The 288,358-nt window shown below is 44.5% G+C and overlaps 1 protein-coding gene and 3 pseudogenes across 3 annotated transcripts; 3 read left to right on the top strand and 1 right to left on the bottom strand.

The window, feature by feature from the left end:
- The first annotated feature begins 40,729 nt into the window (after nt 1-40,729).
- On the top strand, nt 40,730-41,031 carry LOC143675902 (cytochrome b-c1 complex subunit 7 pseudogene; annotated as a pseudogene).
- Nucleotides 41,032-50,007: 8,976 nt separating this feature from the next.
- Nucleotides 50,008-287,570, top strand: DRC11 (dynein regulatory complex subunit 11). 3 transcript variants are annotated; one of them, XM_077155534.1, is made up of 19 exons: nt 50,008-50,366; nt 70,317-70,641; nt 73,788-73,907; nt 74,894-75,085; nt 76,214-76,285; nt 112,260-112,465; nt 153,466-153,550; nt 167,783-167,902; nt 190,948-191,023; nt 198,189-198,295; nt 198,690-198,791; nt 204,083-204,150; nt 216,890-216,972; nt 234,896-235,003; nt 239,131-239,330; nt 253,201-253,287; nt 263,190-263,367; nt 274,607-274,845; nt 287,016-287,570. In XM_077155534.1, the coding sequence occupies exons 1-19, from the start codon at nt 50,356-50,358 to the stop codon at nt 287,130-287,132; spliced, it is 2,496 nt and encodes an 831-aa protein (XP_077011649.1). In that variant the 5' UTR covers nt 50,008-50,355; the 3' UTR covers nt 287,133-287,570. The 3 variants fall into 3 exon arrangements, with proteins under 3 accessions (XP_077011649.1, XP_077011651.1, XP_077011650.1); XM_077155536.1 differs by lacking the exons at nt 263,190-263,367; nt 274,607-274,845; nt 287,016-287,570 and adding an exon at nt 254,039-255,047; XM_077155535.1 differs by lacking the exons at nt 263,190-263,367; nt 274,607-274,845; nt 287,016-287,570 and adding an exon at nt 253,373-254,014.
- On the top strand, nt 163,194-166,988 carry LOC143676878 (rho GTPase-activating protein 5 pseudogene; annotated as a pseudogene).
- LOC143676877 (cytoskeleton-associated protein 2 pseudogene) lies at nt 181,117-183,438 on the bottom strand (annotated as a pseudogene).
- Nucleotides 287,571-288,358: the final 788 nt, after the last annotated feature.

Genomic DNA, 288,358 nt, shown 5'->3' with positions numbered 1-288,358 from the left:
GGGAGAAGAGGAGGGCTGTGGAACCCACAGGCACCTCGGAGCTGTGACACCACCAAGCACGAACACTCAAACGCAGAGGCCTGGAAGCCGAGATCATTGCCTTACAGCCTTCAGTTGCTAGACACAGAGGCTCTCTCAGCCCCACTTAGGCTTCCAAAGATGAAGAATATACAGAAAGGACCTGGAGCGCCCTAGAGAACTCAAAGGAAGCCCAGCTGGGGTCCCCAGGGCTGTAGAAAAGGAGGGAAATGAGCCATTGAGATGCTGGGCTCCTGTGGGTGATGGGTCTCCCTGACGTCGGCACAGCTCTGCTCTGCCCACCTCCAGCTGGAGACCGCTCTTCTCTTTGGTGGCGTGAAATCAGCAGCCTGAGTCCACCTTTAAATATGTCCCAGTGCCGCCAATTAAAAAACAAAATCTATACTGTGTCCACTGCTCTATTTCTCTCATATTTTCTAGCCAAGTTTCTTTAAATAATTGCCTACTCTCTGTCTCCATATCTCCCAAATCCAGCCCAGAGCTCTCTCCCAAACATACATCCTGTATTTACTACTTTTTCGAGGAAATTCAAATGCCTGGAGAGAGCTGATCGCCCCTCCCCGCCCAGGCTCCCCAGCTCAGTCCCTGCTGAACTGCCAGGACCCTCGCGTTGAACGCAGGCTTGGTCTTGTATTGAGATCCTGTCAAACCTGCCCTCAGCTCCACGTCTGCACACCCTGTGCTCCCGTGACAGCCTCCTCGCTGGTCTCCCTGGCCCCAGACTCGGAGGCCGCGCCATGAGACAGGCCTCTGCCACCAAAGGAGGCCGTGGAAACCACAAAGCTGACCGTGGTGCAACTGAAGGGCCTCCCGTGGTCTGAGCCGTGGTTAAAGTCTCTCTGACAGTTTGGCCATTCCTCAAAGAGCTGGACATGGAATTACCATATGACCCAGCAAGCCCTCTTCTCGGTCTGCACACAGAAGAATCGGCAAGAAGGCAGGAACTCAGGCAGATGCGTGCACACACGTGTACATGGCAGCCTTATTCACGGCGGCCAAAAGGAACGGATAAACAGAAAGCGGCACACTCAGGGATCCTTTCCATATCACGACTCTAAACAGTTTCGGTATATCGTGAATTGGCATGAGAAATTAAAGGGGAATGTTTTGCAGAAGCTGCTACGACAGCTAAAACCATTATGGCGTTAATGAGTCCACCATTAGGCCAATCAAGAAAAAAGAGAAGGCAATCGGCACAGCCCCTGTGACAGCAACGCCAGCGACTGCACAGCATTTGCAGAAACCATAAGATCTGCACCTCTTGCAAGTCGGAAGTGCAGCATTCTTTGCTGGGGAAAGGGGTGTTAATGTTTAATGGGTGGAAAGTTTCTGTTTGGGGTGATGAAAAGTTTTGGTGGTGGATGGCGATGATGGCAGCACAACATTGTGAGTGTAATTAATGCCACCGAATTGTATGCTTGAAAGTAGCCAAAATGGGAAATTTTATGTTGTGTGTATGTTATCCCAATTTTAAAAAATAACTCCCTGCATCCTGGGCCCTTTATTTTTTTCCCAACCATAACTTTATACTCCCATGTCTCCTCATCCAGAAAGTTACCCTAATTTCCTTTTAGGATCAGTAAAGCACTTATCACACTACAATGTAATTGTTTTAGTACTCTGCCTCCCCATTACACTCATACGTCTAGATGGAGAAAACCATTTTCTTTGTGACCCCGTATCTATAACAGCATCTGCATATAATAGGTGTGGCAGTTAGATTCAGTTGTCAGCTTGGCCAGGTGAAGGCACCTAGTTCTGTTGCTGTGGACATAAACCAATGGTACATGAACCTCATCTGTTGCTGATTACATCTGCAGTCGGCTAGGAGGCGTGCCTGCTACAATGAATGACGTTTGACTTAATTGGCTGGTGCTTAAATGAGAGACTCAACGTAGCACAGCCCAAGCAGCTCAGCACACCTCATCTCAGCACTCGCAGCTCAGCCCAGGCCTTTGGAGATGCAGAAAGGAATCACCCTGGGGAAAGTTGTTGGAACCCAGAGGCCTGGAGAGAAGGCCAACAGAGACCATCCTGTGCCTTCCCACGTAAGAAAGAACCTCAGTGGAAAGTTAGCTGCCTTTCCTCTGAAGAACTAACAAAATAAATCCCCTTTTATTAAAAGCCAATGCGTCTCTGGTGTGTTGCATCCTGGCAGCTAGCAAACTAGAACAGTAGGTATTAGATAATAGTGACTCCATGGATAAATAAACAAGCCCCAAAGGACCAGAAACAATGGCATCATGCTTTAGGAGTTACGGAATAGTTTGAGTTTGTACAAGACACTTTCAAAATGAAAGGAAAAAAAAATCCAGGTTAGATGCTCAGACATGGCCAGCGTCCCAGGTCAGTATGTGCTTTCCTTAAGTTTTACACCATTGATAAGAAATCTCATATGCTTTTTCATTCCTATGTAAACTTTATTCAAACTGAAATGCATTTTCCCTTGAAATACCACAGTGCTGCTCAGAACAAAATCTGGGCCACTCCTTTCTAACCCAAAACATGTGTAAATAAGATGATCGGTTTCTTGCTGCCAGTGTAAAGTGATGGTGTCAAAGACCCAAGGAATAGTGCAGACGCTCTGGGATAATTACTGACTTACAGCTGGTTGGGAAAGTTGCTGGCTGTTTTTAGGCAGTGTGCCTTTGCATCAAGAGGTGTACCAAGGCTGAAAACAGGCGGACCTTACCCTCTGCAATGGCTGGAGGGAGGGAGTGCCCTAAGTCAGGTCCACCTCCAGATCCCAGCCCATAGGGCTCTCCTTCATAGCTTAGTCATATGATGAGTTTAGAGGATAGCTCCAGGCCAAAGCCTCCCTGGTCCTTTCTGCACCTACAACTCACCCTGGGCATGTGTGTTTGGCCCTAAGAATCCCCCATGTACACGATACAAATGTGTCTTCTTCCCTAGGAAACAGTTTCCTCATTGTAACAGTTGGGTTCAGATGTCAACTTGGCCAGGTGAGGGTGCCTAGTTCTGTTGCTATGGACTTGAATCATTAGCACGTGAAACTCATCTATGGCTGATTACATCTGCAGTCGGCTGAGAGGAGTGCCTTCAGCAATGAGTGGTTTAATTTAATTAGCTAGCAGCCTCAAAGAGAGAGATCAGAAGACATCTCAATGCAGCACACCCCGAGCAGCTCAGCACACCTCTTCTCAGCACTCACAGCTCAGCCCAGGGTTTGGTGATGCAGAAAGGAATCACCCTGGGAAAGGCTGTTAGAACCCAGAGGCAGGACAGAAGGCCAGCAGATGTCACCCTGTGCCTCCCTGTGTGACAGAGAAACTCAGATGAAAGCTAGTTGCCTTTCCTCTGAAGAACTATATATTTTTAACTAAATAAATCCCCTTTGATTAAAAGCCAATCCATCTCTGGTGTGGGGCATTCTGGTAGCTTTGGCTGAATAAAATACTCATGGTCCAGGCATTCGCTGTATGTTCTAGAGCCAGCGAGCCATTGCCCCAGGCAGCTGTTTGACTGCTTTCTATGTGCAGGGCAGCTTCTAGGACAGCAAGTCCTCAGGCCACACCAAACTGCTGGGCCGGAGACACGTGCTCCTGGTATGTGCAGGAAGGTGACTCTGCTCCCTCTGCAACCTGACCAGATATCTGCACTGGGAACACAGGCTGCTCTGTGCTGAGCCAGGGAGGGGTGCAAAGGGAGCCAGCCAGGGCACCACGATTTGGTGCTTGCCCTGTTACTGCATACTTTAACTGTGCTTTGGAGCTTTGAAAACAGTGTTTCTGCCAGTTCTTACTGGTTGTTCAGAGCTCCTGTGGGGGGTGGAGCCCCAACACGTCCCACTGCCATCTTGATTCGGGCAGGGACTACGGTTATGAACTTTTTTACAGTACAAGTAGGTTAAGGAGAAACAAAGCAAAGAAGCTAAAAATGGAGCATCAACTTCAGCTTTAAGAAGGTTCAACAATTTTTACTTTCATATCATGTACTGAGAAAAAAATTACTTGCAAAGAAGAAAGGGGAAGAAAACGAGTTTTCTGGAACTAGCCAAAGTTAATGTTAATGCTTTTTATATCTCAGTCCAGAGTGGAGTCAGGAAAAGCTGGAGGTACGGTTATGAATGTACATGCCAAGAAAGGACTTTGCAATAACCTTTCCCCAGTTGTCTGAGCTTGTCCTCCCTCAGAAAGTTGAGTCCTCTGTGAGAGGCAGTTGGCTGCGAGTGATCTCAAGACTTACTTAAAGTTTCTGGTGGTCAAGCCAGCCAGGTATCAGCGACATCTAAATCAACGAGTGATGGAGCCTAGAAACAGGCACAAACCTACGTGCTCAGTTAATGTTCAACAAGCCCCAATGTAATTCAGTGGAGAAAGGGTGGTCTTTTCAGAGTTCAGGGTATTAGAGAAACTGGATAATCATACTGAAAATACTGAACCCCAGTCCAGACTGGATCCCCTACACAAAAAGTAATTCAAAACAGATCACAGACCTAAATGTGAAAAATTAAACTATGCAACATTTATAGGAAAATGTAGGAGAAAAATTTGTGACCTTAAGGTAGGTGAAGATTTCTTAGGACCCAAAAAGCCCTAACCATAATGAAAAAAAAATCAGAAAGTTGTACTTCATCAAAAGTAAAATTTGTTCCTTTTCAAAGGGCACTAAGAAGAAAATGAAAATATAAGCCTTGGGCTGCGAGAAACTACCAGAAAAGGGCTAGTATACAGAATATATAAAGAACTCCTATAGCTCAATAATAAGTCAAATTGACAAAATATGGGCAACAGACTTGAACAGACAATTTACAAAAGAAAATTCAAGGATTTTACGCATATGAAAATATTCTCAGTTGAATTATCAATGAGAAATACATTGGAACCACAATGAGATATCACTTTACAGTTACTAGAATAGTTAAAATTAAAAAGACAGACTACACCAAGTGTTGGCAAAGATGCAGGACAAACTGAAATTCTCCTTACCTTGCTGGCGAGAGTATAAATGGTACAACCACTTTGGAAAACTGTTAAGCACCACAAGATTCAGCAATGCAATCCTGAGATATTTACCCAAAAAAAAAAGAAAACATGTATACCACAAAACTTGTACATTCATGTTCATATCAGTTTTATTCTTAACAGATGAACAATCTAAAGGTCCATTAAGAGGTGGATGGATAAACTTACCACGTGTGGGTTACTATTCAGTCATAAAAGAGAACAATCAGCTAATAGATGCAACAATAAAGACAGATTTCAAAATCATGCTGAGGGAAAGAAGCAAGACACAAAAGAGGACACACTGTCTGAATCCGTCTACGTGAAGTTCTCAAACTGTGAGCAACAAAGATTCCGGCAGTCTGGTCCAGGAAGGCCAACACACCCTGCCCAGGCATCCTTTGCACTGAGCTAGGGCTGCCAGATTTACCAAATAAAAATACAGCATGCTCCATTAATTTGCATTTCAGATTAATATAAATTTAGTACATCCTGCGTGGCAACCTTACCTGGGCTCCAGGTAAAGAACCTCACCTGGGCTGCAGGTAAGGAACCTCACCTGGGCTGCAGGTAAGGAACCTCATCTGCGCTGTGGGTAAGGAACCCACCTGCAGTTTCCTGCTGGCTTTCTGAGGACCAGGGCCTGTTCTGATCAAGGCATCCATGAATTCTGGACCAGCTGCTTTTCAGAAGACAGAAAACAAGTGCTGCCCCTGCCCGGTCCTAGCGTGAAGGCCCCCCCTTTGCACGTTCGGTGCCAATTTTGTCCTCAATTCCTCAAAGTCCTCCTTCGCAGGTTAAGAGCAAGGGATGCAAGTCATTCTGTCCCTCCCAGAAGATCGTTATCTTCTCCTGCAGCCTTGGCCCGGGCCCATTCTCTGACTTGGATGGATCCTTTGATCACATTTGGATTATTGCAAATTGCAGAAATGTGTCATCACCCTGTTGCCGTTTCCTTGCGGTGGGTTGTGTTGTTCTGCTTTTCCTCTCAGGAGACATCTAAAGCTCCTGTTATGTCGCAGGCCAGGCTGCACTCCTGTTCACTGAGTTAGGGATTAGGGCCTCACCAAATTTTCAGCAAGTTTCCCAGAAGTCAAAGGCCAGACGCGACCCGCCCTGTTACTGTGTGTTCTGATCTATTTATATTGCTTTTGACAAAAAGTAACAGAAAGAGCTCTTTGAAGAAAAGCCTGGTTACAGTTGTTTGGGGATTTATTTTTAAAAGAACTATTCTTTTTAGAATGCCTACTTTGAGCATAAACACTTCCTTAATAGGTTATTTTTATTCTCCTGGCCTGGCAACTGAAAGAGGCATACTTGAGGAGAGCTGATTTCCTGTAAGTCACATATGCCCTTGCTTGAATGACTGCGAATGTGCTGGTATGAAAGAAAGAAAACTAAATTTGATCATGAAATTATACTTTGTGGGAAAAGTGCAAAGAAGAATGAAGGTGTTGGAAAGGAGCATTTTTTTATTTCTATAATTTTATTGAGATATAAAGTATAATAAATTTCACATATTTAAGTTGTACAATTGGATCATTTTTAACATATGGATCCACTCATAAAACCATCACTGCAATCAATATGTTGAGCATTAGAATTACACTAGAAAGTCTCTTTATGCCTCTTATAATCCATCCTTCTCTGAATTTCCAATTCCAGGCGATCACTCATCTGTTTTCTGTCACTCTACATTAGTTTGCATTTTCTAGAAGGTTTTATCCATGGAATCAAACCAATGTACTCCCTTTGCTTGGTTTCTTTTACTCAGAATAATGATTTTTGCAATTAATCCATATTGTTGTGCGTATCAACAGTCATTTCTTTTTATTGCTGGTTACAATCTCATTAATGGGTACATGACACTTTGTTTTGGGTAAATATCTAACAGTATAGTGGACAGATCATGAAGGGGTATTAAACATTTTAAGAACTGTCATTTTTCCATAGTAGTTGTACCTTTTTACATTCTCTCCAAAAGTATATGAGAATTCTAATTGCTCTGTATATTTGTCAACACTCTGTATGGAAAATCTCTTAATTTTAGATAACTCAGAACATTTTTCTCATGAGTAATGAGGTTGAGCAACTTTCATGTGCTTACTAGCCATTTGTTTCATCTCTTTTTATGAAGTGTCTGCTCAAATCTTGTGTCCATTTTCTCTTTTTATTATTGAATTCTAAGCATTCTTTATATATTCTGGATACGTCCTTTTTATGTTTTGTGGCTGTTTTCACTCTGTTGCTCGCTTGCCTTTTTATTTTCTTAATAGTGGCTTTTGTGGGGCAACAGCTTTCCTCTTTTTAATGTTTTTTTAATTGTGAAAAATAACATATATACAAAAAAGCAATAAATTTCCCAGTAGATGTCAACACATAGTTATAGAACAAATTTTAAAATTTGGTATGGGTTACTGTTCCATAATTTTTCATTTTTTCTTCTAGCTGCTCCAAGACACCGGAGACCGAAAGAAATATCAATATACTGATTCAGCAGTTATATTCACTTGTTAAATCCTATCTTCTCTATTATATCTGTATCTTCTTCTTTCTTCTTTTTTTTTCTTTTTTTTTGGTGAAAAATAACACGTATACAAAAAAGCAATAAATATCAAAGTACATTACAGCAATTAGTTGTAGACCAAATTTCAGAGTTTGGTATGGGTTGCAATTCCACTATTTTACGTTTTTATTTCTAGCTGCTGAAGGGAGCATCTTGATCATAAAATTACTGTGGATTTTCCCTCCCTACAGTTCTCCGTGGAAATTTACTAACCCAGGCTTATAAATAATAGTAGTACAAAGTTAAAAACCTAAAATTAAAAGCAGGTCATGTGAAAAAGAAAAGCCCATGGAATTGAAGCCACTCTGAAGCATGGGTGTGAGCCACCCGGGAGGCCCTGGACCTTTTATATTTACATTGGGATGGCCCGGGAGAAGTGGTTCTGGGGTCATTAAGACATCGATAAAATTTTCGGACCTGCTTCCTGGAAAAGCGGCAGATGCCGTATGCACACAGGCTCACAAACAATTTCAAGAGGTCGGACCCTCCCCAGATTGAGTCCAGGCCAGCAGGCTGAGCATCTGCTTCCTGGGCCTCTCCCCGCGGGCCTCTCACACTTACCACTGGGGCAGGAGCTGACCTTGGCCTCCTCCACTCCCCCTTTCACTCCTGGCCGTTTTGGGGTCCCTTGGTGACAGTGGGCACCCTAGAATCTGGTCACTCACTGCCTGCTCCGGGTTACACTGCCTGGTGAGATGATGCTTTACTTGAGCCATGGGGTGAGTGATTTGGAGGTGACAGGTGCAAAGACGGGAGACAGCCGGCAGTCCCCGCGGGGCCACTCACTTGCCCTGTGACTCCGGGCAAGGTTCTTGTCTCTTCAAGCTCCGGACCTTCATTTGTCAAAGGGATGGTGGCAGCACTGCAAAAGGGATGAGCTGAGATGATGCATATGCAAGTGGCTGGTAGCATGGAGAACGCTGGAGAAAACCTTCTGCCTCGATTACCAAATCGCTCAGATCCGTCCATGACTTAAACTTTTCCTACTGGTGATACTTCCCACATCGCAACAAATGGCAGAGCAGTTCTTCCTCCTTCCTTACTCCCCTAATGCCCAGGAGAAAGGGAAAGGAGAGTTTATCATTCTCATCCCATGGGTGAGAAGACTGCATCTCAGATAGGCTCCTGACCCCCAAGGCTGGGACACCCTTTCAAGACAAGAAGGCCGGACAGAAATTCCAGAATGGAAGGTCACCAATGCTCACTGCCCCATTAAGAAGACAGAGGTTACAAGATGTGGGTACAGCCTACAAGCTACAGGAGAAATTCACAGACAGCCCAGGGGCTCTTCCGTCCTGACACTGGAACCCGGGAAGGGGCCCCATGCAAGGTCAGAAGCCCCTTCTTGGAGTCCACTTCACAACCTCTTGCCCCACCTTTCGCCCCAGCCTTTGTGGGAGCAGCTGGTTCCCCACAGGTGTAGCCCGTCAGCGCCCCAGGCCTTCCCTGGTGCTTTATGACACCTGCAGTGTGCCATACGCTCAACCTGGAGGCGCACGGAGCAGGTGCTTGTGCAGCAGCCCTTGCTGAATGCACTACCAAAAGATGTGAATCACGAGACTTCTAAAACCGGGAATGTTTAGAAATTAGGTACTTTACTGTCCTCATCTCTCAGACTGGGTGACTGAGGATCAAGATTCCGAATGGCTTTCTCTGAAGCTGAGCATTAGCCTTTGTTTGCACAAAGGAATCTGAGCTGGTTTCCGCAATGTTACAGTACTGTCTCCAAATGCATCACCTGGCGATGGAGGGTAGCATGTGTCCATGGGGCCAGCTTGAGCTCCCTGGGCACTCACTGTTCTGATGCCCACCAGCGGCGTTCTCCAGCAGACACCTCCCACCTAAGAGCCTGCTCCGTGCCCCTGAGCGGGGCAGGCCGTGAGAGCCAACGTGATGCCACTGGAGATGGCCCAACCAGTGGTAGATGGATTGGAAGATAAGTACTCCTGCTTCCTTGCCCCGAGGGTGGGATGGCTCTCTGTCTGCTCTACAGTGTCTCCCGGCATTCCTCAGTGGGACTGGGCATGTCACCACAATAGAAACCTGCTGGAAAGTGCTGTTGGCATCTTCTTTTCCCTTGTCTCACCTCCCAAATCATCGGATTGTACTCCATTCTTTGTCTCAGGGTTTACATCTTTCTGGGTAAGCCCACCTAAGACAGAGCACAATGAGAATGCTTCATTTCAAAATGAGTTTGGCCCACCATTCTTCAATGGCAAAGAGAGAAATGATAAAAAATATGGCAGTCCAGCTTAGGTGCTACCCTATGGGTTGGCAATGGAAGAGTTAATGGATTCATGTTCAAAAGCAAATCAGGAATTGGCTCATGGCCAGCAGACCAACCACGTGGAGCCACTTCACCTGGTGTGGGACCCTCTTCCCAGGGGCTCGCCTCCCCTGGTTTCTATCCTTATGGTATCCTGCCTCCCAGGGCACCTACAGAGCTGTTTCCCTCCAGTGCAATGCTGCCTCTCGGGCACCGGGCCTGAGAAGGTGCTGCACAGCTGGCAGCGAAAGAGATTATCAAAAGACACCAAGAAGATTCTTTTCCTTTCCTTTCATATTTTGAATTTAAGCTCTTTTGGGCCAAAGACAACGATGCAGTCGCCACTGCCTCAGACACTGTTCGTGACCATCTGGGTGCAACTTTGGGTGTTTAGGAAGGAAAAGGGGACATGGGCGGCAAAGCTTTCAAAGAAGGAGACTGTGAGAGTGGCAGCAGATGAGCCACATGTGACCTGAGAGTGCTGGCAGGGCGGCTTCTCCATGATACGGGAGCAGCTGGCCATGCTTTCCATGAACCCCCACGTGGGCAGCCAGGGCAAGCGGACAACTGGGTGCATCCAATTATGCAAGGAGGATTGGTCTTATTCATTAAAAAAGCGTGTTATGTTGGTGGAGAATCCATGTGTGTGAATGCAAACATTCAAGTGCTATCATTTATGCCCAGTGGCTTTCAATACTGTCTTAGATTGCAAAGGCTGGGACAAATGCCACAGACCCGTTGGCTTAAACAGGAATTTATCATCTCACAGATTTGAAGCCTAGAAGTCTGTTCTGGTTTGCTAGCTGCTGGAATGCAACATACCAGAGACGGATTGGCTTTTAATAAAAGGGGATTTATTTTGCTAGTTCTTCAGAGGAAAGGCAGCTAACTTTCCACTGAGGTTCTTTCTTACGTGGGAAGGCACAGGATGGTCTCTGCTGGTCTTCTCTCCAGGCCCCTGGGTTCCAACAACTTTCCCTGGGGTGATTCCTTTCTGCATCTCCAAAGGCCTGGGCTGAGCTGCGAGTGCTGAGATAAGGAATGCCGAGCTGCTTGGGCTGTGCTATGTTGAGTCTCTCATTTAAGCATCAGTCAATTAAATCAAACGTCACTCACTGCATCAGGCCCACTTCCTAACTGACTATAGATGCAATGAACAGCAGATGAGGTTCACGTACCATTAGCTCATGTCCACAGCAACAGAACTAGGCACCTTCACCTAGCCAAGTTGACAACTGACTCTAACTACCACAAAGTCCAAAATCAAAATCAAAGTGTTGACAGGCCAGGCTATTTCCAAAGTCCGTTGGGTTCGTGTGGCAGTTTGCCAGCAATACTTGGGGTCCCTTGGCTTGTCGCTGCATCTCTTTGTGTGTCTCATGGCAAACTCTCTCCTTTGCTGGATGCTCATCTGATTTCTGCTTCTGTGTCTGATTCCCTCAGCTCAAAGGGACATCAGCTGTGTTGGGTGAAGGCCTGCAGTCAGTGTGGCCCCACCCTAACCAATGCTTTCTCCAGTGGTCATATTTACAAGTGGACAAATGTCCACAGCCTGCTTCACCATCACTAACCACATCTTCAAAGCTCCTATTTACTAATGGGCTCACACCCACAGGCCCTGGGCTGGGACTGGAGCATGCCTTTATGGGGGGACATAATCTAATTACCACAGACCCATTCTCATGCGTTGTCACAGAGCTGGTCACTCATTTCTGGGCAGTGAGTCTTCCTCACCCTAAAGATCTCTGTCTTCCCTTTCAGAGGTGAATCCAGGCCCCTTCCCAGATCTCCATAGATTTTCTTATAGTTCTGACTCTGTCCTAAAGCAACTTCCTTTTGTCCCTTCCTGCTGCTACACCCGGATCCTTTGGTTTTCAGAGCCTGTGTCGAGAGCTAGAGGAAAACAACCCATATTTCACACAGGTTGTTTTCCAACATACTGTTCCAGGATCACCGTTGTTGAAGAATGTGGGATGTTTTAAGAACCTACTCTCTTCAGCTCTGAGCTTCTGAAGGCTTTTAGTACTTTCAATTGAAATTCTGATATAAACATTTTCAAGATGCTAATGAAAAATATATATGGCTATAGTAAGGTTGATTCTCCAATTTATTTAGCTGTTTGCCTATATGGAATGTTAATATTCTAATGATTCCTTATTGAAAATAAAATTGTATAGATATATCTCCCCCTTAGAGGAAATTCCCAGGAGTAGAAAAAGATCATAATATTCTAAATCACTGCATGAGTGAGTGTGTGTTTGGGGTGGGGGGTATATGATGTCATTTGAGGACTTATGGGAGTGAAGATGTTTCTATCTTCATTACTGACTGTATTTATTCTTGGGAAATGTGTAATCATAATCCTGCCCATTTATTCACTGACAACTTGAGGTGTTTTTTATCAATTTGTGTAGATGTCTGTTTAAGTTTGCTAAAGCTGGCAAAACACAATATGCCAGAAACGGGTTGGCTTTTACAGTGGGGGTTAATAACGTACAAGGTTGCAATTCTGAGGCCTGGAAATGTCCAAATCATGGGGGTGCTTTCTCCCCAAAGGCCGGCTGCCGGCAATCCTCAGCTCCTCCGCCACACAGCCAGGCACGAGGCCACATCTGCTGGGCTCTCCCTTTTCTCCCAGGTCTCGTTGCTTCCAGCTTCTGGCTGCAGCGGCTTCCTGTCTGCTTCTATGTATCCTCCTCTCCTCTGGCTTTTTTCTCCCAGCTTCTCCCTCTAAGTTTCTCTGGGGCTTTTTTCAGTATCTTCTCTCTTACTGGAGTCATATAAAGGACTCCAGCAGGAGGAGGAAGCTCAAGAGGTGGGTCACATCTCAGGTAAAGATCCGCCACGCCAAAAGCTCCTACTTAAAATGGGGCCACACCCACAGGAGTGGCTTAGCTTTAAGAAAAGGATCTTTTCTGGGGTACATTCAGCTTCAAACCATCATAGTGTCAATGACATATGGATATTGACCCTGTTGTTTATTTATTTGCATGGGCAGGAATAGAACCCAGGTCTCCGACATTACCCTGTTACTTTTAATATAATCTTTTCCTTAGTATAAGTTACAAATATTAGACCTGCCTTACATTAGAGTTTGGGAGCTATAGATGAATGCATTTCTACAGTTATGGATTATTTAAGTACATCCTACACAGACCTGAAGCAAATCCAATTCAGCATTGTTTTTTTCTTCTTTTTTTTTAATGAGAAGAAATAATTTCTTTTTATTGAGTAAAATTCACATAACCTAAATTCACCTTTTAACTATTTTAAAGTGTGTAACTCAGTGACCTCCAGCGCATTCTTAATATTGCATGCCAATCGTCACTGTCTAATTACAGAACATTTTCATCACCCCCAAAAGAAGCCCCACACCCACCAAGCAGCACCCCGCAGTCCCCCTTTCCCCAGCCCCTGACGGTTATGAATCTGCTTTCAGCGCCCACGGCTTTGCCCAACCGGGCAGTCCTACATCATGTGGCTCTTTGTAGCTAGTTTCTTTCACATAATATAACATGAATAAAACATAATAATACAATGTTTTCAAGGTTCCATGTTGCAGCATATATCAGTAAAACATTCCTGTTTAAAGCCGAATAATATCCCTTTGTGTGGATATGGTATATTTTGTTTATCCATTCGTTAGTGGACATTTTCGTTGTTTTCACTTTGGGGCTATCCTGAAAAATGCTGCTATAAATATTTGAGTAGGACTTTTTTCAATTCTTTTGGATATATGCTTGGATTGAAATTGTTTAGTCATGGTTATGTAATAATCCTCTGACTATGCTGCTGGATTCTATTTCCTAGCATTTTGTGGAGGGTTTTTGTATGTATGATTGTTAGGGATATTGGTCTGTGGTTTTCCTTTCAAGAGTTGTCTTTGGTAGTAGGATTATGTGGGCTATATAGAGTACACTAGGATGCAATCTGACTCTGTCCCTCTGTCCCTTCCGGCTGCTATGCCCACATCTGTCTTGTATTCAGAGCCTGTGTCCTCTCCACACACACACACACTCACCCGTGCAGTGATTTAGAATATTATGATCTTTTTCCTACTCCTGGGAATTTCCTCTAAGGGGGAGATAGATCTATACAATTTTATTTTGAGTAAAGAACCATTAGAATATTAACATTCCATACTGGTAAACAGCTAAATAAAATGGAACATCAACCTTACTATAGCCATAAATATTTTTCCACTCTAAACTGTGTTTCCTTTTTCTGCTGGCTTTCTGTTTGTCCTTTCTTTAGTGGATTAAGGTGGAAGGCTGGGCTATGGACTCGGGATTCTTTAAAGCAGGCACAGCTATGCATTTCCCTCTGAGCACTGCTTTCTGCTTCATCCCACTGGTCTTGGGGTGCTTTTCTTTTCTTCGCCATTCACCCACAAGCATTTACTAACCTCGTTGACACATTGGTTAAGTGTATGTTTTTTAATTTCCACATATTTGTCATTTTTCCTTCAATTGATTTCTAATTATTTCTAATTTCATGCCATTGTGGTCAGAGAAAATACTTTGTATGATTTTACTCTTCTAAAATGTATTGACGTATTTTGTGGCTAACATGTTCTGTCCAGGAGAATGTTCCATGCGCACTTCGGAAGAATGTGTATTCTGCTATTCCCAGGTGGAGTATTCTACATGTTAGGTCTAGTTGGTGTATATTCTATTCAGATCATCTACTTTTTGGTTTATCTTTTTCCAGTTGTCCTATCCAACAGAAAATTGGGGTGCTGAAGTCTCCAACTATAATTGTTATTCTTCGCTTTACCTATCATTTTTATTTTATCTATGTTCTGACTCTGCTGGTAGGGACATATATGTTTATAATTGTTATAGCTTCTTGATGGATTGACCCTTCTATCAATATATAATGTCCTTCTTTATCTCTTATAGCAATTTTTGCCTTAAGGTCTATCTTATCTGATATTAGTCTGGTTGCTCCAGTTTCTTTCAGTTGGTGTTTGCATGGAATATCTTTTTTCATTATTTCACTTTCAATTCATTTGTGTCTTTGATACTAAAGTGAGTCTCCTGTATGCAATAGTTGATGCATGTTTTTTTAATCCATTCTGTAAATCTCTGCCTTTTGATTAGAGTTTAACACATTTATATCTAATGTAATCACTGATAAGGAAGGACTTAGGTTACATTTTACCTTTGTTTTCTAGGTAATATTTTTGTTGTTCAATACTTCCACTGCTATTTTCCTATCATAAAAAAATGGCTCCTATGTGGTTTCATTCCCTATCCATCCAGTTATTGCTATAAATTACATCTTTATATATGGTATCCACTAACATTGATTTATTATTATTTTATGCAGCTATCTTTTAAATCATGTAGAAAAAGAGAAGTTCTGACCAGAAATACATTAACATTGAATTTTATAGTTACACATGTAGCTAACTTTACCAAGGTATTTTATTTCTTTAGACTCAAGTTATTCTCCAGTGTCCTTTTACTTCAGGTAGAGGGGCTCCTTTTAGCATTTCTTAGAGGGTAGGTTTTTTAACAACAAATCCTCTCAATCTTTGATAATCCTCTATGGGATTATCTTAATTTTCCTTCCTTTCTGAAGGATAATCTTGCTAGATATAGTATTCTCAGTTGAAAGTTGTCTTTTTCAAGACATTGACAAAGGGTATGCCACTCCACTGCCTCCTGGCCTCCATTGTTTCTGATGAGAAAACAGGTGTTGATCTTATTGGGGATCAATTGTACATAGCAAGACACTTCTCTTTTGCTGCTTTCAGAAGTCTCTCTTTTTTATTTTTGATAGTTTGATTATAATATGTATTGAGTTTATCCTACTTGCAGTTTGTTGAGCTGCTTGAGATGTGTAGATTCATGTTTTTCACCAAATTTAGGAAATTTTAAACCATTATTTCTTCAAATATTCTTTTGGCTTACCCCCTCTCTCATCTTCTGGGACTCTGGCTATACATATGTTGGTATGCTTGATGGTGTCCCACAAGTTTCTTATGCTGTGTCCAGTTTTCTTCATTCTTTTACATTACATTTAGATTATGGAGTAATCTCAGTGGATCTAAACTCAGGTTTGTTATTTTTGTTGTTGTTGTTGTTGGCTCAGGTTTGTGGATCCTCTCTGGTAAATTTTTTATTTCTGTTACTGCAATTTTTATCTCCATCAGTTCTAATTTGGTTGTTTTCACGATAGCTTTTAGCTCTTAGGCATACTCATTTAGCATTTCTCTGACTTCTTTTAATCCATTTTCCAGGGTTTCCTTTTGCTCTTGAACACACTTGTAATTCTGTAGTTAGAGATTCAGGCCCTAATTCTAATGTCTGGGGTTTCACAGGAAGAGTTTCTATTTTTTTTCCCATTATGGCTCATACTTTCTTATATGCCTGCCTTGTAATTCTTTGTTGAAAACTGGACCTTTTGATCACTACGAATGTGTGAACTCTGGAATCGTATCTTCCACTCCTCAATGTGCCATTTGCTGCCTCTTGTGATGGCTGTGGTTTGTTCAGTGACTTTTCGGAACTAGTATTGTAATGTCTGTGTTCTTTGCTTTGTGTGGCCATTGGTGTCTCTGTTTGGTTAACTAAGCAGCCAGTTGGCAATTTGACAATTTTCTTAAAACACCTGGAACTAAAAAACAACAGGAACAACAACAATGAAACTCTCCATCTTTGCCCTGGGCCCTGTGTGTGCTCAGGTACTCCTTCAATGCCTATCTGGCAGTCTGCAGTCCTGCCTTAGCTTTCACTTGCTGCCTGCTCAGAGGCCGAGGGTCAAAGATGAGGACTTAGGTCTTTTCTAAGCATATGCTCTACTCTGCACCAGCATATGGCCTTTGATTCAAAGTAGTGAGGGGGGAGCTTTCAAATCCCTTATTCTTCAAGGTTTTTAAATCCTTAACCTTACTTCCAGATATTTTAGTGTCTACCATTTGCCTGTGCTAATATTCCTTGTAGCAAGTGGCAGTGGCCAATTCATTTGCCTTTAAATATTTTTGAAAAATTCTTCTTAGGTATTTACCTCTATGTTGGGAGACTTCCCAGTCGGGTGAAATAAAGGCAACCACCGGCCAAAATAGCCAAGCACAATTCTTTGAGAAGAAAGTCTGCTCTGCTCCCTCCGGCACCAGGAGTCCACACTGGGAATGCGGGTGCTGTCTCCAAGACTGCTGCGAGGGCTTAAATGCTGACGCATGCTCACAGACTTCCCTGGCCTGCTGCCAGCCATGCCCTGAGTCCAGCATGGGGCAGGTGTCCAGACCTAGGTTCCGGCCCCATAGGGCAACTCTACAGCCCCCTGAGGGTGGCTTCCCAGGGCCTGGAGCCTCTGCAGCTGGTCTTGAGCTGGCTCTTGAGCAAGACTAACCCTACACTGGAACGTTGGGCTCAGATATGCATGCAAGGGAAAGGGGCGGTACTGGGACAGCATCCTTTCTTGACTGAGTTCAAACACTCTTAGACACGTTAATAGAGAGATGGGAGAGAGAGGCTTGTTCTCCCATCTTCTCAGGTGCTCATTCTGGAACTTTCCAAACAATATCATTACTGCACTGTTATATCGCTTGCCTTTTGTTTCCAGATTATATTTCTTCTTGTGAAAAAAACATGTCTACCAACATTTTTTATTTTTTATTTATTTATTTTTGCATGGGCAGGCACTGGGGATCAAACCCTGGTTTCTGGCATGGCAGGCGAGAACTCTGCCTGCTGAGCCACCACGGCCCGCCCTACCAACATTTTTATTAGTGGATTTCATTTGATATTTAATGTTGAGAATTATGTGATTATTGTACATGATGGAGATTCTATACTGAGAGGATTCCAGTAGTAAAATGAATGAGACGAAAAATCTTGAGCAATAGCAGATGGCACTGTGGATGTAGAATGTGGTGTGAAGCACTGCATCAGAAAATAATTTCACCCTATTTAAGAATGATTAGCAGTTCAAATTTAAGACACTACAATTTCCATTTTATATGGCCTTGTGTTTTTCTTCAGCAAATTATGTATGAGAATGTAGACACACATTTATCTCGCATGTGTTTACAATGGATTGAGAGGCCCAGAGTTTGAACTCTGAAGTCTGACGAAAGAGGAAAACGAGAAGAACGGTGCATGCCTGCAGAGTGAAGCAGGGACTGGACACTCGGCTCCCCAGAGGCAGATTGTCCACAGACCGTGCAGCTGGGTTTGCTCCTGACACTTTTTGACTCCTGGCCCTTCTAAGTTCTAGCTGATTTTGGATTCTGGCTATGTCCCCAAATCCTCTCAACAAATTACTCTTTGTTTAGGTGGATTTGAGTGGTTTCTTTTCGTTTTGCCACATGGTTCCTGAGCCCCACTGGTGATGTACTTTCCAAAGTTTTCTGAAACTCTATCTTGTGTCATGTGAAATTTAGAACCTGAAAGCTGATTTAAGTACTGGTTCTGATACTCGTTAGCTGTGTGGCCTTGGAAAGCTACAAAACCTGAACATTCACATTTATGTAATAATAATATTAATAATTAATAATAATAACAATAATCATGTTTGCCTTATTGATATGAGAATAAGTTTTCATAACACGTGCTTTGTAAATGATAACACGCTGTATAGAGCCATTGGATATTAGTTTATGCTTGAAACAACTCTGAATCTTTTTTTAGGGAAGATGCTTTCACCGCTCCTTTCTGGATGAGGAATCTGAAGTGATTTGGAGCAGGAGAGAGAGAGATGAAGCCTAGCCCAAAGCTTTGGTCATTACTTGGAAGCAGATTCAGGCCTGAAGCCTTGTCCAGGCCGTGCTGAGCTCTTTTACAGGTGCCACTAATGGGAGCAGGACCCCACAGACGAGGAATGTGTCAAAAGAAATCGGGGGCTTTTCTTCTGGAGGACGCACAGTAGAAAAATCAGAACAGTAGACCATAGGCATGGCCCCAGATTTCCCTTTCAGTCATAGCCAGAAGGAGACCCCAGGCATTGTCAGGCACTTCTAACCCACTCCCAGGTCTGAGGATTTAGACCATTTGCATTTAGTACAATTATCCATATGACTGAGTTTGAGTCTGCCATCTTGTTTTTTGTTCACCATTTTCCCTATCTACTCTTACCTCCATCCTCTCTCCTTGGATAAGAACAGAGGTCAAGATTACCACAGGCTCCAGTATCGAGGAACCACCTGAAGGAAACCCCTTTCAAGAAGGGGGCATAATAAAGATGCTCCTCTAGACTCAAAAGAAAGCATAACTACATTTCCCTTTGCCACCTGAACTAAGTGTATTTGATTAAGATAGGAACTTCTTCATTTTGTAAAAAAAAGGCTTCACTTATTTGAATTGTGGTTTCCAGTCTCTTTTTCTGGTCATGGAAAACCATTATTTTTGCAAAAGCTTGGGACCTTGATCTCATTTCATCAAACTCCATATTTATAAAAATTCATTCAAATGCATCACTGCCTCCTTCTAAATTGGAAAAGACAGTACTCACCACTACTGATCAGATTTTATAATGGGAATACATGAAAATATCATATTTCTTAATTTTTTAATGACCTCTGATTACAAGATTTTGAAGCTCTGACACAGATGACATTTGTTTATGTTAGGCTGTGAGTTCTCCCCATTTTTTGCTGTAAAGTCATCACGGCAATACTTGTTAAGAACAGCACCTGTAAGAAGAGGTAAGTCGTTCCAGGTGAATCAGAGAGAGCAGTGCAAAGTATAACTCTCTTTCTAATAAGCCAATTCAATAAGAGGCTACTACCTCCTCAAAGAAATGTAGCCCAACTTTAAAGTTAAACATTTCCATATGTCATAAGTTGCAAAAGATAAAAGTACTAATTTCCCATCAATCATTACTATTTGCAGTCACTAATAACAGGAATCATTCATTAGCACACTTGCTGGGACCAAGAAAAACAGAAAAGAAACTTCAGAACTCAGAGCTTCTAATCAGCCATGGGGCAAGATCTATTAATTCATACACAAATGAATTATCATGGCTGGTAAGAAAGTGATCCAAGGGAAAATATTATATAGGTCCTAAAATTCTTTAAACTATTTGATTTGAGCAAAAATATGGCTGAGTCAAGACAAGCTGGAAACATGGCCTCTCCAATGCAGCCATGCATATCTTGGGAATCGGCCACAGTGAATGAGATGCGTGTGTCTGCATAAAAGAAAGGAAGTCCTGGATTCAGCTTTGCATGGCAGTGTGAGCTCCTTGTCATCTCTATTTTGCAAGCCAACACACACCTCCTTTTGCTAAGCAAACTTGAGTTCATTTTTCTGCCACTTACAACCTAAAAAAATAAATTAAATATCCTGCAGGAGTTTATTTGGGCCGGTTGGAGACGTTTGTGTTGAATGTGGATTTGTCTGATCTTCGAAGGTCACATAAGAATGCAGTATTGGGAGAGGCTGTAACACAGAAGTTCAGAACAGACGTAGTTCTTAGCTGAAGAACTAAAAGGTCATCCGTGACCCTGGTCAGCAATGCACCATTTAGGTAAACTCTCAGCTTGGAGAAGAAGAAAGGGAGTTAAAATTTGATTCTCTAGGGTGAAAATTTCAATACTGGAAAGAAAACATGTGGTAGCTCGATGCATGTCTTGGTTAATTTTTCACTAAGTAGATAAGAAAGAGCCCTTGTCTGATAAACAGATTGAGTTTTCAAGTATTCACATTATTAGAATTCATGGTACAAGTTCACTCTTAAGTAGAGTGTCAAAAAACCTAACCAAGGGGAGTTTTTAGTCTAGGCTAAGACATGGTTGACAAGTATTATTGAATGCATGCCTGATGTGTTACATTTAAGAAAAGTAACTCTCTCGAGTCTGGAAAATGAGAAAAGCTATGACTCTTAACTTGTTACAAGTTCACACTAGGTCAATGTGCCACTAATGATTCCTTCATCGAAAAGATTTAGGTGGTTCAGCCCAGACTATTTATGTTATGCCCTGAGCAATCATTTTCTTGGCATCGCGCAGTGAGCCAAGTGGAGCAGCTTTGGCCTGCTGACAGTACGCTACCCCCCAGGACTTCTACTGGCGGGGGTAACTCACCCTGCAGGCTACTGGCTACGGAGAACTTTGAAAGCATTTTTGAATTTAGTTTTTTTTTGTTTTTTTTTTTAACATAAGGGAAAGTAGTTCAAAATAGTTGAAAAATGAAAGCATTGCATACCGCTCTTTGGAGTATCTTTAAGAAAGTGGAGAGCCTGGAGAACTTGGGAACACTCACCTGCTTCACTGCAGGCCACGGAAAATGCTCAGGAAAGCATCAGATCTGGTCATCGGGACCCTAGTGGACCCCACCCCCACCCTGCCCTGCTGCCTGCAGGCGTACTTCAGCCTCACAATTTGCTACCTTTTTAGTGCGTCATTTCCCTTTATTTACTCCTGATGCTCGAGTGTATACAAAGGGGAATAAAGGGCAAATTCCACCATTTGAAAGTTTCTAAAGGCATGTACAAAAGACATTTCAAGACAGGGTAGAGGCAAAGAAGGGGTTCTGGAATAAACTTTTATAAATTTTATACTTAACGGATATTTTCTGTTGATTCCGTTTCTCTAGAGAACCCTAACTGATATAGCTTGGTACCAGGAGTGGTTCTTAAGAAACAGAATCTTAAAAATGGGTTTTTACAATTGGTTTTCTACTGTGACTGGACTCAAAGGCACTAAGGACTCTGATTCCTGTAATCAGAATGATACTGTCACTCCATGAGGTGAGAGTTGGCAAAAGAGATCATCAAAATATCACCAAAAGAATCACGATTCTTCTAATGCTGCATTTGTGCGAAGCCAGGTTCTGGGGATAATGTTTTTGACACTGTTAAGGAGTTTTATAGAATAGGATACAGATGTTGGCTGGTTGTTGTTAGATACACTGGCTACATTAAGGAGTGAAAGGGATGGGCTTACGTCTTCAAATGAGAAGCTTATGTGCTGTCTGACAGATGTAAACACTTCTGTGAGTGTCCTGAAGGAAAATCTTATTTCCTGTAGCCATTGACTTGAGATCTCAGAAAATCAGACTAAGAATCTTATTGTCAGAGTAGCAACTTTACAGCATAAACTGAAATCTCAATCTTGCATGGTGTCTGCCATTAAAGTGAGGTATTGATTGAAAGGAGTAGGACCCAGAAAAATGGGATGGTGACATATGGATTGATAATGATGTCGGGGGTGAGGTTGAAACCTGAGGTCATGCTAAGTCTTCTCTAGATAACCCTGTAATAGCCTGCCCTGAGCACATAGCCATCCCACCTCCAGCCTGCCCTGAGGAGTTGGCCACCCAGCCTCCTCCTGAAGGGATTAGCCCTAGATAGATTAATCATGTTTCACCAGATGAAACTACAAATAAATGCCCCAAAGCAAATGGCTTGGAAGATATTTCTAATTCTTTTCATGACCCCCCACCACCACCCCTCATTTCTTCCAGACCTATAACTAGACTAAAGTCCCAACAGGTCCCTAAAGGTGAGGTACAAAGTATCACACATAAGGAGGTATGTTATACTCCAAAAGAACTGCATTAGTTTTCTAATTTATATAGACAGAAATCAGAGGAATATGTGTGGCAATGGACTTTAAGGGTGTGGGATAATGGTGGGAGGAATATAAGGCTGGATCAGGCTGAATTTATTGATATGGACCCACTAAGCAGAGATTCTGCATTCAGTGTTATAGTTCAAGGGGTTAGAAAACATATTAACAGTTTGTTTGAATGGTTGCCTGAAACATGGATCAAAAAGTGACCGACATTACCTGAGGTTGAAATGCCAAAACTGCCCTGGTATAATGTAGATGAGGGGATCCAGAGGCTTAGAGAGATTGGAATGCTAGAGTGGATATATCATGCTAAGCCTGCTCTTACACCCCAGGAATGTCCAAAGGATGTGTCTTTTACCAGAACAGTGAGAAATACATTTGTGAGACTAGCGCCATCATCCCTGAAGAGCTCTGTAGTTGCACTTCTCTGTAGATCAGATATTACTGTGGGAACTGCTGTCACTGAACTGGAATCCTTAAACATGATGGGGATGACCAGATCCAGAGTTGGCAGAAGCCAGGTGGTAGCACTTAATCACCAAAGATAGGGTGGATATGGCTATTATAATAGACAGCAAACTCAAAGCAGGATTCAAAATAATCTGACTTGCAGAGATTTGTGGCATTGGCTAGAAGAACAACAGAGGGCAGTTACTAAATTCTTATTGGAGCGTATGTATAAACAAAAGCGTTCTAGGTCAAGTGAACAGAAGTCCAACTTGAATTACAAACACACAGAGTCACGGTCCCTTAATCAATTTCCAGCTTGAGACAGTTTACAGACCCAGAGTCCCTTAAATGAAGGGAGGCCAGGTCCCTTTGAGGGAGAACCCTGTTACACTGCCACAAATATACTGTTATTCTTCCTCCAAGCCTTTCCCAAGGAGACTGACAGTCTTTTACAGTAACAGTGCATTGGGGAAAAGGAATGATCAGATATTTCAGGGATTATTAGACACTGGTTCAGAAGTGACATTAATCCCAGGGGACCAATATCGTCACTCTGGTCCACCAGTCAGAGTAGGGGCTTATAGAGTCAGGTAATCAAGGAGTTTTAGCTCAGTTCCATCTCACAGGGGTCCAGACCCATTCTGTTTTATTTCCCCAGTTCCAAAATGCATAATTGGAATAGACACACTGAGCAACTGGAAGAATCCCTACATTGGTTCTCTAACTCATGGAGTGAGGGCTATTATGGTGGAAAGGCTAAGTGGAAGCCACTAGAATTGCCCCTACTTAGCAAAATAGTAAATCAAAAGCAATACCGAATTCCTGGAGGGATTACAGATATTGCTGCCACTCTTAAGGACTTGAAGGATGCAGGGGTGGTGATTTCCACCATATCCCCATTCAGCTCTCTTATTTGGCCTGTGCAAAAACTGATGGTCTTGAAGGATGACAGTGGATTATCATATGCTCAACCAGGTGTAACTCCAATTGCAGACACTGTTCTGGATGTGGTATCATTGCTTGAGCAAAGCAGAACATCCCCTGGTAGCTAATATGCAGCTATTGATCTGATAAACTTTTTTTTCCTCAATAGTCATTAGTATGGACCACCAGAAACAGTTTGCCTTCAGCTGGCAAGGTCAGCAATATATTTTCACTCTCCTACATCAGGGGTATATCAACTCTCCAGCCCTTGTCTGCAGGGCCTTGACCATTTCTCCCTCCCACAAGACATCACACTGGTCCATTATATTGATGATATCATGTTGATTGGACCTAGTGAGCAAGAAGTAGCAGCTACTCTAGACTTACTTAGGTAAGGCACTTGCATGTCAGAGGATAGGAGATAAAGCCAACAAAAATACAGAGGACTTCCACCTCAGTGAAATTTCTAGGTGTCCAGTGGTGTGGGGTATGTTGTGATATCCCTTCTAAGGTGAAGAATAAGTTGCTGAATCTGGCCCCTCCTTTGACCAAAAAAGAGGCACAATGCCTAGTTGGTCTCTTTAGATTTTGGAGACAACATATTCTTCATTTGGGTGTGCTACTCTGGCCCATTTATTGAGTGATCAGAAAAGCTGCTAATTTTGAGTGGGGACCTGAGCAAGAGGAGGCTCTGTGACAGGTTCAGGCTGCTGCACAACCTGCTCTGCCACTTGGACCATATGATCCAGCAGATTCAATGGTGCTGGAAGTGTCAGTGGCAAATAGAGATGCTGTTTGGTGCCTTTGGCAGGCCCCTATAGGAGACTCACATCACCGACCCTTAGGACTTTGGAGCAAAGATTTACCATCTGCTGCAGATAGCCACTTTCCTTTTGAGAAACAGCTTTTGGTCTACTACTGGACTTTAGTAGAAACTAAATGCTCAACCATGGGCCACCAAGTTACCATGAGACCTGAGTTGTCTATCATGAGCTGGGTGTTGTCTGACCACCAAGTCATAAAGTTGGGTGTGCACAGCAGCACTCCATCATAAAATGGAAATGGTGTGTACGAGATAGGGCCAGAGCAGGTCCTGAAGGCACAAGAGAGTTACATGAAGAAGTGACCCAAATGCCTATGACCCTCACTCCTGCCACATTACCTTCTTTTTCCCAGACCACAGCTATGGTCTCTTGGGGAGTTCCCTACACAATGAATTGACTGAGGGAGAGAAAACTCGGGCCTGTTTACAGATGGTCTGGCACAATACGCAGGTACCACCTGAAAGTGGACAGCTGCTGCACTACAACCCCTTTCTGGGGTGTCCTTGAAGGACAGTGGTGAGGGGAAATCCTCCCAGTGGGCAGAACTTCAAGCAGCGCACCTGGTTGTTCATTTGCTTGGAAAGATAACTGACCAGAGTTGTGTTTGTATCCTGACTCATAGCAGTTGCTAATGGTTTGGCTGGATGGTCAGGGACTTGGAAAGACCATAATTGGAAAATTGGTGACAAAGAGGTCTGGGGAAGAGATTTCTGAGTGGGCTAAAAACACGGAGATATTTGTGTCCCTGTAAATGTGCATCAGAAGTGACTTCAGCAGAGGAAGGTTCTAATATCAAGTGGATAAGATGACCTGTTCTGTGGATACCTGTCAACCTCTTCCCCAGCAACATCTTGTGATTGCCCAATGGACCACGAACAAAGTGGTCATGGTGGTAGGGATGGAGTTACATGGGCTCAGCAACATGGCTTCCACTCACCAAGGCTTGCCTGGCTACAGCCACTGCTGAGTGCCCAATCTGCCAGCAGCAGAGACGCACACTCAGCCCCCGATATGGCACCATTTCCCAAGTGACCATCTGGCTACATGGTGGCAGGTTGATTACATTGGACCACTCCCTTCATGGAGGGGGCAACAATTTGTTCTACTGGATAGATACATACTCTGGATATGGTTTTCTTCCCTACATGCAATGCTTCTGCCAAAACTACCATCTGTGGGCTTAGAGAATGCCTTATCCATCATCATGGTATTCCACACAACATTGCTTCTGATCAAGGAACATACTTCATGGCAAATAAAGTGTGGGAATGGGCACATACTCATGGAATTCTCTGGTTTTACCATGTTCCCCATCATCCAGAGGCAGCTGGATTGATAGAATGGTGGAATGGCCTTTTGAAATCTCAATTACGGTGCCAACTAGGTAGCAATACCTTGAAGGGCTGGGGTCATGTTCTCCAGGAAACTGTGTATGCTCTGAATCAATGTCCGCTGTATGGTGCTGTTTCTCCCATAGCCAGCATCCATGGGTCCAGGAACCAAGAGGTGAAAAGGGAGTGGCACCATCACTACTACCCCTGTGATCCACTAGGAAAATTTTGCTTCCTCTCCCGTGACCTTGAGCTCTACTGTCTACAGGTTTTAGTTCCAAAAGGAGTGCTTCCACCAGGAGAAACAACAATGATTCCATTGAACTGATCTAAGACTGCCACCTGGTCACTTTGGCTACTCATGACCCTGGATCAACAAACCAAAAGGGGATTTCATTACTGGCTGGGGTAATTGACCCTGACTATCAAGGTGAAATAGGATTGTAACTACACAATGAGGTAAAGAAGAGTTTTCCTGAACATAGGAGATCCCACAGGGCATCTTTTAGTACTACCATGCTCTGTGATTAAAATCAATGGAAACTGCAACAACCCAATCCAGGCAGAACTACCAAATATTGTTTCAGGAATGAAGGTTGGTCACCCCACCAGGCAAAGAACCATGGCCAGCTGAAGTGCTTGCTTAGGTTAAGGGAACATGGAACGGGTAGTGGAAGAAGGTAGTGACAAATATGAAGTACAACCACTGATCAGTTACAGAAATGAGGACTGTAATGCTGTTTTTTCATGCTATACTATATAAGTTGTAAGGTATCAATTTAAGAATGAAATTACCCAAGGACTTACACCTTATGCTGGGGAGATTTAATGGGTTTCTGATTGTATGCAGGACAGTTAAGTATTGTTAGGCAATAAAAAATATGTCTTTTATTGTTTTCTATTTAGAAATTAGGTATGGTTTAAGGTGTTGTATATAGCTGCCAAGTTGACAAGGGGTGGACTGTCATGGTCAGATTCATGTGTCAACTTGGCCAGGTTGGTACCTGTTTGTCTGGTTGGGCAAGTGCTGGCCTTCTGTTGCTATGAGGACATTTCATAATTAAATCATGATCATGTCAGCTGCATCCACAGCCAATTCCATTTGTAATCAGCCCAGGGGAGTGTCTTCTGCAATGAATGCTTAATCTAATCACTGGAAGCCTTTAAGGAGGATTCAGAAAGACAGGCTCTCTTCCTACTTCGGCTGGAGCTCTCTGTGGAGTTCGTCCAACCCTCCATCAAAGTCATCAGCTTCATAGCCTGCCCTACAGATTTGGACTCTCATTCCCATGGTTACATGAACACTTTCATAAATTTTATATTTACGGATATTTCCTGTTGATCCTGTTCTCTAGAGAATCCTAACTCTCCCCCAGAATACTGGGGGAAAGAGAGAAATGAGATAAATTAAAATGTCAGTGACTGAGAGATTTCAGAGTCAAGATGTTTCCTGGAGTTATTCTTACACATTATATAGATATCCCCTTTTTAATTTAAGGTGTGTTAGAGAGGCTAGAGGAAGTATGTGAAACTGTAGACCTCTGTCCCATAGCCATGTTTCTTGAAGATGATTTATAAGATATAGCTTTTGCAATGTGACTATAAATTGTGAAAACCTTGTCTGATGTTCCTTTTGTCTAGGTATGGAAAGATGAGTAAAAAACATGGATAAAAATATAAATAAATAATAGGGAGCAATGGTTAAAATAAATTGAAACTGAAATACTAGGGCAATGAGAGAAGGGGTAAAGGTATGGCGTGATTGAGCTTTTTTCTTTTTTCTTGCTTATTTCTCTGCTGGAGAGATGCAAATTCAAAAAGATCAAGTGATGAATACTAATTGTGATGAGGTTGTGAGCCACTAGTGTACCATACCAAGTATGTTTGATGTCAAGAATGGTATGTTTGTTTGTGTTTATAATAAAAATATTTTAAAAAAGCATGGGCTGGAAAGCGAAGGACTCCCTTTGGGTGAGGAAGAGGCGTCCCGAAGAAGGCACTCGGCGTGGAGAACATAACTGCACACCACATTCAAATCCTCTCCCCTTTGCAAGGCCATTGCTGTTTTACAAAGGTTCTTCCATATCTGACTCCAGTCAGCCTTCCAACCGCGCCATGCGGAGAAAGTCTGGCAAACACACTCTTTCCCGCTGCTGGCCATGAATCCACCTCCCAAATAGTGCTGTTCGTATGTCCCATCCCAAAGTGTTTGCAGACCAGCTCTTTCACATTCGTGGAGGAGCATTCTGAGAGGCTTCGGTCCCCAGCTGGTGGCATCCCCAGCAGCCCTCCTGGGGTGCAGGGACCAGGTGGCTAGATGGTGTTGCTTCCCCTCACTTGTCCCTCCATGCTGGGAGACACCATGTGGTCAGCCCTGGGAGGGGCTTCTAGGAGCTGAGGGCATGGTGGGGACACCAGCTCCAGCGCTACTAGATCTTGCACTTCAAAGACCCCCTCGCCAAGGACCTCGGCCCTTCCAGAGGGTCTGCAGATGACATGAAACAAGGCTAAAGGGCTCTTATTTAATGAACTTCTAGATCAGGAAAGGACACACCTCAGTGTGGATATGACTCATGTCGTCCAATTATTTGGATAAACTGGTCAACTGCTTTTGACCCTCCCTCTCCAACCCCACCAATTTGCCCCCATTGACCAGCACACCCCATTTCTCTTAGAGGTTTGGTGGGTATTTTGGTTTGCTAAGGCTGCCAGCATGCAACAGACCAAAAAATGGGCTGGTTTTTTAAAAAGGAATTTATTAAGTTACAAGCGAATAGTTCTTAGGCCATGAAAATGTCCAAGTTAAGGCATCCAGATGAAGCTACCTTGACTCTGAAGGAAGGCCGCTGGTGTCCAGGGTTCCTCTGTCATATGGGAGGGCATATAGTGGCATCTGCCAGCCCTTGCTCCTGGGCTCCATTGCTCTCAGCCTGTGTCCAGTGGCTTCTCTCTGAGCATCCACGGGTCCATCCTTGCTCCTCTGGGGACACTCCCTGAGCTCCCTGTGCCCTGCAGGTCTCCTGTCAGCCTCTCCGGGGCATCTCTCTCCCTCGTGTCCTTCTCTCGGCTTCATCTTTCTGCTGTCTGCATCAGCTCTCAGCCCTCTGCATGTTTTCACTCTTTTATGTCTTCATGGGGGCTCCAGCAAAAGGATTAAGACCACCTAGAACTGGGCGGGTCACATCTTCATTGAAAGAATTTCATCGAAATGCCCCACCCACAATAGGTCTGCACCCACAAGAGTAGAATAGAAGAACACGGCTTTTTGGGGGTACATAACAGCTTCAAACCAGCACGTTCAATTCTCTGGACCCCCAAAAGACATGTTCTTTCCATATACAAAATGTATTCATTCCATCACAGTATCACAAAAGCCTTAAACGATTTCAGTAACAATACAAATACAATGCAAAGTCAAAAACACTACAGTGTTTCATCATAATCAGTTACAGGCCTGGTCTATCCTAAGGCAAAATTCTCCTCTGGCCGTGGACATGTGAAACTCAGACAAGTTATCTGCTTCCAATATACAAAGGAGGGACAGTCATAGCATCGCCAAAGGGAGAAATCAAAAGGAGAACAGAATGTGATTTATTATCAAGCAAATGTCACCTTCTAGAACATCTATTCTTGTGCCCACCTCACTCCCAGCCTCTCCTATGAGAATTTCTGATATCTGAACTTTCAACTTAAATGTAAGCCTCATAGGAGTCTCTGTTGCATAATGTCTTCTAGATTCCCCCAAATTTTTAAATGTTGATTTCGCTTCTCCCTAACTTAGCTGTGTGTGTCAACTGAATACCAGGTTCCTTTAAAGGAGAGAGGAGAACTTTTTAAGTTTTGAGTGTGGTGACCACAGGCAGAGGTGGAGGTGACACCAGCCACCTTCCCATCCGTTATTTTATCTCAGTCCCAGGTTGGGTCTCACATGCCTGGACACCTGTGGTTTGCAGTGGACATGGGTGAAGTGCAGCGTCGCTCGACTTTCCTCTCTGGGAAGATGGGGGGTAGTGACAGGACAGAGCTCCAGCAGCCTCACCCTGCAGGCTCAGAACCCACTTCCCACACACACCCCAGGGGCACAGCCACTGAAAACCAAGCATTTATCACTATTGGGAATGCGGGAGCATGCCCCCCAGCTTGGAGGAGTCACTCTCAGTCAGAGTCAGTTTTTTAAGAGGTGGGTTTTCAGTCAAACACCGAAGGCCAAAACCAAGGTTTCTAACAGTTCACATTAAATTTAAAATCATACAGGTAGTGAGAAATCTTAAAGTAAAAAGCTAAAAATGCCCCCCCCAATGAAGCTAAGCTTTAAAAGGAACGAATTGTCTGCCCAGGTACACAGTGTGGGCAATTGGGAGCCAAATTTTGTCCAATGCAAGTATTTGTACATCAAAATAGTTGGATAGAATTATCCCCGCTCATGAAGAATCACTAGAGTTTACTTCCCAGGAAAGTGAACTTTCTAGCTTTACTATCCTGTGAGACTAGCTCACAGGATTCCCCATTTTTCTGAGCAAGTATCATGTACCCTAGAAAAGCTATGTTTTAATACTGATCCAATCTTGTGGGAGCAACAGTTTCTTTTGATCTTGATTCAATACTGCAGGGTGAAAACTTTGGATTAGATTATCTCCATGGAGATGTGAGGTGCCCAATTGTGGGTGAGGGAGATGTGACTCCAACCATTCCAGGTAGGTCTTGATTAGTTGACTGGAATCGTTTAAAAGAGGAAACATTTTGGTGAGAGCAAGAAATGACAGAAACCTCAAAGCTGACAGAAAGAGCAGATGTAGATGCCTGGAGAACAGCTGTTTCACAGAACACAGACACGATGTTTGGAGATGCTTGGAGCCCAGCAGAAATTGCCATAAGATTTTAAACAAACCAGAACCTGGAGGGAGCCAAGGGAAGCCAAGAGATGAAAACCAGCCCTGGAGAAACAAAGTGAGGAGCCCCCACAGGAACAGAGGCTAAAAGCAACGGAGCCCAGGAGCAAGGGACCAGCAGATGCCAGCCACATGACTTCCTGGCTGACAGAGGTGTTCCTGACCCATCGGCCTTCTTTGAATTCAAATAGCTTTCCCTGGATGCCTCAGTTTGGACAATTTTATAGGTTTAGAACTGTACATTTGTAACTTCTTAAAATTCCCTTTTTAAAAGCCTTTCCTGTTCTGGTATATCATTTTCCAGCAGCTTGCAAACCAACAGAAGTAAATGTTTATTTTGTGATACATTTCTACTTTTAATTGCACTTAGATTTTGTTTTACAGAAGAAGTGGTTCCTGTCCTGTTTTGAATAATACAAAAGAACTCTTTAGTTACACTAGAAAATGGCGTTTAGTGTCATTTCACAACAGGTTTTCACTTTAAGTAAGAAATAGTTCTCAAATTACTCATACAAGTCACAACATCTGTTTCCTAAAAGACGCACTATATTCCAATGCCAAAACTTTTTGTGTAAGTCTTTTAGAGAGCAACAAACATTTCAAGTAACTTCCAGATTCAGAATGGAAAATTGAAAGGAGTATTCATGAGTAGTAGCAGTAATATATGGATTAAAATGGTTTAAAACCTTAAATGAGAGTACTGAAAATAATTTTGATGACATATTTATTTTAATGCTCGTTTATTACAATGATTTTATAGCTTAATATCCCAAGTTCCACTGCTTAACTGAATGATTTTGAAATTTACTTGATTAAAGACATTATAGTGATAGGAAAGTAATCTGCCCTATAGATGGGGTCATTGCAGTTTCTTATTAGCTTTGTGTTACAATCTTCGCCTTGTCATTAAATCTAGATGTCACTGATGCATAAAAAGAACTGGTATTAAGGAAATAGATCTGCAGTGAAAAGTATGAAGGATGTTTGATTTGGTAAAGAAACAATCTATCAGTGGCATAGCTCCTTAAAGCTAAAGGGAATGATTTTTAAAATAATAATAATAATAATAATTCTGGGGCAGTGCAGCAGTGGCTCAGTGGCAGAGTTCTCACTTGGTGTGCCAGAGACTTGGGTTTGATTCCCAGTCCCTGCCCATGCAAAAAAATAAAAATTCAAATTAAAAAAAATAAAAATAATTCTGATGCATCCTTATGAATTAACTGCTACCGTGCCATAACCAACTTGACAATTGGATAAAATATATGAATCAACTGCTTTTCCGGCATTTTCAGACAATAGGCAGCACAGGACTTGAGAGAAGAGGAAAGACCCACAATTGCCCTGACCCTTTCCCTGAGAACAATTTCCCACCTGTGCGGGAGGCAGAGCCCAAGTGGAGCAGGAGCTGCAGCTCTGCAGACATCGTCGTCCCAGGCTGCTGAAGGAGCTCGATCATGAGCAGGACGCCCAAGAGGGGGAAGCAACACAAGGGAGAAGGAAGGAAGTGGGGCCAAGAAGTCTTGTGGGGATTCCTTCTCATTCCTTGGAGAGGGACTGCACTGTGCAGGCAAAGGGCAACAAAACAGTAGGCTCACCAGAGATCAGCTTACACAGAGTGAGAGTGAAGCAGACGGGAGAGGCTGAGCAAGGTTAGGAGGTGATGGAAGTTTGGCTCAGCCAGAGTGAAGAGATGCTGTTAAAACTTGGAGCATGTGGATGGGATGCCAGAAAGGCTGTGCCTTCACTATAAAGACCATGTCCAGATACCAAGGGCTAGCATAAGGCTCACTTCCGACCCACCCCAACAAACCTTCCAATGTCTACATGAAGACGTAAGAAAGATGTAAAAATCAACGATCCAAGTTTTCAACTGAAGTTAGGGAAGGACACATGATTAAACACAAGTAGAAGGAAAGCAATTGTAAGAACAGAAATCAGTGAAAGAAATAACGAGGTAAGAGCGAAAGTCAGTAGCAGTGAAAGATGCTATGGAAGACAGCCTCAGACACACTCCCAGTCTTCACCCCATGTCTAACCCCTGCCTTGAGTTTGGGCTGATCCTAGGGCCTCACTTCTACCTCATGGAATTCCACATGTGCTGGCAGGTTGCTTCTAAGATCAGGTCACACAAAGGCTTGCTTTTATCTTGTTCACCCTCCCTTGCCCTCTCTTACTTGCCTATTCTGATAGAAGCCTGCCCTCATCTTGTGAGCTGCCCTATGAGGTGGCCAGAAGCCAGCAAAGGACTGGGTTCCTCGTCCAGCAGTCCATGGGAAATGAATCCTGCCAACAGCCACGTGAGTGAGCTTTGGTGCATTTCATGTGCCACCGCACCAGCCCATCTCCTCACTGCCGCCTTGTGAGACACCTTTAGTCAGAGGCACTTTTAGCCATCTTAGGACAACTCAGAAGTCTTCCCATGGCTGGATTCCTGACCCACAAAGCCATCAGGTAATGAGTGTGTCGCTTGAAGCCATGCAATTTGGGGGCAATTTATGTGACAATAAATAACTAATGTATGAGACAAACATTAAAGAACATTAATAAAATGAAAGGTTGGCTCTTTGAACATTTTAATAAAGATGATAAACATGCTGTGTCTTAGTTTGCCTGAGGCAGCTATAACAAATGCCACAGCACTTATTAAGCTGGGCTTAAGAACAGGAACTTATTGTTTCTTGGTTTTTTTGAGGCTGGAAGTCCAAAATCAAGGTATTTGTACGACTTGTTTTCTCTCTCTCTCTCTCCGCCCCCCCCCCAACCCCAACCTCCTTGCACCTGCTCTTCGGTTTCTGCTGACACATGGCATCTACTGCCTTCTGGTTTCTCCTGACCAGCTGCATCTGAATTTCCTCAGCTTCTAAGGACCCCATTCCTGCAGACTAAGCCCCCCTCCCCTTCAGACTGGCCACCCCTCAACTAATAACAGTGTCTTCCAAGGTCCTAGTTACAAATGGTTCATACCCCAGGAACACAGATGAACACTTAACCTGTCTTTTGTGGATGATTCAATCCCCAAGTAAGCCAAATCAAGGAAAAAAGAGAGAAAATGCAACTTACAAATATCAGGAGTGGTGAAGAGAATAGCACCACAGATCCTAGAGAAATTAAAAGGATGGTACAGGAGTATTGTGAAAATTTAATGTAATAAATCCCACCACATATTTGAAATGGTGTAATTACTGAAGTACACAACTTGCCAAAACTAAGAAGAAACAGAAAATCTGAAGTGTTATCTATGAAAGAAACTGAATTCTTTATTAGAAACCTTTTAACAAAGAAAATTCCAGGCTCAGATGGCTTCATTGTGGAGTCTATCAAACATTTAAGGGAGAATAAGACCAAATCTTATGAAATTTACCAAATGCAGGGAAGAGTAACACTTCCCAACTGATTTTATGAGATGAACACAAGCCTATTAATAAAATCTGGCACAGGTAGTGAAAGAAAGAAAATTACAGACTAATAGCCTGCATGAACACAGATATAAATGTTCTCAACATCTTGGCATATAAAATTTAGCAGTGTACAAGGACAATACAACAGGATCGTGCAAAGGCCAGACATGCATTCAAAATTTTTTTAATTTAGCAAAATAAAAGAGAGTGCCCGATGGGGTGCTGCGTCTTCAGTAGAAAGAATAAGCATAAGGAGAAAGACAACTAAAAGGCAGATGGAAGAAGAAATGAGCACATGAAAATTCGAAATAGCTTTCTGTCTAATGTTTTACAAAACAAAGATCCTGCTTCTACCATGTCTGGCTGGGTACTGTGGTGAATTGATAGATTACATGGATTTTTTTCTCTGCTCTTCAGTGGTATCTTGCTGATGTTGTCCGGGCCATTGGCAAGCCATGGCTTTAAACATGTCTCATTAATGGCGAAATGTGTCCCTTGTGCTTTATGAACAATGCAGCTGTTATTTGCAATTAGTTTTCTTCCCTTGGTCCCCAAAACTATTGTTCTTTATAAGCATTGTGAAGATAAAATAGCAAAGAGAGAAGGGAAATAGTATGAGAGCCAAATTATTTAAAAAAGAACAGAAATTGGACAGACAAGTATTCTTTATTCGGAAGTATTATCAAGCTATCCGACAGAGGTAAGTCTAAGTCTGAATTTATCAATGGCTTGTGGAAATCATGTTCATTTTAAAAGACAGCAGGTGTTAAAACAATGAGAGGTGACCTCCTTTGCATCTGGGTTACAAAAGCTACTTCAATGTTTTTTGAAAAAAACAGGATAAAAAAACAAAAAACCAAAACATCCTGCCTCCAGTTAGTTCCTTTTTATTTTTTTCTCACACTGGGCAGTTTTATTTATAGATAATAAAGGCAGTTTATAAGAAACACACACACACAAACAACCTTCACACTCATTTCCCAGTGGAAGTGATGTTTATTTGACGTAAAAATGGCTTTCGTGTTTGTATAATCTATTATCTTTGGAATGCCATCCAGAATGTAATGTTCAGATTGCTCATATCCCTTTTAAATTAGCTTACTAGCATATTCTCAAGAAAACCTATCACACTAGACTCGTTTCATTTCTAATCCAAATACTCTCTGATAAATTACTGTAACAGACCGGAGAGAAGCCAAGACGCATAACTGAACCTTTGTGCTGTTTGAGAATGTAAATGTCAGCTGTTATAGGAGTTTAAAATGTTCATTGTTGTTAAGACAACATCTATGTTGTGAGCAGATATTTTGCAACTGGGATATTTCCCAAGATTTCTGTGAATCCCAAAACTAGGAACACTGCTAATTGAGATGTGGGTTTCAAACAGAACTCAGACTCCCAGAGAACGAAGGCACCAGCTGCCACACAACATGCTCGTTTAAGGTTGTACCAAGTGCTTCACGGGCATTACTCACTTAACCCTCGCAATGGCCCTCGGAGGTAAGTAGCATTGTCCTCTACAAACCATAACATCACATGGGCCTTGGGAATTGCTAAAGATGAGCTAAGCCAAAGCTGCGAACGTTAGATCTTGGACTTGGGATGCCGAAGGGTTGCCAATGTCTTCTTCACTGATTATGAGTTCAGGAAAGCCATACTTGCTCATTTTCAGTTATGTTGCAGATGTAACACCTTAGACAGAACATCAGATGTAGCATGTGGCATGCTAAGATCAGAGAGTTGAATACCTGACATTTAAAAAATAGACCTCTGATGTAGAATGGCATTTTTCACGTAGAAGTACAGAAATGTTTCTTACGTCTAAGTTTAGAGCAGACCTTCAACTTTGATCTGACCTTTATACCTTTTCACTTTGATCTCACCTGCCTTCACTGCAGCACGTAGCCTACCTGAGGAGCATGTTGGAAGTCTGGAGCCTTCCACCTCCTTTTCCTTGAGCTTTGCTGTGCCCCTCAGGGTGGGGTGGGATCACAGCACAGTTCTCAAACGCCACGCCCCACGCTCACAGACAACATACACGGCAGACTCGTCCCAGGACCAAGCAGACTCCTCTTTGGAAGTCTCAATCCTTTTACCACAGATTCAGTGAGGAATATGAGGGAAATCGCCAAGAATGCAACAAGCACTGAGATTTCGGAAAAGTGGTTCGTGAACTAAATCTCCTAAAAATAAACCATGAGGGTCAGACAATGACCCAGATACCGAGCGGACAGGATCGTGCCATCCAGCTTTTGACTATTTAGCAACTTAAAAACCGTGAAAAGAGCTGCCACCCACAGCCCTTCACGTCACGCAGTGGTTGTTCCTCTCGGTGTATAGAAACAGGCAGGTCTGGAAATGTCACCCAAGTTTGCTTCAATCCACACTTTAGAAAGTGGAAGAATGGGGCCCAGCTGCCTGTCAGTGCCAACTGTCTACTAGTCCCTCCACATTAATTAAAGCTCTCAGTTTTTATTTTAAATGAACTATGGCTTATAATTTGATGGATTATATAGTAATCTATTTTCAAGTCTTCAGTGGAGTAAGGCATTAAAGGAAAATAAGCAGGATCCTGCGTTCTAAAGTCTAGTAAGCATGATCCACAGGCTCCGGGGGAGCTTTAGGAAATCTGTAATTGGGCAAAGGAAGGAAGAGACGCCACATGATACTGGGTAACTCCCTGCTGAGAGGCACCGACGTGTGTCCGAGTGGAAATCTGGGGTGCCAGAGATTTACGGAAACTGTGACCAGCTGCTTACTTCAACTGATCCGTTAAAGCCCAAATTGCATCAGCAACAATCTCAGGATGCATCTCTGTATGGGGTAGAAGAGAAGTAGAGTACAGAACGGGATTTCTGGAAAAGAAAGAAGGCTGCTGAGCATAACGCGACGTTAATGTAAATTACAACATAGAAGAACTTGATCCTACGCCATGGTTTAAAAATTGAGTGCACTTAGATAAATATATCCCCTTCAAATTCTTTCTTTCTGTTTCTCCCACAAATAAGCTCCTGCCTCCCTAACTTATAACCCTTCCCTTATGCCTGTTATCCCTTTTGAGCTACTTCCCTGTCTCCTCTCCTTCATCAGGCTGCACTAAGTGGGCTATAGCGAGTTCCTCCAGCTCTTCAGTGCTGCAGCACCCACTCGCTCCCTAACCTCCCTCCAGTCCTGGTGTCACCACCACCTTCCTTCCGGTCACCAAATTCTGAAGCCTGTGTCATCTTTGATTTCCCCCTCTCTGAGCACACCACACATCCTATGAATTATACCTTCTATGTATTTTGCACCCATCTCCTCCATTCTCAGTTTCTTGCTCAAAAAAGCCTAGGTAGGGCCTGATTAATGCCCGTCTTCGAATTGTCCTCCAGACCTCAAGGTCATGGCAATTCTCCTGCTCAATAACCCTCTATAGCTCCCTGGAATAACCATGCAACTTGGTCCAAACTTTTCTGCCTGCCATGGAGTACACATACCATCTGGCGCTGCTCTATAATACAGCGGCCATTCCCAGATCAAACAGGACTATCAAATGAGCCTATCTTAATGTGTCCCCTACTTCCACACCTTTGTCTATGTTGTTTCCTTTGCCTGGAATCTTTGCCTTCTCTTTCCCCAGGTCAAGAGCTCTCCTCATCCCTCACATAGCCAGCTCAGAGCCCACTTTCTGCATTGCTCCTTTTACTCTCCCAAGGACGGAATGATTCCTTGCTCTTCTGAGAGCCCAGAGGACTTTGCACTGCAGTAGCAGCATTCAACTGTCTCCTCTCTTGTCTTCCTACTCCTTGAGGGCAGAGTCCATTCATTCCAGAATCATCTTTTGCACAGGTATCAGTATTGAGCTTTGACTAAAATGTTCATCAATAAATATTTGACCAAATGACTTAACATGTATCAAGAGGACTGGGAAGATGAATTTTTCCAAAGATCTGGTGATCTGATTATAAGGTCTTCACACTTCAAAAGCAGCAAACATCACTTGTATAATACAGAAGACAATAACCATGGAAGAGATACTGATCAATTTAGAGGGAATTGCTGAAAAGGTATATAAGAACAATGACTTGCGTTTTAGATGTTTGGGAAGGCAGAGAGTATGCTTAATAAGCAAAGTAAATTTAGTATTTTCATGCAAGAAGAGAAATAGCCTTACTCACACCACAGAGGCATGGAGGATAGGACTGTTGAATGGAATTCAGCACAGGCAGAAATCTGGGGAGGTGAAAGCCCAGGATTAGGCTGCTGTCAGGTCCTTAAAGGAAGAAACTTTGGAGAGCAATGTTGCTTTCTTTTCTCTTGAACTCTCCAAGGAAGCCACTGAGAGCCTTTCCTGGGCTGGTTGCTTGGTCCAGTTGTAGTTGGTGATTATAGATGGTTTTGCAATATAGTGTATTCCTCTCTTGTTCTGTTCTAGTCTTGCTGTTACTGGAAAGAATGAGATGGGGTATTTTAGAGAAGGAAGAGGGGCGGAGGTTGGGTCCTCGAGTGAGAAGGTGGCAGTGGGAAGCTTCACATAGGCACCATTTTGATCGGTTAGTGGCTTTCATGCCACCTTACTGTGTGAAAGACCCAGCTAGCTGTGGCAGCTTGAGTCATCCTGGGCAGAAGACTAGACAGATGAGCTGTTTTGGGGAGATTTAACTTGGGTGCAGGCTTACTGGGAGACTCACAGATGAGTGGGGACCAAGCCCCTGATCTGACTGAATTAACACTGTATACTGAAAGAAATTGCAGCAGAGAACTGGGGACATTCTGAGTGACTGGTGACTCAGAAAAAAAGCAGGCCAAATTCTGAACTAGTGAACTGTATGTGAATCCCAGGAAATATCCCAGCACAGATCATCAAGGTAATTTGAGTTCTCAGACAAGAAAGCAATGATCACAAGTGCAACCTTAGATTCTTTAAGAGCAAGGCACACCAGACTACCCTAATTGTAAATTTCTACATAACTTGTCTAGCAGATAAGAACAAGGCTATAGATACAATAAAGGGCATCATTAGCGAAGAGTTTGACAAAGTCCTTATCTCATAGAATCATTGAGGACAAGGAGAGATGTGAGCCAGATGATAGTGTGGTTGAGACAGGTCTGTAACTTTTTGGTTGACCATTCATGTACAAACATTGATTAGCAGATTGGTGCTAACTAGAACACATTTCTAGTGCCGTGCTATAAGACTCTCTGACTTTGTCATAGGGAATATTTTTATGGATGACATGGATCAGATTTGACAATTGACATGAAATTGCATTCAGTAAAGACATTAAACGATAGACTCAGCAGGAGAAATTACGGGAAGATTTAGAGGTTAGTTGACTGTGAGCATCGCATGAGTCAACAGTGCTTTGCGACTACCCAAAGGTCTAATGTGGTTTGGGTTTGCATCTGTAGAGTTAATGTGTGGGGACCCAAGGAAGGTCCCCTGTGGCTACTACATAGAATGCCTGTCAGCACCCATCTAGGATGTTTGGTTAGTTGGTTTGCTTTGTTAATTTGGTGATGAAAGGTATTACAGTGAGAATGATGGCAAGGGGACTTGAAGGCCTATCATGTTGAATAACCTTGATTAACTGTGTAATCAAGAAGAGTTTGGGTGGGTGGAGGGATGCACGGGGTTAGATGGTTGTGATGGTTCAAACCTGTATGCGCTCCAGAAATTCATGTTCTTAAAGCCAATCCATTCCTGTGGGTCTAGACCTATTGTAGGTTGGACCTTTGGATTAAGTTACTTCAGTTGAGGTTTGTTCCAGGTGGGTCTTACTCCTCTTACTGGAATCCTTTATAAGAGGAGGAAAAAGAGAGAAAAAGACATGGACACAAAGAGAAACATACTGGAGCTCAGAAAGAAAGCCACAGAGAGAAGCGGGACACAACAAAGCCCAGAAGAGAGTGGAAGTCCAGCAGACCTCGCTGTGGGTCTTGCCATGTGACAGAGGAGCCGGGGCACCAGTACCAAGTCTTTAGGGATGAAGCATCACCTGTTGATGCCTTGAGTTGGACCTCTTCACAGCCTTGGCACTGCAAGCTTGTAAGTGAATAAATCCCCATTGTAAAAGCCAACCCGCTTCTGGTATATGCATTTCATCAGCTTTAGCAAACTAAAACAATGTCTAAGAGACTGATCCTGGAGAAGAGAGAATGGACTTGTTCTGTTTTGCCCTGGAGACTCGATGTAAAAACAAAAAAATAATTGTAAGCGTTGTCTAAAGCCACAATGGACCTTCTAGAAGGATCAGGCATTACTTTTCACTGGCAGTGTATTGGTAGAGAAAGGATGCTCAAGAAATAGGAATGTCCTGTGAGCTTGAAGTATCTCACACAGAGGTAGATCAGGTACTAGTAAGGGCTCTTCCAGGGCTATCATTTCTTACAGAAATGCACCTGTGATAAGGAAGCCTGGATTTTCCTGGATAATATTAAATAATGAAGACTGGCAATGCTTTGCTCTGTGGTCAATGTGGAGAGCTGGCCCACTGTTGCAGCATCAGGCTGGTGACTGGATGGTATTTGAAAATGGTATTACAGTAATTCAGGGTTCAATAAACGGGGTCAATGCGAGATGATACAGTAGCTGAGACTGAAGATATGAAAGAAGCCATAAGAAGGCTTCCTGAGAACCTTTATAATGACAGAGTGTTTGCATTAAGAGAGCACTGGGCCCGACCGTGAGGCAGCAGATCTTGCCTAAAGAGCAGTGGACAAAACACAAGGAGGATAAACTCTATCTTGACCCATTTCTGAAAGAACCTATTCAGGAAAGAAAAGAGAGAGAGAAGAATGGGCAAAGAAATAATAGTGTAATTGAAATGATGCAGTTGTCCCCAAAGTACTTTTATGAAGGTGGTAAAACCTAAAATGTACAATTTAAGGACTTTTTGGGCTAAAATGTATTACCTTAAACAAGTATAATTTGTAATCATTATTGGAGTTTTTTAATTCTAAACTTTATAAAACTTTTAATTACTGATTTCACTTATCTGTTATAACTCTTTTCAAACTTCTAAGCTGTCTTTAACTAGTGTTTAATTGCTTCCTGGGGCTCAGAAATAATACTTTAGTCAGTTCTCACTGGCTGGATAACCTCAATTTACTAAAAGGTATAAGGATATAATGTTATACCAAGTAGTCACCTTTACATTACCTTTGTATGTTAGACAGATGCTTGGAAACCAGCCCCATAAGGGCTTAACTTGCAGGTATGACATGGAACAAGAAGCAAGTGCCTCTACCTGATTGCACCTGAAGTCAACACAGCAGTCCAACAGATCAGCTTTCATGCTTCATAAGTCTTCAGTAGAATGAAAACAAAGAGAAAGGATTCACTCCCCAGTTTGCCAAGTCTGGGAACCAGCCCCTGTTCAGTCCTCTTCAACCACCATCTTTTAAAATATTTGATTTTGGATTCTAACCAATTTTTAAAAATGATGTACACAGCCTCAGTGTGCAGACATATAAATCATATGTATGTACTCCTGGGTTAATTTGTATATTAGATAACAAAAAGTTGATGTTAGAAAAATAGAGAAAAATATAAAGAAAAATTATAGCTTTTCCCCATATCCCAGTGACTTGTCCACTATCATCATAAAATTTTTTTAACTATTGTTACATAGTATATTATAAGGATTGAATATGAGTAAAGTTTTAAGGTTTTAGGTTGAGTACCTAAAAGGATGATTTAAAAGGATGTATGTCCCCTAGAAAAGCCATGTTTTAATCTAAATCCCATTTTGTAAAGGCAGAATAATCCCTATTCAATACTGTATGTTTGAAACTGTAATCAGATCATCTCCCTGGAGATGTGATTTAATCAAGAGTGGTTGTTAAAATTGGATTAGGTGACGACATGTCTCCACCCATTTGGGTGGGTCTTGATAAGTTTCTGGAGTCCTATAAAAGAGAATACATTTTGGAGAATGGGAGATTCAGAGAGAGCAGAGAAAAACAACAAAGCCAGGAGAAGCAGAGTCCACCAGCCAGCGACCTTTCAAGATGAAGAAAGAACATGCCTCCTGGGAGCTTCATGAAACAGGAAGCCAGGAGAAGAAGCTAGCAGATGATGTGGTGTTCGCCACATGCCCTTCCAGATGAGAGAGGAACCCTGACCTTGTTCACCATGTGCCTTTCCAGGTGAGAGAGAAACCCTGACTATGTTGTTCGCCATGTGCCTTTTCACTTGAGAGAGAAACCCTGAACTTCGTCGGCCTTCTTGCACCAAGGTATCTGTCCCCGGATGCCTTAGATTGGACATTTCTATAGATTTGCTTTAATTGGGACATTTTCTCGGCCTTAGAACTGTAAACTACCAACTTATTGAATTCCCCTTTTTAAAGACCATTCCGTTTCTGGTTATTGCAGCTAGCAAACTAGAACAATTACCTTGAATATAAACTAAAAACTTTTCAACAATGTCCTTTCCATCCCTAAATTCTGAAGTGCTTTCTTCAGTGGCAGTGAAAGGGCTGGAAGTAAAGTGAGCAGGAAAGGAATCTATGGAAGCACAGGGGAACTCAGCAAGCACTGCTGTGTGGGGCAGAAATATCTGATTGGGATCTTACCTTGAAGAACAAAACAGACTAAGAGAAACAAGTTTTAGGTTATATTTTAAATTCCAAAAGAAAAAAAAAGAACAATGAAAACCGCTTCAGGGCCAAAGTAACCTTTTCTACTTCTGCCTAGTTGGGAGGCACTGATGTTTTCTTCCCTAAAGGATAAGTAGTTTGAGAACCACTTTTTCCCCATAACTTTCATTACTTTTTTTCTCATAGAAAACCAATCCTTTAACAAATGTTAATTAAGACAATGTTCACAACCAGCATACAGATAATGTTTAGAAGGGCAGTCTTTGAAACCAGACTACAAACTGGTTTGAGCTCCACCATCAGACGTGAGTGTGGCCTTAGACCTATGTTGCTAAACCTCTCTTGGTGTTTTCACCACTGTAAAATGGAGATGAAAGTACTACTCACCTCATACAGTTAATGAGAAGATTTAATGAATGACCATATCAGGTCCTAGAATAAGTGGTCAGTAAATGGGGCAAGTGTCAAAACTCATGGGATATAATCAAAGAACAGCTATATTTTTGTCCTCCCACTGTGCAGCATTTGGAAGACCTATTCTCCTGTCTTCTCAAATTGAGTATTGCACTAGTTGTTTAATATGATGTGTATTTTTTTATTGTCTGTATTTCACCATCAAAGAATGTATTTTCTAGAAGGGTTCATGGATTGTGGCAGATACTGAATATTACTACACAAGAGCCGATCCCACCTATTTCCACACTGGCAGAGTCCCGTTTTGGTCCTTTCATCCACCTCTCTCCCTCTTAAATGCAGCAAATCCTGACTACTCTAATATGGTGGCTCCATTTCTCAGGCGGTCCTTTCTTCTATCTGGAGATGTTAGAGTATGATGATGCAATTCTTAGAGCCGTGGGGGACATTTTTTTACCACAACGGAAGCCACCCTACATCCTAGAGATGTCATCTCCAAAAGATGGGAAGACCTGGATTTTTGTTGATGTCACTGAGCCACTGCAAGTATCAACCCTGAAACTATAACATTTCTATTCTTATGAAGGGAGATTGCAAGTCCTCATTGCTTAAGCCATTGTACATTGGGCTTTCTATGATTTGCATTTGAAAACATGCTGATTTATACATGAATGCTACACTTTCCGAGGGCTTTCATATTTGGGAATATCAAATCGAATGAGTAGAAGAATTCTGGGTCACACTTTTCCCCAAGAACTTTGTAAATATTGCTCCATTTGAAAGTGATGACATTGAAAGTTACTGTGGAGAAATCTGATAGGAGAACTTCCTTCTACTGAGCTTCTCCTTGACATTCAATAATGTACCCAAGATATCTCTTGGTGATCACTGCCCCGGTTTTCCTGGAACATATGGAGAATTTTCTTTCTTGTTTTTTATTCTACAATTTTAGGTTTTTACTTCTAGCTACTCTAAGATACTGGAGACTAAAAGAAATACCAATATATTCATTCAGCAATCATAGGTTGTTTAACCCTACCTTCTCTGTATAACTCCACCATCACTTTTGGTCTTTCTCCCACTCTTTAGGGGTATTAGGGCTATGGCCATTCTAATTTTTTCATATTAGGAGGGGCTGTCCATAATATGGGATGGGAAATGGAACTAGTTGATGTTCTGGAGAAGCTGGCCCCTCTAAGTTTCAGGACTTATCTGGTTCACGGACCCTTCTGGAGGTTATAGCTTTCTGGAAAGTTACCCTAGTGCATGGAACCTTTGTAGAATCTTCTACATTGCCCTAGGTGTTCTTTAGGATTGACTGGAATGGTTTTGGTTGGGGGTTGGCAAGTTATGGTAGGTTGCAATGTCTAATGGAAGCTTGTGTAGAAGTGATCTCCAGAGTAGCCTCTCGACTCTACTTGAACTCTCTCAGTCACTGATACCTTATTTGTTACACTTCTTTCCCCACTTTTGGTCAGGCTTATATTGTTGATCCCACAGTGCCAAGGCCAGGCTACTCTCTGGGAGTCATCTCCCACGCTGCCAAGGAGACTTTCACCCCTGGATGTCATGTCCCACGTAGGGATATGATTTCACTTACAGAGTTGGGCTTAGAGAGAGTGAGGCCACATCTGAACAACAAAAGAGGTCCTCCAGAAGTAACTCTTAGGATGCCTGCAGGTAAGCTAAGCTTCTCTCCTATGTATATAAGCTTCACAAGAGCAAGCCTCAAGATCAAGGGCTTGGCCTGTTGATTTGGGTGTCCCTGATGTTTGACACAGCATCAGGGGTTTCCCCAGTGGTAAAGTTTAATAGTTCCATATTTTTTCTCCCATCCCTCAAGGGACTTTACCATTGCTTTTTATTATCTGCTTAATATATTCCAGGATGCATCCAGGCATTACATTACGCTATATAGAATTAAAGGCCCTCATTCTGATTCTGAGCTCCCTGTACTTTGATTGTTCAAATGAGTTATCCAGACAGGTTGAGTTAAATTATGTGCTACAAGTGGGGACAGCCAAATCAATAGGATGAGCCCTCAATCTTGGGGTTTGTTCATATGAAACTTATCCCTGTAAAGGACAAACCAAACCTACTTAAAATTAGGCCTGAGAGTCACCCCCAGAGAACTTCTTTTGTTGCTCAGATGTGGCCTATCTCTCTCTCAGCCAACATGGCAAGCAAACTCATTGCCCTTCCCCTCTCTACATGGGACATGACTCCCAGGGATGTAAACATCCCTGGCAACATGGGATAGAAACCTTAGAATGAGCTGGACTCAGCATCAAGGGATTGAGAAAAAATCTTCTCACTTGAAAAGAGGAAGAGAGACATGAGACAAAATAAAGTGTCAGTGGCTGAGAGATTTCAGAGTCGAGAGGTTATCTGGAGGTTATTCTTATGCATTATATAGATATCCCCTTTTTAGTTTAAGGTGTAATAGGCTGGAGGGAAGTGCCTGAGACTGTAGATCTCTGTTTCAGTAGCCATGTTTCTTGAAGATGATTGTATAATGATATAGCTTTTGTAATGTGACTGTGTGATTGTGAAAATCTTGTGTCTGGTGCTCCTTTTGTCTACGGTATGGACAGATGAGTAAAACATATGGATTAAAAACAAATAAATAACAGGGGAACAAATGTTAAAATTAAAATATATATACATTGGGTAGATGGAAATACTAGTGGTCAATGAGAGAGAGGGGTGAGGGGCATGGTATGTGTGAGTTTTTTCTTTTTTCTGGAGTGATGCACATGTTCTAAGGAATGATCATGGCCATGAATATACAACTATGTGATGACATTGTGAGCCATTGATTGTACACCACGTATGGAATGTTTGTATGTTAAGAATGTATATGCTTGTACATTGTTGTGCTGGTTTGAAAGAAAGTATGCCCCCTAAGAAAAGCCATGTTTTAATATAAATCCCATTTCTTAAAGGTAGAATAATCCCTATTCAATACTGTATATTTGAAACTGTAATGAGATCATCTCCCTGGTTGATGTGATTTAGTTAAGAATGGTTGTTAAACTGGATTAAGGGATGACATGTCTCCACGTATTTGAGTGGGTCTTGATTAGTTTCTGAAGTCCTATAAAAGAGGAAACATTTTGGAGAATGAGAGATTCAGAGAGATTCAGAGAGAGCAGAGAATGCTGCAGCACTACGAAGCAGAGTCCACAAGCCAGCGACCTTTGGAGATGAAGAAGGAAAATGCCTCCCGAGGAGCTTCATGAAACAGGAAGCCAGGAGAGAAAGTAGCAGATGACGCTGTTTGCCATGTGCCCTTCCAGCCAAGAGAGAAACCGTGACTGTGTTCACCATGTGCTTTCCAGATGAGAGAGAAACCCTGAATATCATTGGCCTTCTTGAACCAAAGTATCTCTCTCTGGATGCCTTAGGTTGGACATTTCTATAGACTTGTTTTAATTGGGACATTTTCTCAGCCTTAGAACTGTAAACCAGCAACTCCTTAAATTCTCCCCTTTTTAAAAGCCATTCAGTTTCTGGTATATTGCATTCCGGCAGCTAGCAAACTAGAACAATTGTCTTATGAATAAAAATTTTTTTTTAAATGATGTGCGACAGAAAATTTAGTTTCCAGCAAAATAAAACTTTCTTCCTTTGGTCTCAAAGAGTAGATGAGGTTCTAACATATAGACAGTGTCTTCCTTACCCCTGTGTTCTGAATTCCCTTAATCCTGACCTGATTGGCTTCATTCTTATCTCTAAATACCAGGTTATACACATACAAAACAGCCTCTCAAAATCCAGAAACAACAATTACCACTCCGGACTAAATGGGACAGCTATAAGAGCTTACAATCTAGGCCCGTTTTCTTCTAAGCATTTTCCAAAGGAGACCATACCATAATTGCTCTTTTGTTTCTGGCTTATTTCATGTCACCCAATGTCCCACAGGTTCATTCACAATGTCACATGCCCAACAACTTTGTTCCTTTTATAGCAGCACAATATTTGATCATATGTATACACCATTGTTCTCCAGTTTACTTCTCCTCAGTGCATCCTTCAGCCACCTGCATTCGTTAGGCATCATGTACAATGCCCAAAGTCAATAGTCCATCAACACTCTCTATTCCAGATAATGTCATTGTTCCCAAGAGAAAGATAATCAATAAACACACCCCCACCAGATAGGAAATCTAATCCTCCCCTTAACTCTTGTCCCTTCCCCCATTATTTACCCATATTGAGAATTTTTATCTGCAGATTTAGTTCTAAATATGAAATCTAAATTTCAGACACTTCAGATCTCCAAAAAAACATTAATGTTGGAGGGTCTCTTTTTCAGGGACACCAACGAACCCTTTTCCAACGGCTTAAAGGTCTCAGACTTCTGCTCGTGCACACATTGCAATTGGCTCAAGGTTTTTCTCTCAGTATTTCAGCTGAATTGTGTCTGGTCTGTTCTCTGGTTTTTCTAATTTATTTTCTGTATTGAGCTACTTCTGATTTTCATTTGGCTTCCTGGCTCTATAACTTTCCTTACTTTCTCACTTGGATGTTTGATTCTCTGCCAGCTCTTATTTTAGTAAATTAATGTTCTTTTTAACTTATTCCCTAACATAGAGCACAATAAGAGCTTTTCTTCTTTCATTTGGGTATGTTTTCTTCCAGACTCCGTTCCTCATCCCTGTCTCACAGTTTTCATCTTCCAGGGCTGCTATGAAAAATACCACCCACTAGTTGTCTTAACCACAAGCATTTATTGTTTCACAGTTTTGGAGGACAGATGTTCGGGACGCAGGCGCTGGCAAGGCCATGCTTTCTCCCCGAGGCCTGGCTCACTGCGGTCCTTGGGACTGCATGGCTGGCATCTCTGTTTCCATCGCGTGCTGCTCTCGTGGATCTCCTCCTGTGTCTTTCTCTGACTTGTGGGTTTTTTTATATGATCTCCAGTAACATGGATTGAGGCCTGCCCTGACTCAGTTTGGCAATGCCTAAATAGGATCTTAGAACACCCTAATCACAAATGAGTCCGCATCTTAACTGATAATAAACTGTCCTGTTAACAAATGGGTTCACACTCACAGGTATGCAATTCAAGATCAAAAACATGCCTTTTGTTGGTGGACATGATTCAATCTGCCAGACTCACCCATGCCATGTTCCTTTGTTAAATTCCTCCTTTACGGAAGTTTTGGATTTGGATAGTGGATACGCTTGTTCTATCTTACTCATTTTTTCTTCCTTCGGTATGCTGTATGGCGGGATCACATTTCATTATTTTTCCATGTGAATATTCCATTACTGCAGCACCATTTGTTGACTTTTTGTTTGTTTGTTGAGGAAGCACATGGACTGGAAATCCAATCCGGGTCTCCCACGTGGTGGGGAGAATTCTACCACTGAACTACCTTTGCACCCCCTATCTTATTCATTTTTAACAAGGGTTGTTCTTTGCAAATCTTCTATCTGTTGAAATGCAGTGTGGGTGAGCTCTCCTTGATGCCCTTCTCACTGTTTCTAAATGAGTTTGAAGGAGCTGGGATATTGCAGTTTTATCTTCTTTTCTGCAGCTTAAGTGCACAGTGGAGATAAGGACCACCCACCAAAACTATGTAATGCCCAGGCTCTGCCTTCTCTTCTGAGATTCTGGTACATTCTTCTGCCACCATTCACCCAACCTTGTTGCGAGTGTGTATTCCTCTGATAGAGCACACTTCAAAGTTCGATCTGTGCCTCAATTCAGGGCAGGGCACTAGAAAATGGCAGGCTAGCAACTTTCCGTGACTCTGCTGAGTCCTGGAGGAATTAGGGGTGGGTTTGTACTCATGATAGTTTTAGTTTGCCTGGATTTCCCCAGGTGGCGTGCTTAACCTACTCCCCCTTCCAGCTCACTTCCTTTCAGATTTGTTCTGCTAGTTTTATAGTCTTCATTATTATTAAGAAACAGTGAGACTTCTCTCAATCTTTCTAGTTGGTTTCTTTCTCAGTTGGGCTTTGGAGGAGAAGGGATGAGGTTAGATGCCATTCTCCTCTACAGTAGGCGACTACTTATTTTACCGGTACATCTTTTGAAGTTTATGGTACAAAGCTGTACTTAACTTTCTTGTTTGGTTGCTGCTTTTTTTTTTTTTTTCGGATTTTTAAAACTATTGTCCTTATTTCATTAGTTATTGTTGGGGAGAGGGTCTGTGTTTCACATTCATTCTGCCACTTTTACATGTTTGTCTTCCCCATGCTCTCTTGACTGCGTTAGTTCTGGATACGTTCCTATAGAAACTGCAGGTTATAAAATTTGCACATAAATCTCAACAGTTATAAAAGATGAGGAAAAGAGAGCAATGGAAATGAACTCTCGGAGTCACTAGTACCTGGCATCTGCCTAGCATTTGGCATTTACAATGCCTTAGAGCTGATCCCCAGAACTGAAGTCTGAGCTTGACCCTCAATAGATGCCCGGTAAAATTTTGAACGAATGAATGACTATTATTCCCTCGCTACAGATGGGAACATTGAAGACTTATCATTAAGGACCTCGTCCAAGGCCACAAAGCTGAAGGTGGGTGACAAAGGGGCCAACAGCACAGTGACAAGGGGGTCCCTTTGGAGGTCTGGGGCGTCTGGAAATGGACTGAGGACGAGGGTCGGTGGCGGGCGCCCGGTGACGGCTCGCTGGGCGGGGCCGGCGCGGGCACTCAGCTCCCGCCGGGGCTCCGGGGTGGCTGCGGGTCCGACCCTCCCGCCTCGCACAGGCGGAGCCAGCCTCAGCATCGCGTGCGGTTGCCATGGTAACAGGAGTCGACGGCGCAGGCGCAGAGCGTGCCTGGAGGGGGGCGGAGCTGCGCGTGTGGGCGCGGAGCGGCACTGCGCAGGCGTAGAGTCTCCGTTGCTAGGGCCGCCTCGCCTCCTGCTGGGTGGCCTAAGTAAGGTTTGGGGGCTCGGGAGCTTCGGGGTCACGACGCGAAAGATCGGGACCGCTTCGGTCTGCGCGCTGCCCGCTGCAGGGCGGTGAAGCGCCCCCGGCTGTGGCCCTTCCCTGCAGGGGAGAGAGGACATCTCCGGTCCCGCCGCCCTCCCTCTTTGCAGGAGTCCCCCGCCCGCCCTCCAGAAGCAACTAGTGGGGCCCCGACTCCGGCAGCCCGCAGCCCCTCCGACGGCGACGCGAGAGCTTCCTGGCGGCCAGGGCCAAAGGGAAAGTAGCCGGCCATGTCCAACGCGTGAGTGAGGGGCTCCGCGCCGCGGGAGAGACGCAGTTCTCCCCTAGCCTATGTGGGCTTTCGACGCCAAAAAATGGCTTGCTCTGTTCTCTCCCCTTCCCTTTCCTTCTCTCCTTCTCTACTCTTATCTCTCCCCTTGTATTTTAGCAAATTTCCATATGCCTTAGGATGGAGTACCAGCGTCTTGTGGACAACGAATCTTATACGCTTAGCTCACCCCCACCCCCACCCTATTCTGCGCCCCCCTCCCAGATTAGCCCCGGGCCGGGACCATTGCTTATGCCCGATAAGCCTTGTGGAGACATTGTTAGGGAAGCCGTAATTTTATTACTGCTTTTGGTTATTGTTGATAGTAAGTAGTGGATTGCTTTCTGGAACAGCCAGGTCCCAATATTTAAGTCGAGAAAGATCTTGAGGGAGCTTTGGTATACTCTTTCCATTTCTCCAAGGAACAGCTGCCAGCGCTTCGCGGCTCAGGTGGGAACGGGATATTTACCTAGTGCTCTGCCTTTTACAGCCCACGTGCAAGCTCTGATCTCATTTGTTCTTCCTAACAGTCATTTCAAACGTGTTTTACAGTGTGAATGTGCTGGAAATGTAAAAACTCTCATCTTCACCACAACCGTATAATATAGGGGTTCTTATGTCATTATCCCCATTTTACAGGCCTGAGTAGCTCATAGGGCCAGGAGGTGGTGCCCACCCACAGCGCGTAGCTTCAGTCTGCACTCTTACAGTTATCACCCCTAAGTTTTAGACCGGGAAATGGGAGCAAAAAAGGTGAAGGGCTTGCCGAGGCTTGTTTTTTTTTTTGGGGGGGGGGCGCATTATTAGGATTTCAACTCCGGACATGGTGAGTTTGAAGTGCCTATTGCACATCCAAGAGGAGATAAGTCAAGGAGAGCTGTGTGTGTGCAATAGAGGTTTGAGAGCTGCTGGCATGCAGGTAGTGTCGTGAGACCTGGGATGAGTATACATCCGAGGGAGAAGGGGTCCATGGTCTGAGCCTCAGCGTAGGAGGTAAAAGGAGAAAAGAAGCCAGCAAAGGAAACTAAAAGGTGGTCAGTGGGGAAGAAGCAAAGTCAAGAGGTCATGATGTCCTGGAGGCCAAGTGAAAAAAAAAAATAGTGTTTCTAGGAAGGAGAGAGTAATTGACACTGTCAGATGCAACTGAGACAAGTCGGAGGAGCACTGAGAATGCCCACAGATTTAGCAACTTCGAGTCCAGTGCTGACCACTAGGGTGGACCCAGTGGAGCGATGGAATAGAAAGAAAGATTATTAGAGTGAGTTTAAGAGAGAAGAGGAGAAAAGGAATGTGTATAACTAGAAATGTTTTTAGACTATTGCTTTAAAGGAAAAGCAATGAAGTGGAAGCTGGTAGCAGGGGGAATGGCGTCAGAAGATGGATTTTTTTATTAGAGAAATTATGGGTTTAACAGAACAATTTATGCATAAAATAACGAATTCCTATAAGCCACCCTAGTAACACCTTGCACTGGTGTGGTTCATTTGTTACAGATGATGAGAGCACATTTTTATAGTTGTGCAATTAACTCTAGTCCATGATTTAGTTTTGGGTTCACTGTTTATGTAGTGCAGCTCCATCGATTTTTTTTAAACATTTTATTCTAATACCATATACACAACCTAACATTTTTCTTTTTAACCCCGTACAGATATGTAATTCAGTGCTGCTAGTGACATTCTCAGTGCTATGCTGCCATCACCACCTTCCATTACCAAAATAGTTCTACCATCCTGGAATTTTTTTAAGATAGGAGAATCAGAGCATATCTGTTTGCTAATGACCTGGCCCAGTGTCAGTACTGAGAGGTGTCGGCACAGGGGATAGCCCGGGGGACGGCCGTAGATGGAGGAGCTCAGGTAGCCCACCAGCAGGAACAGGTGGGAAGGCAGGTAGAGCCCAGCAGTAACGACACTGGGTGCTGGGCAAATGTGCAGGCAGGGGCCTGGGCAGTTGCCATCGGGAGATGACGGGACATTGAGGGGCAGCAGGTGGTGCCACCTGCAGAAATGGGATTCATAAGCGGGGGTCTTGTGGGGAGAGAGGGAGACGGGTCTGGGAGCAGCAGGGAAGCCCCACCCAGGACAGCAGGGCAGGGCCAGCTTCCCCTCGAGCCTGAAGTGGAGGGAGCACCCAGCCAAGAGGGTGATGTCCTAGAGAGCATACAGAGTAAAAGGTCTAGAGGAACCTGCGGAGAACTCCCATTTTATAATATTTAGATTTCCCATCAAGGAGCAGGATACGTCTGTATGTCCATCTTTCTGCCTCCAGTGCTAGGAAAGCTGTCATTCTGGAGAAATAACCATCTGGTCTTTTTCAGCTGTCAGAGTCCGCCTCCTCCTACAGTCCTCCCAGCTACAAAATCTGTAACATTTCTAGGCCATTTGCTCAAGTCTGAAATCAGTCATGTAATTTTTTAAAAATTGTTTTAAGTAGTTTCATGGATAAGATCCTACCTTCTCTCTCCAAAGACATTAAAATGTCAAGGTCACTTCTCCACCTGCCACCCCATCTCCCCAGGGGCCCTCTGGGTGTCCAGCGGAGGTGTCATTGGCTGCCCTGGATGCTTGAGGAATCAAGGGCAGCCAGAGGCTAAGGGACCTGCCTGAGACCAGCTGCCCAGAGATGGGTTCTGATTTTAAGCGCATGGCACTTGTACCTCGGACCCGAAGGAAATGAGAACATGCGTCCACCGGGAAACCTGGGTGAATGTTCCCAGCAGCACTACCAGTGACCACCCAGAGAGCAAGCAACCCAAATGTCCATCGCTGGAGGAAGCAGAGTGCGGGGCGGTCCAGCCGCGCAGTGGAGCATTATTCGGCAATGAAAGGGACTGAAGCACTGCCACCTGCTCCGGCCCCGGGGAATCCCGAAATGCTGCTGATGAAAGACGCCCGTCCCACGGGCAGAATGTTGTGTGATTCCATAATATGAAATGTCTAGAATGGGAAAATGTACAGAGACAGAGGTAGATTAGTGGTTGCCAGGAGCGGGGGTGGGCGGGGGAGGGGGGAAGTGGGAGGAGGGAGGGGGTGACCGCGGATGGGTAAGAGGGTTCTGCCGGGGTGATTGGAAATACTCCAGTATTAGTTAGAGGTCATGGCTGCACAACCTTGTGAAGATATTAAAAACACCGAGTTGATGGTGTGTGAATTCTGTCTCGACAATGCTGGTGTTTATAAGAGCCCTTTGCCCCCTCCCTCATCTCCTGTCATCGTAGGGATCACTGGCCAGGAGGAAGGACGCTGGCCCTGCTGGGCAGCCAGGCAGGAGGGGCTCAGGCCCAGGTTGAGGCTTCGGGGTGGGGGAGTGTGTGTGGAGGGCTCCAGGGGCCGGCAGGGGAGGACAGGGGGCCGAGGCTCCCTGCCCAGGGACCCGGTTGCACAGGGTGTGGCATCCTGCAGCCTGGGAACCGGAAAACAAGGAAGCCAGAGTCCATCCCCAGGGAACACGGTCCAGCAAGAAGGGATGGAGCCATTTCTCAGCTCCGAGGAAAGCAGGGCGTGGTACTGGGGGGCAGGGGGTGGGGGTGCTGCTGACAGCTGCTTGATTCTCCCCGGCAGCCAGCGGCCTCTGCCCGCACTCTCTCGACCAGGCTCGCGGGAAACACAGTGGCTTGTGAGAAGGGCAGGAGCCCACCTGCAGGACCTGGAAGCGGACGGCTCAACCAGCAGGCCATCTTTGGGCCTGGAGGATTCCTGCTTCCTGACCTCGGTGTGAAGCCAACAAGTGATCTGTACCTGGGCCGCAAGCCGCCCCCCCCCCCCCCCCGCTGCCCGGGTCGATTCTGGGAGCAGAATCCCAGGCTTCTTCAATGTCCTGTAAGGCCTGCTAGGGTTTCCCTGGTGGGAGCAGGCCCCTCCTCCACCCAGGATCCCTACTTTCTACAGTGCCTGCTGGGTGGGCTGGGCTGGGGTCTTCTTGCTGGGGCTCGGGTGACAGGATGGGGGGCCCGGGCAGCTTCCTTAGGGTTCCTCCAGCCTTACTGCCTGTTGGCGCCCTAAATGTCTGGAAGCCTGATAAGATATCTTTCACCTTTTACCCTCACTCCACCCCCACATTTTAAAATTACTCCTCGATTTATTGACAGATTCTCCAGTGTGTTAGTATAGGATTCGTTGTAATCCTGCATTTCTAGGCCAGTCTCAAGAGTTTGCTGCCTTTATGTCTAGTCCATTCAGGCAGGAACAGATACTGATTTCTACATGTTCCAGTCTTCTGCAACTGGAATTTTCTCCAGCCAGATCCTGTGCGCCTCCCACCATGCTTATTCTTAAATTTTTAGCTTTTTTATTTCACGTACCAGTAAAAACGAGGTTTCTTTTTTCATTTTTCTTTGCATTTGGTTTTCGTGGTTTTTATCTCTTGTCTCACAATTGTGCTGTGAAGTGTACTTAATATGTTTCCTTACCGATTTCTTTAGAGTTTGCAATAATGTCATTTACAAGCAGTGGTTTTAAAAAATCCTTTGCATTAATCCCTGTTATATGTGGAGAGTCTCCGTGCTTCTCCCCTGAAAATAGTTTTGGTCTCTGGGTTTTAGCATTTTGAAGACATCCATCACCTTCTATTCCTTGGGGATGTTGGAAGGGGATTTTTAATCAGGAATGTGTAGTAAGTTAAAATTTATTGAAATCTTGGCAACTATGGAAATCATTTACAATTTTTGCTTTTGTTCTGCTGCTGCACGGAGTTAACTTCCTCTACGTCGAAATTGCACGCATTCCTGGAGGGACCCTCCTTGGTCACAGGGGCAGTTCTTTTGATCTGGCTCTATGTTCTGTTAAGTGGAATTTCAGACCTGAGCTCCTTTTAAAAAAAATTAACTTGCCTGTAATTTTCTTTGTTAATGTTGTCCTGTCACTTTAGGCCCAAAAGCGTTTCTGTATTTTATGTTAAAACATATTGCACTAATGTTAGTATGTTCAGCTTGTGTCTCTTCTCAGGTGAGTAGATGAGTGTATTTGCTGTCCCTTTACAGATTCAGAGAGCCTGTGCTTGGGTCAACTAAAAACATGCTCGAATGTTTTATATCCCTCCCAAGTGTATATTTGCCAGCAGGTGCTTGGCTGTTGCCCATTGTCACATAAAGCCCATGAGTTTCCTTGATCATGTCTTTCTCTCCTACCCTCTCCTGTTTGCTTGTCCTTTTTTTAAGGCTTGGCAGGCAGAACTACCAAAATATCCCCAGTGCTTGGAACTGGCCTATGCTGTTGCTTTTGTTATTATTCTTTGAGCTTGTGTGGGGAGGTGGCTGTCGTTCCCATAAACAGCTCTGTTTCTTAGTCATTTCTTATGCAAGGAGGGAAATGTGCTGTGCTAAATGGAGTTCCAATTTTCTGATAACATTCTCTTTTGTAATAAAGTTGTATAGCAGGGTGCTTTTTCACTAGGCTTACCTCTTAAATAAGATTAAGTTTTGTGAAATCCGGCGTTTGCATGCAGCTGGAATGGGGTGTCAGGGCAGTAGGCATTCTCCTAACTCAGTGCAGGCTGGTGGGAGAGGAAGAGCTATTTTGAACCCCTCTGACTTTGTTTTGTCGCAGTGACCATCACACAGGCACCTCATCTGCCATACCTCATTTGTGTTCTTCCTTACAAAAATGAAACAATGAGATGTAGGGGTTCGAGGCAGGCGCTCTGGAGCTGAACTGCAGAAGCACAGATCCTGCGTGGAAAACGAGTGACTTTAGGCAATCACTTCCTTATGCCTCAGTTTCCTCATCTGTGAACGTGGATAATAGTAGCCCCTACCCCAGGGGCTGTTGTGAGGAGCACGTGAGCTAATGTTCCTCCAGCACTTAGGAGAGGGGCCGGCACTGTGTTCAGGTGAGCTGTCCTCATCGTCTTCAGCATCTTCATCGCCGCTGTCATCCTCCTCCTGCACCTCCTCACCGTCGTCATCCTCCAGACCTAGAAGCCTTTCCACATGGAAGTCAGCTTCCAGTGTTGGGACAGAAGGATGAGCATCTCCTGTCTGTGCTGCACGCGCGTAGTCATGATAGGCAAGGTAGAATCTTTAAATATTTAAAATGCAAGTTAAAAGCCCCTCTGGACCAGGAAGGCAGTGGAAACCCACCGAGCCCAGCAAGGGAGGCCCACAGCACTGGCACGGAAGCGAGCGGCTGATGTGGGACCAGGACCAGATTCTCCAAGGACTGAGCGCATCCCAGAGTGCCCTGTGGACCATGCTGGGCCATGCTGAAAAGCTGGTTTCTTATAGCTAGGAGGCACGCTGTAGAGTGCAGCATAACCCAGACTATATAAACAAGCCCCCAACATTGATTTTTAGGAAAGCACTGTAAAACTGTTTAGTACGTGAATGGGTTTTAAAAAAATGAGAAAGCAATGTAAGGACGAGAACTTGCAAATGGCCAGTGCGCATGTGAAAAGATTCCTAGTCCCACCAGCAACCAGGTGAATGTGTGTTAAAACCTTGGGATATGGCAAAAATGAAGGTTGTATATTTGGTGGTGGTGGGTCTCTTCTTTGTGGTGAGGGTGGAGGCAGCAGTACAGTACTGTATAATGGTTTGGACTTTGTGATGGTTGGCTTCAGGTGTCACCAGGCCCAGGTGATGGTGCCCGGTGGTCTGGTCAGGCAAGCGCTGGCCTGAGTGTTGCTGCAAGGGCATTTCATGGCTGGTTGATAAACTAGAAGGCTGGAGTATTAAATCATCAGTCAGTTGATTGTGTCTGTGGCTGATTTACATCGGCGATCAACTAAGGCGCATCTCCCACAGCAAGATAATCCGATGAGTTGAAGTCCTTTAAGGAAGGAGAGAGACTTTCACTACTTCTTCCACCAGCGAGCCTCTCCTGTGGAGTTCGTCCAGACCCTTCGTTGGAGTCCCAGCTTCACAGCCTGCCCTGTGGATTTTGGACCCTTCTTTCCCGTGGTTGCATGAGACACCTTTATAAATCTCATATTTACAGATCTCTCCTGTTGTTTTTGTTTCTCTAGAGACCCCTGACTAACATAGACTTAGGATCATATAAACCTGGTTCAAACGCTGGCTTTGCCACAGAGGAACTGTGTGGCCATGACACTCCTATCCCGGGGGAATGGCGCGAGCCCTTGGGGATGTTGCGAGGGTGCCCTGTAGCCTGTATACAGCATGTGGTCAGTGTGTTAATGAATGGTTTATACTGCTTCTGGTTCATAGGAAGGTGTGCAGCACGTCTGAGGAGTGGCAGCGAGTAGGACTGGAGAGTGTGCCGCGGGAGAGTGCTGGTGGTGACCTTGGCGGGGGGTGCTGAGGGACCCCCAGTTAAACAAGACGGATTGAGCCCAGGTGTTTATCTCCACTTCCTCCTGAATTGGTCTACAGAGGCAATGAAGGTTTAAGGGGCCATAAACTCACAAGGACAAAGAGAGCATTTGAGCATTTTGACCCGAGGTATCCAAAAAACACGGGAAATGGGAAGTAAACCAGGGCAAGAGAGAACAGACCAGAGCAGGGAAGGTGCAACCTGGGTGCCAGCAGAGGGGAGCGAGAGAACCCGCCGTTCCCCAGCAGAGCTCTGGGAAGAGGGGACAAAGGTGCTGGGATTTCTGAGGTGGAGCTGGATGTGGGAAGGCTGGCAGTAGATCCAGGAAAGGAGCGTTTAGGCCCCAGTCTCGTGTACGCCCCAGGGAGCCAGGCAGCTGAACCCTCCCTCCCTGGCAGAAGGTGACACATTAAGCAAGCTGGATGCAGGGCCCCCAGGCACTGTAAGCACGGGGGTGGGGGGTGGGGGGGTGAGCGGGCAGACTGATGGCAAAGAAGAGATAAGTGTCCTCACCCCCATCTCTCCACTACTTCCCAACACTCCAGAACCCAGTCTCATATCACCCCCTCCACACACATGCCTGGTCAGGAGGTCAGAGAAGCCTTCTCCACACAAGGAAGACTGACATTGGTGGGTTTCTCACATCCCAGGGAAATGTCAGGTTCCCTCCCTGCCAAAGGTACAAAGCTCTTCCCAGACAAACTGAGCTTCTGGTTAGCATCTCTGTCCTCGTTCTTAAATATAAAAGCCATGCCAAAATCACCCAAAATTATTGGAAGAAAAGAGTGTCTACCATGAATGTAGAGGTCCTACAGGAAAGGACACCACACTCAAACAGGGAGTCTAGTAAAGGGGATGGTGACGAAAGCATGGGCATGACGTAGGGAAACAACAAGGGTGGTGTCGGGTCCTGGAACTGGCAGTGGCAGAGCTAGCACCCCCCTGTGCCTTTGTGGAAGAATGTGGCCAGCGTTTGTCAACTTTCCAGGAAGGGGCTGGAAGACAGATACCTCCATCTCACACCCCTCCCACTCTCGGGTTTCCTGCCTTTGCTTCCCAAGAGGTTGACCACCTAAAAACCTGAGGTCCAGGAAGTCCACCCAGTGCCATCCATAGAGGCCAGCCCTGGAGGCCAGGGAGTGAAGACAAGGAGAAAATGGATTTGGGAGGGACAGACAGAAGATAGCTAGTGCAATGAAAAACACTAAAATGGAGAGGAAGGAACAAAACTCGGAGGAAATAGAGAACAGTGGATAAAACAGAAGAAAATTTTAAACGCCTTTCCCCCTTATAATTAATATCTTCCAAAAGAAGATTTTACATCCATTGAGGGAAGATGCTATATAAAAATTTCATCTCAAGGGACAAGAAATAAATCTTATAGATTGAAATTGCAGAAATAAATTCAAGAGAAGTATTAAGAGAAAAGTGAAAGAAATCAGAGAGTAGGGAAAAGAATGATGAAAAGACCCACAATAAGAGAAAAAGTATAAGAACACTAGAGAAAGATATACAAAAATTTATAGTTCCCAAATTTGCCTTAATAGGAGTCATAAAGATAACAGAGAAAACAGAAGGAAATTATCCTAGAAATGAGACAAGAACTTTTCCCAGATGTGGAGGGCAGTTTTCAGAGACTCAGTCGAGATAGGTGCCATTACCCTCTGCCCCACTTCTCTGGCACCTCCTCTCCCTTCCCTCCTGTTCCTATGAGCTGTGTGTGCCTGTTTAAGGCCACCTCTCCCATTTATGCTCCAGATCCCATACCTTTTGCTACTTAAGGTCACTGTTCATCCATTTGTCTCCTACACGCTCAAGTTTGCCTCCTACTGGATCTTTCCCATCAGCATACCAACGTGCTACCATTTTGCCCATATGAAAATATTCTACTCTTGACCCCACTTCCTCCTAGCTACTGCCCTTCTCTTGGCACACATCCTCTAAAGAGCCATCTGTGCTTTTCTTCAATTCTCAATCTTCCCGTTTCACTTTGACCTGCTCCACTTCAACTGCAACTGCTCTTTTCCAGATCCCACTCTCCCCCCCACTCCTAAATCCAATGATCACTTCTTGGTTCTTATGTCACTTGAAATATTATTAGCATTTGGCACAGCTGATCACTCCCTCGCTTTTGAAAATCTTCCGTCATTTATCTCCAGAATCCCCAGTGTTCCTGGTTTTCTTCCCACTTTGATGACCACTCCATCTCTGATTCTTTTCCTGGTTCTCCTTGTCTCCCCCCTCTCCACGCTGGAGGTGCATTGGACCGAATCTCTTCTCCGGCAGCACTCCCACCTCAGTGATCTTGTCCGGTCTCGTGGCTATGCATATAACCCTGAAGCTCTCAACTCCGTGAGTCACATTTCCTGCCTCAGTCCCTCCCTCGATTGAACTGCTTCCTTGTGTCCACTTGGATGTCTAATAGGCACTTAAGGTTAACTTACCCAAAGCTGAACTCCAGCTCTACAAACCCGTTCCTTCCTCAGTCTTTGCTACCTTAGTAAATAGAAACTTTAGGAGTCATCCTTGATCCTCTCTCACACCCCACATCCAGTCTGTCTGCAAATATATCTAGAACCTGACATGATCGCTTGCTAAATGAATAGTCCAATAACTGGTCTCTCTGTCACAGTAGTCTCTTCTCAGCACAGCAGCAAACTTGTGTCGGTTCCTGTTATTCCTGTGTTCAAAAGTTCCAGGGGCTGCTTTTCTTACTCAGAGTGAAAGCCAGAGCCTCCACAACGGTCCACGAGGCCCTGAGTTTATCTGAAGGCTGAGCTTGAACAATATTTACGTAATCATAAACATATAAGCACTGAATTCCAATTTAATATGGAATGATATAAACATAGTAAGAAGATTGGGAAGGAAGAAAGTGTGGATGGATCAGTGGGATAAAAATGCTGAAATCCTTTTCTTTCACAATAGGAAGTCAACAGGTAACATCTAAAATTGAAAATAGAAAAATAGCAGTATATACATATTATCTTCATATGTGGAGAGAAACACTATGAGGAACTGTTAAAAGAGTTGAAACTAGTAGCCTCTGTGGATTGGGAATGGATGAAACAGGGGACTGATTGTTTTGTTGCAAGCCTGGTTACTGTTTGAGTTTTAAACCCCATGTACGGAGTACTTCGGTAACTGCAAAATTAAACAAATGAATGTAAAGGTCGGGAAACAATGAGGCTAGATCATGGAAGGTTCTAAAAAGGTACTGTGATGGTTAGGTTCTGGTGCCAGCTTGGCTAAGTGAGGGTGCCCAGCTGTGTGGCCAGGCAAGCACTGGCCTGACCATTGCTGCCAGGATAGTTCGTGGCTGGGTGATGAACTGGAAGGCTGGTGTATTAAATCATCAGTCATTTGATTGCATCTGGGGCTGATTACATCAGAGATCAGCTAAGGCGTGTCTACCATGATGATATAATCCAATCAGCTGAAGGCTTTTAAGGGAGAAGAGAGACTCTTTCATTGATTCTCCAGCCAACAAGCCTCTCCTGTGGAGTTTGTCCAGACCCTTCATCGGAGCCGCCAGCTTCTGATGAATTTGGACTCGATGGATTCTGGACTCTTCCATTCCCATGGTTGCATGAGATTCCTTTATAAATTTCATATTTACACATCTCTCCTGTTAGTTCTGTTTTTCTAGAGAATCCTAACTCAGATACCTTGTTCCCTATGGAGAGGGGAGTCATTGGAAGCTTGAGTTGGAAGTGGCAAGGTTAGCCATGGGTTCCACCCTGAGTTCATCATTTTCTCTTCCAAACCTGCTCACCTTTCTTTGTTCCCTCTCAGGAGGAATGGATAAGCTGCCACCCTATGTGCTCAGACCAGAGACAGGCTGTCTCCTTTGACCTCTCCTTCTTTACCTTCATCAAGCTCAGTCATTTCTACTTCCCAGATATCTCTCAAGCCCATTAGTTAATGCTGTCCTACTGCTGCCACCCAAGTCCAGTTCACCAGCAGCTTTCACCTGAGTTGTAGAAATGGCCTCCTAACTGGATGCCCCCAACTCCAGCATTGCCCCTCTTTGATCCATTCTCTTTACTATACCAAAGGTAACTTTTTAAAATGCAAATCAGGTCATGTCTCTGTAGAACGTAAAATCTTCATTAGTTCACTGCTCCTGAATGAGTCAGAACTGCTTAGCAGGGCACTAGCAGCCACACCAGCTCCACTCCTGCTGTCTTCCAGCTTCGTTTCTTCTTGCTTGCTCCTTTCCAGTTTTATCCAAGCCTTTCCTTTCCCTTTTGTTCTGTGAAAGTGCCAGTGGCCAGCCCATAGCTGTGCCTTCCTTGTATTCTCCTCTCCCTTCCAGAATGTTCTTCCCTCCCTGCCCCCATGCCCTTTCCATTCCTAGTTCTTCCTGGTTCTTCAGTTCTCTCCTTGGATGACACCATTCGTGTAGCCAGTCACTCATACGTCACTCACCGACATAGGCTGGGGGCCTTGCCAGACCCCCATTGCAGTGGGGGCAGGACGGACGAGGCTGCTGGCCCCGGGGCTAGGTCTCTGCCTCCTGGATGGCACGGCCTGGCCCCGTGTCACAGCATCCGCTGAGAAGGTAGGAGGCTCTCGCCACCATATGCCCCTGTCACAAGGTTAGCTCTTTGAAAGACAGTAACTGAGTCAAATCCTCCTCTCCCACCACACTCCTCCTGATGAGCCTGTTGGGCACAGTGGAGTGGATGTGCCTTTCAGTAAGCAGCAGAAAGGCTGATGAATATCCGTCTGTTCTCCAAATATTAACATATAACTGTCTATGATTTGTGCAAAATACGTGTCTATGTAAGATATCAAGAATCAAAATAAACACCGATGAGCTTTAGAGAAGGTCTCCTAGCAATACCACTGAAGCTGCTTTCGGATCCTCCAGAGTCATATCCTCCCCCCATCCCCCCAGGATAACCTATAACCACCATCTTGAATTTTGTGTTTATCATTCCATATTTTATCACTTTATTACAATATGTAAATGCAGTAAACAACAAACAGTTTCCGTTTCTGAGATCCTGTTGCATCTTACCTTTTACACCATGTTATGGTCCTTAGGTTCCAGTGGTCGCCTATAGCCATAGTTCATTCATTTTCACTGCTGTGTAGTGTTCCTTGAGAGGATAGATCTCAAATGGTTTGTCCAGTCTCCTGTTGATGGACTTTTGTCTCCAGGTTCTGCAATTATTTTTTTTTTATTTTTTTAATTTTTTTATTTTTTTATTAACGGAAAGAAAAAAAAAAAGAAATTAACACAACATTTAGAAATCATACCGTTCTACATATGTACTCAGTAATTCTTAACATCATCACATAGATGCATGATCATCGTTTCTTAGTACATTTGCATCGGTTTAGAGGAACTAGCAACACAACAGAAAAAGATATAAAATGTTAATATAAAGAAAAGAAATAAAAGTAGTAATAATAGTAAAAAACAACAACAACAAACAAACAAACAAACAAGCAAACAAAAACCAAAAAAACCCTATAGCTGAGATGCAGCTTCATTCAGTGTTTTAACATGATTACTTTACAATTAGGTATTATTGTGCTGTCCATTTTTGAGTTTTTGTATCTAGTCCTGTTGCACAGTCTATATCCCTTCAGCTTCAATTACCCATTGTCTTACCCTGTTTCTAACTCCTGCTGAACTCTGTTACCAACGACATATTTCAAGTTTATTCTCGAATGTCCGTTCACATCAGTGGGACCATACAGTATTTGTCCTTTAGTTTTTGGCTGGATTCACTCAGCATAATATTCTCTAGGTCCATCCATGTTATTACATGCCTCATAAGTTTATCTTGTCTTAAAGCTGCATAATATTCCATCGTATGTATATACCACAGTTTGTTTAGCCATTCTTCTGTTGATGGACATTTTGGCTGTTTCCATCTCTTTGCAATTGTAAATAACGCTGCTATAAACATTGGTGTGCAAATGTCCATTTGTGTCTTTGCCCTTAAGTCCTTTGAGTAGATACCTAGCAATGGTATTGCTGGGTCGTATGGCAATTCTATATTCAGCTTTTTGAGGAACTGCCAAACTGCCTTCCACAGTGGTTGCACCATTTGACATTCCCACCAACAGTGGATAAGTGTGCCTCATTCTCTGCATCCTCTCCAGCACTTGTCATTTTCTGTTTTGTTGATAATGGCCATTCTGGTGGGTGTGAGATGATATCTCATTGTGGTTTTGATTTGCATTTCCCTAATGGCCAGGGACATAGAGCATCTCTACATGTGCCTTTTGGCCATTTGTATTTCCTCTTCTGAGACGTGTCTGTTCAAGTCTTTTTCCCATTTTGTAACTGAGTTGGCTGTCTTTTTGTTGTTGTTGAGTTGAACAATCTCTTTATAAATTCTGGATACTAGACCTTTATCTGATATGTCGTTTCCAAATATTGTCTCCCTTGTGTAGGCTGTCTTTCTACTTTCTTGATGAAGTTCTTTGATGCACAAAAGTGTTTAATTTTGAGGAGCTCCCATTTCTTTCTTTCTTTCTTCAGTGCTCTTGCTTTAGGTTTAAGGTCCATAAAACGGCCATCAATTGTAAGTTTCATAAGATATCTCCCTACATTTTCCTCTAACTGATTTATGGTCTTAGACCTAATGTTTAGATCTTTGATCCATTTTGAGTTAACTTTTGTATAGGGTGTGAGATACGGGTCTTCTTTCATTCCTTTGCATATGGATATCCAGTTCTCTAGGCACCATTTATTGAAGAGACTGTTCTGTCCCAGGTGAGTTGGCTTGACTGCCTTATCAAAGATCAAATGTCCATAGATGAGAGGGTCTATATCTGAGCACTCTATTCGATTCCATTGGTCGATATATCTATCTTTATGCCAATACCATGCTGTTTTGACCACTGTGGCTTCATAATATGCCTTAAAGTCCGGCAGCGTGAGACCTCCAGCTTCGATTTTTTTCCTCAAGATACTTTTAGCAATTCGGGGCACCCTGCCCTTCCAGATAAATTTGCTTATTGGTTTTTCTATTTCTGAAAAATAAGTTGTTGGGATTTTGATTGGTATTGCATTGAATCTGTAAATCAATTTAGGTAGGATTGACATCTTAACTATATTTAGTCTTCCAATCCATGAACACGGTATGCCCTTCCATCTATTTAGGTCTTCTGTGATTTCTTTTAGCAGTTTTTTGTAGTTTTCTTTATATAGGTTTTTTGTCTCTTTGGTTAAATTTATTCCTAGGTATTTTATTCTTTTAGTTGCGATTGTAAATGGGATTCGTTTCTTGATTTCCCCCTCAGCTTGTTCATTACTAGTGTATAGAAAAGCTACAGATTTTTGAATGTTGATCTTGCAGCCTGCTACTTTGCTGTACTCATTTATTAGCGCTAGTAATTTTGTTGTGGATTTTTCTGGGTTTTCTACGTATAGTATCATATCGTCTGCAAACAGTGATAGTTTTACTTCTTCCTTTCCAATTTTGATGCCTTGTATTTCTTTTTCTTGCCTAATTGCTCTGGCTAGAACTTCCAACACAATGTTGAATAATAGTGGTGATAGTGGACATCCTTGTCTTGTTCCTGATCTTAGGGGGAAAGTTTTCAATTTTTCCCCATTGAGGATGATATTAGCTGTGGGTTTTTCATATATTCCCTCTATCATTTTAAGGAAGTTCCCTTGTATTCCTATCTTTTGAAGTGTTTTCAGCAGGAAAGGATGTTGAATCTTGTCAAATGCCTTGTCTGCATCAATTGAGATGATCATGTGATTTTTCTGCTTTGATTTGTTGATATGGTGTATTACATTAATTGATTTTCTTATGTTGAACCATCCTTGCATACCTGGGATGAATCCTACTTGGTCATGATGTATAATTCTTTTAATGTGTTGTTGGATTCGATTTGCTAGAATTTTATTGAGGATTTTTGCATCTGTATTCATTAGAGAGATTGGTCTGTAGTTTTCTTTTTTTGTAATATCTTTGCCTGGTTTTGGTATGAGGGTGATGTTGGCTTCATAGAATGAATTAGGTAGTTTTCCCTCCTCTTCGATTATGTTGAAGAGTTTGAGGAGAGTAGGTACTAATTCTTTCTGGAATGTTTGATAGAATTCACATGTGAAGCCGTCTGGTCCTGGACTTTTCTTTTTAGGGAGATTTTGAATAACTAATTCAATCTCTTTACTTGTGATTGGTTTGTTGAGGTCGTCTATTTCTTCTTGAGTCAAAGTTGGTTGTTCATGTCTTTCCAGGAACCCGTCCATTTCATCTAAATTGTTGTATTTATTAGCGTAAAGTTGTTCATAGTATCCTGTTATTACCTCCTTTATTTCTGTGAGGTCAGTAGTTATGTCTCCTCTTCCATTTCTAATCTTATTTATTTGCATCCTCTCTCTTCTTCTTTTTGTCAATCTTGCTAAGGGCCCATCAATCTTGTTGATTTTCTCATAGAACCAACTTCTGGTCTTATTGATTTTCTCTATTGTTTTCATGTTTTCAATTTCATTTATTTCTGCTCTAATCTTTGTTATTTCTTTCCTTTTGCTTGCTTTGGGATTAGTTTGCTGTTCTTTCTCCAGTTCTTCCAAGTGGACAGTTAATTCCTGCATTTTTGCCTTTTCTTCTTTTCTGATAAAGGCATTTAGGGCAATAAATTTCCCTCTTAGCACTGCCTTTGCTGCGTCCCATAAGTTTTGATATGTTGTGTCTTCATTTTCATTTGCCTCTAGGTATTTACTAATTTCTCTTGCAATTTCTTCTTTGACCCACTTGTTGTTTAAGAGTGTGTTGTTGAGCCTCCATGTATTTATGAATTTTCTGGCACTCCGCCTATTATTGATTTCCAACTTCATTCCTTTATGATCCGAGAAAGTGTTGTGTATGATTTCAATATTTTTAAATTTGTTAAGACTTGCTTTGTGACCCAGCATATGGTCTATCTTTGAGAATGATCCATGAGCACTTGAAAAAAAGGTGTATCCTGCTGTTGTGGGATGTAATGTCCTATAAATGTCTGTTAAGTCAAGCTCATTTATAGTAATATTCAGATTCTCTATTTCTTTATTGATCCTCTGTCTAGATGTTCTGTCCATTGATGAGAGTGGTGAATTGAAGTCTCCAACTATTATGGTATATGTGTCTATTTCCCTTTTCAGTGTTTGCAGTGTATTCCTCACGTATTTTCGGGCATTCTGGTTTGGCGCATAAATATTTATGATTGTTATGTCTTCTTGCTTAATTGTTCCTTTTAATAGTATATAGTGTCCTTCTTTGTCTCTTTTAACTGTTTTACATTTGAAGTCTAATTTGTTGGATATTAGTATAAGCACTCCTGCTCTTTTCTGGTTGTTATTTGCATGAAATATCTTTTCCCAACCTTTCACTTTCAACCTATATTTATCTTTGGGTCTAAGATGTGTTTCCTGTAGACAGCATATAGAAGGATCCTGTTTTTTAATCCATTCTGCCAGTCTATGTCTTTTGATTGGGGAATTCAGTCCATTAACATTTAGAGTTATTACTGTTTGGATAATATTTTCCTCTACCATTTTGCCTTTTGTATTATATATATCATATCTGACTTTCCTTCTTTCTACACTTTTCTCCATGCCTTTCTCTTCTGTCTTTTTGTATCTGACTCTAGTGCTTCCTTTAGTATTTCTTGCAGAGCTGGTCTCTTGGTCACAAATTCTCTCAGTGACTTTTTGTCTGAGAATGTTTTAATTTCTCCCTCATTTTTGAAGGACAATTTTGCTGGATATAGGAGTCTTGGCTGGCAGTTTTTCTCTTTTAGTAACTTAAATATATCATCCCACTGTCTTCTAGCTTCCATGGTTTCTGCTGAGAAATCTACACATAGTCTTATTGGGTTTCCCTTGTATGTGATGGATTGCTTCTCTCTCGCTGCTTTCAAGATCCTCTCTTTCTCTTTGACCTCTGACATTCTAACTAGTAAGTGTCTTGGGGAACGCCTATTTGTGTCTAATCTCTTTGGGGTGCGCTGCACTTCTTGGATCTGTAATTTTAGGTCTTTCATAAGAGTTGGGAAATTTTCAGTGATAATTTCTTCCATTAGTTTTTCTCCTCCTTTTCCCTTCTCTTCTCCTTCTGGGACACCCACTACACGTACATTTGTATGGTTCACATTGTCTTTGAGTTCCCTGATACCTTGTTCAAATTTTTCCATTCTTTTCCTGATAGTTTCTGTTTCTTTTTGGAATTCAGATGTTCCATCCTCCAAATCACTAATTCTAGCTTCTGTCTCTTTAAATCTACCATTGTAGGTATCCATTGTTTTTTCCATCTTTTCTACTTTATCTTTCACTTCCATAAGTTCTGTGATTTGTTTTTTCAGTTTTTCTATTTCTTCTTTATGTTCAGCCCATGTCTTCTTCATGTCCTCCCTCAATTTATCGATTTCGTTTTTGAAGAGGTTTTCCATTTCTGTTCGTATATTCAGCATTAGTTGTTTCAGCTCCTGTATCTCATTTGAACTATTGGTTTGTTCCTTTGACTGGGCCATATGTTCAATTTTCTGAGCGTGATCTGTTATCTTCTGCTGGCATCTGGGCATTTAGTCAGATTTCCCTGGGTGTTCGACCCCACAGGTTGAAAGATTTTTCTGTGCAATCTCTGGGTTCTGTTTTTCTTATCCTGCCCAGTAGGTGGCGCTCATGGCACACGTTTTTCTACGGGTTCCACCAGTGAAAGTTGCTGTGGGTCCTTTAACTCTGGAAAATTCTCGCCGTAGGGGAGGTTCGGCAGCCGAAGCGTCTTGGAAGAGTGCCAGCCGGCCTGGGGTTCCGAATGCGGGGAGGGTCGCCGGCCGCCGCAGCACGGGAGAGCGTCTGGCCGAATTAGCTAGTCGGCCCGGGGCGCCAAGCGTGGCGGGAGGGCGCCAGCTGTCGCAGCCCGGGAGAGTGCACTGTTCCCAGCCGGACCGGGGAGTCACGTGTTTGGAAGGGACCCCCCCCGGTCACCGTTCTCCGCGGTCTGGGGATTTCCGACCCAACTCTCTCAGTTGGTCCGGGGGACCTCGCGTGGTGGGGGCACCAGCCGCCGCGGCCTAAGGGGACCGCCTGTCCAATTCTACCAGCTGGCCTGGGAAGGTGGAAGGGAGGGACTCCGGTCGCTTGCCGTCCCGCCCAGGAAAGCCCGCGTCCCTCAGTGTTCTCACCAGAGCTGGTTCTCCCAGACAGTCAGCCGTTCCAGGATGGAGTACGCCGTCCCTTTGATCTCCCTCTTGGCTCTGGGAGCTGCTCTGTATTGTCTCCACTCCCCCAGTAGCTGTTCTGGAGGAGGAAAGGTGAGGGTGGCAAGGCTGTCGAGGCTGGTGGCGGAGGAGCCGGTGAAGGCGGAAGAGGGGAGAGGAGGGCGGGCGGGTCGGCTGCTGCGGGGCGTGGGTGCCGCGCGGCGGGCCGGCGGACAAAAGAGGGGAGAGGAGGGCGGGCGGGTCCGCTGCTGCGGGGCGTGGGCGCCGCGCGGCGGGCCGGCGGACAAAAGAGTCTGCAATTATTTTTAACACTACTATGATCATTCCTGATGTGTCTTTACTAGGGCATAATTGCCCATTTGTTAGATATGCGCTCCTTCCTCTTTGTAAGATCACGTTGAATTATTTTCCTAAGTAGTTATTCAGTTTACTCTCCCCAAGCAGTGTCCAGAGGTCCTGTTGCAAATCTTTAAGCTCCTTGAAAATGTTTAGTATTATCAAACTTTTAAAGTTTTCCCAGTATAGTGTGTTTAAGATCTTTATTCTTTGTAGTTTTCTTTCATTTCCCAGCTTACTGATGAGGGTAAGTATCTTTTTGTAGGTTTGCTCCTCAGTCGTACGTCTTCTTCTTTGGAATGCTTCTTCATGTCTTTTGGTCTATTCTTCTGTTGGGTTATTGGTCCTTTTCTTGTTCCTTTTTGGAATTCTTAGTATATATTAGATAACAAATTATTTATAATTTACATGTGCTGCACATGTCCCCTTCCATTTTGTGAAAAGCTTTCATTTTCACTTTCTCTCTGTATCTTTTAAGGAGCAACTCTTAGTTTTAATATAATAGAATTTATTACTTTTTTAGTATAGACTTGTTTAAGAAATCTTCACTCCCCTAATTTTTTTTTATCCCCTAAAGTGATAAAGATATTCTGCTGTATTTTCTTCTAAAAGTGGTAAGGTTTTTACCTTTGGGTCTTTAATAAATAAAGAATTGATTTTTGTATACATTTGTTGATTCTCCAGTAAGTGCTACTGAAACTTTTAATTTAGATTATAGTATCAGGTAAGTTTGTCTAATAGAAGTATCTTTTGAGTTGTCTAAGCTTCAGGATTTAAATTCAGATTTAAATTTTGGCCTTGATTGTCTAGAACTCTTGCCTCCTCCTGAATATCTGCAGAGATACTAAAATCACTGAGTGACCATGGACAAATCAGTTAACCATTGTAAATATCAGCTTCTTCATCTTTTACATGAGTATAATGATACTAGCCTCACAGGTATGGTGAGCAATCACTTTATTTCATTAGGCGAAAGATTTTTTCAGACTGCTTATGTGATGATAGCTGTAGTGGTCACATCCGAAACTGAGGTGCGCATCCACATAGCAGTCTTGACTCACATTCAAGCGTGTGTTGTATTTTGTTATGCCAGGTGCCCAGTTACTTACTGTGCTGTCTGGACTCCGTCTCCCCTCAGAATGTATGATAAGATATGGCATCAGACCCAAGAAGACCTCAGTTCGATGCTCGACAAGGAGTCTCAGAGGAAGGTGGAGCCCCAGAGTAACCGAGCTTTCATCTTCCAAACGCTGGCCACCTGCTACATCCGCTACGTGCAGGTCTTCAGGAGCCTGGAGGGCGTCTACGACCAGATGGTTCACCCCCAGAAGCGGGCGCTGGTCCGCAAGGTGCTGGACGGGGTCATGGGTCGGATCCTGGAGCTGAAGCACGAGATGGTCGACTTGGAATTAAGCGAGTATCACTATTTTGATGATATCTTACAGGATCTAAAGTTGGCTCCTGTGAGTACTCCTTTTCTTCCCCCTTAATAGTTTCCGTGTAGCTTAAATCAGCTATACAGACCTGCAGCCAGTGTGCAGCAGGCTTTTTAGACGTATCCACTTGTTTGACGTATTAAAAATTCAAGCACAGTCCTTCGGGTAGACCTTAATTTGGGGCCACATGGCTCTTTCTGCGGCCCTTCGGTCTGTCGGGCTCCAGGGTCCTGCAGTTCCCCCTGGTGCTGCCCTGGCTGCCCAGGCCTGTGGGGTGGACGAGCCAGGCCTGTCCCCCGTCCTGCAGCAAGGATGTGCCAATGTCTGACAGCAGTGCCCCCTACCCGGTTTCCACAGGAAAGCTCGCTCTGGCCTTTATTTGCTCCGTCGTCTTAGGCACAGGGAGCCTGTGGGCACTGGCTCCCTGTCCCCAGGTGGCCGTGTCTCCTCCTCTGCTGGGGGTCAGGGGGGCCTGGAAGGGGTGTGTGCTATGGGACTTGGGGCCCCTGACTCTGAAGAAGGGCTCTCCCCACGGCACCCCCTCCCAGCCTGCTCACCCTGCCTCTGCCCTCCTGACCTTGCTGCCAGGTTCCCGGGGTCTCCTCAGATGCTCTGGGGCCAGGTCTGCGGGGACAGCTGGGGCCTCGATTCTGTGTCCTCTGAGCCCACCACCCAATTGGAAGGGAACGTGTCTCTATGAAGTAAACTCAAAAGGAAAAGAGGTTTAGTTTTCTCAAATGGGGTTTGGTGTTTCTTCCCTTCAGAGCCATCTGGCTCCTCTCCGGCTGTTTTCCCCTGGGCTGGGCATCCCTAGAGCTGAGAGCGAAGAGCACCTTGGCAGTCGGCCCCCACAGGTGTGTGTGTCGCACTCGCTCACACCAGTGTAGTCTAAGTACCAAGTCACCGGGCCCTTGCGGCAGGGGGGCCTTATCTGCCCATGCAGCAGTCTCGGGAACAACGAGGCCAAATTTAAGGCAAATGCCCATTCAATCACATTCCTACATTTGAGGAGTATTAAATTATATTCATTTAATTTAAAGACTATTAAATAAGATTCCGAAGTTGTTCAATTTTCTATTGTCGCAACATAGATATGCCATCACGTTTCCCATTTAACCACATTCAAGTAGGCAGTTCCCGGGTACGCATGTACCTAACATCGTGCCACCATCAGTACCCAAACCTCTCCACCCCCTTCCACAGAGCTGACCAGCTGAGCGCTAACTCACCACTCTCCACCCCCACCCCTGCCCCTGGTAACCTGTGTTCTGATTTCTGACGCTACGAGTATTCCTCAGTTTAAGGGATAAGGAACTTATGAACATCATATGGTGGGCTCCTTCCCTTTTCCATTCTTTTCCCGCCGCTTCGAACAGCCTTTCGGCCTCCGCTGGCCCGGGCACTTGCGCCTGCAGAGACAAGCCCTGAGTGCCGGCAGTGGCGGGGATGAGCAAGTCCCATCCAGGAGGCCCCCACAGAGTCCCTCCTGACCTGTGGGCTGGGACTCAGCCGGGCGCCAATGGTCATGGCTCTGGTGGCCGGTGGGCTCCCCCAGCAGCAGGGGCTCCGAGCGTGTGCCACCCCCCACCCCGGGAATTCTTGTGCCACCAGTTCCCCACTGCAGGGGGGCAGGGGCAGCCCAGAGCAATCAGCACCCACTGTGTCTTGGCCTCAGTGGCCGTCACCCTCCCAGCTCACGGCTACTGGACGTGTTATGGACCGGCCCCAGCACTTTGCACAGTCTGACCCTGCCCCCCGATGGGTTGATGGTGCGGGGCTCGGTCTGTTGGCGGCTGTGCCGGTCCGTCCTTTCCTGAAAGGTTCTGGAACCTGGACCGAGTGGGCGGGACCAGTTTCTGTCTCAGGGTCTGAACTGAGTCTCCCAAACCTGTAAGTCATCAGAGCCTTCGTTCACCTTGTGCCCAAAGATTGGAGGAAGCTGCTCTGCAGGGAGACAGAGTCTGAAGACACCTTTTCTGGACACGTCTCTATTGCTGGCAGACATCCAGCTGTGTTCCTGTCTCTGTTTCCACGAGGTCCCCAGAATCCATCCCTAAATGCCCCTTTTAGCTAAAGTGGCCAGCAGGCATGCTTGTTAGTAAATAGAATCACAACACTGAATAAAAGTATAATTATTCCCCTCTGGCCACCCTCTGTCCCCAGGCCACGCTCCCCCACTGGACCAGCTCCCCTTCAGATCTCCCCAAACCTCCATTAGCCTAAGAAAATTTTGGTTTCAGATGCTGTCACCACCTCCCAGAAGTCCTGGGGAGGCTGCCCCCCAAGCACCAAGAAGGACACCCCTCCATGCTGCGATGCTTGTTTAGGGGAAGGCCTGTGCAGACCTTCCCGGGTCTGGTCGAGGAGGGTGCGTGGGGTTGTACCCAGAAAGGGCAAAAGGGGAAGCCGGGCCCACAGACCAGAACTCACCTTCCTGGGGCCCTGCTGGGGCCGAAGGCAGCTCCAGGTGGCTGGCAGGGTGTGGACGGTGCTTCTCACCGGGCTCGGCCAAGGCCCACCGCAGCCTTCAGTAGCTCTCCTGCTCCCCTGATTAGGGGACGTGGACGGGTAGATCTCATTCATTTAACCCCCTAACGTGCGGTCTTTGGTGTGATACACATGAGCAAAAAACTGATGTTTACATGTACCATATAAAAGCAAGTTCCCTAATAAAGCAGACTAACTTTGTAAACAGTTCTTGTAAAAGAGTTATTTGGGTAAAAGTGAAGCCAAATTACAAGAAAGAGTTGCAACCATTAACACACAAATAGTTGATGGCACTAATGATATATTATTAGGTTTAATTCAAAGATCTCTATAGCTCTGTACATTGCCATTCTAATTGAAATTATTATTTTAGGTAGGTTGAGATTAAAAATTATATTTCTTAAAAGCAAATCATGAAGTAATCATTATTTAATTGAACTGATATGAATTAATGAGGTTGTACTGCAATGATTAAAACCAGGAGTGCTGCTGCAACTTTTCCTCTCGACTTTACCTGTGTCTCCTCGGTGGTGATGAATTCCCTTCACTCGGCCAGGCCCACCGTCTCTTAAATGAGACTGGGAGACAAAGCAAGTCTCTTTGAGGCACCTGTCCTTATTGTGTATCTTGAAGGGATTTGAGTCCTGGAATTGTGACCAAATGCTCTTTTGCTTTCTCTTCTCTAGCAACAATTAGATATCCCCATTCCCAAGTATTTTCTGAAGGAGAAGTTGGAAGTGATAAAAGGAAGAGAGAAAATCCTTGCTCAGATATTAGCGGACAGTGGATTAGACTCATCTACCCTGGTTTGTATATCACTTTAACAGGAATTACCCCCTAATCTGTAAGTGGTCCTCTCTCTGACGTTCACGACTGGGTGAGAAGTGCAGCCCCTCCCCCCCACCTTGCTACAGGACACATAAGTCACTTCCACTTTCAAACAGGCTTTTGGTGATTCAGCATCATCAGTTCTCAAGAACTCAGAAACGGAGGTCAAAATGTGATGATTTGTTGGTTAAATAGTATCTCTAAGATTATTGAGTAGATTGTCAACTCTGCTTAATTTTTCATCTCAAATTCACCTAGCATTCACCAGGCTTAAAATCAGAAGCTAGGTTATATGCTGAGATAACTTACTAGGAACTCAAGAATTACTGCACTCTCTGAAAATGCTGATGACCTTTGAACCTCAAGTTGAGTGGTCCGCCTCTAGTGGACCGTGTGGGGAGAGGGAGAGAGATCCTTAGAGATGATCCGTCCAGCGGGCTGCTGCTTCTTTGTCCCCGTTTGTGCACGCCCCCCTTCTTTCCCTCCTCACAGCTGTCTCTGTTCTGACGCTGAGGCTCTTCTCCTGGACTCTTGCAGCCTGCCGGGGGGTCTTCATCTTCCAGTCCCTTCCACATGGCCCCTGTGTGTCGGTCTGCTGCTGGAGCTGCTTCTGCATTCCGGTGGCCTCCCCTCTAACCAGTTAATGCCTCGCTCCTCTCGGAGGATTTGTTGGCAACCTACAATATCGTGACGCTAATTAAACAGTGTGTTTTTCAGAGTGTGGGAGGAAAGCTATGGAAACCTTTAATTTGGGACCTCAGTGTGAGCATGGTACATTATAAAAATGCATATAATTCATTGGAAAAATGCTTTGAGCAGATATCATACTCTTTATCTACAGTTTGGGAGTCCTATCAAGGCTGTGGTAGAATTGAGTATATATGTTCCTGAGATCAATTGATGTGGTTAACGTGTTTAAACATTGATTTATCTTAATGTGCGTTTTTGTTTGTTGGTTTTGCAGAAAAGATCGGTAAAGCCCATCCCCTTCGAAGAGGCTCTGAAGATAATCCAGATCTCAGAGAGGGCACGGCAAGGCCGTCTAAGAGCCCTGTTCATGAAGCAAATCTTTCTTCAAGAATTCAGAGCAAAGCAAGCCAGGCTGCTCAGCGAGAAAACGGCCGATGAGGGGGCTGCTGCCTTACAGATTCAGAAGGTGCTCACGTGGCCACTTGGCTGGGGCTGGGTCTAGGCACAGCCAGGGACATCTCGCAGTGTGGGGGGCTAGGCTCCGAGACTCAGATGCCTAAAATTCTGTCTTTGGGAGAACTGGACTAAATTCCTGGAAGGCATATTAATTTATCCAGAAGAAATCACTAACTAATTTTTAAATTTTATTATTAATAGGGATTACCTCAAGACATTTTATTCTGATCATTTTAAATTATTCTGATCATTTAACGATTAGAAAGATTGTTGTTAAAATCCAATGAGGAAATACACCCTTACTAACTGAAAAACTATGTTGACACACACACACACACACATACAATTTCAAAGGGGGAGCAGGGGTTACCACCTGCCAGGCTGCAGAAATGTATACCATTTGAAAAGAAAATCCCAATCTCCAAAATTAATAACCAGACATCAGTTTTCTTCCTAGCGTTTGGCTGTGAGACTTTCTTCACTGGTCAAGTGAGAACCATTTATTTGTGCTCCATCTTTTTTTCTAAATAGACGCTAAGGTTGTTTACGCAAAAATACAAAAGCTTGGCGACGTGATAGAAATTAGAATTAAATCAGAGAGAAAAGAAAGTGTCAGGGCATAAACAGAGCCAGCAGATCAGGTGTTTTTGCGTGGGAGCTGGGAGGGCTGAAGGCTCACAGATGAGATCGATAGGAAATTATTTTCTTTCGGAGTCTCTGTGGTGACGTAAGAAGGGTTTTGAAAGCACCTGAGTGCAAAGCTCAGGCAGTATGATTCTCAGAAGTTTAATCTTACATTTCTCTACATGTCTTAGGAAGAGTTTCATTTAAAACAATAAAGTGCCACCTTTAGTCTAGGATACATCCCCCCCATCTAGAAGATTCTCTTGTAGAAATTTCCCAGGCAGGAGACCACACGAATGAAGATTTTAGGTCATTTCTATCATGAGTTCCTTCTTAAAAAAAATATTCTGCCTGTGATCACAGAAGAAAGAAATATTCCATCGGTATGCACACGTGTTCTTGGCTTTGTGGTCATTTTAACGTGGAATGTGCTGTTTTTATAGGAGAAAGTGTAGGTTTCCTTTATTTACTTGTTTTTTTGTATTAAACAATTAACTGTTTTTTTGGCTTTAAGGTGTGGCGAGGTTTCTATCAAAGTAAGAAAATTGAAAGAGAGAGAGAAGAGGAAATGATATTCCTGGGTATGGTAAGTGTTCTTATAAATAGGATATACACCTTTTTGTTTGCTTTCTTCAAGAAAACAGAATCTCCATATTACAGATTTCTTTAGAGAGTTTTTGAGAGAGGAAAGAAAGGCAGAGATTTAAATGACTGTGCTGTGAGGAAATGGAGTCGCACGTGTTGTACGGACGCCTTGCTCTGCACAGTAGATACAGAGGGAACAGAGTCATGTCCCTTTCACCAACAACCTGCCGACAGTTTCCGGCTTGGAGCAGGCTGTTCCTTGTGGCTGTCAGCAGTGCACACCACTCTGAGAACGGGTTTGTTTGGTACAGCCCTACTCATTTGCGGGTTATGGTGATTACTGGATCACGTGTGCTAGCTCTTGCTGCATGCCCCAAACTTAGCAGCATAAGCCAACACACATTTATTACCCCACAGTTTCTGTGGGGGAGGAATCTGGGCCCAGTTTCAGGGGACCCTGCTGAGAGCCTCGTACAGCTGCAGTCAAGGTATCGGCGAGGGCTGGGTTCTCACCTGCAGTGCAGCTGGGGAAGGATCCGCTTCCGTGCTTGTGTGGATGTTGGGAGCACTCAGCTCCTTGTGAGTGGTTAGACGGAAGACCTTAAGATTTGCCAGCTGCCATCGAGAGGGTGCCCTCAGGTAGGAGCCTCTGCATGTGGTTTCTCCAAGACAGCAAGAGCAAGAGGAGCCACTCACAATGACATGTTTTCAGGGAAGTGCTGTGTTTTACTGGTTAGAAGCAAGTGGTAGATTCTGCCCTCAGTCAAGGGTGGGTGTGAGGAGGTGGGGATAAGCAGGGCCCATCTTGGAGTCTGTTCAGAAGAAAGGGGCTTCCAGCATTATGTGGATGATCTGGCCCAGGGCCTCTGAGGAAGGCCTGTTTGGCCTCTTCCTGAACACAGAACCCCTGCTTCCCAGGGCAGCCCATTCCACTTCATGTTAGAAGCTCCATCCTTTCATGCAACTGAAATGTGCCTCCTGCAGTCCTGCTGACTGGTCATGATTCTGCTCCCCATGGTAACTCAGAGCACATCTTACCTTGTCTCACATTGCAACCCCTCGAATATTTGGAGGCAGCTGTGAGTCCCCATTGCACAACTGTCTTCGGGGCTGATTATTCCCAGGACTGGCATCCATTCACAGTGGGGCCGTGTCTGCTGAGCGGACTTGCTCATTGAACATTAGAAATGCTGTAATAAATAAAAAGGAAGGAAGGAGAGAGGCTTTGGGGAATCTGCTCCAACATTTACTTAGGGTGTGTTGCAGTAGATTGTATTTCTTAGTGTCCCCCATTTAATGCCCAGATGAGAAGAATAAAACAAGTAGCAGTGACTAAGGCATGGACTGAAACTTTGAAAATACTAATTAAATACAAGGCTCAGTAAGGTTGATCCAGAAAAGAAGAAAAGAAAATGAAAACCCACAGCATATGACCAGATACAAATTTAAAAAAGAACTACTAAGAAGGTCATGAACAAGTGTGGTGATAAACTAGACAGTACTGTGCAAAGTGAAGATTGTTTAGGGAAATATAAACATCTGAACTGACTGAAGAGATTTAAAAAAAAACTAAATAAACAAATCAGTGTGGTAAATTCTGAAAAGAAATTAAAGGCCCTGTGTTAGTTTGGGTCCTGTGAGAAGCAAGTGCCAAGATAAGTAAGATATGCCGGAGACTTACTGGGAGAAACGTCAGTAAAGGATAAAAAGGAGCCAGAGAAGGGCGGAAGAACATCATACCACGTGCTGTGTGACCCCTGGAAGGAAAGGGGTGAGGAAGGGAGAGGAAGAGGGAAGATGTTCAGATTGCAGCACAGTTACCAAAGAGATTCAGACAGACCCTTGGGGAGTCCAGGCCAAAAACCAAGTGACAGAGGGGCCCACATGTCACGAGAACAGGCCTGCAGAGGCTCACCTCCCTACTCAACCAGTGCCGGGAATGCCCTGTACATGTGATGGTGGATCCTGAGAGGTGCCAGCTGGGCCGCCAGTTTATAACTCCCTAAAGTAGCATCCGTTAGTACCTCAATTTCAAGGATTCCACAGTCCCTCACCTTCATTTCCACCTCTCTCCCCACAAAGGGTGATGGGTCCATGTTACTTAATAGAACTACCTTTTTAAGAATTAAAGAAGTAATATTTCTTATGCTGCTTACTCAGTTCACATACGTTTTTCTGATCCCAAACTGACTAAATAAAAAAATAATGCATGGAACAAAACACCCTAAAAATTTATCACTTCTAATCGAGTAGTATATTATTAGCAAAGACCCTGTTATCATGTAGATTTTGTTTCAGGATGTAAGAAAAGTTCACCATTAGGAAATTAATATATTTCAGTACAAGAATAGATCCATACAGTTATTTCAGTAAATAACAAAAAAGACATTTGACAAAAACTAACAAAGCAAAATGGAATCATCTTTCGTTTGAGAGCTGGGATGAAATTCAGGATTTATATTGAAGGTATAACCAGTATGATTTGTTATTAGATCAGATGTGGGATATAGAGAAAGAGAAAAGTGTAGGATAAGTCTAGGCTTTTCACCATACATGTGAAAGTCCTAAACAAAATATCAGTAAATTAAATCCAGCAATATGCAAAAAGGATAATACATCTTGACCAAGTAGGTTTTATCCTTGGAACTCAAGGATGGCTTGATATTTGAAACCCAATTGGTATTTCACATATTAAAAGAGAAAGCTATATGATTATTTCAGTGGATAGAGGGAAAGTGTTTAATAAGATTCAATGCCCATCATAAAAAAAGCTCTCAGCAAACTAGGACTAGAAGGGTATTTCCTCTCTCTGATAATGCGTCTCAGGGTCTAATCATGAGATAAAATTCACACCAGTTATTGAACAGATAATTTAGTAGCCTGTAAACTGACTTAGGTCTGGAAATAGGATGAGAAGCCTTTATTCAAGTTTCTAGCCACCAGATTGGATATTTTTCCTTACATAGATCAAGCGACGTTTTAATACCTACACATCTATTTCACTCCTAGGGGCACTTGAACAATTAATCTTTCCCTCTATTCTTTACTGATAAATGCAGACAAGACTTAGCTACAGGATCCCATCATCCCTGCTGGAAACAGATGGTAGCATCTTGCACACCACACCTGGCCTACATGCTTTCCAGACACAGTCCTCCCCTTACAATGTATTTCTCTCTACCTCCATTAAGGAAGTGTTCTCCGGGTCCCCTCAGCACAAGTGGTTGTTTGGGGAGAAGGTATGCAAGTTGTACGTGGCAAGTCCATTCCAACGTGCCCATCTTCCTAAGCCTTCCAGGTGCCCCCTCTGTATCATGACAGTGGCATTCCGTCATCCCAGCTTATTAAATGTAGACCCCGTTAAGTCTGCGTTTCAGTCCGCCAACAACCTAAAATGCTAAAGCTGCCCCCAAACTTCCCAGACTAGCACAGTGTGTCGAGAGGCTCAGGTAGGTGCATTCCTACCAACAATATCAGCTGGGCCAGAGTAGACTCATCTTCTTTGATCAGACACCCTCAGTGTCCTTTCCCATACACAGTCTCAGGGCTTTTGTCGGTATCAATTATTAACATCCTATGGGTCAAAAGGGTTAAATTAGTTATGGTTCCAAAGGCAGCGAAGAGTGGTTGGGTTGCATCTTGAGGCAAATAGGTACCCCCTTGCAGTGAAGGTTATTACTGAGGTTTTTTTCATAAAGGAAGGCATAGGAGGGCAGGCTATTTCTGCTGGCAAGGGAAGCTCAGAGTGATGTGGTATTTTCATGTTTCTTAATTTCATTTGAATCTCTTCACATGAACACATTCTAAGTTTTGATTTCCATGTGAGAAACTTGGCTAAGGCTGTGAATTCAAATTGTATTGTAACTCTGCATTCTGCACAACAAAATCCGTGATTGATTTTCAGCAGTTTTAGCTTTGTGACTATAAGAAATAAGGAATTAATTTATGGATACTGTTGTATAGAAGCTCTCTGGTTCTTGAACTGTGGCTCAAGCTGAAAGTTTAAGACCTGAACTTGACATCTTCTTTCTTTTGGTGCTCCAGGGCCCTTAGAAAATTCCATTCCATACTAAAGAAGTTGAAATTATTATTTCTATAACAATCAAGTACAACATTCATTTGGTCTCCCAAGGCTCTTGCTTCCATAGGTACCTCATTGTAAACAACCAGTGGTGGTTTATGCCACTATATGCAGGGATTGCTAGCATTTCCATTAGTAAAGAGCTCAGTACTGCATTCCAGTCCAAAGGTATAACCAAACCAACCCTGAGTTTCCTAGCTCCATTTCTGGTACCATCTTCTGTATCAGAAAGTGTCTTGTCTGGACATAGAAATCACACCACTTACTTAAATGGAGAGAATTTAGTAACAGCTAATTAACACTTAACATCAACTTAATATTTAAATGGTGAGAATTCAATACCAAGAATTGTTAGTGAGGCATGAAGATTTGTTAACTAAGTAACTGAGAAGGCAAAACTTAGAGAGCACCCTAACATATGACAGAGTCAGCAACCACAGGAAGCAGCTGGGTCTGGGGGAGCAAAGGGAAAAGGGAAATAATACAACCTCTAAGCTTGGGGAGGGTTTCCCTGGCAGTTGAAACTCACACCTCTGGAGAGGGCGCTGCTGAGCAGTGCTGGCATCTCTAACCCGGAAGAGACCCCATAAGCCTGGGCCCCAGACGCTGCAGCAGTGGCACGGGTCTGCTTGTGCTGATGTCTCTGAGTTTGGAGTCGGGTCCCTGGAGGGTGAGGACCCCACCCTCTCAGCAGGGGTCACTAAGCAGCTGGTGCTGCAGCTGTGAGGATGGAGAAGCTGTACCCGGGATTCAGGTGCTGCTGGCTCTGGGGATGCACATCCACTGTCAGAATGAAGACAAGGTGAGGATGGCTCAGGAGCAGACAGCAAAGAGCAAGTCCCTTCTTTCTCCTCCTGCCGTCTCATTTTCCTCTGGCACCTCCTTTTCATAGACTGTAACACTGAGCCAGCTACCAACTTAGAGGGTTGTTTACTGAGGGCCAGCCATAGAATCACAGAGAAATGTGGAGAAGGATGGGTTCAAAGCTGAGAGATAATACCCTTAAAATTGGCACAAAGATTTAAAAACCCACGGCCTAAAATATTGAATGCTTTTTCTTGGAGTTAGGAATAAGACAGAGATGGACACTGTGACCACTTCTAGTCCACGTTTAGCTGGTGGTTTTAGCCAGTGTAACAAGACAATAAAAAGAAAATGTATTGAGACTGAGAAAGAAGAAATAAAGCTGTCATTACGTCTGGAGGGCATGATTGTGTATGTAGAAGAACCAAATGAATCTATAAACTATTATACAAAATAAGCTAACTTAGGGAAATTACTGAGTAGAAGGTCAATATACAAAAATTTATTATTTTTTTTATTTAGTACGGCCAACAGATGAAAAATAGTATCAAAAGTTCAAGTTACAAGGAGCAAATCTAACGAAAGGTGTGCCAGACGTCCACCTTGAAAACTAGTAAATATTAATGAAAGAAGTTAAACACCTAAACCGATGGAGGAATATACCATGTTTATGTTCACAAGATGCAATATAGTTATAAATTCTCCCCATATCTAGGGATTTAATGTAATCCCAAACTGAATTATAGCTGGTATTTTTGGGAAATTAACAATCTGACTCTAAAATTTCTATGAAAATGCAAAGGACCCAGAATAGCCAAGAAACTATTAAAGAACAAGCTAGAAGACTTACCCTAACAGATGCCAAGACTTAGTATGAAGTTTCAGTATTAAGACAATATACTGTTGGGACAAGGCCAGACAAATGGAACATGAAAACCGATGAGTGCAGAAACATACATGTCCTTTCTCCTGGTTCACACAAAGCCTCCACGGCGGTGCATAGGAAAAGGGTGTCTTCCCAGTGAATGATGCTGGGTCAACTGGATGTCCACAGGGAGAAAATTAACCTTAACCCCTACTTATCAGTCTAGAGAGGTCATAGGCATAAAAGCAAAAGCTAAAGTAACCAGTCCTCTAGGAGGATGCCTTCACGGTCTTATATAGGCAGTGATTACTTAAGTAGGGCATAAAAAAAACATAAAAATTGATAAATTAAGCTTCTTTAAAATTAAGAACATCTGTTGATCAAAAGATACTATTAAAAGAGTAAAAGGACAGGTCACAGGGAGGAGACATTTGTTATGTGCACGCACACACAAGTACACACACACACACGCATATTTGGCAGACATCTCTATCCATAACATTTTTTTAAACTTTTTTTATTGTATAGTATAACATACATACAAAGCAAAGAAATAAAAAAGCAATAGTTTTCAAAGCACTCTTCAACAAGTGGTTATAGGACAGATCCCAGAGCTTGTCATGGGCTACCATATGATCCTCTCAGATTTTACCTTCTAGCTGCTCCAAAATATAGGAGCCTAGAGGGCTTAAATACTTTTGTATCATCACAATCAACTTTTTTTTCTTCTTTTTTTTTGAGCAATAATATATATACAAAAAAAGCTATAAATTTCCAAGCACAGCACCACAATTAATTGTTGAACATATTTCAGACTTTGACATGGGTTACAATTTCACAATTTTAAGTTTTTACTTCTAGCTGCTATAAAATACTGGAGACAAAAAGAGGTATCAATTTAATGATTCAGTATTCTTCTTCATTTGTTAAATCCTATCTTCTATGTATAATTCCACCATCACCTTTGATCTTTCCAAACCTGTCATTGGGGTTGTTTGGGCTAAGGCAATTCTAAATTTTTTATATTGGATGGGTCTGTCAGTAATATGGGGTAGGGAGATGGAACTATCTGATGTTCTGGAGAGGCTGGGCTAGGTGTCAGGAGTTATCTGGACCAGGGACCCATCTGGAGGTTGTAGGTTTTTGGCAAGATACTCTAGTGCTTGGAACCCTTGTGGAATCTTATAAATTGTTCTTTAGGATTCTTTAAAGGTGTTCTTTAGGATTGGCTGGAATGGTCCTGGTTGGGGGTTGGCAGGTTATGATAGGTAGCAAGGTCTACCCAAAGCTTGTGTAAGAGCAACCTCCAGAGTAGCCTCTCAACTCTATTTGAACTCTCTCTGCCACTGATACTTTATTAATTACACTTCTGTTCTCCCATTTGGTCAGGCTGTAATTGTTGATCCTATGATGCCAGGTCCATATTCATCCCTGGGAGTTCTCTCCCACATCTCCAGGGACACTTTCAGCCCCGGATATCATGTCCCACATGGCGGGGAGGGCAATGATTTCACTTGCAGAGTTGGTCATAGAAAGACAGACCACAACTGAGCAACAATGGAAGTCCTCCAGAAGTAACTCTTAGGCATGCCTATAGGTAGTCTAAGCTTCTATATTGCCTACATAAACTTCGCAAGAGTAAGCCTCATGATCAAGGGCATGGCCTATTGACTTGGGTATCCCTGAAGTTTGGCACAGTATCAGGGGATTCCCTGATGATAAGGTTTAATAGTTCCATAATCTTTCTTCCCTCTCTCAGGGAACTTTGCCAATACTTTTTGATTATCTGGTTAATATACTCGAAGATGTTTCCAAGCAATACAATAATCTATATAGGATTAAAGGACCTCTTTCTCATTCTGTGCTCTCTGTGTTTCAGTTGTTCAAATGAGCTATACAGATAGGTTGAATTGGATTATGCACTATAGAAAATTTCAGTTCCAGACCAAATAAACCTTTCCTCCATTGGTCTCAAAGAGTATGTGTGGTTCTAAAATATAGACACTATCTTCCTTACCCCATGTTCTGAATTAATTTAACCCCAACCTGTTTGGCTTCATTCTTATCTCTAAATATCAGGTTATATATAAAAAACAGCCTCTCAGAATCCAGAAATAATAATCACCACTCCAGACTTAATGTGTCTGCTTTAAAAGCTTACAATCTAGGCCCCTGTTTTCTTATGATCATTTTCTAAACGTGACCATTCCATTGTTGTTGTTTTATCTGGCTTATTTTGTCTCACCACATGTCCCAAGTGTCCATTCACATTGTTGCATGCCTCCCAACAGTGTTCCTTTTTGTAGCTGCACAGTCTTTGTTCCTAAGTGCACACCATCGTTCGCCACTCTTCTTCTCCATCAGGACGTCCTGCAGCCACCTGCATTCATCTGGCATCATGTAGAAGGCCCAAAGTCCATAGTCCATCAGCATTCTCAATTTGAGATAATTTCATTATTCCCGAGATCCAGAAAACGAATAAACACACCCTCACCAAACAGGAACTCTAAACCTCCTCTTAACTCTTGTTCCTCACCCCATTATTTACCTCTGCTGTTGCTGTGGTAATGCTGATGGTTTCCTTTTGAACATAGCTCATAGCATGCAATAGCAGTTTTCCCTGGACTTAAACACTTTTTATACGAGAATCTTATCTTTGAAGTAATTCTTACAAGAACTCATTTGTATTTCTAGTGTGTCAGTGGGATACGTAGGTCTATAGTACCCTTTTCAATCTTGTTCATCTTCAGTATGGTAATATTACTTCTAGACCCACTAGAGAATCACCTTTGCTCCTATCTAGTCCCTTACATTGGAGTTCAGCCTCATTAGCTGATGGTTCACCTATCTCTTGTCTCTTATGATGTCTTTACATTTAAAGTCTGTTTTGTCCAATATTAGTATAGCTACTTGTGCTGGTTTGAAAGGATGTTTGGACCCTAGAAAAGCGATGTTTTAATCAAAATCCCATTTTGTAAAGGCAGAATAACCCCTATTCAATACTATATGTTTGAAACTGTAATCAGATTATCTCCCTGGAGATGTGATTTAATCAAGAGTGGTTGTTAAACTGGATTAGGTGATGACATGTCGCCACCCATTTGGGTGGGTCTTGATATGTTTCTGGAGTCCTATAAAAAAGGAAACATTTTGGAGAATGAAGGAGAGTCAGAGAGAGCAGAGAATACTGCAGCACCACGAAGCAGAGAGTCCACAGCCAGCGACCTTTGGAGATATAGAAGGAAAACGCCTCCCGGGGAGCTTCATGAAACCGGAAGCCAGGAGAGAAAGCTAGCAGATGATGCCGTGCTCGCCATGTGCCCTTAAAGCTGAGAGAGAAACTGTGTCTGTGTTCACCGTGTGCCTTCTCACCCGAGAGAGAAACCCTGAACTTCGTCAGCCTTCCTGAACCAAGGTATCTTTCCCTGGATGCCTTTGATTGGACATTTCTATAGACTTGTTCTAATTCAGACATTTTCTCAGCCTTAGTACTGTAAACTTGCAATTTATTAAATTCCCCTTTTTAAAAGCCATTCTGTTTCTGTTATATTGCATTCTGGCAGCTAGCAAACTAGAACACTACTCCTGCTTTCTTTTGGTTACAACTTGTGTGGAAGATCTTTTTCCATCCTTTCACTTAATCTATTTGTATCCTGTATCTAAGATGAGTTTCTTGTAAGCAGCATATAGCTGGATTATGTATCTTAATCCATTCTGCCAATCTGTATCTTTTAATTGGTAAATTTAGCCTATTAATATTTAAATTATTACTAAAAAGGCATTTCTTGATTCCAGTATCTTATTTTTTATTTATTTATTTGTCAGATCTATACATTTTTTCCCCTCTTACTCTTGTATTCTTTAAATTACCCTTAGTGGTACTCTTCAGTTCTGTGCCTTCCACCAGACTTTCCTCTTCCGTCTTTTTTTTTTCAGCCAGAACTCCTTTTAGTATTTTTTGTAGGGCTGATCTCTTGTTGACAAATTCTTTCAGGACTTCTTTGTCTGTGAAAGCTTTAATCTCTCCCTCAATTTTAAAGGACAATTTGGTTGGGTACAGAATTCTTGGCTGGAAGTCTTTCTCTTTCAGGATCTTGAATATATCATACCACTGCCTTCTCGCCTAGTCAAGAAGTCTGAACTCAATCTTATTTGATTTCCCTTGTATGCAGTAGATTGTTTTTCTCTTGCTGCTTTCAGGATTTGCTGCTTTTCTTCAACATTTGACAGACTGATTAGTATGTGCCTTGGGGAAGGCCTATTTGGATTTATTTTGTTTGGAGTTCTTTGGGTTTCTTTGATTTGTATATTTATATCCTTTATGAAGGTTGAGAAGTTTTCCTGCATTATATCCTCAACTACTCTTCCTAGCCCTTTACTCCTCTCTTCTCCTGCTGGGACACCATTGATTCTTCTATTTGTGTGCTTTATTTTGTGTATCATTTCCCTGAGTTCCTATTAAATTTTTTCCATTTTTTTGCCATTTGCTGTTTTGAGTCTTTGAAGTCAGTTATCCTGTCTTCTATATCGCTTATTCTTTCTTCTGTCTCTTCAAATCTGGTATTGTGTGCCTCTAGTATGGTATCCATGACATTGTAATAGCTGCTATGCATCAATTAAGAAAAATAAAATCCAACTTTTTAAATGGTTGAAATATTTGAAAACATGGTTTAAAAGAGGATATCAGTCTGGCCAAAAAACCTACGAGAAAGGACCTCAAGATTGTTGGTCTTCAAAGAAATACAAATTAAACCACATCGAGATACCGCTACACACCCATCATTATGGCTAACTTTAAGAAAGAAAGACAATACTGAGAGTTCAAGGATGTGAAACAACTGGTATTCTTAGATATTGCTGCTGAGAGTGTAAATTTAAACAATTATTTAGGTGAAATATTTGCAGTGCTGACTAAAATAAAGCTAAGCACACACCTACCCTGTAAGCCAGCAATGCCACCCTTGGGTTTACACCAGATGGATGCTTATATTCCTAAAATACATGGACCAAAATTCTCATGGTTATGGTCCAGATCTGAAAACAAGCCCAAATGTCCATTAATAATATAAATGGATGAATTGTGGTAAATACATACAATAGAATACTACATAGCAATGAAAAAGAATGAAATACAGACAGATGTACCAGCTTGGATGAATCTTGCAGAAAAAAGGTTGAGTGAAAGAAGTCAGACACCAAAGAGTATATATTATATGACTCTGTTTATATAATGACTTAAGAGCCTAATTAATTAGCAGTGATTGTGGCAGAAGAACTCCCCTTCCAAAAGGGGCTGCCCCCCTGGCCGCTGGAACCTGTGTGCATGTTACCTGTGTGCCAGAAGGAGCTCTTCAGATGCAAGGGTACAGACCTTGAGGGGAGGAGATTGTCCTCAACCCACCAGGTGGGCCGAGGTAATTACAAGGTCCTTATACATGGAAGAGGGAAGCAGAAGATGAGAGAATGGTCAGAGTGCTGGCAGCAGCCTAAGGAGGACTCAACCAGCCATTGCTGGCCTTGAAGGGAGAGGAGGGGCATGAGCCAGAGTTGTGGCATCTTCTAGAAGCTGGAAAAGGTGAGGAACCCCCTTCTTCCCTAGAGCTTACAGAAAGACATGCAGCACTGCCAACACGCTATTTTAGCGCAGTGAGACCGAGAGTGGACTTCTGACCCCCAGAACTGTGAGATTGCGCACTCGTGTGTTGCTGTAAGCCACTAGCTTAAGTAATTTGTTGTGGAAGGAGTAGTGATAAGGAACTAGAAGTCAGAAGAGCTGCTGCCTCTAGAGTGGAGGTTCTTGCCTGGAAAGGGCTCCAGGACACAAGGAACTTTCTGGGGTGCTGAAATGTTCTAAATGACCAGCTGGATGATGGTGACGAGGGCGTGTACACATGTATAAATCCATCAAGCCTTAACATACGTTCAGAACTGTTAAAATCCAATAATGGCAATGATAAAATGATTGATAGTCTATTAAAAGGGGAATAAAAGACATAGTTCACAAAAATGTGAACAGCTAACAGCCATATGAAAAAAAAATTAGTTTATTAATAAAGAAAGTAAAACTGTATTTTCAAGTCTATACTATCAAAAGGAAAAAGAGAGTTGTGATGACAGCCAGTCTGGACAAGGACTCCAGCCGGGACAAGTACAGTCAGGGACTGCTGTGAGGGGGCCCCCCACCCCTTTCCTTGTCTGTACTCACTACAGACATTAAAAACACCTGCACCTTTTTGCCCAGTGGTTCCAACACTTGGAATTTCTTTGCTGAGAAAAGAAGTAAGAATGTCAGCAAAGCTCACAATGTCTAGATAACTCACATCGGAAATTAGAGACAATAAGGGAGCCCCAAAATAGTTAACATAATTAAAATATCACATTGCATATCTTTAAAGTGATGTTTTAGAGTTTCTCTGTATACTGTGAAATGTAGGATATGGTTATGACTCTACGTTTACTCTTTTGCTTATTCTAACATCTTTCAATAATCAACATATGTTTAGGTCTAAAGAATTGCTGTAAATGCATGGTCAAAGTTATATTAAAAGGGAAATAGATATGAGTCAAGACTAAAACAATTTGTGTGTAACTTTTGAAATAGAAAGTTAAATAATAGGCAATTTACAGTACATTTTCCAATTCTATGTACTTATTATCAAATGTAAATCTCAGTAGGGTAAAAACAGAATTGTGTGACGGTTCTTTTGTTCCTATTTCTAACAGTAGAAGTGCAGAGAATAATGTAAGAATTGAAAAAATAATGTAGTTTATATTTTTAACTGTCATAGGGATATGGTTTTCTTATGCTATGCTTTACCTTTATGTTTAATTTTTGAGTACTGCATTTCCTCTTACTTCTAGAGAAAAGAAATAAGTGGTCATCATTACGAAGGTGACACGTGGTAGGGGGTGGGGCCCATCAGATTCCTTTGTTAGGTTTTCAACCAAAAACAAGACTATTTAAGCCATAATTTCATTATATCTTGTTGGGTAAATATTAAATTTTCTTTTCTAGAATTTTAGGATTCAAAACAAAGGAAAATACTTCATCATTGATATTATTAAGTATAGATAAGATATAATTTAGTATCATCTTCCCAGTATTACTATATAATTTTCGTCAGTTGTATAATGGCACATTCTAAATTATGAATGAAGTTGTAAACATATTTCATTTTAGAAAAGATTGCATCTTATTGAGGCCCCTCATCCTACCTACAGTTTTTATCTGTGTGTAGTACCTGTGTCATCAGCACAGAATTGGAAAATGTGAACTACTTTTTTTGAGGAAAGAATTCAACTCCACTTGGAAACTTGGAAAATCCTAGTTTCCTGGTAAAGGGATGTGATACCACTCCACACGTGTTTCTGAGGTCTCAAATTGAGATGCCCAAGCTTTACTATCTTAAAAATTGTTGTACATCATCTCAGAATGGCTGATGTGATTTAAGAAACATCTTGATTTTATTACCTACATTCTTGATTTTTCCTGATCTTGGAATTCATAAATAAGCCAACACTTATTTTTGGAATTTGGAATCTCCTTGGCAGCCCTGCCCACCTTTTGCTTTTCAGAGGTTTAGACATGCTGATGGAATCAATAGGAACTGATAGGTAAAGATTTAACAATTCACCGGGACACTGAAGTGTATGCTGAAATGAATGGTTCTTCACAAATCAGGGCTAAAAACTAGTGGTCAAAAAAATACAAAAATAAAATGAGATGCTACCAGATTTCGTTGCAGCTGTGCCATTGTCTGTAAGATGCATCTTGTTTCATGTGCTATTAGGAAATTAAATAACTAAGTTTTCCCCACTTACTGTAACTTGCTTCCTTCCCTAATTTCAGATCTGTTAAACAATGAAAATAAAAAACAGGCAGCTTAGAATCGATGAAATAAGGTGAACTGTATCTGTCTTATTAGCAAAAAAAAAAGTGTTTCTAAGCAACAATTATTGATGAGAGTGTGCTTGTTTTCATACACAATTGTGTTAAATTAATTCTTCCTTTCTGAAAGCCAATTACAAAGTGCAACAAGATCCTTAAACTATTGATATCTTCCCACCCCCAACTTTAGTTCTATCTTAAGAAAATCATCAGAAATGCAAACAGAGATTTATGGATGTAGAATTTCCCCACAGTGTTCTTTTTAACAGTGAAAAAATCAAAATAACCAACATATTCTAGATTAGGGATATAGTTAAATAATTTATGTGGGCCCACATAATGTAGCAACATGCCGCCATTAAAAAATATGTTTACAATTCATTTTTGATGGCATGAAGATGCTCAAGATGAAAACTCAGGAGTCAGAATTACATGGTTTTATGCACACATAGAGGAAAGAAAGAAAATGTACCATGAATAGTGTTTGTTTAATGTGGGGACTTTGGAAGATTTTTTTGGGTGGGGTGGGAGGGAAGCTGTGATTTTGTTTGTTTTTTCTAAAATGTTCAAATTTTACTTTAATTAGAAAAATATTACATACTCCTCCCCTGCAAAAAAACGAACAGCAATAGCGTGTTATTAGCTTTTCCACCTAAGAGCTCCAAATTGTTTGGTGAATTTGGATAGATGAATAGGCAATGATATGATATCATTTCTCTGCTCAGTGCCCTTAAAAGGCATATGGATTTAAAATACAGTTATAAAATTGGAGTTAGTTCCAATTTTCTATGTTTAAAAATGTACTTATTAGCTGCCAAAAGTTTCAATCTAAGTTCAACATGAAATTTTACATTAGTGGTAGTTTTGAATCAATAATTTCCATTCAATTGAATTTCTATTTAATTTAATTTGGGCTATATTTATTGAATTTCTACTATGTGCAACATACCAGAAACTTAGGGAGCAGCCAAATACTGTTTTTCACCTCAAGTCCTAACAGTTTACACTGAAACCATATAAAGATGGAATTGCATGTTTTTTCTCAAAGACTTAGAAGAATGCTGTCGTTTAGAAATATACATAAAGCAGAACCAGAACGTGAGAAATTCTATTTTACTATAATTGTTCAGTTTTACTTTCTAGTTTAAATTTAGTTAGCTCAAATTTAAGAAGTTTGTATTAATTTCCCAACTGTGCACAGTTTACATAGTATGAAGATTGGTTTGTCTGTTTTATATTAAATGTGGCTTTCTTCAGTTTGCTTTTTTCCAAAGTTTTTGTCTTCTCTTGCTATTTCATATTCTGTTGAAATTTTACACCATTGAGAAATATATGGATTTAATTTTTAAAAGAATGGTACCTTCTGTTCACTGGCCTATAACCGTAAAAATCCATTACCCCAAATCCAGGAAATGTTTTCAATTGAATATACTTTATCCACTATGCAGTGATTAAGATATTGTTGGTCTATTTAAAAATTTCATTTTCCTGTTATATCATATTATAGATGTTCTATCAATATTATATCATATTATTATAATATGCTAATATATCAACCAGGACTTATCTGATCAAAACTATATTTTTGTCTTTCTGAGATGCTTGGCAGGTTTCCAGGAGTGACTATTTAGTTAACTGAAACCAGAATTAGTGCAAGAGACAGCATTGTGCCTTCAATTCTTGACCAAATGTTTCTTTTACCATTGTCATGTAATTTGGGGGGAATACTGTGATTTTAAATATTTATATTCTAAAATCGACAAGGGAAAATAAATAGCACTCTGAAAATTCATGTTCAGTTATTTTAATTGGCAGAACCAATGGAGTAGATCAAGAAGAAGGAAATGTAAGGAACATGATACTTTTCATTCTGGGGATCCCTCTGAAATGATTTGTCCTGCAGTCACGACCATCACATATCTTATGCTGCCCTGAAAATATCAGTGTTCACATGATAATAAAGAACACGGGGTGGGCATACTCATTAAAGAGGAAGACCTGTCACTTTTAAACATATCAGCTAAATCCTAACAGCCCCATAAAACCCTGTTCACTAGCAACTTCTGGCATGAAACAAGCTATAGTCTAGATTAATCTTTTGTCAATAAATTAGACTTTTTTCTTGTTAGCAGACAACCCCGGGTAAGGCCTTAGGTGCCCAAAGGTGTGCAGCCCCCTTCTCGGGACCCAGCTTGGGGAACACCTGCACCTTGGAACCTTGCTTCCATTACTCTCAGTGTGCAGGGGCTCCTTTGTAGAACTGCTGTCAAAGCTAAGATGAGGAGGATCAAAATAAGTTACGCGCGTTTACGACCACCCTTTTATTTTTTAACCAAAAACTAGACATCCAGCTTCATCATGTGCATTCACCATTATATTTGATGGAAAGTGTAATTTTGTTTCCAAAAAAATAAATCGCATTTTAAAATACGGATTCGCCGTGACTTGTGGTTTTGAGGGTTTTGATTTGTTTTAGTGCTTGAAGGGAGCGTCTGCGAAATGAGTCCGTGTGCCGCCCTGCAGCAGCTCCGATGGCTGAGTCGGCCCTTACCGGGGATCAGCTGATGGGGAGGGGAAGCCTCTGTCGGGGCTGGCCCGGGGGCGGGGGCGCTGCAGGCAGACCGCAGGGACCCAGCGCAGCCCTGCCCGGTGCCAGGGCGGGTTTGAGCGGCTCACCCTCCCTCGAGCCCCCGTTTCTCCTGGAAGATCAGGGCGGTGCTGTCTCTTTGCCAGGTTGAGCTGAGAGACCAAGGGCTTACTCAGCCGGGGATTCGGACACCACGTGCTTTCAATAAGTGGCCGCTGTTAATTGTCTTGGAAAATTACAGTGCATTGTCACCATAACTGCATGATTGCATACATTGGAAAATTATCAAGAATAATTATCAGATAACTTTTCTCTGTGACAAAGGTCAAAATATTTCAAAATAAGTTGTTACATCAAATACATGTGCAAATGATTTTAAAATGGAAATTCTCTTGGTCCATGTTGTCATTTACTACTCAAATTTGTGAACTTGAAATAAGGCTGTTAAAATTAGGCTCTCAAGTACCAATAAAAAAGTCAATTTTCAGACAAAATGCGTCAAGCCGGAGGGAATCCATCAGGGAAGAGGGGTGGCAGAGCCCAGCCGGTAAAAACAACCTCTGTGATGGACGCCTCAGGTCGAAGGCCCAGCCTACCACTTCCTGGCTGTTTGACGCCAGGCCAGTTCCTCAACCTCTCTGTGCCTTCATCTCCCTGTTTATAACATGAAAATAATAGCGCCTCTCTCCAGTTATGAGAAATTAGCTAATATTTGTAAGCTACTTACAATAGTACCTAGCACACTTTTAGTACCATCCAAGTGTTTATTGTAAAGCAGCTTTAAAGAAAGCAGGACCCAAAAGTAGCAAATGAAGTGCCACTAAAATTGCAGCATCCTAAAATAGACACTTGCCACAGCTTTACTGTGATCAGAGGGCAAAAGGAAACCGTAGGATTGAGTACTCTGTGCAATTTTTCTTCCACTCCTCTCACCAGGTTCATCTGTGTGAATATGTATATTTGTATAAACACAGATATATTATTCGGAAATGAAATGTTGAAACAAAATGGGTTGTTTTAATAAACTGAGAAGCCTCCTCTACCACCCCACCCTCCACACAATCCTGAAATGGAAAATGGCAGACCACTTTTCACTCAGCAGCAGGAGGCATTTGGGGTGGAAATGATCACAAGAAGCGCCTGGCGCAAGCCCAGTGCTGTGCCCGAGGGGCCGCCCTGAGTGCCCTCTAATGGGCACTGGCGACAGGGGTAGGGGTGTACAGAGCTCACTGATCCCTGCATTTACAGCTCTGTGAGAATCCACAAGATGGTCGTTTGCTTGGAATCAATCATTTCACTTTCCCTCACTGCTCCACGAGGAAGTGACCCCCCACCCCAGGACCATGCGCTTCTCGAGAAAGTTTCCAGCATTAAATCACTCATTTGCAAGTATATTTGTGACTGATAAATTGAACAAATTTTGCTTTGGACAGCTGTCCCTTTGATTTTACTAATTGGAACAAGGATTTTTAAAGGCAAAGCCCATCAAACATTAGATAAGCATTTCCAGTTAATGGGCCGTGTAGTGCTATTTCCCCACAAACTCAGGAAACATCATATGATGTCCTATTTCTACAGCAACATCAATTATTAATATGTATATTTTTGCTGACAGAGGACCTTGCTATAAATGTAGGTTTCGTTATCCAGTTCTGGGTCATTAACTGTGGGAAGCTTGTAAACATAATGGTTTATTCACATGGGAAGCCTTCATTAAGATGCATTATTCTACAGCTGATGTATTTCGGTATAGAGTATTTTATGGTGTTCTCTGTCTCCCTTTAATATTCGTAATTTATTTTTAAATGAGTTGCTGTTTATGTGGAGAGTTACCAAATTTGAATTCACTATGACCAGACAGAGATACTAAAGAGGAAGAGATGATTTGGCCCAAAGGAAAAGCTGCTCATTAACATAGGACCTGAGTATATGGTAACCTTTAAATTTGAAAGTAACTGGAGAAAGAAGCTACAAATGGCCCAGATGTATTTTTGTCAGAGCAAGTCTGTGCCCAAAAATGCACGTGAGTGCACACGTGTTAACAGCGCAGCGGGTGTCACCAGAGAAAGAAAGAGCAGGAAAGCTGGTGGGAGTCATTCAGCCTTGAGCCTTACCCTCCCCATCTCTTCAGTGGGGCAGCCACAGCCTCTCTGTACCTCTAAAGATGGAGGTGGACACCGTGAAGAAAATATAGTGTGTCATGGTCAGGTTCGTGTGTCAACTTGGTCAAGTGGTGGTACTTGTTTGTCTGGTTGGGCAAGTGCTGGCCTGTCTGTTGCAATGAGGACATTTCATAGAATTAGATCATGATCACGTCGGCTGCATCCATAGCTGATTCCATTTGTAATCAGCCAAGGGAAGTGTCTTCTGCAGTGAGCGATGCTCAGTCTAATCACTGGAAGCCTTTTAAGGAGGATTCAGAAGAGACAGGTTTCCTTCCTTCATTGGCTGGTGAGCCTGTCCTGTGGAGTTCGTCCAGACCCTCCATCGGAATCATCGGCTTCACAGCCTGCCCTGCAGATTTTGGACTCTGCATTCCTGCAGTCACATGAGACACTTTTATAGATTTTATATTTGCAAGTGCTCCCTGTTAATTCTGTTTCTCTAGAGAACCCTAACTAATATACCTTGGTACCAGGAGTGGGGTTGCTGTGTCCTTAGGGCAGACTATTACAGGCTTATCTAGAGAAGACGCAGCATGACCTAGGGTTTCAACCTCACCCCGGACATCAGTATCAATCCATATGACACCACCCCATTTTTCGGGGTTCCACTCCTTTCCAATCAGTGCCCTCGCTTTAATGGCAAACACCATGCAACATTGAGATCTCAGTTTACGTTGTAAAGTTGCTACTCTAACAATAAGATTCTGAGTCTGATTTTCAGAGATCTCAAGTCTACAGCTACAGGAAATAAGATTTTCCTTCAGGATACTCATAGAAACTTCTACAACTGTCAAACGGTGCTTAAGCTTCTTGTTTGAAGCCTTAAGCCCATCCCTTTCACTCCTTAATGTAGCCAGTGTATCTAACAACAATGAGCCAATATTTCTATAGCTCTTATTTCCACATCAATTATGCTCTTATTCCACATCATCAGAGATGATGTCAAATCATCTCTTCCTCTTATTTCTTTAGTTTTAAAGATGTCAAAAACATTATCCCCCAGAGCCTGGCTTCGTATAAGCGAAGCATTAGGAGAATCGAATGGTGATATTTTGACGATCTCTTCCCAACTCACTCCATGGATTGGGAGTGTCATTCTGATTATGGGAATCAGAGTCCTTAATACCTTTGAGTCCAGTCAGAGTAGAAAACCATTCATAAAAACCCATTTTTAAGATTCAGTGCTATGTGGAATACCATAACGATAGATAAGGCATTCTGTAAGCCCATTGATGGAGGTTATGCATGGGCTCAGCAACATGGACTTCCACTCACCAAGGCTGACTTGGCTACAGCCACTGCTGAGTGCCCAATCTGCCAGCAGCAGAGACGCACACTCAGCCCCTGATATGGCACCATTCCCCAAGGTGACCAGCCAGCTACATGGTGGCAGGTTGATTACATTGGACCACTCCCTTCATGGAAGGGACAGCGATTTGTTCTAACTGAATAGACACATACTCTGGATATGGGTTTGCTTTCCCTGCACGCAGTGCTTCTGCCAAAACTACCATCCGTGGGCTTACAGAATGCCTTATCCATCATCATGGTATTCCACACAGCATTGCTTCGGATCAAGGAATGCACTTCACAGCAAATGAAGTGTGGGAATGGGCTCATGCTCATGGAATTCTCTGGTCTTACCATGTTCCCCATCATCCAGAAGTAGCTGGATTGATAGAATGGTGGAATGGCCTTTTGAAAATTCAATTATGGTGCCAACTAGGTGGCAATACCTTGAAAGCCTGGGGTAACGTTCTCCAGGAAGCTGTGTATGCTCTGAATCAGAGTCCGCTGTATGGTGCTGTTCTCCCATAGTCAGGATCCATGGGTCCAGGAACCAAGGGGTGGAAATGGGAAGGGCACCACTCACTATGACCCCTAGTGATCCACTAGGAAAATTTTTGCTCCCTGTTCCTGCGACCCTGAGCTCTGCTGGTCTACAAGTTTTAGTTCCAAAAGGGGGAGTGCTTCCATCAGGAGAAACAACAATGATTCCATTGAACTGGAATCTAAGACTCCCACCTGGTCACTTCAGGATACTCATGCCCCTGGATCAACAAGCCTTTTAAGGAGGATTAAAAAGAGACAGGCTGTCTTCCTGCTTCAGCTGGCGAGCCTCTCCTGTGGAGTTTGTCCAGACCCTCCATTGGAATCATCAACTTCGCAGCCTGCCCTGCGGATTTTGGACTCTGCATTCCTACTGTCACGTGAGACACTTTAATAAATTTTATATTTGTGAGTGTTCCCTGTTGATTCTGTTTCTCTAAAGAACCCTAACTAATACATAGTGGAAGACAAGGGAAGGGGAAGTGGCTGTCACTGCCTGGCAGACACAGTATAAAAGGCAGTGAGAGGCTGAGAATTTTCTGTTTTAACGCATAGATCATGGAAGTGTTTGGAGGTTTGATGAAACACAAATTAGAGTTCTCTGCTCATTAGTTCATTTTAGAGAGAAAGGGGGGTAGGGGGAATATAACGTATATATGCTTATCAATGCAGGAAATCTGCAAATGATGCAAGGAGCAATGTGGCTTGAGGGACACAATATATTCTAGTTTGCTAGCTGCTGGAATGCAATATACCAGAAATGGAATGGCTTTTAAAAGGGGAATTTAATAAGTTGCTAGTTTACAGTTCTAAGGCTCAGAAAATGTCCCAATTAAATAAGTCTATAGAAATGTCCAATCTAAGGCATTCAGGGAAAGATAGCTTGGTTCAAGAAGGTCAAGGAAGTTCAGGGTTTCTCTCTCAAATGGAAGGGCACATGGTGAACACAGTCTACAGTTTCTCTCTCATCTGGAAAGGCACATGGTGAACATGGAGTCATCTGCTAGCTTCTTCACCTGGCTTCCTGTTTCATGAAACACCCCGGGAGGCATTTGCCTTCTTCATCTCCAAAGGTCACTGGCTAGTGGACTCTGCTTCTCATGGCTGTGTCGTTCTTCTCTGCTCTCTCTGAATCCCCTGAGTTGCCAGATCCTAGACCTGTCCTTTGGCTTTATGTTTTTATTGCAATTTTCAGAAAGCTTATACTTTCTGGCTTAATGTATCACGTTCCTGTGAAAGACTGTGAGCTTCTGTATTATTAGGGTTCTCTAGAGAAACAGAATCAACAGGGAATGCTCCAAATATAAAATTTATAAAACTGTCTCACATGACTGTGGGAATGCAGAGTCCAGAATCCGCAGGGCAGGCTGTGAAGCTGATGAATCAGATGGAGGGTCTGGATGAACTCCACAGGAGAGGCTCACTAGGCAAAGCAGGAAGAGCCTGTCTCTTCTGAATCCTCCTTAAAAGGCTTTCAGTGATTAGACTGAGCATCACTCATTGCAGAAGACACTCCCCTTGGCTGATTACAAATGGAATCAGCTGTGGATGCAGCTGACGTGATCATGATCTAATTCTATGAAATGTCCTCATTGCAACAGACAGGCCAGCACTTGCCCAACCAGACAAACAGGTACCACCACTTGGCCAAGTTGACACATGAACCTGACCATGACACAAAATGAAGTAACTCATTGATACAGCCTGGAATTGTAACATTAATATAGGCCCTCAAAACGATTTTAAAATATCCATCAGCTCAAAACATGTTGCTCATTTGTAACAGACTCCATTTTAACCTCTTCATGATAGGAATTAACTTTGGAACAGCCATTTGTTGAATTAGATAAAACTCTCTATGTGAATGATAAATTTCCGTTTCAAACATTTAAAATGTAAACACTTGATATGAAAAAAATTTTGGAAGATAAAAGAATTGGATATTTTTAAATGATCAAGTAAAGGAAATTCCTGTCTCTTTATTTTAATACAAAATGCATGCCTTTGAGCAGTGCATAGTGGAACAGTTTAGATCATTTGTTTTAACATTGTTCTTAAAAATGATTCTATAATTCTCATTCTGTATTTACTTTTAAAATAATTGGGGTTTTTTGCCCTATCATGAAAGCTGTACATTCTTGTTAAAACAAACTTAGAAAATTGGTTCATTTCCTGCTTGGCATTCTCATGCATATTTTTATCAAATGTTATATATGTGATTGTCTTTTCTTCTTTTTTCACTTGAGTTGATGTCATAAGTGCACAATGTGTTCTACTGGCATCTCCAGTGTGGATTCCGAGTTTAGAAAGTCCTCCCACCTCCACAAGTTCATAAGTACTTCTGTTGCCTTAGAGGTTGTGTGTCTGAGTACGTACGTGTGTGCTTGTTACATTTAACTATTTAATCCACTTGGAATTTGTTTTAGTATATGGCATGAATTGAGGCTTGAAGATTATTTTTCCCCAAACAATTAAATTCATAGTTTTGATAATGTCCTTGGAAATGTGAATGTTGTTATTTTGCTGGTTTGAAATTGTTAAATACCTCCAGAAAAGGCTTGTTCTTCTAAACCTGATTCAACGCTGTGGTTGTGACCTTTTATTTGGATTCTTTCCATGGAGCTGTGACACACCCAGTTGTGGGTATGGCTTTTTGATTAGATGCAGAAGTGTCTCCACCCATTCAAGGTGGATCTTGATTAGTTTACCAGCATCCTGTAAAAGAGGAAATGTTTTGGAGAAAACTAAGAGCCAACAGAGAGAGAGCCAACGTGAGACCCAGACATTTGGAGACGCAGAAAGAAAACACCTCTAGGGAAACTGTTTGAAACCAAAAGCCAGAGAACCAGCAGACACCTGTCACATGCTCTCCCAGCAGACACCAGCCCTGTGCTCTCCCAGCAGACACCTGTCACGTGTTCTCCCAGCAGACACCTGTCATGTGCTCTCCCAGCAGACACCAGCCATGTGCTCTCCCAGCAGACACCTGTCATGTGCTCTCCCAGCAGACACCTGTCACGTGCTCTCCCAGCAGACACCTGTCATGTGCTCTCCCAGCAGACACCTGTCACATGTTCCCCCAGCTGGCAGAGCTGTTCTGAATGCCATCAGCCTTTCTTGAGTCAAGGTATCTTTCCCTGGATGCCTTAGTTTAGGCAGTTTTGTGGCTTTAGAATTGTAAACATGTAACTTTATAAAGTCCCTTTTTAAAAGCTGTTCCATTTCTGGTATATTACATTCTAACAGCATTAACAAACCAAAACAGATTTTGGTACCAGGGAAGTGGGGTGCTGCAGTTTGCAAATACCAAACATGTTGGAATGGCTTTTTAAATGGATAAGGGGAGGATTCTGGAAGAATTGTGAGGAGTTTGACAGAGAAGGCCTAGATTGCTTTGAAGAGACTGTTGGTAGAAATATGGGCTGCAAAGATACTTCTGTTGAAGCCTTAGAGGAATGTGTTGTTGCAACTGGAAGAAAGGTGACCCATGTTTTAAAATGACAGAGAATTTGGCCAAATTGTATACTGCTGTTGAATGGAAGTTAGAATTTAAGGGCCAGACACTGGGATACTTAGCTGAGGAAATTTCCAAACTGAACGTGGAAAATGCATCCCGATTGCCCCTTGAAGCTTATCACAAAGTGTGATGGGTAAGATATAAGTTAAGAACTGAACTCTTGGGTACAAAGAAAACAGAAATTGCTGGTCTGGAAAATTCTGGGCTTCCAGGAAGTGAGACTCCAGTGAATAGGGCCCCACATGAGAATTTAGCCAAACATGGAAGTAGCCAGCCATTACAGGACAAGTGAGGATTGGAGATAGAGTTATCTAGAAAGGATTTGTGGAGAATCCTATTGTCTGATGGTTATGATCCCTGCATACTGCATAGAAAACTAACAAGAGTATTGTGAGATCTGCATAAATGGAAGCACTGCCAGTCTGGACTAAAAAGAACAGAGAAGGGACAAATTGAAGGAAAGCTGACATCAGAAGCAGAACCACAGAAGCTAATGTCTGGAGCCAAGAAATCTTGTGCCAGGAGAGTGGACCCACCCATATATGGGGAGAGGGTGAGTTTGCCCTGGAAACAGGAGGAGGCTTCTTGCCTTGATGTTCAGGAAGAGTTTCAGTGTCCCAGGCCTCAGAGAGGGTGGAACACATAAACCAGGGATTGGGGGGAACCTGGCAACTGCCCCATTGTTCTGAAGGGGCAATCACCCCAGAGGTGGCAGAGAGCCCAGCTGCTGCCTTGATGTTTGGAGAGGGTGGAGCTGAGAAAAATGTGGTCCTCCTGATGATCCTGTGTGCTGCAACCCTCATCCCCGCATTTACAGAGAGTAGGGCCACTACATAAGCCCTTGGAAAGAGTGGGACTGCCATTTTCTAAAGCCCTGAGGATAAATGACTCTCAGACTTTGAAATCCAGTGGAGGGTGGTGCAGTGGTGGCTCAGTGGCAGAGTTCTCGCCTGCCATGCTGGAGACCCGGGTTCGATTCCCAGAGACTGCCCATACCGAAAAAAAAAAAAAAGGAAAAAGGGAAAAAGAAATCTAGTGGAGTTTGTCCCTTGGGTTTTCACAACTGTTTTGACTCCTGCTTACCTTTCAGTTTTCCCTATGACAATGGAAACATGTATTCTATGACTGTCCCTCCTTTGTATTATGAAGCAGATAACTTATTCGGGGTTTCACAGGTCCAGAGCTAGAGGAGAATTTTTGCCTTAGGACAAAGCATGCCTGTAACTGACTTTGATGAGATTTACGTACTGTTTTTTTTTTACTTGGTATTGTATTTGTGTAGTTACTGAAATGGTTTCAGGCTTTTGTGATTGTGATGGAAAGAACATGTTTTGGGGGTCCACATGGTGGAATGTGGTGATTTGAAATTGTTGTGTACAAGAAAGAACAAGAAAAGCCTTGTTCTTCTAAACCTGATTCAGTATTGTGGGTGTGACCTGTTGACTGTATTCCTTCCATGGAGATGTGACACACTCAATTGTGGGTGTGTTGTTGTTTTTTTTTTATTAGATGGAAATGTGACTCTGCCTCTTCCAGGTGGGTCTTAGTTTACTGGAATGCTTTAAAAGAGGAAACATTTTGGAGAGAGCTCAGAGCCAACACAAGACCCAAACATTTGTAGATGCAGAAAGAAAACACCCCTGGGGAAGCTGTTTAATACCAGAAGCCAAAGGACCATCAGATGCCAGCCACGTGCCTTCCCAGCTGACAGAGGTGCTCTGGACCCATTGGCCTTTCTTGAGTCAAGGTATCATTCTCTGGATGCCTTACTTTGAACATTTTTATGGCTTTAGAATTGTAAACATGTAACTTAATAAATCCCGTTTTTTAAAAGTCATTCCATTTCTGGTATATTGCATTCCAGTGGCATTGACAAACGAAAACAGTTGTATATGTTTTCAGCAGCTTTGGAAAAGGACTTTAACGGGTTTTTTCCCTATCACCAGACGTTTCATTCCCTGGCTTTCCTGGAGTTTTGTCCTCTTAGTTGTTGGTGCAAAACCAAGCTCAGCCTGAGGGGGGCAGGCTCTGTGCCCAGGCTTCCCCTGGAGGGCTGCATTTAGCCCCAGCCTGGTGCTGCCCCTTCCTAAAGGGGAGCACTCTGAGCCTTAGGAGATTGAGTTCCTTGTACAAGATCACAGAGATAGCAAGAGGCACAGCTAAGGCTCAAACCCAGGCATTCTGCCCTGAAGTCCCAGGGAGTGGTTCGGGATTAGATAAACTAGGGGTTATTTCCTGCCCCTGCCATTTACCAGCCAGGTGAATGTGGGAGAGTTACCAGGTCCTCTGGTTCCATTTCCTATTAATAGGGCAATGATTCTTGCTGAGTGGGATTGTTGTGAAGATTCAGAGATTATTTCTGCAGAGTAAGACCTGCACTGGTAGCATCACAGGAAATGACACCTGTATTATCTTCTCTTATCCCTATTTTAAACATCAACAAATTCTCCTCCGACCCCTTCTCTTCTTTCTCTTCCTCAGTCGCCTCCGTCTTTCTTGCGGTTGTCACTGCCATCCTTATTGTGGGGTGTGTGGGCCAAGCCGTGTGTTCACAGCGCTAAACCCCATCAGTGCAGTGTGAGAGCAGCCACAGGTGACACATAGATGAAGGCCAGGTGGCTGCATCCCAGTGAGACTGTGCACAAAGCACCCGGCCTGCCGAGCCATGCTCTAGAGCAGTGAGTGCTTCCTGAATCTGAGTACTTACAGAATCACGAGAAGACTTCCCAGAAACGCTAATACCTCAGCTCTACCACAAACCCAAGATAGAACTAAGAGTCTGTATATTTTCAAATTTCAAGAGAGAAAGAGAGTTTAAAAGAAATAAATTAGTATATTCAACAAGAGAAACAATAGAAAAATTTGATTCCATCAAAATTTAGAACTTTTGTGCTTGAAGGAAATTATCAAGAAAGTTAGAAAGTCTACAGAGTAGGAGAAAGTAGATTCAAACAATATATTAGAGAAGAGTTTATTATCCAGAATATATTTTTTTAAAAAACTTTTACAGTGCAAAAACAAAAACACAATCAACCCAATTTGAAAATGAGCAAAGGACTTGAATAGGCATTTCTCCAAAGAAGATATACACATGGCTAATATCGCATGAAAGGATGCTCAACATCATCGGCAAGTAGGGAGATGCAACCACAATGAGATACCATTTCGTACCTACAAGGATGGCTGTTTTTTTTAATGGAAAAATTACTAGTATTGAACAGACATAGAGAAATTAAAACTCTAATGCATGATAATATAACGTTGGCGGGAATGTAAAATGGTGCAACCACGGTGGAAAGCAATATAGTGTTGCTTGAAAGGTTAAGTAGAGAATCACCATTTGACCCGGAACCCACTGATAACGTCTGTGCCCCAAAACACTGAAAACAGGATCACAGACAGATACTTGTACACCAACATTTATGGCTGCGTTATTCACAATAGCCAACAGCTGGAAACAATCCAAGTGTCCATCAACAGATGAATGGATAAACAAAATGTGGCACATACACAAAAGGATTATTATTTAACTATAAGAAAAAGTGAAGTCACACACATACTGCAACATGGAAGAACCTTGAAAACATTACACTCAAGAAAGTAAGCGAGACACATAAGGACAAAAATTGTATGATATCATTTATGGGAGATGACTAGAAATAGCAAATTCACAGAGATAGAAAGTATATTCGAAATTAGTGGGAGAAGACGGAGTGTTTGTGAAAATAAAAAAATTTAAATAAACTAATATATTCAGAGATATTTGAAAATGTATTACAAATAAAAAAAGAATTCCCCAAACAACTGAAAGTAGTTACTAAAGAAAAAAAGAAAAAAAAACAAGCAAATATAAAATGAGGGGAAAAAATCTGAAAAATTGAAAGCATGCCCAAAAAGTAAAACAAAAGTAGCCCCACACACATTTAAATAAGAAATACAAATAATGGACATAAGCGAAAGCTGAATTAGTTCTGGAAGACTAAAGAAATACCCTGCAACATAGAGCAGACAAGCAAAGGGGAGATGGAAAATATGAGGGAAAAACTCCATCGTCGAGGATCAGTTTGCTGGTCTGACAAATATAAAAGATGTTGCAAAGAGAGAAGTGAAGGGAAAAAATAATAGAAGGAAAACCTCCAGAATTGAAGACATAATTCTTCATATTGAAATGGCCAGCCAAATGGAAAACAAGAGGAATGAAGAATTGCCCGCACCTAGACACATTTTGATGAACTTTCAGATGTCCAAATATAAAGACCATGAGCACTTTCAGGAAGGAATAAAGCTTGCCTACAAAGGAACAACAGTTAATTTGCAGCAAGCTTCTCAGTGGCAGCACTGCAAATTAGGAGAAACATATGCAAAGTGTCATTCAAGTGGGGCAGTCCAAATGAAGGCATTTTTGGAAACGTAAGTATTTAGAATATTTATAGCTGTACATGTCCTTTCTGAAAGTTTTTCCAGGAACGTGCCTCAGCAGTATGAAACAATACAAGACACAAGAAGGGCATGGGAAAACAGAGAATCCAGAACAACTTGTAGTTAAATTTAAATAGTTGCTGATTAAAAATATTAATCAAAATCTCTGATAATAGTGTGAGAGGTTGGGGCAGGAAAGTGAATGCAGGGTCTTGTTCAAAGAAGCTGTAGAGAGATAGATTAATTCCAGACATGGCTACAAGCATAGGTCTTAATTAACATGCTAAAGTGTTTTAAAGTGACTGGCATAAGATTAGAAATAGGATGAAGGGGGTGGGTGCATGGGTGGTTCAGTGGTAGACTTCTCACCTGCCGTGTGGGAGCCCTGGGTTCGATTCCCGGTTCGCACACTTCCCAAAACACAAACAAACCAAACTTCAACAAATGGTACCGCAATAACGGGATACTCACATGGAAAAATAATGGAATGTGACCCCACCATACCGCATTACAAAAAAAAAATAAGAGAGAAATAGGATGAAGGCAGTGTATCTACATAAATTATTGGGAGTTCTGCATGGGAGACTTGTCTATTCTCATTTATTAATGTATTCAATCATTTCCCTATATCACATGGCCTTGTGGCTGTTTATTTTATACTTTGGGTTATACGCTCATACCATTCATTTATTTTGCTCAAATTGTCCCAGGGTTGTCTGCTGGGAGCTCTTTCAGTGACTGTTGTGTCCATTTGAGGTAGTTATGTCACGATGCGTGTGTGCATGTGTGTGTGTGGGTTTTCTGTCTGTTTCTCGTGTCTGACATCTTGAAACTTCAACAATTGCCTCCCCAACTGCCTCACCCCCGCCCCGCTCCTTCACCATCATCCAGGCCTTGTCCTTTGGAGCTGGCCACCTACAATCCTGTGACTGCCTACCACCACATTTCAAATAGCATTGCTATTTTAAAATACATGTGATAAATTTTAAAAACCATTTGGATCTTGTTATCGACCTAACAGAGTGGATGAGGCCCTTGCACTATATGCCATCACCCCCCCCACCTTAGCTACATCATAGCTTTTTGCTTTATAATGTTTAAATTAGGGGAAAAAAATTATATTTTCACGTTTCATTTCACAGGTCCTTTTTTCTCCTGAAGTTAGTATTAGCCTCATTCTTTCATTAGCTTAGTTTTATATGTACGCATCACCACTACAGGGAAGCCAGCCATGGGCAGTAGGATCCATCTGTTTGGAGAGGTAAGCTATTGGGGTATAGGTTGGCCCCAGAGGTTGGGTTAGAACCCCCACCGCCATTCCCTGCTTTCCATCAGTAAATAGAATAAACGGTTTGTCAGGATGTGGGAGGGCAAGAGTAGGTGACTGAAGTAAGGCACTGCGGAGGACCGAGAAGGCTTTGGATATGGCGGAGGGGTCGTCCAGCGGACCTGCAGGTGTTGCTGTGGCTGCATTGTAGAGGGGCTTTGCTAGAACGGAAAAATTAGGGACCCAGTGCTGGAAAAATCCCATGAAACCTAGAAAGGATAAAATTTGTTCAGCATTTTCCGGAGGCTGGAGTTTGCAGAGTGTTTGCTGCCTGTCAAGTGTGGGGTGTCGAGAGCTGGGAGTAAGGAGGAGGCCCAGATAAGTGACGGGGGAACAGAAAAGTTGGGCCTTGGTTGGTGAAACCCAGTATCTTTCTCCGCCAAGAAATTTAATAGGGTGGCCGTGGCTTCTGCTGAGGCATTTTCAGAAGGGCTGCAAATTAATAAGTCATCTACATATTGGAGAATAACACTGGGAGTTAGATTGCATTGTGTTAGGTCTTTGGCTAAGGCTTGGCCAAAGATGTGGGGGCTATCGCGAAACCCCTGAGGCACTACTGTCCACGTCAGGTGCTGGGCAGCTAGAGAGTCCAGGTCTTCCCAGGGAAAAGCGAATAGAGTGTAACAGGCAGGGTCCAGAGGTGTAGTAAAAAGGCGTCTTTGAGGTCCCGGACCGTGTAGTGAGGAGTGTGAGGAGGTGTGTGTGAGAGAGGAGTGTATGGGCTGGGGACCACCGGGTGGGTAGGAATAACAACCTCATTAATCAGTCTGCGGTCCTGGACTAAACGGTAAGAATCATCAGGTTTTTTAACAGGTAAAATAGGATTATTACGTGGTGAATTAGTAGGTATAGGGAGTTTTTCCCTTGAGCCGGTTGATGATGGGTTGCAGTCCCCTTCAATGGGTTACAGAAATGGGGAATTGTGGCCGGGAGGGGAATGAGGACGGATTCTTTAGTCGGATGAGAACAGGTTTATGATGGGAAGCTATGATGGGGTGGAGGTATCCCACACTTTTGGGTTGACCAGGTGGGGTGGTGAGGGGTGAGCAGGAAGGATAGGGTCCTGGGCGGAGGCAGAGGCTACACATAGAGGCAGTAGTAGATTTGCAGGAGGAGTTTTTGTCCAGTGTAGTGATACCCCTAATTTGGCGAGAATATCCCACCCCAGTAGCAGGCTGGGGCAAGAAGGCATTATTAAGAAGGAATGTGTAATAGGATGTCCCTCTATTAAACATGTGAGTGGCTTAGTGGTTAAGCGGTGTGAAGGACGGCCATCTATGCCTGTAACCGTGACCTGGGAAGGACAGAGTCGACCTGAATAGGAGGGGAGGGTGGAAAAGGTAGCCCCCGTGTCCACTAAAAAGGAGGTGAACTTACCTGCTACCTTGATTGTTACCCTGTGCTCCGCGAGGGTGATTGGGGTCGCTGAGGCCGGGCGTCGTCAGTCGTTGGTGGCCAAGCCCAAGACTGCCAGTGGTGGACTAGGGGCTGGAAGGACGGCCCCCCCGTGGCCAGGCGCCGAGGGGCAGTCACTTTTCCAGTGCTCCTTTTTTCCACAGAGAGGGCATGGTCCCTTGGGCAGTTGAGGATTGGGGCACTGGGGGGACCAGTGTCCATCGAGGCCATATTTGAAGCACTTTCCTGGTGGTGGATTAGTCATAGCCGGCTTCTTCTCCATTGCGATGGGCCGCAGGGCCGCGATCAGGGATTGGGTTTGTAAGTTTGCCTTTCAGCGGTCTCGGGACTCCTTCTCCACCCTTTCCAACCCATCACGTGTATTAAAAACTTTAAAGGCCAGGTCTACCAGGTCGCGAATAGGGGTCTGAGGACTGTCCTCAATTTTTTAAGTTTGTGCCTCATGTCTGGGGCTGACTGGGATATAAAATGTGTGGCTAATATAGTCTTACCAGCCTCCGAGTCAGGGTCTAAGCAGTGTATTGAGAGAGGGCTTCTGTGAGTCAGTGTAGAAATGCTGCTGGGTTTTCCTCAGGACCTTCGGTGATTTCCCTCAGTTTATGGAAGTTTACTATTTTATGTGAAGCTTTCTGCATACCCATTATGAGACAGGTGAGCACTTTATTCCGCCTAGTCCGCCCATTCCTCCCTGCTGGAGTGTCAACCTGATATTCCCACCTGGCTCTTGGTCTGGCACTGCCCGGCTCCTACTGGCATGGTGTGGTCAGTTATATGGCCCTGGTCGGCATGGGCCCTGGCCGCACTGAAAATACGGTCCCTTTCATCTGGGGTTAGGGAAGAAGAACAGATTACATGAATGTCATGCCAGGTTAGATCGTAGGCATTAGCTAGATATTGAAATTCCTTCGTGTAGGTGGTCGGGTTGCTGGAGAATGAACCCAACCATCTCTCAATATCAGAGAGGTCAGCTAGGAAGAAAGGGGTGTGCGTTCGAACTCACCCCTCAGGTCCCGCAGCTGCCTGCAGAGGACAGAGTAAAGAGTCCTTTGAGCAGGTGTGAGAGCTTATAGGGAAGGAGGGCAAGGCTGTTGAGGACAGTGGGGGACCGGATGGAGATGGAAGGGGAGGATGAGATGGCAGCAGGAGTGCTGCCGGGATGGTGGGAGGAGAGGAGGGGGGCAGATAAGATGGTGGCGAGGGTGCAGGCAGAAAAGGAGATGGATAAGATGGCGGCAGGAGTGCCGCTGAGACAGGCGGGGAAAGTGAGGGGTAAGATGGCGGGTGAAGTGCGGCTGGAGCAGAAGAAGGAAGTAAAGGACAAGATGGTGGCTGAGGCTCTGCCAGACCAGAAGAAGGCAAGGGGCAGGATGGCGTTTGAGGTGCCGCCGGAGGAGAAGAAGATAAGTGGCAAGATGGCATCTGAGGAGCTGCTGGTGGAGAAGAAGAGGGTAAGGGGCAAGATGGCATCTGAGGAGCTGCCGGAGGAGGAGAAGAAGAGGGTAAGGGGCAAGATGGCATCTGAGGAGCTGCCGGAGGAGAAGAAGAAGAGGGTAAGGGGCAAGATGGCATCTGAGGAGCTGCCAGAGGAGAAGAAGAAGAGGGTAAGGGGCAAGATGGCATCTGAGGAGCTGCCAGAGGAGAAGAAGAAGAGGGTAAGGGGCAAGATGGCATCTGAGACACCGCCAGAGAGAGCGGGGTAGAGTGGGGGAGGAGGGGACTGTGTGGAAGGATCTCGTGGAGACGGTGGTCACTTGAAGAAAGATGAGTCGGGGTTTAGAAAAGGAGGAAGTCTCGTCAGAGGAGAGGGAGGGTTTGGGGGTTTCCGTGGCTGGGGGAGCCTGGGCCGTGGAGCAGGGAGCACAGGGAGACGGACGGGAGTGCGGGAGAAGAGGGCCTGGACGTGAGGGGTTGTGGCCCACTTGTCGTTCTTTTGGCAGAAATCACGGAGGTTGTTAAGGACTTAAAAGTCGAAAGTCCCCCCTCCAGCCAATGGGAACCTTATCTGATTGGTGTTGTGGCCGGGCCTTGTTACAGAAGTAAGAGAGGCGCTTTGGCCGAATGTCTGGAAGCAGATTCAGTGTGGACGAGTTTGCCAGCAGGCGGCTCAGAGGCGTGCGGGGTCAGGTTTTAGAGGATTTACTGCCCATGCTGAGAGGTCTCACAGAACCAAGGAACGGCTCTAAGAACAAAGGGCTGGTCCAGGGGCGTCAGCGTCCCAGCACCCCGAGAGAGTCTTGAAAGCTCTGATGAGCAGTTTTAAAGTCCCGTTCAGGTCTCGGACCCAAGTGTGGGAGGGAAACGAGAAGCGGAGCATCCCCACAACTTCTCAAGTCCCGGAAAAAGGGTATGAGGCTTGCAGGCGTCCCCGTTCACCTCAGCCCTCGGGAGAGGACCTGACCTGAATTCACGGTTTTCAGGGAGTAATTTACGGCTCTCTCCTCCTCGGAACCGCGAGACCCGGCAGCTGAGCTAGGAAGGGAGGGACTTACCCGATCAGTGATGGATGGAGCGGCGGCCAGAGGATCCCTGGTCTCTGGGTATGTGGAGGAGGAGTGAGAGGAAGCCGGGGTGCCCCTGGCTGGGCCGGCAGCACCCACGCTCCTCTCCCAGGTTTCGGCACCAAGGTGAAAGGTTTTAAGATATGAGGTATTTGAGAGAAAGGAAAGTAGACGAAGGATTGCAAATGAGCATGCTTTATTGGCTGCACTCCCGGGCAGAGCTCACCAAACCCAAAAGGGAATGAGGTGAGTTTGCTCATGGGCTTTGGCGAGTGCACTGTTTAAGGGCAGGGATCAGGTGATGACATGAAAGGGGCGGCACATTAAACAAAGGATTATTTTGCTAGCAGGTTGAGCAGTGGATGGTTAGGTGTCTGTGAATAGATGTTTGCCGCTCAAGGACCTTGATTGTAACGGTTCACCTCTCGTCCTGGAGTGACTTCATGATTCCAGTCCTAGAGCCCTCCCTTATTCTCCCGACCTAACAGATAGAACCTTCCGGGACCCCTGGGTTCTGCTCCCAGATTCACCAGTGGTTGCTGGACAATGTTTAACTATGGGTTTCTGGGGAAAAAATGTGTATTCACACCTATTTATACATAAGTTTATTGTAAATCTATATAAGTGATTTAAAAGATGTGTACACAATTTACAAACAATAATATAAGTACCACTCTTTGTTGCAAATTCCACAGAGCCAAGTGATTCTCACGGAGTACTCTTACGGATTTTTGCTAAAGCCTTATGTGTTGCCAGCCTGTGGTTGCAATTGGCAAATGCATATAGTTCCAAAATAATGATTGATACCTTCATTTGCATTCATGAGTAAGACAAAAGTGAAACAACAGCAGAGACTTGTTATAACTTCAGTCGTTCATCAGTTGAAAAACTTGGACACCTCTTCCCTGGATAAGATCATGGTTTTTGAATACTGGAGAAATAGTCTTTCAATTTTTTGTTGCCGTTCACGGTGCAACAGATAGAGACATGACCCACATTCATGTTTAATCTGCACCGTCAACATTTTCCCTGTCGTTTTCTTAGGTCTAGACAATGAAAGCATAACAGGAAGTCAAGCGCCGATTTGTAGCATTGTTTCTTTTCATTGTGGAAATGCGGCCTCCGGAGCCCGCTGAGGCTGCCCGCCCGGACGCACACGTGGGGGGTGGGGGGGACAGGCGCTGGGACAGCCATGCCGGTGTCTTCACGGGAGACTCATAAGAGCCCCAGGAGCACAGGAGATAGCATCACCTGGTAAATGGACCAGGAAGACATGATTTGGAGTATTGATGACTTTTATTTTTAATATAATGTATTTAATTCTAGGTTGATATAATTTTGTTTTTAACAACAGCTGTGTTTTACAGCCAGCTCACACAATAGTTGTGTTGCCTGAGTGGAAGCAGGCTGGCTCCCACACCCCATGCATTTCCCTCCTTCTACCCCCATTCTCCTTTTCCTTCTCCAAACCACGTCACTTCTTTCCACCCAGTCCCACAGCAAAGCACTTGTATGTATTATGTGAAATCCTTCCCTAATTACGTCATGTGATAATCGATAAAGAATAGGCATTGTCTTACAATTTTGTATCTCTCTGAAACCTACAACCTCCAGATGGGTCCCTGAGCCAGATAAGTCCTGAAACCCAGGGGGGCCAGCCTCTCTGGAACATCAGCTAATTCCATCTTCCTGCCCCATATTGTCGACTCCCCTTCCCAGCATAAAAAGGTTAGAGTGGCATGGCCCAGGTACCCCTGAGCACTGGGAGAGAAAGGAGTTAAAACAGAGAAGGTAGGATTTAACAAGTCAATACGATGCTGAATCACTGTCCTGGCGTTTCTTTTAGTCTCCAGAGTCTTGGAGCAACTAGAAGGAAAGGCCTGTGACCCATACCAGACTCTGAAGTCTGTTCTGTAACTACATTACAACCTACTTTGAAATTTGTTGCATGTATGTATGCACCACCCTCCAAAGATGCTGGGACTGTGTTGAACATTTGATTGGTGCTTAATACCAAACATTTGTTGACTGGCTGATCAGTAGCATTTAAGGGAGAACATTCTAGCAATAAAGTTAAAGTGAATGCCTGGAGCAGCTGTAGAATTTCCTTCTTTGGAGGTCTTTAAAAGGAGAATAGATGTTTTCAGAGTTGATTTTGGACTTCTTTCTTTTTCCCTTGAAGTCAGAGCATGAAACCTCTTCACCCATTCTCACCTCAAATATTTTCTTCCCCTAACCAAGAAGATTTAGGAAAGCTTTATTTTCTGCAGTTTGAATAATTTTAAAGAAGATTGATTGAACATGCATTTTTCAGCTAGCCCTGTCCCCCTAATTCTGTTGTCAAGCTAATTCTGACCCCTTTGATTCTGATGTACTGGAAATAGTGCGGGGATCATACCCATTTCCCCACCGCGTGGTGGTGAATCGGTTCTTCAAATTTTTCCTGCCAGATCCGATTCTTTTATTCTGAATGTATTTCTTGGCGCCTTTTATAGGACGCTATTGGAAATATTGATGTACTTGGCTAGTTTCTAACTAGATCTTTTCTGATCACACACCTTCCCGCTTCTATCTTCAGAACCCACCACCCCAGTTTAACCAGCTCAGCGCCGCGATACTCCAGGCCGAGACGGTGAGCCGCCTGCGGAGCGAGCTGCAGTTCAAGCACGAGGAGAGCTACCGAGAAGCCGTGGTCACCATCAAAGACGCTCTGAAAGCAGCCGAAGGTCCGGACATCAAGGAGAGCCTCCAAGACCAGATCCGGCAGTGGTTCATCGAGTGCAGGTGAGCTTGGGAACTGGAGAGGTGGGTCTGGACACTCTTCTCACTCGTCGAGGTTGTTGTGTTTTTAAGCCCATCCAAGAGGTTTCTTGACTTTGTTTTTAGAAAAGTGGAATGTCAAGGATAAGAATACAGGAATTCTCATTTTATCTGTATGGTGAGGTTTCTCTGTGTCTTGTTTTGGGAAACCTGGTCCACATAATGCTTCTATGACTGCACGGCATTGCACATCATGGGCGGCTCCAGGGCCCAAGGATGGGGCAGGACTTCACAGGCCAGGGTTATCCTAAAGCCAGAGGACCTAGCGTGAACCTGGCCATCCTGCCCTTCCCTTGGTTTTAGGATCAGCTGGCCTCTTCACTGCCAGAGTCTCAGTCCTGACTCCCCCCCCCCCCCCCCCCATTGCCATCCCTCGAGGCAGCTGCTGACTCCTGGGGACCTGACACCTGGGCCCACAGCCTACCTGAAATAAAGGATGGGTAGGAATTCTGGGCACAGGATCTGAGGTTTTCATGTTTTCAGGGTCATCACCTTTTTAAGTGTTATTATCTGTAATGTTAAGTAACTTGAAATTTGTTTCCAAAGATGATTTTTCAAAGTATTCATTAGAGCATTTTCCCACCCAGTGGAACGTGCACTCTTTGTAGGTAACCCAGCCAGGCCAGTTTTAAAATGTTTGACTTCAGGAGGAGAAGGAAAGCGGGCACACTGTTGGAATGGGTTCTAGGACCCCGGTGTGGGCACCGGCCACCTCTTTTCTTTTGTGGGTACATTACGCAGCCCCCCCATTTAAAGATGCCAGGACCCCAGCGTCGATTACCCAGCCAGAACCAGAGAATTCGGTTGTCAGCAACTGGAAATCAAAACCTCCTTTCAGAGAGCCGATTTGAAAGCCTTTTCTAGCTGAGGTAGGTGCCTCCCAGCTGCCCACGATGGTCTCCTGATGCTCTGGCTCCCCTGGAGTGTGATCTCCGCCTAGTAGCTCACTTCTAGAGAGAATCAGCCAAGTCGCCGGGGCCGCGGCTCCCTCCTGCCCCCCCTCGGCCCCTCACTGGCTTTCCCACTCTCGGGCTCAGGGAGGCTACCTGGCACCAGGACCCCCAGGGGCGCACGGAGGCTCCGGGTTGGAGGCCTCACCCCAGCCGCCCGCCAGGGCGCAGCGCCCCGGGGGGCCTGCAGACAGCTCCTCCCTGAGGCGACCCCTCCTGGGAGCCCCTGGAGCCCCAAGGGAGGCCTTGAGATGGGGCAGGGGTGGGGGGCTGGCCGTGCCCCACCTGGCCCCTCCCCGCGGATGGTGTGCTGGCACGTGTGTCCATGTGGGTTGTTGTAGGCCACTGGGTTTCCAGGTAGATGGCCACCCAGCCATAGGTAATTATATAGACACGTAATAATATTATACACACACACAAAAATATATAATTTCACAATGATTTAGGAAAACTAAATTATAGTAAACTTCTCATATCTGCCTTATGCGGGATTCTAAGACACGATTTCTTCAGTTATGCCTACATTTTCATACCATATATTTGGTTTGACAATTACGTGTGTTCCATTGGGCATGTTCTGTCTTTAAATGCGATTTGATTTGAAGATACCGATGGTTTTTGAAAATTCAAATTTGATAAAACTCGTGAATTATTCTTTTCACATCATATTTATCAAGGACATTGTATAGCAAACTCACATATTTCATAGAGGACCTTTTAAAAGAAAGGGATATTTAAAGGAAACATTTGACAGTGAATTAATTCTATCTGATATAGAGAATGAAATAAGCAATTATAGGAAGGAGGTGTATTTATTTATGCATATGTGTACATATACATATATACATCTCCCCTCTTTATCAGTTTTCTCACTTTTCCTCCTGGTGTGGTTTCATGAGCGCACGCCTATGAAACAATACATCTAGTTGTACACTCTAAATATGAGCAGTTATACCTCAAAAAAGATCAATTATGCCTCAGTAAAGCTCTTAAAAAACATATCAAAGCAATGGAATTATATCAACAAAAACTCCAGTGTCTTGGTTCTTAAAAATAGCACGTTTTTCTGTTTTCCACAATTCTGAAATCCCGTTTTCCAGTCACTAACTTGTTCTCAAACTTCCACTGCTACTCACTGTGTAAGAAAAAGGGAACTTGCCTGTTGTACGTGGCTCTGTCTCTTCTGGTGTGACATGGCCTCCTTCGGGCGAGCTACCCGTCTCGGGTGGGCGTGATGTCAGCGGACACACCTGCATATCCCTGAGATCTGCCCTCTGTGCAGGGTACTGGCCACTGCTTGCCCCACCTCCGTGGCATCTGAGCGTAAAGGGAAGCTGCCCGTCCTCACTCCAGCCCCGGGGCCGGGTGGCGGGAAGTGGCCCGGGCACCCACAGTCGCCAGTGTCCTGCTGGTGGCCAGCAGGGAGAGAGCAGCCCCCCTGGTTAGGTAGGGGGTCTCCATTGTGCAGCCACACCTTCTCCCTCGGCCGCCCCCGTCTTGTCTCCGGGCACCCACGGCCCTGGCTTGGAGGCTTCCTGCCCCCCAGGAGCCTTCACATCCCCCCAGGAGCACCGGTGGGGCTGGGCACCAGCCTCGGGAACGGATAGGCTCTCCCAACCCCTCAACAGGCACCCCCACCCACCCACACAGCCACTGTCATCACACCCCACCCCCGTCCCACGTAGCAGAGGAGAGGTGCGCTGGTCAGTCCATCCTCAATTCTCTGCACCCCCTTTTTGGCCAAGACCCCTAGAGGGCGGGGCTCTGAGGCTGTCTCCCTCGCCCATCATCTCAGGAGCTCCTGGTTCTCGGCGTGCAGAGTTGGTCCTCAGGAAAGCCCTCTGGAATCCCTCCATTTCCTCCAAGTTTCTCCTGGCAGTTTTGCACGATTATTAACACAGGCGGCCTCGGGTGGAGTCCTTGTCACCGCGAAATAGCTGTGTAGCTGGGGCAGGTCACTTCAGTTCCCTATGGCTCAGTTTCCCTATCTGCAGTGTGGGCCCAAGAGTGGTCCCTACTATAGCCACGGGGCCTGGACCCCTGGCACGGCCGTCACTGTTAGTGCCATGGGTGCTGTCTGCTTACCCCACGTCCCCTCTGGGCAGGGTCTTGTGCCAAGGAGAGCAGCATCCACATTGCACAAGGAAGAGCGAACCGTGCAAGCTAACGTGTTGCAGTTTTTTGTTCTTATCCAATTACACAATTGTGTCTGGAGGAAATGTACTTGGGATAATTGCGTGCCAATTGCAATCACTGAAATTTAGGTGGAGAGGTATTATTTTGAAAGAATCAAGTCTCCTGATTAAGTCACTTTGGCTTATAATCAAGACCTTCATTTTCATTGTAAATGAAGATTCTTTTCCCCTGTGTTCATGAACTTCCTTATCAGGAACTTCCCCCTATTTTCTCATAACTTCAGAAAATTGATGCTTAAAAAAATGTTTTCTATAAATAAAATGATACTTTATTTCTATTTAGGCATTTTAAATCTGATTTATTTAGTGACAAAAGCAAGTAGAAAGCACTATATACAATTATAATCTCAAATCCATTTTATGTACATATATAGTTATACATACATGTTTAACTTACTAAATGTATGTTCTTATATGCCTGGGAAGTTTCTGGAAAGATACACAAGAAACTGTTAACATTGCTACCTCTGGGAACCTCCGGTGTTATTTTTTTATTTTATATTCTTCAGAACTGTTAGAATAAATATTTTTTCAATAAATATTCTTATAATAAAAGGCCTAGAATTAGGGGGGAAAAAAAAAAGAAAGAAAGAAAAGTAATCAGTCTGTGATAATCCAAAATCAACATTTCTAAATGTTAAAAATCCCTACATTGAGAAGAGTAGATCCATGCCAGACTCATAACAATTGGGGGAGCTGGCTTTAATGAAAGAACAGAGCCGTGGGGCGGGGCTGGCAGTAAGCGTGACTGGTTTTCCCCAATGTGGGGTCCCCGAGGTCGTGGGAGACCTCAGCAGGCCCTCAGGTCACCCGGGGCTGGACCCCGCAGTTGTGGGGAGCTTACAGTGTTCCTTTGAAGATCCGGCCCCTGCTGGCCGGCCCCCTTGAGCACCCTCCGTCCCTCTGGCCAGCCCACCTCTCCACGTGGGAGCAGCCCTCACGCTACACTCTGTGTAATCCGCAAAGACGCAGAGAGTCCTGTTTGTGAAGTTGTGTAAAGTTGAGGGCAAATTTATTTTTCATAATTGGATTACGTTTATCTGATTCTCTTTGGAAAAAAAATTCCTTTTCCATGCCTTTTTAAATCAAAGACAAATAAAAGCAAATATTTTCTTTTGAAACATGAAACACGATCAGGCTTCAGGATTAACGCCCATAGACACAAAATGACAATTCACCAATTTAATAGACGCTATAATTAATCTGACTTCTGCAATTCAGAATACTTATTCTTACCTTATTTGGTCAATATTTATAGTGGCCAAAAGGGATTACACTGGGTTTTATTTTTAAGTCAAGCTATAAATTATTTTTGATGGAGTTAATTATTTCTAATGACAAAGCAATGCACTCTCATTGCAGAAAATTTGCAAGGAACAGAAGGGTTTAAAGAAGAAAGTATAAGTTAGTTGTCGTTTCATCATACAGAGACAGCTACCGTAAAAAACTGTGTTTCTTTCCAATCCTTTTCTCCTATATATGTATCTATTTTAATTACAGATTTATTCATCCGTTTATAATTTTTTAACTTTTGTTCTGAAGTATTTATAGACTCACAGGAAGCTACAAAGGTTGTCCAAAGAAGGCCCGTCCACGCGGTGCTGCAGTAACACCAGAACCCGAAGCCGGCAGTGGCCCCGCGTGTCTGCACTGCCCAGTTCAGTAGCAGCCGAGGCCGGGCGCTGCCCCTCCGCCCCAGGCCTCCCTCTGGCCGGCCCAGCGGCCGCACCGCCCCCTGTCCCCTAGCCCTACCGGGCTGGCGACTGCGCCTCAGGGCTGGGGTCAGTGGCCATGGGAGCAGGACCTGACGTTTTTGGGGCCCTTTTTTCTGTCCCAGGGTCCCTCAGGGCTTCACCTTACCCGTTGCAGGCCCTTGCCTTTTCTGCCGTAACACAAGACCACAAACTTGATGGCTTCAAACAACAGAGATTCATCTCTCACAGTCCTGGAGGCTGAAGGCCAAAGCCAGGGCTTGGGCGGGGCCAGGCTGGCTCCAGAGGCTCTGGGGGGCGTGGGCGGGGGTGGGGGGGCGCGTCCTGCCCCTGCAGCTCCGCCACCCCTGGCACCGCCACGCCCTGTGGCCGCCTCCCCCCTACCCCCTGCCTCTGGGGCGCATGGCCTCCTCCCTGCTAGACCCACTGACCCCGGCGAGTCCCTGGGCGCACGGCTCCAGTCCCTGGGGTCCCAGCGGCCTCGTCCTCGTGGACGTCAGAGCCCACCCAAGGAGCTGGCGCCTCTGAGGACCGGAACTGATTCCCAGGCCTCCGGGTCTCTCAAAGTGAAAACTCCAGGTGGCCCTTTTGTGGACCAACTGCCATTCCTTCCCGCTGTCCTTTTGTTACTTAATTCATTAAAAATAGGTCTCACTCCCAGCTTACCCTTCGATCCAGAGAGAAGTTAACAGCCCCAAGTAAGGTAATACCTCTACTTCTCAGATTCTCACAGGCTTCTCCAAGTCCAGGGAAGCTTCCGGACCCATCTTGTGTTTAAGCCACGGTGTGGTCGCTCAGCAGCGATGGTTAAGGGTAGAAGCTGTGGAGGCTTTGGTTTGCTTCGGTCCCCTGCACGGTGAGCCTGTTAGAAATGCCACGTATCCTGCCATCTACAGTGAACAAATGCATTGTAAATGTGTAAACGTCACACACATAGGAAAGTGGATACCCTAGAGCCAGGATGTCTGCCCTTAAGGGCTGTGTGGCCTTGGACCAGTTACTTCACCTCTCTGTGCCTCCATTCCCTCATCTTCAAATGGGGTTATTAATAGTACATCCCACACAGGTAGGATAATGTAGGTTAATAAACACAAAGCCCTCAGAACAATAGGTGGTACCTGATAAGCCCTCAATAATTATTTTAAGCATTTCGGAGTCTGTAACCTCCCCAGATACACATTTTGCTATTTGGGACATTTGCCGTATCCATAGCTCCCTGTGTATTCCTTCCTGGGCCTGGGGCCCTTATATCCAAGAGGTTGGACACCCCAGCACTGAGGTCTCCAGGGCGGGGCTGGGAGGGGGGGAAAGCGGGAAGAGAATGTGCTGCAAGGGCCGGGGCAGGCCCCCCTGAAGATGTGAGGGTACTAACAGAACAGAAGATCCATCCACAGTGAGCATGGAGTCGCATGGCGTCCCGGGCAGGGGAGCCACAGCCTCCGGGTCCCCAGGCTCTGGAATATTCTTTCTGGAAGAAGTCTTGGGTTGCTTTGCTAACTTAGTTCTCATTATTACAACTACGATATACTTTAAATGCTGTAAAAGTCACTCTTTCTGCGCCTTAAACTTTGTTTTCTCAAGGTATGTGGGAGCAGCGGAGACCTATAGGACCCCCCACCCCGTTCCCCACTGTGCCCACCAAGTAGGATTCCAGGAGCGTCTAGAACTATTCTGCAGATGGGCCGGTGGGCATGGCTTCTGTCCAAAGGGCTTCAGGCAGTGACCAGGGTATTTCCTGAGGGTGAGTGGTGCCTTGGGGACGGGCAGACCTGCCCATCTCACCTGCACGTGGGCTCTGGTCCTAGTCTCGGCACATCCCAACCTCGGGGCTCCCCATGCCGGATCTGCCCGGCGCTTGGACGCCCTCGCCCTCCGCGCCCAGAGGCCGGTCCTCCATCTAGCAGCTGGCCGTTTCTGAGCATGGTTCGCCTCAATCCCACGCCTGCCTGGCAAGGGGAACTGTGCCAGGCCCTCCCTTTGAAAGGCCAAGTGGCTCATGGAGGCCAAGCTGGGATCCACGCTCAGCTCCGCCGATCCCTGAACCCGTGACCCTCCCACAGTGCCAGGCTGTGCCCGTGGGCTGCAGACCCCTCCCTGGCCCAGAAAACGGTCCTGCGTGTCTCTGAGTCCTGGGGCAGAGGGGGTCAGGAACAAGCTTTATTTTGCAGTAAGAGGCGGCTGAGGCCCAAGGCCACGGGCTCGTTGGGTGCCACCCGGGAACCCAAGGCTTCCCGACTCCCGATGCCTTCGGTGCCCCTGTTTTTTTAGCATCCTCACGTAGAGCATGGGGCTGGGATCTGTAATTATATTTTCAGTAATTCTCAAAAGGAGCCGTGGTCTGTGGAGGAGATGTGAAAGCATGTGTGGGTTACTCATAGGAGAAGGCGAATCGCTTTTTTCTGCCGTGTGCTCTGGTGAGAGAGATTTTAGGGGCATGAGAAGGGCCGAGATGAGCGCCTGCGGCCCCGGCACAGGTGTGTGATGCACGTGAAATCACAGGTTTCGAGGTCGGGCGTCACAATCAGTTGAATTAAGAACACCCAACAGCTGTAGGCTTCCTGGGCTTATCCAGACCCCACGCTCCCAAAGAAAGACAGACTTGGCTGCACTTTCACTAGTGCCGTGACCAGATTCCTTTGGAAGGGCCCACTTGCTAAGCGGCTTACAACCCTGGATCCCAAAGCACCCTCTCCTCCGCCTCCCTGTCTCTCCCACTGGACTGGAAGCCTTAGGGACCAGGGCAGCAGCCCCCGCCCAGGGCTTGGCATCCGGCAGATGCAGTAATGCTGAGCTCAGCTGGTAGGCAAACAAGGGCTGGAGGTCAGCTAAACATGGTACATTCAGCCACATTGTATGTTCAGCCAGACCCCAGTACCTCTCAGACTTGTGTGTGCACTAGAATCATCTGGAAAGCTTGTTAAAGCGCAGATGGCCTCCCCAGAGATTCTGATAGAGTTGGCCATGTGGGGCTGGGGGTTGGGGGGTGGGGGCACGGGCAAGGGGCTGCGCTTCTTACAGGCTCGGGGGTGAAGCTGATGCAGCTGGCCTGGGGCTGTCCTTCGAGGAGTCTTGTGCTGAGTTACTCCTTGGAAGGAGGGAAGGGGTCAGGGTCACTCCCAAGCAGTGGCAGAACACCACTTGAGAAATCACAACTAGTGTCATCCTGGAAACGGGAACGCTCCCGAGTGGGCTGAATCTCTGCTGAAGGATTGTGGGCCATCGTCTCCTTTCCCGTACTTCACACAGCGGCCACAGAGGACAGAGCTGTGCTCGGGGTGGACGGCCCTTGGTCCGTGCTAGCAGGCTGTGGTTCCTGTGACACAGCGGCGTACGTCAACATGTGTGCCTTGGTTTGGTCTGAAACTATCCATGTCCTTGCGTTTCATAAATATGTATTTGCCACTTGGTCAGACAAGGTCAGAGCATCTGCAAAATTAACCTCCACACCCTAAAGCTACCTTTTTCTGTAATCACCCATGTGGCTCATTATAAAAGTTATTTTTGTGTGTGTAAGTCACATAAACTGGATGCACATTTTTTATGTGTATTCAGTTATGTACATTTTAAAGTGACTTCTTGTGAGTCAGTTTCAAATATATATAATTGAATATTCTGCTGGCTTACATTTTTCCTCTTACATTTTCCTTAGCTGTCTGGATTTTTTTACTTAGAAAACGATCCAGAAAGCTATAAACTCCTTCAAAGAATTCAAACTCTTTTAAAGGACTGATGGATGAACGGTGGCTAGGTTTTGACCAACCGAGCTGTGAACAGAAACTGATGACAGTGTAGGTAAAGGAAAAATCTTTCCATTCCTTCCTAAATTGATCTGCCCTGCCTCTTTAATAACTTTTCTCTGCAAATAATTACTGGTGAATTAAAGCATGGATGTATCATGTCCTCAACAGAAGATTAACAGAAACCAGTGGCCAGTTACGTAACCAGTAATATATTGTTTGTTTCAATAAAAACGGGGTTTGGGGCTGAAGCCAGAGAGGTTCCTGTAGAATCCATGCACAAACAAAGATGATTACTTTCAAACAAGAAGGACGCTTCAGGCTTGAGTGATAACTGCTTATAAAATCCCACTAATAAGAAGGGAACTCAGTGAATGTGCTACTAAAAACTGTCTTGTTTGCACACTGCGTGTTCTCCCCCCCCTTGAGAAATGGAAGCCTCCTTGGTGTCCCAAGGAGGGCCACGTAATTAAGTCCATGTGCAGTTATTGCCTTTATTGAGTGAAAGAGAATTTATAGGCAGCCAGTGACACCTTCGGCGGCTTCTGTGCAGTGACCCAGGCTGCTTTCTTTAGAATGCAGAAAAAATTTATGAGCCTGCTGACATTAATGGAGGTGGCTGGATGACTTTGGGGAGACTGGCCGGAAACCCCTCCATCTATATATTTTTCATACTTGATGAAACACAGATAAATCTCTGTCCTGTGAGTCTGAAATGGTGAGACCCGCTGAAGCTCAGTGTCACACCCTAGGGGAAAAATTTATCATGTTAGTAGTTCTGCTTTCTAAATCACTACAAACTCCAGAGCTGGCCATTTTCACATTGGGGCAAGAATTTTTGACATTATACATAAATTTTTAATACTCTAACGTCACATTTGCCAACTGAAGGATATAAGGCAGGAGACTTTTTCTTCTCAAGCTTCCTCAAATAAAATAATATAAAGGCAGACAACTGTGTTGAACTGATTTTTATAAGAAAGTTACATTAATCATCTAATAGATTCTCTAACAAATTAACATGGCCCTCCCCTCACTAGCTCTTGTCACATAAATTATAGTTTCAAGAGCTGAAAGGAACTCTGGAAATTGCCTAAAAGGCACAGGATATATTTTTTAAAAAAATAGCTGAACGAGGAAATCTAGTTCAGCACCTCCATTTTGCAGAGAAGGAAACAAACCAGGACCCACGGTGATGCAGTAATTTGCTCAAATTGCACAGCTGTTCGGAGACGGCCACCCCAGGTCTCTTGGTTTCTAGTAAAATACTGTTTTCGTGGTGCATACAGCCTGCCAAACACCTGCTCATTGTGTGTCGCGCGTCCTTGTAAGGCTTTGTTGTTGGAACCAAAGCTGGGTGTACCTTCCTGGCCCTTCAGCTCAGCTCACGTGAGCCCTGGTCAAAGGACAGGCTGTGCAGGCTCGACCAGAAGGTTCTAGCATCCGTCTTTCTGGGTTTCAGGCGTAGTTCTGCTTAAGCAGGTCGGTCAAACTTGATAAACCTCAGTTTCCGCATCTGAAAAATGCCAGCCACAATATTAGACCTACCACAGAGAATTGGGGGTTACTAAATGGCATAAAGTTTCCAGCTCTGAGCACATGAGTGCTCAAGGACAGGACATATTATTATGGAGAGGGTTTTTTTTTTTAAGTTATTCAAACAATTCTACTAACCCAGACCAGCCAAATATAAACTGCATTTCACATGGCCGTGCATCGTCTCACCAGTGCTGTGCAGCCTCAGGAGAGAACCAGCAGCCCATGTGGAGAGCACAACCTGCCCACTCGGGCCTGTCCTTTCTAGCTGGAACGAGCGTCTGACCTGAAGTAGTGTCTGGTACTTTCCAGAAGTCATCAAGGTTGTCCAACAAATCCCCTTTCGTTTAGGCCGACTGGTTCCATCATGGAGGGAGGAGAGCCTCAGGAACCAACACAGCAGGTGATGGGAAAACCCACATTCTTCGCTGGCGTTCTCTCCTGCCTTTTGGTGCCGGAGGCTGCCAGGCTGTGCATTCCCTTCTCTCCACTCACACGCGGGGATCGCATCCAGGTGCCTGGCTTTAGATTCCGTGTCTGTTTCAATGACTCCCAAATGGGAACCCCCAGCCCAGCCCTCTCTCTTAAGCTCTAGATGTATACATCCAACTGCCCACTCAGTACCCCCACCCACCCATCCCTGCACCCCCAGAAGTACCGCACGCATCTCAAGCTCCACGTGTCAACCGGAATTGTGTCTCCCCCCCGAATCCTGCTCCGTCTCAGCCTTTCCCACCAGGTGGGTCCACGCGTGGTGAATCCTTTCTCCTGGCCACTTGGGCCAGACAGTTCAGGTCACCTTTCACTCCTCCTCTGTTCCCAATATCCAGTCTGTCAAAGTACACACAGAATCCACCCATGTGTCCCCCCCTTTTTCCAGCCCCCCTCTTCCACCCCCATCCCACTTCACTGCCACCAGATTGAAGCTGAGCTGCAGTCACCTCCCCAGTGACTGGCTGCTTTGCGCGTACTCCAACATCTGTTTTCAGTACAGCAGTGTGTTACCGATTACCGCTTAGCAGTACAACCCACACCTAGTCGCCTTGAACAGCACACGTTATCCCACACGGCCTGACTGTGCCTTAGCTGGGGTGTCACAAGGCTGCAGTCAGGTGTCGGTTGCTGCCAGGGTCTCCCCGGCTTCCAGCTCTCCTGGCTGCTGGTGGCAGCAGGTCACCCCCAGCTCCCTGCCAGGTGGGCTCCCCCACGTGGCAACTTGCCTCATCAAAGCCAGCATGGAAGAGAGATTGCGGCAAGGAGGAAGTTGGAGTGGCAGGCGGCAGAATCATGGAAGGGCAGCCCATCTCCGCGGCTGTTTTCTGTTGGCTACAAGCAAGCTGGGGTCCCGCCCACACTCGGGGGAGGGGGGATCATGGGACCGTCTTGGAGTCCATCCTGCACAGAGAGCCAGAATGAGCCTTTGACGTGTGCTGGTTTGAAAGGATTATGTACCCTAGAAAAGCTTGTTTTTATTCCTGATCCATCTTGTAGAGGCAGCAGTTTCTTTTAATCCCTATTCTGTACTGCATGTTGGAGACATGGCTAGATTATCTCCACAGAGCTGTGACTCACCCAATTGTGGGTATTCACTTTTGAATAGAGGGAGATGTGACTCCACCCATTCCAGGTGGGTCTTGATTAGTTTACCAGAATCCTTTAAAAGAGGAAACATTTTTGAGAGTCCCTTTTAGAACCACGAGGGAGTGATGAGAAGCAGAGAGCGCACAAAGCGAGAGAACCATGGAAATGAAGAAGAAAAACGCCCCCCGGGGAGCTTCATGAGATAAGAAGCCCGGAGAGAAAGCTACAGACCTCGCCATGTTCCCCACGGGCCTTTCGAGTTGAGAGAGAAAGCCTAACTTCATCGGCCTTTCTTGAGTGAAGGTAACCTCTTGCTGGTGCCTTAATGTGGAATCTTTATAGACTTACTTTGACTGGGACATTTTCAGGGGCATATTACTATAAACTTGCAACTTAATAAATTCCCCCTTTTAAAGGCTGTTCTGTTTCTGGTGTATCGCATTCCGGTGGCTGGCACACTAGAACAAACAGCCTAAGGCAGGTCACAGTGTTCCTCTACTGAGAATTTGGCTTGGCTGCCTTTTCACACAGAGGAAAAGCCACAGTTCTCAGTGGCCCACAAGGCCCAACAACTCTGGACTTCATTTCTCCACCCCTGTTTCTCTCTCTTCCACTGCAAGTCTGGCCTCCTCGTTGACCCTCACAGAGGTCAACTTGCTCCCACCCTCAGGCTTTGGTGCTGACCCCAGTCTCTGCCTGGAGTGCTCTCTTCCCCTCCTCCCTCCTGACTACCGATGGGACACTACTGTCCCCACCCCAGCTCTTCCCTTCTCTGCTTTTACCTTTTCCACTTATCATTTTCTAGTATTGTAAACTACTTATGTATTACATGTTTGTTTATTAAGTTTGGGTCTTTGCACAGAGCGTAGATGCCATAGGGCAAGGTTTTGTCTGCTTTGCTCACTGACCGTACCCAACACTTAAGCAACTTTGGCCCTGGGTGGGTGCTTGTGAAATTTTATGAATGAATGAATGGCTTTCTAAATTCTAGAGGAATTCCTTCCATCTTTCACAGCACTGTGACGGGATGTGAACATAGCCCCTTTGCCTCCACAGCAGCCCCCACCCCAGCCTGCTGGCACCCTGTCCCTGTCCCCTTTTGTTCCACCACCCATCCCCCACCCCCTCAATCCTATCTGTTTGCCCAAGCCAAAGGTTAGGCAGAACTCAAGACCCTGTTTCTCCTTTTTTACACCTAATAAGGAGTCTTTGTGGCTGGGCGGCTGGGGTGCCTGCTTCCATGAACACATGAGTGTGAGAATAGGAGAGAAGCCTGAAGGTAACCCCTGGCTGCCCCCAGCCTGGATGGGGCAAGGGGTGACGGCAGCAGGATGACAGGAGAGCGCCCCCCCCCCCCATCTGCCCAGCCTCTGGACATACCCTGGGAAGCTCCTGTGTTAAATGGTACCCTAGGAAACACTTAAACTCAAGACTAAGCGAAAAGAAGGAAACATAAGCAGATATATGACCTGTATGGAAAAATGCACAAGGCTGGAAAGAAAAGAAAACATCACAACCATCCACTAAGCCTTCAGGGCACTCACCAGAGACAGCCAGCGCTGGCTGCAGAGGTGGGGACAGCAGCTCCCCACTGGTTGCACGAGTTTGGGGGAAGGGGAGGTTGTCAGGAAAAGCCTTTTTTTAATCCAAAAGATTCAAAACAAGAAAAGGAACACAAACTTACATGAGACAAGGAAATGGCCACAGATTTAAACTTTATTTTTAAAAGTACGGCTCCATTTGGTAAAGTCCCATATTTCCTTCCCTCTCCCCCTTCCTCCCTCCCCCACGCACATCTACTCATCAGATTTACCCCAGAGTTGTCCATTGTCTTGTTGTGTGGCAAAGAATTAATATGACATCTTGTTAACTATTACACTTTTGTTTATATCTCTATTTCTTACTTTTATCCTAATTAGGATTTCTTTTGTTCTTTTTGAAAATTTTTGAGATGAAAACTTAGTTGAATAACTTAAAATCATTTTTGTTTTCCAATCGTGGAACATTTAAAAACAATGTTTCTTTTTAAACAAAACAAGAACAAAGATTAACTTTTCCCTTAAATAATGCTTTAGCTGCAGTTTATGGGATTTTATTTTCTTACAGCCATCCATTTCTTGCTTGGAATGATTAGTTTGGTTTCCCCCTAGAGTTAAGCGTTATTTAGAAAAAGAGTTTAAAATTACCTGGTGGAGAATTTTCCAGTTGTTTTTTTAACTGGCTTTCCTTTGTTTCTATTTTCTCATTTCACTTAGGAGGGGTGAATATGACATGTATGGCATCCATTTTAAGCAATTTACAGTGGTATCCTTGGTCAACTTTTTTTTTTTTGTATGTTGTGTGGTGCGGGTCACATCTCATTCTTTTTCTATGTGACCGTCCCATTATTGCAGCACCATTCGTTGAATTTTGGGGGAGGAAGGGTGAGGAGTGCGTGGGCCGGGAGTCGAACCCGGGTCTCCTGCATGGCAGGCAGGAATTCTACTACTGAGCTACCCTTGCTCCCCTCCTTGGTCAACGTTGGTGAATGTTCTGTACATGTTTGAAGAGAATGCTCATTCTTGGTTACTAGTTTCCAAAGTTTCATATTGATTTACTGTGTTGTTCAAATCCTTTTTTAGCCTTACTATTTGTTTTTATTCATTGATTTCTGAAGAGTAGCGCCCAAGTCTCCCTCTGTGTTTGCAGCACGACACCTTACACTTTCATTTCCAGCAATTTTAACTTCCATATTTTCAAGATATTTTACTAGGTTCATGGTTGTTATATTTTTCCTGGTGGACTCACACTTTAATCATTACAAAGCTGTTCTCCTTTGATGTTTTTGTTGTGTTTTCCCCTTTTTCTACTAATTTTTTTTACATGATCCTTACTATTTACCTGCTCTATACATTTTTTTTTAACAATTTTATCGTGGTATATTCACGCCCCACAAATCATCCAAAGTATCCAACCACTACCTCATAGTATCACTACATAGTTGTGCTTACATCCCCATGATTGATTTTAGAACATTTTCATTACTCCAGAGCAGAAAGAAGAATAAAAATAAAAAATAAAACCCAAATCCTCCCATACCCCTTATCCTGTTGATGAAAGAATATTAAAATATTATTGTTAACTATAGTCCGTAGTTTACAATAGCTGTTTTCCCCATATACTCCTCTATTGTTTTTTCTTTTTGCATTATGTAGTTGTTCATGCAAGAACTTATTTACCTAGATGACTTTAAACAACCACTTTCAATCAAATTCACCTGTAAGACATTATTATTTCTTATAATCCCAAGAATGAGCTATCATCACCTCTATCCATTCCGAAACATTTGAGTTCAACCTTGTTAACAATTCTGCACATATTTGGTACCACTCCCACTTCTCTAGCTTCTGTCTATCTCTAGATATCCTATATTCTACATTTTTCCCCATGCGTGTCTTTATTTTATTACTCATCTAACCATAGATTAGATAAAGCAGGTATCAGTCACAAGGTTTTTACAATGACACAGTCATGAGATAAAAGCTATATAGTTATACAGTCATCAACAAAGATCAAGGTTACTGGGTTGCAATTCAGCAATTTCAGGTATTACCTTCCAGTAGTTCTAACAGTCTAGGGACCAAAAAGAAACATCCATACAGTGATTCAATAGTGAGAATCAACTGTCAAATTCTGTCCTCTCTGTCACAATTCCTCCCTCTCATTTGATCCATCTCTCAATTTTCAGAGATATTTGGACAATGACCATTCTAACTTCTTCATGCTGAAAAGGGGAGACGACATCATGGGGTAAAGGAATGCAACTGGCTAATGTTCTTGGAGAGGCTGGTATTCTGGGTTTCAGGACTTATCTGGGGCAGGAAAAATCTGGAGGTTGTAAGTTTCTGAAAAAATGAACTTAATAAGTAAAAGTTTTGTAGAGTCTTAGATAAGCCCAGAGTATTCTTTAGGGTTGTCAGCGATACTATTGGTTGTAGCTTGGCATACTGTGGCAATTTGCAATATCTGGTGAAGCGTACATAAGAGTAACCTCCAAAATGACCTCTTAACTTTATTTGAAATCTTTTAACCACTGAAATATTACTTTGTTTCATTTCTTTTTCTCCTTTTGTTGAAGAAAGCACTGTCAATCCCATGTTGTCAGAGGCAGACTCATCCCTGGGAGTCATGTCCTACTTTCCCAGAGACTTACATGCTCCTGGAAGTCATGTCCCACATAGGAGGGAAAGTAGTATGTTTGTTTGCAAAGTTTGGCTTAGCAAGAAAAAGACCACATCTGAACAACAAAAGAGGTTCTCTGGGGGTGGCTTTCAGGCATAATTACAGATGGACTTAGCCATGCCTTTGCAGAAATACGTTTCATAAGGGCAAGCCTCAAGATCGAGGGCTTGGCTTATTAAATTGGGAGTCCCCAATAACAGGAACTTCCCAGATGTGAAACTTTAATGGTTCTATATTTTTTCTCCAGTCCCTCAAGGGATTTTACAAATACTTTTTATTTTCTGTTCAAAATACTCTGGAATATATCAGGGTATTACATTAAGCTATACAGAATAACACGGTCTCATACCATACTCTAGGATCCATGTATTTGGGATGTTTAAATAACCTGATCAGACAGGTTAGTTAGTGTGCCACAGAAAATTTAACTGTTGGACAAATAAACATCTCTTCCTTTGGTCTCTCGCAGAAGTTGAAGATTTAAAATACAGACAATATCATCCTTTACCCTGTATTCTGATTTACCTTAGTCCTAACCGGATCAGCTTCATTCATCTATGTCATTGAATTCTGTCCTCTCTTTCACCTTCTTTAACAGTTGCTGTATGGAGTAATGCTGACTTCCAGAGCTGCAGAACTCTAGCTCTGAATCTCAGGTGTCAGACAGGTACCCAAGGTTCCAGGGAACTACTAGATTATACATACAGAGCACAGCATCTCAGAATTTCAAATTAACAGTTAGAACTCAGGAATGAATGTGACTGCTCTCAGAGCTTATGATCTGGGCCCCAGTTTTCTTATAAGCATTTTCTAAATGAAACCATACTGTATTTGTCCTTCTGTTTCTGGCTTATTTCACTCAATATAATGTCCTCTAGGTTCATTCACCTTGTTGCTTGCCTGACAACTTCATTCCTTTCTGTAGCCGCACCATATTCCATCATATGATTACACCAGTTTGCCCTTCTGCTCATCAGTTGTGAACCCTTTGGCCACCTCCATCCAATGGCAATACTGAATAATGCCACCATAAACATCAGTGTGCAAATAACTGATCATGTCTCTGCTTTCAGTTCTTCTGAGTGTTGACAGGGTTGCATGATCATTTGGCAACCCTACATTTAGCCTCCAGGGATCCACCTCACTGCCTGCCAGAGGTCTGCACATTTCTACTCCCCTACAGACATTGAATAAGTACATCTTTCTGTCCATGTCTTCTCTAGAACTTGTATCTTTCTGTTTATTTATGTATCTGCAGGTTCTATTGAGATATTTTCACATACCATATGTTCCATCCAAAGTATGCAGTGTTTCACAGTATCCTCACTTGGTTGTGCAACCATCTTAACTCTAAATTTTAGACATTTTTCATTGCTCCAAAGAGAAAAATAACAGATAGACATTCATAAAGAAAAAAAAAAAGGAAACCCCAAGGAACCCCATTTCCCTTATTCCTTTCAATTATCTGCCCCTAGTGTTGGCGGGTTACTATTAAGGTTTTACTGTTAAATACAGTCCCTAGAATTCAATAGGTAATTCCCCCATATGCCACTCTATTATTAACTCTTTGCACAACTCATATGTTTGTAGCAGTTCATGCATGAATTTATTTATATGTGTAGTGTTAATTGATGATACACGACTTTAAACAACCCCTTTCAAATTTACCTTCAATAAAGCACTATTGTTTATAATCTCATTAATGAATTGGCATCACCTCTATCCATTCCCAAACCTTTAAGTTCAACCTCATTAACAATTCTGAGCATTTTAGGTAACCTGTCCCCGTTCTCGAACTTCTTCCTATTCCTTCCTATAGTTTCCTATAGTCTATCTACATTTTAAGACTCTAAATTTATAATTTCTAGGTGCTCATAGTAGTGGAATAATATAATACCTGTCCTTTTGTTTCTGGTTTATTTCATTCAGCATTATGTCCTCAGGATTCATCCATGTTGTCACTGCTTCAGGACCTCATTACTTCTTCCTGCTGCTTGAATGTCCGTCATGTGTATACACCATGTTTTGTTTATCCACTTGTCTGTTGATGGGCACCTGGATTGTTTCCATCTTTTGGCAATTATGAATAATGCTGCTATATAGGATCATGTCAACTATAAAAACTGAGAGTTTTACTTCTTCCTTTCTGACTTGAATGCTTTTATTTCTTTTTCTTGCCTGATTGCTCTAGCCAGAGCCTCTAGCACAGTGTTGAGTAACAGTGGTGACGGTGAGCATCCTTGTCTCAGTCCCGCCCTTAGGCTGAAGCTTTCAGTCTCTCACCATTGAGTACCGTGCTGGCTGTGGGTTCTTCTTATATGCTCCTTAACATATGGGGGGAGTAAACTTCTATTCCTAATTTTTGAATTGTTTATATCAGAAAAGGATGCTGAATTTTGTCAAATGCCTTTTTAGCATCAATCAATATGATCATTTGATTTTTCCCTTTCAATTTGTTAATGTGTTGTGTTACATTGATTGATTTTCCTGTGTTGAACTACCTTTGCATGCCTGCAAGCAACCCCACTTGGTCGTGATGTATACTTATTTTGATGTGGCATTCGATTCCAGTTGCAAGTATTTTGTTGAGAATTTTTACATCTATATTCATTAGGGATATTGGCCTGTAGTTTTCCTTTCTTGTAATGTCTTTACCGGTTTTGGTATTAAAGTGATTTTAGCTTCATAGGATGAGTTACGTAGTGTTTCTTTTTCTTCAATTTTTTGGAAAAGTTTGAACAGGAATGGTGTTAGTTCTTTGGAATGTTTGGTAAAAATTCCCCTGTGAAGCATCTGGCCCTGGGCTGTCCTTTGTAAAAAGGTTTTTGATGACTGATTAAACCTCTTGTGATTGGTTTGTTGAGGTCTTCTATTTCTTCTCTACTCGGTGTAGGTGGTTTGTGTGTTTCTAGAATATTGTCCACTTCGTCTCTGTTATCTGATTTGTTGGCATGGAGTTGTTCACAGTGTCCTCGTATGATTTTATTGAAATTCATTGGGGTCCATAGTAATGACCCTCCTCTCATTTCTGATTTTATTTGTATCTCTCTCTTTTTGACTTTGGCAGTCTAGCTAAGGGTTTGTCAATCTTGTTGATATTCTCAAAGAATTAACTTTGGGTTTTTTTTTTTATTCTCTCTATTGTTTTTTTCCCCTCCAATTCACTTATTTCTACTTTAATCTTTGTTATTTCTTTTCTTCTACTCGCTTTAGGGTTAGTTTGCTATTCTTTCTCTGGCTTCCTCAGTTGTTCAGTTAGCTCTTTGGTTTTAGCTCTTTCTTCCTTTTAAATGTAGACATTTAGAACTATAGATTTCCCTCTCAGCTCCACCTTCATTGCATCCAGTAGGCTTTGATGTGCTGTATTCTCATCTTCATTCGTCTCCAGATATTTACTGATTTCTCATGCAATTTATTCTTTCATGCACTGATTGTTTTAAGAGTGTATTGTGTTGTTTAGCCTTCATGTTTATGTGACAGTTCTGATTCTTTAGTGGTTATTGATTTCTACCTTCATTCCATTATGATCAGAGAAACTGCTTTGAATAATTTCAATCTTTTTTAATTTATTAAGACCTGTTTTGTGCTCCAGCATATGATCTATCCTGGGAACATTCCGTGAGCACTTGAGAAGAATGTATATCCTGGTGTTTCGGGGTGAAACGATCAATATATGTCTGTTAGGTCAAATTCATCTATCACCTTGTTTATATTCTCATTTCCTTATTGATCCTTTTGTTGTTCTATCTATAGAAGAGTGTGGTGTATTGAAATCTCCCCATTATTATCGCAGAAATGTCTATTGATCCCTTCAGTTTTGCCAATATTTACCTCATGTGCTTTGAAGCAACTTGATTGGGTGCATAAACATTTATGATTGTTATTTCTTCTTGGTGAACTGTCCCTATTATTAATATATAATGTCCTTCATTGTCTCTTATGACATCTTTGCATTTAAAGTCTATTTTGTCTGATATTAGAATAGCTATACTTGCTTTCTTTTTGTTACAATTTACATGGAATATCTTTTTCCATCCTTTGGCTTTCAATTTGTATGCTTGGGTTTAAGATGTCTCTTGTAAACTGCCTATAGATGGAGCATGTATTTTGATCCATTCTGCCAATCTGTATCTTTTAATTGGGGAGTTTAATCTGCTAACATTCAAAGTTATTACTATAAAGGCCTTTTTTTTTATTCAGCCACATTATCCTTTCATTTTTATTTGTCAGATCCATTTTTTCCCTCTCACTTTTTATCCCTAAAATAACCCTTACTAATACTCTTAATTCTGTATCCTCCTCCAGACCTCTCTCTTGTTGTTGTTGTTTTTTTCAGCCGAAAGAAATCCCTTTAGTATCTCTTGGAGGAGAGTTCTCTTGTTAACAAATTCTCTCAGCATTTGTTTTTCTATGAAAGTTTTAAATTCTCCCTCAGTTTTGAAGGGCAATGGTGCTATATAAAGAATTCTTGGCTGGCAGGTTTTCTCTTTAGAATCTTAAATATTCATACTATTGCCTTCTTGCCTCCATACTGCCCATTGAATAGTGAGAACGTAGTCTTAGGTGCCTTCCCTTGTATGTGGAAGGGAATCTGGCTACTGTCAGGATTCTCTCCTTCTCTTCAGCATTTGACAGTCTGATTGGTTATGTGTCTTGGAGTGGGTCTATTAGGATTTATTCTGTTTGGAGTTCATTGAGCTTCTTTGATTTGCATATTTATGTCTTTTAATAAGGGTTGGGAAGTTTTCCTCAATTATCTCCTCAAATACTCTTCCCAGCCCTTTACTCTTTTCTTCTTCTTCTAGGACACCAATAATTCTTATATTTGTGTGCTTCGTGTTGCCAATCTCGTCCATTAAATCCAGCTCAAAATTTTCCAGCTTTTTCACCATTTGTTCTTTTGTGTGTTTGGATTCAGTTGCCCTGTCCTCTAGTTCATGTATTCTTTTTTCTGCCTCCTCACTCACTGTTGTGTCTTTAGTGTATTTTTACTTTACCCTAAAGTGTCTTTCGCTTCTATCAGATCTGCTGTTTTTCTATTGATTCCTTCACGTTCTTCTTTATACTTTTCTGGTGTCTCTTGATCTCCTTCGTGTCTTCAGCCTACTGAAGTTGTTCAGGAGATTTGTATGTGTATCTTTGATTAGTTCTTTCAAATCCTCAGTCTCCTTTGGCTTTTTAATTCTGGTCATTTGGCTAGGCTCTATCTTCTTGTGTCTTCATGGGCCTTGTGATTTTCTGTTGATTTCTAGGCATTTGTTATAGTGATAAGATTATTTTGAAAATTGGTGTCCCTCGCTGGCCTAAGTTTTTATAGTTGCTTGGGTCTGTGTTGGCGGTTTCCTTTAGCACTTGGTTTATCAGTCAGACCAAGGCCATGGCACTCTATGGGAGAAGCAAGTCTATTTGGCAATTTAACGAAGATTAGGTAGAAAAGCAGTTTGCCAGAGTGCATTTCCCTGTGTCTGCAACAGATGGTGCTCTTTGTCCACCTTTTCCTCTCGAGCCTACATCTCCCCAGCTGTGGCAATCTGTTGGCCAGGGCCAACATCGGAGGAACAGAGAACTAAGGACAGAGATGGAGACGAGGGGCCTCCTGCCGCCCCTCAAACCAGCACTGTCTGGGACCAGGTGAAAATCCAGTCAATGCAGCAGGTCTCCATGCATGCTGGAGGCTGCCAGCCCCAGGGGTGGGGGGTGGGGGGGGGGCAGGCACTGTGCACCTTGGAGGAGACTCTACTTCAGGGCACAATGGGTTTGGTGATTCCCAGGTTCCCAAATGGACCCACCTTGGGCTGTGCAACAGAGAGGCTCTCCTTTCCCACCCACAGCCAGCTCTGGGTGCCCACTGGGGTGAGAGAGTTGCTCCTGGTGCCGCAGTGCAGCCCTCTCCTGTGTCCCTGCCTCATCACCCATGCATGCCATGAGTGCCCTGGGCTTCTGTGGAGAAAGGACAAAGGCAGCAGGATGCAAACTGTCTCTCACAAGGACCAGTTGTCAGCTCGGCTCAGCTCTGTGTCCCCTCTCCTCCCGAGGGGCAGTCCCCCCAGCCCCAAGTCTGCCCCAGAACCAGGCACACACAGCAGCCTCCCTCAGGGAAGGGGGTTAGCACTTGGCCCTGCAGCAAGGTGCTGTGTGTGGGTACAACAAGCCTGCTGGGTCCTGGGTTCCCAGATGGGGGCTCCAGCTTCAGACTGAGAGATGGGCCCACTGGCTAGGGAGTACAAGTGCGGGAATGTGCCGCTCTGGCCCACGCACGGCAGCCTGCCCCAGGGGCGGGCCCAGTTGAACAAACTCACCCTGTCCTCTCAGTCGTGTTTTCTCTGCTTTTTCATCCAGATGCTCCCTCTGTAATGTGGAAGTCCCTCTCTGGCCGTGGTATTCTGGAACCACTGTCTGGGTCATTTTCTGCCTTCTCTCTACTTATTCCATGGTGGAGAAGTGAGCTCTGCCTCTCCTGTTCTGGCGTCATCCCAGAAGTCTGCCCTGTACTGGTTTAATCTCTTTATTTTGAAGTTGCCTATATAATTTGCTTCAGCAATGTCTCCCATAAGTGCAAAATAGTTAGAGTTATTTTATTTGTTTATCTACTTGTAAATCAGAAGGAGCGTTCCAGAAGGACCTAAGGGTGGCAGTGGAGCTGGACGCGGGAACTGGGTCCTGTGGCTGCTTGACCCTTATCAGCCCTGGGGCCACATCGGAGGAACAGAGAACTGAGGACAGAGATGGAGACGAGGGGCCTCCTGCCGCCCCTCAAACCAGCACTGTACACAGCCTCTCTGACCTGAGGCTCTCTTTTTTCAATAGAGAACTTTAGCCCATCCACATTTATTGGGAATGCCAGTATACTAGACCATATGTCCCACATCTTATTTTTTATGTTAATGCATTTTTATTGATATTTATTATATTCACATAACATGTAATCATCCAAGTGTACAGTTAATGGTTCACAGTACTATCCTATAGCTGTGCATTCATCATCACAGTCGGCCGTGTGTGTGTGTGTGTGTGTGTGTGTGTGTGTGTGTGTGTGTAAGGTAACATATATACAAAAAAAAGCAATGACTTTCAAAGCACACTGCAACAATTAGCTGTAGAACAGATTTCAGAGTGTGATATGGGTTACATTTCCACAATTTTAGGTTTTTGCTACTGCCTGCTCCAAGACATGGGACCTTGAAAGAAGTATCAGTATAATGATTCAGCAATCCATACTCATTTGTTAAACCCAACTTTCTCTATATAACTCCACCATCAACTTTTACCTTTCTCCCACTCTTTAGTGGTATTTAGCCTATGCTCACTCTAGCTTTTTCATGTTGAAAGGGGCTGCCGATAATATGGGAGAGGGGGATGGAATTAGTTGATGTGCTGGAGAGGCCGGCCCCTCTGGATTTCAGGACTTAGCTGGTCCAGGGACTCATCTGGTGGTTGGAGGTTTCTGGAAAGTTACCCTAGTGCATAGAACCTTTATAGAATCTCATATAATCCCCTAGGTGTTCTTTAAGGTTAGCAGGAATGGTTTTGGTTGGGGGTTGGCAAACTATGATAGGTAGCAATGTCTAACTGAAACTTACATAAGAGGGACTTCCAAAGTAGCCTCTCAACGCTTGGAAATCTCTCAGCCACTGATACTGTTTTTTTAGACTTTTTGTTAGACTTATTTGTTAGACTTTTCCCCCTTTTGGTCAGGATGGCATTGTTGATTCCACAGTGCCAGTGCCAGGCTCACGCCTGGGAGTTATATCCCACATTGCCAAGGAGACTTTCACTTCTGGACGTCATGTCCCATGCACAGGGGAGGGTAATGATTTCACTTGCTGAATTGGGCTTGGAGAGAAAGAGAGAAGCCACATCTGAGCAACAAGAGAGTTACTAGAAGTGACTCTTAGGCATGCCTATAGGTAGGCTAAGCTTCATACATAAGCTTCACAAGAGCAAGCCTCAAGATCAAGAGCTCGGCCTATTAACTTGGGAGTCCCTAGTGTTTGACACAGCACCAGGGGTTTCCCTGGTGGTAGTTTAATATTTCCATATTTTTTCTCCCATCCCTCAAGGGACTTTGCCAATACTTTTTTATTATCCACTTAACATACTCTGGATGTATTTGGGCATTACACCAAACTATACAGGATCACAAGCCCTCGTTCCCATTCTGGGCTCGCTGTGCCTAGAGGGTTTAAATGATCTGTCTGGACAGGTTGAGCTAGATTGTGTGCCACAAGTTCCGAACAAAATAAACCTTTCTTCCTTTGCTCTCGTAGAGTGCAGTAGGTGAAGTTCTAAAAGACAATGTCTCCCTTACCCCTGCATTTTGAGTTACCTTAATCTGAACTGATTGGCTCAGTTTTATCTCTAAATACCAGGTTATATATATAGCACAACCTCTCAAAATCTAGAAATAGCAATTCCCACTCTGGACTAAATGTGACTGCTGTAAGAGCTTACAATATAGGCCCCAATTTTCTTAGAGGTATTTTCTAAGTGACTATTTGCTCTTTTGTTTCTGGCTCATTTTGCCTTACAAAATGTCCCACAGATTCATTCACAGTCTTGCATGCCTCACAGTTTCATTCCTTTCTGTAGCAGGACAATATTTAATCATATTTACACACCACTGTTTGCTGTTCTACTTCTCAGTTAGTGCATCCTTCAGCCACCTCCATCCATTGGGCATCACGGCTAATGTCCAGAATCCACAATCCCTCAACACTCTTTTAGATAATGACTCTAAAAGATAATTGTCTAATATCTAGACAATTTTAGATAATGTCATTGTTCCCAAGAGAAAAATAGCCAATAGACATAACGTCATCAAATAGAAAATCCAAACCTCCCCCTAACTCTTGTCCCTCCCCCCATCATTTACCCCTGGTTTTACTGTGATACTGTTGATGTTTTCCTCTTAAATGAAGGCCATAGCGTGCAATAGCAGTTTCCCCCACTCCCTGTACAAGATTCATACCTTTAAACTAGTTTATGAAAGAACTTATTTATATTTTTAGTGTTAATCAGTGGGACACATGGGTCTATAAAACCCCATTCACTCATGTTCACCTTTAGTATGGCAATATTACTTATAGACCCACTAGAGAACTGCCTTCTCTTCTATCTCTTCCCTTACATCTAAGTTAAACTTCTTTAACTAACTGTTCATCCATCTCTAGTTTCTATGTATCTCTAAGTCCCCTACATTTTGTGTTGTAAACCTCTGGCTTTACCTTTACCATGGCCGTGAAAGTGGAATCGTACAGTGTCTGATGCTTTTGTGTCTGGCCTGTCTCGCTCAGCACTATGTCCTTGTCCATCTTGTCATGGGCTTCCAGACCTCATTCCCCCTCAGCGCTGCATAGTGTTCTGTCGTGTATATACGCCACCGTTTGTTAATCCATTCATCTGTTGATGGGCACTTGGATGGTTTTCATCTTTCAGTAATTTTGAATAATGCTGCTATGAACATCGGTGTGCAAGTGTCTGTTTGTGTCACTGCTTTCAGCTCTTCTGGGTATATACTAAGTAGTGCTATTGCTGGGTCATAGGGCAACTCAATATTTAGTTTTCTGAGGAACCGCCAGACTGTCTTCCATAGTGGCTGCACCATTATACATTCCCACCAGTGATGCGTAAGTGTCCCAGTTTCTCCACATCCTCTCCAGCATTTGTAGTTTCCTGTTTGTTTAATGGCAGCCATTCTTCTAGGTCTCACATCTTAATTTAAACTTTCATGTCACTTTTCCTTTCCTGCCCTTTGTGGAGTTGATATTTTTTTCTCTCTCTATTGTTTTCCTTTAATAGAATGAACCTTATCTATCTTATTTCTCTTCTTTAAGTTACACATACTGGTGCTATTATTTCTATTCTTACAAAGTTTTTGCTAAGAAATTGAATTCACTGTCACAGTGTCTCAGCAATCGTGGTGGGTTTGGTGTTATTAGATAGACGTAAGGCCAGGGAATCCAAGAATGCTGTTTTCTGCTCGATGAACAGTTTCCTCCCTGCAGCTTTCCTGAAAAGCACCAGGAAATAAGCAGAAGGGGAATTCACTTTATGGTCATCAACAGCTTGTGTGCTTGGTTCCCCAATGCAATAATCTGGAAAATGCTTGGTTGGCATCTCCTACCCTTTCCCTGATGCAAATCCTGGGATGTTAACGCCCATCCTTATGGAGGTAGGAAGGTGGCAATGAAGAGGGGGGATTTACAGTTAAGTCTGCAAGCAGATCTGAACTCAGTTTATCCTCCAAAGGAAGAGGCAGACAGATCGGGTGTGTTCATGAAATTCTGATGCACACTGGACACACCCGCTGGTGACCCACACTGGACGTGCCCACTGGTGATCTACCCACTGACCCCTGGCTCTGCTTTATTTCTGTTCATACCGAGGGAAACGTTTTCCGTCACTGTCCACAACCCTGAGCCACTAGGTTTCGTGGGAGTGGGACATGATGGGAAGGATATGTCCTGACATGAGGGAAGTAGCAGAATTGCTTCCTGCCATGTATAACTAAAAAGAAAAATAATTTTTTCCATAGAATAAATTCCTAAAAGTAGAATTTCTTGGGCACAGACTGAAGATTTGAAGTGTTTTGAGACACACTGGCAAATTGCCCTTCAGAAGGTTTGTGTGAATTTACACTTCCATTAACAGTAAATGAAAATGAAATTTTCCTGTCCCTGAGTTTACTTTTCTTAAAATCCACATCACTTTTAAGACTAAGAAGTGTATCTTGCATTAAGGTATATTTCTTAATACAAGTGAAACGATTTGGAATTCTTCGGTGAATGACCTGAGCGCATTCTTCACCCACTTTCCACTGGCCCCTTCATCTTCCACAGACTGATTGAAAAGTGTTCCATCTGTTTAAATTATTAGCCCTTCGTTTACTGTGATTCCAATGTATCACTTGCCTTTTAGCTTTGTTGATGGTGTATCAAGAGGTACAGAAAGACCTTTCTAATAGAGAAGTCAAGGCTGAAAAGACAGAGGGGCCTGTGACCTTTGGGCTGTGTGACAACGCCAGCCTCCCTGTGGCTGCAACACCTTAGAGCAGAGCTAGAAATGACAGGGACATATACAAAAGGAAGTGTGACTATCCTTAATGTAAAAGTACCTCCCCCACATTATCGTGTAAAAGACCAAAGATAAAAAAGGGGGGCAAAAGATACAATTAGACATTGCACTGAGAAAGAAATACAAAAGTCCAGTAAGCATATAAAAAATACCTACCTGTGTTATAGCTCAGTGAGCATGTTTGCCAGAGCTGCGGTAAGAAAGGCCACAGATTAGCAGCTTCTACAACAGAGAGTTACTGCCCCACAGTTCTGGAAGCAGAAGTCCAAAGTCAAGGTATGGGCAGGGACATGCTTTGTATGGTAGGGGGGGTAGGCCTGTTTGAAAAGATTTATGTAGCCTAGAAAAGCCACGTTTTAATCCTAAGAAATCTTAAAAGAGCAACCATTTCTCTTAATCCCTATTCAGTACTATAGGTTGGAAACTTGATTGGGTCATCTCCATGGAGCTGTGACTCAATCAAGTGTGGGTATTAAACTTGATTAGATGGAGACGTGTCTCCACCCATTCTACGTGGGTCTTGATTAGTTTACTGGAATCCTTTAAAAGAGGAAGCATTTTGGAGAAAGCTTCAGAACGACATAGCCACGAGAAGCAGAGAGTCTACCAGCCAGTGACCTTTGGAGATGGAGAAGGAAAACGCCCCCCAGGTTGCTTAATGAAACAAGAAGCCAGAAGAGAAAGCTAGCAGATTTTGCCACATGCCCTTCCAGCATGTGCCAAGAGAAAAACCCTGAACGTCATCGGCCTTCTTGAACCAAGGCATCTTTCCCTGGATGCCTTGGATTGGACATTTCTATAGACTTGTTTTAATTGGGACAATTTCCAAGACTTAGAACTGTAAACTAGAAACTTATTGAATTCCCTTTTTATAGTTTTGTTTTGTTTTGTTTTTTGCATGGGCAGGCACCGGGAATCAAACCTGTGACTCCTGCATGGCAGGAGAGAACTCTGCCACTGCGCCACCGTGGCCCACTCAAATTCCCCTTTTTAAAAGCCGTTCCATTTCTGGTATATTGCATTCTGTCAGCTAGCAAACTAGAACAGAGGGGACGTCGTCCCAGGGCTGCCCTGGCCTCTGGTGGGTGGACACTGGCCCCTGGAGTTTCTTGGCTCGCGGCATCCCTCAGTCTCGGCCTCCATGGCATGGCCATCTCTTTCTCTCTCTCGTTCTCTCTGCCTGTGTCCAAATTTCTTCTCCTTATAAGGACACCAGTCACAGGGATTAGGACCCCCCCCCCCCAATCTAGCTGGCCTTATCCTAACTATTAACATCCTCAAAAACCCGATTTACAAGTAAGTTCACATTCACAAGATCAGGGGTTAGGACTTGAACAGGTCTTTTGGGGGGAGACACAATACAATCCATACACCAAGTAAATGTACATTTAACAATGCTGGGAGATTATTTTTCCTTTTTCTCTTTGACTAATCGATTATTTTAACAACCCGTGTGGCCAGCCCCCTACCCCTGTGGTCTCCTTCCTCATAGCACTTCAGTGCAGGAGAACCCCTCCCATCCTCAACAGAGGGGAGCAGCTCCCCCAGGGTGTCTGCTTTGGGGATTCCTCAAAGATCCAGCATTTGGGACGCATGCTCCCGTGGTTCCCTGCTCCCGGAGCTGTCCCCTACTTCATGTCTCATTGTGCATTCTAGAGGGGACCTGGGGGAAGAGGAGATGGAGGCTTCTGCTCATGCTCCTGAAACCTTATCTTACAGATGTGTCTATGTAGGAATTTTTTTTAGTCATTAATTTCCAACTTAACTATTTGTGTTTGTTTTTTCCTCTCTCACATATTTGTTTTTTTCAGATAGTACTTTTAGATTTCCAAGTAGTTCAAAATTAGATGACTGTTTATTCCCAGAAAGCACAAAGAGTGAAATGATAGGAAAATCCAATATTTAGTACATCAATTAAATCAGGAAGATCCTTTTGGCTTATGCAGGAAAGGCATGTGATAAAGGTAAATACCATTTCACATTTTTAAAAATTAGGAACAGAAAGAGAGTTATTTCTTAACATAACAAAAATGAGCCCAGTAAGGACAGGGATTTTTATGTCTTTTGTTCACTGCTTTTTCTCCAGTGTCTAGAACAGTATCTGTTATATAGTAGACACTCAGTAAATGTGTTCTGAATGAATGAACGAAACATAGAGCATTTTTAAAATATGAAGTTATAAACTTAATGGTGAAACACTATAGACCTTTCCATGAAAAGTAAAGAAAATATGAATGATCCCCACTCTTGGTAATATTTAGTGATATAGTAAAAATGATTGTTAAATATTAGCACCATAAAAAGGAAATAAAAATATTTTAAACAGGCAAACAGGTATTTTTTAAAAAATATATCAGTGACGGACTAAATAAGAAGGAGAAATAAAAGACCTATAGGTAAATTTAAGTGTAGAAATGTTAAAAGAATAAATGAACAAAAAGACTTGAATAAATAGAAAGATATACATGTCTCTGCTTAAATGGAAAGATGACAAATTTGCTCTAGGTAATTTATAGAGATAACACAATTTCAATTAAAATCCCAACAGGGTTATTTATTTTACTTGAAAGCACAATTATTAAAGTCATTATAATTAAAATAAGAAGATGGCAATACAGAAGGACAAATGGTACTGATTTTTCAAGTATATTATGAAATGAAGAAGTTCATAATATGAAAGCGTAAACATAGATCTATGAAACAAAATAGATAGCCCAGGAACTGCCAAAAGAAAACCAGATGGAAATAAATAATATATGATAAATGAAGTAAAACAAAGCAATAAGAAATGGAAAAAATATATAGTTGCACTAACTAGATTGCTTGGTTAAACTTTGTTCAAACCAACAAGTAGTAGAAAGCAAAGAAGATAATTTAACTCTCCTACAGAGAGGTCATAATTTTCTAATTAGAAAAACAATTGAAAATGTTTAAAAAGAGAACTGGATTGATTCCTTTGTAAAAATTACAAGGGCAATATAATAACAAAGCCCTAAAACCTTAGATACAGGAGGAAATTTTTTTTATTATTAATTATTTTACTTCAGTGTTTTATTTCATTACAAATGCAATTTCTGTTTGCTATAGCAAAAGAAAACAATACTGCGATGCATAAAGACAGAATGGGTCACCTCCCCTTTCCCCTCTGGTTAGTCCAGGTGAGCGCAGGCTTGTGTGGCGCCTCGCCTGTCCCCTGCACCTACGCAGACAGACGCCCACGCATGGGGCTCTCCCCCGTCTGAGCTTACAGGGGCTGCAAACTGGGGATTTGTTGCCTCTCTGTTTCGGAGCCGAGAAGTCCAGCATGAAGGTATCAGCAGACCACGCTTCTCCAACTCGTTTTCAGAAACGTTTCTCCGCAGCGTTCCTCTAGTGGCTCCATCTCTGCCTCTGTCAGTGGTGTCCTGTCTGTCCATCTGCCTCCTCCTCTGCTCTCCACTGCTGTGTCCAGGTCCCTTGGCAGCTAGGACTTCGGCCATACGCCCTCCTTCAGTCCGGGCCCACCTCAGCTAACACCCTTCGGGGGTCCTGTCTACAAATGGGACCCACAGACGGGGCTGGGGCCTGAGCCTGAGCCGCGATTCAATCCCCAGCTCCCTCCCACCGCCTGCTCTTTAAGGCAGAGGTGCGGTCACCCCCACATCAGCCCCGGCCTGGTCTTTTTACCAGCATCCCGTTGGCATCCAGGCCGCCCCTGTACAGCAGCACGTCAGCCTTAGGGAGCTGAATCCCTTCCTTCACCTCCGCGTTTGTGGAGCCCACAGGACGCCCAGCCCTGAGGTGGCAGCAGACGGGTCAAGACAGGCAGGGACAGCCAGGCCACCCCACAGCCACACACCCCGCTGCGGGCAGCCGTGCAGCCTCCCGGGTTTGCCCACCCGAAGAGTGAGTTGGGGGGTCTCCCTGCTCTGATTGCTGTGGGCATTCCTGGGGGGGATCTGTGGGTCGGAGGGTGAGCACAGGTGACAGTGTTTGCCAACAAATGTGACAGCTGGCGTGGGGGAGGCGCGTGGTCCCACAGCGCTGCACTCCATGGGCACCGGGCCGGGGCGGAGGGTGGCAGCCGGGCCCACCCTGAAGGGATGAGCGCCTTGCACTCCAGCCTTGGCAGTTTCCCCTCTGTACAGCGGAGAGCGGTGCTTGTCTCCCAGGGTTGCCGTAAGGAGCCGCTGAGAAACCCCTTGGCGAGAAGCCTAAGTGAGGATGCGTTGCGAGCCCTGTAGACGCGGCCGTGGCGGCTGCTCTGTGCCCCAGTTCAGTGCCTTCCCCTTAACCCGCGTCCCAGTGGGCGGCCCTGCCGTGGGTAGGATCTCTTGAGGATGTTGTTTATTTATTTATTTTTGCATGGACAGGCACTGGAATTGAACCCCGGTCTCCGACATGGTAGGCTAGAACTCTGCCACTGAGCCACCGTGGCCCTCCTGAAGATGTTGTCTTACATTACTGGGTGGCCCAGTGGAATGAGGGTGAGCCTTCATCTGGATTGCTGGGGGGGTTATGAAGAAAAGAAACCACAGCCAGCACGAGAGAAAGCACGAGGCGAGGACCAGAGCTGGAAGCCAGCAGGAATCCAGATGAGAGCAGAGGGGACGTCACCATGTGACAGGAAACCCAAGGAGCCCAGACACTGCTGGCCCGAGTGAAGGAAGCCAGCCTTCCAGCCTCGAAACCATGCTCCAGTAAGTTCCTGTTGGGAATCCAAAGCCAATCTGTGGTGTTTGTCATAGCAGCCAGGAAACCAAGACAATAACAAACACAAGTGAGCTCTTGTTGTCATTTCCTTTAAATAAGTGAATCAAAGAAAGGAGGAGATGGTTACCCAAAGGCATGGAGCTCACAGGAAAGGGTCCGCCTCACCAGCAGTGTAGGAAATGCCAACTCAAACGGGGCTTGCATTGTTTACAGACTAGTCAAAGCCAGTACAGCCAGCACGCAGAAGGCATGCGCAGAGGAGAGAGCTCATGCAATCACGTGGACAGGTGTGAGTGTTAGGACACCAGACGGGCCAGGCCACCAGCAGAAGGCAAGGGGTGTCCAGTGGGGTGTCCTTGTGCGGTCCCCCCTCTGATGAGGAGCACTTGGCACTCCACACTCAAGAGGACTTTCCGGCTGACAGCAGATCTTCTGTATAGCAGTCAACAAGTCTGTCACTGCCCATGCCCACTTGGGACAATTCATCACAGTGTTCAGGAGATTGTTTAGTGAAGCTGCTAGTACACATCCTGCGGGTATTTATGGAATGGCAAAACCCCCTCAGTGTCCTGCAGCAGAAGCTCAGACATGGCTCAGTGCCCACATTTCCTCAACCCAATGAGTAGGACACCTGGGTGGACAGAATATCTTCTTTGCAGCATCCCATTGGGGAAAAGCGGACTGCAGAGGGACACCAGGGTCCCTGGGGTGCATTTGTGGTTGAATTCCCTGCCTCTCTGGAGGTGACGGCAGCTTTTCTCAGGGCACTCCATCATCCTGCCTCCCCCAGCCCATGACTGTCCGGGGGAGGGGCCGTCATTAACATGTAACACAATTCCATTCCTCCCATTTAACGAAACGAGAAACAGGCTCCTGGGAAGTGTTTCTATTTGGCATCTGATTTTCAAGATGGAGTTGCTGAGGTTGGCAGGAGACCCCCGTGAGGCATGACCTAAAGTGCCCTGCACTGAGCCAAGCTGGCTGAGGGTCATTTCCAGCGGCCAGGCCCGCACCGCTGAGTCTGAGAGCGCAGGGGGAGTTGCTGTGCCCCGGCCTGGGGAGCACGGGTGGATCATTTTTCAGGCACAGTAAGGAACTAGCCAGTTGCCTGGGTCACGCAGATGCCAAGCAAACACTCCTCGCACAAAATAAAATGATGGGTGTTTCCCACTTCCCCTTGGGGAGGGGAGAAAGGGTCAGGGCTGACCTGTGGAAGAAATGACCCAAGAAGTGAGCTGCCCAGCCCTGGAGACCATGAGTCACCATCATTTAGAAGGCTCTTGGCGGAGACTGACCAGCTGGCAGGGAGGGGAACTCAGGCTCTTTCACTTATGGACCGAGTGATAGAGAAGTGTCATTTTGTCTGAAAAGCGTTAGCAATTCTTTTTTGTAAAAGAAAATAATTGCATATTAAGTGTTCATGCTCATATTTTTCTATGTACTGTTTAGGAAAAAGATCCAATGAATAATTTAAAATGTATCTCTTGGAAATTAACACTTAACACAAATGAGTAATGTTCCAAAGAGCCAGAGGCTTACTCAAAAAAATAGTCCCCTTGCAAAGTGCCAGAACTTGCTTGTAAGTGACCAAATGTTGACCAATAGCTCAGAAATACCTGACAAATCAACTGTCTTACTAGGTCTCAGACGTTCATTTCTCACGTCTCTGTCCTTACTCATTCTTACCTTTCTGTTTTGTTCTGTGGAAATGGGCAGAATGAGGAAGTCTGCGTTCGCGTGGCTCCGGCTGTTTCTCATGCAGCCATGTGATGTGATAAGGTTCGTTTTCTGCATCCCTTGCTCCATTTGGTGGTTTGGACTCCCAGTGGAGGAACCTGCCTTTAACTTGACGGCTGCAGCAGTTGGGGCCCAAACGGCATTTGGGGGAAGTTTGGAAATGGCATGCTAGCACACACTGTACCTAAACGTTATAAATCAGCAAAATGATAATCAGTGCTTTTGGAATTAAAATTTAAATTATGTTAGAGAAAAAGCTGAAATTTAAATAATTAGCATATTAAACAATAATTTTGCAGAGGATATGTTTCTTTCTTCTTCTTCTTCTTTTTTTTTTTTTTTGCCAAAACTTTTTTTAAGTAAAAAAGATCCCTGTTTCTATTAAAGTCCTTTCCAGATTGCAAAGAGAAACTGAGGGAGTCATTCAGAAATCACATCGTCCTTCTTCTCCACCCCAGGTATATATAACTCAGCGAGAGTTATGAGATAAGAGGGAAATTATTTCATCTGGTAAAAAACCTTTTCTTATACAGAATGGGTCTTAGGGAAGCCCTCTTTGATAGGGTGACATTTGAGCAAAAGCTTAAAGCAAGTGAAGGAATCTGGGGAAAGAATATTCCAGATGGAAAAAAAAGCAAATGCAAAGGCTGTGAGGAGGGAGCGTCCAGGTGTGTCAAAGAACAGCCAAGAGGGCAGAGTGGCCGAAGCAGGTGGGCAGGGAAGAGGGTCGTAGGAGATAAGCCAGGAGGGGGCAGGGGAAGTGCCACGTAGGCCACTGGAAGTGGAACAAATATAGACTCTAATGTTAGACCATTAACATAGACCAAGACATTTGAGAAGAAAAGGGGGTGCTGTTATAAATACAGGGTGTGCTAGTTTGAAAGGATGCATGTCCCCTAGAAAAGCCATGTTTTAATCTAAATCCTATTTCATAAGGTCAGAATAATCCCTATTCAACACTCTATGTTTGAAACTGTAATCAGATCATCTCCCTAGAGATGTGATTTAATCAAGAGTGGTTGTTAAGCTGAATTAGGTGACAAACCTGTCTCCACCCATTTGGGAGAGTTTTAATAGGTTTACTGGAATCCTGTAAAAGAGGAAACATTTTGGAGAAAGAAGGAGATTCAGACAGAGCAGAGAAGAACGACATAGCCACGAGAAGCAGAGAGCCCACAAGCCAGTGACCTTTGGAGAAGAAAAAGGAAAACGCCTCCCGGGTTGCTTCATGAAACAGGAAGCCAGGAGAGAAAGCTAGCAGATGACGCCGTGTTTGCCATGTGCCCTTCCAGATGAGAGAGGAACCCTGACCGTGTTCACCATGTGCCTTCTCACTTGAGAGAGAAACCCTGAACTTCCTCGGCCTTCTTGAGCCAAGGTATCTTTCCCTGGATGCCTTAAATTGGACATTTCTATAGACTTGTTTTAATTGGGACATTTTCTCGGCCTTAGAACTGTAAGCTAGCAACTTATTAAATTCCCCTTTTTAAAAGCCATTCCGTTTCTGGTATATTGCATCCTGGCAGCTAGCAAACTAGGACAGAGGGCATAAACTGAATCTGTCCCAAATGAACTGGGACATAAGGTTAACCTGATTTTATGGGCATGGTTTCATTTTGAGTGAGAGAATTAGAGAACTGTGAGCATAGAAATGACATGATGTGACATGTTTGGTAGGCTGACTCTGGCTTCTGCATGGAGAGTAGAGAGTAGGGAGCAAAGGAGCAGCAAGGGGACAGGTGCATGACAGGGTGGCATGGATCCGTGGAGGTGGTGAGAAGTGGTCAGATTCTAGGTATATCTGGAAGGTAGACCCGTGGGGTCTGCTGATATTGAGCAGAGGGTACAAATGAAAGAGGGCAGTCAAGAATGACTCCAGGTTTTTTGCCCTTGGAGCACCAGAAGAAAAGAGCTTCTGCTCCTGAAATAGGAAAAAGTATAAGAGTGGAGTGTGGATCATTGACTTTTGAGATGCTTATTGCACTTCTGATGGGGATGCCCGGTAGGCAGTTGAATGTGGGGCCTGGAGTTCAGGGGAGAGGTGAGGGCAGAAGGCCTGAGGTTAGGTGAGGCGAGCCTGCTCTGTGAGCAGCTAAGCCGTGAAGCAGGGCGAGATCATAAGGGCATGAGCGCAGATAGAGCATCGGGGATTAAGCCCTGGGTGCCCAGGTATTTACAGGTTGGGGGTACAAGGAGGAAACAATAAAGAAGACTGGACAGGAGTGGTCCCTATGGGAAGAAAGAGCCAAACAAATCATTACCCTAAGAAAGGAGTGATGGTGAGTTCAGGCGCAACAACAGTTCACACAATATGAGCTCTTCCCTCTATGCAAGGAAATGTCCTAGTTTGCCAGGTCCCGCAGCCTGGGCTGGCTAAACAACAGGCGTCTGTTGACTCATGGATTTGAAGGCCGTGCCTTCTCCCAGGGCCGGCTCTGTTGTGGTGACGGTCATCCTTGACCCGTGCCTGCTCTCCTGGTCTCCACTGGCTTCCGGCTTCTCTCTGTGGCTTTCTCTGGCTGACCGTGTCTGAATTTCCTCTTTATGCGGCCTTCAGTGATAGAGGGGCAGACTCTCCCTGGGTCAGTTTGGCCGCAGCTTAACTAAGACTAACGCCTCAAAGGTCCTGCTGACAAATGAGCTCATACCCAGAGGAGAGCGGACTGGGGCTGGGATGTGACTTCATGAGGAAGCGATTCAACCCCCAACTGTAGAGAGGGGGGCCCTAAAGAAGACAGAGGAAGGGGGGCAGTGAGCCAAGCAGGGGAACCAGGGCTCTGCTGGGCCCTGGGTGCCGAGGAAAGAGAACCTGTCATCTGAGAGCCGAGAGAGCGGGGCCGTGAGACACTGCAGGATTGAGCCACATAAAGCTCCTTGCCGACCTCTGTGGAGACAACAAACGCAGACAACTGTTGTGAAAGGCTGGGCTGTGAAGACATAAGAGATGAGGGAGCAGCTGGAGGAAGGCAGTGGCCAGGAAGATGACGAGTTTCTAAATGAAGGGGATGTGACCATGTTCACAGCCCGCAGGGGCAGCCAGCCCGGAGACCGCCACCTGAGATGGAAGGGACCCCAGGAGAACGAGGTCTCCTCAGAGAACAGGAAGGCAGGAGGCCAAGAGCTCCTAAGGCAGAGTGACCTCATCCCTTCCAAGGATGAGAGCCCAGAGCAGGGCTGAGTCCAGATGAAGGGGAGAGGCACTGTCTCCCAGGGCTGGGAAAGAAGGGAGAGGGTCCCTGCGGAAGATGGCAGCCCCTGCCCCCTGCTTCCGTGGCACGGCTCAGTTCCTGCTGTTTGAACAGCACCGGAGCTCACCCCATGTACAGCAGGTGAGTTTTCCAGGCACTCAGCCTCAAGGTTGCAGATGTCATGGGAAGTGGCTGTCCCCAAGGGGAAAGGACAGCTGCCACCTGCCCGTCGGCAGGGGGACTGCAAGGAAAGCAGGGCAGGAGGCCCCCGGGGGGCAAAGAGGGAGGCTCAGCTGAACTAGAGTCCAGCCAAAACCAGACACTGGCCGCTGCTTTTTCTGAAAAGTGCCATTTTCCTGACAAATTTGAAGTCCTCAGTTATTCCCCTGGCAGTCACAAGCCATGGTCATCACCTGTGGGCAGTGCTGGGAGACGCCAGTTTGCACTGGACACCCTGGGGTGGGGGATGCAAAATAGTATTTTCCCTTCACTCGTCTCTGAGTATGAGCCGTGTCTCCTGGGAAGGTTTTATACTCGAACAGCGGGCTCAGTCCACGGAGCTGATTCTAATCACCTTGCGACCTTGTTTTAATGAGGAGGAATGGAGGAGAGCCTGTGGCAGGTGTGGGTGTGTCCCAATTCTGGCAGAGGATGCAATTGGAAGCGTGGGACATGGAAATTCAATAGCTCTGGGGATGAAGTTTTAAAAAGATAAAATAGCTAAAATTCTGCCTTCTCTTAAACGCCCTAGGTGACCGGGTCCCAGGGCAGGGGTGAGGGGAGAATCCCCATCAGTGCAAGCCCAGGCACCCAAGCTGGGTCTGTCTGCTGTGGGAACAGAGGTGTCCTTGCCACGTGAGGGTCAGCAATGGTGCACACATGTGTGAGAGAGTGTGTATGTAATAATCAAGCTACAGTGTCATTTTCTAGGTACAAATTCTAAAACATATTTTTAAAAATGTTTGCCCCACCACAGCTTCTACATTCTTTAAGGACAGGACTACTTCAATTTCAGATTATGACTTATTATAAACTAATATGACTAAAAATAACTAAATATGTTCAATAACTAAATATATTCATTTATCTTTTAAAATCTAGATATGACAGCTCAAATACTCTTTTTGCAGGAAGAACTGTGAAAAGTAATACCATTGAATCTTAGAACGGCAATGTGTTACATAATTAAGAATTCTATTTTAGAAATGACATATTTTTACTTAAGTTGCTTGGTTTGTTTCAAGTCCTTAAAAACACTACAACTTTAAAACATGGAAATAAAATTATATAGTCAGAAATGGAACTGCTCGTAAAGGTGACTGTTGAAGGCATTATATGAGAAGGTGTGAAGGAGGGAGACTACTGTAATTTAGTCCACATGCAACCATAGCTGTCATCTGTGAGCTGTCTCAGCCAGAGATGCACGATCTGGGACATGACATGGTCAGGCTGTTTAACAAGGTTTGAGAAATGACTCTTGGGGACAAGCTGCATCTGGGGCCTAATAAATGCATCAGTCATGTGCCTGTGTAATGTGAGCTGCATGTGAGCAAGGTCCAACATCTGTTAATGCTCACATCATTTTCTCCCAACACTGAATCTAGAATCTGGTTGGTGCTAAACAGATATTTGAAGGATGGCTCTACGAATGAATGAATGAATGAGTATATGGATGAGTGAGTGAATGGGTGAGTAAACAAATGGATGAGCGATTGAATGGATATGTGAGTGACTGGATGAGTGAGTGAATGCATGAGTTAATGAATGGATAAACGAATGAATGATGAATGAGTAAATGGGTGAATGGGATACATGAATGAATTAGTGAATGGGTGAGTGAGGCCATTCGAGTGGCTCCCAGGACCGTGGACTGGGAGGGGCTTGCCCGCTCAACAGGATGTATGGCCTCCTGCCTAGCTCTGCGGTAGCTGTATGTGTGCACAGGCTACCCTGCCCCCACTCTGTAACTGTGCCCTGTTCCTTCCAAAGCAACACTGAGCCACCTTCCTACAGATTGAGCCCATAGGCGAGGAGAAAGAGACCTGCGCTGTTTCATCTGAACGATAGAAAATGTCACTGTCTTCAAGTGTTTGGAGAGCAGTGCTGTGTAAGAGAGACCCGAGAGCTGCAGTCCACTCTGGGAAGGGACTTCCTGCCAGGCCGAGGACCGAGGCGGAGCGGTCTGCCTGGGGGTGTGTGCGTTTCTGTCCCCCCTGTCCCCAAGACGTCCTGGCAGTGCCGGGTGACGACCCCAGAGGAGAAGTCACAGAATGTGGTTCTCAAAGGGCATCCAAGACCCAAGCGCGTGTCCAAGACCCTTTCAGGGGCTCCCCAAGGTCACTCAGTGGCTTTGCCTTGTTGGCCTTGGCAGTGATGCATCTGTCGGGAGATGACGGCGTCTCAGCAGGGTCCGGGCAGTGGCCCGACGCAAAGCCGTTGTACCTTCACCCCTGTGCACCCGATAGCAGAATTAACTTTGTGGGAACTCGACCCTTGAGTGCGTAGCCTTTTACTAGTGTAGGTAACGAAATCACAAGTGCACCTGCTCTCCTGAGTAAGGTGGTTGTCTCAGGAAACATACCGAGAGCTGGAGTAAGTTTCAGGCTGAACCGGACACTTTCATTATGGAACATCAGTTTTACTTGAAAACAACTGTGAACAATTGGTTATTTGGACTTGGTTTTGGGAAGACATTTTCTCAAAAATGAACCAAATGAGCCTGAGAGAGCACAACTGACTGTCTCTGTCACCAGAGGTAAGGTCTGAGCTTTCTGGTGAAACTTAAAATTCTGGAAAACTTGTATTTGCCCTTCCAAACCTGCGAGCTTCCTGTTACTTAAAAACATTTTTTCCTAATGAGATTTGTGGTGGTATTAACAATTGTGAGTTCTGGTACGATGAAGTGTGTCACAGCAAGGGAGAGATACATAACTCAGTGAACTAATATTTGCCAAATGACCGAAAAATGTTGTGAAATCAAGTGTACGTCAAAGGTCCATTCGACGTGCATGAAAGGTCGGTGGATTTTACTGTAACAGAGAAGGAAACATTCACTGCTGTGGTTTCAGATTCCACATGGCAGGGAGCTTGTAAGAAACAACAACTTGTCACATGAATTGTGGTCTAGAATCAAAGCAGAATACTCAGAATTACCTAAAACAGCTATTAAAATATTCCTCCTTTTCCATATGTGCAAGTCCAGATTTTCTTCCTATACTCCAACCAAAAAAAAAAAGAATACGTTGCAAGCAGATATGAAAATCTGGTTAATTTCTATTAAGCCAGAAATTAAAGAGGCTTATAAAGATGTGCCATCTTCTCACTATTATTATTATTATTGCTTTGGAAAATATTTATTTTTAAGAAAAAATGTTATTTGTGCTGACATTTAATGGATTTTTATTGTTATTTTAAAATAAATTACGAATTCATATTTTAGAAATTTCTCAGTTTTCATTTCTAATATAGTAAATATCAAAAGATATAACTCACTTAAACAAAAGTTCTCTTGGGTCTTCAATAATTATTAAGAGTATAAAGGGGTCCTGAGGTTAAAAGTTTGAGAACTAAAAAAAAAATTAAAAATTAAAAAATTTAAATAAGTTTGAGAACTGCTGTTGTAGAGGCATTTTAATTGTGAGTGATTCCTTGACCTTCAGGTTCAGTACTTCTGTGAATTAATGAAATTCACTTGGCAGTCTTTCCTTTCTGTATGTGGAATAAATATAACACTTGTGTCAAAGTCACGTATTCTTGGCAAAATTAACAACTTATCCCTTCTGAAATTCTTCAACATTCAATTTCAAGGTCTACTTCTTAAAATTAGGAACTATATGATTACATCTAAAAAAAAATACTGCTTGGAATTCATAAAATATATGTCCTTCGACGTAACTAAAACATAAATCACATGTATGTGTTTCCTGCAATATTACTAAATTTGTAATTTGAACAACTCCCTCCTTCTGTTTAGTTTCAAAATCCTATGTTTATCTTAAATTTTAAACAGGAAGAAATGATTTGTTCTCCTGCCTTCATTCTTAACTCAAGCACACAGTATCTCAATAGTAAAACAAAGAAAAAAAGAGGAAGGAAGTGCAATCTGTTTTAAAGAGGGCTTATTTGTCTCAGACTAACAATTACCCAGAGGAAGAAAACCCGCTGCTGACAGTTGCCAGCCTTTCTGCTCCCTGGTGGTATCAGGTCCAGCCTGATGGTCAGCAGGGGACCCAACTGTAGTGCCCATCGCTCATTTAAATGAACACAAACAGCGCCAACTAACAGGATATATCCCTGGAAGGACTGTGTTTATTTCTATTTTGTCTTTTTTTTTCCTCCTCAGGAATTTAACTGGCACATTTCCTGACTTCCCTAACGTAGAAGAAGGAGGTTCAGCTATTATTTTTTCTAACAAGACCCCACAACAGGTACAAATATGCTTCAGAAAGAAAATGTGTATATATATGTATATATAATCACATTTCTTATCATTTTAAAGCTAATGGGGCAGGGCTCATGGTGTGATTATGTCTTGGTTATTTTCCTAAAAAATGTTTGCATAGAAATGTTCGTTGATGTCTATCAGTGTATAAAATTTCAAATTTATTTCAAAATGGATTCATCCTATTTCCTACTTAATCCTTGAATGAGATGCAGCGACGCACAATGCTCGTTTTCTCAGCACCCACCTGAGGACCTTGATTTCAGGAGTTCTTTACGCTCTTGGGCCTCTTACTTCTCAGTGGCCTCTGCTGTGCCCCTGCCCCATCGTCACACGAGAGACCCCAGCTGTCCACTCACGTCCTCCTGGGGTCTCGTGCTGCTCTCGTGCTCCTTAGCGCTGTTGTGCAGGTCACCCTCTCCCCGCACTGAGGGTACCTCTTCTCCTTCTCTCCTTCTCCCTCCAGTTAATCCCCATCATCTGTCAAGACTCAGATCTCTGCCGTGTCCATGCTCTGCACAACAGACACCATTTGGTCGTCCCTGCAGTGCTCCAGGGGCATTTGTAAAACTGACATCTGGAATTGTTTTTTTTCAAATGCCTTAATAAACTAGAAATTGGAAAACTCTTCTTAGCCTAAGAGTATTTATCTTAGAAACCAGGAGAAGATTTGCTTTATACGCTACATGGAAATATAAACAAGCAATCAGTGTTTCACAGTATCCTCACGAAAGAAAACTTAAATGATGGAGAACTTGCCCTACTTGACATAGATCTCATTGTAAAGATAAAGTAATTACAACCTCATGGTTTTGGGAAAAGAAATAGACAGGAAACAACAGCGACACAAAAACAGCATGCAACTTTGTAACATTCTGTGCAAATACTGTGCTAAGCACTTTACATAAATTAACTCATTTATTGCCCTCAGTCCATGAAGGGGTCAAGCAGCTTAGGCAAATTCACAGAGTTAATAAGTTGTGGAGCCAGGTTCGCTGACTTTGGAACAGTGTACTCAGAAACAGATTCAACACCGTGGTTTGGAAGTCAGTAATAAAATGATGACATTTCAAATCAGTGGGGAAGCATAGACCATTCAATAAATATTATTGAGACAACTGGCTCACCATTGGATGGAATCAAGTAAATCCTTCATTATTTACACAAAACAAATGTCATACATTAAATATTTAAATGTAAAAATCGAAAACACAAAGTGCCAGAAGAAATTATTTGAATATTTAATGATCAGAGGGTAGAAATAACTTAAAGCATATCACCATGGGCAGAAATCATACAGAGGAAAGACTGGTATATTTGTTTATATGAAGCTCAAATGGCAAAAAAATATATGTAAATGAAGCGAAAGTCATCTGACAAGCTGGGGAAATATTTATAACATGTGACAATAGGCATCTTTAACATTTAAAGTTTCTTAGAAAATAACAAGAAAATATGAACATACTAGTAGAAAAGAGCGCAAAGAAATGAATATTTCACAAAAGAAAAAGTTTTAATCACTAATAAAGAAATGTATATGCAAAATACTGTTGCTATATCATTCTTCACTTATATAGGATTGGTAAAAATCTTAAATCATGATAATAACAAGTTGGTGGCAATGTGGGAAAAAGTTACTGTGAGATATTATATTGCTGCTATCTACATAAATTAGTATGACTTTTTTTTTAGAGAAATAGACCAAGTAAAAGTAAAAATTTTAGCATGTATACATGTAACTCATCAAAGCCACGTGCGGAACTTACACTAAGGAAATAATAAAACAAGTTCCCATAGATCAGAGGTTAAACTTTTTCCACAGGAAATCAAATATTAAATATTTTAGACTTGTGGAACATAACAGCTTCTATCACAGCTACTCAGTTCTGCCACCGGACGCAGCCTATAAGCGAATGGGCAGGCCGTACGTGCCAATAAAACTTTAGTTACAAAATGGGTAGCACACCAGACTCAGCCCTTGGGCCGCAATTTGCTGACTCTTGTCATAGGTGATTGAAAAGCTTGTTCATTTCTCCAGTGTTCTTAGCCCTGAAAAAAAAGAAACAGCCTACTGCTCTTCTCTGGAGAATAAGTAAAGGACCATGAGATACTAACCGCAGTAAAAGCAGTGCTGTAGTTGGGGTTTCTCAGCCTCAGTACTGCTGCCCCAAGTCAGCCTCCCCAGCTCCCTTTGTTGTCTGGCATGAGCCCTCCGGGTGAAGCATCCAGGCCCCCCCATTACAACTGGAAATTCTCTCCCCCCACTTCCCTACCAAAAGCCAGCCCCAGCTCCTGCAGCATTCTCCCTGCTCCCGAGAGGACGCCTGCCCTTCTCGCCTGAACTCTGGGAGCCCTTAATATCTGCTCTACCATTTGGCACTTCATCAAGACCTGCCTACAGTATACTTGTCATTTTGACCTGGTGTTATTTCACGTTCTTACATGTTTAAGTCCTGTCCCGCCAGCTAAATCGCTAGGCACAAGTCGTGTCTTGAAAGTCTTGTTAGTTTAGAAAGGTAATGATTATGGAATTAAGAAGGTTGATGGAATGTCTAAATGGCTCATGAGGTACATAAATTCTAGTCAATATAAGACCAAAGGAAAACTGAAGGTGTTTGGTTAGTACATTAAAACAAAGCAAAGGAGACCACAAAGCAGCATAACTGTAAAGGCACGTGATTGCAACATCAGCGTAGCGTAGTGTTTAAAAATCACAGTTCCATCACACACTAGTTCTGCACGTGAACGAAGTTACTTCCCACCTCTGCCCCTCCGTTTCCTCATCTGTACATGGAGATTCTAGCAATGCCCACCTCCCTAGACTGATGTGATGGTTAAATGAGGTGATACATGCACCATACTTAGAACAGCACTTGGTGCCGTGAAATCATCGGAAAGTCTTAGCATTTGTTACTAGTGTTAGGTGGGGGAGGAGGAGAAGGATGAAGAGACTGTAGAATAATAATAATAATAATAATAATAATAATAATAATAATGATCAAGCCTGATCATTATTACCAACTACGTAAATGATTAAATATATATGTTCGTAAAAAATAATTCACATAGTTTTTATGAAATGAGAATAACTTTGACATCAAACCCCCAAAAAGTCTGCATAGAGATAGAACCACGGACCAAACATTTGATGACTATTAATGAAAAATCATGTTAACATATTAAAGCCAGCAGCTCATTAAATAGGTAAAACACCCCAATCGAGTGGTGATTCTTCCAAAATGCAAGGATGGTCCAACTTTAGAATGTCCATGAATATACTTCATCATGTAAAGAGATCAAAAAAGAAAATCTGCGTGGTGTGACGGTGGCTCAGTGGCAGAATTCTTGCCTGCCATGCCAGAGACCTGGATTTGATTCCCAGTGCCTGCCCACGTGAAAAGAAAACAAACCATAACGTCATCATTGTGGATGCTGAAAGGGCATTTTAGAAAATTTAGCAACCATTCTTAATCTTAATAACTAAACTCAATAAAATTAAAATAGATGTATACTTCTTTAACATCACAAAACATTCGTATTTTAGTTCACAATCCAATGCCATGCATAATGGAATTCACTAGAAACATTGCCAGTGAAATCAGGAAAACTACCTGGAGACCACTGCCACCACTATTATTTAATGTCCTATAGGAACTAATGAACATCATTAGACAAAAAAAACAGAGAGAGAGAGATGTAGGCATTGGAATGGAAGAGGCAAAATAATCATGTTTTCAATATGTTCTACACTAAGAAATCCAAGGAGAATCAACTGAAAATATACTTTAAACAGTATAAGTTGGAAGAGATACAAAACTAATATACAGGAAACAATAGCTTTTGTATGTACAAACAACGAGATGGAAGATTTAATACAAGAAAATAGTCCATTTAAATCACCAACAACACAAAGATAAAATGCCTAGGAATGGATTGAACAAGATGACAGTGTGGGATGTGCCAGGATGCCATTTCCCTACACAATTTTGAACAACTATCAAAACCTGGCAGAGCCATCTTCTTCAAAACTCCAGACACTGATAAAGGGTTGCGGTAACTGGGCAGGGCCAAAACAAGAAAATGCAGCTTTAAAAAAGGGAGAAGTTCATGCCATCCTTGTTGGATCCTCCCCACACACTCACTGGTCAGTGTGGAGCCAGCCAGCCCTCTATCATGGGTCCCAATGAGACTCTCCCAAAGAGAGCAGAGCAACCCCTGTGTGCACACCGCAGAGCCTGCTGGTGAGGTGGCAGCCTGAAAGACTGAACCACCTGCCAGAAATTGTCCTGTAGGAAGAACAGCTTGCTGGCAGCTAAAGCAGCCTAAAAAATATTTAGGTCAAAGTGGCCTGGACAAGGGATTACCTGCTCTAAGTTATACAATAGATCACCTGGGAGGTGGAGAAAGTCTACTTCATAGAGAGTAGAGGGGGCATTCAGATTCTCATACACAGGTGAATTCCTAAGTTCATGAGAAAAACATAAGCAGAGGACAGGACCCAGGCTCAGAAAAGAATGCAAGGACACAACACTCCATGTAAGCCTCAAGCTGATCGTCTTGATAGGAGAGCTGCACTCTAAGGAGAGCACTGGGCGACTCAGCTGATTTGCAGTCTGTGAAAGGTGTTTTTTTTGCTTTGGTTTGCTAGCTCCAGACACTCAAAGAAATCTCTGCCTATTATTTGCTGAATAAAACTTATGGAACAGAGAGGTAAGGGACTAAATCCCAGGGTTAAAAATTTAAAATAAATACTGTGCAGCAAAAGCTTCTAAGACAAAGAAACAGGAAATGATGGCTCATTCAAAAGAACATGATAAAAATCCAGAAACCATCAATGAAGAAGACCAGACTGAGAACGTACCGGATGAACACTTTTAAGAAATAATCCTTGATATGCTCAAGAAAATAAAGGAAAACACAGAGAACTAAAGGAAAACAATGAATGAAAAATATGAGCTCCTCAATGCAGAAAGACATTTTTAAAAGGGACCAAATAAAAATACAGGAATTGAAGACCACAATAACTAAAATGAAAAAATTCCGATGAGGGTTTCATCAGCAGATTAGAGCTGGTAAAAGAACAAATCAGTGAACGCCAAGGCATGGCAATTGAAACAATTTAGGCTAAGGAGAAAATGAAAAAGGGTGAACAGTGCATAAGAGGCATATGGAACACCATTAAGCATACCAATACATGCATTAGGGGAGTCCCAGAAGGAGAAGAGAAAGCGCAGAAGGAATTATCAGAGAAATAGTGGTAGAAAACTTCCCAAGTTTAACAAAAGACAGATATGAATGCTCACATCCAAGAACTGTGGTGGCACCCAAACAGGATAACCTCAAAGAGAATCACATCTGGACGGAGAGTCATCAAATTGTCAAATGTCAAAGACAAGGGGAGTTCTGAAAGCTGCAAGAGAAAAGCTACATGTTATGAACAAGCAAATCCCAATAAGATTAAGTGGCAATTTCTCATCAGAAACCATGGAGGCAAGAAGGTAGGGTGTTCTGGTTTGCAAGCTGCCAGAATGAGATATACCAGAAACAGAATAGCTTTTATGAAAAGGAATTTACTAAGTTGGAAGTTTATAGTTTTAAGGCCATGAAAATGTCCAAATTAAGGCAAGACTATCAAAAATGTCCAAACTAAGGCATCCAGGGAAACATATCTTGATTCAAGAGGGCTAATGATGTGTTTCTCTCTCAGCTGGAAAGGCACATCTGTAGCTTTCTCTCCAGGTTTCTTCAGCAGTTTCCCTGGGGCTCTATCCATTCTGTTGGCTCTGTCAGTTCTATTGGCTCTAAAGCTTTTTCCAAAATAGTTCCCTCTTAAAGGGTTCCAGTAAGCAACCCCACCTTGAGGGGATGGAGATGCATTTCCATAGAAACCATCTAATCAAAAGTTACCACCCACAACTGGGTTGGTCACATCTCCATGGAAACAAGTAGGAAGATTCCACCCAGCAATATTGAATGAGAATTAAAGGACATGGCTTTTCTGGGTTATATAATATCTGCACACCAGCACACAGGGATATGAAATACTTAAGGTGCTGAAAGAAAACAATTGTCAATCAAGAATGTTACATCCAGTGAGATTGTCTTTCAAAAATGAAGGAGAGATTAAGACATTCCCAGTAAATAAAAGCTGAGGAAATCAGTCACCACTACATCTACCCCCAAGCAATGCTGAAGAGAGTTCTTCAGATGAAAGAAAAGGACACTAGAAAGTGGGTTGAAGTGTCATAAAGAAATAAAGATTTCCAGTAAAGGTACCCATATGAATGATTATAATTGCCAAGATTATTTTAATTTTGGGGGTATTTAAGTCTTCTTTTTATGTCTTTAGGTTTAGAAATGCAAATGCATAAAAAATGATGACAAATCTATGGTTTGGGACTTACAAGTATAACGGTATAGTTTGGAGAAAGTCCAACAAAAAGGTAGGGGGGCTAAAGGGGTGTAGGAACAGTGTGTGTGTGTGTGTGTGTGTGTGCTAAGAAGGTTCATCCGGTGACAAATAAAACGTATTTTTTTAAAAGTCAAAGTATATAATATGTAAAAATGGAAGAATTGAGGCACAAAAGTGGTATAAGACTTACCAGATTCCAAAATGGCAGAAGACTTTCTTTTGCATTAATGAAAATCTTGCATTATTAGTAGTTTCTTTAAATGTAAATGTAATAAACTCACCAGTCAAAAGGCAAAGATTGGCAGAATGGATTAAAAAAGAATCCGTGATCCAACCATATGCTGTGCACAAGAGACTCACTTTAAGTTCAAAGACAAAAGGAGATTGAAGGTGGAAGAGTAGAAAAATATACTCCATGCAAATAGTAACTAAAGAGAGGTGGGGTAGCTATATTCATATCAAAAATAGACTTTGGGTTAAATACTGGTAGGAAGGACAAAGAAGGTCACACGATGCTACTAAATAGGTCAATTCAGTGAGGGTTGTGGCATCATTGTTGGTAACAGCAAAATATTGAAAGTAACCTAGACTTCTAGTGGTAGGAGGAATGGCCACCCATAGAAACATGAATGCAGGGATCTTTATGGGCTGCCACAGAAAGACGCCCAAGGTGTACTGTTGAATGAAAAGTGTGGAGCAAGAACACAATATGTGAAGAGTTATTGCTTATCATATATATTTGCGTCTATGAGTGCATGACTACGTGTGCATTTTCAGAGATTTTTCTATAGTTGGAGAACATGAGTAAAATAATGTCTTGGTTTCTTACAAAACAAAATGACAATTAATTTGCATCATGTGCACAACACACACACACACACATACACACACGTAGTTGGTGAAAAGATATCCAAGATACTTGGGGTGGCTTTAGAACACAGAACTTGGTGGAACAAGGTGGAGAGGAAATGCTTCAGACTTTTTCATAATTTGTGACCTGTGAACATATATTCAGAAACTTAAATTAATAAACTAAGTAAAGATATGGAGGGAGTAAACAATGCTGTTGATAAGGCTTTCAAAGATATACTGAATTGCACGTCCCACACGTAAGGATTTTGTCTTTTTTCAGCTGCTCACATTTTATACATGAGGCTATAAAATTTTTTTTTAACTTTTGTGAAAACTTCCAAGGGCCTCAAAATGTCCAGGTTACATAATATGCTGCAGAATGTAAAAATCCTGGGCAATTTCCATGAGTTGAGGTGAGCCTGATCCCCAAGGAAAACATTACTGTTTTGACAAGGGACTTTTACCCCTGTCTGAAAACACCCTTTGCATTGCCAAGCCATGTGCCCATGCAGATGTCACCTGCATCTCAGCCAGCCTTTTCTGAGCCTCACCGCCCAGAACTCTTCATGAGAGCCTGGAGGGTGGCTGGACCTCCCGGTGCTGTGAAGGCGCGTCTCCCGGGCACGTGACTCCAGCCAAGCAAAATCCAGGATATGGGGCCACAGGTCCTGCTTTGTTGACAAAATCTATTTTATAAACTCTCAAAGTTATAAACTAAGCTCCTAAGAACCACACAAGGGATAAATATCAGAATTAAAATACTGGAAAATAAACGTTAGCATTTTAGCAAATCACTAATAAGGCAGAATCAGGTAGGGTTTTCCCCCAGGAGGCTGGTTTAATATAACAAACTAGATTTAAAATGAAACTGTCTTCCCCTTCCACCCTTAACTGCAAACCCTGATCTCTCTTTGGAGGCAACTATTGTTTGAATTTGATGTTTATCACTTCCTTACTGTTTTTTATAACAGTTCAACTGCATGTATCCTGAAACTAAAGTATTACTTTTTGACAGTATATATTCTGTACTACAGAATAAATAAATAGAAATAGATCTAGCTGGTAGAAAATTGATAGAGAAAGATACAGACAAACATGGTGGAGATGACATGACGTGCTGTAGCTACAGCTGCAGCTGAGATAGAAAAATGGCGACCTATAGATGTAGGGGACGAAGCCAAGCCTGCTGCCACCCCTGGCTCAGCCTCTCACGAGCTGGTGTCCTTGACGGAGTCGCCGAGTCCTGGCGCTCAGGCCCCTCACCTGTGAGCTGGGCAGCCGCCGCCGCCACCGTGGTCCAGTGTTGAGAAGCGCAAGCATCTTTGTGACACTCTCAGGACCAAGCCTGGCATGTCACCAGCGCTGGTTTCATCTTAGAGCCGAAGGGCTCTCGTCTCGGTCACAGACCGGCGATGAGCGGAGGCAACCCTCAGGGAGCCTCGAGGTAAGGAGCTCGTCTCTCTGTCACTGGATAAACACCTCTTGTGTTGGACCATACAGTATGGATTTTGCAAACCTCTGCTAATTGCCCAGGGAGGCTAAAAGAACTCCATGCTTTTAACAGCTATTTTGGATTTTAGGAGAATCGATTGATTTTAGTCACTGTTGGAATTGTAAATTAAATCACGGTAGAAGAAACCATCTCTTAGAAGAGCCACATGATCTTTTATGGGAAAAAAGGAAGCGATTCCAAGAGCAAAGCAGAGTCCAGGCAGGAGATGGAAGGGGCCTCAGCCGGGGTTCTGAGCAGAGGCGTGGGCAGGGCTGGCACGTGCAGCCCCTGCTGAGATGTTCAGGCAACAGCAGGTGCCCTGGGCCCTCCTGACCCAGAGGGGAATGGGGAGATGTGTTCCTGGGCCCATCGAGAGCTGGAGTCACTCGGAATTAGGGAAGGAGCCAGTAAAGAAAGGCCCCAACCTGGCCTTTGAGATACCTACTGCTGCCTCCTGTGGAGGAATCCAGCCCGAGGCAGGTGGCAAGTGGGGGGCCCTGGGGGGCCCCCAGTGGAGGTGGGGTTCAGGGCCCAGAGTCGGGCAGAGCAGGGAGACTAATCAGCACAGGCATTTCTTTGCAGATAAAAAAGGCAGTCCTCCTCCAATAAGAGATCTATTAAAATGCTATGATTAGGGTAAAGGGGCCTTTGAGCCTGGGTGACAGCAAAGTCTGTGAGGCTTCATGACCTGGGAAGTAGACAGGTTTATCAAGAATGGAGAAAAGCAGCCTTGGATGCAGAAAGGCGTCCAAGTGTCATAGGGAAGGGCAGCGAGTGAACTCTGTTCTGCAAGTTAAGTTGAAAAGCAGTGCTTGGGGAAGCTGGTTTAGTCCCTACCATGACACACAGAAGGGAAGGACAAGTGATGTCAGTATGACAACGGGGGGAGATGGTCTTGCCCAAGAACTAGCAAATGAGATGAAGACACAGCCCACAGATAATGAAAAATGTATGAACTCGGTCTTTGGCCAGTTGATGCCAAATGGCCTTACCTTTTGAGTCACTTATGGACTGCCGCCTTTAAACCACACGGGGGCGTCTGGGTTTTAACGCCATTGAGTCACGGAACTTTATTAGGGGAATTTTTTGGAAAATTAAGAACTGAAGCTTCTCATATCAGAAAAGATAAACATATGGTTGATCTTCCATTTACACTAATTCTGGCTAATCAGAGTTGCCATTAGTATGACTCTGCCAATTCTCAGGTGCTGAGGGCAGCAATTGACAAAGAAGTTACAGGGTCCCTTTGTAGATGCACCTGCTAGTACTCATCCTCATAAATTTAATGAAACCCAAATAAATCAAGCTCTAAGGGGAGTATTAGAATCAGTTAAACACAATTTACATGTGGAGAAGCCAGTTCTGATAACAAGGATGTATCAGAAGCTGACTGGGGAATTGTCACGTGTGCCATGTGGGGTGATCTATCTAGAAGGGGATCTTATTCTCTCATCCTTCCTTGCTTCTCATTCTTGAAGTGCTGCTCAATCTGGACAGTATTAATCCTTAAGTCTTGATGAAATCATTGGCGAAAAGAGGAAGCAAGTACAGATCACAGTATTATCATGATCACTCCTCAGTCGGAGTAAGGAAGGATGAATGGTCGATGGGTATACATTAGGATGTAAGAAGGAAAGCTTCAGTGGGAGTCTTCAAGCACTTCTGTCTGAAGCTCAGGCCACCATTCCCGTACAACCTGTAGCAGTTACTGGCAGTTGAGCAGATTTTTTTGAAAATGAGCCCATTAAGGAGTTAATGGCTGAAGGAGAACAGATGGCAACTGAGATCACTGCTCACTGTGCAGCACTGGATTCTTTATCTCAGTACCACCGGGAAACTATGATCTTTACTCTGTTTTTCAGTGATGCTCTAGAGGAAAAATATATGATAGAGAGTTCCTACTTATCTACTAATGCAAGGGAATCAACACATCAGAGTGAAGGGAAGCTGTTTTTCTGCCGTCTCCCGGACTGTTTACCCTCTTGCACCTACCGGAGCCGGGTGATGACACAGAAGCCCCACCTCCTCACAGTCCAGTCGCGGATGAAGTGCAGTTACTTCCAACACCTAGTGCTGTTCCAGATCTAGATTAGCTCTGAAAGGAGATGAATATCCTAATCCCAGCACCCCAAACTGCCATCACCATGAACACAACCACAAAGCGCGTCCACCTATTAAACATAAGTCAGTTGTAACCTAAAACAAATGTGAGGAAATACTAGATCCAAGCCTTTTAAACACAGTTGAAGCTGGTATTGGACCAAAATCCAGGGAAGCAGACCACCTGGATATCTTCAGCACATCTGGAAGACACAGATCCTTCCGATTACTATGTGGAAGCTATTGGCACAATTTTCAATTAGAAGGGCTATTCTGATGAGATTTATTTTGTCTTGGATGACAGTTAGAATCACATTACTAAAATTCAAAAATCATTTGTAAATAACACCCAAAGAGATGAAGAAAATGGTTGTTCTGATAAAGCCTCAAAAAGTCATGGGGAGTGGAGGTCTTCAAAAAACAAATATAAGCCTAAAACCTTGTTCAGTAAAGACAAGTCATACTATAAAAGAACACATTCAGACGCAAGTGGGATGAGGCTGTCACCACTTCTAGACAAAAAGAAAAGGAAGTGTGGTAGTTAGGTTCAGGTGTCAACTTGGCCAGGTGAAGGTACCTAGTTCTGTTGCTGTGGACATGAGCCAACGGCGTGTGAACCTCATCTGTTGCTTATTACATCTGCAGCTGGCTAAGAGGCGTGCCTGCTGCAATGAATGATGTTTGATTTAATTGGCTGGATGAGAGAGCACAACGTAGCACAGCCCAAGCAGCTTGGCACACCTCATCTCAGCACTGGCAGCTCAGCCCAAGCCTTTGGAGATGCAGAAAGGAATCACCCTGGGGAAAGTTGTTGGAACCCAGAGGCCTGGAGAGAAGGCCAGCAGAGATCACCCTGTGCCTTCCCACTAAGAAAGAACCTCAGTGGGAAGTTAGCTGCCTTTCCTCTGAAGAATTAACAAAATAAATCCCCTTTTATTAAAAGCCAATCCGTCTCTGATGTGTTGTGTTCCAGCAGCTAGCAAACTAGAACAGGAAGATGCCATGGAAGTGAAGAAAATCCACTTCGTTCTCCAGTTGGAACTTAGAAATGTAGTATTGCTAATCCGACAATCACTGCAGACCAGGAGTTAGATGATAAGAAAATGAAGGGAAAAGAACACAAAATTCAAGATAAAAGGCACACAAAGAGAAAAAGAACTTCAGTCACCACACGTAGAAATTGGGAAAGTAATTATTTGGGGATGCCCCCAGATCTAGTTACAGCTGAGAAGCCTATACCACCATTTGTTGAAAATGTGTGGAATTGATTAAAGATACAGGATTAGGTGCTAAAGAATGGTAAGTGGAAATAAAACTGATCAAGACAACATTCAAAGCTGTTTGCTCAAAATCATAATACTGTAACCAAGGAATCAGGACTTAGGGGATGATTTTGATGACTGAATCATCATATAGATATTTCTTTTTACTTTCTGGTGTTATGGAGTAGGCAGAGGGAAATTCCTGAAATCTCTGAATTGTAATCCAGCTGCCTTGATCTCTGATAATGATTGTATAGCCCTTATCTTCTGACCCCGTGATTATGCAAACCTTGACTAAACTTTATTTGTACCCAATTATCCAGTTTTTTTACTTTATAATCTTGCAATCATTAAAGGCAGCCCCTAATGTTTATTAATGAAAGGTCTTGAGTCAGCCCAAAACTAACTACCCCAAGTCCAAAGTAATCTTGAAAACCAAGACTGACTCTAACTAAAATGGGACTGCCTGTCATGCGCAGTAGCTTAGACTTTAACCTACAAGTCACCTGTACCTCATTCCGCCCTTTCCTTTCACACGTTGTGACTAAGCGTGTGATCAGTCTGTGCATGCACAATAATCAGTTCACCGCTGACTGCATCCGCTGGGGCCACTGTGCTCATTATCCTGCCCAGCTTTTCTCTAATAAAACTATCAGGATTACTGCAGCTCATGTTTAAAAAGTTGAAAAAGTGATCACACACCGAGTAGAGATATGAATGAAGCTGATCTGGATAGGACTAAGGTAAATCAGAAGACTGGGTAAAGAATGATACCGTCCGTATTTTAAAACTTCGATCTCTGTCTGAGACTAAAGGGAGAGATGTTTATTTGGTACAAAATTTGTATTTTGGGTAATGCATTTCCTAATTTAATTTGTATGGTCAGTTTAATTGAACACCAAAAGTGCATAGAATCTTGAATAGGGCGTGAGACTTTGTTGGTTTGTCCAGGTTAGTGTGATGCCCTGATAAATCCCAGAGTGATTTGGACAGTGAATAAAGAAGTGTTTGCTAAGTCCCCTTGGGAGAATGAGGAGAAAGGGAGAAATAAATATTCAATACTCCACATGGAGAACTTCTGATATTCTTGGGGACAACTGAATCAATAGACTGAGCCCTCAATCTTGGGGTTCATCCCTACGAAACTTATTTCTGCAAAGGATAGACTAAGCCTACTTAAAATTAAGCCTAACAGTCACCCCCAGAGAACCTATTTTGTTGCTCAGATGTGGCCTCTCTAAGCCAACACGGCCGGTGAACTCACTGCCCTACCCCCCTATGTGGGGCATGATTCCCAGGACTGTAATTCTCCATGGCAACGTGGGACAGAAATCCCAGGATGAGCCAGGACCCAGCATCAAGAAATTGAGAAAAACTTCTTGACCAAAAGAGGGAAGAGAGAAGTGAAAAAAAAACAAAGTATCAGTGGCTGAGAGATTTCCAGCAGAGCTGAGAGGTTATCCTGGAGGTTATTCTCACGCATTATATGGATATCCCCTTTTTAGTTTTTGGTGTATTGGAGTGATTAGAGGGAAGTACCTGAAACTGTTGAGCTGTATTCCAATAGCCATGTTTCTTGAAGATGATTGTATAGTGATATAGCTTTTACAATGTGACTGTGTGATTGTGAAAACCTTGTATCTGATGCTACTTTTATCTACGGTAAGGACAGATGAGTAAAAAATACGGATAACAAATAATAGGGGAAACAAAGGTTAAAATAAACTGAGTAGATTGAAATACTAGTGGTCAATGAAAAGGAGGGGTAAGGAGTATGGTATGTATGAGTTTTTTCTCTTTTTTTTAAATTTCTTTTGTTGGAGTGATCAAATGTTAAGAAAAGTAATCATATATGCACAACTATGTGATGATATTGTGGGCCATTGATTATACACCATGTATAGAATGTTTGTATGCTAAGGATGTTTGTATGTTTGCATGTTAAGTTTTTACAATAAAAATATTTTTAAAAAAAGAATTACTGCAGTTTAGGGAGACAGATTTTGGGTTCATAAGCCATGTGCTCTCCTACCATGCGCCTAGTAATAAACTCGTCCTCTCTTTGAAAAAAGTGCTATGATTAACTGTTTTTTTTACCAGGTTATTGCTGATATTATTGCAAGCCAAGATGAGGAGGATAAGACAAAGAAGAATAAAAAGAAGAAAGGAAAGAAAGCCAAAAAAGAGAAGGAAAAGAAAGTAACAAAGGAAAAATCTAAGGTAAAGAATTTGTGTGCAGTTTTTAAAAATCTGACATTGTTTTGCTTTTAAGGCAGTGGGATGCCCAAATCTCATACCCATTACAATCGTAGTCGTTCGTTTCCTCGGAAAGCCTTTCTCTTTGCTGTTTTTCCTTTTTTGTGTATTAATCAACAATTGATTGCCATCTTTTCTATGACTTACAAAAACCTATTTAGGATAAGGAATGGTTTCAACAACAGATACTTTACATGCTTGTACATATATGTGTGATCACTTTGCGTTTTTGTTCCTCAAGATAAATTATCCCAATCATCCTTCCTGAAGTACAGAGTCACAAGAAAACGCTTCACAAAGCAAGTAACCACTAGCGAGTCAAAACAATTGTATCTACATAACCAAAGTGCGTTCAAGTATGCCACTTAACGTTGCTAATTTAGATGTATCTTACGCGAAGTGTTTGTTTCTTATTATCTAAAAGAAATCAAAGTCCACACAGTACCACTTTGGACTGGATCCCCCCTCGTGTTGTGGGCTTGGAGGCAGAGATGGGTGGGGTTGCCAGGTGCCGTCCTGTTGGGGGGCCCTGAGCTTGGGGGGACTTCATCTCCCAGCATGGGGGAGGGGTGCACTCCCAGGGCTTGTGTGCTCTCACATTAACCCCCCACCCCTGCCAAGGGAGAGGAGCTTTGGCTTTGAGCCCAGGACCCTTCTAGAATGTGAAGATGTTTCAAGTAGCTTTTCTGGCATAGTCAGATACTAGCTCACAGCTGACCAGAACTCTAATGTAAATCCACTCTGAAGGTCGTTCCTTAAGGGGAAGGCTCTATTTGGAGGGAAGGGTTCCTCCATTCTCTGTATATTCCAAGACACAGGCATTTCTCTGTGGGGGAGACGACTCGATGGGGTCTGCTAGACCGAGTCTGGGAACTTGGGTACCAGGTTACAAGCGAGGGAGAAATGGGGCAGCTATGTCTTCACGAAGCAAGAGTGACTAGTCCAAGGAGGCAGCAGTTGTGAGCAAGGGAGACTGTGAGTATTAAGTAACAATATTCAAAGTCCATATGAATGCAGGGTATAGCCTAGGGGGATAAAAGCCAACATTTTATTAAAAAGGCTTGGTGTGCGTTGGGGTGGATTCGTGTCCCCACACATCTGACGTCTTCAGGCCCCCAACCCTGGGTCCTCTGGATGTGAACTCTCCCAGATAGCATTGGTGAGGGTGTTATTAGTTAAGGGGGGTCCCAGCCAAATCAGGTGAGCCTGACTCCATATGACTGGAGTCCTTGCAAGCGGAAGAGGGGGCGCGAGTAGTGGACAGACATGTGATGGAGGCAGAGATGGCCTTATGGGCTGCCACAGGCCGCCGCCAGAACGCCCTAGCCTCTGGAGAGAGCATGATCTACCAGCCCCTTGATTTTGGCCTCCGAAACTGAGAGAATTAAATCCCTGTTGTGTAAGCCACCCCATGGGTGGTATTTGTTATAGCAGCCCGGGCAGACTAAGACAGCTTGATTGCCACTTCCCAGCTGACAGCGAGAGTTCCTTGTTAGCACTCTTCTCCTTCATTGGGATAAATAGCCTGTGTTTCCTACTAGCCCCCAGATCCCTTTGTCCCTTTCTTGACCACTTTCCATTGTTGTTTATTGACGTGAGCACTCGCTGGCACAACCCAAGCCACTGAGAGTAGATGCTGTGGTCAGATACTCACTCCCCCAGCTTCCCAATGTCGGCTGCTCCCACTCCCAGCAGAGTCCTCCCTGGGGATCTGACTGGGTCTAAGGGAGCCGGTCCAGGCAAGGTGACCCCTGCCTGGGGCATCCATATCCACAGATAGTCATGTGGGGATCCAAAAACTCGTTGCCTCACTCAGGAACCACTCTGAATGGGAGTAGAGGCCCGTGAGCTGCAGTGAAAGAATGTGTGTCCCAGAGAAGTGGACAGCCACGGATAACGCTCCTACCTCCAGGGCTCCTTGCAGAATCAGCTGATGGCTGTCTTGCAGTTATAGCACAGTCCAGCTACTCCCTCTGCCCATGCTGCTTCCCTCTTTCCCTCCCTTGCCGGGGTGGGGAGGGTCCCCATCAGCCACTTTACGGGTCTCCAAGGAACCTGACTCATAAGGCCCCTATTGCCCTCCCAGTCTGCCTACACTCTGAAACTTCTAACCTATTCTAGAGAAAAAAGACAACCCACTCAATAGTTATTTTTTTTAATCCTCCTCTCACTCTGTAAGATAATTTTGAAAAAGTATACCTAACAATAAGGAGAACTGGAAGAATTCCAATTTTATTCTAAGCATCTCTTTTTCTAAATGTGCATAAGGGGCTGTTACACTTGCAAATTAGGGATTCACCGTTAGTGAGGCATGTTGCATAAAAATTTGAAATTTTATCAGCTGCACAATTCAGTCTTTGTTGGGTAGAGGTTTATTATTAACTCGCAATTAAAGAGTCACTTAACAATGAACAGTTTTGGAAGAAAAGCAAAGTTTGAGAATATCAGCATTTATGAAATACTTCCAAGTGAAGGGTAAAATCCCTCAGAATTACTTAAACTAATTTATTCATGAGAAGGATAAATCTGCAAAGTGACAATGTGATATTGAAAGAAGAAATTGGATATCTTTATTCAACATTGGTAATATTTAAATCATGTGATTTCACTTCTTTGAGGTCAGGTCCTTTTCCACGGGCTTTAAAAAGTCTTATTCTAGAATCACTCTTAAAGTATCTAGACTCATTCTTTTTTTTGGCATGGGCAGGCACCGGGAAGCAAACCCAGGTCTCTGGCATGGCAGGTGAGAACTCTGCCTGCTAAGCCACCGTGGCCCACCCTAGACTTATTCTTGAGACCAGGTATTATAGGAATTGTGTAGGAATTATTTGGGCCTGTAGAAAAAGGATCTATTATGCATCGTGGTTCAAGGACAATGCAAGGTTGAAAGGAAAATAATTATGTTTAACTTGTGTAGACACTGACACTTCACAATGGCACAAAGGTAGAACTAACTTTTCTAGTTGGCTAACTACTGGAATGCAATATGCCAGAAACAGAATGGCTTTTAAAAAGGGAATCAAGTTGCAAGTTTACAGTTCTATGGCCATGAAAATGTCCAATTAAGGCAAGGCTATGAATATGTCCAAATTAAGGCGCCAACAAGAGGTTACCTTCACTCAAGAAAGGCCAATGAAGTTCAGGGTCTCTCTCTCAGCTGGAAAGGCACATGGTGAACATGGCGATATCTGCTACCTTTCCCTCCAGGGTTCTTGTTTCATGAAGCTCCCCCAGGGACACATCCCTTCTTCATCTCCAGAGGACTCTGGCTCTCTGGGCTCTGTGGGCTCTGGTGGCTCTCGTGGCTCTAAAGCTGTTTCCAAAATGGTTCTCTCTTAAAGGGCTCCAGTAAGCAACCCCACCTTGAGTGGGTGGAGACACATCTCCATGGACCCACAATTGGATGGGTCACATCTCCATGCAATCTTGAATGAGGAATAAGGACATGGGGTCTACAAATTCAAACCAGCGCACTAACTTTTGGGTAATTATAAGACTTGATCAATTATAAATTGCCTGTCCCATATATAGTCAGCAAATGTTCAGAAAGATGTCATAGTAACTGGAATATTTCAACTACCCTCTACAAAGAGAAACTTAGACTCTTTTCAAAATATCTCATAGGTGAAAAGGTGAAAGCTTTAGAAGTCCATGAGGTAGTGGTAAAGGCATATAAATATGGAAAAAAAATCCATTATACAAGTGCAAAAAAAAAGTCAGGAGAACCACTGGGTATTTCCATTGAACTTCACATTTCTCAGCCCCTGCCCCAGGTAAGGCTGTGCCCAGCAGACCCAGCCAGGTACAGTTCAGGCACTGTTGGGAATCCATGTGTTCCCTGCCCTTCCTTCCCTGTTTACAAATGAAATGATGAAAAAACCTTTCTACAAAGAAAAAGAATATATTTTAGGGCTGGTGAATCAAAGGAGCATTCAATCATGAAAAAAAACCACATTCATATATATATATATATATATATGAATATATATATGTATATATATATATATAGAGAGAGAGAGAAATTTCTCCAAGACATAGAGGAGATTATCCCTAAAAAGCCCTTGTCCCATTTGGATTTGAGAACTTCTTGACACTATAAAGGAAAAGTTATTTTTTTTGCCATGTTAGTTGCCCTAAGCATAGAAAAAGATTTCCCAATTTATTTTATAAATTTAGCATGCTCCAGTATCAAACCTGGACAAAGCAAGAAAAAAAAAAACAACTACAGACCAGTCTAACTTGTATAAATTTTTTTAACTCCTAACTAAAAGCAGCAAGTCAAATCATAAGCCATATTTTTTTAATTCCCATGACAAAATTAGGAATTTAAAAAAAAAAAAAGTATGGTTAACATTAGAGAAATCATCTAATCAAATTCATCATATTAATGGATCACGTCTAAAAAAGACAAAACTGGAAAATCTGTTATCTCCAATGTTTGTTAAATTGTATTTATTAAGTTGAAAAGCCATTCTTGATTTTAAAAGAACCTTAGAAAAATTGATATTGAAGGTAAGTTACTTAATAAATTAAGGTTATCTCTGACCAAGAGATTACATAATATGTTTGAAGGAAAAACACTAGAGATCCTTCCCCACGAAATCCAGAGAAAAACAAGGATCTACACTGTACCTAATTAGTATATAGTATCTATATAGGTGGACTATTGTAATGAACCCTCCTTCTCCCCCACAAATTGCCTGTATATGGGAACGGGAAGAGAAACAAAACATCATTTGCAGATTATACAATTGTCTCTGGAAACCCCAAGAAAATCACATGCAGAAAAATGTTAGAACTCATAGGTGAATTAATTGCAGTTGCCCACAAAATATATATATATAAATCAGTTGTTTCCCTATGAAAGTAATGAGTTGGAAAATACAGTGGGAGGAAAAATCCCATTTGTATATGCAAGAATAATCTTTTTAAATTAGAAATAAATATAACAGAGAAATGTGTAGAGCCCACATGAAGAAACTACTAAATTTACTTGAGGAAATAAAGAAAAGCTTTAATTATTCATGCTTATAGTAGGAAAACACAGCATTTTAAAAATATCAGTTTTCCCCCATTATTCTGTAAATGTTAGGTACAATCCAAATCAAGATCAGTTTGTGTTTTTTTTTTCTGAGGGGGTGTGGACATAACAAAATGACTTAAGGTATGGAAAAATAATATCAACTGGAGAAATATAAAAGGCAATGAGGATGGTTTGCTTTCTAAATATTAAAATATTAATGGCATAATAATTACAGTGGTGTGGTTTTGGTTGCAGAATAGAAAGGCAGAGAAATGAAACTGAGTTAGGGAATCCACACATATACACCAATAATATACATTTACTATATATGAAAAGTAGCATCTCAAGCCCCTAGAGACAAGATAGAGTATTTAATAAATAAAGCTGGGACAGTTGGTTAACCATTTGGAAAAATAAAGTCAGAACAAACTCCAAATTGGTTTAAGATTTAAATAAATGAAAATATTAAAACATTAGAAGAAAATGCATAAATATTCTTGGGGTGAGAAAGTTCTTTCTAGCCTACACACAAAGGAGGAAACAATAAGTGAATATGTACACATTTTTTTACATCACAAAACATTGTAAACAAAGTCCAAAGACAAATGTCAAACTGGAAAAAGTTGTCTATCTAGACAATAGAGAAAAAAGTTAATATTTGTAAGATAAACAGTGATATCACAAATCCTTGAGAGAATAGTCGAACGACATCACAAAACTTTTAAAAATAGGCAATTAAATACTCATGAGTATGGACAAGAAACGAGGGGAAGAGAACACGCTGCCACATTTCAGCTCAGATTGGCAGATCAAAAAGTGGCCCTAACCCGAGTGTTGGTCGCCCTGCCGTGAAAAAGGCTCAAGGCACAGACAAGTGCCCAGTACCCACATGGAAAGAGTGGGCAACAAAACAAAATTTACCTGCTGTTTGTAAGCAGGTGTCAGACACATCTCCCTGAACTCTGTAAGATGGGGCTCTGAAGGACTTAGAAAAAAAATACTGAGAGCAGTGCCTAGATAGTCCTAGAAAACTGTAGGAGCTTCCCAAGTGTCATGGCGGATGGGTTTGTGCTTTGGGTAGGGGAGGGGATAATAGCATTAGCAGAGAGGAGGGGTGGGAGGAGCAGGTGCTGGAGGAGGAGGGGTGGGAGGAGCGGTTGCTGGAGGAGGAGGGGTGGGAGGAGCGGGTGCTGGAGGAGGAGGGGTGGGAGAAGCGGGTGCTGAACAAAGAGGGATGGGAGGAGCGGGGTGCTGGAGGAGGAGGGGTGGGAGGAGCGGGGTGCTGGAGGAGGAGGGGTGGGAGGAGTGGGGTGTTGAACGAAGAGGGGTGGGAGGAGTGGGTGCTGGAGGAGGAGGGATGGGAGGAGTGGGGTGCTGGAGGAGGAGGGGTGGGAGGAGTGGGGTGTTGGAGGAGGAGGGATGGGAGGAGTGGTGTGCTGGAGGAGGAGGGGTGGGAGGAGTGGGGTGCTGAATGAAGAGGGATGGGAGGAGTGGGGTGCTGGAGGAGGAGGGGTGGGAGGAGTGGGGTGCTTGAGGAGGAGGGGTGGGAGGAGTGGGGTGCTGGAGGAGGAGGGGTGGGAGGAGTGTGGTGCTGAACGAAGAGGGATGGGAGGAGTGGAGTGCTGGAGGAGGAGGGGTGGGAGGAGTGGGGTGCTGGAGGAGGGGTGGGAGGAGTGGGGTGCTGAACGAAGAGGGATGGGAGGAGTGGGGTGCTGGAGGAGGAGGGGTGGGAGGAGTGGGGTGCTGAACGAAGAGGGATGGGAGGAGTGGGGTGCTGGAGGAGGAGGGGTGGGAGGAGTGGGGTGCTGAACGAAGAGGGATGGGAGGAGTGGGGTGCTGGAGGAGGAGGGATGGGAGGAGTGGGGTGTTGAACGAAGAGGGGTGGGAGGAGTGGGTGCTGGAGGAGGAGGGATGGGAGGAGTGGGGTGCTGGAGGAGGAGGGGTGGGAGGAGTGGGGTGCTGAACGAAGAGGGATGGGAGGAGTGGGGTGCTGGAGGAGGAGGGGTGGGAGGAGTGGGGTGCTTGAGGAGGAGGGGTGGGAGGAGTGGGGTGCTGGAGGAGGAGGGGTGGGAGGAGTGTGGTGCTGAACGAAGAGGGATGGGAGGAGTGGGGTGCTGGAGGAGGAGGGGTGGGAGGAGTGGGGTGCTGGAGGAGGGGTGGGAGGAGTGGGGTGCTGAACGAAGAGGGATGGGAGGAGTGGGGTGCTGGAGGAGGAGGGGTGGGAGGAGTGGGGTGCTGAACGAAGAGGGATGGGAGGAGTGGGGTGCTGGAGGAGGAGGGGTGGGAGGAGTGGGGTGCTGAACGAAGAGGGATGGGAGGAGTGGGGTGCTGGAGGAGGAGGGATGGGAGGAGTGAGGTGCTGGAGGAGGAGGGGTGGGAGGAGTGGGGTGCTGAACGAAGAGGGGTGGGAGGAGTGGGGTGCTGGAGGAGGAGGGATGGGAGGAGTGAGGTGCTGGAGGAGGAGGGGTGGGAGGAGTGGGGTGCTGAACGAAGAGGGGTGGGAGGAGTGGGTGCTGGAGGAGGAGGGATGGGAGGAGTGGGGTGCTGGAGGAGGAGGGGTGGGAGGAGTGGGGTGCTGAACGAAGAGGGGTGGGAGGAATGGGTGCTGGAGGAGGAGGGATGGGAGGAGTGGGGTGCTGGAGGAGGAGGGATGGGAGGAGTAGGGTGCTGGAGGAGGAGGGGTGGGAGGAGTGAGGTGCTGGAGGAGGAGGGGTGGGAGGAGTGGGGTGCTGGAGGAGGAGGGATGGGAGGAGCAGGGTGCTGGAGGAGGAGGGATGGGAGGAGTTAGGTGCTGGGAGAGGAGGTGGGAGGAGCAGGGTGCTGGGGGAGGAGGGTGTGAGGAGCGGGTGCTGGAGGAGGTAGAGGGACGGCAAGACTAGGAGTGGTTGTGGTATGGCAGCCGTGGTGGCCCTGGGCCTGGCAGGGAGGTGGCAGCTGCATTAGTGTAGCAGCGGCCGCAGCAGGTCTAGACGGGTGCCTGCAAGCTTCAGTGTGCCTCCATATGTTCTGTAACTTCTTTCCCATTGATAAAGTCTGCTCCCGCCCTCTAGAACTAAATCACTGCAGCGGGGAAGTAGGTACAACATTCAGAACCAACACAAAAGCCACCGGCTGCCCCATTGGTGCCCCTGAACGCTCCATGTGCCTGCTTCCCTGTGAAGGGCATGAAGACAAGCTGCAGAGTAGAAGGAAACACGTGTGCAAACCACAGATCCGACAAAGAACTCATATCTACACTACATAAAGAACCTCAAAAGTCAACAGTTAAAACAAAAGTAGTCTTTTGGATCCTTGATTCTAAGTCAGTATCTAACATAAAGTATTGCAGATAAGAAGACACCCTGTGAAAAGTAGTTTAAAGGAGAATGATGGTACCAGAAGGAAATATTCTGCAAACCGATAGCAGTCTCTGAAAATGTGCTTTCAATCTCACAGTAATTCCATTTGCCTCACACTCAGCAGGGTGGCTCTCACTTTGGCTTGAAAAACAAAAAGAACAGAAATGGAGCCCTACCGCTGTCCATCTTTAACCGGATTAGTTATGTTACTTTTCAGGCCTGTGTTAAACCACTTGGACTGTTTAACATGGGTTTTGACCTGCCCATAGCACCCGTAAACGGGGACATGAAACCCTTCTCCACATTAGCCCAGCCCTGGACGGACTGGACTTGGAGCCGCAGTCTCCTGGGAAGAGCCTTGGGTCTAGCCACAGCACACTTGGTCTAAAAGCTTTGATTTCTCTGCAGCGCCAAACAGCATCTCCTCTCTGACCACAGAGGCTCGCACACTTCTTGGCTCGAGTGTGCACTCTGAATTTCACCACTGAGCCAGCCATGGAGGGGCGCGTGAGCGACCTGCTGTGGTGGAAACGCCATGGCGATGGCAGGGAGGATGGGGCATGTGGCTGGGAGACTCTTTCTGCCCGCCTTGTCCCTTCTCCGCGGCTCACCCTGGCCGCAGGCCCCTCTGGGAACCACTACAACAGCCCTGACAGTGGCACCTTCCCTCCTGCCACCCTGCAGTCTGCTGCCCTCCAGCAGCTGGAGCAACCTCACTAAGTGCAGCCCCCAGCAGCGCCTCGGAACTTGGCAGCTATGCAATCATTGTTTCTGAAGGGATGAGTGAATGCCCCGGGTGGAAGCAGTGGACACGAAATGATGGAAGAGATGCAAAGGATTTCAAGGATGCTGACCAGCCTGGCTGACCGGGTGTTTAAAGAAGGGAAGACCAGGAAGTGGAGATGGATTCCAGGAGTCTGGAGTGGAACCGTGAGAGGAAGGAGAAACAGAAGGGCAGAAACTGGCTTTAGAAATCGAGTTTTGATGATGCTGAGACGTCCAGGCAGAGGGAGCCAGTAGGTCCATGGATGCTCACGGCCACTCAGACAAGGCCAAGGCTGGTGGGATCGACATCGGCGCTACCCCTGGGCAGGCAACCCTGGAGGAAGGCGGGAAATGGTGGAGTTTTTGCAGAAGCACTGCGGGTGCAAGGCGGGGGGTCTGGGGCACACCCACATGGCAGGGTAGGAGGAAGAGATGACACCAGTGGGGGAGGCAGGAGCAGCTTGGGAGGCAGGAAGGGACTTCTGTTTATTTCCCAACTTCGTGGAAGGATGAGAGGAAGGTTCTCTTTTTGTCCTTTCAGTTCATCCACCATGAGAAGTGGGAACGAAGAGTATGAGGGAGGCCATGTCACAGGACAGATTCAAGAGAGAGGGCCACTCGGCGTCAGATGCTGCTGCGAAGTCAAGGAGGAGCCCTGGGATAAAGGCACAGCTCGGGAGCACGTCTGTGGTACTCTCGGAGCCACCTCAGTTAAACGGTGGCAAGGCCAGGGCAGCCGGAGGCAGAGTGCCGGGAGCTGAGGGTCACGGGCTGAGAATGAGGCCAGCTGCCGAAGGTACCCAGGGCAGGATGCCAGGGTGCGGGGGTGCGGGGTGCCAGGGGAGTCGGGCGGGACGAGATGAGGCTGGAAAGAGGGCAAAACGTTTCCCTGCGGCAGGGAGGGGTAGAGAGGAAGCTGGGGGAGCAGCAGTGTCTGAAGGCGGTGAGGAAGATGTAGGGAAAGGCTTTTATCCAAATGACCTCTCTTCCCTCCGTGCATTGGAAAACAGAGCTGGGGAGAGGGAATGTGCAAGGGACAGTTTGAAGCCAGTTTGAGCCTGGCGATGGGCCAGGGGGCCGAGAAGATGGACAGGCAGGCGGGGACGCCCAGGCACTGGGTCCCTGTTTCGGGAATCGCTCTTCCAGACACCCTACCCACAAGTTGGGTGTTGCTGGGATCAGAAACAGATTCAGATTGGCTAGGTTCACAGGGTTCACGAAGCCCGGGGTGCCCACTTACCGCCTGACGTAAGGATCTCTGGACCGGCGTGAGAGGTTTCCTCCCGGAAAAGTAGGAAACCGGGGCAGGTGGACTCCCTCTGTTCCTTGGCTGGCCTGTAACTCCATTTCCCCAGGCCCCTGCCCCCCAGTCGCTCACCTAGTTCTCTTATCAGGCAATATGTAATACTTCTTACTCAAATAATGCATGTTCACTGTAAAGAGGGAAAATTAGGTTATTGATTAGCAAAAAGAGATAAATAAATAAATATCGCCTGGACCCCACTACCCAACGTTAACCGTAATTGACATGTTGGTAGATAGCCTTCCAGAAAGGTCTTTATGTCTGTACGTTTGTTCTTGTCATACGTGAATTCCAGTGAGCGCTCACTGCGATGTGGGGTGGCTGCAGGGAAGGGTGGGCCTGGGGAGGAGGAGCAGAGGGTTTCCGTGGCCCCCATGAGAGGCACTTTATTCCTTACACCAGAATGGCCAGGGAGGCCCAGCCCTTTCTGACAGAAATTAAATGTGCCTGCCATCAGGGAAAATTGGAACAGATGTGTTTGGGACACAGCTGCACATTTTGAGCCCTCGTACTGTACTGAAGGCCGTCTCGAGTTCGCATTTTTCTCATGTGTGCCTGGAGCAGCGAGCTCCCAAAGGCCCAGGGAACTAACTGAGACTCTCGCCTGGGTGGGAACACCCGAAGTGCAAGTCAAAGCCGGCCTCGAGATGCTTAAGTGTTTTCTTCAAGCTGAATGTCATGAGCAGTCCAGTTTTATGGTGTATTTTTATTTTTAAATGTAGTTTTAAACAATGATAGCTTCTGTGTCAGTTTTCAAATTCAGGATTTAATTTCACCCATTTGGGTGGGAACTAACCAGCTGGCCCCTTCCTCGCCCTCAGGGCCCAGCTCCTAAAACCAGTCAGGTAACCTGACACTTTCTGAGTGGTGAATTTGCCATTTGAACTAAAATGAATACCCTCATGTAAAAATGCAACAGATAACAGCCCTTTTTGAATTTGGCCACTTATCTACTAAGGTGAAATGTCAACTACCCCTCAACAAGCCCACTTCAGATGCACTTACTTGCTGATAGAAAAATTTCAACAGAACTTCAGTTTGTTTGGCTCAGATTTAAGCCACACAGGAAATTATCTTCATGGTGAGCATTTGGGGAAGGGTTGGGAAGGTTCCCTCCCTGTCCTGTCCGCTCTTACAGTTCCTCCAAGACAGAACCTAGGATAAAGCATTTGACATCCACCGTCTTTTGGAAACATTCCCCTGTATTTTCAACGCTACCTCAGCCAGAATAGCTCACCGGCGCTGAGTACAGCAAGCTAAAGCGTCTTGTATGAATCCTTTTTTGTGTTATGTAAGAAACTGGAAACCTACAATTTAAAAAATTGTAGCTGGAAACCGATCATTTAAAAGATGGTTAGTTTCAGTAAAGCAGCTGTCTGAATATAATTTTTTTTTTTTACTTTTTGGTCACATTTATATAAAATAAGCATAGTAGGTATATTCATAAAGTCAGAAATTAGAATACAAGTTAGCAGGGGCCGAGCGCGAGTTAATGTTTAATTGGTACAGAGCTTTGGTTTGATGATGGAAAAGTTTTGGCAATGGATGATGGTGATGGAGGCATGACTTCATGTAGGTAATTAATACCACTGAACTGTAATTCTAAAAGGGATAAAAAGGGAAATTTTAAGTTGTGTATAAATCACACACACACACACCCGTCATAGAACTGTGCAGTGCAAATAGTGAACCCTAATGCAAACAGTGGGCTAAAGCGAATAGCGTAATTATAGTATCGTTTCATCAGTTGTAACAAAGGTACCACATGAATGCAAAATAGTAGGGAAAACTGCCTGTGAGAAGTGGTATATGGGAACTTTGTACTTTCTGAGTAATGTTTCTGTAAACCTACAACTGCTCTAATTTAAAAATATATATATTGGGGGCCCATAAAAAGTATGTCGAAATAAAGAAGTTATTGTTCCTGCTAACAGGAAAAAAATAGCTAAATTTCTAGTTAAGTAGACTGATAGCATTTTTCAAAAAGAAATATACCATTAGACATACACTTAGTTCCAAGTGTTGGAAAATCGCAAGCCAAGTCTGACTACAATGTATTTTGAGACTCAGACATTCACCATGAAATGTGCATTCTGTAATCTACTTGTGGAAATAGATGTCATTAGAACATCATTATATGGGTATTTTAATGTATTGGATGCATATTAGGTACACAGTTTAAAAAGGATAAAAGTGCTACTCTCCCAAACAGAAGATAGTAAAAAGAATAAAGACAGCTGCTATTACACAAATGGAAAGAGTGATCATAAATAAGATGAAATATGTGATCTGCGATCAAATACAACTAGTCTTTAACAATGAAAAATCACTTATTGAAAATGTGGAGTTGAAAAATTATGTCATTTAACTATTACTTCAGGGCTTCACAAAACAATTTTATTGGTGGTATTTATGTGTGAGAGGAAAAGAATTGTTTACTGGATATATGGTCAGGTTTCAGGGGACATGATTTAACAGTAAAGTTTTAATATCAGACGGAAAAACAAGTTTAACTACTGGTATTTTAGAAATGCTACCAAAACTAGGATGAAATTTGTTAATAATATATTAACTCCATTCTAATAGTCTGTAAACTACATCAAAGGAAGCCATGGAAGTTAAAATTTTAACTAAGAAAGGAACTCAAACTAATTTTAAAGTTTCTAATATCCACTAAGTTTACCTACCATCTTTCCCTTACCACAAAGTACCCTCTTATTTATATTAAAACCCATTCCTTATGAGAACTTTAGTTCTCTTCTGCCGTCTCAGTCTCGGAGCACACCCGGCAGAGCGCGGCATCAGGACGGCATACAAAAGCATCTGTTTCACTTCCCCATTCTGTTAACCGCTCCAGTGAAGTCACATAAGGATAATGGTCTTTTAACATATCTGGCAATTTGGAATTTTTCTCTTGAAGATGTTGAGACCGTCTCACTGGTGTTGGAAACTTCAGCTCTTTAAATGCAGAATTTGTTTCATCAAACTGCATCTTCTTTTTTACACTTTGCAAGTATGGTGTAGTAGGAACATTACATTTAATTAAGCAACTTGCTCTAGTTTCATTATCGGGGGCTTTAGCATCACTGATGGGCTCTTTTGTTTTGTCCTCTTGTTCTTTTTCACATTGTTGAAACATCGCATTTCTATGTGGTTTGTTTTCCATTTCCAGTTCTTCTGGCTTTAGGTTAACACCTGTATTTTCAGTGTTGACTTCTTGGATTTGTTCTATGGCTGCACAAGCCTCAGTGTTTCCTCCACAGTTAACTTCTTCTTGACTCTTCAGTGTTAGGATATCTACAGTTGCATGTCTCATCTCTTCAGTAGGCTGAGCCCCTGCCTGAATGGCTTTCTCATAGGTTGTGATAGTATTTTCAGTAGGAGTTGTGATTGGTTCAGGACATGCAACACATATCCAATATTTAACAAGCTTTTTTCACATCTGGCATATTTTCAACCAGATCATTCGGTGTGGCCAATATTTCTTCATTTTGGGCATTTCTCATTAATCAAGTTCAAGCATTCACAAAAGTCTTGTTTACTTTTTCAGTAAATAGTCTCTGTTCATCTTCTTTGGCCATGGTAGTCCAGAAGGACCCAACCGGTTTGTCACTTTGTCCTTCATATTCTAGCTGGCTAAGTATGGAGCTGGGAGGCCTTTTTAGGACTCTTCCTTTCCCAGCTTTCTACTCGGTCAGATGGATTTTTCTCTCTTCTGCAGTTTCTTTGGGCTGAGCCGATCTATGGAAGGTTGTCTTGGCTGTAGTACGTCTTCGCTGGTCACTGGTTTTGGGCTGTTCAATCAGTGTGGTGTTAGAAGATAAAGCAGGTTATAACGTTAGAAGCCAGGGTTCTTGACAACGTCTCATTTCTTTTTGGGTCTTGAGAATTTATTTGGACCCTAGATACATCTGTGTTTAATTGTAGTACTCCTTTCCAGTAGGCCCTTTCTCGATTGTAACACTGGCAGAAAGGCTATTGATGCCCTGTCTCACCTTGTCCAGGCCATTACTGTGGTGAGTTCTAATAGGAGGTCACACACATTGTCTGTCCTGACACGCAGTGCTAGCAGATTTTGTGGTAGTTACGTTTGAGACTCTATTACTTTTCACTATTATACTGCTGGTATTGACAGGCTGAGGCTCTGTGGCTTCAGAGACAGTAGTTGGAAGTTTCTTGGTTGTTGCAGAACTCGCATCTATGACTTGTAGAGGTTTTCTAGATGAATTAACCTTAGACTGAACAATTTGGCCACGATAAGATCCCAGCAGCACAGGTTTCTTGGGAATGTTAGCAGCATCTTCCTTAGGTTTCTCTGTCGTCATTTGGTTTTTTTACTATTTTTTTTTTTTAACTGAAATGCCTGAGTAAGTGAGATGTTGATTTGGGAGATCATCTTTAATTGGAAACAACTGAATAGTTTGATTATTTTCCTCAAAATTATATGTACCGACTGCTATAGTTGAATTGGTTGATTCATTAGAAGGTTTTAAAGGAATATTATTTCTCTACGCTTATATTATTTTTGCTCTCTGTAGATCTATTGGCATTTTATCAGCCATTTTTGTTTTAAGTTTCACAACTTTTGTGTCTTCTTGGACCTGGTGTTCAGTTGGCATCATTCTCCGGTTTCTGGATAGCTGAGCTTCCTCGACTCAGCACAGCCTGAGTTGCGCTCAGGGGACAGACTCACAGCCCACAGCCGCCGCCCTGGGTGCCTGTCTAAATGTGATTTAATAGTAAATCAAGAGGCCTCCATCAGTTTATTCTCACTAAGCAAGTGCTCTGACCTTAGGGGTTTATCAATGATTGGACCACAAAGAGAAAGCTAGGAGCCGATTGGAAGGTTGCTGGCTGCCCTAAATAAATCTGGCCGTGTGGCTGAGCTGCACAGTCGGCCCAGGATAGCTGAGGGGCCACACGGCCTGGTGCTGCCGTGATGCTCTAAGTGTCCTGAGAAAGGGGAGGCACAGGAGACCAGGGCCATGGAAATGGCCTGATTTTCAGAAAAGGAGAAGGAAATCAGGTGCTGCAGAGCATGCCATGACAGGCTGGTATTTCCATAGTACATGGACACAAGCGCTGTGAAATCGTCTGGGATGTTAGAACATGCTTCTCTCATTCATTCGTTACTCTATCAGTCAGCAAGCGCACAGGCAATGAAGAAATAAAACGAGTAAGACATGAACAGCCCCCGCCCTCCAGGAGCACAAAGTCTGCTTAGGGGACCAGATGAAAGAATCGCAGATGTCTTAGGAATAGATGTGCAAAGCCATTCGTACACGTTCAGGAGAGTGGAATCTGCCTGTGCAGTTCACGCAGGAAAAGGGTCCTGAGGCCAGGAGTCCTGGAGTGATGAAAATGTGCAGAAGGAGGAAGCACCTGCAGACCACCTGCTCGGCCCCTGCAGGCCAAGGAGACCCCGGAGGGGCCCCACCCACGGCCACTAACCCAGCTGCATTCCCTGACGGGGAGCCCACCAGCCGGACGTGCCCAGAGGAGGCGGGCAGCAGGAGGAACAACCTGGAATTCTGTCTTCGAGCAAGGGGTAAATGGGCCAAGATGATTTCATCTGGAGCAGGCTGGGCATGGAGAATACTGGTCATCCGAGGTTCAAGGGGGCGAAATGGCTCTGAGGTGCTGCAAGGAGAACTTTGCTTCATCCATGGCTGCCCCTGGGATCACCTGGGGAGGTTTACAGGAAAAAGGCCTGAAAAGTTCATAAAAAAAAAAAAAAAAACACAAAATGTTCAGGCTCACCACTTAAAAGAGTATAAACTAAAAACAAATGCTATGTTTTACCTATTCAACTAGCAAATTTTAAAATCATTGTAATTATGCTATGATATAATAGGCCAAAATCTCTTGTGCACATAAACAAGGAAATAGAAAAACAAAGACTTAATTGAATACGGTGAGGTGATGTGGCTGACTATTTCCCTTTGATTTCACAACGGTGGTGGCATTGTTGTGATGTGTCATTTGGGCAGTAAGTCTGCACTTCTGCAAAACCCTCAGTGTGGCTCTGCCATGAGCCCTAGAGGAGCTGGAACTGGTCTTGGCATTGCTGCTGGCCAACCCCTCCAACAGTGCGGCCCAGTGGTGTGGAAGCAGAGCCGGGGTTTGCACGGAGCAGTCCTCGATGCGATTTCTGAATGAAAGGAAGGACGAGCACTGCTAGGCAGGCACGCCTCATCAGGCTCTTTGGGTGTGTTGGGGGGCCAGGAACACAGGCTCACTCAGGGTTCGTGGTCTAGAAGCATGGCAGGCATGGGCTGGGGCTGGGGAGTCCACAGGGGTCTGCTCCCCTCTCCATTCCATCCTCCAAAGGTATCTGTGTGGCTGTGGGTCCATGCGCTCCCTCCCTCCCAGCTCCCCAGTATGCCCCTATTTACCAGGCCTGCTCAGGGAGAGCCAGTGCAATTGGGCGCTACCTGCCGCTGAGCTACTTGGCTGAGCTGGGCCTGGTGCGGGAAGTGGTCGAGAAGTTTCCATCAGAAAGGAATATTGGTCAAGCCAGCAAAAAAAAAAAAAAGAAAGGCAGAAATTATTGTATAATCTCCTTTAGAAAATGCTTATAAGAAAACAGGGGCCTACTTCGTAAGCTTTTATAGCAGGCACATTTAGTCTGGAGTGGTAATTATTATTTCTGGATTTTGAGGGGATTTTTTACATATCTATAACCTGGTGTTTAGAGATAAGAATGAAGCTGATGTCAGGATTAAGGTAATTCAGAACACAAGGGTAGGGAAGACATTGTCTATATTTTAGAACCACACCTACTGTTTGAGACAAAGGAAGAAAGTTTTGTTTTGTCCTGAACCTAAATTCACTGTAGCACGTAATCTAGCTCAACCTGTCTGGATGGTTCATTTGGGCAACTGAAACACAGGGAGCCCAGAATAAGAATGAGGGCCTTTAATCCTGTATAGTTTAGTGTAATGCCTGGATACATCCTAGAATATATTAAACAGATAAACAAAAAGTATCGCAAAGTCCCTTGAGGAATGGGAGAAAAAATGTGGATCTATTAAACTTTACCATCAGGGAATCCCCTGATATTGTGTGGAGCATTAGGGACACCCAGATCAATAGGTAGGCCATGCCCTTGATCTGGAGGCTTACCCTTGTGAAGCTTATGTAGGTGACAGAGAAGCTTAGCCTACCTATAGGCATGCCTAAGAGTTACTTCTGGAGGATCTCTGTTGTTGCTCAGATGTGGCCTCACTCTCTCTAAGCCCAGTGTGGGAGAGGACTCCCAGGGATGAGTCCAGCCCTCGCACTATGGGATCAACAATTCCATCCTGACCAAAAGGGGAAAAAGAAGTGTAACTAAGAAAGTGTCAGTGGCAGAGAGAGTTTAAATAGAGTCGAGAGGCTCCTCTGGAGGTTGCTTGTATGCAAACTTCAGGTAGACCTTGCTACCTATCATAACCTGCCAACCCCCAGCCAGGACCATTTCAGCCAATCCTAAGGAATACCTAGGGCAATATATAAGACTCTACAAAGTTTCCCCACACTAGGGTAACTTTCCAGAAACCTACAACCTCCAGATGGGTCCCTGGACCAGAAAAGTCCTGAAACCTAGAGGGCCCAGCCTCTCCAGAACATCAGATAATTCCATCTCCCTACCCCATATTATTGACAGCCCCTTCCAACATGAGAAGGTAGGGTTTAACAAACGAGTATGATGGCTGAATCATTAAATTGATATTTGTTTTAGTCTCCAGTCTCTTAGAGCAGCTAGAAGTAAAAATCTAAAATTCTGGAATTGTAACCCATACCAAACTCTGAAATCTGTCCTACAACTAATTGTTGTGCTGTGCTATGAAATGTATTGCTTTTCTGTATATATGTTATTTTTCACAAAAAAAGAAAAAAAGTTGATTGTGATAGTAAAAAAAAAATTATTCATTCTAGCCTCCCATATTCTGGAGCAGCTAGAAGGAAAAGTCTGAGAGGATGGTGTGGTAGCCCATGACACACTCTGGGATCTGCCCTGTAACTCCCTGTTGAAGAGTGCTTTGAGAACTGTTGGGTTTTTTTTTTCATTCTTTGCTTTGTATATATTATATTATACAAAAAAAAATTAAAAGAAAGAAGGTGGGTGGGGTGGTCTTCAGGGTGAGATGGTGAACTCAAGCTTCCTCGTGGAATCCCCCCCCCCCCCCGAGTAATTGTCAAAATGAGCAAAATATAAAATTTTAAATCCACAACAACCAAACAAAAAATGGGCAGACCCATATGCAATAAATTTCAGGAACGATTAAGAAAAGAAAGATGTTTAAAAAGGAAAGCAGAGGGCCAGCCCGGGTGGCTCAGCAGGCAGAGTTCTCGCCTGCCATGCTGGAGAGCCGGGTTCAATACCCGGTGCCTGCCCATGCCAAAAAGGGAAGCGGAAACTTGAGCTCGTACTTTCTCCTCTAGTTAAAACTTTTCTCATGTAATTGCCGGTGGTTACCAGATGGCTAGCTGGGCCCTGTGAAGTCCTGGGGATGTCTCGCATTTGCTGTCTTTCCATATTACCCGGATTGAATGTTTACAAAGCTGGCCTCCCCTCTCCAGGGGAGAACTTAGTATTTGTTATAAAGTTGGACACATAGACCTGTCCCTTTTATTTCTACTCACATGCCCTAAACTCCCTGGCGCTGAGCTGGCACCAAGCAGCAGCAAGACCCCCAGGGGGTCTCCGGGCCAAGAGAGCAGTTAAGGCACACGCAAGGGGCGGCAATGCCAGCGGGTAGCGGGTGCCACCAGAGCCGGAGACGTCTGCTCACCTGGAAGTCGGGGCGGCTTCCCAGGGGAAGGGACATCTGCTCGGGCCTGTGAGGGAATACCCCACAGACGGGAGAAAGACCATGTCCACGGGTGTCCTCTCCCCACGCTCAGCCCAACCACGACCCTGAGCCCTGCCCCCGCTGTCCTGCTCACTGAGGACCAGGGCTCCTGCCCTCCACTCCCTCCCTCTTTCCTTCGCCCTCCACCTCTGCAGTCTCATGTCCATCTGGGCAGCTCACTTCTTTGTATCCAAACAAAACATGGGCTCAGCAGGCCTGGCCTCACACCTCTGTTCCCTCTGCTGGAAGCCCTCCTTGCCCCTGCACACCCGTCCCCCAGCACCGCCGCCCATCCCGCCATCCCCCATGTGGGCCGTGCCCATCCCTCCATCCCCCATGTGGGCCGTGCCCATCCCTCCATCCCCCATGTGGGCCGTGCCCATCCCTCCATTCCCCCATGTGGGCCTATGGAATGTGTCGTGTGCCCAGAAAAGCCATGTCTTAGCCTGATCCTGTCTTGGAGGGACAGCCGTTTCTTTTTATCCCGACCCAACATCGTAGGGTGGAAACGTTTGCTTAGAGTATCTCCATGGAGATGTGATGCACCCAGTCATGGGCTGACCTTTTGATTAGGTGGAGACGTGACCCCTCCCGTTCCAGATGGGCCTTGATTAGTTTACTGAATCTTTAAAAGAGGAAACATTTTGGGGAGAGCTCAGAGCCGATAGAAGGAGCAGATGTAGATGTTCACAGAACAATTGCTTCAGAGAACAGAGACACAGATATTCAGAGATGCTTGGAGCCCAGCACACATTGCTGTCTGCATTCCCGTGACATGTGAGACAAGCCACAACCTGGGGAGAGCCAAGCGGAGCCAAGAGATAAAAACCAGCCCTGGAGAAGCAAAGTGAGGAGACCCCTCAGAAACAGAGGCTCAAGAGCCCAGGAGCAAGGGACCAGCCAATGCCAGCCACGTGACTTCCCAGCTGACAGAGGGGTTCCTGACCCATCGGTCTTTCTAGAATTAAGGTATCTTTCCTTGGATGCCTTAGTTACAGCATATTTATACCCTTAGAACTGTGAACTTGTAACTTATTAAATTCCCGTTTTGAAAACCATTCCATTTTTTGGTATATTGCATCCCGGCAGCTTGCAAACTAACATAGGTCTCAGCCTCACCACCTGGCGGCCCCCCAGGGGCAAATACAGAACAGAATGGGTAGCTCTGGCCTAGAGTGGCTCCTGCAGGGCAAGCCTGGCTGCCTCCTGGGCTTGGAGTCCCCTCATATTTCTGGGTCCTCTTCAGGTTTTACGAGGCAGGCAGCCTCCCAGCCCAGCCCACTCCCCACCCCCACCAAGAGACCCCTCCCTCTTCCCTCAGCAGCTCTCCCCACTCTTGGGGGCTCTTGCTCCACCTGCGTCCTGACTTCTGAAAGCTGCAGGAGAGCGGGGACTGGGCCCCTCCTTCGCCAGGGCATCCAGTGCCTGCCACATGGTCAGTACCTGCTCAAGGAATAAACCACCTGAGCAAAAGCAAGACTGAAAAGCGCAGAACAATTCAAAGCCAGTGGTGGTTTGAAGCTGTGTGTAGGCTACAAAAACACGATCTTAAATCCAGTCCATTCCTGTGGGCGTGGACCTGTTGTCAGGGGCTCTTCTGATGAGGCTGCTCCACTTAAGGTGTGGCCGGCCTCGTTCGGGATGGACCTCAGTCCTCTCACTGGAGTCCTTCATAAACGGAATGAATATGGAGAAAGAGAGAAAGAGAAAGCCACGGAAGCAAGAAGCTGAGCTCAGCAAAACCGGGAAAAGAAGGGGTGCCGCATGGCAAGGGAGCCACGAATCACCAGCAGCCAGTCTTAGGGAAGAAAGCATTGCCCTGAGGATGCCTTGATTTGGACATTTTCTCAGCCTCAAAACTGTAAGCTAATAAATTCCTACTGTTCAAGCCAAGTGATTTCATGGTATTTGCTTTAAGCAGCTAGGAAACTAAAAGGCCAACCCCGAGTCCAGGGTGGCTTTACCCAGAGGCATGTCCAGTGGGGAAGGGAGGCACAGCTCCAAAGAGAAGCTGGTCACAGCCACCAGGTGCAGCAGGCATCTGGATTTCAGGAGGCAGTAGGGAGCTGCGGAAGGTTATTGAGCAGGCGTGTCATATGATCAGAGCTGTGCTTGCTTCCAGAGATAAATGATGTCACCACGCAGGAGTTTACTTGAGGCTGTGACCCAGCTCCTCGTGGCTGTGTGATTTACTTGATTTAATGAAGCCAGAGGGCTTTCCTACTATGTGACACACAATATTTTATCACCTGTGCAAGTATTAATCAGTGCTGCATAGAATTTAAATTTCACCTGCCCAGAAACTGACAGGAGCCAGTGCAGGGCTTCTCAGCATGTGGGACACGGGCAGGGATGTCAAGCCACAGAGTGATGCCGGACAGATATCTTTTATTTCATGTTCTGTTCTGGTGGGTGTGGAAAGTGAAACCCACCTGTCCACTATGGTTTCCCAGTGGTGACCGAGGGTTCCCTTTGTAAAGGCATAAGTTAAAAGGGTGTCTGTTTATGAACGGCCCTTCCAACCACTCTCGGATACGACAAAAATCATCAAAAAAAAAAAAAAATAGAACAAGCATGGCCTGGAAAGATGGGACAGAAAGGAGTGATGCAGGAACTCTAGTAGGTATGTGGTGACTAAATATTTACTCCACATCATCAGAACAAAGACTCAAGGACTGACGGGGACAGTTCCGGGGCGAGCATGTACTTTTCTTTAGTAAATTAAATGCACATAGCGTGAGCGTGCGCGCCATCTCGGTGCATCTACAACATTCTCAGCCTTATGCAGCCACTCTCCGAGGGCGCCCCTGCCCGTGAGCCTGGCACTGTCGGGTGCAGGGCTCGGCCGGCAGGTCCCAGTTGCTGGGACCCACAAGCCCAGCAAAGCAAGGGCAGGTGAGGGGCCTGGCAGCATGTGGAGGCAGCCCAGTGGGAAGAACCCAGTGTCCTCTGCCCGGTCCACGCGCCACTTCTCAAAACCCCACGGGGGGAGCGTGAGCACACGCTGTGCCTTAGGTGCTCAGGCTTCCGTGGGCGTGACGGTCGTGGAAGCCTGTCAGTGTAGATGTGACTGTGGGAATCACCAGGGCAGTGGGGGTCGCAGGTTCGGTTCTTCACGTCTGGGGGGACATTCTGCCGGGACCCAGAGCCGGGGTGGGTGGCAGAGGGCGGCAGGAGCCAGAGGGCCATGTGAGGCTTGGGTGGGCGGCGAGCAAGCAGGCTCCAGGAGGGAAGCAGAGCCCCCCCATCCTGCCTGCTGGGCTCGGGGCTCATGTCCAGGCTCAGGGAGGGGACAGCTGAGCAAGGGGAAGCGGTGGCAGGGGCTCCTAGAGCCTGCAACTGTGGGAATGCAACACGGGGTACAGCTCCAAAGCCCAGTTCCGGGGTGGCAGGGAGGGGCGGGCGGACTCCGGCTGGGCGGTCAGCGCCTGAGCGAGCCCCAGGACACAGGACCGAACTCGGGGCACGGGGCCGAGGCCCCTGCTCAGTTCTGGGAGCCATAGGGAAGGCGACTGGGAAGGGGAGCTGGTGTCAGCTGGGGACGCGTCCATGAACCTGGAGGCAGAGCCAAAGCTCCAAAACCTTCCATGCCAGGCGGGCAAGGGCTGGACCTTTGTTCCACATGCCAGGAGAGAGCCTGTGTCCTACCTTAGAAGTCATGGCCATGTCCTCTTCCCCCGCTGCCTCGCCTTTAAAGCCGGACTGTGCAGGAAATTAACAAGCGTGTTTTTCTGTCTGGACAGGAAGAAGACAAGGAATGGAGAATGGCACCAAGTCTCTTCCTTGACGAAATGGAGGAAGGAAATAACACATACAAAGGTTGGTTTAGGAGAAAGCGCCCTGGAGCTGAGGCCCCGGGGCCTGTATGTGGGAGAATCAGGTACTCAGCAGCGAGAGGGCCCCACGTGCAGCTCCTAGCAGGATTTTCTGTCCTTGCATCTTTTAAAATTCCTTCTGGCTTAGGGGCATGGAATTGGGAAAAGAGCATGACACAAAGAGGACACGAAGATAAGATAAGCTTCTGCCCTGCATTTGAACCCCTGAGACTTTGGCTGAACATTCTCTCACTTTGGGACAGGGAAAAAGATATTCCTTAGACTGTTTTGATTAAGCAAATCAGTACCGTATGCACGGTGAAATGTTTTAATCCTATTAGAGGAAGGCATGTGCCCGAGTCCCGACATGTCATCCCTCTGTGTGTTGTTCAGCGTAATTAGCATAGCTATCATCCGGCCAGATCTGCCAGCAGATGAATTGGCCTTTCAGATATTTCCATTATAGTTCACGAGAGCCATGATCCAATTCCTCCGGTCCCACTCTACCCTCTAGTTAGATCCCAACATAGAATGCCCTGCCGAGGTGACCCTGATCACTGGCGCTGTGGTGAAAATTCCTGAAAAATGCAGTAAGAATGTGGTAGAGTAGAGGATCTCCACACATCACTCATTTGCTTCCCTCCTTCACAATCTGGCTTTACCTGGACAGCACGTGGTACTGTTCTTTCTGAAATTTTTTTCAATTGACTCTCAGTTTTTACTCCCAATAAATTGAGTCTCATCCAAAGCAGCAGTAGTGATAAATCACAGTAGGATATGCTACTTACAGAAAGTAAAAATGTGGGTCCGTGGGCCACCTAAAATTCTTTCAAATGACATCAGAAGCAGGGAATGCATGGCAGAAAGGCCAAGAAAAGGAGGACATTTGCAGGATTTGACAACTCCTTTAATTGGGAAGGGAGGAAGTCAAAGGGGTAAACTGACATTTATCAGGCACCCAGGAAACTCACCACTTTGTGCTTTCCATGCCCATCTCACTGAACCTTCCTAACAGCCAGGTGGGGCAAACATTGGCAGGTACCCATAGCAGGCCTGCCCTCATCCAACTATGAGTTCGAGAATTCGACAACTCTTTAAGGAATCACTATGCAAAACAGTCATTCATTTATATAGTCATTCAGCAAACACTGGGTACCTTCTTCCTGCTGGCAATCACAGCCTGAAGATAACAAAGATGGGACATGCCACCAACATGCTCCCAATGCATTTGGGTATTATAGTGTGGGGTGGGGACAGTGGCATAAATTAGGATGGCAGCTAGGAATCGTGGTAACCCAAGTGGCTGGGGTGAGGTCCTGGTGGCTGGGACCACTGGCATGCAGCAGCGTGTTGGCAGCAGCTGGCGTCTGTTGGGAGACCACTTTACATCTCATTTTCTTTTGGTCTAGACCACAACCCTCATTTGCTCCTTCTACGTCTCTCACCCACCTTCAAGATAATTTCCCATCCCTTCAAAGGTACCAGACAATTTACCAGTCCCCTTTCTTGCAAAGACCTCCCCCTTGGAGCGCTCCTCAGCCATCATCCTGGGACTTCCCTTCCCAGGCCTGACTCTCTGTTGCTCTGTGTTGCTACGCCCTGGTTTGGGGGGACAGTCCCCCAGTTTGTCCAAGTAGGGGTATGCCGCGGGTCATGGGCTGACACCATACACATCTGAACGGGGTCTCCACATCTGCTGACAGTGTCCTTCCAGGTTCTGACAGGATCAGCTTCTCCTCTAATGAAACTATGCAGAAATAAAATGAGAGAGGAGGAAGGAAAGTAGTGAGAACAAAACTTTCTACCAACGTAGGAAGTCAGTAGCTAATGTCGAGCCTTGAGAAATCGAGAAACCGCCCTACAAGCATTTGATTTAACCATTAGGAGATGAATGTGAGAAGCAGGGAAAAGAGCGAAAGTTAAGCCACATCATTTCTCCCCTCCCCCTATCCACACGGCCTCCATGTCTTCCTCCAACCTGGTAAGTACACCCCACCTAGGGCCTTGGTACTTTCTGTTCCCCTTGCCTGGAATGCTTGTCCCTACAGTCTCTCTTCCTCCCCCTGGGCCCACCCCTTTCCCTGCTTTACTTACCTCCCAGCACTTGCAGCATCTGACTGTGTGTGTGTATATGTGTGTGTGCTCACTGACTGTCCCCCCCCAGGAGAAAGGCAAGTCCACCCCTGCCCCCTCTGAGGAGGTGCCTGGCCCATAGATGAGCTTGATAAAGTCAAGATTTAATAACTGCATTCAAGATTTTTTTAATGAATGTAGGAATGAACACAACTGGGCAATGTAACTGAAGGGCAGAGAGGGCGGGACAACTCTTTTATTTTCATGATTTCAATACTCTTTGACTTTAACACTATTTGCGTGGGTTATTTTGAAAAAAGTGAAAATTAATTTTTTGGAAAATCCAATGTTCCTATGAGAAAACAAAGGTAATTTAAGGCAAATGCCTTTGCAAACTGCTTGACCCAAAAGCTCTTAGACTACCCTCACCTGTTGTGTGACAACTTTACCAAGCAGGCATCACGTGGTGGAGCACCATTTGCCTAGTTTGACACCTTGGATTTTGAAGTGTTTTCTGGCAGGTCTTCGGTAATTTAAAGACAGTAAACGCCTTTGCCTGAGAATGCTTTTCTTAAAAGTCAAAGGGTTTTCTTTTCAAAGAAAACATTAGCATTTTAATCACTGAGATGAGCCCACAGCCTCCCTTCCCCTCCCCTCCTGCACTGCTCCTCCACCCCAGGCATGAAACTGCCAGAGCTTTTCACTTTCTCAGGATAGAAGCTCACCCTCTACTCCAGGAGAGAGCGGGGCTGTGGCTGCCCTTTGAGGGCCGTGAATAGTTTCCTGCATTTGTGAATGGCCTTGAAGTTCTTGAAGGGGTTGAAAAGTGCCTTCTGCAAAGGCGTCATGAGGAAAGCAAGGCTGGGATGGAAAACTAGGTCCATTTAAATGTTCTAGAGGTGAAATCTGCAAATGCTGCTGTGCTGCTTTATTTGTAAATGTAGTTCCACTCCAGAAGGAGGCTTGAAATTATAGTGGGCCATCATTTTTACGTAGATAATTATACTGTTGTTTCCTTTCAATTAAATATTCTGCATTCCTTTATTACTCAGTGCACTGTTCCCCTTTTTAATAAATCTTTCCAGCGAAAACATAAAATGCAGCTGCCTTTAAATAACAAAGGTATTTTTCCTTAAATTACCTTAATGAAACAGGAAAGTTTTGCTGTTTGCACAAAATTAAGTTATCAAATAAGGGGGGCGGGGCATCTGTTAGAAAAGAGTTTTTAATTGGTAAATAGCACGTTGTAATGCATTTAAAACTTGTAAAATGTTTTCAAAGAATGGAAGCTTACAATTACAAACACATAAAATGAAGCATTTATTTTTCCTACATTTTAAAATTGTCTAGAGTTTTAAGCTTATGTACATTTAAAAAAATGTACTGAAAAAGAGCAGTCGCCTTCCAGTGAGAAAACCATAAACGAGCCATGCCTTTGGTGTACACAGACCTTATGAGCTAACCCAAAAATCCACCTCTACAGGGTGCAGGCAAGAATACATTTTTAAATATTTATGGCAAAATCATTGTTAAGTCATTGGGGTGACACAGACAAGCTAGGCAGCACATGTTTTTCATGCCCCCATGTCCAGCTGGTTCGTTGTATCTGGATGGCTGGGCCACCTCTCTCTTGGGTCCTCACGCTGTCTGGGAAAGGACATGTGGGTGACTCAGTCACAAGTAAAATTGACCATTTTGTGTTTTGGTTCATCTCTGCTTCCTAAAGCCCCTGTGAGCAGCACTAGGGGAAATTTGGAGGCTTTCAACATCATCATTTTCAAATATCTGCCCCATGCTGTCAGGCACCCTGGGGCTTATGTTCAGAGCTTCATCTCTGAGGCCGAGGCAGTGGTCGCCACTGGCCAAACTGCCCCTGGCCGGCCTCCGCGCACGTGGGCTCTGGTGGAGGCGGTGAGCCTGGGTCCTGCTGGAACCTGAGCCAGCACTGCTCTGACCCATACTCCCTGCTGAGCCAGGGTCCCTTAGGCCTGTCAGGAAGGGAAGGTGGGCTCTGACTTGTATGCAGTAAACAGCTCGAACCGACCATTTCCACCTGCAGAAATCGCCATCCCAGCCTCTGGCCCTTGGGGCAGCACCAGGCTCTTCAGCCTTGGGTTGTGTGCCTGACCCATGTTTTATGTCTGTGTTCAATACAGATATAATTCAGCCTTTTCATTCTAAAAGGTGGTGCTCCGGTTTGCTAAAGCTGCCGGAATGCAATATATCCGAAATGAATTAGCTTTTACGAAGGGGATTTATTAGGTTACAAATTTCCAGTTCTGAGGCCGTTGAAAAAGTCCAAATTAAGGCATCAATAAGAGGATACCTCCACTCAAGAAAGGCCAATTGCTTCCCGGGTTCCTCTGTCACGTGGGAAGGCACATGATGACGTCTGCTGGCCTTTCCCTCCTGGGCTGGTTTCCAAAACGTCGCTCTCAGCTCCTGTGGGTCCTTCTGGCCTCTCCTGGAGCAAATTTTCCCTCTAAGCGTCTGTGGGTTCTCTCTCAGCTTCTCCAGAGCAAACTCTGGATTTCATCTCTTAGTTTAGCATCTCCCAGGATATTTTCTTTTCTGTCTCCAAGGATCTGTCCTTTTCAACAAAAGGTCTCCCTCCCACAGGACTCCAGTAAGTGGGTTAAGACCCACCCCACACGGGCAGGGTCATGTCTCCATGGAAACAGTTTAATCCAAAGGTCCCACCCAGCAACATATCTGCACCCACAGATTTGGATTAAAAGAGCATGGCTTTTCTGCGGCACATAACACTTTCAAACGAGCACAAGAGGCAAAGACCAAAGAAGTCAGTGGACACAGCACAGGCAACATCACACTACCAAGATTGGCGTCACAATAAACATCATCCCTGCTACAAAAGATCGAATGCCCTGTCACTTGGCCAAGTGCACAACTCCCAGACCACCCCCTGAACACCACATGCTACTCATAAGGTCACCAGTCCACACTGGCTTTCGTCAGTGCCAGCATGGCTCCTGGAGGCGGGACTGGGGGCCTTGAGTAAAAACATTCACAAGGTCAAATGACTGTAAAGCTCAGAGGCGTAGCTGCGCAGCCTCTCCCCATCTCCAAAGCTCCTCCACCACGCCTTTGTGCATCGTCCAGCACCTTCCACAGTCTCCCTTCCCCTCCCACCTGACACCTGGAAAGCCACAGCAGGCTGGGGACCTTAACCAGTTCGACAGGAGAGAGGCCGAGGGCTGGGGAGGCGAGCAGCCTGCCTCCTACCAGTCTCTTCCACCCCCTTGCCACTACTCCAGGAAACATGCCCGGGCTCGTGCAGGGCATGCCAGGCGGCGCAGGTGGCACCAGCCGCTCACTGAGCCTCACTTTGTGAAAACCGGAGCCCCGTCTCTCTGCTGTCGCCTGTTCCCTGCGTTCCTCACCCCAAGGGCTTGGCCCGACCCTGCCCTGGCCCTAAGCTCCCCCACCACTTCTGCTTTACCAACACATTTCTGCAGTTTGGGCACAGCTGTTTCTAGAACAGAGATTGTCGATAAGAAATGATGGCAGCTCTTTGGGGCCCGACCGGGAACATTCCCCATTTTATTCCATTTAGTCCTTTCCCTAGCTCTGGCGGGGGGGTCAGGAAAAGAAACCCACTCCTCCAGGCTAGGCCGCTTGTAAGGTCACCCGCCCGTAAATGGAGGCCTGTCTGTGCCAGGCTGGGTTGCCTCGGTGGCGCCAGGTGGCCTCAGTCTCAGGACCCTGAGTGCTCACCCATCGGCCAACCCCGGCTGCACGTCACCAGCTCCTCACCACCTTCTCGGTGGCCCCAAGAATCTGTCGTTTTTCTGGGCCATTTGGGGTCTCTTCCCTCTCCTTTTCATTCCCCACCCGCGTTGCTAACTCGTGGTTTGTTTAGAGATCTGACCTCTCCTCGCACCGGTCTGTCCACGTGACACTGCATTCTCTCTGCTCGGTTTTACACCTTCGGCCTCGGCTCTCCGCGGCAGCCAGATTTATGTGACTGTCTTTCGTCCCCACGTGGAGTTTAAGTGCCGCCCCCCCCACACACACACACCCAGGTCAGCTGCATCAGGGCGAGAGCACTGCTGACCCTAGGGAAGCCCGTGTTGGGGAGCCCCCGCCCCGTTCTTTCACCTCCCCACCTGCCTGCAACAGCTCTGCCCAGCCTCCTTGCTCCCCAGGTGGCCTGTGCCCCCATGACCTTGAGTTTCCTTCCCTTCTTTCGGGAACCTTGACCCAAACAATGAGTTCCCAGGGAACTCGCCTGGAGAACAGGTCTGGTAAATCCCAGCACATTCCAGCACATTCGGAAGTCCGGAAAGAGCTCACTTCCCAAGAGGTCTCCCTGTGGCCACTTTTTTTTTCTTTCTTTTCTTTTTCCATGGTTTGAAATCTATAATCATATATTGATCCACAGGCACTTTTGATGCCCCACTGGTCCCTGCCAGTCTTGGAGCCTTTCTGGACCTCAGCATAAAACTGAATTCCCTTGCTGAGAAAGGAAGGCTTCGTCCGTCATGCAAATTATCCTTACTTCCAAGTTCACATTTCTCCAGCCGTCCTCCTAACTGCCAGGATAAGTTAAAAGGGAAATTAAAGCCATGTATCATTTCAAAACCATCCAAAAATTAAATCAAAGATAGAGCCATAGAATTAGGGAAAATAATGAATGCCCCTGTGTTTAGTCTCGCCTGTCTTCTAACAAGGGAGCAGGAAAAATTACTGGGGCATTGAGCTGGCAACAAAACCTCTCATCATTAGTGAATCATTTAATCATAAAAGTAATATAAAACATACTATAAAAAATGAAAAATGATTGTACATTCCACTAACGAAATATTTTCCATAGCTATAATCATAGAATAAGATATTTTGTAACCTACCTTTTTATTCGATATTTTCACATTAGCAGCTTTCTTCTCCATTTTTATTTATTACGTAAGCATATTATTCAACATTAGGGGAATCGAGGAAAGAACACGCCGTTCCCATCGTGCTCCAGTTTCTCTGATTCACTGTCGTTTTGTGCAGTAGGACAGAAAGCTAGACTTGCGTTTTCTGTTGCAACCACTGCTTTTATTAACCTCTGTGCTGAAACTTTGCTTTCGTAGACATGTGGAAGAACAAAGATGAATCTTGGAATTTCCCCCAGGAGTATGATCCAGAGCTTATCAAAGAGGAGAAACGGAAAGAATTAGAATCAGAGATAAGGGTGCAGGTAAACTCCACTGACGTCACGGGGATACAGGCTACTTACGGCCATGATTGTGCCTCCTTACAAGTTTCTATTCAGGAACAACCCCAGAGTTTTGCTATTTTTTTTTTTTTTTTTTTTTTTTTTTTTTTTTTAAAGGAAAGACAGAGAGAAGGAAGGAAGGATAGAAGGAAGGAAGAGAGGAAGAAAGGGAAACATCTTTTAAACATTTTCTTGTTTTATTGTATTTTGTTTCTCCGTTTTCGTTACATGGGCTGGGGCCGGGAATCGAACCGAGGTCCTCCGGCATAGCAGGCAAGCACTTTGCCCGCTGAGCCACCGCGGCCCGCCCAGTTTTGCTATTTTTAAAAGAAAAATTTGAAGTCACTTAAAAGCTCTATATTTTGTACTCACCTAGGTTGATGAATTGATGAGACAGGAGCTAAAAAACTTAAAAATAGCTGTGAACAGAGAGAAAGAAATTCCAAGCAAATCAGGGAAGAAGAAAGAAGGTAAAAAGGTGAGTAGAGAGTGAGCGCGGACAGGGCGTAGGTGTGGGGCAGGTCCCAGTGGTGACAAGGAGCCCGAGAGCTGCCTGGGGAGAGTGATGGGGGGTGGGGGGTGGGGGGTGGGGGTGGCAAACAGGCCTCCCAGGCGTCAGTTTGCCGGGGAGCTGCACCCTCTAGCCCGGGGCCGTGGGCTTGCCAGCAGCCTGAGGATAACTCCCCGATGCTCTCTCGTTCCCAGAATCCTTTTACCCGAGCCCCAAACAAAAATCAACTCAAAATGAATAAAAAACCTACATAGAAGAGCAGAGCTATAAAACTAGAAGAAAATATAGGGAAGCATCTTCAGGATCTTGTGTTATCGCAATGGTTTCTTAGACTTTACACCCAAAGCACAAGCAATGAAAGAAAAAAATAGATAATGGGACCCGTCAAAATTTAAAACTTTTGTGCATCCAAAGACTTTATCATGAAAGTAAAATGACAGTCTCCACAATGGGTGAAAATACTTGGAAACCATTTATCTGATAAGGGTTTACTATCCAGAAAATATTAAGAAATCCTTCAATCCAACAACAAAAAGATACATAATCGAATTTAAAATGGACAGAAGTCTTGAATGGCCATTTCTCCAAGAGAGATATACAGATGGCCAAAAAAGCACATGAAAAGATGCTCAACATCATTAGGCAATAAAGAAATGCAAATTGAAACTACAATTAGATACCGTTTTACAACCACTAGATTGGCTAATATTAAAAAAACAGAAAATTACAAGTTATGGAGAGGACATGGAGAAATAAGGGCACTCAGTCATTGTTGGTGGGAATGTAAAATGGCGCAGACGCTGTGAAAGACGGTTTGGAAGTTCCTCAAAAAGTTAATTATAGAATTACTATATGATCTGGCAATCCCACTTCAAGGACTATTAACCAAAAGAATTAAAACAGGGACTTGAACAGATATTTGCACACTGATATTCATGGCAGCATTTTTCACAATAAATGGAAACGAACTGTGGTGCACACACACAATATTATTCAGTTGTAAAAAGAAATGAAGTTCTGACACGTGGCAGCATGGATGAATCTTGAAGACACCATGCTGAGTGAAATGAGTCATATACTAAAGGACAAATATTGTATGATCTCACTGATGTTATATAGTATATTATCAAGTATCGATGTAAGGTAAATCATAGTAAGACTATATTTCATATTATTTTAAAATATAATACTAAAAATGTATAACAAAAAGTAATAGTGGAGATAAAAATGGAAAAATTAAATGATTAATTTAAAAGTAAACGGAAAAGGGAAAATAACAAAAAAAAGAATATATTTGAAAATAGAAAACAAGTGTGAAGGTGACAGAGTTAAACCCAACTAAATTTATGTAAATTTCATAAATTAAATTTACATAAATTTCATAAATTACATAAAATGTAAATGCAATAAGGACAGTGATGGTCGGATTGGATAAAAGTAAAACCCAACTATAACTTGCTTATAAGAAATGCATTTTAGACATCGAGACTAGGTCAGTTAAACCTTAAAAGGAGCATAAATTTTAAACCATAAAAATACTAATCAAGATGCTGTTGTAGCTATATTATCAGGCAAATGAAGCTTTACAACAAAAAGGGTAATTGGGGAGCTAAAGAAGGGTATTTCAAAAAATTAAAATGTCCGCTAAACAAAAGATACAACTCCTTAATCTGTATGCGTCTAATAACATAGCTTTAAGATATATAAAGCAAAAGTTGACAGAATAAATGGAGCTGAAGTTGATAGGCAAATTCAAAATCAGAATTGGCAGTTTGACAGACATCTCTCAGTAACTGCTAGAATAAGCAAAGAAAAATCAGTACAAATCTAAAAGTTTTGAATAATTATCAACTAATTGACCTAATTAAAACATAAAGCCCACATCAAAACACCGCAGAATATGCACTATTTTCAAGTGTACATTTACCGGAATAGACCATATTCTAGGCCATAAAGCAAGTCTCAACAAATTTCAAATGACTGAAATCATGCTGTGTCTGTTCTCTGACTATTGTAGAATTAATTCAATTAAGACTGCCTGACAGAGTGTAGAAGAGGAGGGGAAGCAGCACTACAGTGGACAAGGCATTACGGAGATCGAACATGAATTAAAACAACTTCCCTCAAAAAATTGTCCAGGTCCAGATGGCTTCACTGGAGATTCTACCAAATGCTTAAACAGGAATTAGTACTGAGGCCACACAGTCTGTTCCACAAAGTAGAAGAAAGAAAGAAACATTCCCCAATTAATTTCATGATTATTTTCCTGATACCAAAACCAAAGATAGTGCAGAAAGTGCCACAAACTAATGTCCTGCATGAATAGAGACATAAAAATCCTCAACAAATTATCAGCAAATAGAATACAGTGACATATAAAAAGAAGTATTCACCATAGCCAAGTGGGGCTCATTCCAGGGATGCAGGTGGTTCCATATTTGAAAATCACACAATGTAATCAGCTATTTTCATGGATTAAAGAAGAAAAAAATCATGTGGTCATATCAATTGCAGAAAAAACATTTGGCAAAATTCAACACTCATTCATGGTAAAACTTAGGAAAATAGAAATAGAAATGGTATTGTCCCAGGATAGAGACCATCTACAAAAAAACTACAGCTAGCATTTTACTTAATTTTGAAAGAATGAATGCTTTCTCCCTAAAATCAGGAACAAGGCAAGGATGTTCACTCACACCATGCTTATTGAAATAGTGCTGGAAGTTCTAGTACAGTAGGACAAGCAAAGGAAGTAAAAGGCATAGAGATGGGAGAGGAAGAAGTAAACCTCCTTATCTGCAGGATTGTCATGTAGAAAATCCCAAGGCATCTAATTTTTTAAAATCCTAGCACTAATGAATTCAGAAAAGTTGCATGATAAGAGAAACTTACAACAATAAATTATATTTGTATATATTAACACAAGACACATGGGCACCAAAATTAAAAATACAACACTATTTAAAGTTACACAAAAATTGAAATATTTCTGGGTAAATCTAATAAAATATATACAAGGCTTATAGCTTAAAATGCTGATGAAAATGTTCAAAGAAGATCTAAATAAATAGAAAGCTATAAATACATTCATGGATTGGGAGACTCAATATGGTAAAGATGCCAATTCTTTCCAAATTGATTTACTGTACAAGTTTAGTGCAATTCTTATTAAAATCACATTAATATATTTTAAAGACATATACAGGATTGCCTCAGAAATTTATATGGGAAGGCAAAGGAACTAAATACCTAAACAATTTTTAAGAATTAATAAGGTGAGAGCAAACTTTTTAATAAATGGTGGTGGAACAACTGTACAGCTCCAGGGGGAGAAAAAGAACTTTGACCTAAGCTCCACATTATACAGAAATTAACTCAGAGTGGGTCACAGCTGAAATGTAAAATGTAAGACCATAAAAATTTTATAAAAAATAGAAGAAAATCTTCAGGAGCTAAGGCTAGGCAAATAGTGCTTGAAATTGACACAAAAAACATGATCTGTAAAATAATGAATTGGACTCCCTCAAAAGTAAAATTTTTGTTCTGTGAAAGACACTGTTAAGAGGATAAAAATTCAAATTAAAGGCTGGGAGAGGGCGGGCAACAGTGGCTCAGTGGCAGAATTCTCACCTGCTGTACCGGAGACCCAGGTTCAATTCCCAGTGTCTGTCCATGCAAAAAAAAAGACTGGGAGAAAATATTTGCAACCACATATCTGACAAATGACTATTACCTAGAGTATATAAATAATTATCCAAGCTCAACAGTAAAAACACAGATACTCTAATTAGAAAATATACAAAAGACATGAAGAGCATTTCACTGAAGATAATATACCAATGGCTAATAAGCACATAAAAGACGTTCAATATCATTAGCCATTAAGGAAAAGCAAATTAAAACCACAATGGGATATCAAAGCACACCCATTAAAATGGCTAAAATAAAAAATGATGACAACACCAAATGCTGGCAAGGCTGCAGAGAAACTGATCTGTCCTACATTGTTAGTTGGAGTATAAAATGGGCTGGAGAAAAGTTTGGCAGTTACAACCCAGCAGCTGTACTCATGCATACTCATCCTAGAGAAATGAAAACTTATGTTCCCACGAAAAAAAAACCTCTTACACACATGTTCATGGCAGCTTATTTGTAAGAGCCAGAAACTGGGAAAAAGAGACCAAACCATTAATAATAGATGTGACAACTTGGAAGAATCGCCTAAGAGTTATGCTAAGTGAAAAAAACCCAATCCCATTTATAACGTTCTTGGAAGGACAGAATGAAAGGGATAGAGAAGAGGCCTGTGGTTTGAGGGGCTAGCGAAGGAAGTGGGCGTGGCCTTGTGGCTAGAGAAGGCCCCGGGGGTCCCACACTACATGCAAACACCTGAGTGAATCCTGTACTCGAGATGTTAATTGAAAGACACATGAGTACAAATTGTACAAAGAGGGGCCAATGCTGGTCTACAGTGACATGAGTTCAGGGGTTACCTCCAGCGTGGAGAGGTGATGAAAATGTTCTCTACCTTCAACTATGGTTTTAGGTAAAAAATTAATCAACCTGCACCTGGCTGTACTTTACTATACATAAACTTTACCTCAATACCAATAAGGAGAAATAAATAAAAGAAGCGACAGACATGGAAGGGTTAAAGAGAGTAGCTTTAAGGGTCTGACCAAGGTCAGTTGTGTGTGACCAGGGTCATGGGTCATGGCTCATGGCTCACCCGAATGACCTGAGGTCACCTGAGACGGAAGGTGAGGCTGGAGAGCGAGGTGAAGGCCAACCCAAACCGCATCTGCCCCACTGGGGAGATTTGCCCTCAGCCTGGGGACAATGGATATTTAAAACGAGTCAGAGAAAGTGACGAGACCTATTGTAAAAGATCCGTTCAGGCCCTGCAGGGTCTGGAGGGGAGCCCTTTGGGAAGCGGGGTGCACAGGGGGGCTCTGAGTTAGGGGCTGGAGCTCCCGGGGCTGACTGTGCCCACAACACCCTGTGCTCAGTGGTGCCCGGGGCCCGTCCATGCACACGGGCCACCTGCCTTTAGCCACACGTGCTCGTGGTCACGTAAGCAGCTTGAGATTTTAGGGCCAATCCCTCTGTTCCTAAAAACCTGGCAGTTCTCTGTTCGGTGTCCACAATCGACTTCTCACCTCCCCCCAGGGAGCTAAATTGCTTCACTAATTTAAACTCTGGAGCTAATTTGATTACCTGTTTTTACTAAATTGTTGGCTATTTCCATTTTCTTGCAGAAAAATGCAGAGAAAAAAGGCAGAAAAGGGAAAACAGGGACAAAGAATAAAGACCTGACGGCAGACAGGTAAGGTATGCCCTCGTTTGTTATAACGTGCAGGATAAGGGAGCAGCGAGCAAAGGCGGGGCGGGGGGGGGGGGTCCCCAGAGAAGAGCCTTGGTTACCCTGTTACCCTGAGGCACAGCCTGTGTCCTTGGCCCTTGGCCTGGGCGGGGAGCCCCCTCTTTGCACCCCACCACCTTCATCCTTGGCAGGACAGGGGGAGGGCTCGGGGCCTCTGCAGCCCTGGCAAAGCGCTGGTGTCCTAAATTGGGAAAGAGGCGAGAGGGACCCCGGGGCAGCCTCTGTGCTTCTGAGTGCAGGTTACTGTTTTTAAAGTGTTAACATTTGCAGGTTTCTTAACCTTTTGTTTAAGAAATCACATCCTGGGGCTGGCCACTGTGGCTCGGCAGGCAGAGTTCTCATCCGCCATGCCAGAGACCCAGGTTCGATTCCCAGTGCCTGTCCATGCAAAAAAAAAATACATCCTGGTTGAACCGTTGAGTGAACACCCCAACTCTGAGCTTTCTAGAGCAGGGCGCCTCGTACTTCCTTCTTATCCCCGGGCACCCAGCGAGGCCCTTAGGAAATGCTTGTCTGGGAGAGGGCAAGTCTTAAGGAGAGAATCCCCATTTCCTTGATGTTCGAAGGTGGAGTTTCAGTCCTAATAAATAATTTTAAAAGTTTATGTTCTAGGCTGAAAAATAAAAGCCCTTAAGTCCTCTAACACTGAAAATAAATAATCCTTAGGCTTTCAGATATTTTCAATGAAGTTAATTAAAGTCCCAGTAAGTGAATGTCGGAAATTATTTTGAGTGTGTACCTTCTTTCCCATGGGTTTTGTTAATGGGCCAACCCAGTGCGGTGCTCCCCTGTTTTGGGGTCCTCCCTAGCCCCACCTCAAGTCCCAGTGATCAGCTTCTCTGCCTGAGGGAAGGTCCATGGCAGATTCAGCCCAGCTCCAGGTCTCTGCCTAGAAGTCTCCTGGGGGGAAGAGGGGACCAGAGCACCCCCATTCCAAGGCATGTGCCTGCGGACACCCCAAGGAGACCAGAGCACCCCCGTTCCAAGGCATGTGCCTGCGGACACCCCAAGGAGACCAGAGCACCCCCGTTCCAAGGCGTGTGCCTGCGGACACCCCAAGGAGACCAGAGCACCCCTGTTCTAAGACATGTGCCTGCGGACACCCCAAGGAGACCAGAGCACCCCTGATCCAAGGTGTGTGTCCGTAGACACCCCAAGGAGACCAGAGCACCCTTGATCCAAGGCATCTGTCTGTAGACACCTCAAGGAGACCAGAGCACCCCCAATCTGAGGCAAGTGTCTGTGGACAGTCCAAGGAGATCATAGCATCCCCAAGATAATGCATGTGTCTGCAGTCACCCCAAGGAGACCAGTGCACCCCGAAATAGCGAGTGGCCTCTGGAGAAAAGCAGGAGGGGTGGGCTTTGGCACTGCCTAGAAAGTCTCCACGGGGCATCCTGGAGGGGGAGTGCCCATCTCCCCTTGAGGTCCCCTTCTTTGTGTGAAGCTTGAGGACCACTTGGCTGTGACCCAGAGGGGCCCGCCCTGCCCTCTGGGCTGCTGGGGGGCTGCTGGGGGCCTGGAAGCATGACAGCTGCTGCGCTGGGGGCGGCCCATTCCATACTCATGCACGGGGCCACCCAGGAATTCTAGTAGCTTCCGAAATGCCACTTTTCTCCTTTATTCTTACGTTAGTCCCCAGAACAAGAAAACTCTTTTAGGGGACGATCCAGGGACAAAACCGAGTAAAATCAAATCTACCGTTGTGACCGCACCACCTGGTTAAAAGTACCCATTCTAACGTGTTGCCTCACTGAATAAAACGCCACCTTCGCCTACAGACCACGCACACGTGGCGCAGGGGCAGCGTCCACCAGACATCGAGTGTGTTCACAGCCTGTCCTCCTTTATGGGTGCACTGTTACAAGTGGGCTTTACCTGGTTCTCCAGGGAAATCAGGAGAGGCCAGGATTTTATTCACTTTTATGCCCAGGAGTACAGAAATACCTGCTCATCTCATTCCTGGAAGACGGTTCATTTTAATTCTAAAGATTCTCTGTTACTAGACTAGGATTAGTTCTGCTGAAATAGTCTAAGACAAATCCCATTTCCCTCTTCTAATTAATATAACCCTTAAGCCAGTATTTTTATCATAGGTTAAAATCAGTTTAGTTTTGCTGGAAAGATTCAAATATGGATTTATGTTCAGGGCTCCTTAATGTATGTGCTGTTTATTTTAGAGACTTCACCTTTATGTTCATATTTTATGCATGTGTTGCATGTTCACGTTGATTGAGTATTCAGGGTGAGACACCGTCGTTGGTGCTTCCTTACGGTAGGTCAGAGGACTGCCATCCCAAATTCTGTCGCAATGAAAGGAGTCCTGATTCTCAGCAGACGGCACACAATTTTAAATATACTTAGGAGAATACAATTCCAGTCAACCACGCCTGTGAGATATGGTCTCTGCTGCATCACTAGATGACTGATTTTTCTTTTGCGAAAACACAATTGAGTATCACAATTGGGAAGCTGTAACTCTTCAGGTAATTCATTTCCTGTCTTTTTCAAACATGGAAGCAGAAACTGAATTACCCTAGTTTTGCCAACCGGTCACTATGGGTTTTTATTTTTGTTTAAGTTTTATCAAGGAAATAATCCCACTTCACATATTGTTAATTTGGTCCTTAGGGCAGCAGGAAGGAATGGCAAAGTTCTGATGACCTCAGCATCTTCCTTAATTTAAAGCCACATTGAAAGGTGCCACCTCAAATTCCTGGGTCAACTTGAGGTGACCCAAAGTTGGAACACTCAAAATCGCTATTTGCATAATTACTGTCACCATTGCTTGTGCACTACCGAAGTTTTCTCTTTTGAGCAAAACTATCCACCTACAAAAATTGCCTCGATAGAAACAATTCTGGTTTGACTGATCACTTTGTTTCTTTAAGTAATGAATGCATGCACAGTGGACCATGATGAGCCAGCACTGCACTGCAGATATACACCTAAGTTTATGCATGATTAGAAGACAAGACACTCGATATAGAAATGTTGTTCTGAGGTAACATTTGCAAAAATGCAAACTTCTGTGTCTCTTTTTGGAAAACATAAAATAGATGTTTTTCTTTTTCTTTTTTTTTTTTTTGCATGGCCAGGTACCGGGAATCAAACCCCAGTCTCTGGCATGGCAGGTGAGAACTCAGCCTACTGAGCCACTGTGGCCCACCCAAAATAGATTTTTGTTTAAAAAATATATATGATTTTTTTTTGCTTAAATAATATATATGAATTTTTTTTGCTTAAAAGATATATATTAATGGGACCATTGAATTAACATTTATCTCAATGGTATTTGGGTTGACTCTAACTGAACTTAGAGACAATGCCACTTACATTGTGAAGGTAGGATGGCAAGAAGTAAATACAGTTCACCATGTCCCTAAGAGAGAAAAAGCAACTTGGGCCTCTTTTAATCAAAATAACCTGGACCATAGAGCAATCAAATGAGTTTTTAAATACAGTTATATTTATAGTTTTTCAATCTAAAGAAAGACTGAGGTAGTAACAGAAGAATAACGTCCCTGGAAATAGAAAAGGAAAAACAAAAGGTCTCAAAGGACGACACTGAACAGTATTTGAGTTTCACCCATCTGAGCTCTTAGTTAACTCCTTTGGGAGTCTCATGCATTAAATGGGACACATGTCTATTTGTTCTTCGTATAAATTACCAGTGAGCTGGCTGTGTGCCCAAGGCCCTCTTAGAGAAGTGGTTTCACAGCTGTCAACACTGGGGAGAATGTAACACGTCCTTAAAGGCTCGGTAACATTCACAGCTTCAGACATGGTATTCTTCTGTGTGAGAATTAGCACCACCATCAGCCTTTGTTTTTAATAGATATTTATTTTAAACTATATGTTATTGGGGTAGAATGAAACAGATTTCATGAAGGATTAATAATCTACTCCTGCTTGCACCTGCTAATGAATATATAATTATGTACCACTGTTTTACTCTCATTAGGTAATTTCTAATTCATGTTTGTGTCATCATGAAAACTGATGAAAGGGAAGACAGTAGGAGTTATAAATGGTTTCAGACACCCAAAGATATACTTATTAATAGGAAACATCAGATATGTACATGGATAGGTCAAAGTACTGTTTTTAAAAAGCCTAGTTTAGGCAGCTCACCGAGATAGCAACGAAAGATGCTCCAGGGAACTGTTCTACCACAGAATCTTTGAACAGCTTACAAAACTGGCAGACCTATCTTCCTCAAAACTCCAGAAAACAGTTAAAGGGTTAAGTTATTGGGTGAGGGCTAAATCAATAAAACACAGCTCTGAACTCCGGGGAAGAGTCCCTGGAGTGGTGCAGAGCCAGCCTGTACTCCTGTTGAGTTTAGTCCTGTCCCCGGGCAGCAGAGTGGCCCCTCTGTGCACACTGGGGTGCCTGTATGCAAGACTGAACCAGGACACTTGTCTCTGGCTCGTCCTCCCAAAATTTGCTTTATAAACAGAAAAAGCTTGTGGATAGCTAAAAAAGTGTAAGAAAGAATTAAGTCAAAGGCCTGGGGTAAAGGATGACCTGCTATAAGCCATACATCAGAGGACTCAGGAGGAGGAGAAAGTCTATGTCACAGGTAGGTGAGGGGTATCCAAATTCCTATAAATGGGGGGATTCCTAAGGCCAGAAGCAAACACAAGCCAGCACAAGACACTGATTCAGAAAAGATAGAGAGACCCTAAAGTTTGTATTCTCCTCAGGCTATTCTTCTTGATAAGATGAACAAATTCTGAATTTGCAAAGACTGTGAATGGTGTTCTTTGCTTTGGTTTGTTTGTTTGGCATGGGCAGTCTCCAGGAATCGAACCCAGGTCCCCAGCATGGCAGGCGAGAATTCTGCCAGTGAGCTACCATTGCATTGCCTGGTTTGCTTGTTTTTGTTTGCTCCAAGAACTCAAGGGAATCTCTATTGAATCACCAGGATAAAAACTTAAGAAACAAAAAGCTCAGGGACTAAATCCCAGAGTTAACACTTTTAAATATTAAAATGTACACTGTGCAACAAAAGATTATAAGACAAAGAAACAGGAAATGATGGTCCATCCAAAAAGACAAGATACAAATCCAGAAACCATCAACAAAAAATATCATATTTTCGACATACTGGACAAAGACTTTAAAAAATGATCCTCAACATGCTCAAGGAGATAAAGGAAAACAGAGAAAGAACTAAAGAATATCAGGAAAACTATGAATAAACAACATGAAAATCTCAAATAAGAGAGAGAAATTTTTTAAAGTAACCAAATAGAAATACTGGAAATGAAGACCACAATAACTGAAATGAAAAATTCCCTATACAGTTTCAATAGCAGAATGGAGCTGGCAGAAGAAAGAATCAGTGAAGTCGAAAACAAGACAATTGAAATACTCAAGATGAGGAACAAAAAGAAAAAAGTATTTAAAACAGAGACCTGTGGGACAGCATCAGGTCACCCAGTACATGCATTATGAGAGTCAAAGAGGAAGAGAGAAAACATGAGGAAGGACTGGTCCGGGAAATAAAGGTAGAAAACCTACCAAATTTACTAAAATGAGTGAATATGCACATTCAAGAAGCCTAATGAACCTAAAACAGTATAACGTCTAAGTAAACCATGCCCAGACACATAGTAGTCAAGCTGTTGAATACCAAGGAAAAAGAGAAAGTTTTCAAAGCTTCGAGAGAAAAAACATGTTATGTACAAGGGAGTCCCCAAAAAATTAAGTACCAACTTCTCATCAGACACTCTGGAGGAAAGAAGTCAGTAGGATGGAATATTTAAAATACCAAAGAAAAAAGCAATTGCCAATCAAGAATTTAGTATCTGGCAAAACTCTCTTTCCAAAATGAGTGAGAGAACAAGACATTCTCAGATAAACAAAAGTTATCACCACTAGTGGTCACCACTAGGCTTGTCCTACAAGCAATGCTAAAGGAAGTTCTTTAAACCAAAAAGAAAGACACCAGACAGAGGGTTGAAGCAGCCAAAAGACATAAACATTTCCAGTAAAGGTAGACTTATGAGTAATTATAAATGCCAGGACATTTCTATTGCATTTTTTTGGTATGTAACTCCATATTTTAATTCTTACAGTTTCTAAAAGATAAATGCAGAAAATATAATGATAAATCTATAGACTGAGACAACCAAGTATAAAGATATAATTTGTAACAAGTAAAACAAAAGGGGATGAAAGGGTATAGAAGCACTGTATTTATATGCTATTGAAGTGAAGTTAGTATCAAACCAAAAGCGATTGCTTTAGATTTAGGATGTTAAAGTTTGGTTTAATGGTAATCACAAAGAAAATATGTGAAAAATATATACAGAAAGAATTGAGAAAAAACTCAAAATGGTACAATACAAAATGTCAAAAAAATTGAAAGTGGACATTAATGGAAGAATTGAAGACCAAAAAAAAAAAGTTTAAGATTTACAAAAACTTAAGAGTAAAATGGCAGAAGAAAGTTGTACATTATTATTACTTTTGACTCTCCAGTCAAAAAGTCAGAGCTATATAAAATAGATATAAAAATATGACCCAACTATATGTTATATACAAGAGAGTCACCTTAAATTCAAACAAACAAGTAGGTCAAAAATGAAAAGTTATAAAAACATATACCATGCAAATAGTAACCAAAAGAGACTGAGGGTCATAGACCAGTTGCATCCCCCTACCCCATAATGCCAGCACCCCTTTTCAACATGAAGGGGGTAGAATGATCATTGCCCAAATATCCTTAAAGATTGGGAGAAGAATCGAAGGAGAAAGAGGAGTTGTAAGAGAGAAGATAGGATTTAACAAATAAGTATGACTACTGAATTATTATATTGATATTTCTTTTTAATCTCCAGTGTCTTAGAGCAGCTAGAAGGAAATACCTGAAATTGTGGAACTGTAACCCATACCATACTTTGAAATTTGTTCTAAAACTACTTAAAATTCTACTTTAAAATTTATGGCTTATATACATGTTATATTTTACGATAAAAATGTTTAGGGTGGGCCACGGTGGCTCAGCAGGCACAGTTTCTGGCTGCCATGCCAGAGACCGGGCTTTGATTCCTGTTGCCTGCCCATGTCAAAAGAAAGTTTTAAAAAAGAGACTGGGGTAGCTATACTAATAGTATATAAAATAGATTTTTTTAAGTCAAAAAATTACAAGGGACACAGGTCACTATATACTAATATAGGGGTCAATTCAACAAGAAGACTAAACAATTATGAATATATATGCACTTAATGGCAGAGCCCCAAACTATAAAAAGCAAATATTGACAGATTCAAAGGGAGAAATAGATAATTCTGCATTAATAGTAGGAGACTTCATTATACCACTTAAGCAATGGATAGACCATCTGGACAGATGAGCAATAAGGAAATGGATTTTAATGATACTGTAAACCAACTAGACCTAACAGATAAATATAGAGAGAGAACACGTCACTCAACAGCAGCAGAGTAAACATTCGTCTCTGGTGTGCCTGGATGCAGTATCATTCTCCAGGAAAAAAACATATGTCAAGTTACAAAACAAGTCTCAATAAATTAAAAAATATTGAAATCATATAGTGTATCTTCTCTAACAATAATGGATTGAGGCTAGAAATCCGTAACAGAGGGAGAACTGGAAAATCCACAAATATGTGATAATAAAACAACACATTTTTTTTTGACATTTGCTCCTCCTATTATTTCTTTATTTTTAATCCATATGTTTTACTCATCTGTCCATAAGGTAGATGAAAGAAGCGTCAGACACAAGGTTTTCACAATCGCACAGTCACGTTGTGAAAGCTGTATCATTATACAGTCATGTTCAAGCAGCATGGCTACTGGAACACAGCTCTGCATTTTTAGGCAGTTCCCTCCAGCCTCTCTGTTCAAGGTGTTAGCTGTTTAATGCATAAGAATAACCTCCAGGGTAACCTTTCGACTCTGTTTGGAATCTCTCAGCCTTGATACTTTGTCTCATTTCTCTCTTCCCCCTCTCCGTTGAGAAGTTTTTCAGTCCCTTGGTGCTCAGTCCCAGCTCATTCTAGGATTTCTGTCCCACATTGCCAGAAAGGTTCATACCCCTGGGAGTCATGTCCCACGTAGAAAGGGGGAGGGCAGTGAGTTTGCTTGTCGTGTTGATTGAGGGAGAGATGGCCCAACGCGTCTTGCCTACGGATCCTCGGCCTCCGTGGCTTTGCCTCTGAAGTTATGTTTCCTCCAGTGTGTCCCTTCTCTTAGCCCCCCAGTCCAAACTGGCAGTGGCTCTGTCTCTACAGGTCCCACAGCACTGTCGTTGGCTTTCTATGCAGTAGCCTTGGATCATGCCCATCAGACATAAGGAATTTCCACAAATCCTTCCTGGATAACTCCGTGTCCAGTCTTGGCTTTCTCTGAGATGATGGCCGACTGGTTCCATGTTTGGTTAAAACCTCATGTGGGGCACTATTCTCTGGGGTCTCCCCTCCTGGAAGCCCAGAATTTTTCAGAGCCTCAGTTTCTGGTTTCTTTGTACCCAGGAGTTCAGTTCTCATCTGATCTCTTTCCCATCACATTCCCTGTAAGCTGCGAAGAGAAACCAGGCTGCACTTTCCACATTGAATTTGGAGACCTCTTCTGCTAAATTTCCAAGTTCATGCCTTTGAAAATCTGCCTTCCAGCCAAAGCCACTGGTCAATTTTACCAGATTCTCTGCTGTTTTAAAACAAGGATTGCCTTCTTTGCAGTTTGCGGTAACACACATGCCTCCTTTCTGTCTAAGGCCTCATCGACGGTATCTTCGGAGTCCACATTTCTACCAACAGTCTCTTCAAACATTCTAGGCCTTCTCTGTCAAGCACTTCTGTTCTAGTTTGCTAGCTGCTGGAATGCAGTGTACCAGAAACAGAATGGCTTTTCAAAGGGGAGTTTAATAAGTTGCTACTTCACAGTTCTAAGGCCAAGAAAATGTTCCAGTTAAGTCAATAGACATGTCCAATCTAAGGTATCCAGGGAAAGATACCTTGGTTCAAGAAGGCCGATATAGTTCAGGATTTCTCTGTCAAGTAGGAAGGCACGCAGTGAACAGAGGCAAGGTTTCTCTCTCATCTGGAAAGGCACATGGCAAACACAGCATTAACTGTGAGCTTTGTCTCCTGGCCTCCTGTTTGATGAAGCTCCCTGGGAGGCGTTTTCCTTCTTCATCTCCAAAGGTCACTGGCTGGTGGACTCTCTGATTCTCCTAGCTATGTCATTCTCTGCTCTCTCAGGATCTCATGGCTTTCTCCTTTGTCATTCTCTAGGTTTTTCCAAAGTGCTTCTTCCAGCATATTTTTAAAGAACAAATGAATCAAAGAAGAAATCACAAGGGAAATTAGGAAATATCTTGAAGTGAAGGAAAATGAAAACACAACATACCAAAATTTATGGGATACAGCAAAGACAGCACTGAGAGGGAAATTTAGAACTCTAAATGCTAACAATAAAAAGCAAGATCTCAAATCAGAGACATAACCTCACACCTGGAGGATCTAGAAAAAGAAGAGCAAACTAAACCCAAAGTGAGCAGAAGGAAGGAAATAACAGAAAACATTAGAGCAGAGATAAGTGAAATTGCAATACAAAAAAAAAGAAAGAAAGAAAAGAAACAGGAGAAAGAATCAATGAACCAAATGCTGGCTATTTGAAAACTTCAATAAAATCTATGAACCTTTGACTAGACTGACAAAGAAAACAAGAGGATACAAATAAGTAAAATCAGAAATGAAAGGGGGGGCATTACTACCTACCCCAAGGAAAAAGGATTGTAAGAGAATACGATGAACAACTATACACACACAAAAAAAAAAAACTTAGGAAATCTAGCAAAATATCAGCAAACTGAATCCAACAGCACATTAAATGAATTACACATCTTGATCAGGTAGAATTTATCCTAGGAATGCAAGGGTGGTTCAACCTAAGAAAATCAATTAACGTAATGCACCACATTAATAGAGTGAAGGTAAAAAACACATGTTCATCTCAGTTGACACAGAAAAGGCATTGGCCAAAATCCTGCATGCCTTCTTGATAAAAACTCTTAGAAACTAGGAATAGAAGGAAATTTCCTCAATATGATAAAAGGCATAAATGAAAAACCCACAGCTAACATTATACTTAATGAAGAAAGACTGAGCACTTTCCCTGCAAGATCATGAGTAAGACAAGAATACCCACTGTCACCACTGTTAGTCAACATTCTACTGGAAGTTCTACCCAGAGCAATTAGGCAATAAAAAGAAATAAAAGGCATCCAAATTAGAAATGAAGAAGTAAAGCGCCCAATTCACAAGTGACATGATCTTGAATATTTAGATAATCCTGAAAAAAATTCACAACAAACTACTACAGCTAATAAAAGAATTCGGCAAAGTGGTGAGATACAAGATCAATATGCAAAAATCAGTAGTGCTTCTACATACTAATGATGAATATTCTGAAGAGGAAATCAAGAAAATAATTCAGTTTACAATAGCAACTAAAAGAATCAAATATCTACTAATAAATTTAACCAAGGATGTAAAGGACTTATTCATGGAAACTGACAAAGCATTGCTAAGAGATATCAAAGAGGAACTAGATAAAGGGAGGCACTCTGTGTCCATGAACTGGAAGCCTGAGTATCTTCAAGATGTCAGTTCTACCCAAAGCAATGCAATTTCAACACTATCCCAATCAAAATTCCAACAGCCTTCATAGCAGAAATGGAAAAGCCAATCAAATTTGTTTGGAAGTGTAAGGAGTCCTGAATAGCCAGAAACATCTTGAAAAGAAGAAACTGGAGAACTCAGACTTTCTCTGACTTAACACTTCTTACAAAGGTACAGTGGTCAAAAGGGCCTAGTATTGCCACAAGGACAGACATATAAGCCAAAAGAAATGAACTGAAAGTTCAGAGATAAACCATCACATCTATGGTAAAGTGATTTTTAATAGAGTGCCAAATCCACGCAGTAGAGAAAGAATAGTCTCTCCAACAAATGATACTGGAAAAATGGGACATCCGTATGAAGAATGAAGGTGAGCCCTACCTCAAACCATATACAAAATTTAACTCAAAATGCATCAAAGACCCAAAAATATTAACAAAAGCTATTAAACTCCTAGAAGAAAACATAGTGAAACATCTTCAAGACCTTCTGTTGGGCAATGATTTCTTATACTTTATACCAAAAAGCAAGAGCAATAAAAGAAAAAATAGACAAGTGGGACTTCATCAAAATGAAAAATTTTTGTGAATCAAAGGACTTCATAATTAAAGTAAAATGACAGCCTGCACAATGAGAAAAAATATTTGGAAACCACATACCCTATAAGGGTTTTATATCCAGAATATATAAACAAATCCTACAACTCAACAACAGAAGTCAAACAACCTAATTTAAAAAAGGGTAAAAGATTAGACATTTCTCCAAAGAAGAAATACAAATGTCCAAAAAAAAAATCACATGAAAAGATGCTTTACATCATTCGGCGTTAAAAAATGCAAACCAAAACCACAATTAGATACCATTTTCCACCCACTAGAATGACCACTATTGAAAAACAAAACAAATATTAAATTACAAGTTTTGGAGAAGATGTAGAGAAATAGGAACACTTTTTCATTGGTGGTGGGAATGTAAAATAGTGCAGCTGCTGTGGAAAACAATTTGGCAGGTTCTCAGAAAAAGTTAAGTGTATAATTATCACATGAACTAGTAATCCCACATTTTTGGTATACACACCAAAAAAATTGGAAGCAGGGATTTGAACTGAGATTTGTATGCTGATGCTCATAGCAGTATTATTCACAGTTGCCAAAAGATGGAATTGACTCGTGTCCATCAGCAGAAGAATGGATAAACAAAATGTGGTCTATACACACAATGGCTGTGAGTCAGCTGTAAGAAGGAATGGAGTCCTCATACATGCTACAACATGGATGAACCTCGAAGATACCATGTTGCATGAAATTTAAGCCAGATAGAAAGGACAAATATTGCATGATTTCACTGATAGGAATAAGCAAATTTGTAGAGTCAGAGACTAGAATACCGGTTGCCATGTGCTGGGGCAGGGATAGGGAAACCTGCAGGGTAAATGCTTAATTGGTTTAGAGTCATTATTTGGGGTGATGGAAAAGTTTTGGAAGTGTTCGGTGGTGATGGTAGCACAACATTACAAATGTAATTAACAATACTGAGTTATATATTTGAATGTGGCTAAAAGGGAAATTTTGAGGTTTTATATATGTTACTGGAATAAAATTTTTAAAAGAAAAATATAGACCTGTCCAGCACAAACAATGAACCCTAAAGTAGAGTGTGGGTGATAGGTAATTATACAACTATAATAATATTCTTTCATCAGTTACAGAAAAAGGTATCTTACTAATGCAAAGTATTAATAATGGGGGGAGGGGGGTTACATGGGAATCGAGTATGTTTGGCATGATTTTTCTATAAACATACAAGTTCTCTGATAATAACAACTATTTTTTAAGCCCAGTCGATCCCCAAATTGTAGCAACACCTCAAAAATCCACTTCTTTGTATATATGTATGCATGTGCACACACACATACATACTTTGAAATAGATCTGGCTTAAGTTCTCTGTATTGTGATGATTAAGCAAGAAACTGCTGCTTTTGTGTGTTTGCATGGAATAGACAGTCTGCTTTATCCCTAGGACCATTGAGTCTCTGTATAAGGAACTCGTGGAAGAAGGCTTACTGATCCGGTCTCTGAAAGTCAACCTCTCTGATTACATTGGTAAAGTACACACAGAATAATGCATGTATGTGTCACGAGTCACCCCTTGCATTTTGAGGATCCAGCAGCTGGAACTATGTTTCTTTTGTGTTCTCATCCATACCAAAACCTGCCCCGTACTGGCTTCCAGTAAAAGTTTGTTGGATTGAATTGATTTGAATAACTAAAGAGGATGCTGTGAATTAGTAAGTGCTCCCAATAAGATGGGTACAGCTGTCTCCCCTAATGTGGCAGAAGCAGGTTTTTGAACCTGCTAACAAGGTCCCTTAGGGCAGTGTTTATGGCATGAGCTAAAGTGAGGAAATGAAGAGTTCTTCATGCTTCCGTGTTTAAAGGTAATGTTCCTAGAAGACAGCACCTGGTGCTTCCACAACACAGGACTTATGGGGGAAATCCTTCCAGAGGAGACCGCCACAGAAGGAGCTGGGAGCAAGGGGCTGGTGACATTTGCTATCACAGGCTTTGACTAATGGTTTTTTCCTAATTAAAAAATATATATATGGTAACCTGAAATCACACTTTAAGTTTAAAATTCTTCATAATCATACCACCCTAAAACAGATATTTTCACTTTCCTGCATCTCCTATAAATGCAGACATTCCCCTACCTCACCCCAATAGGATAGTCACACTTAGAAAATTTAACATTAGTATGATACTATTACCTAATATGTGCAGGCAATATTCTATTTACCCAATAGTCCTAATAATATCCTTTATAACTGCTGTTCTTAGTCCAAAATTCAGTCAAGTATCAGGCATGCAATTGTCATGTTTTTTAGTCTGCTTTAACTCCTTAAACCTGGAACAGTTTTCAGCATTTTGGGGGGTCTTTCGCACCGTTGACATTCTTGAAGAGCCCGAGCTGTTTTACCGACAGAATCTCAGTTGAATTTGGTTGCTTCCTCGTGCTTCGATTCCGATTAAGCCATTTTGTCAGGAAAGAAGATATGGTGTCCTTCTCAGTGTTTCACATCGGAGAGACCTGGTGTGAAGTTTAGTCGCTTCGTAAAGGTGCCATTCCCCAGATTTCTCTGTTGTGGAGCTTCATTTTTCCCTTTGTAATTGGTGCATAACCTGCGGGGTGTTACTTGAGGCTCTGGGTATTCCTCCCCAGTGGTCTTTCCCGCAGAGGCTTTAGCATCCATTGATGACTTATGCTCACATCGGTAATTGTGAGGTGGTTGTAAAAGGGTGGTTTCTATTTCTATCATCCTTTCTATGTTTAGAAGATACCATTCTTCTGTAAAGGAGCGATTTCCCCCACAATCCCCTTTTAAAATTGTTGCAGTATCAATGTGGATTCATGGACTCTCTTTTTATTCAATGTATTATAATCAATTCTTATAATAATTTATTCTCATGTGTATGTTGACCAGACTTTGGCCTAGTGGAGTCGGAAAGCTGGCATTATCCTCTGATCAAAGGATGACTACTTTAATCCCTTTGAAAAAAATTCATATTTCTTTCTAATGGGCTTGGAGGAACCTTTTATTTCCTAGCAGTATAAGAATTTTACCATAATGTATATGTATATGATAAAATGTTTTGGGTTCCTGTTTATTTGATATGTGTTTCATTCAAGGGCTGGAGAGTTTTCTCTTGGGTTCCCTTGATTCTGTTCTGTTAGTTCTGGCCCATTTGTAGCAGAATTCTATCTCTTATTCGTGGTATGAGCTCTGTGCTCCACCCCATCGAATTTCTTCTTTCACGTATTGTCTATTTTGTGCATCACTGAATTCCTGGTGCATAGTACTGTGCCCATCACACAACATATGCTCAGTTAATATCTGTGGACAGTTTTTCATCTTGTTAATATCTTGCAATTCTAGACTTTTTCAGTGATTTCTCTGTCAGTTGCCAGGTAGCATCTTTAAGCTACTGTTCTAGTGTTCTAGCTACTAAGACAAATGTCATGCAATGGGTTGGCCTAAAACAGAACTTTTTGGCTCATGGCTTCAGAGGCTGAAGGCTGGCTTCCACCTGAGGTCAGTACCTTTTGGCTGGCTGCCAGCAATCTTTCAGGTTCCTTGGCTTTTCCATCACAAAGCAGTGCCCTTGGTGGCACTCTCCTTTCTTTTCCAGTCCTGTTTCCTTCCAACTTCTGGCTGCCCCCCGTGGCTTCTCTTTTCCTGTGTCCAATTTCTGTGCTTATAAGGACCAGCCATATTGGACTAAGACCTCTCCTCACTCAGTTTTGCACAACCTGAACTAATATCATCTTCACAGGTCCTATTTACAAATGAATTCACACCTACAGGACCAGAGGTTGAGAAATGAACATGCCTTATGTGGGAGACATGATTCAATCACCCACAGATGCCTAAGATCTAGTAGATGGGGTCAGCTACTTAAAAATGACCCTAGATGAAAGTAACCAGTCTCACAAAATTAGTGAATTGCCCCAAGGTCTGTCTCCCTTTGGCCATGTCCATTTTTTCCTTACTTTTTTTCCCGGTTATAATCCTTAGCTTGAAAGATGGTCATAAGAGTTCCCCAATTCCCATACAAATTGACGGAACGGCTAGACAGCAAAACCGAAATACCCAGAACAAGGAAGGATGAAGGGCTGGCGCAGTCTCACCCATGTAAGCTCTTGGAAGTGACTTACCGTAGCTCCATGCCAAGAACTGCCCCATATTGAGAAGAAACTCTTGGAAGTGGAATCAGAACTGACCAAGACAAGGACCGTGGTAAAGAAATAGAGAAAAGGTCTAGAAGAAGTGGGCGGAGGGAAGAGAGCCAGGGTGTCTCAGAAAGCAAGTCACCATGTTATTAACATATATGAATGCGACAGAATAAATAGCTCTATACAATTAGAAGATGAACTATACCTTCTTCTAAAAGTATAAGAATATCAACTCACATAAAGGTAGACATTCACGGTCAAAGCCCAAGCAAAGTTTTTATAAGAAAAAGGACAATAAGAAGCAAATCAGCATCCGCAAAAGTCATGCCCATAAAGCCTATCAAAACTGGAACCTACTGTTTCAAAACAAACTGACGGAAGACATTACAGTAGCATTGAGTAGAATTAGAAAAGTTCAGAAATGAGTTGGCAAAATTCAAGAATTATTAGAAATCAAAGAAAAGATCATTGTACCATAAAAGACTAGCAATGAATACAAGAGTGAAGAAAGACAACAAATAAAGGCTTAAGAGAACTAAAATAGAAAAGACAGAAATGAAGACAGTAATAGGATTCAAAGAAAGTAATAAATAATGAAAATAGGCAAAGAAGATCTGACATCCAGTTAATACGGATTGCTGAAAAAGAAAGCCAAACCAATAGAACAGAATATAAGTCATATAATTCATGAAATCTTTCCTAAAATTAAAAAAGAAACTGAAACCACAGAATGAATGATTGATTTTTCACACTGTGTACCTGAGAATATCAACTCAGATTGGTCAACACCAAGACATGTTCAATTAAAAGTACCAGACTTTAAAATAAAGGAAAAGAATCCTTTAGACATCTCTAGGCACAAAAGTCCATGTGTCTCATAAAGGAAAGAAAAGTAAATTGTCATCAGATTTTTCAACAGCAACACTTTATGCCAGAGGTAAATAAAGTGAGATATTTAAGATGTTCAAGAAAAGGAAATGTGATCCAAAGATTTTGTACCCAGCCTAATTATTATAATTATTATTATTTTGCATGGGCAGGCACCAGGAATCAAACTTGGGTCTCCTGCACGGCAGGCGAGAACTCTGCCTGTTGAGCCACCATGGCCCTCCCCAGACTAATTCATTTTTTAGTATATGGTACATAAACTTATTAACTTGCTAGAATTCATAATAATTTACCCATGAGCCCTTCCTGAAGACTCTGCTAAAAATGAGCTTTAGGCAACCAAAAATACCTAGAGAGATCTTGGCATAGGGACTCATAGTGAGTGTTCAGTACATACTTAGTTATGAAACTGAGGTTGAATGAGGTCTAAAAGGAGAGAGTATAGCAGGTAATAGTTGTATGCTCTGGCAATACTAATGTATGATAGTACATTCATAAAAATGCAGAGGGAAGAATTAGCACATAGAAAGAATTTAACCATTTCCAGTCCTGTTTCTATGACATTTTTTTATATGTACAGTGTAATATGGGATAAACCAAATGAAAAATTATGGAATATCCTAATTCTGTCATCCCTTGTGTCTTTGAAGACTAAGATTTTCAGTGTGGGAAAAAAAAAAAAGAAGATATGAGTATAATACAGAAGGAGCCAAGTAAAAATTTGTACTCCTGAATTTGAACTAGAAATACCAGATTCAACTAGTGAGGTATTTTATCTCACATGCACATCAGTGGCATGCTGATATAAGCTCTCAAGAGCTGGTCATGAATTTCTTAGTAATTTTGTGAGGTAGTTGTCTAACAACTTGAAATTGGCTATAGTGGAATATTTACACCACAGAAATTGGCAAATGCTGCAAATCAGAATTTGTTTCAGAGATATGATTGTTGAACATTTACTGAAGCCCAGGATATAATTCTCCTAGTTCAGTCAATTGAAAATGCCTAGAAACAGTGAATAGCTTCGTAACCAGGAACACCTCTGCCTCCAAGATTATGGTCTTAAAATAGCACTTCCCACTAAAAGAAACTAGGCTTTCTTGGAGAAATGGCTGATTTAGGGCTGGAATCAACAAGGCTGGGAACTTTATATCAGATAGCAAGGAAGCTCTCAAAGATTGCTAAGTTCATGTCAAAAACAAAAACTCAGGACTTCTGGAGAAGATGGCGGCTTAGTAAGACGCGCGGGTCTTAGTTCCTCCTCCAGAACAGCTACTAGGAAAGTAGAAACGATACAGAACAGCTCCCAGAGCCACGACAGAGACCAAAAAGACAGTGTACCCCATTCTGGAACGGCTGACTGGCTGGGAGAACCCGCTCCGGAGAGATTGCTGAGGGGCGCGTGCTTCCCCGGGCCGGGGCGGCAGGTGGCCAGAGTCCCTCCCTCCCTCCTTCCCGGGCCAGCTGGGAGAATTGGACAGGCGGTACCCTCAAGCCGTGGCGGCTGGCGCCCCCTGGACCAGCTGGGAGAATTGGATCGGAGATCCCCAAGCCACGGAGAATGGCGACCGGGGTCCCTTCCAAACACGTGGCTCTCCGGTCTAGCTGGGAACGGTGGATAGGCATTCCCCCAGGCCGCGGCAGCTGGCGCCCCCCCGCCACGCTTGGCACCCCGGGCCAGCTGGGAAATTTGGACAGGCGCTCCCCCAAGCCGCGGAGGCCAGTGACCCTCCCCGCGCGCGGATCCCCGGGCCAGCTGGGAGATTCGGATTGGCACACCCCCAAGCCGCTTCGGCAGGCGACCCCCCCTACAGTTAGAGTTTCCCAAAGTTAAAGGAGCCACAGCATCTTTTACTGGTGGGACCCACAGACATATGAGCACCACGAGCGCCACCTACTGGGCAGGATAAGAAAAACAGAGCCCAGAGAGTTCACAGAAAAATCTTTCAACCTGCTGGGTCTCACACCCAGGGAAATCTGATTAAATGCCCAGACGCCAGCAGAGGATAATGGATCACGCTCAGAAAATCGAAGATATGTCCCAATCAAAGGAACAAACCAATAGTTCAAATGAGATACAGGAGCTGAGACAACTAATGCTGAATATACGAACAGAAATGGAAAACCTCTTCAAAAACCAAATCGATAAATTGAGGGAGGACGTGAAGAAGACATGGGCTGAACAAAAAGAAGAAATAGAAAAACTGAAAAAACAAATCACAGAACTTATGGGAGTGAAGGACAAAGTAGAAAAGATGGAAAAAAACAATGGATACCTACAATGGTAGATTTAAAGAGACAGAAGCTAGAATTAGTGAATTGGAGGATGGAACATCTGAATTCCAAAAAGAAACAGAAACTATAGGGAAAAGAATGGAAAAATTCGAACAGGGGATCAGGGAACTGAATGACAATATGAAGCGCACAAATATACGTGCTGTGGGTGTCCCAGAAGAAGAGAAGGGAAAAGGAGGAGAAAAACTAATGTAAGAAATTATCACTGAAAATTGCCCAACTCTTATGAAAGACCTAAAATTAAGATCCAAGAAGTGCAGCGCACCCCAAAGAGAATAGACCCAAATAGGCATTCTCCAAGACACTTACTAGTTAGAATGTCAGAGGTCAAAGAGAAAGAGAGGATCTTGAAAGCAGCAAGAGAAAAATAATCTGTCACATACAAGGGAAACCCAATAAGACTATGTGTAGATTTCTCAGCAGAAACCATGGAAGCTAGAAGACAGTGGGATGATATATTTAAATTACTAAAAGAGAAAAACTGCCAACCAAGACTTCTATATCCAGCAAAATTGTCCTTCAAAAATGAGGGAGAAATAAAAACATTCTCAGACAAAAAGTCACTGAGAGAATTTGTGACCAAGAGACCAGCTCTGCAAGAAACACTAAAGGGAGCACTAGAGTCAGATATGAAAAGACAGAAGAGAGAGGTATGGAGAAGAGTGTAGAAAGAAGGAGAGTCAGATATGATATATAAAATACAAAAGGCAAAATGGTAGAGGAAAATATTATCCAAACAGTAATAACACTAAATGTTAATGGACTGAATTTCCCAATCAAAAGACATAGACTGGCAGAATGGATTAAAAAACAGGATCCCTCTATATGCTGTCTACAGGAAACACATCTTAGACCCAAAGATAAACATAGGTTGAAAGTGAAAGGTTGGGAAAAGATATTTCATGCAAATAACAACCAGAAAAGAGCAGGAGTAGCTATACTAATATCCAACTAATTAGACTTCAAATGTAAAACAGTTAAAAGAGACAAAGAAGGACACTATCTACTAATAAAAGGAACAATTAAACAAGAAGACATAACAATCATAAATATTTATGCACCGAACCAGAATGCCCCAAAATACATGAGGAATACACTGCAAACACTGAAAAGGGAAATAGACACATATATCATAATAGTTGCAGACTTCAATTCACCACTCTCATCAATGGACAGAACATCTAGACAGAGGATCAATAAAGAAATAGAGAATTTGAATATTACTATAAATGAGCTAGACTTAACATATATTTACAGGACATTATATCCCACAACAGCAGGATACACCTTTTTCTCAAGTGCTCATGGAGCATTCACAAAGATAGACCATATGCTGGGTCACAAAGCAAGTCTTAACAAATTTAAAAAGATTGAAATCATACACAACACTTTCTCAGATCATAAAGGAATGAAGTTGGAAATCAATAATAGCCGGAGTGCCAGAAAATTCAAAAATACGTGGAGGCTCAACAACACACTCTTAAACAACGAGTGGGTCAAAGAAGAAATTGCAAGAGAAATTAGTAAAACATCGAGGTGAATGAAAATGAAAACACAACATGTCAAAACCTATGGGACACAGCAAAGGCAGTGCTAAGAGGGAAATTTATTGCCCTAAATGCCTATATCAGAAAAGAAGAAAAGGCAAAAATTCAGGAATTAACTGTCCACTTGGAAGAACTGGAGAAAGAACAGCAAACTAACCCCAAAGCAAGCAAAAGGAAAGAAATAACAAAGATTAGAGCAGAAATAAATGAAATTGAAAACATGAAAACAATAGAGAAAATCAGTAAGACCAGAAGTTGGTTCTATGAGAAAATCAATAAGATTGATGGGCCCTTAGCAAGATTGACAAAAAGAAGAAGAGAGAGGATGCAAATAAATAAGATCAGAAATGGAAGAGGAGACATAACCACTGACCTCACAGAAATAAAGGAGGTAATAACAGGATACTATGAACAACTTTATGCTAATAAATACAACAATTTAGATGAAATGGACGGGTTCCTGGAAAGACATGAACAACCAATTTTGACTCAAGAAGAAATAGATGACCTCAACAAACCAATCACAAGTAAAGAAATTGAATCAGTCATTCAAAAGCTCCCTAAAAAGAAAAGTCCAGGACCAGACGGCTTCACATGTGAATTCTACCAAACATTCCAGAAAGAATTAGTACCAACTCTCCTCAAACTCTTCAAAATAATTGAAGTGGAGGGAAAACTACCTAATTCATTCTATGATGCCAACATCACCCTCATACCAAAACCAGGCAAAGATATTACAAAAAAAGAAAACTACAGACCAATCTCTCTAATGAATATAGATGCAAAAATCCTCAACAAAATTCTAGCAAATCGAATCCAACAACACATTAAAAGAATTATACATCATGACCAAGTAGGATTCATCCCAGGTATGCAAGAATGGTTCAACATAAGAAAATCAATTAATGTAATACACCATATCAACAAGTCAAAGCAGAAAAATCACATGATCATCTCAATTGATGCAGAGAAGGCATTTGACAAGATTCAACATCCTTTCCTGTTGAAAACACTTCAAAGGATAGGAATACAAGGGAACTTCCTTAAAATGATAGAGGGAATATATGAAAAACCCACAGCTAATATCATCCTCAATGGGGAAAAATTGAAAACTTTCCCCCTAAGATCAGGAACAAGACAAGGATGTCCACTATCACCACTATTATTCAACATTGTGTTGGAGGTTCTAGCCAGAGCAATTAGACAAGAAAAAGAAATACAAGGCATCAAAATTGGAAAGGAAGAAGTAAAACTATCACTGTGTGCAGACGATATGATACTATACATTGAAAACCCGGAAAAATCCACAACAAAATTACTAGAGCTAATATGTGAGTACAGCAAAGTAGCAGGTTATAAGATCAACATTCAAAAATCTGTAGCATTTCTATACACTAGTAATGAACAAGCTGAGGGGGAAATCAAGAAACGAATCCCAGTTACAATTGCAACTAAAAGAATAAAATACCTAGGAATAAATTTAACTAGAGAGACAAAAAACCTATACAAAGAAAACTACAAAAAACTGTTAAAAGAAATCATAGAAGACCTAAATAGATGGAAGGGCATACCGTGTTCATGGATTGGAAGACTAAATATAGTTAAGATGGCAATCCTACCTAAATTGATTTACAGATTCAATGCAATACCAATCAAAATCCCAACAACTTATTTTTCAGAAATAGAAAAACCAATAAGCAAATTTATCTGGAAGGGCAGGGTGCCCCGAATTGCTAAAAGTATCTTGAGGAAAAAAAACGAAGCTGGAGGTCTCACGCTGCCGGACTTTAAGGCATATTATGAAGCCACAGTGGTCAAAACAGCATGGTATTGGCATAAAGATAGATATATCGACCAATGGAATCGAATAGAGTGCTCAGATATAGACCCTCTCATCTATGGACATTTGATCTTTGATAAGGCAGTCAAGCCAACTCACCTGGGACAGAACAGTCTCTTCAATAAATGGTGCCTAGAGAACTGGATATCCATATGCAAAGGAATGAAAGAAGACCCGTATCTCACGCCCTATACAAAAGTTAACTCAAAATGGATCAAAGATCTAAACATTAGGTCTAAGACCATAAAACAGTTAGAGGAAAATGTAGGGAGATATCTTATGAAACTTACAATTGATGGCCGTTTTATGGACCTTAAACCTAAAGCAAGAGCACTGAAGAAAGAAAGAAAGAAATGGGAGCTCCTCAAAATTAAACACTTTTGTGCATCAAAAAACTTCATCAAGAAAGTAGAAAGACAGCCTACACAAGGGAGACAATATTTGGAAACGACATATCAGATAAAGGTCTAGTATCCAGAATTTATAAAGAGATTGTTCAACTCAACAACAACAAAAAGACAGCCAACTCAATTACAAAATGGGAAAAAGACTTGAACAGACACGTCTCAGAAGAGAAAATACAAATGGCCAAAAGGCACATGAAGAGATGCTCTATGTCCCTGGCCATTAGAGAAATGCAAATCAAAACCACAATGAGATATCATCTCACACCCACCAGAATGGCCATTATCAACAAAACAGAAAATGACAAGGGCTGGAGAGGATGCAGAGAAAGAGGCACACTTATCCACTGTTGGTGGGAATGTCAAATGGTGCAACCACTGTGGAAGGCAGTTTGGCGGTTCCTCAAAAAACTGAATATAGAATTGCCATACGACCCAGCAATACCATTGCTAGGTATCTACTCAAAGGACTTAAGGGCAAAGACACAAATGGACATTTGCACACCAATGTTTATAGCAGCATTATTTACAATTGCAAAGAGATGGAAACAGCCAAAATGTCCATCAACAGACGAGTGGCTAAACAAACTGTGGTATATACATACGATGGAATATTATGCAGCTTTAAGGCAGAATAAACTTATGAAGCATGTAATAACATGGATGGACCTAGAGAACATTATGCTGAGTGAGTCTAGCCAAAAACTAAAGGACAAATACTGTATGGTCCCACTGATGTGAACCAACATTCGAGAATAAACTTGGAATATGTCATTGGTAACAGAGACCAGCAGGAGTTAGAAACAGGGCAAGATAATGGGTAATTGGAGCTGAAGGGATACAGACTGTGCAACAGGACTAGATACAAAAACTCAAAAATGGACAGCACAATAATACCTAATTGTAAAGTAATCATGTTAAAACACTGAATGAAGCTGCATCTGAGCTATAGGTTTTTTTTTGTTTGTCTGTTTATTTGTTTGTGTCTTTTTTTTTCTTTCTTTTTTACTATTATTATTATTTTTATTTTTTTCTCTATATTAACATTCTATATCTTTTTCTGTTGTTTTGCTAGTTCTTTTCCTAAATCGATGCAAATGTACTAAGAAATGATGATCATACATCTATGTGATGATGTTAAGAATTACTGATTGCATATGTAGAATGGAATGATTTCTAAATGTTGTGTTAATTTCTTTTTTTCTTTAATTAATAAAAAAAAGAAAAAAGAAAAAAAATTTATTTCAACAAATAAATGATAAAAAAAAAAATGATTGGGCCGTGCAATGGTGGCTCAGTGCCAGAATTCTCACTTGCCATGCCCAAGACGTGGGTTCGATTCCTGGTGCCTGCCCATGAAAAAAAAAAAAAGAGAGAGAAAATGATTGGTTACTCTGCAATGGAGTAATAAATAAAACTTCCTTTAAGAAAGAATGAAAATTAATTTATTAAACATTTGATTTATGCATACTTTTTCAGGAAACAACCATTGAATAAGGTTGGATTTCATTATGCTATTTAAGAAATTACCCGCCAATGCCCTGAATCACATTAGTTGTCTCCAAAGGAATTATAGTTGCCAAAGTAATGACAAAAATGTATTGAACACTTACCATGTACCAGGTTCTCTTTTAAGTGTTTCAAGTTTATTAAGTTATTTGGACACAATGATATTAGGTGACTGTATTATTATTCCCATTTCATGGATGAAGAAGTGGAAGCATTATGTGCAAACGTGTTTATGTTCATGAGAGGGTTCATGAACGTCACGTAGTGAGGTTATTGTGGATATTAAAATTAGATATTTCAATATTTAAAATAAGTACAAGTTACTCCTGGAAATGCGTGATTGCAATTTTAATTGTATTTTGATAAAAATCTTTCTGAAGTACATCGCCTATGTCCCTTTCTTAATAAACAGAAAACAATAAAAGTGACATCTTTTTTCTAAAAAAAAAAAAACAAAAAACTCAGGAGCCAACTTGAAGAAGCTCCCTCTGGCCAAAGATGGAGCATTTTGAGTTCCAGTAAGGATAATAAGTATGATGAATTGAAGTTCATAAAATATATTTTAATTCATGAGCCCATAATGATACAGAAGAGTAATTGGTCATCTTAAGAGAATGTCAGAAAACATTTATCTTGAAAACTGGTAAAGCAATAAAAGAATCAAGTATTTATCCAGCTTTTCTTATATTAACTATATCAACAGGTCAGGTAACCAAGTTGTAGATGGGAGATATAACCTTTGAAAAAAATAATTTCAGCTAATAAATGATAATAAAAGTAGAATTAGAATCACTAAGTTGCTCCCTCCAGTGGATTTAGGCTGTGACCATCAGTGGCTGCTAATGTCACAGTGAAAATGAGCCATCACCTGCTTCCAGACGAAGAAAGGCCGTCATGATCTGTGGTTCTGCCGAACGGGTCGAGCCCAGGTCTGATCAGCCTCTGGATCCAGCTGAGCGGAGAACATGGTCCCCTACTCCATGAGGACGCAATCAGCAAAATCCAGGCTGCGGGAAACACCCGGTTCTCTGCCACATACATGATATGGGGAAAATAACTGAGTAAAGGGAACTGGATGGCGAGAAGACCTAAAGGACAAACCACAGTCTCTGAGCATGCACACGTCAATAATTTATACTGTAAAGAAACCTAAGAAGGGGATTATTATACCATGTGAGATGGTACTTAATTTGGGCATGGAGGAGAGAGGTGGGATATGGGGAGGGTGCAGTTCTAGGATGGCTGCCAAATTCTATTTCTTTATCTGGGCTGAGTTACAAGGATGTTTATCTTATAAACAATTCACTAAGCTACACATTTGTTATGGTTTCTGTATCTGCGTTTTATTTTACAGTGAGAAGATTTTTTTTGAATATCTTGGCTTACTCTCTCAAAGAGCCAATTAACTCTTGCCCTATTCGGCCTCCAAGGATGACTGCTTGTGTGTCCTTCCAGGGATTCCAGACTGGCCTCAGCCCCGCCCAGGGGTCCCGGGCAGAAGGGATGCCTGTGTGCTCTGCTCGCTCCCACCAGAAACTGCGGGAGCCCCCGCTGTAATAACGGGGCCTCTTGCTTCCCTGCCCTGCTTGGCTCAGCTCTTTTTACTCCTTGTTGCTTCCAGTGATGCTGATTTTTGTCCTGTGGTGGAGTACATCTGAATCCACATTGTATTCGCAGTTGCAGTGTCCTCTTTAATCTCTCTAAAAATGGCCAACAGTTCTTTCCTAAATATCGACTTATTTTGCAGATTATATGAAAACCTTGTTTTCTCAGTTAAAGCCATATTCGATTTTTTGTTTTAATGCACTGAAAATTCTCCTGGGACATAACCTTTGTTATTTCCTCCTACAACCTTAACCTGAGTTTCTTCATCTTATTAGAGCCGGGCCACGTGGAGGGCTATGCCACAACCCCAGTCTTCGTTCCCTGTGCCCAGAGTTGGCTCTGAGGGATCAGCGGACAGAGGAGAGCTTTGATGTCTGGACAATCATTTGATTATTGATTGCTGGCTCCCCTTGGCTCATTTCTGATGTTGGAACGGACCACCCTGAACCTGCAGTGGCCTTCCCCCACCTGGCAGCACAGACTTCCCTAATTAGGAACTTAAGTCATGGTGCTTACACCTCTTAATCGAATAAGTGCACAGAATTGTAGGACTTCTCTCTGCCTCTGGGAAATGCTCACTTCTTAATGTTCAGTAACTCAGGCTTGGTCTTCTTGTCTAAGAGGATTGATGAGGGAAGGATCCGGGATTTTCACTCACTGTCAGGTCCCCTGACCTTCATTCTGCATCCTGGTTCTTATTGGCCTACTGGAACCCCTGCATGGCCAGTCCGCTCCTCCAGGGCTCAGGCTGCTAAGGCTGACTGCACAAAGCACTCTCACCCTGCAGCTGGACGAGGAGAGCAGAGAGGGCACTGGCTGTGCCTCACCCACGCCCCACCTAGTCGGGGAGAGGGCTGCGCCTTCAGACACAGCACGTGGCCTCTTGGTTTGGACGTTTTCCCACTGCACCTGGAACAATGTAAACAGATCCTGCCGCGTTCCCCACTGTTGGGACGTAAAGTCTTAGGATTTGTCCATCCCACTCTCTTCTAAGCACCATTCCAATCTGGGTACACATTAGAGTCCTAGCAGGTAAGGGCTGCCAGAGAGTGTTCCCTGGGGCACGGAGCTTGGAATGTCCCGTTCCCTGAGGGCAGCCCTCCAGCCTCCTTCCTTGCTCCAGCTCCAAGCACTGGCCTGGTGATGAGTAGCAAGTTCCTGCCACAGTCTCACGAGTGTAAGAAACAGCGCATTTCCTTTTTTTCTTTAAACCATCATGACTTGGCTTCACAATCCCTAACCTGCCAAGGTTATTCAGCCTCCGTCATCATGACGAGGCTCCGCCCCCACCCCAGGTGTTGCAGCGGCCCCCAGCTCGCACACGGTGCCCAGGCGCTGGCACCTCGAAGTGGGCAGGCTCCCCTCGCAGACCCACGTTGTCCAAGCTGCAGGGCTGCTGCCCCAGGTGGCCATGAGTCAGGGTGTCTGCGAGGGCAGGGGGCCTACCTCCTGGTATCTACTTGACCCTGTTCCCTGGGCTACCTGAGCTCAAGGACCCCGTGGCCTGTGTGCCGCTCCTGGGGGGGGTGAGGAATTTCTTGCCCTCCAGGATGCTCAGCCTTTCTATGTCTCAGTCTCCCCAGCCAAAGAATAGGGCTAATACTAGCCACCCCCCATTGAATGGCCGTGAGTGTTAAATGAATGAGTAGTGGAGCACCAGGCCAGGCCAGGCAGAGCACTTGGTAGTTCCTGCCACCGCTGCTGTCGTCGTCTCCCAGTCTTGCAGCCTTGGCTCTTTGCCAGCTAGAGGAAGGCCGCTGGCTTCTTGGGGTCCCTGCTGCCTCCCTCCCTTTCATAACTCAGAACCACAGCGAGGGCTGGCCACCCACGGAGGGGAAAATAGAGGGAGAACAAACGTAGATTAATATTCCCCTGAATTCCCCTGCCGCACCCACAGTTCAATGCCTGCTGCATTTGGTTGAGCCCCCCATCCAGGCCAGGGTCGGATTTCCCCCCCGTCTCTTGGTGTTCCTAGCCTGCCCTGGAGATTGGAAGACTGAGCAGGTTCCCAAAACTCGAATCTGCGAAGATAGGATTTCTGTATCGACCTGTGAAAAGCGCCTGCAGCTCTGGAATGCTTGGAGTGCCCTAATACACAGCGAATGGCGGAGAGGAGCGCACCCACAAGCCCACCTCCGTCCGTCTCTGTTGGGGAACTGAGACCTCTGAACCTCATCCTGGAGCCAGGGTAGCTCGTGGCCCACTGAACTGTAACCCTTCCATGGCTGCAGGAAATTTTAGAAACTCTCAAGTTAACGCACTTGTTTTTAACTGCCTTGCGTGGCACCATCTTCCTTGTTGTTAGAGGACAGTGCTATTTGCGGTCATGCCATGGGCTGGGGGCTGGAGCTGGGGGACTGAAAAGCATGAGCAGGCCTTGTTGGTGCCTCTGGGAGCCGAAAGGCCAAACAGCATAGCCTGTTTTCACGGGGCCCCCTATGGCCCCTCACCCCTTTTCTCTGAGTAACTTCTCAAGAAGTTAGTATTCATAAAGGAAGTACTCCATTCTTCATTCCTTTTCATTCTTGGGTGGAATAACCTGGAAATATAAGAGGTTGAGTCCATTTTCCTTTCTCCAATCATTTTATTTTTTTAAGGTCAAAAACTTGTATTTAGACTTTTCCGGCTGGACTCAGTTTAGATGGTCCCAATTTTGTTGGCAACATGCAAAGCATCATGATCAGGAGCCAGTCAAAGAAGTGTGCCTTCTTCTCTCCGTCAGGCCTGCTCGGGGTGCGGACCACGGCCTCGCCGGTGGCATGGAGCCTTCACAGCCTGTCGGACCCAATGCTGCCGGCCTTGCCGTCCGCGGTGAACACAGCGTGGTTGTCTTCAGTCCCCTTCACGGCTGACTCGGGGGAGCTTGACGGCACGGTGGTCCAGCTGGTTTCTCCTGGGTCACCTTCTGAGACGCAGCCTCTTGGGCCCTGGAACGAGGGTGAAGTGTGGATCTTCTTTCTTCTGTGGCTGTGGACGTATTTCAGCACCGCCTTCTTGGCCTCCAAAGACTTGGCTTTGGCTCCGGTCTGGGGAGGGGCGGAGCTTCCTTCTTCATGTGCGGGGCCGTCTTTGTGCAAAGTCAGTCGTTATTTTTAACTGCGCTCTTACGTTCCTATTCTGCTCAATTATTTTACTCCTTCCTTATTTCTTTTCTTTCCATTGTTCTTGGTTTCCTCGCCTTATTTGGTACCCTCTATCTCAAGCTCTTTTTCTCCTGCAGTTTTCTTCTTCCTTGTCTTGAGGAAGACCTGGCATCTGGGTAGGGGTCTCAGTTAGCCGGGGCTGCTGTGACAACTGCCGCACAGTGGGCGGGCGTAAACAGCAGAAATGCACTGCCTGGCAGTTTGGGGCATAGAAGTGCAAAATCAAGGCATCTGCAGGCCATGCTTTCTCCCGGAGTCAGCGACATTCTGGGGATGGCTGCAGCTATCCCTGGGCTTCCTTAGCTTGTAGAGGTGTCTTTGCCCCTCCCGCATGGCACTCTCATTCTCCTTCTCTGGCTTGTCTTAAGTGATTGCTTCCAAATTTCCTCTAATTGTGAGAATTTCAGCCGTATTAGGATCAACCCCACCTGATTCAGTTTTGCTCATCCAAATAGGGTCCTTAAAGGCCGTCTTAACAAATGAGTGACATCCACAGGCCAGGGCTCAGGACGTGAACGTACGTCTGTAAGTGACATGATTCGATCCAGCCCAGCAGGGAATCTGGAACTTTCTAAGTTTCAAATGAGTGAATGGGGAAGGGTTTTATCTCCATCATGCCAGACAACAGCAAGGCATAGGCATGTGTTTTCAAATGCGTCTCATGATTTCACAGGTGGCCCAGGATGGTTGTGTCCTTCCCCCTACCAGATCCAATGCCCATCCATTCGACTTACTATAATGTGTTTAAATAAAATCTGTTAGTTCTAGAAAACATGGTACATCTGGATATTAATATGAATTTACTCAAGCAGGAAAACTGAGGTCACTTTCATATCTCCTCTAATGTCATGTTTACTGGCAGTAAGCACTGCATTTAATGGTTGCAACAGGACCTCTTCCTTCTCTAGTGCAGACTAAATTAACCACTCTTCTATTTATTACTGGCTCATTAAAAAGCACGGGTATCTGAAGCCATAATAGATGCTTCCTTTACACTCACTCCCCTGAGCAGTGCCCACTGTCCTTGCCAAGGACATTTTTCTCACGTGAGGCTTTGAAAGGCTGCCCTCTGCAACACAGCAATCGTTATTTCACTTTCTTAGCATTTGAAAATGCTTAAAGGATTTTGATATTTTCAGTACTTATATGTTCATATACACAGAAATGTGCATATCGTATTTATCATATATATGTAGCGTTGAAAGCTCTGCAAAACCAGTATTTGTTATGGAAAGAAAGGGTCAGAATAAAAAAATATCAAGACACCGTGATAATTCCATGAGTATTTTGACTCCAGGTTCAAGTACATAATCAAAAGAGAATCACCTAAGCATGTAAAGGTTCTGATCTCCCATCCTCATGACAAATGGAGACAGCCAAACTAATTTTCTTGGTGACCTTATCTAAATTAGTTAGAAAATAACAGTTCAGATTTATTACTAGTTACAATTAAGTCCTTTGATACCTTCTAATTAAACCATGAAGATTTATTTCAGTATTAGTCCTTTGGTAATCCTTTAAAAAATGATAAAAATGTCAATGAATATGACCCTCAAAAGGAGACATTTCTATTTATCCTAAATTAGACTCACACCCTTCCTTTCAAATGACTGCATTTTAGATTCAGATTTACACTGTTCCAATACAAATTTCACATTGATCTTAGATTATTTTAAAATGTGTGCAAATGTTAAACATAGTCTCTTAGACTATGAATAAAGCAGACACCATTAGTTTTGTCTTCTTTCTATGACCCTCATTTTAGAACTTTGTCCTTCTTCACACAACCCAATATTTGAAGATTATGTTTAAACTTTGAGATGGTTACGATTAGCCCATATAATTCCCAGTTAACCATGTTAACCAGTGCAGCAATCCTTTCTCAAGTGGACAGCTTTTCTTCAAGCCTTCGTCCAAGCAAAGGTGCATTTCTTCATAATGACACCCTGTAATAGGATTATACTGACTCAGAGACGTTAGATTTGCATTCTGTGTTAATCTTGCGAGGGCCAGCTTCCCGCAGCTCTCATTTATTTATTTACGTTCTGTTTCTTTCTGCCCAGGTGAGTACAGCTACCTGGGGACCAGTCTTCGCCAGGTCTCCATAGAACCCATGCCTTCCCTCCTGGATGTCAGACAGCTCATCACCTTGTACGGAGTCCTGCCTTTAGGTAAAGACCCAACCTGCACCCTTGTGCATTTTCTACAAGCAGGGTGCAGTGCCTGCAGGCCTTGATGGTGGGGTTCCTAGTGAGAATTTGGAGTGAGGATGGCTTCATTTCAGTAGTACATCCAAGAGCTCACAGAAGCGTATCACCAGAGAGAGCCCTTCTGCACCGTCTTTGAACGCCCATTGGCAGTTCTGGGCTGGAGGTCCTCGAGACAAGCATCTGGCAGAGAGAACAGTTGAAAGGAACACCCACAATTCAAATTCATGAAATCTGGAGAAAGGGTGGAGGTTATGATGTGCCTTTTACAGATGGGTCTCTGTTACTGGGTCCTTAGCAGGGTTGGCATGTAAGGAAGCAGTGGAAGCAGATTTTGTCACTGTAAAGGAACGCCTTTAGGGTTCAGCCAGCTTCAGCCCGTCCACTCTAACCGCCCAATAATGCCCCAGGACTGTTTTGCAGACAGACACACCGAGTTCTGGGGGGGACAAGGGATGGGGAAGCCATACTCTATCCCTAACAGGATGTCTCTTCTCTTCCTTCACTTTCACTTTTTGTGGCTATGCAGGATGGCCTGAGTTTGTTGGGGCAGGAGCAGAACCTCCAGCCAGGGCTGTGCCCTGATGGCCATCCCTAAGCAGAAACTGGTTTTTGTTCCCTTTCATTTGATTTAGAATGGAAGGCGGGAGTAGTGTGGGCACTGGTGTTTCTCCCCTGGACATAAATAAGAACTTAAACCTACTTTCAGGTAATATTTAATTCCTCCATTGAGTTACTGTCACAAGTAGCCACTGGAATTGGGGTCAACATAAATAAAATATGCATAAATAAATTAGACCTCAAGCTCAGCACATGGCAATGAAAGATGGTAAAACAAAAAGCGCCCTAACAGATACGCGTGCGGTGAACTGCACATTCTCCACATGGGTGTCCGCAATGGTGAACAGAGTACTGTTTCCATGCCAGCTTCCGAGCATCACGAGAAGCGCCCTGGGACACATCCTAAGGACCCAAGTCCCTAAAGGCCAGCCATGCTTCCCAGCACCAAGGGGTGCTGCTGGCATGGTGATGGGGTGCTGCCAGCACAGTGACAGGGGCGTCCCATCCTCGTGATGGAGGTTTCCGTGTTTGGGAAGCATCAACAGGCTGGATGGATGAAGGACCTGCACAGATAAGTCTCCGGGCATTGAAATTCCATGAGCTCAGCACCCCGTTAACTGCATTTGTGGCCCAGCTGGCTCAGGTGACCTTGGCAGGCGCCTGTGTGGGACTAATTGGCCTCTCCTTGCCATGGGCCAGAGGAGCCACCGCCGCCACCACTCCCCGGAGCTGCCCAGGGACCAGGTTTCAAGAGCCTCATCCTGGCCGGGCACGAAGCCAGCACTGTTGGGTAAGAGAACACCCAGCAAGTCTGCGGTCAGCACCCGCCCTTCTCCCCCGAAGGAGGCTGCCCCCCAGCACATCAGGGGAGGAGAGGGAAGGAGGGAGAGCGCCCACTGAGCAGAAATGGGGTTACGTGGCCATTCGATGCTGTGATCTTATTTCCTGCCACACCCCGTCGAGGTGGACACTATCCCATTTTTACAGATTACTGAGCATCTCTGAGGTGTGATGACCTTCCTAAAGCCACAAGACTGCTAAGTAGGAGACCTGGATTTAGGACATGGGACACTGGTCTCCTTGTTACCTGTAACCCACCAAAGTTGGAAAGGATTTCTGCACCACCACCTGGGGATTTCAGATACCTTTTAGGGATGTGTGAATCCTGTCCAGTCATCGTTGAAGGGCAGAAGGGCAGGGAGAGTCACCGGCACAGTGATGGGGGTGCTGCTGGCATGGTGACAGGGTGCTGCTTGCACAGTGACAGGGGTGTTGCTGCCACAGTGACAGGGTGCTGCTGCCACGGTGACAGGGTGCTGCTGCCATGGTGACAGGGTGCTGCTGGCACAGTGATGGGGTGTTGCTGGCACAGTGACAGGGGTACTGCTGCCACAGTGACAGGGTGCTGCTGTCACAGTGATAGGGTGCTGCTGTCACAGTGATGGGGTGTTGCTGGCATGGTGACAGGGGTGCTGCTGGCACGGTGACAGGGGTGCTGCTGCCACAGTAATGAGGATGCTGCTAGCATGGTGAGAGAGGTGCTGCCGCCACGGTGATCAGGGTGCTACTGGCACAATGACAAGAGGTACTGCCGGCATGGTGACGGGGTGCTGCCAGCACAGTGACAGGAGCGTTTGGGTGCTGTTGATTCCCAAACTCCCCAGGCCCCTCCACCCACCCTTGCCCTGCCTTGGTCTGGTCCACTCTCCAGGGGTCACCTGGGCCCCAAGGGCAGATGCTTTCCTGAGCAGCCTTGGTGACCATCCCCTTCCTTCTGAAAAGCCACTTCATCATGTATGTTACCACACTCTCCAGGTTCTCTGTGCCCCTTAACGGCACCTCCTCTGCCTTGCCGCTCTCCCCTCTTAATGCCTCTTCAACAGGAGTCTGTCCCTGGCTCTGTCCTCCCCTCCCTCCGTGCCACACCTCCCCCCCCAGGAACTTCTCCTGGCCTCTTGGCTTCAGCCAACACCCTTGGCACAGCTGCAGCTCCCTCCCTCCTTCTAGGACCCCCTGGCTGGCACCACAGCTGCAGCTCCCGCCCTCCTTCTAGGACCCCCTGGCTGGCACCAGTCTCCCACCCCACCCCACCCCTTGCTTCCCAGTACTGTCCTGATGTCCCACCAAAGCCTGTGGTCACTGTGTCCCCTGCGGTCGCTGTGTCCCCCTGCCTGGAGTCTACCTGCACACCCCCTCCCGCTGCATGCTCCACTTCTGCTCATTTTTCAGAGGCCTGTTCAGATGCCGCCACCTCCAGGAAGCCCTGCCCTGCTCGCAGATTCTGTTTTTTCTCTGAACTTTCTGTAGCCGGCACCCTCTGTGCCTTGTTCACCTCCCCTTCCAGTCAAGTCTGTTCGGGTCTTAGCTCCTGTCCTCGCAGAACTTCCACATAGCAAGTCCTGGTCTCTTCCATGCTTGTGTCCCTGGCACTCCCAGCCAGGGCCTCCCCCGAGCTCAGAGGCCGCTGTGGAATGGCTGTCAGGACTTCCATCACGGAAGAAAGATGCCTTCTCTTCCTTCGTGGAAGACGGTGTCTCCTTATCATTTCGCCCAAAAGTACCCCTCACTGGCCATTTCATTTCATTTCATCTTAAAGAGAAGTTACTCAGTTGAACTATTTTCTAAGTTTATGTGGAATATGCTAGGCAGCAGTAAAAACCATCTAAATTTCTTAGAGCTCTTCAGTTATGCAAGAAAATAGAAAAGGAGAACATGATATGTAATTATAATGCCGACATGTTTACAGCTGACCCAAGGGTGCCCCGTAGTTGGCCAAAAACAAAGGAGCGTGGTGGTGGGTGTTTCCATTCCGCACTCCTAAGCTTCTGATTCAATTCCCTGCGACTCTAACTTAGTGCCCCCAGGCCCCTGTGTCCAGCACCCAAGCCCGAACCCTGTCCTGGGCTCTAGGGGGCAGACAGCCTCCCCGAGAGCACAAGAGTGGCTGTGTAGTAACTCAAGTCGCTTTGTGATCGTTGCTAGCAGACCCCACCCTACCGAGAGGCGGGAAACCAGGCAAGGGGAGAGAGTGGAGGCAGCCGGCTTCTCGGTCTTGATTTTCCCCTTTATCTCATCAGATGCAGGAAGTGCTTGGAAACAGGGTTCTGCTGCCTAGTATTTACATTACTAAGACCCATATTACTAAGGTCCAGGCTTTCTAAGGATGTAAAACTGCTGATGACAGAGCTACCCCTCTCCAAAAACAAACAGGCAAGCCCCAGAGCCAGGGGCAAGCTGGTGCAGGCATGCTCGTGTTTGGGGGAAATGCAGGCGTGCAGTGGAGGGGTGGAGAGAGGCGTAGTGAGGACCCTCAGAGGCCCCACGGCCCCACTCTGAGCGCTGACGTGCGAATTGAGGTGCCCAGAACCAGCCGCCATGGCCGATGTGCCTCTGGCCAGAAGTGCTGCCTTCGCCTTTTATCACTCCCAGAAACCGGGGCCCCCAGTCAGGTAATGGCCTTGAGGCCTTTCCGTCTAAAACCACCTGTTTTCTCGGCCAGACCTTAGAGCCTTTGCTTCCGGCTGTTCTAGGTTCTGCATCCGTGCACGAGAAAGCGCCTCTGGTGAAGTCGCTGCTGCTGGCCGGGCCTTCCGGGGTGGGGAAGAAAATGCTGGTTCACGCCATCTGCACCGAGACAGGAGCTAACCTCTTCAACCTGTCTGCCGCCAACATCGCTGGCAAGTACCCCGGGAAGAGCGGCCTCCAAATGATGCTCCACGTCGTCTTCAAGGTAGCCCCACATTCCTCAGTTTCCAACTCGGCCTCTTCTCTCCAGTGACATTTGCAAGTCTCGTGTTGGCGGTTCCTAGGAGGTCATTTCCATTAGAGTTCCCATCACGTCCTCCTGTCAGTTACTTCATTATTGCATCTGGCCGAGCAGCCGACAATTAGAAACAGCTCCTTTCTTTGCTTAAAAGCAACCCCCCCACACACTGTACCAATGAAATCAGCCTCCTTCTGCAGAGCACTCCTTCCTGAAACACTTGCAGTTCTCACTAGAAATCACAGCTGTGCTCCCTGTTTTCAGCCCACCTCACTCCAAAAACCGGCATCAGGCATTTGCATTTTCGGAGATTCTTTCTCACATGGCAGGAAGCACCAAGCAGTGGTAGCTTCTGCATATCAGCCCGTCACGCAGGCATCGCCAGGAGCCCACGGGGGGCCAAGCTGACCCCGGTAATGGAAATGCTGGGTTACATCATTGCAAGGTCAGAGGGCAGAGTGACATGAAAGGTCAGAGTCACTGACTGGCTGTGTGACCTTGGATTTGCTCTTAACCTTCCATTTTCCATCACCTGAATGAAGGAGCCGGACCACGTGATGCTGAGGGTCTCTGCGGCTCTAAAGCAGCGATGCTCCGACGTAGTTTATGTAGATCAATGATGGATGATGGATAGATAGACAGACAGACATGAGAGATGGATAGATAGATATAGATACACAGAGACAAACATACACACATACACACATAGGCTCAAGGACCAGCGAGTTGTAAAGACTTAATACAAAATATTTACATTTGACATTTAAAAATTACAGAATTCAATTATTTGCTGAGTACCTCGAAGTTATCATTATGCTTTTAATTCACTTTTGGTTGTTAGAATGCCAGATAAGCCAGCTTTCACTATATCAAAGCGTATATAACAGCAAGGGTTATCCTACAATCCAGGCTTGAATTTGGCTCTGCATCTGCTTTCCAGAGGGTTAAAGCACCGGGGATGATTATAAACTAAACAGTTACCGACAGGAATGTTTCTTTTTTGGTGTGATCCTAACAGCCAAAGGTAAGCAAGTGAAGGCATCGGATTGCTTTCCTTAGGCACACACAGTCCACACTGCTGCAGGGAGTTAAGACTTTCTCCATGCCCCTTTCTCGTGGGCTTGTTGTGAAGGAATCCGGGGGGGGGGGGAGAGAGTACTGAAGTGCTGGGAGGTGGGAGAGGGAAAGTGGGGAACAAAGGAAGGGCTGGGGTCTTGCTTTCTTATTCATTCTGATGACACCTACCATTTCATTGGCGTGTTTGCTCCATTTGCATTAGATGTGATCGTTGATACTGTTGAGTTAGACCTGCCATTTCATGATTTATTCTCCATTTGTCCCATTTCATTCTTTATTCTTCTTCTTCTCCATTCCTGCCTTCTCTGGGGTTTACTCGGTGCTTTTTAGTATTCCATTTAGTATTTTAGTATTCCATTTAAATTCCTCTACTGTCTTCTTTAGTGGTACTTCTTTATTTTCTTTCTCTGGTTGTACATGGATTGCAAAAGGCATTCTTATTACCACCTACTTAGAATTAATATTGTACTATTTTACAATATATGTAAGAACCCTGCAACACCATAATATATTTACCTACCCCCTGTCCCCTTTAGCTTTTATTAGCATACATTTTACATCCAGAGGGTTATAAAGGCCACAGTAGAATGCTATTATTTTTTGCATTAAACAGTTATTTTTTCTTTTAAAGAAAGAAGGGGAAAAAAGACATTTTTAGATTTATCCACATATTTACTATTTCCAGTGCTCTTTATTCCTTCCTGTAGAGCCAGGCTCCCACCCAGCATCATTTCCCTTTCAACTGAAGCCTTCCTTTTGCATTACTTTTAGTGCCAACCTGCTGGCAAAAATTCTCTTGGTTCTCATTTCATTTCTCTTAAAATATCATTCCTTCACCTATACTTTAGAAAAATATTTTTTCCTAAATATAGAATATTGGGTTAACAGCTTTTTCCTTCAGCATTTTAAAGATCCCATTCCATTGTCTCCTGGCCACCATTGTATCTGATGAAAACTATCAATTATTAGAATAATTTTGCAATATATCATTATTCTCTGGATTCTTGTGAGATTTTCTTTTTGGTGTTCATCAGTGTGACTATGAGATACCTAGGTATTCTTTATTTATACTATTTGCGTCTCGTGCTCGCTGTATCTCTAATATATGTTTTAAACCAAATTTGAGAAATCTTTATTACTGTCACATACTTGTCTGCCCATTCTGTCTCTTTTCTTCCAGACACCCCAGGTGCATATATAATTGACTGCTTAATATTGCTCCAAAAATCACTGAGATTCTATTTCACTTTTTCAACCATTTTTCTCTCCACTTTTCACGGTGGATGATTTCTATTTATCTGTGTTCAAGCTCACTGACCATTTCTTCTGCCTTTTCCAATCTATTGAGCTGATCTCTTGGATTTTTTTATTTCAGATACTTTGATTTTCAGTTCTAGTATTTCCACGTGATAAGTCTTATTAGTTTTCATTTCACTGTTGCAATTCCCCATCTCTATCTTTTCCTTTAAGCCCTTGAACTTAATGGCTGCCTTTTAGCCCTTCTCTGCTAATCCCAATACTGGGTCATCTTGATATCTGTTTTATCTGACTGCTTTTTCCTTGACCCTGTAGCACATTTTTTCTGGTTTTATTTTTGTTTTTGTTTTTTTCATATGATTGCTAATTTTCTATCCAATATTAGACACCGGTATTATGTTGTGGAGGCCCTGAAGCACACTGGGTTTTGTTCTAGCCAGCAGTTAAATGACTGAAGCATGAACCTGCAGAGGGTTTGTTTGCTGTTTTGTTAGTGTGGGTCTGTTTGGTTTTTCCCTTATCCAAGGTAAACATAGTCATCCTAGGACACAGTCTTTCCTTTGGAGTTTCAGTGGAGAGCTTGAGGTGTTTCCAAGCTCCTCTCACTTGGCAGCAGCTGAGAGATCTGTTCAATTCATTTAATTTTCCAGCTGCTGCTTCCCACTGGGAATCCCCCATCCATGCACACAGCAGAGGTTAGCCGGGGACCTGAGGTGAGCTGGAATCTGAAGCCAGGCAGCTTGGCCCCCAGCCCCCGGTTGTGAACACTCGGTTCTTCAGAGGAAAAGGAAAAGTAGTCCGTCCTCGTGCTCAAAAGAACAACTAAACTCATTCATTCTCAACACCGGATTTTGTTTATAGCATTGCCGAGTAATAGGCCAAAGCACAGAGATATAAAAATGCTAGCATTTACTGAGTGTCCATATACCCCAAACCCTGTTCTACTCTTCAGTATATGTTAGCTCATTTTATCCTCTCAACAGCCCTGGGAGGTAGACGCTATTGTTTCCCCCATTTTACTGATGAGAAACCAGAGTTCAAGCAAGTTTCCTGGGTGGTGATGCTGGGATACGGCTACACACAGTCTGGCTACAGAGGCTCCAAGCTCAATAACTGAACTAAACACCCTCTAATTCAAGTAGCTCTGAATGAGACCTCTCTTCTCCACCCCACCACATGGCTCAGTAGCTCTGGAGGGAATCTAGGACAGAGCCCGTGGCATGGGCATGATGTTTTCACTCTCAAAACTATGCTGTGCTTTGGAGAGGTTTTGTCTTGATTTAGACATAAGCTACCTTGGCATTTGTTGGAATGATTACCAACTCATATTATGTAGCCCAAAACATGCCGAGTATCAGATTATCAACATGTGGAACTACACATTTCTCCACCGAGGTCCCCCCGTGTCAGAGTGCCTGGCACACACCTCATTAAACGTCACCTTCATTGTGTACCTAATTGATTAATGCAAGACCCAGAGGCCTCAGGAGTGGGAGTCTTTCAATTAAAAATGTTGCGTCCTAAGTTCTGGCATGACTGACAGAGCAGCTATCTGCACTGCAGAGGGGTGTTTGCTTTTAATTAACCGAAGGACTTTATGCTGTGCGGGTGAGGCAGTGGCGGGAGCTGGAGTGTGTTGACGGGTCCTGTGTGCCATTAGAACTAGCTATGGGTCCACAGCATTTGCTGGAGAAGCTGAAATATCACAAGGGCTCAGTCACTTATCATGGTTTTTTATAAAGAATTTTGAGTACTGGATTAATCTCTAGTGAGTCAGGAATGCAGCTGTTGCAAAACGGTTCATAATTTAACTTCTGGCTGGTGGCATCCGTTCGCACAGAACACACTGGCACAAGTGAAGACACCAGGGAAAATGAGTCTTTGCCTTGTTTCACAACCATAAAACCAAATCCAGTTTGCTATCTTTGCTTCTGGAGGATTCTTTTATTGTACGCATAATAATATAATAGAATGACAATTCAGGGCGGGGGGAATGTTGCCTTTTAAAAATGTTTATTGTGCAAGTAAATGCTGTTATTTAACATTCTTCTTTCTACCAAAGCTATATATAGAAAAGAACATTCAGTGAGGAAATAGTGAAAATATGCTCTTCTAACCAGCTAAGGAGCATTTTAAGAATGATTAAAACTTAAGGCGCCTTCCGCGGACAAGGGTGGTTGACAAGGCAGGGGCGTCACCCCTTCGAGCCCCCTCCTCGCCAGCCTCCTCGGGTTTTTATAAGTCAGCCAGGGGACAGCAGAGTGGACGGGACCGTCACTGGCCGCTGGCCTGGTCGGCCGCATGCTGAGATGTCTGACACACACTTTCCCTTTGAACTGGACCAAATCCTAATGCAGTAGGGTCGATGTCCTCATTTTACAGACAAGGAAACCTGACGCTCCAAATGGTTCACTCAAATTGTTTTTAAAAAGAACTAAGGAGCTGGAATCTGGATTTAAGCCTAGGTCTGCCTGCAGCAGACCTGCCCCTGCCCCAGGGGGCTTTGGGGCGAGGGCAGACACCCAGCGACCTGCACTGTGCAAGGTCGCATTCTCGAGGTGGCCCGAGGGCAAGGCCACGATGTCAGCTGGGAGCACGGTGAGCGCGAGAAGGGCCAGGAGGAGAGAGTTGTTGAGCACATGGGTCCCTCTGCTTCCCAGGAAGAAGGGACCTGCCCCTCGTCCCTCCTATTAGAAGTCAGGGTACAGAGGCACCCTCCCCGCTGGAGGAGGTGAACCAGCCACCGAGGGCTGGGATGGGGCAAGGGCGAGACTGGACCCCAGGAGGTCACGTTGCTCCCCATGACCCCGCCTCGCCACCCCCTCCCAGATGTGGGGGTGTGGAGAGCCAGTCTTGGCGTCGGGCGATGGGCACCCAGCCAGCCAGCCGTGCTTCTGCCACTCGAGGGACTTCTGCTGATTAGCAACCCAAACAAAGATAGTGGCGCTTCTCGTGGGTGATTAAAAAATAAGACAGATGTAATAAATAATTAGTCCCACCTTTCCAAGGTGAAACTCAATAAGGATAATGCAAGGGCCCCGAAAACAGATCCACTCACGTGAGGGGATGGGTGGCAGGAGAGGGGAAAAGGAACCAGGATTTCACGGCTTCCGTGGCAGCCTCTGGTGTGCACACGGGGTCTGGGGGGGCCGTGACCGCGAGGCCTGACGTGCTGCGAGGAGAGTGGAGGAGAGTGTGGGAAGGGAGGACGGCGCACAGGGTCGGAAGCCTTTTTCAGCGCATGAGACCCTTGGGAGAGGCCGTGGGAGCTCACTCCTGGGTTTCCCACTCGAGGAGGAGGCGTCAAGCCAGGGATGGCGAGGAAAGCCAGACACACACACACGCACGCACGCACAGAGAACGTTCTTCTCAGACGTAAAGAAACTGAAAGCCAGAGAAGGGCCCTGCCTGAGGCGACAGGAGCCGAGTGGAGCTGCCCGGAGGAAGGAAAGGGCAGAGCAGGCGTCTCCCCTGGAAGGCCAGGGTGGGCCCTGTGGGGAGGGAGGGTGTCCTCAGGGCCACGGGGCACCGGGGCTGCAGGGCGGCGCTGGGGGCCATGGGGGGCGAGCCCGGGCACGAGGGGACTGTCCTCGGCGTCACCCACGTGCTTAGCTGATCAGAAAAGGCTCAGGCCCAGCTTGGCTTTGCACCCAGGGTCAGTGCACTTGGCGTGACATCCACTTGCCTTGCGCCCCGGAGCCTGCTATAGCTGGGGTGTGCTGGGGAGGAGAAGGAGCCCAAGGGGGCAGGCCGTAGGATTCACAAGTCCGGCGCCAGCCACCTTCCAGAATCTTCTCTTCACGGGGCCTGGATGCTCAGCAGCAGCCGTGAGCTCCAGCCTGTTCTCCCCACATCATCATCGACCGACCAGTCCCCTGTGAGACCTGCGTCCCAGTCCCCTCCTCATCCTCTCTTCTGCCTTGGTTTATGCCTTGGTTTACCCTCCTGTCGCCACAGGAGATGGAAATGGAAAATATCACTTAGAAAACAGCGGAGGTACAGATGAAAAAATCTCCACGTACTAATGTCTAAATGGAATACAAGCAACAAAGTACGAGAATGGGGGCCCCTCCCCCACTGATCCCCCAGCTCCCCAGCAGGGGATCACTCAGCGACGCGAGGCCAAACGCAAGGGAGCTGCACACTTGGTGGTGGGGACCTGCCCCCCCTACACCCATCGCTCCCAGTCGCCCCCCCGCCCCCGACCTCAGGAAGTGACCCCACGCAGATGCTGGGTAAAGCGGCGGTGCGTGAGTGAGTGAGTGAGTGAGTGGGTGGGTGGGTGGGTGGGTGAAAGGACAGGAAGAGGCTCCCTTTGTTAAACTGAGACACAACAGCCAATAAAGGAGTGGCTGTCCCCTCCCCCAGCCCGGCCCTCACTCTCGGAGAGACCTTCCTGCTCCTCCCGGGCCCCTCTCGGCAGATCTCTCAGTTACCCAAGCGCACCTGGGCACAAACAGTGTTGAAGTGTTGAGCCGTTATCTCCTAACCCAAGAGAATCCAATTCTGTTGGTAACTGTTTGACAGCATGTTTTGGAAAATACGAAAGATCAACCCATAAAACTCACATGGATGGAGAAGCTTTCATTGTTTGGCGGAGGCCCCTGCGTTTGAAAGAGTGCACATTGGAGAAAGTTCGTCTTTATTCCATAATTAACCTGAAAGGAAAACCCTATGTGATATTTAATAGGACTGAAGAGCCCTCTACTGGCAATTGAAGTCAACTATCCTATGTAACTTCCGAAAAGTTCAATGATAAATTAATTACATTTAATTGTCCATGACCACAAACTATCTATACGTAATTTAAATGAAGTCTTCTCATCGCTAGATGATACCATTTTCCATTAACGAATTGGCAAAGAGCCTTTTTAATGTTAGTGCTCGCTGAGGAGAGTGGGAAAGGGACCCCTCATTTATCACGCGAGCGTGTAAACAGGCCCGGCCTTTCAGGAGGGCAGTCCCAGCATCTGGACAGGTAAAGACCCTACCTGCCCTTCCACCTGTCAGCTGCGCTTGTGGAAACAGTCTAAGGACAGGTGTCCAGAGATGCTCCTCGAAGCACTTTCTGGTTTAGCAAAAAGGCAGAAACCCACCTCCATGCTCAAAAAACAGGGGAGTAGATAATTAAAGTGGGGGACACTGTTGAAATGATGTTGGAGAAACAAATCTCACGTTAAGCGAGTGAAGCAGGAATCTAAAGCTGTGTGTGTGTGTGTGTATTTGTGTGTGTGTGTTCAACAGTCTCGTTTTCGTAAATACAGACCTGGAAAAGAGCTGGGAAGGTGGAAATGTTTGATGATTGACTCTAGACAGTGAGAACCGGTCCATGTGCTCTGAAATCCAAATACCGCTTTTGGAGGAGCAGGATCTGCCCTTTTCCTCATTAAGGCCGCCCCCTCCAGGCTGCCCTCCCAGACTGAATGCTGCCTACACTCCTGTCTCACTTCTGCTCCTCTGCCCAACTCCTTGAAGAACCCTCCCTGGCTCCTGGCTCCGTCCATTCACTCCTCATCTCACGGCTACTGGTTTCTGACCGTCCACTTCTTGCCAAAGCCGCCGGTGACCTCCTTTTGTCCAAGCCTCTGGCCAGCTCCGTGCAGCACTAGCCGTGGTGGGCCCCCACACCTCTGCCTCCTCCTGGCCTCAGGGATGCCGTCTGTCCTGGGCCCGGACCCTCTCCTCTCAGGATAGGGGACTGAATCACGTCCCCCACAAAAGGCATGCTCAGGTCCCACCCCTGGCATAAACAGGAGCCTTGAAGATGGTGTCAGGTAAACTGAATGGGGCAGGGGACAGGTCTGCATCTAAAAAGCCTGGAGTCCTTGTGAGCAAAAGAAACTGGGCACAGACAGAGAAGCCTCGGGAGCTGCCAGAAGCTGGAAGTCAACAGAATCCCGAGGAGACTGGAGAAATCAGCCCCGTGTGCATCGCCCTGTGATGGAAAAGCCAAAGAACCCCCAGCCTGGAGGCAGCCAGAAATCCCAACCCCGGGAGAAGATCTGAAACCCTGAGCCAATAAATTCCCATTGTTAAGCCTCCCCATTGTGTGTATTTGTTTTAGCAGCCGGGGAAGCAGCAGCATCTGGTTCTAGACCCCAGGTTCTCTGCTCAGCCCCGGCTCCCGGCATCTGCTCTCCCCTTCCCTTGGGAACTCCACCCAGCACCCACGGCTGTGGCCACCTTCCCTCTGCTGCTGCCTCAGCGCGCTGCCAGTGCCACCTCCCTCCTGCACCCTGACCCCCGCCACACCCGGGCTCATGGTGTCCGAGTGGAGCTCATCCTCTCTTCTCCCCATAGGTGCCCCTGCGTGGGTTTGTGCACCACGGTCCTCCAGGCATCCAGGCATCTGAGCTCCCCTCTCCTTCAGCCCTTATCGGGGGGTCACCGAGGCCTGCCGTCTCGGGTCTCTCTCACCCACCCCCCACCCTCCCTACCACTTCTCTGGGCAGGCTCTTAGCTCCTGTCCCCATCTCACGGGCACCACACCCACCGCCCACAGCCCACCCTCTCCCCAGTTCCCCGGATTAAACTCCCTCAGAGCCTTCCCACGACTTCCAGGACAACGGCCAGTCTCCTCTGCTTGGCCACAGCCTCCCGCAGCCCCTTCAGAGCCGCCCTGGCCACCCTTGTGCCCAGGCGCCGCCAGCCTTGTCCTGGACTCCGTCCTGCAGGGACTCCCGTCTCCCGGGCCCGTAACCTCCTGGAGGTTGTTGGGAGTTGTGGCGCTTTAAGCCCCGACACCGTCTCCATTCCTGCTTTCCCTCCCTCGTCCTCCTCTGTGCCCGCTGGCCCTGCACACACCTGCCCTTCCTGGGCCAACCTCTCAGCCTGGCGAGTGTGTCCTCCCTGTCGGTCACGGACAGCCTGAGGTCAGCACCTCGCACAGACGGAGGGGCCTCTACCCTGGTCCCGAGAACGAAGACATGAAGGGACGGCCCTCACCCTCCATCGGGGCCCGAAATAGTGAAACCAGCCTTTCTGCCCACGGCAGACTTTCCATGCGCCCCCTTGAGTCTCCAAGCAGGACGGGCTCAGCTCCTTCGGCCCCTCCCCAAGGAAGAGGCTTCCTGCCTGGCAGCTCCAGGCTTCTCCTTCTTGGCCCAGAGCTGAGCTCAGTGCCAGGGGCCCGCCCAGAAAGCTTGGGGAAGCTGCAGGCTCGTGGCCTAGAGGACAAGACAGTGCTGTGTCACCGCCCTCCTGCTGGCATGAAAGATGGCAGAGGACGTGCAGACAGGACAAGGGGGAGAGGCTCGTCGTCCCCCATGGCGCTGGGGCTAAAAGCGCAGGCTCGGCCACTCAGCGGTGACCTCGGACGCGTTACTTACCCCTCCCTTGGCCTAGAGACCCCACCTGTGAAAGGGGGTTGGGGCACATGAAGCACGTGGCACCTGTCACCTGACCCCTGGTAGGATAGGAGGGAGAGGACGGGTTTCACAGCACCTATTCCATGGACGCTGGGTTTGCTGCGTTACCGAGGAAGTGTGCTGTTGGGGAATGTCTTCTGTCTCATTTGATAGTAACTGAGCCTTCCAAACCAAACCACCCCCAAAGAAAAAGTCCTCCTAGGCCCCTGGCTGCCCCTTGCATGCTGACTTCCTGTGGAAGGAACTTCACAGGTGTGTGCGCAGACATACAGGAAGCACGCAGGCCCCGGCTTTTCCGAAGGTGCACGGGAGTTTCGGAACAATTGTTACCGTTCGCGCTCGGGGCAGTGGTGTAGCCAAGGTTGCAAAACATTTGTAAAGCAGGTGGTAGAAATAAGAATTATCCCAAATTAGCAGTACTCCTGTGCTCCGAGTCCGCCTGTGCGGCTGGCTGTGTCCAAGGCAGAAAGAAGAGTAACTGGCGTGCTTGGTCCGCCCTCTGTAATTCCCATCCAGAGACGCTGGCTGGGAGACGAGGAGCTATGGAAAATCCATTGCCCGCCAGGTGGACGTGGGAGAGAGTGATCTGCAGCTCCGCAAGCTCGCAGTGTTACCTAAGACAAGAGGCGACTGTTTATGTGGAAATGGTTTTTCCATTGGCTTGGGTACTAGAATTAAGATTTTAAAGAAGGCCTTAAGAATAAGATTTTGTTTTATAAATTATTTTCCCTCAGCATGTGGAAAATGCTTTAGCATATAGTAGCTCCCTTTCTTGTTTACTTTTGGGGCTGGAGGTGGGGAAGAGTTGAGTTGAGCTCAGAAAAGCCCTCGGTGGAGGTGCAGTTCCCTAGTGCCTGCCCCACCCCAGGCACCTCGGGGAGTCCTCCTGACAGCAGGGCACAGCGGAAGGCGATTGGCAGCTAAAACTAGGAAGGGGAGAAAATGGCGGAAGCAAAGGAGTTGAAAGAGATTAGGAGTTGGGACGGATCGATCGGCTTGGGATTGTTAGGCATGGAGGGAGGCGAGGCCAGGCATGGGGGATGGGGTAGGGGGCCGTCACTAGGGCTGCCGGCAAGAAGCGGGTCCCCAGGATGGAAGGGTGAGCGTGAGTCTGGCTGTGGCCAGCGTGGCAGGGGCATCAGGGGTCAGCTTCCAGGAGGCTGGCACCACATAGGGAGCAGAAGCTCCGAAGAAGAGGGAGCCTGGAGCCCCACGGGGGGCCCAAGTGTCATCAGCTCTCAAGTCTGTACTGAGTGGGGTGCAAGGAAAGCAGGAGAGGATCGGGGGACACCCCCCCCCCCAGCGCCAGCCACGCTGCGTGTATCTAAGCAGCCCCCCACCTGGGCTGTACAGCAGAGTCACCTGGGGGAGCTCTGAAAACTCCCCATCCCAGGCAGTTCCCCCATCACACCAGGAGGCCCCTAGGATCGGGGGTGGGGGGTGGGGTGAGGGTGGAGAGAAGCTGCTTCCTTTATCTGGTGCGTCCATTCTCCACGCACTGGTCACTGACCTGCCCCTGCCCCGCAGTGGTCTCTCTGCTCCAAATCTTGGAGCTCACGTTGTCTCCAGCGTCGCCCGGCACTGAGCCGTGTGGCTTCCCAGGTGGGGGCACCTGCCCAACCCGTGTCACACCCTCCCCCATCTAGCCCAGGGTAGGTGCCCAGCAGGCGGCCCCTGCCCAGCTCAACTGCTAATGGGCGCCCACTTCCTAAGGCCCTTGGCGGGCCCTGCCTTTGCTCTGGAATTTCTCCCCCGCCTGGGCCTCAGGGGTTCCAGATGAGCTGCCCCTTTAAGTCCGCATTTCCCCCAGGGCCCTTCTGCACACAGCCTCAGTATTTCTAAGCCAGAGAATCCCTTGAAAGGGTGCTCTGACATATCTGAGAACTGATTTCACCAAGTAAAAATTGTGAATGAGAGAAGTGGGGTGGGGGGGCGGAGTATTCGTCCACCTTACTGCTGTGCAAGCCCAGGGCAGTGTGGCCCGGCTTGGAGCTCAGCTGTCCTCAGCCGCAGGGTCAGCTGGGCTTTTAAATAAAGCAGAGACTCGGTTCTAGAAGCAGGTAGTACAGCCACTGCGTAGTGAATACCTTGGTTTAGATTTGAGAAAACAAGGTCTCTCTCTACAATCCAAATTGTTTAATCCTTCACTACCCCAGTCTTTTTCTCTAATGACCAAAAACCAGGAAAGAATCTCTCTCCAGATTCAGGCACCCAAAGTAAACTCCCAGTGTCCAGGCCACCGTAAAGCACCCACAAACGCAGGCCCCTCAGATGCAGCAGGGCCAGGGGTCGACAGCCCGGTGCGCACCGGATGTGGGAGAAGCAGTGACACATGCAGGAGAAGAGCAAGGCTTTGGGGTCAGAAGCTCTGAGTTTGGGTCTTGATTCCCCACCACTTATTCGTGCCTCCGGGCTGAGCTCGCCTCTTTTCTGCCGAGTTCCTGAGGCGTCCCCTCGTGTTTCAGGGCTGATGTTTGCCCCGGCCTCATGGTCGCAGCACAGAGGCTGTGCCGTCGGCCTGGTCTTCGGTCCCGGCTCTGCCCTTAGTAGCCATGTGACCCCTTTGAGCCTCAGTTTCCCTTCTGTGACGAGAGGCAATAAGGGTCCTTGATGCACAGGGGTGGGCTGAGGATTCTCAGAGGGTGTGGGGTCTTCAGAGAGAAGGAAACGCAGTGGGTGCTGGCTCTTGCCACCATGGGCACTGCCGTGGCCGCGTGGGGCAATGCCGTGGTCATGTGGGGCAGGGCCGTGGCCGCGTGGGGCGGGGCCGTGGCCGCGTGGGGCGGGGCCGTGGCCGCGTGGGGCGGTGCCATGGTCGCGTGGGGCAGGGCCGTGGCCGCGTGGGGCGGGGCCGTGGCCACGTGGGGTGGGGCCGTGGCCGCGTGGGGCGGTGCCGTGGTCATGTGGGGTGATGGCCGCGTGGGGCGGTGCCGTGGTCATGTGGGGCAGGGCCGTGGCCGCGTGGGGCGGGGCCGTGGCCGCGTGGGGTGGTGCCGTGGTCATGTGGGGTGATGGCCGCGTGGGGCCATGGCATCTGGCTGCCCGCCCGCCACCAGCACTCACCATTGTCATCACACGCGCAGCCTCGGGTACTGAGATCACAGCCTGGGACATAGAGTTCTTAACACCGCGGCTCTGGGCCTGAAAGGATGAGAACAGCCCTACAGTGCTGGGCGGGTCTGCCCCTCTCTGAACGCGGCGGCGCGTGCGGGGCTGTGGGGGCGGCCACGTGGCGCAGGCACGAGGCCCACGGGCAGTGCCCCCGCGGCTCCCAACCAGCCCGGTGGGCTTTCTGGCCCCGACAGCAGAGACAAAGCCAGGAAGGCAGACGCGGCCGCGGTACCCCCAGCGGTTCTCCGTCGCACGCTGGCCTGCCTTGGTTTAAAGCCACACCTGCTGCCTCCGTGATGCTGTAAGAAATACAAGAGCAGGAGCCGTGACGCTCTCTCTGCTGTGCCGCCGCCACCGGCTTTTATCCGGCACCATTTCGCACATCGCACAGATTGTTGCAGAAATGCCCAAACTCTGCTGCATGGGGACGCTTTGAAGAGATTGTTAGGTGTGCGGCGATGATTTAGGGGCCCACAGTAAGGCCGGCTGGCCCTGGGGGGGCTCGCAAGCCCCCTTGCCAGTAGAGTGGTGACCACAGAGACCCAGGCGGACAGAACCGAGGGTGTCCCGGGCACTCTGTGGAGGCAGCCCTTCCTATCTCGGGGAGCAAGTGTCAATAAATGGGGGACAGCCAGTAGGCTGTGATAAAAACCTGGGGCCCGACCCCCCAGTCGTTTGCAGGAGAAAGCCATCAGCTGGCTTCATTTCAAGCCAAGGCGGGCTGAAGCGGCAGCATTTGCAAGCCCCAAGGGTGTCCCCCCCAGGAGGAAGGGCCAGGAGTGCGGGAGGGGCAGCCGCACGCCCCACCCTGCTGTCAAGGTGGGGTGCACTCGGGGCAGGGCCAGGCGGTGGCGGCTGAGTGCCACACCCCCACCACGACGGCATGGCCCGGGCATAGGAGGCGCGGCGGCTGCGGGCGGGATCCGGGCACAAGCTGGTGGCTGGTTCGGGGATCGCATGTGCACCCAAGAGGGAACCATGTTTTTAACCACGTTTCTTCCCTTTTTTATTTTCCTCCTTTACAGGTGGCGCAACAGCTCCAGCCCTCCGTTGTCTGGATTGGAGACGCCGAGAAAACCTTCTACAAAAAAGTTCCCAACGCTGAAAGGAAGGTGAGGCCCCTCCGTGGTCTCTCACTCGGGCCTTTCCTTCCTCCAGGGGGGCCCCTTCCCAGGCGCTTCCTCTTCTTTTTTTCAGAAGGTCTTGCTTTCTCAAGGGAGGAAAGAGCTATGTGGGCTTTTACACACGGCCCCCACTTTGCCCTCCAGAACTTGTCAGTATTTGAAAGAATCCAGGAGGTCTCCTTTTCATGAGGCATAATTTAGCAGAGATGGAAAAAAAGAAAGTGTGGACGCAGGGGTGGGGAATTTGAACCCAAACAAGATTCAGAGGTGAGAGACGGTTTAGAGAACTGTGCTCAGTTAACGCAAATGGCACACAGAGGAGTTATTATTAGGATTTCCTATTGTTCATAACAGTAAATAGCAAAAAGCCTGAGATTTATGAACGAAGGCCGCCAATGGGGCTGCTTGGGGCCTCTGGGACCCTCTTTCAATTGCTTCCTTCCTCCTTTTCTCTCCTTTCAATGGCCTCCCTGCCCCCGTGCCGCCCCCACAAATCACCAGCAAATTTCCCACAAGTTAAAAAAAAATTGTAGGTACACATGATTGTTATTCCACATCAATTTGCACAAAAGCAAATAGTGTTTAACTGTGAATTTCTGATTAAATTCATAAGGATTTTAATCACTTTTGATCCTTATGTATTATACATCATTTTTAGCAGGTAGAGATGATTTGGATAAAGAATGAAAGCGCAATCTTTTCTTCCCCCAAATGAGCCTTGATTGCCCTGTCATTTCAGGAACCGTTAAGGGGACTCGGTTATTATTTAATCTGGGACTCTGGTCATTAGCTCCCTCTGCTGGCTAGATTGCCACACTGGAAAAAAATTTAAAATCCATGTATTTGTAAAATTGAAGCCTCGGTTTCTGTGAAGGAGATCACAGACCTAAAGAGAAACGCAAGGCCATGTTTCATCCAAGGCGTCATGGACCTGAAGCCATCAGAAGCTCGGACCCTTTCATGGACCAGGGCTGCTGCAGCAGTGAGAATTCATTGGTCTGGGACTCTGCAGGCATAGCTTCCGAGCCTGCTCTGCCATGCACCGGGCTGGCTGTGTGTCCTTGAGCAAGTAACTTAACCTCTCTGAGCTGCCACTTCCTTAACTATCAAAGGATTGGCAAGAGGACTATTCACACACCTTCTGGCTATAACAGCCCATGAGTTCAGAAAGCCTCCCTCCCTCTCTGTCCCATGCCCCCCCCCGCCACCTGTCAGTTGGTTGCTGTCAGTGATTATGGCCGGCAGCTCACCTGCACACCAAGGCTGTGAGGGTCACAGGAGAGTGCACAGCGGACAGCCAGAGATGCATAGTGGGGAGGGCTGCTGGGGGGCTTTGAGGAAGTGCTGGAGGAGGGGAGTGACTCTGGGTTCCCAAGACACCTGCCGTAGAAGGTGTGAGGAAAAGAGGCAGGAGGCCCGCAAAGGAAGGAGATGACGGCGGGCGATGCAGGCAGAGGCTGATCCGTCACGTGAAGACCCAGCGGGAAGGAAACTGGCGCCTGCGGACCCCCAGCTGTTCTCTCAGCAGAGCGCCCAATCCCCTCCACATGGCTCCACTGCCTTAGTTGCATCCTTTGTTGTGGACAAATGGAGCCCCCGTGCTGCCTTTTTCTGCACCAGGCGAGCCCACCCTCTGCTGGGGGCTGTGAATCACACCCTGGGGTCTGAGCAGAAGGATGTCCGCCCTGGACCCAGCCCGAGCTGCAGGGGTTCGCATACCCCCACCCCATGGGCCGGCTGCGTTCTACACCCCACCCCACCCCCGACGCACACAGAAACCGGGGCTTCACCTCCCCCATGCCGGGCAGCGCTGGCACCTCAAACCAGGCCCCAGGGACTGGCACTGTGGGATCCCCGGGTTCAGGGGCAGCACGGTTCCCACCCAGCCTTGCACTCTGGGGCCGCGGCCCTCACCCATGTGCCCGAGCAGCCAGATGCCAGGAGCCCCGAGGTGTCCCTGCCAGCTCCTCAGGCATCCTCCTCGCACCCCACGCCCTCTGGGAAACCCAGCACCCTTTCCACCTCCTGCCCCAGACTGGCCCGAAGGCGCCCCTGATCCCTGCAGACCCAACAAGAAGAATGTCCACCTACAAAGAAACCAGGAGGCGGGGTGCCCCGTCGGCCACAGCCACCATGCCAATGGCAGGGCCGGGCACAGGCCAGCACAGCTGCCTCTAGGGTGTGAAGATGTCAAGGATGCCCACAAAAGAAATCTTTGCAGTACCGAATCCAGCCTCCAAGCCCTCTTCCTTTGGGTTAAGTCGCGTTTCCTGGGTGCAGTGGCATGAGGTCCCCCAACACCTGGGACCCTGTGAGCAGGAAGGGGAGGGTCTCGGGGAGGGGCAGGTACCTTCCCTTTAGCACAGGACACGATGCAGGGACAGCTCACAGCCACCTGGGAGGGGCACTGTCTTCCCTCCTGCAGAAGAGAAAAGAGGCTCCGAGCAGGCATGCAGCTGGGTTTGGAGGGCCTGCGATCCCGCAGAGGGCAAGCCCTTCTCCCCTCCTCGGGGCCACCCCCAGGCCGGGAGACCCGCCCCACTCTGCCCCGAAACCCCTCCTCATATCCTAGAAACTGCCTCTGGGGGCCCCTCGTCCTGGAGACCCAAAGCTGCACCTGTCCAGCATTCGCCACGCCCCTGGCCGCACTCAGCAGCCTCTGGTCACCCCGACAGGAGCCCTCAGCCCCCTAGGATTGCAGGAAGGTCCAGGCTCCCATGTCCCCCAGCCTGCCACTCCTATAACGCCCGGGGCCCCAGGTTGCGCAGCGCCCCTTCCTTCTCCCCGTCCCGGGAGGACCGTGCAGCCAGGACCCCGTTGGTGGTTGTGTGTGAGCTGCAGGCAGCAGAGAAGGCGGCACCCCATCTGCTCCTGCGTGTTCTGTCCTGTCTCGCTTTGTCACTGCGTCTGGCAAGGGCCTTCCCTGATGTCCCGCGGGTGCCTGCACCAGGGAATGCGGGCTGGGGGGCAGCCGGCTGCGGGGCCTCCTGCGGGGCTCACTGCAGCAGAGCCCGTGGCGGGGCTGCGCGGACGTGCCCACAGTGATGCGGTGCATGGGACTGGCGGGCCGGCGGCTGCGGTGCCGTGGCCGGGGCTCGTGGCCCCGTGACGGCAGAAGGAGGGGTGCGCGGGTCTCGTGTCGGGCGGGCGGTTCTGAACGGGGCCCGGGCTGGCGCAGGCAGGGAAAGCACGGGGTGCAGGAACTCGCCTTTCATTCCACCCCCACCCCCACCCCCACCCCCACCCCCACCCCCCCTCACCGTCAGGGAAGTGCCCCCGGACACCGCCCAGGGCCAGTGTTTGTTATCCACATAGGCTGAGTGGGCGCAGCTGTCCTGGCCATCCCAGGAGGGTCATCGCCTCTGCAGGAAGGGCAGGGCCACGCCATCGCCGAGTTCCCCACGCGGCTAGAGACGTGCTCAGCCAGGCCGGTGCCCGTCCCCCACCAAGGGGCAGCGCCCACCCATCTCACCGGCCCTGCAGACGCGCCTCCTTGCTCCTTCCACTGGGCCTGGACAGTGCACACGAGCACCCTGCGGGACGACCCCTGGCGGCTCTCCCCACCCGTCTCACTCGCTGTCACGGCGTTCTTGTTTCCATCGGTTTTGCCAGTATCCCCCCCTCCTGCCACTCTCTACGTGGTCACCACCCACCATTTGGCTAAACCCTCCGATAGCCTCCACGGTCTCGCCCTCACCGGGTGCCAGCAGCTCCCCCCGCGTCTCCTTCACACACTTTCCCCAACCCTGACACGTCTGGAGCTTCCCGAACTCCCCGCCCGGCCCACCACTCTCCTCTCTCCTCGCCCTCCTGGATGCCGTTGCTTACTGACAGAGTGTAGAAACCAGTGACTGCTATGCCGCCTCCCCAGCCCGACACTCTCCCCTGAACCTCTGTGCACTCAGAATCCCCCCACTGGACACCCCACATTGGATGCTCCCCCTCGGGAGCCTCCTCCACTGGGCACCACCCCTGGGTATCACCCTCTAAATGCCTTCCCACTTCTCAGCCTCCCCCACTGGACACCGGCGAGCCATACTGTCCTTGTCCTCCCTTGCTGTGTCCACTGTCACAAACTGCTGCTCCGCCTACATTTTCAAAGAATAATTTAAAAATATAACCCACTTTCATAAAAGGGCTTTAGATCCACTGTGGTGAGATGAGCTCTGAGCGTTGTCAGACTTCCCAAGCCTCACCTGAGCACCGTGGACTGTCCCCCGGTGCAGGCGTGGACTCGTCTCAGAGCCCTGGCAGCCACCTCCCCGGTGGGCCGCGGGCGCAGGAGATGACTGCTCAGAGCTGGGCAGTTAAAGACCATCACCCTGTACATTGGAAACTTTGGGGAGCTTTCTGCAGAGTGGCATTGAGTTCTATTGGAAATTTTGCTCATTTCCTTCAAATTACAAAGCCGTGGGGTTTTTCTCCCGCTCCTCTCTAAAAACCTTACTTTTTAACCCAGCACATCCCACATGGTTTCCCACCAACACCAAGTTTATGTTTCAGAGTACCAGTTGCCACTTATTGAATACCTAATCTATACCGTGCAGATGCTTTATGTGGTATAACCCTCAACACATCCTTATAAAGTAGATTCTGTCACTATTCCCGCTTCTCAGATGGGGCTCAGAGAAGGTTAGTAACCTGCCCAAGGTCACACCGCAGTTAAGAACAGAGTCAAGACAGATTAAATCTGTCGGAGCCAAAGTCTGTGCATGTAACCATTTTGCTATCTTCTGCTTGCTGTTATGGAGTTACTCATTTCCTCCTTGGGCTTCTTCCCTTTCGTGTAGAGCCTGGCCCCCAACAGGGTCCAATACCAACGTGAAGTCCCAGCAAACGCCCCTCCCGTCCCAGGCCAGCCCAAAGGCACACTGCTGAAAACACTTGGTGGAGGGAGGGATTAGGGCGTTCCTTACCTCTCTCCACATACTTTTTTGTGAAGGCAGCTGGCTTTCAGCCCTCGCCAGGATGCCGGGGGGTCTTAACAAGGGCATTCCTCTCCCCAAGCCCCACCTTCTTTTAAGCTCCTCTTTTCTCCCCCTTCCCCACTCCCGTCTCCTCTTGATGGGGCTGGAGGAGACTGTGCACCTCCGTGGAGGAAATGGCAGGAAGAGGCATCAGTGGTCTGGCCTCAAATCAGGGCCCTGACTGCAAGATTCATTTTGCTTTAACAACCCCCATCTCTTTCTCCAAAGTGAGTTACATTACACAATGTCCCCTTTAAATCATATCCAACAACATATAAAAAGTATTATATACCATGCCCAAGTGGAATTTATTTCAGGAATGCAAGGCTGGTTTAACATCCCAAAGTCAAATGATGTAATACACTATATCAATGAAATAAAGAACATAAACCCCACCAACACTCAATGAACTAGGAATAGAAGGAAGTGTCCTCAAGCTGGTAAAGGACATCTATGAAAAGCCCAAAGCTAACATCATGCTAATAGTGAAAGACTGAATAGTTTCCCTCTAAAATCAGGAACAAGACAAGGATATCAAATTTGGCCTCTTCTATTTAACATTGTGGTAGTTAGGTTCAGGTGTCAACTTGGCCAGGTGAAGTTGCCTAGTTCTGTTGCTGTAGCCATGAGCCAATGGTACGTGAACCTCATCTGTTGGTGATTACATCTGCAGTCGGCTAGGAGGCGTGCCTGTGCAATGAATGATTGATTTAATTGGCTGGAAGCTTAAATGAGAGCTCGACATAGCACAGCCCAAGCAGCTCAGCATACCTCACCTCAGCACTCGCAGCTCAGCCCAGACCCTTGGAGATGAAGAAAGAAATCACCCTGGGGAAAGTTGTTGGAACCCAGGGGCCTGGAGAGAAGGTCAGCAGAGATCACCCTGTGCCCTCCCACATAAGAAAAAACCTCAGTTGAAAGTTAGCTGCCTTTCCTGTGAAGAACTAATGAAATAAATCCCCTTTTATTAAAAGCCAATTCATCTCTGGTGTGTTGCATTCCAGTAGCTAGCAAACTAGAACAAACATTGTACTAGAGGTTCTAACCAGGGAAATTAGACAAGAAAATGAAGTATAAAGTATCCAGGGTTGGAAAGGATAAAGTAAAATGACCTCTATTTTCAGAAGACATGATCTTATATATAGAAAGTCCTAAGGAATCCACTAAACATCTATTAAAACTAATAAGCAAAGTTTCATGATCAATATAGAAAATCAATATAGAAAAATGAGTTATATGTCTACACAGTTGTAATGAACGATCCAAAATTGAAATTAAGAACACAATTCCCTTTAAAATAGCATCAAAAAGAATAAAATACATAAGAATAAATTTAACAAAAGGAGCACAAAACTTATACTCTGAAAGCTACAAAACATCAATAAAAGGAATTAAAGATGACCTTCTTTAAATACATGGAAAGACGCCCCATTTTCATGGTTTGGAGAACTTACTACAGTTACGATGGCAATACACCCAAATTTCTCTACAGATTTCCATTCAATTCCCATCAAAATTCCAGCTGAGTTCTTTGCTGACACTAACAAATTGATCATAAAATTCATACGAAAGTTCAAGGGCCCAAGAACAGCCAAAACAATATTGAAAAAGAACAAAGTTGGATAATTCACACTTTCTGATTTCAAAACTACAAAGCTACAGCAATCAAAACAGTGAGGTTCTTGCATAAGCATAACCAGCTAGGTCAATGGAACAGAATTGAGAGTCCAGAATCTACATTTGGACTTGTACTTGACTTGATGTTCAGCCAGGGTGCCAAGGCAATTCAGTGGAGGAAAGAATAGTCTCTTCCACAAATGGTGCTGGGACAACTAGACATCCACATGGGAAAGAATGAAGTTGGACCCTCCCTCTCACCATACACACAACTCAACTTAAAAGATATCAAAACCTGAAAGTAAGATATAAAACTCTTAGAAGAAAATGTAGCCATAAATCTTCCAGACCTTGGATTAGTCAATGGTTTCTTGGATATGAAACCCCAAACACAAGCAAAAAAAGAAAATTTTAAAATCTGACTTACTGCAAAAAAGATCAAGAAAGTGAAAAGACAACCCGCAGAAGGGAGATGATCTTTGTAAATCATTTATCTAATAAAGGACTCGTATCTAGAATATATAAGGATCTCAGAAGTCGATAATAAAAGAATAATTAACCCAGTTAAAATTGAGCAAGGGGTTTAAACATTTTCCCAAGAAGATATACAGATGGCCAATTGGGCACATGAAAAGATTCTCAGCATCATTAGCCATCAGGGGAGTGCAAATCAAAACCATCCTGAGATACCACTTCCCACCCACAAAAGGTAGACAATACACAAGTGTTGGTGAGGATGTGGAGAGATGGGAACCTTCAGACACAGCTATTACGATGGTAAAATGGTGTCGCTGCTTTAGAGAATATGCTGGAGGTTCCTCAAAAGGTTACACGTAGAAGTACCATATGACCCAGCAATTATCCTCCTTCCAAGAGAAATCAAAGCACGTCCACACAAAAACATGCACACCAATATTCCTAGCAATATTATTCATAACCGCCAGAAAGTGAGAACATAAATGTCCATCAACTGATAAAATGTGGATAGCCACACAATGACCATTCCCTGACAATGAAAAGGAATGAAGCACCAATTGTGTGCTACAATCTGGACGAGACTCGAAAACATTTTGCTGTGGCAGAAGCCCCAACGAACACATTGCACACTTCTGTTCACATGAAATGCCCAGAACAGGAAGATCTGTAGAGACAGAAACCCTAGGGACAGAAATGGGAAGTGACTGCTAATGGGCATGGTCTTCGGGGGGGTGATGAAACTATGAAAATTTTCCAACGTTGGTTCTCCTAGAAACCACCTGATGACACGCTTTAGGCAGGTGAGCTCTGTGGTGTGTCTCACCTGTGTGCAGTCCCCTCTGCATCCTCGTGACCTGGGTGAAGGTGGACCCTTACCCAGGAGGTGGAGGGGGGACAAGAAGGCCCCCCCACACCCCCCACCGCACGGCACGCAGGGGCACTGCGGGAGCCAAAGCCGGGGTCCCCCCAATTCACCCCGCGGCCCCAGGATGTCCCGCAGCCTCTCGGGGCTCCTGGTCTCCCAAGCGAGGGGGCAGCGGGGCCCACCTCCTGCGGTGGGTGTGAGGTTAAACGAGAACGTCCCCGCCAAGTCCTCAAGGGGTGTCTGGAGTCCAGGAGCTTCTGCCAACACTGCTTACTCCTTGGGGGCGAGCCTGAAGGCGCGGAGCGGGCTGGCTGGGGAGCAGAGTAGGTGGCCGGGGGGCGCTGGCGAGACCTCGCTCCCTGCCCCCCGGGATGGAGAGGCCGTTGCCTCAGCCCCCAGCCTCCTGCCTTGGTGAGGCCGAAGCTGCCCGAGTCCCTGCAAACCCCCTTCGGCTTCCCCTTTGAGGCCCCCTGGGCCCCGGCCGCCTGCTCTCCCTCCTGCAGTCTCCCTGTGCCAGGGCCGTGCACGCCTGGGCCATGGCCGTTCTGCTGGTTAAAGGGTGAAACACAGAAGCCCTGGCTGCGTAAGAGGGAGGGGAGGCCGCGCAGCAGACCCCCAGGGCTTCACCCTGGCCGGTCATCACCGCGGGGGGGGCCCTCGGCCCTTCCCTGAGAACCGCTCCTGTCTGCACCCTGCCCTTCTCTGCCCCTCGCCCCTGGCCCTTTAGGGTGCACCAGGGGCACCCAATGCTCTCCCCTCCGCCACAGAGCAGTGTGGCTGGACCAGTCCTGACACCCAACTCCATGGGGCCAGGCTTGCGAGAGACCCAGCCGGCCAGGGGGCCTTCCATGGAGCTGCCTTCCCCAGCAGGGCCCCCAGCTGCAGGGCCCCGCACACCTACCCGCTCTTCGGCCACGCCACCCGCCCCGCCACGGGCAGACTGTGGCTGCAGCGCCTGCCCTTCTCCGCTTGCACCCCTAACAGTGGAATTTGCCAGAGGCCGCTCCCTCCCCTGGATGGCCCCAGGCCTCTCTGCTGGCTCAGGCGTGCAGAGTTGCACAGGCCCAAACCACAGGTGTCCACAGGTGCCAGGGGAGCATCACCATGCCCCCTTCCGCCTTGCTTAACGCTCTGGGCTCTACTTGTCAATTCTGATGTGCTCAGTTGGCCCTGAGCTGAATTTGGAGCTAAAATGGCCAGGATTCTGCTGGGGCATCTCTTCCGAGGCTCTCCATCCCCGCCCAGCCTCGCCTCTTCCCGCACTTCCCTTCCACTTGTCTGTGCCAGTCGAGGTTCACTTAAAGCCAGCACGTTGCCCACGACCATGTGGCCAGCTCTGACACCTGCTACCTGGGAGCCGCCCCGCCTGGGGACCTTGTGCTCCTCTCCCTCATTAGTGCTGAGATCATCCTAAAATAATACAGGTTCAGAAGACTTCAAAACCGTCTTGCCCAGGTCAGTTTCCAACCCTATGTAACTGGGTACTTTGCAGGCCTGAGGTCCGGGATTCCTGCCCTCACTGTCACAGCCGTGGCAAAGGAAACCTTTAGTTCACCTTCAAAACAACTCAGGAAAACAGGAGCACAAACGAATCTAAGTCCCAGCAAGCTTCCTTCCGCTTGGAAATCAGCCGCTGTTTCCCACTCTTAAGGTCAAGCTGCTAGAATGTTCTGTCAGGTGCTTCCTTCCTTCTCTCTCTCCAAACCAAAACACCAGAGACCGAGGAAAAGAAATACAAAAACTTAACCCACCTATCAAACCAGGAAGCAAGCCCCGGGCTGGCATCCATGTCATGAGACTCTTCCCAAGACACAGTTCAAGAAATTGTGGCCAACAGACCTTGGAATTCACTTTAACAAACATATGCTGCAGTGCATTCTTTTTCTAGGAGCAAATTTTCTTTAGTACTTACTTTTTTTTTTCTGTAAATGAGCTAATATTTTTTCCCTCTCTTTGTCTCCCAGATGGAACCTAAACGCCTGAAAAAGCAGCTTCCAAAAATCCTGAAACTTCTGAAACCACATGATCGGATTCTGATCGTGGGGACAACACAGCGTCCTTTCGATGCAGAACTTCAGTCTTTTTGCAAAGCTTATCAAAAAATTATTTTGATCCCTAGACCCGACTATGCTTCCAGATATGGCAAGTACCCGAGCCCCTTCCCGCGTGCTGTAACTGAGGCTGTGTGGTTTGTTTGCAGGTAAAGCCGGGGCTGGCCCCATAGCCCAGCGGTCACTGGAAGCTAATTTAAGTGGAAGTTGTGCATATGGGCATCTGGGTTGGGGCCTTCAAGGAAACACGATTTAAATCACGGGGTCAGGAGAGAGAAATGAGACGTCTGTGTTCCATGGTTAACATATTTCACAAAAGGAGCTGGACAGGAATTATTATTTTTGGCCCCGAAGGTGACAAAAGCCCTTGTGGGAGCTAATTTTTCTTTTGACAGGTAGATTAGAATCCCTCATCTCACACACATCGTGATGGTGTTTTTCTTAGAAAGCACATTTCTTTCCGCTGAATTGTTTCCCTCAGTCTCAAAGTATTAGTCCAGTAGCATCTTGATTTATTTAATATAAATATCGAGTACAAGAGCTTATTTTTTCAATTCTTTCTTCATGAGTAGACAGTTTCAAATTCACTTCTTTTGAGACCATATTTTTAATGGAAACAAAGCAAAAAAGCAACTGAGAGGCAGCACAATGAAATTGGAAAGAGCACAGGATTTGGGCTCTGACGAGACCTAGTGCAAAATCCTGGCTCTCCCTTCTGATAGCTGTGTGACATTACATGACCTTGGAAAGTCATTTAACATTCTGACCTCTACCTCTCACCTGTAATTTAAGAGAAGTGCATACTTCACAGGACTGTTGTGAAGATTTAATGAGGTCCCTTATGTGGGTGGTTAACAGAAGGCCTAGCACTCAGCTCCCAGGAGGGCTATGTGAGGTTGATGGTCATGGTGGTGGAATGGAGGAGGAAGAGGAGATAGTGGTGGGATGGAAGAGGAAGAGATAGTGATGGTAAAGGTGAAGGAGATGGTGAGATGGAGGAAGAGGAGATGGTGATGGAGGTGGTGGAGATAGTGGTGGGATGCAGGAGGAGGTAGTAGAGGAGGGGGCTTAGAGGAGATGACGGTGGGGTGTAAGAAGAGGAGATGGTGATGGATGTAGTAGAATGTGCTGGTGGTAGAGGTGGAGAAAATGGTGGAGGAGGAGAAGGAGATGGTAGTGGGATGGAGGAGAATGTGGCAGTGGTGGAGGACTAGAGGCTGGTGACTGGGTAGGGAGTGGTAGTAGGAGAGAGAGGCGATGGTGCACTGGCTACTACATGGCAAGCATAGTGGCTTAAGACAGCAAGTTATTCCTTTCATGATTCTAAGTGTTGACTGGGCTCAGCCAGGGAGTCCTCCCTTGAGAAGTCTCAGGATGTTGCAGTCAGATGCCAGCTGGGGACTGTCATCCTCTGAAGACTCTGAAGGGATGGACCCCAGGATGGTGCACTCACAGGATTGGCACTTTATGCTGGTGGTCAGCTGGGGCAGGGAGCCTACATGGCTTTTCCAGGGATCTTTGCACAGCACAGCAGCTGAGTCCCAACAGGAGGCATCTCATGAGCAAGTGTCTCCAAGAGATCTGGCATAAGCTGGAAGGACTCTTATAGCTGAGCCTTAGAAGTCACACAGAGACACTTTCACCACACTCTAGTGCCAACCCAGGTTCAAAGGCATCAGACTACAGAAGGGCATGACTGCTACCTGATCTGACCCATGGAGGGCCACCTTTAGCACCCTGTCTTTACCCCACGGACAGTGGTAGTGTGGTAGATTTGATATTGAGATGTTGATGGTGGTGCCAAGTTTAGGAAGGGTAGTGCAAGGGATGATGGTGGATTGGAGTGTGATACTGGTGGGGTGGGGAGAGGTGGTGATGGGGGTGGGGAGAGGTGGTGATGGGGTGGGGAGAGGTGGTGGTGATGGGGTGGGGAGAGGTGGTGGTGATGGGGTGGGGAGAGGTGGTGGTGATGGTGGGGGTGGGGAGAGGTGGTGGTGATGGGGGTGGGGAGAGGTGGTGATGGGGTGGGGAGAGGTGGTGATGGGGTGGGGAGAGGTGGTGATGGGGTGGGGAGAGGTGGTGGGGGTGGGGAGAGGTGGTGATGGGGTGGGGAGAGGTGGTGATGGGGTGGGGAGAGGTGGTGGTGGTGGGGAGAGGTGGTGATGGGGTGGGGAGAGGTGGTGGGGGTGGGGAGAGGTGGTGGGGGTGGGGAGAGGTGGTGGTAGAGTGGGGAGAGGTGATGGGGTGGGGGGAGGTGGTGGTGATGGGGTGGGGAGAGGTGGTAGAGTGGGGAGAGGTGGTGGGGGTGGCAGTGGGGAGGTGGGGTGACACCAGGGAGCAGTGGTAATGCTGCTGGAGGTGGTAGTGGCCCAGTGGCAGTGGAGGTGATGGCAGTCATGCAGGCAGTGTTGGTGGAGGCGATGGTGGGGTTGATGAGGGGCAATAGTGGTCAGCACGAATGGCAGGGAGAAAGACTTGATTTCCATGTACCCTTCTCCAATCCTAACAGCAACAGCACAGCGGGAGGGACGCAGGGCCTGTCTAGCTGGTCATAAGGGCCTGGTCAGTTTTATCTGGTAGAAGTGCAACCCTCTCCTCCCCACATATTACAAACACCTACCTTGTTAGCCTCTCCACTTACAACGTGTGCTCATTTCTACCTTGATAAATTGTGGTCCTGGCTTCACAAACCCATGTTAGGTGCAAAATACAGGAAGACTGTGGGTCTGGCTATTTCACCACCCATCCGGGGGCTTCTCCAACTTCCAGGCCCTCAAAACTCCTCTGTGTCCTTTGCATGTGGCCAGAATCAAAGGAAAAGCAGGACAGAGGGCACAGCGGCTCCATGGCGGGTTTGAGGGAGCAGGGTCCACATTTCTTCTACCCACATGACATGGTCGTGGTCATGAAGGCGTCACGTGGCCTCTCCACGATTCAGGGGACAGGGGTGTGCAGGGCAGCCAGGGAGGGAGGGAGACAGGGGTGGGGGCGCTTCCTCCAAGCCTTCCTGCACTCATTTCTCCTTCGGTCAAGTTTCCTCTCTCACACTGTTATATTCATACTGTATCTATTTTTGAGCTAGATTCATGGGGAAAGGTGGATATTATTCATTCTAAAGGGGCAGAGCATAATTCTTGACTTTGAATTGAATTATTACCAGTTTGACAAAACTGCAGGCCCTTAAAAATGAGCCTGTTGATGCACATCCTTTGTTCTTGTGAGAAAACATCAGGCACGGCTAAGGACTCGGGTCACGCCACAGATTCCCACCTGCATGACCCCCATGTTGCCATGGCAGAGGAAGGAGGAAGTGTCCCTTCACCCCTGGGCACAGGGAGACCTGCACAAAGCCAGGCTCGGGGTCTGGGGCTCTGTCCACTGAACCGCCTGCTTCTCACCCATATTTCCTTCTTGGTGGGTGATTTGTTCAACCTCCCGTTCTTGGCAAGGACTTCAGTGCTCTCCAGCACCCACTCCCGGGATCTTCAGGTTGCCACGGCCACAGGCAGGGGCATCCGTCTTAGAGAAGGCCTGCTCCCGCCCTGCAGCGATCACAGCTGCTCTTTCCTGGTGCCTAAGCCCATGCCGCACACCGCGCCCTGGCCTAATGTCTGGCCACCCATCTACAGCAGCAAGACAGGGGTGCGGGCCACCCACAGCCCACCCTCAGACCCCTAAGGCACCCCAGGAGCAGCGGCGCTGAGAAGCAAAGGATGGGTCAGCCCCAGGATGCACAGACCTTAAGGTCTGCCAGATATAATTCAATAGCCACCTCCTACCCCCCAAATCCAGCTGTTTCCTTCAAAACATCTCTGCAAGGAAAACCCACTCCAGGTTGATTAATGCTTTGTCTAGTCCCCAGAAATCCCTTTGAGCTTCCATCTCTCCACATTCCTAATGCTTTCTCTCCTCTTGCTCCCTTCCCTGGAGTCTGTTCGCTAATAACCCAATCCATCACAGGCCCTGCCCTGGACCCCATGTCTGCGCAAATGAGTCCAGTTCGTGTCTGTAGGTTTTTCTGGAATTCTAGGCTTCAGAGGGTCAGAAGCTCATCCAAATCACACTATTCACCTCTCATGCTTTCGTAAAATCCCAAATACAAACAAATTAACAGATACTACATCATCTGAAGCACTAGCCAGGACGAAATCAATTGGGAATATCAAAAGCAGATGAATGGAAACCAAAGACCGTATTCTTTTCAATCTCAAGAAGGGAGGGAGAGGTAAAGTAGTCTGGAGAAGTGAGGAGCCTTCCACATCTGGGGAGGGAAAGACAATAAAGTCCTTGGCCAGACTCCCACCCCCACCCCTCCCCCCATCAGCATCCTCCATTCCCGGCACCCTGGCCTGACCTCCACACCCACTGCGGGCCCCCAGGCTGCAGGCAGCTGTTCCCCACCCACCTCCTTGGCAGAAGACGAGGCTGCCTGTGGGCAGCTCCAGCGTGGGTGGCGGGTTCCCACCTCTACTGAGCCGCACCCTGGGACTCACTCCAGCCGGACCCCTCCTAGACCCCCAAAGCACCACTAAGGGTCGAGAATCCATGGGAGGGGGTTGCTGTGTGAAAGAATGGAAGCCAGTCCTTTACAGGTCATCTAAGAGGAGGAGTCAGCCTCATTCTCTTTCCTAGTCTCTGCACCTGGAGATGATTATGGGTAGCTGGGCAAATGCCACACCACATTTGCCGTCTCGGTGCTCTCTTTCTGCTCTCTTCCTGTGCCCCCAGGAAGAAGAAAGAAATGAAATCAATAATTTATGTACCTGGAGGAGTCTTGACCAAAACTCTACCTGAATACCACCCATCAGACATTGTAGAGGCCCCGCAGCATGTTTACATATGAAGCTACAGCTGAGCAGTTAAGGCTCTTCCTGCTCCATTCCTACCTAACGGGCCTTCACTTGGAGAGATTGCCATTGGAAGGTTGGAGGATTAAGACAGGAAGAAAACTGAGTCTTTGTCACCAGGGAACACTCGGCCGTCACTGCTTGCCCTCTGACTGGTCCAATCACTGCCACGGGGAGGGAATGTCACCGACGTGTGCCCAAGGCTGAGGCTGTACCAGGCTCCCAGCCTGGGCATCTGCTGGCCTTCAGCTTTCAGGGGTCATCAGCTGTGACTCTTCCATACAGCACATGTTCCCTTCGCAGCTTCCAAAACCACTGCTCAGACCAGTCGTCCGTCTTTTTAGATATTAGCAGCTCAGCCAAGGTGGCGTGGTCTGCTTCTTGTTGCGTTGTTGGCCCCCACGGGCTGCACATTGTGATTCCGAACTCTACAAAAGCCCTGTTTGCATAAGGACAACCCTCACCTGCGGCATGCTCGTCTTCACATGAGTGTGCTCTGACATGTGCTGCGGTTTGTGTGGTGTTCTCTCTCCTGGCTGATGCTTGAATATATAATTGAGGGCTTGGCAACCTGAGAGCAAGACAGAATGACAGGTAATAACCAATACAACCAGAGCAGCTACAGCAGCCACAGAGAGCAGCGCTCACCTCAGGCCAGAACGGGGCTCTTCAGTGCCTCGTGCATCATTATACGTATCTCTCCCAGCAGTCCTGAGAAGTAGGTCTTTGTAGTCCTATTTTACAGATGAAACCAATTTGGGCTTAAATAAGCCTTCCACAGAAGTAGTAGAGCGGGGCCGAGGGCTTAGATGTGGTTTTCAGCCCACTTGGGGGCTGGGTGGCCCTTGGCGACCTCAGCATGAGTCTCCCAACCCTGGAAGCCTCTCCTGCCTTGCCTCAGAGACACTGGCAGGGCCCCAGGAGAAAGATCTACCTTGTACCAGCAACCCGGCTCACAGGGAGCCCCAGCAAAGAGAACAGGGGATGCAAACTGTGCGAATAACTCACGGCCCCATGTGATCCACAGATGCAGTCCAAGCCATTTTACTCCTTCACGGTAATTAGACCTTACTGTGTTAGTAAACATCACTGGGTCAATGTATGTGGAGGATGGTGTCATCCTAAAGTCCCAGGAATTATTAGCTCCTTAGCAGAACTGCCAGTGCTCAGAGCAGGCTCGTCACGGCACATAAAAAATATATATCTTTTGAATGTCCCTCAAAGAAGATTAAAATACTTTAGAGACATCTGACCAGATTCTCCCAGTGCTGAGACTGAGCCCCAGTGCTGAGCGGGTCAGCTGTGGCTGGTCTCCAGTTCTCCCTTCCTCTCTGCATTCAACTAAATAAGTTACTTCCCTCAGACCTCGCTTACAGGGTGGATGTGGTTCTCTAAATGTTACCATATCTCACATGTTGCCAGGAAGCTGATTCCATCCCTAAGCTTCATAATTTCATAATTAACTTTCACCACATCCCTATGTTCTAACCAAATCCCTGGATTATCCCAGTTTCCGCTACCCCAGGGGACAGCTGAGCACCTGTCCAGTGGATTTCAGTCAACCTATGAGTGTTTACAGTTGTTCGGGGGACAGAATAAGGGTCAAGTTGTTCCACTTAATTCTCTGTGTAATATAGTATCTTCCACCAAAAGGGAACCAAGCCTGGTGGTGGTTAAATGGAAATTGAAATCCCTATTCTAATGTAAATTCTAATTTACATAGAAAAATAATGTAAGAAATTAATTTTATTACTAAAAAGCATCTACATTAAACTCCTATTTATCCAAACCCTTTGGGGAATACAATATCCTGGTCAGCAGAGATCCCAAGTACACCCTATGTGAATTTCCAATTCTGTAGGATTTTAAACACATTAAAAATTAATGCGAGTTCTGGGCCAAGATGGTGGCTTAACAATGTGCACGTTTTAGTTCGTCCTCCAGAACAACTACTAAATAACCAGAAACAGTACAGAACAGCTCCTGGGCCACATCAGTGACTGGACACACAGCGTACCCCAGTCTGGACCAGCTGGACCAGCTGAGAGCCCCCCCAGAACCGTGAATTCCCCGCAGGCTGCCCCTCCCCCACAGGCTGCTTCCCAGAGGGGAAAGGAAAGGGACTTTACCAGCAGCAGAGGCTGAGCCCAACTCAATGCCAATTGTGGAATTAATTAACAAGTTCTGACTACTAAAAATAGGCCCCCAGCTCAGGTGAACCTGGTCAAAGCAGAGATCGCTGATTTTTGCCCCGGAGCCGAGGGGGCAGGGCTGACAGAAAAGGAAACAGAGGTTTTTGTGGCTGTGTTTCTACAAAGGTTTGACGGCCTCTGGATTCAGCAGCAGGACTTCTCAAGATGCAACTGCCTCAGACATAGGCAGAAACAAGGTTGTTTGAGAGCTTGTCTGGAGCCTGTGCCTTCCCCAGGGGAGGGGTGAAGCCCATCTCAGGTGGAATCCCTCCCTCAGGGAATTCAGACACCAGGGTTTGGTAATTTGAAGCCATTAAAACCAGCCTACAACCTCTCCTCCGTCTCCACCACATTCCCAGCAGGGAGAGTCTGCCAAAGTTAAAGGTACCGCATCATCTTATGCTGGTGGGACCTGCAGGCAGACAAGCGCCACATACTGGGCAGGATACGAAAAAAAGAGTCCAGAGACTTCACAGGAAAGTCTTTCAACCTGCTGGGTCTCACCCTCAGGGAAAACTGATGCAGGTGACTCTTTCCTCCTGATAGGAGGCCAGTTTGGTCTGGGAAAATCTGGCTGGGGTCTATAATATCTAAGTAGACCCTCCTAAGTGTGCGTGGGGAAAAGGCACCACACAAGCAGGGCAAGAAACAAGAAAACAAGAACTGAAAAATTCTCCTCTGTTAAACAAAACCTAAGCTAGAGGTCCAGATAAAGCTGAACTGAATGTCAAAGAACAGATAGACAACAAATTCATCCAGCAAGAAAACCCTAGGTACAAGAAGTGAAAGCAATCTCTAGAATAAACTAATTAAGGTAATTAAATGCCTAGACGCCAGCAAAAAATAACAAATCACACTAGGAAAATTGAAGATATGGCCCAGTCAAAGGAACAAACCAACAATTCAAATAAGCTACAGGAGCAGAAACAATTAATTCAGAATATACAAACAGATATGGAAAATTTCATCAAAAACCAAATCAATGAATTGAGGAAGGATATAAAGAAGGCAAGGAATGAACAAAAAGAAGAAATCAAAAGTCTGAAAAAACAAATCACAGAACTTATGGGAATGAAAGGCACGGTAGAGGAGATGAAAAAACAATGGAAACCTACAATAGTAGATTTCAAGAGACAGAACATAGGATTAGTGAACTGGAGGACGGAACATCTGAAATCTGACAAGAAACAGAAACTATAGGGCAAAAAATGGAAAAATATGAGCAGGGACTCAGGGAACTGAAGGACAATATGAAGCACACAAATATATGTGTTGTGGGTGTCCCAGAAGGAGAAGAGAAGGGAAAAGGAGGAGAAAAACTAATAGAGGAAATTATCACTGAAAATTTCCCAACTCTTATGAAAGACTTAAAATTACAGATCCAAGAAGTACAGCGTACCCCAAAGAGAATAGATCCAAATAGAAGTACTCCAAGACATTTACTAATCAATATGTCAGAGGTCAAAGAGAAAGAGAGAATCTGGAAAGCAGCAAGAGAAAAGCAATCCATCACATACAAGGGAAGCCCAATAAGACTGCGTAGATTTCTCAGCAGAAACCATGGAGGTGAGAAGACAGTGAGGTGATATATTTAAATTATTAGAAGAGAAAAACTGCCAACCAAGAATTCTATATCCAGCAAAATTGTCCTTCAAAAATGAGGGAGAAATTAAAACATTTTCAGACAAAAAAATCACTGAGAGAATTTGTGACCAAGAGACCAGCTCTGCAAGAAATACTAAAGGGAGCACTAGAGATAGATATGAAAAGACAGAAGAGAAAAGTATGGAGAAGAGTGTAGAAAGGAAGACTATGAGTAAAGGTAAAAAGAAGGAAAATTAGATATGACATATAAAATCCAGAAGGCAAAATAGTAGAAGAAAGTACTAACCGTGCCATAATAACACTAAATGTTAATGGATTAAACTCCCCAATCAAAACACATAGACTGGCAGAATGGATTAAAAAACAGGACCCATCTGCATGCTGTCTCTACTCAAAGGACATGAGGGCAAGGACACAAATGGACATTTGCACACCAATGTTTATAGCAGCATTATTTACAATTACCAAGAGATGGAAACAGCCAAAATGTCCATCAACAGACAGGTGGCTAAACAAACTGTGGCATACATGTATACGATGGAATATTATGCAGCTGTAAGACAGAATAAAGTTATGAAGCATGTAACAACATGGATGGACCTTAAGGACATTATGCTGAGTGAGATTAGCCAAAAACAAAAGGACAAATACTGTATGGTCTCACTGATATGAACTGACATTAGTGAACAAACTTGGAATATTTCGTGGGTGACAGAGACCATCAGGAGATAGAAATAGGGTATGATATTGGGTAATTGGAGCTGAAGGGATACAGATTGTGCAACAGGACTGAATATAAAAACTCAGAAATGGACAGCACAATACTACCTAACTGTAATACAATTATGTTAAAACACTGAATGAAAATGAATGTGAGAATGATAGAGGGAGGAGGGCTGGAGGCATAAATGAAATCACAAAGAAAAATAGACAATAAAGATTGAGATGTATAATCTAGGAATGCCTAGAGTGTATAATGATAGTGACTAAATGTACAAATTTAAAAAATGTTTTTGCATGAGGAAGAACAAAGGAATATCATTACTGCAGGGTGCTGAAAATTGATGGTAATTAATATTTTAAAATTTCAATTTATGCGTGAGACTAAAGCAAAAAAATGTTTATTTGGTACAAAATTTATATTTTGACTAGTGCATGTCCTAATATAACTTATGTAGATAGTTGGTTGAACAACATAAGTACATGGAACCTTGAGTAGGACATGAGATTTTGTTGGTTTGTCCAGAGTGATGCCCCAATGAATCCCAGAGTGATTTGATCAGTGAGTGGAAAAGTATTTGCAAAGTCCCTTTGGGAAATGGTGAGAACGGGGGGAAATTCAACCCTCCCCCCTCCCCGAGTTGAATTCTTGATATTCTCACAAGCAGTGTGGACAACCAAAGCTATAGGCTGAGCCCCCAGTCTTGGGGTTTGTTCATATGAAACTTAACCCCACAAAGGATAGGTCATGTCTACTTAAAATTTAGGCCTAAGAGTCACCCCCAGGAGAGCCTCTTTTGTTGCTCAGATGTGGCCTCTTCCTCCAGCCAACACAACAAGCAATCTCACCGCCCTCCCCCTGTCTACGTGGGACATGACTCCCAGGGGTGTGAACCTTCCTGGCAACGTGGTACAGAAATCCTAGAATGAGCTGAGACCTAGCATCAAGGGATTGAGAAAACCTTCTCGACCAAAAGGGGGAAGAGTGAAATGAGACAAAGTGTCAATGACTGAGAGATTCCAAACAGAGTCAAGAGGCTATCCTGGGGGTTATTCTTATGCATTAAGTAGATATCATCTTGTTATTCAAGATGTAATGGAGAAGCTGGAGGGAACTGCCTGAAAATGTAGAGCTGTGTTCCAGTAACCATGTTTCTTGATGATGAGTGTGTAATGATATAGCTTTCACAATGTGACTGTGTGATTGCGAAAACCTTGTGTCTGATGCTCCTTTTATCTACCTTGTCAACAGATGAGTAGAACGTATGGAATAAAATTAAATAATAAGGGGAACAAATGTTAAAATAAATTGTTTGAAATGCTAGTGATCAATGAAAAGGAGGGGTAAGGGATATGGTATGTATAATTTTTTTATGTTTTCATTTTATTTCTTTTTATGTTATCTTTTATTTCTTTTTCTGAATTGATGCAAATGTTCTAAGAAATGATCATGATAATGAGTGTGCAACTATGTGATAATATTATGAATTACTGATTATATATGTAGAACGGAATGATTATATATTAAGGATGTTTGTATTTCTTTGTTGTCATATTTTTTTAATTTAAAATTAATTTAAAATTTTTTTTTAAAAATTAATGCACTAAAACTATACCGACGATGATTCAATGTCTCCTTGTCAACTCACAAGGGACTTGAGGACCTCTAGACCTTAGGTCATCAGTGTATCTGTCTTACATCTGAAGATTCCTGAGAAGGAAGCATTTAGCAATTTAGCTTTCAGCTCATTTGCATTAGAAATACATTGGTGTCGACCTTATGTGTAGTACTTTCTTGGACAGATACAAGTTTGCTCCAAGAGCTGAACTAAGAGCCGGTTTTGATTGTCTTTTAAGAGAAGCTCACTTTGTGGCTGGGGGTGTAGTCACTAGCACGCTAAGAGGGCAGCTTTGTGCGTGCTAACCCTTGTTCTTTGTGTCTTTTCCGCCATCATGGACACAACAGTGCTGTGGAAAGAAATCATCCAGCGTAATGGAGGGGTCATTACTGATGCTTTGAATATAAGCTGCCTGGCAAAGGTCACTGACGGCTTCACCCAGGGACATGTCGTGCAGGTGGTAGCCGATGTGCTCACAGACCGCCGAGTCCGGCAGCAGGCGCACAAACCCCTTGTCGCTGTCGAGTTCCTCGCAACCCTAACAAGCATGGATCCCGTGTACCAAGAGGAAGAAGAGAGCTTTAAGGTAAACTGCACAACTTGATGGCCAAATCTTAGAGGCGAGCACGTCTCATTAACTCTTCCCAGTTGCATGCATGTGAACTCTGCCCTAGACAGTGAAATCTGAAAATTGAAAGAAATGTTTAGATCACAAAATCTTTGAAGCCTTAGTGGCAAATCGTGTATCCTCCAAATTTTAGGATATCCGAGGCCAAATTGCAGAATTGTGAGTAGAAGCTTCAGAACCCTTGGACTGCCCATGGCCATCCCCCCACTTCTTTTGCTTTTCATTTCTTTCAGTTTTTTGTTTTGTATTTCACATCGTGGAACAAATTTGTACACAGCTAAAGCCATTCCCGAAGTAGTATACATCAACCCAGTGCTGTTTACTGCGCTTGTAATGGGAAATCCCAAGAGAACACCCCAAAATTCAGTTGTTGTTTTTTTTTAATTTAAAAAAAAAAATTTTTTTAACTACTTTCTGAAAAGTCCATAGAATTTTTTAGATCTAGAGGAAACTTTGAGAATCTTGTCTTCCAACTCCCTCTTTATAGACGAGGAACGAAAGTCACTTTATCCAGGCGTGTGGTTCGCCAAGGTTGGAAATCTTGTCCCTTATGCCCTGGGCAGTCGGAAACCCCTGGAAACCTACTTGCTCTCTTTTTGAATCAAAGTGAATCTCCCTCGCTGGGCCTGGAAAGAGCTTCCTTGGCCAGGCGGGAAGACCAGGCAATGGAAGGCCACCACATTTGTTGTGTCATAACCAGAAAGAGAGTTAGAAGTCTCATCCAAGCCTACTATTTGTGGGAGCCTGCTTAAAATTAGAAAAATACAAAAGCTGGGTTTACTCTGTGGTTTGCCACGACTGTTCCGGTGGATGGTGAACAAGTCTTGATGCCAGCCACTATGCCAGGGGTCTACAAGGTTCTTCCCTAGTGGGCCAGACAGGAAATATTTTAGGCCTTGATAGGCACAGAGACTCTGTCACTAGTCAACTCTGCCTTGTAACGCAAAAGCATCCATAGTCAAAATGTAAATGCATGGGCATACTTTATTTGCAAAAAAACAAATATTCGGCCCATTAACCACAGCTTGCTGACCCCAACTCTCGCAAAACTGAAAAAGAAAATATTTTCAAATCCAGCTGGAGATTTTACCAAGTATTCGAATTAATATCCTTGTTATATGTTTAAATGTTGCTGGTATTACCTGCAAATATGTATACTCTTCAAGTGATGTGTCATATTCTTTTCTGAAATTCCCCATAGATTTTCCCCTTTCCAAAATAGATGTTTTCCTCCTTATTTTGAGGAGCTAAATTTTGAGTGTTTAAAACCTTTGAGTCCTCTTAGATGTTTTGTTTGGTTTTTTTTCCCAAAGTGATCTCTAGAAGTTTTTCCTTCTGTTCTAGGGTTTGAGGCCAAGTAACCATAATATTTGAGATAAGGAAATGCTGCCATTTTATAACCTGGGATGAGGATACACAGGCTTCTTGCATCCATTCTTGGCATATTTGATCACTTGAATCATTTTTTAAGGAAACCAAATTATTTTACCACCATTACCCACCCCCTATTTGTTTCCCATCATAGACCAATACTTGGCACAGTGCTTTGCCAAAGTAGATTCTCAATACATAAGTTTAATGAGCAGATGGCAGGTGAAATGATGCTGTCACAGTTCTGAATAGTGGGATGCCTTTGATATCATTGCTTATAATTGGGCCTATCATTTTTGCCTGAGAAAGTTTATATAATTGTGCTTCTGAAAATGTGCCAATCTAAGTTTTTGCAGAGTCTCTAAACACATTCTACTCTGCTCCACAGACATGATAGAGGAAATATTTGGTGATGATGATGACGATATGTTAGGTAATACTTATGGACTGATTATTATGTGCTGGGTACTATATTAACTCATTTACGGTCACAACCCCTCTGTTTGGCAAATGGAGGAAACTGAGTTATAGAGAGGTATGGTGGGCACAATGGAAAGGTGACCCCTAAAGGCGTTTATATCCTAATCCCTGAAACCTGTAAAATTGGTAGGTTACATGGCAAAGGGGAACTAAGGATGCTCATCACCTGACCTTAAGATGGGAAGAGTCTCCTGGATTCTCCAGGCATGCCCGCTGTGATCATGCAAGGCAGAAGAGGCCATCAGAAGAGCGAACCAGAGAGATGGCGGCATGAGCAGTGCTCAGCCTGATCACACTGACTTTGAAAATGAATGAGGCTATGAGCCAAGAAAAGCTGCAAAAAGCAAGGCCGTGGCTTCTCCCCCAGAACCTTCAGAAAGGAACCTGGCCCTGCCAACACCTGAATTCTAGTCTGCCAAGATTCATTTTGGACTTCTGACATGGCAGAACTGTACAATAATAAATGTTTTGTTTTAAGCAACTGAGTTTGTGGCAATTTGCTACAACAGCATTAAGAAAACCGATATGAGAGGCAGAGTAAGACTTGTTCTGGTTCACATAGCTAGAAAGAACGAAACTCCAGCCTTACTCTAAAGTCCATTTTATTAACTGTATTCTATATTGTGTCTCAAAAAACAGGAGTCCTTTACCTTAAGTACTCAGTTGCCTTATCTTACATTAAAAAACAAAGCCAGGGGACTTCCGGAGAAGATGGCGGCTTAGTAAGACGTGCGGGTCTTAGTTCCTCCTCCAGAACAGCTACTAGGGAAGTAGAAACGATATAGAACAGCTCCCAGAGCCACGACAGAGACCAAGAAGACAGCGTACCCCATCCTGGAACGGCTGACTGGCTGGGAGAACCCGCTGCGGTGAGATCACCGAGGGGCGCGCGCTTCCCCAGGCTGGGGCGGCAGGCGGCCGGAGTCCCTCCCTCCCTCCCTCCTTCCCAGGCCGGCTGGGAGAATTGGACAGGCGATCCCCTCAAGCCACGGAGGCTGGCCACCCCCACACACACATGGACCCCCGGACCAGCTGGAAGAATTGGATCGGAGATCACCCAAGCCGTGGAGACCGGCGACGGGTGTCCCTTCCAAACACGTGGCTTCCTGGTCCGGCTGGGAACGGAGGACAGGCAGACCCCCAAGATATGGTGGCCGGTGGCCCCCCGCCACACTTGGCACCCCGGGCCGGCTGGGAAATTTGGAAAGGCACTCCCCCAAGCCGCTTCGGCTGCTGACCCTCCCCCACAGCAAGAGTTTTCCAGAGTTAAAGGAACCACAGCATCTTTTACTGGTGGGACCCGCAGACAGACGAGCACCACGAGTGCCACCTACTGGGCAGGATAAGAAAAACAGAGCCCAGAGATTTCACAGAAAAATCTTTCAACCTGCTGGGTCCCACACCCAGGGAAATCTGATTAAATGCCCAGACGCCAGCAGAAGATAACGGATCACGCTCAGAAAATCGAAGATATGGCCCAGTCAAAGGAACAAACCAATAGTTCAAATGAGATACAGGAGCTGAGAAAACTAATGCTGAATATACGAACAGAAATGGAAAACCTCTTCAAAAACCAAATCGATAAATTGAGGGAGGACATGAAGGAGACATGAGCTGAACAAAAAGAAGAAATAGAAAAACTGAAAAAACAAATCGCAGAACTTATGGGAGTGAAGGACAAAGTAGAAAAGATGGAAAAAACAATGGATACCTACAATGGTAGATTTAAAGAGACAGAAGCTAGAATTAGTGAATTGGAGGATGGAACATCTGAATTCCAAAAAGAAACAGAAACCATAGGAAAAAGAATGGAAAAATTTGAGCAGGGGATCAGGGAACTGAATGACAATATGAAGCGCACAAATATACGTGTTGTGGGTGTCCCAGAAGGAGAAGAGAAGGGAAAAGGAGGAGAAAAACTAATGGAAGAAATTATCACTGAAAATTGCCCAACTCTTATGAAAGACCTAAAATTACAGATCCCAGAAGTGCAGTGCACCCCAAAGAGAATAGACCCAAATAGGCATTCTCCAAGACACTTACTAGTTACAATGTCAGAGGTCAAAGAGAAAGAGAGGATCTTGAAAGCAGCAAGAGAAAAACAATCCATCACATACAAGGGAAACCCAATAAGACTATGTGTAGATTTCTCAGCAGAAACCATGGAAGCTAGAAGACAGTGGGATGATATATTTAAATTACTAAAAGAGAAAAACTGCCAACCAAGACTTCTATATCCAGCAAAATTGTCCTTCAAAAATGAGGGAGAAATTAAAACATTTTCAGACAAAAAGTCACTGAGAGAATTTGTGACCAAGAGACCAGTTCTGCAAGAAATACTAAAGGGAGCACTAGAGTCAGATACGAAAAGACAGAAGAGAGAGGTATGGAGAAGAGTGTAGAAAGAAGGAAAATCAGATATGATATATATAATACAAAAGGCAAAATGGTAGAGGAAAATATTATCCAAACAGTAATAACACTAAATGTTAATGGACTGAATTCCCCAATCAAAAGACATAGACTGGCAGAATGGATTAAAAAACAGGATCCCTCTATATGCTGTCTACAGGAAACACATCTTAGACCCAAAGATACACATAGGTTGAAAGTGAAAGGTTGGGAAAAGATATTTCATGCAAATAACAACCAGAAAAGAGCAGGAGTAGCTATACTAATATCCAACTAATTAGACTTCAAATGTAAAACAGTTAAAAGAGACAAAGAAGGACACTATCTACTAATAAAAGGAACAATTAAACAAGAAGACATAACAATCATAAATATTTATGCACCGAACCAGAATGCCCCAAAATACATGAGGAATACACTGCAAACACTGAAAAGGGAAATAGACACATATACCATAATAGTTGGAGACTTCAATTCACCACTCTCATCAATGGACAGAATATCTAGACAGAGGTTCAATAAAGAAATAGAGAATTTGAATATTACTATAAATGAGCTAGACTTAACATACATTTATAGGACATTACATCCCACAACAGCAGGATATACCTTTTTCTCAAGTGCTCATGGATCATTCTCAAAGATAGACCATATGCTGGGTCACAAAGCAAGTCTTAACAAATTTAAAAAGATTGAAATCATACACAACACTTTCTCGGATCATAAAGGAGTGAAGTTGGAAATCAATAATAGGCGGAGTGCCAGAAAATTCACAAATACGTGGAGGCTCAACAACACACTCTTAAACAACGAGTGGGTCAAGGAAGAAATTGCAAGAGAAATTAGTAAATATCTTGAGGCAAATGAAAACGAAAACACAACATATCAAAACCTATGGGGCACAGCAAAGGCAGTGCTAAGAGGGAAATTTATTGCCCTAAATGCCTATATCAGAAAAGAAGAAAAGGCAAAAATTCAGGAATTAACTGTCCAATTGGAAGAACTGGAGAAAGAACAGCAAACTAACCCCAAAGCAAGCAAAAGGAAAGAAATAACAAAGATTAGAGCAGAAATAAATGAAATTGAAAACATGAAAACAATAGAGAAAATCAATAAGAACAGAAGTTGGTTCTATGAGAAAATCAATAAGATTGATGGGCCCTTAGCAAGATTGACAAAAAGAAGAAGAGAGAGGATGCAAATAAATAAGATCAGAAATGGAAGAGGAGACATAACCACTGACCTCACAGAAATAAAGAGGGTAATAACAGGATACTATGAACAACTTTACGCTAATAAATACAACAATTTAGATGAATTGGATGGGTTCCTGGAAAGATATGAACAACCAACTTTGACTCAAGAAGAAATAGATGACCTCAACAAACCAATCACAAGTAAAGAAATTGAATCAGTCATTCAAAAGCTTCCTAAAATGAAAGTCCAGGACCAGACGGCTTCACATGTGAATTCTACCAAACATTCCAGAAAGAATTAGTACAACTCTCCTCAAACTCTTCCAAAAAATCGAAGTGGAGGGAAAACTACCTAATTCATTCTATGAAGCCAACATCACCCTCATACTAAAACCAGGCAAAGATATTACAAAAAAAGAAAACTACAGACCAATCTCTGTAATGAATATAGATGCAAAAATCCTAAACAAAATTTTAGCAAATCGTATCCAACAACACATTAAAAGAATTATACATCATGACCAAGTAGGATTCATCCCAGGTATGCAAGGATGGTTCAACATAAGAAAATCAATTAATGTAATACACCATATCAACAAATCAAAGCAGAAAAATCACATGATCATCTCAATTGATGCAGAGAAGGCATTTGACAAGATTCAACATCCTTTCCTGTTGAAAACACTTCAAAAGATAGGAATACAAGAGAACTTCCTTAAAATGATAGAGGGAATATATGAAAAACCCACAGCTAATATCATCCTCAATGGGGAAAAATTGAAAACTTTCCCCCTAAGATCAGGAACAAGACAAGGATGTCCATTATCACCACTATTATTCAACATCGTGTTGGAGGTTCTAGCCAGAGCAATTAGACAAGAAAAAGAAATACAAGGATCAAAATTGGAAAGGAAGAAGTAAAACTATCACTGTGTGCAGACGATATGATACTATACGTCAAAAACCCGGAAAAATCCACAACAAAACTACTAGAGCTAATAAATGAGTACAGCAAAGTAGCAGGTTACAAGATCAACATTCAAAAATCTGTAGCATTTCTATACACTAGCAATGAACAAGCTGAGGGGGAAATCAAGAAACGAATCCCAGTTACAATTGCAACTAAAAGAATAAAATACCTAGGAATAAATTTAACTAAAGAGACAAAAAACCTATACAAAGAAAACTACCAAAAACTGTTAAAAGAAATCACAGAAGACCTAAATAGATGGAAGGGCATACCGTGTTCATGGATTGGAAGACTAAATATAGTTAAGATGTCAATCCTACCTAAATTGATTTACAGATTCAATGCAATACCAATCAAAATCCCAACAACTTATTTTTCAGAAATAGAAAAACCAATAAGCAAATTTATCTGGAAGGGCAGGGTGCCCCGAATTGCTAAAAACATCTTGAGGAAAAAAAACGAAGCTGGAGGTCTCACGCTGCCGGACTTTAAGGCATATTATGAAGCCACAGTGGTCAAAACAGCATGGTATTGGCATAAAGATAGATATATTGACCAATGGAACCGAATAGAGTGCTCAGATATAGACCCTCTCATCTATGGACATTTGATCTTTGATAAGGCAGTCAAGCCAACTCACCTGGGACAGAACAGTCTCTTCAATAAATGGTGCCTAGAGAACTGGATATCCATATGCAAAAGAATGAAAGAGGACCCGTATCTCACACCCTATACAAAAGTTAACTCAAAATGAATCGAAGATCTAAACATTAGGTCTAAGACCATAAAACAGTTAGAGGAAAATGTAGGGAGATAGCTTATGAAACTTACAATTGGAGGCCGTTTTATGGACCTTAAACCTAAAGCAAGAGCACTGAAGAAAGAAATAAATGGGAGCTCCTCAAAATTAAACACTTTTGTGCATCAAAGAACTTCATCAAGAAAGTAGAAAGACAGCCTACACAATGGGAGACAATATTTGGAAACGACATATCAGATAAAGGTCTAGTATCCAGAATTTATAAGGAGATTGTCCAACTCAACAACAGAAAGACAGCTAACCCAATTACAAAATGGGAAAAAGACTTGAACAGACACCTCTCAGAAGAGGAAATACAAATGGCCAAAAGGCACATGAAGAGATGCTCAATGTCCCTGGCCATTAGAGAAATGCAAATCAAAACCACAATGAGATATCATCTCACACCCACCAGAATGGCCATTATCAACAAAACAAAAAATGACAAGTGCTGGAGAGGATGCGGAGGAGAGGCACACTTATCCACTGTTGGTGGGAATGTCAAATGGTGCAACCACTGTGGAAGGCAGTTTGGCGGTTCCTCAAAAAACTGAATATAGAATTGCCATACGACCCAGCAATACCATTGCTAGGTATCTACTCAGAGGACTTAAGGGCAAAGACACAAACGGACATTTGCACACCAATGTTTATAGCAGCATTATTTACAATTGCAAAGAGATGGAAACAGCCAAAATGTCCATCAACAGACGAGTGGCTAAACAAACTGTGGTATATACATACGATGGAATATTATGCAGCTTTAAGACAGAATAAACTTATGAAGCATGTAATAACATGGATGGACCTAGAGAACATTATGCTGAGTGAGTCTAGCCAAAAACTAAAGGACAAATACTGTATGGTCCCACTGGTGTGAACGGACATTCGAGAATAAACTTGGAATATGTCATTGGTAACAGAGACCAGCAGGAGTTAGAAACAGGGTAAGATAATGGGTAATTGGAGCTGAAGGGATATAGACTGTGCAACAGGACTAGATACAAAAACTCAAAAATGGACAGCACAATAATACCTAATTGTAATGTAATTATGTTAAAACACTGAATGAAGCTGCATCTGAGCTATAGTTTTTTGTTTGTTTGTTTGTTTGTCTTTTGTTTTTTTTCTTTTTCCTTTTCTTTTTTTATTATTATTATTATTTTTATTTTTTTCTCTATATTAACATTCTATATCTTTTTCTGTTGTTTTGCTAGTTCTTTTCCTAAATTGATGCAAATGTACTAAGAAATGATGATCATGCATTTATGTGATGATGTTAAGAATTACTGATTGCATATGTAGAATGGAATGATTTCTAAATGTTGTGTTAATTTCTTTTTTTCTTTAATTAATAAAAAAAAAAAAAAGAAAGAAAGCCAGGTACAGAAACAAAAATAAATCTCAAAGTCAGAGACAACCATGTGCGCTTCTGCCTCGGTGGCCTAGGGAGAGTGCAGCTCTGGGTGGAGAGGAGCGTCAGGCGCACGTGTGCGGGGCGCTGGAAGTGCATAGAGAGGAACCTGAGTGGGCTGCCGCGGGAATGCCTCATCGGGGTTCTTGGTGGGAACAAGGTGTTCCATGAGAAATCAGTTTCAAGTCTGTGCCCATCATGCCAGATCTTTACTACCTCTAGGGTGTCAGAATCCCATGCTTAAAAGATAAGGAGAGATAGGGTATCGTTAAACGCCCTGAAATCACATCAAAAGCAAACGTAAGTCTCCCTGGCAACACGGGAGAAGACTCCCAGGGATGAATCCAGACCTGGCCCTGTGGGGTCAACAATTGCATCCTGACCAAAACAGGGGAAAGAAGTGTAACTAATAAAGTTTCAGTGGCAGAGAGAGTTCAAATAGAGTCGAGGCTACTCTGGAGGTTGCTCTTACACAAGCTTCAGCTAGACATTGCTACCTGTCATAACTGCCAACCCCCAACCAGACCATTCCAGCCAATCCTAAAGAACACCTAGGGAAATACGTAAGATTCCACAAGGGTTCCATGCACTAGAGTAACTTTCCAGAAACCTCAACCTCCAAATGGGTTCCTGGTCCAGATAAACCTGTAACCTAGAAGGCCCAGCCTCTCCAGAACATCAGCTAGTTCCATCTCCCTACCCCATATTAGTGACAGACACTTCCAATATCAAAAATTTAGAATTGCCATTGCCCAAACACTCCTAAAGAGGGGGATGGAAAGATCAAAGGTGATGATAGAATTATACATAGAGGATAGGACTTAACAAATGAATATGAATGCTGAATCATTAAATCGATCTCTTTTAGTCTTCAGTATTTTAGAGCAGCTAGAAGTAAAAACCTAAAATTGTGAAATTGTAACCCATGTCAAAGTCTGAAATATGTTCTACAACTAACTGTGGTGCTGTGCTTTGAAATTTATAGCTTCTTTGTATATTTAGCAAGAATAATATTTCCTGTAGGAAACCTGTGCACCCTGGGTTAGATAAAATTTCCATCCACAGTTATTTTTACGTTTGCTTTTTTCTTTTATATATGTATATATATATATATACATTTTTTTCTTTCTCATAGGCTTTATTTATTTATTTAACTTTTTATTGTATAAAAATATCCTTCTTTGAAGGATGTATATTAAAAAAAAAGTCAATTGTGATGATAAAAAAGTATTTAAGCCCTCTAGTGTCCTATATTCTAGAGTAGCTAGAAGGAAAAACATGAGAGGATCGTATGGTAGCCCATGACAAACTCTGGGATCTGTCCTGTAACAACTCGTTGAAGAGCACTTTGTAAACTATTGCTTTTTTATTTCTTTGCTTTGTATATATATTATACTATATTTTTAAATTATTAAGGACCTAAAATAAAGAATAGAAATCACAGAAACATTATAGGAAAAAAAGACAAATTAAAAAAAAAGCTAAATAGGCATTCTGATAGTGAAAAATACATAATCATTAAAATTAAAGCCTCAGTGAATGAGTTATCTTTGGATTAGACACAATTAAAGAGGGAATAAAGGAAACTGGAATAAAGAACAAAGAAAATTTCCTGGAATGGAGCATAGAGAAAAATTAAAAATTGAAAACAAGAAAGAGATTACAAGACATAGCAGACAAAATTGCTATGCCCGGTCTGCTTTTTATCCTGTATCTTTGATATCCCCAACACCAGCAAGGAGCATTAACTCCACAACATCATCAAAACACGTGGTCTGGGTTTGGGTTTAGTGGACCTGATTTCTATCACATGAGAAAACTGCTAGGGAGTTTTTTCACTAAGGAGGAGAGAGACCACGACAAACCTCCCGTTTTAGGAATACCAGAGCCAGTACAATCTGGCAAAATGTTTATATTAATTTAATTAAGACACTCAAAAAGATAAATTAAGGTATAACTTCCATTAGGAATGGAAGGAACTAAAATAGAAATAAAATAAGTAGAGAGAGTTAGGAAAAACTAACAAAGTTTAGAAATAAAAAATATTAAAACATTAAAAGATAAGAGAGGTCTGAACTCCAGACTGGGCATAATCATGGTGGACTGGAAAGTCGCCCTAAGGGGCCACAGAAGGCAGCATAGAAAAACAGAGATAAAAATCTCTGAAAGTCCAGTTAAGATCCATGTAAGACAGAGGTGGGAAAAATTGGCATTAAACTAATAGAAGTTCTAGAAGAAGAGAAAGAAGAAATTATCGAAGAAGCAATATTTGAAGAAATGCTTGATCAGAGTTTTCCTGAATTGAGAACATAAATTCTTAGATTAAAAAGGAACTCCAAGTAACCAACAGATAAATGAAAATAAATCAACATTTATTTTTATTTATAAAATAAATAAATATGTTATTTTGAGCAATAATGAAAACAAGTTAATAAGCCAGTCTTAAGAGCTACCAGATAAAAAAGGCATATTATCTAAAAAAGAAACAAGAAATGGAAGAAGAGACATCTCCTTAACGACAAGAGCAGACAGAAGACAGGGAGATACTGTCTGCGAAGCGCCGGGGAAAATAGCTGCCTGCCTAGAATCTTATATCCAATAAAACGAGCATCCAAGAGAAAGGTAAAAAATGAAGACATTTGAAAATATGCAAACGCTGAGATAATTTCCCACGCAGCCACCTCACGGAGCCATTTTGTACTATCAAGTAAAATTGAAGATGGTCATATTCCACAATCTCAGGAATTCCCCTTCCGTGTATATGCCCTAGACAAGTCTCCTCACATGTATAAAAGGAGTCATAAAAATTGTGAGTTGCAACATTTTCAAAACAGCAAAAAATTGGAAATTAATGTCCATGAATAGGAGAATTTATACTAACTTGTAGTATAGTCATTCAATGAAATATTACTAGTATAAAATTTAAAGACCAAAATGCTTTAAATTTAGGTGTAAAATAAAGTGAAAAGGTTGAGACTGATGCTGTCACAGGACTGGTTACAATCACTCAGTGCTCTGTTGGTATTTTGGTTCCAGTATTTCTGGCGCCTTTTCAGCCGTCTCCCTGGGCACCTGTGACTGGCCTCCTGAGGCTCATGCATGGCGGCCAGTCCTGCTTCTGGTGGCCACGTGAGAATTGTGAGGTCATTCACAGCCCCAAGAAAGCACAGCCTCCTGGGACAGAGACCAGGGCAACAGGTGACTTAGTTGGAAAGTTAGATTTGTCTCATGAGTCTCTGCACCTGTTAACTGCTTGAGGTGGAAGTTTCAAATCAGGTAGAAATAACAGTTTGGAGAACCCATTAGGAAAGAGTTTGAGTTAAACTTCGTTACACTTTAGGCAGTTTAACTTTAGGCAGTTCATTTAGTTCAACTGCCTAAAGTGTAATGAATGCTTCCCCTTCCTTCCTACTAAGCTTTTCCTTATTTTTCAACAGTTTCCAGTGAATCACTTCAATATTTTCCTAAATACCTGTTTTCTTTCAGGACTGGTATGCCAAAACCCCTCTGGGTAAAAAACGAGCCTTGGCATTAACAGGAGGTAACACAAAGAAGGATAAAGACAAAAGGAAAGAAAAAAAGAAAGGAAAAAAGAACAAGTAGTGCCTTCCTGAGGAGCCATCCCTGAGTCTTCCTCAGGGATGGAGATGGCTCCAGCTCTCCAGAGACTCAGCATTGCCAATCTGAAGACAGCCCGAGAGGAAGAAACTTACAAATGTGCAGCGGGGGCTCCTGCTGGGAGCTCACTAACCACTACATTTGCTCAGTTATCCCTTTCGCAGCCTGGATGCCCAGGTGGTAGTCCGTGACCTCTGTTTCTAGAGCTTATAATTGGGTTTTAACCTACATGGAGTTTGTATCTAGCTGAAGTTCGCTCTTCACACATTCCCGTCTTCTCAAGGTGGACACTTAGTAACTTGGGCATATTATCACTTCACTAGCTCTTTATTAATCCACATACATGTATATTACCTTGCACGTATTTTAATAAATTAATCCTTTGCTCTAATAATATTTGTTAGGTAATGTAATAAAGCTCTTGACCTTGAACTGACTCAGTAATTTGGCTGCTGGAGGTAGAAGGTATCTTAAGAATGAATTATTTCAACCTCTTAGTTTTGCAGATGGAAAACTAAGGCTCAGAATCACACAGCTAATTTGGGTGGCATTAGGACTAAAGTAATTGCCTCTGAATCCCTAGTCTCACACTCTTTGGAAACACTGAAACATTGTAGGTCAATGACTGCATGAAAACAACTACATAAAAATGGGCTAAACATGGGGAATAGACACCCTACTTGAAGAAGTAAAAACAGTAAATAAGAAAAAGATTAAAGAATAGAAAAGTAAGAGTCAAAAGATAAATTTAAAGTTTTGAAAGAGCATACAAGTTATTTGGAGGCAGATAGTTAATAACCCTTCTCTAAATTGTCATTAGGACACCATTAGAGGAAGGAGGCTTAAATTGAGATGGGATGAAGTTAATGTGAACTTTAAGAAAGTGCTATCTGACAGTCGTTGGTTACACTACAGAAAGTCCTAAGTCCTCCTACCCTGCAGACCAGGCTAGCTCTGTGGGGTGTTCCCAGGACTCCCCATCGCTGGACCGGCAATGTCCGAGGAGACCAGAGGCCCTCCTGACCCCAGCACACACCCTCAGCCGGGGTCAGTTCACAGTACAGACTGCTCATCCTCACTGCTCCAGGACCATGCTCTGAGGTCCTTTAAGTATCATGGGAAACAGACCCTTGCTTGTAGCCCAAGAAGAAAGCTTCAAGGCTATAGGATCTGAGGTCCATTGGAAAGTGATAGGACCTGAGTCTTAAAGA

This window comes from Tamandua tetradactyla, chromosome 3 (assembly GCF_023851605.1).
Source record: "Tamandua tetradactyla isolate mTamTet1 chromosome 3, mTamTet1.pri, whole genome shotgun sequence".
NCBI classification, from domain to species: domain Eukaryota; kingdom Metazoa; phylum Chordata; class Mammalia; order Pilosa; family Myrmecophagidae; genus Tamandua; species Tamandua tetradactyla.
The sequence above is the reverse complement of the archived record's forward strand: the minus strand, read 5'-3'. Positions and strand labels throughout refer to the sequence as shown.

Excerpts from the sequence above, each read along its gene's own strand:
- DRC11 (XM_077155534.1), top strand. Across the intron at positions 112,466-153,465 it reads CAGTGGTTCATCGAGTGCAG|GAATTTAACTGGCACATTTC; the intron begins GTGAGCTTGGGA and ends TTTCCTCCTCAG. Across the intron at positions 204,151-216,889 it reads AAAGACCTGACGGCAGACAG|GACCATTGAGTCTCTGTATA; the intron begins GTAAGGTATGCC and ends CTTTATCCCTAG.